The following is a 281,456-nucleotide window of genomic DNA, read 5'->3' on the forward strand; positions in this document are numbered from 1 at the left end:
TCCCTGATACCAGCCATGCGGTGGGGGGAGGGGAAAAGCGATCATCCCAGAAAATTGGATTGGGGGAGGGGGTTAGTTTGGTTTCTGCTGCTGCACGTTAACAGGAAAACTGCAGCAGTAAATGGCCAGCTCAACGGGCTTTGCTTGGTATGGGAAAGGAGGGGGCTGCTGTTATGAAGGTTGCAGAAGCCGAAAGACTATGGCTTACCATGGCCACCTGCAAGCTGAATTCCGTTGCCTGGCACTGCATGTGTGATCTCTAACACCAAAGCCGCAGGCACTCAATATAAGATGCAAAATGCAACCTTGTACCAAAATCTCATGTGCTATGTAACGTGAATAGTGTTGTTCACCATGAAAGAGTATAGCCATTGTTCTGTAAAATGTATCTTTTTAAATACTTCACTCCCTTTTTTTCCTCCAGCAGCTGCAAATGTTTCAAGCCTCCCTCCTCCATCCCAGAGGCTATCTCAGATAAGGTGCAAAAAAACCACAGGCGTGCTGAAATGTTCTCTCAGGAGTGCCCCAAGGGTCGGTCCTGGGGCCGGTTTTGTTCAATATCTTCATAAATGATCTGGAGGATGGTGTGGATTGCACTCTCAGCAAATTTGCGGATGATACTAAACTGGGAGGAGTGGTAGATACGCTGGAGGGGAGGGATAGGATACAGAAGGACCTAGACAAATTGGAGGATTGGGCCAAAAGAAATCTGATGAGGTTCAATAAGGATAAGTGCAGGGTCCTGCACTTAGGATGGAAGAACCCAATGCACAGCTACAGACTAGGGACCGAATGGCTAGGCAGCAGTTCTGCGGAAAAAGACCTAGGGGTGACAGTGGACAAGAAGCTGGATATGAGTCAGCAGTGTGCCCTTGTTGCCAAGAAGGCCAATGGCATTTTGGGATGTATAAGTAGGGGCATAGCGAGCAGATCGAGGGACGTGATAGTACTGTGTCCAGTTTTGGGCCCCACACTACAAGAAGGATAAATTGGAGAGAGTCCAGCGAAGGGCAACAAAAATGATTAGGGGTCTGGAACACATGACTTATGCGGAGAGGCTAAGGGAGCTGGGATTGTTTAGCCTGCAGAAGAGAAGAATGAGGGGGGATTTGATAGCTGCTTTCAACTACCTGAAAGGGGGTTCCAAAGAGGATGGCTCTAGACTGTTCTCAATGGTAGCAGATGACAGAACGAGGAGTAATGGTCTCAAGTTGCAGTGGGGGAGGTTTAGATTGGATATTAGGAAAAACTTTTTCACTAAGAGGGTGGTGAAACACTGGAATGCGTTACCTAGGGAGGTGGTAGAATCTCCTTCCTTAGAGGTTTTTAAGGTCAGGCTTGACAAAGCCCTGGCTGGGATGATTTAACTGGGAATTGGTCCTGCTTCGAGCAGGGGGTTGGACTAGATGACCTTCTGGGGTCCCTTCCAACCCTGATATTCTATGATTCTATGATTCTCTGAGCTCATGCAGTCATCCAGCAGTGACAGAGCTGTGTGGAGAGACACAATAGCAGAGTACAGGATGGTGGCCGATGAATGTGAGGAGAGGTGGCGGCAGAAAGATGAGAGGAGGCATGAGGAAACACTGGGGATACTGCGGGATCAAACGGACATGCCCCTGGTGTTAGGTGGAGGTTCACGAATGGCAGCAGGATCACAGACTGCCGCTGCAGCCCCTGCTTAACCGCCCTCCCTCCTCCCCAGGTTTCATAGTCTCCCCACCCAGATGCCCAACAACACACCCAACCACTCCACCCCAGTGGACAACCCAAGCAACAGAAGGCTGGCATTCAACAAGTTTAAAAGTGGCCTTTTCCTTCCCTCCTACCCACTTCCCATAACTCACAAGTTAGCCTGGGTGGGGTATCTCCCTATTTTTATAATCAATTAATAAAGGATACATGTTTTTTAAACGATAATGACTTCATTTCCTTTGCAAGCAAGCTGTGATCAAAGGCGGGAGGGCGGGTGGCTTACAGGGAATTTAGAGGCAACCAAGGGGGCGGGTTTTCATCAAGGAGAAACAAACAGAAGTGTCACACAGTACCCTGGCCAGTCATGAAACTGGTTTGCAAAGCTTCTCTGATGCGCACCACTTCCTGCTGTGTTCTTCTATCCGCCCTGGTGTCTGGCTGTGTGTATTCAGCGGCCAGGCGATTTGCATCAACCTCCTACCCCACCATAAACGTCTTCCCCCTTACTCTCACAAAGATTGTGGAGCACACAACAAGCAGCAATAACAGTGGGAATATTGGTTTCACTGAGGTCTGAGCGAGTCAGTAAACTGCGCCAGCGACCCTTTAAACGTCCAAATGCACACTCTACCACCATTCTGCGCTTGCTCAGCCTATAGTTGAACAGCTCCTGACTACTGTCCAGGGTGCCTGTGTACGGCTTCATGAGCCATGGCATTAAGGGGTAGGCTGGGTCCCCAAGGATCACTATAGGTATTTCAACATCCCCAACAGTTATTTTCTGGTCTGGGAAGTAAATCCCTTCCTGCAGCTGTTTAAACAGACCAGAGTTCCTGAAGACGCGAGCGTCATGAACCTTTCCTGGCCATCCCACGTTGATGTTGGTGAAACATCCCTTGTGATCCACCAGTGCTTGCAGCACCACTGAAAAGTACCCCTTGCAGTTTATGTACTGGCTGCCCTGGTGGTCCAGTCCCAACATAGGGATATGCGTTCTGTCTATAGCCCCACCACAGTTAGGGAATCCCATTGCAGCAAAGCCATCTAGTATGACCTGCACATTTCCCAGAGTCACTACCTTTGATAGCAGCAGCTCAGTGATTGTGTTGGCTACTTGCATCACAGCAACCCCCACCGTAGATTTGCCCACTCCAAATTGATTCCCGACTGACTGGTAGCTGTCTGGTGTTGCAAGCTTCCACAGGGCTATTGCCACTCGCTTGTGAACTGTGAGGGCTGCTCTCATCTTGGTATTCTTGCGCTTCAGGGCAGGGGAAAGCAAGTCACAAAGTTCCATGAAAGTGCACTTATGCATGCAAAAGTTTCGGAGCCACTGGGAATCATCCCAAACCTGCAACGCTACGTGGTCCCACCACTCTGTGCTTGTTTCCCAGGTCCAGAATCAGCATTCCACAGCATGAGCCTGCCCCAAGAACACCATGATCTCCACATTGCGGGGGAACGCGGTTTTAGAGAAAAGTGTGTTCAGGGCCTCATCACCATGCTGCCGTTGCCTCCTCGCCTGGTTTTTCAGGTGCTGGTTCTGCATACGCTGCACGATAATGCGCGAGGTGTTTACAATGGTCATAACTGCTGGGGTGAGCTGAACGGACTCAATGCTTGCTGTGCTATGGCGTCTGCTCCTGCTCAGGCAATCCAGGGAAAAGGGCGTGAGGGAGGGATGACTGACAACATGGCTTACAGGGTTGGCTTACAGGGAATTAAAATCAACAAAGGGGGTGGCTTTGCGAGAAACAAAATGGCCTCCTCTAGGATAGAAGTCAAAACCTCAAGGATAGAACTCAAAAATGGGTTTAGCAGGCTGTTGATTTCACGGAGGGAGCGAGGAGAAAATGAATACAAAACAAATCCGGTCTATTTCTTGACCGCTAGCCATCGTCATCACCTGGGGGCTTGGCAGAAGATGGTGCAGTATGACTGCTGGCCATCGTCTTCTGCTGGCTGCAGATTAAAAGACAGTGCACTGCTGGTAGAACTGAATCGCCATGAAACGAAACTTAAAAGGGAAATGACCTGGCTGAGTCACTCCCATGTTTGCCCAGGCGCCCCGACCTCATCGAGGTCGGTTAAAAGAGCACCCTGGTCTACGTCGACGATGGCTACCAGTCATATTGCACTGTCTGCTGCCAAAAGGCAATAAACTGTTGCTGTGTAGCAATGCAGTACCGCGTCTGCCAGCACCCAGGAGACGTACAGTGACCGTGAGCTGAGCAGGCTCCATGCTTGCCGTGGTATGGCGTCTGCACAGGTAACTCAAGAAAAAAGGTGCAAAACAATTGTCTGCCCTTGCTTTCACGGAGGGAGGGAGGGAAGGCGGGCCTGACGATATGTACCCAGAATCACCCACGACAATGTTTTAGCCCCATCAAGCACTGGGATTTCTACCCAGAATTCAAATGGGCGGCGGAGACTGCAGAAACTGTGGGATAGCTACCCACAGTGCAGCGCTCTGGAAGTCGACGGTTGCCTCGGTACTGTGGACACCTCCACCGACTACATGCACTTAGAGCATTTGTGTGGGGACTCACACTATTGACTGTATAAAAACGCTTTCTACAAAACCGACTTCTATAAATTCGACCTAATTTCGTAATGTAGAAAAGGCCTAAATGTCTACATATCATTAACACCAAAACTATTAACAAACAATTAACGAGTATAGTGGAGACAGAAACAAGACAAACCCATGAACTTTTTAAAGGGAAACCCCTGATGTCCACTATGTGCACAGGCACAAGCCAACACCAGAGCACACTGCCAACAATGCCTGCATGTAGCTCAGACTACTCTATTGTGGCACTTACCAGAGAATTATGTGTTAAAGGCAGGCGGTCATGTAATTTACATAAAATCAGAATTCCACATTTCAGCAATGTTTTCAGGGGAGAAGGCCTTGTAAGTTGGTTGGGCAGGGACACATCTTCTATGTTTATTTGGCCCGTGACCTACACAATTATGATACTATAGAAATAAAAAAATAATAATATGGGTTACGGGTCTGCTAACAGGGCCTACCCTCTTCTTTTCCATAAAACCAAGTTGTAGAACAGATGCATGATATTTGCTATTTCCTTCCCCAACTCCTGCCTCTCGTGTCCAAAACCCAAAGTTAAATTGGCCAGACATGAAGTTGCTTTTTCCTTCTTATGGACCATGTTTCCCCCATTACATCCCACCTAGGAAATCTTGTTCCATGAGTATTCAGAGATTCCAAAGTCAGAAGGGATAATTGTGATTGTCTTGTCTGACCTCCTGTATAAACACAGGCCCATAGAACTTACTCAAAATAATTCCTTTTGAACTAGAGCAGATCTGTAAGAAAAATATCCAATCTTGGTTTAAAAATTGCCCATGATGGAGAATCCACAATGACCCTTGGTAAATTGTTCCAACGGATAATCACTCTCAGTGTTAAATGTTATTAAAAGCTTGGGGAAGCACTTTATCTTTCCTTGGACATGCGCCAGTCTTAGGTAAGTGTAATTAAGCTTCAGATTGTGTAACAAAACATGTTTTAAGTAGGACACTTACAAGGATGTTTACAACTAACCCTAATTAAGAACCACAGGTCACACACAGACATAGAGTTTAAGGCCAGACGGGACCACCAGATCAGCTCGTCTGACCTCTTGCATATCACAGGCTACCAACAGCACCAAGCACATGCATACTAAACCCAACAATCAAAATTAGACCAAAGTATTGCACCCCTCAGGAGACTAGACTATTACATGCCACAGGCAGAGTATACAAGGGACAAAGGAATACCATTGCACACCTGCTTTGTTTAAATTTTAGCTGTCTTGAGTGGAGTAAGAGAACCCTAAGCCCTTTGTTATTAATGCTGATAGGACAGGATACACTTTGACAGTCTTACATCTATACAATCAGCTATTCAGAAATATGGAAGAGAAGGAAGAAATCTCATGGCTGATGAGTTAAATGCCTAATTTGATTACTCAGTGCATCACTCCTCTTATATGGTTTCTTTAAATGACATTTGACTGAAGAGACTGTATTGTCAATTCATTAACTAGGTAGTTTAGAGCATTAATTTATGGCTTTGGAACATAAAAACGGCCATACTGGGTCAGACAAGTGGCCCATCTAGCCCAGTATCCTGTCTTCCGACTGTGGCTGGTGCCAGATACTTCAGAGGAAATGAACAGAACAGGACAATTATCAAGCAATCCATCCCTTGTCATCCAGTCACAGCTTCTGGCAGTCAGCAGTTTAGGGACAACCAGAGTCTGGGGTTGCATCCCTGACCATCTTGGCTAACAGCCATTGATGCACCTATCCTCCATGAATTTATCTCATTGTTTTTAGTATCCAGTTATAGTTTTAACTGGGTTATTCACAACATCTCCTGGTAACAAGAGATTGACTGTGAATTGTGGGATAAAGTGGGTAATGTTTATGTTTGTTTTAAACTTACTGCATATTAATTTCATTTGGTGACCCCTGGTTCCTGTGTTATGTGAAGGGGTAAATAACACTTCCTTAATCCCATTCTCCACACCATTCATGATTTTATAGATCTTGATCATATCCTACCTTAGTCATCTCTTTTCTAAAATGAACAGTCTCAATCTTTTTAATCTCTCCTCACATGGAAGCTGTTCCACACCCCTAATGATTTTTGTTGCCGTTCTCTGTACCTTTTCCAATTCTAATATACTTTTTTTGAGATGGGGCAGACAGAACTGTATGGAGTCTGGAGTGTACCAGGGATTTATATAGTGGGATTATGGTATTTACAGTATTATCTATCCCTTTCCTAATGGTTCCTAACATTAACTTTTTTGACTGCCACTCTATCTTGAGCAGATGTTTTCATAGAGCTATGCATGATGACTCCAAGATCTCTTTCTTGAGTGGTAACACCTAATTTAGACCCCATCATTTTGCATCTACAGTTGGGATTATATTTCCCAATATACATTACTGTGCATTTATCAACATCGAATTTCATGAGCCATTTTGTTGCCAATGACCCAGTTTTGTGCGATCCCTTTGCAAGTCTTGGTAAGCAGCTTTGGATTTAACTATCTTGAGTAATTCTGTATCGTCTGCAAATTTTGCCACCTCACTATTCACCCTTTTTCCAGATCATTTATGAACATGATAAACACTGGTCCCCGTACAGATCTGTGGGGGTGGGGGCGCCATTTACCTCTCCACAGTTGAAACTGACCACTTATTCTCATTCTGCTTAACACTCTGTCCCAACTCGTTATTCTTTAACTTGTTATTTCCCTATTTTGGCTTGTGTTACTTCTTCCTTGTTGTTAATATTAATTGTGTTGGGTATCTGACCACCATAAATCTTTTTAGTGAAGACTGAAGCAAAATAGGCATTAAACACCTCAGCCTTCTTATGGTCATCACCTAGCTTTCTTTCCCTGATAAAGAGAAGACCTATACTTTCTTTTGTCTTTATCTTGCTTCTGATGTATTTAAAGAAGCTCTTCTTATTCCTTTTGTGCCTTAGTCTTTCTGATTTTGTATAATCCTTGCTGGGATTTCCCTATATACTTGTGCTAATCTTTTCACTCCTCCTTACTGATTTGTCCATGTTTCTACTTTTTATAGGATTTCTTTTTGATTACCAAATCATTAAAAGGTTCCTGATGGAGCCATATTGGCCTCTTACTATTCTTCCTGTCTTTCCTTCACATTGGAATAGTTGGCAGTTGTGTATTTAATATTGTCTCCCTAAGAAACAGCCAGCTCTCTTGAACTCTTATCATTTGGATTTTCTCCCCATAACTCCTTACCTACCAATTCTCTGAGTTTGTTAAAGTCTGGTTTTTTGAAGTCCACTGTCTTTATTCTGATGCTCCCACAGCTTCCTTTTCTTAGAATCATGAAGTCAATCATTTCATGATCACTTGCCCCAAATTACTTTCCACCTTCCCATTCACAACCAATTCCTCCTTGTTGGTCAGGATCGGGTTTAAAATAAAGCTAAATACAAGTTGAGACAAAATGTTAAGCAGAAGGAGGCAGTCACTTGAAATGAAGCGGACAATTGGGGGTTAGACCTTTATGCATAAAGAATTTGAAGTGATCATTTCAAATCTGTCCCAATTTAAGCTCAGACACTCTGCTTCTGTTCCCAGACTTGAAGAGGAGCTCTGTTTAGCTCCAAAGCTTGTACCTTCCACCAATGGAAGTTGGTCCAATAAAGGTATCACCTCACTCACCTTGTCTCTTTTATATTCTTGGACCAACATGGCTACAACAACTCTGCAAATGACTACACCTGTCACTGAGGCCCTTAACCTAGATACTATCTTCAGCTAGAACCTCTCTTTAGGTCCTCATATCCAGGCTATGTTTAAGCCTTGCAGATTCTTTCTATATAACATTGCTAAGATCCAGCTCTTCCTAACCATCGACACCAGGCTCTCATAATCTGGTATCTAAATGACTGCAACATTCTTCTTACTGGCCTTGACAAATGCACTCCTGCCCTGCTCATCTCCATTCAGAATGCTGCTGCAAAGAACATCTTCTTAGCCCATTGCTTTCACCATACCATCCCTCTCATTACATCCCTCCTCTGGCTCCCTCTTTTCTCTGATATCAAACAAAGTAGTTTCACTTTCAAGGCCCTTTCACAGCTTATCCGCAACCTACATGATGCAGCAGGGCCAGATGGCAGCAGGAGAGTGGTAGATGGGAGGTATATAAGCCCTAGGATGATCAAGGCCTTATTCCCTGTGGACTAGGGAAAGGTTACTATGGGGTAATTAGAGCAGCAGTAGCCAATTATGGCCCTGCCCAAGACCTAATAAAAAAACCCTTCTTCAGTCATAGACTATCAGGGTTGGAAGGGTCAGATCATCTAGTCCAACCTCTTGCTTAAAGCTGGACCAATCCCCAATTTCTGGCCCAGATCTCTGAATGGCCCCCTCAAGGATTGAACTCACAACCCTGGGTTTAGTAGGCCAACACTCAAACCGCTGAGCAAAGAGAGGGAAAGAGAGCTGACTAGAGTTTGGAGGAGTATTGCTGTTAATCAGAATACCAGGGGAAGGAAAACCCTGCCCAAGCAGAGGGACTCCCTGGCACAAAGGACTGAGGGAAACCCTACCCAAGGGGAAAGAGGGTAAGAAGCCCATGAAGCTGAAGGGGCTGGGATCTGGAGTAAGGGGGTGGACCTGGGTCCCTTCCCCACTCCCCTTCTCTTCCCCACTGGGGCACTAGTGGAGCCTTCAATGCCCTAGAATAGGGGCAAGGAGTAGCAACCTGACCCACCACACCAAGGAAAAGCACAGGACCCACTACAGTAGCATTGGCCATTAACCACACTTACCTAGCATCTCTCATTCAGTATCAGTAAGTTGACTCCTGCCTCCGATCAGCCCATGATGTCTTTTAATCATGATTTGAGGACTTACGTAATTCAGCCAGAGATTAGGGGTCTATTATAGGAGTGGGTGGGTGAGGTTCTGTGGCCTGCCATGTGCAAGATCATTGTGGTCCCTTCTGACCTTCAAGTCTCTGAGTCTAACCCCCACCACCCACTTTTTAAATTTTCAAGCAAGCACCTTCATGTTTTTTGGGAAACAGACACTGCCAAGCCACACTGATGAAGCTGGCTAGGTCAGCTGTTCCCATAATGGGACTGCTGAAGAGGTGGTAGTCATTGTTTCTGCATCCTCATTGCTTCCAGCTGTTCCTACAGGTGTCCAGACTCTTCATGGCAAAAATAGGGTCTGGGGGCCTGTAAAGGCAACATGAAACAAGGAGTAGAAGTCAGCTTAGCTGCCTCCACTCAGAGCTGTCCTTGGGGACTGAAGCCAGCAGGAGGAAACAGGGAGAAAGAATGATATCATTGAGCAGTACTTTGAGGAGAGCAGCTGGAAGTGGACCACGCAGCGGAAAAACATATGCAGGGAGCAAATCATAGAATCATAAAATATCAGGGTTGGAAGGGACCTCAGGAGGTCATCTAGTCCAATCCCCAGCTCAAAGCAGGACCATTCCCGAAATAAATCATCCCAGCCAGGGCTTTGTCAAGCCTGACCTTAAAAACTTCTAAGGAAGGAGACTCCACCACCTCCCTAGGTAACCCTCCAAGTGAAAAAGTTTTTCCTAATATCCAACCTAAACCTCCCCGACTGCAACTTGACACATTTACTCCTCGTTCTCTCATCTGGTACCACAGAGAACAGTCTAGATCCATCCTCTTTGGAACCCCCTTTTAGGTACTTAAAAGCAGCTATCAAATCCCCCCTCATTCTTCTCTTCCGCAGACTAAACAATCCCAATTCCCTCAGCCTCTCCTCATAACTCATGTGCTCCAGTCCCCTAATCATTTTGGTTGCCCTCCGCTGGACTCTTTCCAATTTTTCCACATCCTTCTTGTAGTGTGGGGACCAAAACTGGACACAGTACTCCGGATGAGGCCTCACCAATGTCAAATAGAGGGGAACGATCACGTCCCTCGATCTGCTGGCAATGCCCCTACATATACATCCCAAAATGCCATTGGCCTTCTTGGCAACAAGGGCACAATGTTGACTCATATCTAGCTTCTCGTCCACTGTAACCCCTAGGTCCTTTTCTGCAGAACTGCTGCTGAGCCATTCGGTCCCTAGTCTGTAGCGGTGCATGGGATTCTTTTGTCCGAAGTGCAGGACTCTGCACTTGTCCTTGTTGAACCTCATCAGATTTCTTTTGGCCCAATCCTCCAATTTGTCTAGGTCCCTCTGTATCCTACCCCTACGCTCCAGCACATCTACCTCTCCTCCCAGTTTAGTGTCATCTGAAAACTTGCTGAGGGAGCAATCCACACCATCCTCCAGAGCATTAATGAAGATATTGAACAAAACTGGCCCCAGGACCAACCCTTGGGGCACTCCGCTTGATACCGGCTGCCAACTAGACATGGAGCCATTGATCACTACCCTCTGAGCCCGACAATCTAGCCAGCTTTCTATCCACCTTATAGTCCATTCATCCAGCCCATACTTTAACTTGCTGGCAAGAATACTCTGGGAGACTGTGTCAAAACCTTTGCTAAAGTCAAGGAACAACAAGTCCACTGCTTTTCCCTCATCCACAGAGCCAGTTATCGCATCATAGAAGGCAATTAGATTAGTCAGGCATGACTTGCCCTTGGTGAATCCATGCTGACTGTTCCTGATCACTTTCCTCTCCTCTAAGTGCTTCAGAATTGATTCCTTGAGGACCTGCTCCATGATTTTTCCAGGGACTGAGGTGAGGCTGACTGTCCTGTAGTTCCCAGGATCCTCCTTCTTCCCTTTTTTAAAGATGGGCACTACATTAGCCTTTTTCCAGTCATCCAGGACCTCCCCTGATCACCATGAGTTTTCAAAGATAATGGCCAATGGCTCTGCAATCACATCCGCCAACTCCTTTAGCCCTCTCGGATGCTGCGCATCCAGCCCCATGGACTTGTGCCTCATCCAGCTTTTCTAAATAGTCCCGAACCACTTCTTTCTCCACAGAGGGCTGGTCACCTCCTCCCCATACTATGCTGCCCAGTGCAGTAGTCTGGGAGCTGACCTTGTTCGTGAAGACAGAGGCAAAAAAAGCATTGAGTACATTAGCTTTTTCCTCATCCTCTGTCACTCGGTTGCCTCCCTCATTCAGTAAGGGGCCCACACTTTCCTTGACTTTCTTCTTGTTGCTAACATACCTGAAGAAACCCTTCTTGTCACTCTAAACATCCCTTGCTAGCTGCAACTCCAGGTGTGATTTGGCCTTCCTGATTTCATTCCTGCATGCCCGAGCAATATTTTTATACTCTTCCCTGGTCATTTGTCCAATCTTCCACTTCTTGTAAGCTTCTTTTTTGTGTTTAAGATCAGCAAGGATTTCACTGTTAAGCCAAGCTGGTCGCCTGCCGTATTTACCATTCTTTCTACACATCGGGATGGTTTGTCCCTGTAACCTCAATAAGGATTCTTTAAAATACAGCCAACTCTCCTGGACTCCTTTCCCCCTCATGTTATTCTCCCAGGGGATCCTGCCCATCAATTCCCTGAGATTGTCAAAGTCTGCTTTTCTGAAATCCAGGGTCCGTATTCTGCTGCTCTCCTTTCTTCCTTGTGTCAGGATCCTGAACTCGACCATCTCATGGTCACTGCCTCCCAGGTTCCCATCCACTTTTGCTTCCCCTACTAATTCTTCCCAGTTTGTGAGCAGCAGGTCAAGAAGAGCTCCCCCCCAGTTGGTTCCTCCAGCACTTGCACCAGGAAATTGTCCCCAGCACTTCCCAAGAACTTCCTGGATTGTCTGTGCACCGCTGTATTGCTCTCCCAGCAGATATCAGGGTGATTGAAGTCTCCCATGAGAACCAGAGCCTGTGATCTAGTAACATCCATTAGTTGCCGGAAGAAAGCCTCGTCCACCTCATCCCCCTGGTCCAGTAGTCTATAGCAGACTCCCACCACGACATCATCTTTGTTGCTCACACTTCTAAACTTAATCCAGAGACTCTCAGGTTTTTCTGCAGTTTCGTACCAGAGCTCTGAGCAGCCATACTGCTCTCTTACATACAGTGCAACTCCCCCACCTTTTCTGCCCTGCCTGTCCTTTCTGAACAGTTTATAACCATCCATGACAGTACTCCAGTCATGTGAGTTATCCCATCAAGTCTTTGTTATTCCAATCACATCATAATTCCTTGACTGTGCCAGGACTTCCAGTTCTCCCTGCTTGTTTCCCAGGCTTTTTGCATTTGTGTATAGGCACTTGAGATAACTTGCTGTTTGTCCTGCTTTCTTAGTATGAGGCAGGAGTCCTCCCCTCTCGCGCTTTCCTGTTCTTGCTTCCTCCCAGTATCCCATGTCCCCACTTACCTCAGGACTTTGGTCTCCTTCCCCCGGTGAACCTTGTTTAAAGCCCTCCTCACTAGGTTAGCCAGCCTGCTTGCGAAGGTGCTCTTCCCTCTCTTTGTTAGGTGGAGCCCATCTCTGCCTAGCGCTCCTCCTTCTTGGAACACCATCCCATGGTCAAAGAATCCAAAGCTTTCTCTCTGACACCACCTGCGTAGCCATTCGTTGACTCCCACGATTCAACGGTCTCTACCCAGACCTTTTCCTTCCACGGGGAGGATGGACAAGAACACCACTTGTGCCTCAAACTCCTTTATCCTTCTTCCCAGAGCCACGTAGTCTTCAGTGATCTGCTCAAGGTCATTCTTGGCAGTATCATTGGTGCCCACGTGGAGAAGCAGGAAGGGGTAGCGAGGGCTTGATAAGTCTCAGCAGTCTCTCCGTCACATCATGAATCCTAGCTCCTGGCAAGCAGCAGACTTCTCCGTTTTCCGGTTGGGGCGGCAGACAGATGACTCAGTCCCCGAGGAGAGAGTCCCCGACCACCACCACCCGCCTCCTTCTCTTGGGAGCGGTAATCATGGAACCCCCATCCCTAGGACAGTGCATCTCATGCCTTCCAATTGGCGGAGTCTCCTTCTGTTCCCTTCCCTCAGATGTATCATCTAATCCACTCTCCGCATTAATACCTGTAGAGAGAACATGAAAATGGTTGCTTACCAGTATCTGCGTTGCTGGTACATGGACGCTCCCCTTTCTTCTTCTGGAGGTCACATGCTGCCAAATTTCTTCACCATCCTTCTGTCCCCACTGCGCAGCCTGCTCTGAATCTTCAGAACGTTGTGCCCGTAGAAGCATATCCTGACATCTGTCCAGGAAATCTTCAGTTTCTCTTATGCAACACAGGGTCGATACTTCTCTTCCAATATGGAGACCTGCTTGCACTTTGTACAGACAAAGTCGCTTCTGTCCTGTGGAAGAAAGACAAACATGGCACATCCAGTGCAGGTCACAACAGCTGAATACTCCCCATCCATATTACCTTCCTTCTACAAGCTTCCTCAGGAGTTGTAGTAACTACTCAGAGAAGCCGGGAGAAGGAAATAGAAAGCACGAGAGAGGGAGATGAAATGAAGAACAAAAAGAGTCTGTATAATTAACTCTTCTCAAAAACCACAAATACATATTGATCTAAAGATACTGTAGTTAAAATACTTAAATACTTTGCTAGTGTTACGTTTCCATGTAAGCAGTTTTTACAGGGATGTCATGCAATCATGAACAGGAGGGGAGGTGTCCACACGTCTCTCTCTCTCTGGTAAGATGCACTCAACACCAAAATTTTTGAGAGCCACAGACCAGATGGTTTACCTGAAAAAGAATAAATACTTCCTAAATGTCTGTAATGAAAGGTTTGGTGTATTTCAGTGGTTTTATTTATTTCATTCCTGAGGTCCTTGAGAATTCCTACCCATGTTTATTTCAAACATCAACTCCACTCATGACAGGAACAAAAACCTGAGCATTGATAAATATGTTTATACCCCTGGAAAGATCCTGTACATTACTGAAGACAGCATGTGGTAAATATTCACACTTTCCATTTTAGCAACATTTCTTCATATCCTCCTGGAACTATTTACAAGACCTAGATTTGCACAGCTGGATCTCTAACACATGCTGTAAAACCTGAATACCAGAGGGGGGATGATTAAAATATTCTGCTTCCTGGCACTGAGGGGTCAACACATTTGACCTTTGCTGCTTCAGCACTTGGAGCTCCATTTTCAACCTGCCCTCTAATTTTACGCATGCAATTTGACAGTAATAAGCCATCAAAAATTCACCATTTGCCACTTGTGGTTGGTGAGGGATAGCTTGTTTTTTGGCTTCTTGGCAAGAACCCTCCATCTGGTTCCCAGAACAGGGCACATTCCCAGCGGACCATGGGTTTTAGACTCCCTTCTTCTATTACAGTGCATGGTGTTAGTCTGTGCCCTTCTCAACCATTATCAATGAGCAAGCCTTACATCCACTGAGAGGTTGCATCAGTAGGGAATAGAACGCAGATAGCTAATATGACAGAGGCAAATCCCATTAATTTAGCCACACTTAACTGTACTTGGGTTCAAACCCTGCTGATGATGCTAAGTGAAAGTCCAAGTGTTACAGCTTCATCCAGTTGTTTGTTTTTGACCTTCTCCTTTAATGAAACAGCTAGGAAATTATATTTTAAAAGTTATGTTAAAATAAAAATAAAGTTGCAAGGTCAAGCATTTGAAAGTTAGGAAATACCAGCATTATGGATGAAACCTTTATTCTGTCACCTTGCACATATGCATTATGATAGGGGCGCGACTGACATGATCACAGGACTCCTGTGTCATTCAGTCACAGGATGGCTAGTGCCCAGGTAGAGAACCAAGATTGTGTTTTGAACCAGATTATCTGCAGTAGCTTTACCTCATTCTCTACTGCTACAGAGAATAAAACTGGGCACTGCAGGAAGAGAGAGAATGATTTTATGATTTAAGGCAACTGCATGCCACTCAGGAGAACTGGATTCCATCTTTCTAGACTTATTATGTGATGGTGCTCTTAAACCAAAGCCGGTGACCACTGAATGTGTGTTCATTTTCTGATGGCCCAATCTGCAGCTAAGCCAAGCTTTCACAACTGAAATTGAAATCAGTGGATGCTCTGGAGACATGAGTACAAGACTGGGAGTCAGGTGGACTTGAGATCTAATCCTGGTTTTTACAATGACACACTACAAGGCAATGGGGAAGTCATTTCACCTTTTTATCTCCGTGTCCCCCACAGTAAAATGAATCTAACAACTCTTTGCTCCCTTAGAGGTGTTGTGACAACTAACTGTTAGAGCATATAAAGCACGATTAAAAGTGCTCTGAAAAAAATCAGGCCTACCTGTCATGAGATAGACATCCAAAGTTAGTTAACACTACTGTGCCTCAGCTCCCCATAGGGGAACAACACTGTTTACCTGTCTCACAGGAGCTGTGAAAATACATTCAAGAATATTTGTGAGTTACTGGTATACTATGGTGATGAATGCCACAGAAATGCCCATAAAAAAACTAATCATTCTTTATTCAGTGCAGGTTTTGGATGGCATCCAGTAAATAAAGCAAGGGCCAAACAACATTCATAGAATCATAGAAGATTAGGGTTGGAAGGGACCTCAGGAGGTCATCTAGTCCAACCTCCTGCTCAAAGCAGGACCAGCCCCAACTAAATTCTTTTAACATCACTTTGTGTATAAGTCTATCATTTGCTTGTCAGAGACCAGAACACAAAAGAGGGGCAGAGGAGGGAAAAAGGGAATGCAGGGAAAGAGAAGGGATTGTGTGAGTGAGAGAACTAGTACATGGGTGAGTGCCCCACCCCTTTAATGTCCCTTCCTCCCTCTCCACCGTCTTCCTTCTTTCACTTCCCTTCCCTCCATTCCCCTTTGTTCTCCTCCATGCTACTGTGCACTTATTACAAAACACGAGCATCTGAAGCACTTGTGAAACCTGGTGCAGCACAACAGAGGAAAGGAAAGGAGAGATCACAAGTGATTGGGTTGACAACACAGTGAGGGGATTTTAAAGTTGTCCCAGCTGGACTAGTGATACCCTTACCCAGGTCCACATAATGGTTTTCACAATATGGATTCACCAAGGGAAGGTCATGCCTGACTAATCTAATCGCCTTTTATGATGAGATTACTGGTTCTGTGGATGAAGGGAAAGCAGTGGATGTATTGTTTCTTGACTTTAGCAAAGCTTTTGACACGGTCTCCCACAGTATTCTTGTCAGCAAGTTAAGGAAGTATGGGCTGGAAGAATGCACTATAAGGTGGGTAGAAAGCTGGCTAGATTGTCGGGCTCAACGGGTAGTTATCAATGGCTCCATGTCTAGTTGGCAGCCGGTATCAAGTGGAGTGCCCCAAGGGTCGGTCCTGGGGCCGGTTTTGTTCAATATCTTCATAAATGATCTGGAGGATGGTGTGGATTGCACTCTCAGCAAATTTGCGGATGATACTAAACTGGGAGGAGTGGTAGATACGCTGGAGGGGAGGGATAGGATACAGAAGGACCTAGACAAATTGGAGGATTGGGCCAAAAGAAAGCTGATGAGGTTCAATAAGGATAAGTGCAGGGTCCTGCACTTAGGACGGAAGAACCCAATGCACAGCTACAGACTAGGGACCGAATGGCTAGGCAGCAGTTCTGCGGAAAAGGACCTAGGGGTGACAGTGGACGAGAAGCTGGATATGAGTCAGCAGTGTGCCCTTGTTGCCAAGAAGGCCAATGGCATTTTGGGATGTATAAGTAGGGGCATAGCGAGCAGATCGAGGGACGTGATCGTTCCCCTCTATTTGACATTGGTGAGGCCTCATCTGGAGTACTGTGTCCAGTTTTGGGCCCCACACTTCAAGAAGGATGTGGATAAATTGGAGAGAGTCCAGCGAAGGGCAACAAAAATGATTAGGGGTCTGGAACACATGACTTATGAGGAGAGGCTGAGGGAGCTGGGATTGTTTAGCCTGCAGAAGAGAAGAATGAGGGGGGATTTGATAGCTGCTTTCAGCTACCTGAAAGGGGGTTCCAAAGAGGATGGCTCTAGACTGTTCTCAATGGTAGCAGATGACAGAACGAGGAGTAATGGTCTCAAGTTGCAGTGGGGGAGGTTTAGATTGGATATTAGGAAAAACTTTTTCACTAGGAGGGTGGTGAAACACTGGAATGCGTTACCTAGGGAGGTGGTAGAATCTCCTTCCTTAGAGGTTTTTAAGGTCAGGCTTGACAAAGCCCTGGCTGGGATGATTTAACTGGGAATTGGTCCTGCTTCGAGCAGGGGGTTGGACTAGATGACCTTCTGGGGTCCCTTCCAACCCTGATATTCTATGATTCTATGAATATGACTCAGAAAAGTTGGTGGAGGAGCCTCCCATTTCCCATTGGCACTAAGTTACAGGTAATCATTGGTTTCAGAGTAGCAGCCGTGTTAGTCTATATCCACAAAAAGAAAAGGAGGACTTGTGGCACCTTACAGACTAACAAATTTATTTGAGCATAAGCTTTCGTGAGCTACAGTTGCATTGGATGAAGTGAGCTGTAGCTCACGAAAGCTTATGCTTAAATAAATTTGTTAGTCTCTAAGGTGCCACAAGTCCTCCTTTTCTTTTTAGGTAATCATTGTAAATTCAATCTCTGGAATTTCTATGCTGTGATCTCTCCAGCCGCCAATATCAAAGGAATACATGCTCAGGCATAAATGTGGTTCAGGAGAATCAACTGCCTTCCTGTATACTCACATGTATTTCCCACACAGAGGGGATCCTCCCATATGAACAGCATGAACATGCTGTTTCATGAAGCATTCTGGCTAGGAGCATCTGCCACTCTGAGAACTAGACAGTATCACACCCACTTGTGCCTTTGGGCTCCAAGCTCCACAGAGAAGGGATCAGTCACTTCGCAAGGATCACACAGGGTATTGCACCATGTACATAACAAACAATCTTCCAGCACAACATAAATATCATTAGTCAGGCTCCCTCTTCTCCTTCCCCTACAGGAATTTTCATGTCTGGATTAGAAGCTGGTTCATCAGAAAAGACCCGTGTTCACCTTACAGGTTCTGGATGCAACTCCTCAGAGGAGAAGCAAAGTTAACACCCAACATTCCTACTCCTAAATCAGGTCCATCTCACTAGGTTCCTGGTGCCCTAGGCAGTCACTTAATTTCTCTTGTAACCTAGATATATTTTGGTGCACTCTTGCCTCTCTGTCAGAGCCAGCAAAGAAGTTGTCATGGACCTGGAATACAACAGCTCCTTTGTGTTAGCAGAGGTGAATGCTTACTAAGTTAATTGGATTTACTATGACAACAAAAAAGGAAAGAATATACTCTGACCCCAGGAGGTCTGAAAATCTATCAGCACCAAGGCTGTGGGCAGCAATTCCCAGTTGGATGTCACAAACCATTACAAGTATCTAGCAGGTAAATTCTCTATCCCAGTTCTCTTGCCATGGGCAGTCACAGCCACCAAAAGAATAAGCCTTTATTGGGTGGTCATTGGTTTAGATTCTCTGCTTCAGATGGAGCAGAATTATGATGAATTTTCAAAATGTCCTATGCCAATTTACAATATCTAGTCAGCACATTGGGGTTAAGCATTGCGTTTGCGAAACTCATCAAAGAGTTCATTTAAAACCAGCTTTGAATAATTACTAGGTAACAGCATTCCATCCTCTGGGGCTCGGATCAGCCAATTGCAATAAATCTGCTGATGTAACTATTGTAATGTACAGTAATATCTTTGCTGGGGAGTTGTGTGGGTTGAGTTTTGTGAGAGCCAGATTGAAATGGTTTGCCCCTGTTAGGAGGAGACTGCAGTTCCCCAGCTCATGCAGGTGAATTAATCTTTCTGCTGGCCACACTTTATAGGACGTGCAGTCAAGTGGAAAATCAGAGACACTTTTGTGAAACTGCAATGAGAACATCCAAAACATCAAATGTATCATAATGCAGTGCTCCAAATATGGTTTCAAAGGTGATTGTCTGCCTACCAGACTAGGGGGAGGAGAGCTCGTGGCTTCTGCCCTGCAGCAGGGTGGTAGGGGTAGGGACTTCTGCCAGAGATGACTGGTGCCTGCTGAGAATGGGGGAGCACAATTTAACTGTTCGGGCCCCACCCAACAGCTTGAGTCATGTCCCACCAGGCATGCCCCCCTTCTTACTCTCAACTGCCCCTCCCTGCAGCTCCCAGGGCAGTGGCAAACAGCTAGGAGCTGCAGGGAGGGGCTACAGCTTCAGCTCTATGGGGAGAGGTAGCAGCAAAGCAGCAGCTCTCCCTGCTGCTCCTGTTTGCTGCTGCCTCTCCCCATGACCATAGCTCCCAGCTTGCCAGCTCCAGCAGCTGCCATTCAGGGAGGGGGCCTGGTGGTACCATGTGACCGAGTGGGGCCAGAAAACCCTGGCAAAAATTGGGGGGTGACCCCACATTCTTCCCCATACATAGCCTCTGGCTTCTGCCCAGTGGGAAGGGGGATCTTGGGGCTTCAGCCCCAGGCACACCTGCCAGGACTCGGGGCTTCAGCAGAAGCATGGCTGAATCCTCTCATCCAGGCAGGTGCCTCCCATGGGTCTGAAGCCCTGAGCCTCAACAGGTGCATCCCTGCTCTTGAACTTCTGAACATTGTCATATGCGGCTTGGAGAGTCAGTAAGTTTGGCCACCTCGATCTATAGAATGTTGCTCTGCAGAGGCCATACATGAAAGAGAGATAGGAAATGCAGTAATTTTACAGGCATCATGTTGGAGGGACACAAAAGGGGACACATGGCCCCCCCTCGTGACCTGCATGTTAAGGACAGCTACATTATTCAGTTGTGTCTGTCCCATTGATGACTGGAGATAATTTTTAAGTCTTCTGAAGCTGGAGAATGAGTTCAGGATGATACAGGTGCAATGAGAAGGATTCTTATAAATTTGCAGTACTCTGGAAACATAGTGCTTCCAGAATACTGAAAATGAGTATTTAACATTGAATTTTATCTGCCATTTTGTTGCCAAGTCACCCAATTTTGTGAGATCCCTTTGTAACTCTTTGCAGTCTGTTTTTGACTTAACTATCTTGAGTAATTTTGTATCATCTGCAAACTTTGCCACCTCACTCTTTACCATTTTTGCAGATCATTTATGAATATGTTGAACAGCATTGATCCCAGATTAGTACAGATCCCTGGAGACACCTCTATTTACTTCTCTCCAGTTTGAAAATGGGCCATTTATTCCTACCCTTTGTTTCCTGGCTAGATTGTCGGGCTCAACGGGTAGTGATCAATGGCTCCATGTCTAGTTGGCAGCCGGTATCAAGTGGAGTGCCCCAAGGGTCGGTCCTGGGGCCGGTTTTGTTCAATATCTTCATAAATGATCTGGAGGATGGTGTGGATTGCACTCTCAGCAAATTTGCGGATGATACTAAACTGGGAGGAGTGGTAGATACGCTGGAGGGGAGGGATAGGATACAGAAGGACCTAGACAAATTGGAGGATTGGGCCAAAAGAAATCTGATGAGGTTCAATAAGGATAAGTGCAGGGTCCTGCACTTAGGACGGAAGAACCCAATGCACAGCTACAGACTAGGGACCGAATGGCTAGGCAGCAGTTCTGCGGAAAAGGACCTAGGGGTGACAGTGGACGAGAAGCTGGATATGAGTCAGCAGTGTGCCCTTGTTGCCAAGAAGGCCAATGGCATTTTGGGATGTATAAGTAGGGGCATAGCGAGCAGATCGAGGGACGTGATCGTTCCCCTCTATTCGACATTGGTGAGGCCTCATCTGGAGTACTGTGTCCAGTTTTGGGCCCCACACTTCAAGAAGGATGTGGATAAATTGGAGAGAGTCCAGCGAAGGGCAACAAAAATGATTAGGGGTCTGGAACACATGACTTATGAGGAGAGGCTGAGGGAGCTGGGATTGTTTAGTCTGCAGAAGAGAAGAATGAGGGGGGATTTGATAGCTGCTTTCAACTACCTGAAAGGGGGTTCCAAAGAGGATGGCTCTAGACTGTTCTCAATGGTAGCAGATGACAGAACGAGGAGTAATGGTCTCAAGTTGCAGTGGGGGAGGTTTAGATTGGATATTAGGAAAAACTTTTTCACTAAGAGGGTGGTGAAACACTGGAATGCGTTACCTAGGGAGGTGGTAGAATCTCCTTCCTTAGAGGTTTTTAAGGTCAGGCTTGACAAAGCCCTGGCTGGGATGATTTAACTGGGAATTGGTCCTGCTTCGAGCAGGGGGTTGGACTAGATGACCTTCTGGGGTCCCTTCCAACCCTGATATTCTATGATTCTATGATTCTATGATTCCTGTCTTTTAACTGATGTGCCTGGGAAGGCTTTCAGGAGCATTTAACGATCCTTAAATTAATGACAAGCCTTTTGTTATCTTAATCACCTTGCCTTTGTTTATAAACAAGCTCTCTGCACCAAGGGCAGACATCGGAAGTCGTTAGCAGCACAGAACTCATCACATTCCACACTCAAGCTCTGGCTCCTGGGTGCTGTTGGCTAACTTAGAACAACGCTTCCTCAACTCTCATCCCCTAATGCCCCTACTCTACTTGCGCTACATTGATGACATCTTCATCGTCTGGATCCATGGAAAAGAAGCCCTTGAGGAATTTCACCATGATTTCAACAATTTCCATCCCACCATCAACCTCAGCTTGGACCAGTCCACAGAAGAGATCCACTTCCTGGACACTACAGTGCTAATAAGCGATGGTCACATAAACACTACCCTATACCAGAAACCTACTGACCGCTTTGCTTACCTACATGCCTCCAGCTTTCATCCAGACCACACCACACAATCCATTGTCTACAGCCAAGCTCTACAATACAACTGCATTTGCTCCAACCCCTCAGACAGAGACAGACACCTACAAGATCTCTGTCAAGCATTCTTACAACTACAATACCCACCTGCTGAAGTGAAGAAACAGATTGACAGAGCCAGAAGAGTACCCAGAAGTCACCTACTACAGGACAGGCCCAACAAAGAAAATAACAGAACGCCACTAGCTGTCACCTTCAGCCCCCAACTAAAACCTCTCCAACGCATCATCAAGGATCTACAACCTATCCTGAAGGATGACCCATCACTCTCACAGATCTTGGGTGACAGGCCAGTCCTTGCTTACAGACAGCCCCCCAACCTGAAGCAAATACTCACCAGCAACCACACACCACACAACAGAACCACTAACCCAGGAACCTATCCTTGCAACAAAATCCACTGACAACTGTGTCCACATATCTATTCAGGGGACACCATCATAGGGCCTAATCACATCAGCCACACTATCAGAGGCTCGTTCACCTGCACATCTACCAACGTGATATATGCCATCATGTGCCAGCAATGCCCTCTGCCATGTACCTTGGCCAAACCAGACAGTCTCTACGTAAAAGAATAAATGGACACAAATCAGATGTCAAGAATTATAACATTCAAAAACCAGTCGGAGAACACTTCAGTCTCTTTGGTCACTCGATTACAGACCTAAAAGTGGCAATTCTTCAACAAAAAAACTTCAAAAACAGACTCCAACGAGAGACGGCTGAATTGGAATTAATTTGCAAACTGGACACAATTAACTTAGGCTTGAATAAAGAATGGGAATGGATGTGTCATTACACAAAGTAAAACTATTTCCCCATGTTTATTCCCCACCCCCACTGTTCCTCACACGTTCTTGTCAACTGCTAGAAATGGCCCACCTTGATTATCACTACAAAAGGGTTTTTTTTGTCGTCCCCCCCAGCTGGTAATAGCTCACCTTACCTGATCACTCTCGTTACAGTGTGTTTGGTAACACCCATTGTTTCATGTTCTCTGTGTATATAAAATATCTCCACTGTATTTTCTACTGCATGAATCCGATAAAGTGAGCTGTAGCTCACGAAAGCTTATGCTCAAATAAATTTGTTAGTCTCTAAGGTGCCACAAGTACTTCTTTTCTTTTTGAGGATACAGACTAACATGGCTGCTACTCTGATACCTTGTCTCTGTTATGCAGAAATGGTCTAGTGTGAATAGTGTTTCAGAAACTCTGTAACTGCTAAGTGTTGAAATATTCTATAGAAAGAATAAACCTCGGAACTACTCTGATAGTGAAGATGTCCACCTCCCACAGCTGCAATATGAAATGCTGTCTGTAACAGTGCTGAAGGGTGACTAAATTCTCTGGGCACATATCTTGGTAATAAGCAATGATAGGAATGAAATAAATGTACTCAACAGCTTATAAATGGGTGTGAGTAACAAGATCACCACAAGTTTGCCAAACATGTCTTTATTGCTAACTTTTATATAGCACCATGGCTTTGTCTAATGGGTAACAGATACTTGCAGTCTAAAGGCTGAATGGGTACAGTACAGGGTTCTCAAAATTGGTTGTCTGAAGGGTGCAGCACTACTTTATGCTGCTGATAGATGTAACACATTCCTGTAGCTGGATGTGAGCCAGCTGAGCACAAGAGACACAAGCCAAGGAAAGTCTATGTTACTGATATAATGCCATAGGTGGGCATGACACTTTACAACACATAGGTAGAGCAACAGAGGAGATTCCTATGCTGAGGAATTTACAACCTAAGACAGATACAGCTCCTGTTCACTTTAGTCCCAACAGAGCCAGACAACACAAATGATAAAATACCAGGTATTACTGAAAGAGGCATCTGGTAACACAGATGCGAAAAGTTTGTGAGGGTATTTTTTATTGCATTTTATTGATGGATCAAGTGGGTTTTTTTTAAACCTACATTTTCTGCTTGCTTTATATCATAGAACTATCAAGTCTTATTTCTCTGTCTTTGCTGGAGGACTCTTCAGCTCTAAATTGAAGAGGCTGGGTAGAGAATTTCTCATGCATGTGGACATGTCCCTCAAGATTTAACCAAAGTGACAACACATTTTAAACAGTTTGAATAAAGAAATCAAATCTCTTCCCTTTAAATTATTCAAGTTTCAGTTCCTTGTGAGGTCATAGTCCCTAATCATCCCTAGAATCTTCTATGACACACTGGGTAGACAAGATCTGAATTTCTAATGTAAAAAACAAGCAGGAAAAATAATTAAGATGACTAAACACTTGAAGGCCTTCTTTATGCATCAGAGGAGCAATATAGTGCAGAGGTTACCTTAAAGGAGTGATTTGAAAGAAGGAGGCTGTTCCAAGCAAAGAGACCAATATAAGTAGGCACAAGGACACAAAGAGGAGGAGGACAAAGAGTGAGTGAAGAAGAGACTGGGCAGACCACAAGATTAAATGTAAGAGGGAAAGGCACTGAGAAGCAGGAAGGGTCACAGCACTGTACACCACTGAACAGAAGAATGAGAAGACCAGACTTGATGCAAAAGTGGGAGTAAGCCTGTGAGAAGACTCAAAAAGGGGAAATGACAAAGTGGTGGGCAAAAAAGATTACTTTCACTGCAACACTTTGAGAAAAACAAACCAACCTGGAGAGGGACAAGGAGAGAAGCAGAGATGCCAAGAGAGGAGGTTACAGCCATCACAGAAAGGTCACAAAGTCCCATGTCAGGATTTTAGCAGTGGGAACAAAGGATAAATGTTCCCTTTGAAGCTGCTGGTATAGGATTTGGCAAGAACTTGGCTGTAGGCATGGGGCAAAGAAAAAGGGAATCAGAGGTGGCTCAGACTACAACCCTAGATCAGTTAGGGTGTGCAGTTATTGACAAAAAATGGGCAGGAGGCTTTTGGAAGAAAACATCAGAAGGTCAGCTATGGCCATGTTAAGTCTGAGTTTGATAAAATAGTGTATGAGCTATCCATGAGAGTCACCTGAGGGACTTGCAGAGATTCATAAGACCAGAAGGGAGAGGATGAGTATGGAGAGGGATATTCTGGAATCATCAATGTAGAGGTGTTAGCTAAACCATGAAAGTTAGAGAGAGGTCACCTAGGGAACAAGCAGAGAAATAGAGAAGAGGGGACCAAAGAGAGCCCAGAGGACTGTCAGAGAAGGGAGGAATAAAGAGTCTCACAAGAGACAGCGAAGGTGTAGTCAATGAGGTACTGTAGGAGGAACCAACAACCCAGAAGTGTTCAGGCAGAGTTCATGTGTCAACTACTGTGGATACCACTAGAAGATCCAGGATTAGAAGAGCTAGAAGGAAGGCTGCAACTGCACAGAAAGAACTCCACGAAGACAGCATGAAAGGCCAGCTGGTTGCATCCCCAGTTGGCCAGGATATCTACCTTATCTTGTCTCTTACCAACTTGTTCTCAGATTTTAAGTCTGTAAAGGTGAATCTAATCTAACTATACTCCGCACAAGGAAACCAATCAAGGAGATTTAGCAGGCATCCAGTTCTGTTAGACTGGGCTCTGAAGAAAGTAATTTTTAGCAAACAAAACAGTGTCAGTTTATAACTGTATTTGATAAATACACAATAGCTAAGAAGGATACATAAAGGACTGGACAATTACCACCTCGCCTTGCACGAGATACTACGGCAGTAAGCACAGTATAAATGTTGGAAAGGTAAATGAAAGAGAAGGAAGCATCAATCATTCCCTTTTGCGGCAATAAAGTGATAACTACACACTGGAATGGGGCAGTGTGAACTACACTGGCCACAGACTGAGTCCTTGATTCAGGTAAAGAACACTGCTGAAAAATGAGACAAGTGTTTACCAAAGATAAAGATTTCTCCCTGCCCCACAGGCTAAAACTCAGCCTATGTTCTTACTACTTCCGTTATTCCATTAATAAATGTGCATAACTCACTGAACTCCACTGCCTTCCCACACTGGCACAGGAAGTGCATGTTGTATTCCATAGTGGTGGGGCTAGAATCAGAATCATAGAATATCAGGGTTGGAAGGGACCTCAGGAGGTCATCTAGTCCAACCCCCTGCTCAAAGCAGGACCCATCCCCAATTAAATCATCCCAGCCAGGGCTTTGTCAAGCCTGACCTTAAAAACTTCTAAGGAAGGAGATTCCACCACCTCCCTAGGTAATGCATTCCAGTGTTTCACCACCCTCCTAGTGAAAAAGTTGTTCCTAATATCCAACCTAAACCTCCCCCACTGCAACTTGAAACCATTACTCCTTGTTGTGTCATCTGCTGCCACTGAGAACAGTCTAGAGCCATCCTCTTTGGAACCCCCTTTTAGGTACTTGAAAGCAGCTATCAAATCCCCCCTCATTCTTCTCTTCCGTAGACTAAACATCCCCAGTTCCCTCAGCCTCTCCTCATAACTCATGTGCTCCAGTCCCCTAATCATTTTGGTTGCCCTCCGCTAGACTCTTTCCAATTTTTCCACATCCTTCTTGTAGTGTGGGGCCCAAAACTGGACACAGTACTCCAGATGAGGCCTCACCAGTGTCAAATAGAGGAGAACGATCACGTTCCTCGATCTGCTGGCAATGCCCCTACTTATACATCCCAAAATGCCATTGGCCTTCTTGGCAACAAGGGCACACTGTTGGCTCATATCCAGCTTCTCGTCAACTGTAACCCCTAGGTCCTTTTCTGCAGAACTGCTGCCGAGCCATTCGGTCCCTAGTCTGTAGCGGTGCATAGGATTCTTCCGTCCTAAGTGCAGGACTCTGCACTTTCCTTGTTGAACCTCATCAGATTTCTTTTGCTCCAATCCTCCGATTTGTCTAAGTCCCTCTGTATCCTATCCCTACCCTCCAGCGTATCTACCAGTTTAGTGTCATCTGCAAACTTGCTGAGGGTGCAATCCACACCATCCTCCAGATCATTTATGAAAATATTGAACAAAACTGGCCCCAGAACCGACCCTTGGGGCACTCCACTTGATACTGGCTGCCAACTAGACATGGAGCCATTGATCACTACCCACTGAGCCTGACAATCTATCCAGCTTTCTCTCCACCTTATAGTCCATTTGTCCAGCCCATACTTCTTTAACTTGCTGTCAAGAATACTGTGGGAGACCGTGTCAAAAGCGTTGCTAAAATCAAGGAACAACACGTCCACTGCTTTCCCCTCATCCACAGAGCCAGTTATCTCATCATAGAAGGCAATTAGATTAATCAGGCATGACTTCCCCTTGGTGAATCCGTGCTGACTGTTCCTGATCACTTTCCTCTCCTCTAAGTGCTTCAGAATTGATAGCTGCACCAGGAGGGAAAGTCGGCCCCAAGGACAGGCGGTGGCTGCACTGCTGCCTTCTCCCAAGGTGTTTCTGTCAGAAGAGAGCAGCTTTAAGTTTTAAACTTTAGATCCATATGAAAACCACTAGCAAGGGCTGCCCAGGAGATGCACCTAATCATGGCCCATCACCAGCCAGGCCCATGCAGCCATTGGGCTGTACCAACAAGCTCCAGGGTCCTCAGTAGATCAGGGGATATGGGCAATTTGTGCCACCTGTAAACACCTTGTTTTGGCTTTCCGCCACCAGAAATCCAGAACCTATGTATCAATGATGACCACAGGGAGTAAATAGAGTCCTCTCTCCTTAAATGCAGATGTAAATTATTACAAGAATCTGTACCAAGATCTAGGTACTAGAAATAGGAGGAGAGAAAGAACACTTTAATTATAATATAATTATATTATTTAATTACATAGTCCTTCCCCCACCCCAGTCCAATGACTATTTAATTATTTATCCACAGTTGAACAGTCACTGGGACAGAGAGAGGGAGAATGACTTGGTAGTTCAGTGGTTAGGGCACCCGGTGGGAGACCCCAGGTTGAGTCCCCCTGCTCTAATCACGCTTTCATTATTATCCACAGTTGGAATAGCTTCAACAGGAAAGAATGAGGGAGCCCCACATCAGAATATCCCAAAGCTCAGTGGTCAGAGCACTGTACTGAGAGATAGGAGACCCCTGTTCAAATCCTTTCTCCCTCTCTGCCAGAGAAGGGGGAATTGAATCTCGGTCTCTTGCATCCCAGGTGAATGCTCTTATGACTGGGCTAGAAGTTATAAGGTGGGGGGGGGGGGGGGGAAGAAGTCAGATTCAGAATGGACCCCAATCTGGTAGGTAGACTCTGAGCATGCAGGCCATGTATGCAACTTGGGAGGATGAATGCTCATCTTCCCCCAGTCTGTGGACCACTCTGGGGTTTCAGCAGGAGACAGGTGTCCAGATGCCTAAAATGAAAGCAGAAAGGTGGATTTTTTCTGAACTGCTCAGCCAAAATTGCTCCCAACATTCCAGCTAATAGTAGCTGCAATTAGAGTCTGGCATTGTGTTGGGAATAATCCATCTAGAGATAAGGTTGTAAAGTGAGAGATAAGGTTGTAAAGTGAGGTTAATTCATCTGCAAGAAAGGGCAAGAGCATGGGGACATCACTGTAGCTAGAATCAGATCAGACCAGCTTTCACAGAAATGTCTTCCCATCAAGGTAGTGACTAACAGCATACTCAGCCAGGGGTGCTGGAACAATTTGTATAGTGTGGGTGGTGAGAGCCATTGAACCAAACTGTAAACCTTGTGTATAATGGAAAATACTTCAAGCCAGGGAGTGGGGCAGCACACCCCACACCCCTAGTTCCAGCACCTATGTACTCAGCCAATTAAAAACAAGACTGGAATAGGGCATCATTAGAACAGTTGTTATGTTATGTTATCTGTACTCCAGAGGGTGGGGCAGAGTTACCGAGTATAACGTCAGAATCAATTAAGCCTTACATAGATGTCCCACATACACAGATAGTTGTCCCAACCTGTACTGTAATTTGTGATGTGGAAAAAATGAGAACCAGGATGACAAGCCAGCAAAGCCCCTGTTCATTCTTGCCTTTAAATAGCATTAGAAACCCTTGCCCAGAAACACAGCACTACCCCAGACAACATGCATGAGTCCCAGGCTAATCTATTTCCATCATTTTACCTAGGGTGGCCAGATGTCCCGATTTTATAGGGACAGTCCCAATATTTGGGTTTTTTTCTTAAATAGGCACCTATTACCCCCCACCCCCGTCCCAATTTTTCACACTTTCTATCTGGTCACCCTACTTTTACCACTGTATTACCTACCTTAAAGTGCTGCCTACTGTGATGGACTGAACCAAACATGTTTCACACAAAAACAACGAGGAGTCCTTGTGGCACTTGAGAGACTAACACATGTATCTGGCCATACACTTTCATGGGCTAGAACCCACTTCATCAGATAAGCCCACGAAAGCTTATGCCCAAATAAATTTGTTAGTCTCTAAGGTGCCACAAGGACTCCTCGTTGTTTTTGCTGATACAGACTAACACGGCTACCACTCTGAAATGTTGCACACAAATATAGGTCCTCAGTAGGCCTCATGCTGACACTAATGGCAGGCACTGCACTGGAGGATACACTGGCAGCCCCTAAAAATGGGAGGTGGCTTATGCCTCCACTTGGTCTCTAATGTTAATCATAGAATGTCAGGGTTGGAAGGGACCTCAGGAGGTTCTAGTCCAACCCCCTGCTCAAAGCAGGACCCATCCCCAATTAAATCATCCCAGCCAGGGCTTTGTCAAGCCTGACCTTAAAAACTTCTAAGGAAGGAGATTCCACCACCTCCCTAGGTAACGCATTCCAGTGTTTCACCACCCTCCTAGTAAAAAAGTTTTTCCTAATATCCAACCTAAACTTCCCCCACTGCAACTTGAGACCATTACTCCTCGTTCTCTCATCTGGTACCACAGAGAACAGTCTAGATCCATCCACTTTGGAACCCCCTTTCAGGTAGCGGAAAGCAGCTATCAAATCCCCCCTCATTCTTCTCTTCCGCAGACTAAATAATCCCAATTCTCTCCTCATAAATTATGTGCTCCAGCCTCCTAATCATTATTGTTTATCTGCTGGACGTTTTCCAATTTTTCCACATCCTTCTTGTAGTGTGGGGCCCAAAACTGGACACAATACTTCAGATGAGGCCTCACCAATGCTGAATAGAGGGGAATGATCACATCCCTCGATCTGCTGGCAATGCCCCTACGTATACATCCCAAAATGCCATTGGCCTTCTTGGCAACAAGGGCACACTGTTGGCTCATATCCAGCTTCTCATTCATTGTAACCCATAGGTCCTTTTCTGCAAAACTGCTGCCTAGCCACTCGGTCCCTAGTCTGCAGCAGTGCATAGGATTCTTCCGTCCGAAGTGCAGGACTCTGCACTTGTCCTTGTTGAACCTCATCAGATTTCTTTTGCTCCAATCCTCTGACTTGTCTAGGTCCCTCTGTATCCTATCCCTACCCTCCAGCATATCTACCACTCCTCCCAGTTTAGTGTCATCTGCAAACTTGCTGAGGGTGCAATCCACACCATCCTCCAGAGCATTAATGAAGATATTGAACAAAATTGGCCCCAGGACCAACCCTTGGAGCACTCCGCTTGATACCGGCTGCCAACTAGACATGGAGCCATTGATCACTGCCCAATGATTTAGCAGCTTTCTATCCACCTTATAGTCCATTCATCCAGCCCATACTTCTTTAACTTGCTGTCAAGAATACTGTGGGAGACCATGTCAAAAGCTTTGCTAAAGTCAAGAAATAACATGTCCACTGCTTTCCCCTCATCCACAGAGCCAGTTATCGCATCATAGAAGGCAATTAGATTAGTCAGGCATGACTTGCCCTTGGTGAATCCATGCTAACTGTTCCTGATCACTTTCCTCTCCTCCAAGTGCTTCAAAATTGATTCCTTGAGGACCTGCTCCATGATTTTTCCAGGGACTGAGGTGAGGCTGACTGGCCTGTAGTTCCCCGGATGCTCCTTCTTCCCTTTTTTAAAGATGGGCACTACATTAGCCTTTTTCTAGTCATCCAGGACCTCCCCCGATCTCCATGAGTTTTCAAAGATAATGGCCAATGGCTCTGCAATCACATCCGCCAACTCCTTTAGCACCCTGGGATGCAGTGCATCCAGCCCCATGGACTTGGGCTTGTCCAGCTTTTTTAAATAGTCCCAAACCACTTCTTTCTTCACAGAAGGCTGGTCACTTTCTCCCCATACTATGCTGCCCAGTGCAGTAGTCTGGGAGCTGACCTTGTTCGTGAAGACCGAGGCAAAAAAAGCAATGAGTACATTAGCTTTTTCCACATCCTCTGTCACTAGGTTGCCTCCCCCATTCAGTAAGGGGCCCACACTTTCCCTGACCTTCTTCTTGTTGCTGACATAACTGTAGAAACCCTTCTTGTTACTCTTAACATCCCTTGCTAATTGGAATTCCAATTGTGATTTGGCCTTCCTGGTTTCACTCCTGCATGCCTGAGCAATATTTTTATACTCCTCCCTGATCATTTGTCCAATCTTCCACTTCTTGTAAGCTTCTTTTTTGTGTTTAAGATCAGCAAGGATTTCACTGTTCAGCCAAGCTGGTCGCCTGCCATATTTACTATTCTTTCTAGACATCGGGATGGTTTGTTCCTGCAACATCGATAAGGATTCTTTAAAATACGGCCAGCTCTCCTGGACTCCTTTCCCCCTCATGTTATTCTCCAAGGGGATCCTGCCCATCACTTTCCTGAGGGAGTCAAAGTCTGCTTTTCTGAAGTCCAGGGTCCATATTCTGCTGCTCTCCTTTCTTCCCTGTGTCAGGATCCTGAACTTGACCATCTCATGGTCACTGCCTCCCTGGTTCCCATCCACTTTTGCTTCCCCTACTAATTCTTCCCTGTTTGTGAGCAGCAGTCAAGAAGAGCTCTGCCCCTAGTTGGTTCCTCCAACACTTGCACCAGGAAATTGTCCCCTACACTTTCCAAAAACTTCCTGGGTTGTCTGTGCACTGCTGTATTGCTCTCCCATCAGATATTGGGGGATTGAAGTCCCCCATGAGAATCAGGGCCTGTGAGCTAGTAACTTCTGTTAGTTGCCTTGTTGGTACAAGGATGACTCTGGGCTGAGGTCCACAAATGCTACTGCCTTTCCTTTGCCCCTGGATCTCTTTTTAAATTCACTTCCTTTAAACTATGCCAGTCACTTGGCCACATCTATTTGCAAAGTTATTGGTAACTTCATTGCAGTAAACAAATGAAGCTGTTGCTGAGACTGAGAATCACAAGGCCATGGAGCAAGACAGTTCACTGCTGGGGCTGTCTGTTAGAGTAGGACTTGACTGCTATGTTCTTCCTGTGTGAATGTAGCCTGTCTTGTTAATGCAATGATAACATGCCTAAGCTCTTTTTCCTCCCCTCTTTCTGTAAATCTGGGACTGTTCCATGGTTTCTGTGGTCAATATTTGGTGTGGGGAGCAGGAAGAGCTCCAGGGCTTTGAGCTCTCTGGCATTTTTGAACCTGGCCGAGCATCTTTATGGATGTTCGTATTGTAATCCTCTTAAGTTAAAATGGTGCTGCTACAATGGCTTGTAGAGATGTTACGAAGTTTAAATTGCAGCCACAGAAGGAATAGTCACCAACTATTACTTTGACCTGGGGAGTGTTTGCAAGTCCCAATCAAAAGCTGCAGTATCAGAGATAGAAACATTCTGAAAGAGTTCAATACTATGAAAAGTAGTTCTTAAAATTTCTTTAGTGTGAGTTTGTGCAAGAAGTTGTATTATGTTTAGAATTGCATTTGGCAGCTCTTTAAATATTAAGGAAGCATACTGTGATAACAGCATTATGGTCACTGCAGCTGATATAAAACAGGATAATGCTGAAGACATTTGTTTGTGAAGTACTTGCTTTTGTAATTTTATATATATTTATTTAATAAGTTGGGTGCAGAGTTCTGAGCTCCCTGTAACACTTCCTAAGTAAGCTCCAGATAATTTGAATTTGCAGATGTCCAATAAGATGCACTTTGTCATTACAACAGCCTCTCATGTGTGAGTATAATGTCTAGCCTCACAAGTACCATATTAGAGGAGTCTGATCTGACCACGTAAGCCACGGGTGGGCAAACTTTTTGGCCCGAGGGCCATATCTGGGTATGGAAATTGTATGGTGGGCCATGAATGCTCACAAAATTGGGGGTTGGGGTGCGGGAGGGGATGAGGGCTATGAGGTGGGGCCCGAAATTAGGAGTTCAGGGTGTGGGAGGGGGCTCCGGACTGGGGCAGAGGGTTGGGGTGTGTGGGGCAGTGATGGTTCCAGCTGGGGTTGTGGCTCTGGGGTGGGGCTGGGGATGAAGGGTTGGGGGTGCAGGAGGGTGCTCTGGATTGAGACCGAGGGGCTAAGAGGGCGGGAGGGGGATCAGGGGTAGGACAGAGGTTGGGGCGCAGGAGGCAGGGCCGGATTAACCTTTTATGGGCCCAGCGCCAAACATATTTGAGGGCTCCCATGGAGGCAATGGGGCCTGGCGCATGGAGGTCAGTCCCCAGAGCGAGAGGCCAGCCAGAGGCAATCGGACATGGCATGGCAGGGGCGTCCCTGCTCCACCCAATGCGAGGGCACTATTTACAAACGGGCAGTTGCCAGTTGCACAGTGGCCTGCCCGGCCTTGTGCTGCCAACATGCCCCTTCCCCTCGGGGGTTGGCCCATGCCACACCACACATTCCCCCCTCCATCCAACAACCCCCCGAATCCCTATGGCCAGAGCCCCCCCAGACCCACTATGGCCAGCACCCCCACAGACCCACCCACAAATGCACAGCGCCCTGCACACCACCCCTGCCCACAGCCCCACCACAACTGCCCAGCACCGCCCACTGAACCCCCACTCCCTAGTGCCCCAACACACATAGATCCTCCGTGCCCCTTCACAGCCCAGCACCCCCCCATAAATACTCCCCACAGACCCACTCCCCCAAGCCCTGCCTCCCAGCCACACTCACCAGCCCTGCTGGGAGGTGACTTTGTCTGCCGAGCTGAGCCAGCAGCACAGCCAGGACTGGTTCCAGGGCCAAGAATTGCTCTGGCCCCTCGGGAGTGGTGCAATCAGCCAGGTCAGGACCTGCCCCGGCTGGGGTCCCTCAATATACACTGAAACTCCTGACCTGAAGCAGGGCCACAAATGTCAATACCTCATCATCTGACCTGTCAGGCTGAAGCTGCCAATGTTGGCGAATCTCAATGCAGGATATGGGCCTCAGAACTTCTGCAAGTCCTGCCCTTCTGAAATTGGCCTGTTGGTGAAGTTTTTTCTCCAGAGCTGCCCCAGGTAAGAGACTGCCCAGGAACGCCATACGATTATGTAGCTATAATTACACAACTTTATTTAGAAGATGTTTGCCACAGCAGGCCTCCTCAGTGTAACAGCTTTTCACTCTGCCACCACATACTGTGTTCCCAAAAGCCAGGAGATACTGCATACTAACTCTGGTCAGACTAGACCAGTACATGGATGGCAGAGCTCCAAGGAATGCTCAGTATTAGACTTCTTCTAAACTCCAGCTTGGGTCACAACACTCTGTAAATGGAGTTTTAATGTTCCCATAATTCTAGTATTTTATACATTCTTCTCTATGCTTACATGGCTATCACAGGAGTTCTCAACCTGGATAACATGATTCTCAGGGGAGGTGCAAACAGGTGACAGGTAGTTGTGACCACCCTGTCTTGCCCATTTCACCAAATGGGGCAGGTTTCCTAGATAGATAGTAGGGACATGAGTTGGATGCCAGGAGGGTGGTCCCAGTACAGGAGACACTGAGAAGCAATGGGTTATGATTGTCTCATTACTCTATATACAGTTGCCATGCAGAGCTGCTGTGTTCTGTCACCATAGTGGTTACGTTTTACTGCTTAGTGCAGTGGTCCCTAAGTATTGGTTATAAAAGCACAAAACTTAGTCAGGAAATCTGGGCTTTGATATCTAGCTCTGAACATTCTTGGATGTTCCCTGCCCTGAGAAGGAGAACAGCGAGAAGGCAGGACGTGCTGGAGCCTCATGGGTGTTTTCTCACCCCCTTTCCTTTTATGTGATGTTTGTATGGAGGCTTTTGATGTGGATTCATAGCAGACATGCCAAACCCATGAAAAAAAATGCAGAAATTAGGCTTGTTTTTGGCTTAATTGGCTTATGAGTTGCTTGTTGGCTAGTTTTGGCTTATAGCTTGTTGCTGGTTTTGGCTTATTGCTTGTTGTAGCTTGTTGCTTTTTTTTTTTTTTTTTTTTTTTAATCAGCTCCATGCAAGCAGGGGCAAGAGGGGAGAGAATCAGAGGTGCACAGTGGGCCTACCACAGTCCCAGACTGCATGCTGGGGGGATCTAGTCGCATAGAGTTTTGGGGTTCTAAGGGATTGGCTTGTTTTGTCCTTGTTTTGAAATGGGATTAGCTTGATTTTTTTGGCTTATTGTGAAAGTCGGGGTGCTTATTTACCACGTGAAAGTTGGCAACCGCAATTCTTAGTTGTGAGGCTCCCTGAAGGGGTTCGCTGTTCAGAGACATGAGAGTGGCAGGGCATGTTGTGCTAAGATGAGGTCCATGCCATGCATAGAAGGCAGTAAGAGCCATGGAGAGGGAAGTGAGAAAATGGCATCAAGCCTGGAGTGCATTTGGGTGGGAGGAAGAGAACACAGCAGCTGCAACGGTGCAGTGCAAGGCCTTGAAGGTCAGGAGAAGTTTATCCTTGAGCAGTGGAAAATTACACAAACCTGCCGCCCCTGAGCCCTTCTCCTTCCATATGCAGGTCACCTTTTCACTGGGCAACTGAATCTAGAGGCTCAACTGATCTCTGTTGTTCCTTAATACTCTGTCATTTTTTAGGTGCTAAATAAAAGGCCCCTTCCCAAACTGCTCCTCAGAAAAGTGAAGTAATTCAAATGTGAGTCATTAGGACTTGAGCCTGTTGATAAAGAGTGTTGTGAGAGAAAATGAAAAAGTGGAGGGAGCACACAAAGCCTCAGGGACAGGGATAATGGATCATCTCTGAACTATTGCCTTCCTGATTCCAGTCCACCACAGAAAGACAAAGCAGGAGAGATCTGGATGAGGAAATACCTGTCACACAGTTTAACTGCTTAAAAATACACAGCTGCTACAACAGCAACACTGCAAATAAAGTATCTACGACAGTCAGTAAAGGAAGTACATATGACAGGGCCTTGCAGAAGATATTCTTAAACAATTACATTAAATAATCAGGCCTTTATAGTGCATTCAGCTGTTTCATAGCTTGTTTTCTTGGGGAGCATCTAGTCTGGTCAGGTTGGCCCATTCTAGAAAGCACTAGAACTGAAGTCCATTTTGCTCCCCACCAGTTCTTCTAGGAAGCGTTGGATTTCCAGAGGTTAAACTGTGAGGCAAGTTGTTACTAACAACTCTCATCACAAAAGATGGTTTAGATCAGTGGTTCTCTACCAGGATGTGGGGGCTCCTAGGAGTCTGAGAGCAGGTTTCATGGGGGCGGCTAAGCAGGGTCAACATTAGACTAAGGCAGATGGGGTCTAGGGCAGAAAGCTGAAGCCCCACCACATGGGGCTGAAGCCCAGAGCCCTGAACCCTGCCACCCAGGGCTGAAGCAAAAGCCTGAGCAATGTAGCTTTGTGGGAGCCCCTGTGGCATGGGGCCCTAAGCAATTGCCCTGCTTTCTACTCTCTAATGCTGGTTCTGTCTTTTATATGCAGAAAACCAGTTACTGTTGCACAGCTGGGCTGTAGAGTTTTTATAGCATGTTGGGCAGGCCTCAGATTGGAAAAGGTTGAGAACCCCTGGTTTAGATTTAAAGTGTGTCTGTTAAAAGCCCTCAACAGTAAAAGCTTGGCTGAGCTCTGATGTGAATTTAGCTTGCTTTGCTAATATCTTGCTTGCTGCCTGAATACAAACATACCCCCTTTGCCCCCCCCACACACACACACCCCTTCCTCAGACATTCTTGTTAAACCCTGGATTTGTGCTGGAAATGGCCCACCTTGATTATCATACACATTGTAAGGAGAGTGATCACTTTAGATAAAAGAAAAGGAGTACTTGTGGCACCTTAGAGACTAACCAATTTATTTGAGCATAAGCTTTTGTGAGCTACAGCTCACCTCATCTATTACCAGCAGGAGAGTGGGGTGGGGGGAGAGAAAACCTTTTGTAGTGGTAAACTCCCATTTTTTCATGGTTTGTGTGTATAAAAAGATCTTCTACACTTTCCACAGTATGCATCCGATGAAGTGAGCTGTAGCTCACGAAAGCTTATGCTCAAATAAATTGGTTAGTCTCTAAGGTGTCACAAGTACTCCTTTTCTTTTTGCGAATACAGACTAACACGGCTGTTACTCTGAAACCTGTCATTATACAAAGCATTGCATTTAGCCGTATGGAGTGGAAATCTATCAACTGCATGAAAAAACTTGTACAGATACAGACAGACATCATCTTCCTTTCCAAATGCAAACAGATGGACATCGTACCAAAAGGACTGAAGGTAAAAAATCCATTACAATCTACATACCACACAGATTATGCTGACAGCTTGTGCCACATGCTCTCAAAGAAACTGCGGAACCACCTGATCAACATCCTCTACAGCAAACAGGGAAAGATAAAGAATGAGCTCTCAAAAATGGATACTCTCATAAAAAACCAACCTTCCACACAAACTTCCTTGTGGCTGGACTTTACTAAAACTAGACAAGCCATTTACAACACACACTTTGCTTCTCTACAAAAGAAAAATGACACTAAACTTTCTAAACTACTCCCTGCCACAAGGGGCCACAGCAATGGTTCCCTCAACCCACCCAGCAATATTGTTAACCTATCCAACTATACTCTTAGCCCAGCAGAAGCAGCTGTCCTATCTCGGGGCCTCTCCTTCTGCCCCTCCACCCCCACGAATATGATACAGTTCTGTGGTGACCTAGAATCCTATTTTCAACGTCTCCGACTCAAGGAATATTTCCAACACACCTCTGAACAACATACTAATCCACAGAGACCTCCCTACCAACACTACAAAAAGAAGGATTCTAGGTGGACTCCTGAAGGTCGAGACAGCAGACTGGACTTCTACATAGAGTGCTTCCGCCGACGTGCACGGGCTGAAATTGTGGAAAAGCAGCATCACTTGCCCCACAACCTCAGCCGTGCAGAACACAATGCCATCCACAGCCTCAGAAACAACTCTGACATCATAATCAAAAAGGCTGACAAAGGAGGTGCAGTTGTCATCATGAATAGGTCGGAATATGAACAAGAGACTGCTTGGCAGCTCTCCAACACCACTTTCTACAAGCCATTACCCTCTGATCCCACTGAGAGTTACCAAAAGAAACTACAGCATTTGCTCAAGAAACTCCCTGAAGAAGCACAAGATCAAATCCGCACAGACACACCCTGGAACCCCGACCTGGGATATTCTATTTACTACCCAAGATCCATAAACCTGGAAATCCTGGGTGCCCCATCATCTCAGGCATTGGCATCCTGACAGCAGGATTGTCTGGCTATGTAGACTCCCTCCTCAGGCCCTACGCTACCAGCACTCCCAGCTACCTTCGAGACACCACTGACTTCCTGAGGAAACTACAATCCATCGGTGATCTTCCTGATAACACCATCCTGGCCACTATGGATGTAGAAGCCCTCTACACCAACATTCCACACAAAGATGGACTACAAGCCGTCAAGAACACTATCCCCGATAATGTCACGGCAAACCTGGTGGCTGAACTTTGTGACTCTGTCCTTACCCATAACTATTTTACATTTCGGGACAATGTATACCTTCAAATCAGCGGCACTGCTATAGGTACCCACATGGCCCCACAGTATGCCAACATTTTTATGGCTGACTTAGAACAACGCTTCCTCAGCTCTCATCACCTAACGCCCCTATTCTACTTGCGCTATATTGATGACATCTTCATCATCTGGACCCATGGAAAAGAACCCCTTGAGAAATTCCACCACAATTTCAACAATTTCCATCCCACCATCAACATCAGCCTGGTCCAGTCCACAGAAGAGATCCACTTCCTGGACACTACAGTGCTAATAAATGATGGTCACATAAACACCACCTTATACCGGAAACCTACTGACTGCTATTCCTACCTACATGCCTCCAGCTTTCACCCTGACCACACCACACGATCCATTGTCTACAGCCAAGCTCTGCGATACAACCGCATTTGCTCCAACCCCTCAGACAGAGACAAACACCTACAAGATCTCTATCAAGCATTCTTACAACTACAATACCCACCTGCGGAAGTGAAAAAACAGATTGATAGAGCCAGAAGAGTTCCCAGAAGTCACCAACTACAGGACAGGCCTAACAAAGAAAAGAACAGAACACCACTAGCCGTCACCTTCAACCCCCAACTAAAACCCCTCCAGCACATCATCAAGGATCTACAACCTATCCTGAAGGATGACCCAACACTCTCACAAATCTTGGGAGACAGGCCAGTCCTTGCCTACAGACAGCCCCCCAACCTGAAGCAAATACTCACCAGCAACCACATACCACACAACAGAACCACTAACCCAGGAACCTATCCTTGCAACAAAGCCCGTTGCCAACTGTGCCCACATATCTATTCAAGGGACACCATCACAGGGCCTAATAACGTCAGCCACACTATCAGAGGCTCGTTCACCTGCACATCCACCAATGTGATATATGCCATCATGTGCCAGCAATGCCCCTCTGCCATGTACATTGGTCAAACTGGACAGTCTCTACGTAAAAGAGTAAATGGACACAAATCAGATGTCAAGAATTATAACATTCATAAACCAGTCAGAGAACACTTCAATCTCTCTGGTCACGCGATTACAGACATGAAAGTTGCGATATTACAACAGAAAAACTTCAAAACCAGACTCCAGTGAGAGACTGTTGAATTGGAATTCATTTACAAATTGGATACAATTAACTTAGGCTTGAATAGAGACTGGGAGTGGCTAAGTCATTATACAAGGTAACCTATTTCCCCTTGTTTTTTCCTACCCCCCTCCTCAGACATTCTTGTTAAACCCTGGATTTGTGCTGGAAATGGCCCAACTTGATTATCATACACATTGGAAGGAGAGTGATCACTTTAGATAAGCTATTACCAACAGGAGAGCGGGTTTGTGGGGGGAGAGAAAACCTTTTGTAGTGGTAAACACCCATTTTTTCATGGCTTGTGTGTATAAAAAGATCTTCTGTACTTTCCATAGTATGCATCCGATGAAGTGAGCTGTAGCTCACGAAAGCTTATGCTCAAATAAATTGGTTAGTCTCTAAGGTGCCACAAGTACTCCTTTTCTTTATACCAGAACATGACAGCCCTACAGCATGATCCCAGCTGGTTGTAGCAAGCAATCAAGTCTTTGTGTAGGAAAACCTGCTTTAAAACCTCACCTAAGTGAGTGACTGAAAAAAAAGATCAGCTGTGTACTAGAAGTGACCTTCTAAATAAGGTAAACAGAGCTGTTCTCTGTGTGCTTGAGAATACTCTGGGGTGGCTTCTCGCATCAGAAGACTCCCCTATCTGGATGACATACAACATAGGTATACTATGCAACTCTCTTCTTTCCTGCTTTTTACAAAGTGATAAGTTTTTGCATATGTGGAACACAGCTGTTCTTGTAGAGTTGAGTACTTGTCAGGTGTGGAGATCTCCACTTTAAAACTAATGCTACTTGTTCCTTTATTGGAACATCTGAGCAGGAATTGCTTTGAGGTGTGGTGACTGGTGACAAGCAGCATGTAGAACAGGGTTGGCAAACTATGGCTCGCAAGCTGTTTTAAGCCAGCCCGCCAGCTCCCGCTGGTGAGCAGGGTCTGGGGCTTGCCCCACTGCAGCTGGGGCGCTGGGTCGGGGGCCGCACCACGCGGCTCAGCCCCACTCCGGTGCTCCAGCCCAGGCGCTGGGTCGGGGGCTGCACCATGCAGCTCATGGAAGCCATGGCATGGTCCTGCTCCGGCTTCTACGTGCTCCAATGGCCCCCTCTGGCGCTCCAATGGGAGCAGGGGCAGTGCCTGCGGATGGGGCAGCATGCAGAGCCACCTGGCTGCACCTCTGCCTAGGAGCCGGAGAAGGGACATGCCACTGCTTCCGGGAGCTGCTTGAGGTAAGCACCGCTCGGCGCCTGCACCCCTGAGCCTCTCTCCATGCTCCAACCTCCGGCCACAGCCCTGATCCCCCTTCCACTTTCCAAACCCCTCGATCCCAGCCCAGAGCACCCTTTTGTACCCCAAACCTCTCATCCCCAGCCCCACCCCAGAGCCCACACCTTCAACCAGAGCCCTCATCCCCTCCTGCACCTTAAGCCCAATTTTGTGAGCATTCACAGCCCTCGATACAATTTCTATTCCCCGATGTGGCCCTCAGGCCAAAACGTTTGCCCACCCCTGATGTAGAATCTCTCTGCCACTACAGGAGCTTGTAGTGAGTTTTACTACATGACTCTGTTCAAATGTAAGCTTTGCTGGCACAGTCAGACTTGCCAAAACATTTGTTTATTTCCCTTTCTTAAGAAAGAAGATGCAGTGTGAGCAATATGTTAATGCAGTGTGTGTGTGGCATGCCTGGGCAGATTTTAAAAGCACAGAAGTGAATACATTCAGATTTATGCTTCTTGCTGTTTTAAAATCCACCACATGGTGCACACATAGTAGATTGAGACAGACATTGAATAACACAGTCATGTTAATATGCCTATACAGCTCATACAGTATTGTGATGCATGGCTAGAAAGGGCTAAACATCCTGCAAAATAAATAACCCTCAAAAGACATGTGTGGAGATAATGTTTGTGTTTTCGTGTATTTACATACGTATGAGTAGGGTGGACAATGTAATCAACAGTCCCTGTCTATGCTGTATTCTGTTACTTCAGAGGTCAAAAGAGCATCCTATCATGTAAATTGTAAACACGGGATATCTCAGTATTCATCTCTCTTTGAAATGTACTGTGAATGGTGGAGGAACAAGCAAATTGTCTTATGTTTATCCGTATAGCTAAGTACCAGTGATGGAGCTCCTTCAAAGTCATCCTAATTGCCTTATGTTCCCTGAGGAATTCCAACTTGTCAAAAGACATGAAATTGTATAAAAGATCCTTGGGTCCTGATTCTGTCATCTCAGAGCTGCTTAGGCTTTGTCAGCGGAAGTTTGAATCACAAGACTGAGGTCTCATTTATGCTGGTACACCCTGAATATGATATTTGGACATTGGACTATGACCTATGAACTGAATTCTAAAGGAACTCTTTGCAACTACAAAGCTCACCATCTCTGCTATGAATCTGAACCTCAATGGATTGAATTCATGTCAGTATGTATATTGATCTTTTAACCATACTCTCTCTCTCTCTTGTTTTTTGATAAATTTTAGTTTAGTTAATAAGAATTGGCTGTAGCGTGTATTTGGGTAAAATCTGAAACATTCATTAATCTGGGAGGTAATGTGTCTGATCCTTTGGGATTGGTAGAACCTTTTCTTTTATATGATGAAATAAGATTTACAGAAATTTTCATCGTATTTGATGTGGGTACCTGGATGGAGGCCTGAGGCTGGATCACTTTAAGGGAACTGTGTTGTTTGAACTTCTGAGTAACCAATAAGGTGATAAAGAAGCTGTTTTATCCTGGCTTGGTGAATCTAAGTATTGGAATATCCACCCGCTTTTTGGAGTTTGGCTGCCCTGTTCTTTGCTGTTCACCCTAATTGGGTGACCACAGCTGGCCCCCACTGGGACCCCGGTCACAAGTATGCACTAATGAAGGTTGCTCTGGGGACCTGAACATCGATTTCCTGGCCTTTTGTGTTCTCAAATATCCATCCATGTGGGTGCATGAAAGCAGGGTTTGGGGGCTCTATCCTTTCAGGAAGGGCGTGTGAATACACGATCTATCTTACCGTCTTCTCAGCTCTGATACCATCACTCTGTGGCCTGAAGGGATGGATTCTGTCCATTGAATGGTAAATCAGCCTGACTGGTGAGCATCTTTCCCCTAAGGAACTGTTCTGTCAACACTATGAAGTATTTTTGGTGACAGTAGCTGCTTTTTGCATGAGTCCACATGCAAATCTGATTTGCGCTGGTGAAACCCAGACCTTCTGTTGCTAAAATATCCCCCTCCCCCAAATGAGTCAAGTCCTTAACTGACATACTTACGTTGGCAAAATGCCAGCATGGATCCTGTATTACCTTGGACTAGTAAAAACAGTTCTCCAGCAAGTCCCATAATGCTCCTGTCCCTGTGACAGTGACTGCTCTGGTCACAATTTTGAACTCCATGGCCCAGTGATCACAGTGAAAGGAAGCCAAACCCTGCTTAAAAATCCCCAGGGTGTTTTGGAAACACCCCTTTTCCTGCTAGCCCACCTTCATGAGCAGAGAGGTACAGCTCAGCAAGAAAAGGGCCAGATAAATTTTGGGCTGCTACCTGGACCTGGAAAGAAGTCCAGAATCTCCTCCTTCTGTGGGGAGAAGAGGCAGTACAAGCCCATCTGAAAGGCAACTGCAGGAGTCAAGATGTCCATGTGGGCATTGGGAAGGGGATGCAAGAGCTGGGCAACAAGGACAAGAAGCAATGCTGAGTCAAGGAGCTTGGCAGTTATACAGAAGGCAAGAGAGGCCAACAGAAAATCTGGGGGTGCCCCAATCATGCACAGTATTGCCAACCCCAAAGGTTAAAAAAAATCACAAGATTATGTAAAAATAATAGAATTGCCATTCTTATTTGCCTTCTGTTTTTTGTGCCTGTAGGGTGCACTGGGGTCACATTTTGAAGGTCTCCCCATACACACAAGGGCTAGAAACTTACTTTTTCTTTAAGAATGAAGGCTGAAATCATCACAGATCCACTTGACTCCAACAGCTGGGACTCTAAGGAAAATAATTATCATGAGACTCATGACAAAACTAAGAGTCTGCAACACTGCTTCTATGATGAGCTCCATGCCATGTTTGGTGGGGAAACATCAGAGTCCTCATCAGACCCAGAGGAAGGAACCTCCTGAGTGCTTGGTGAGTATGAGCTCATTGCAGGGGATGCAGACCCTGCAGAAAGCCTGGAGCTCTTCAGTGTCCAGAGACAGCCCAGGGAGGAAGGTGATGGGAGCTCAGGTAAGTATATTGTTGCATGGTGGTGGGTGGGGAAGGGGGATTCTGTATGAGGGAAGGGGTTGTTTTTCCTACATGGTGCCCAAAATCTCCCCCTGCCTCTCCTCTCCCCCTTTCAAAATGGCATGTGATCAGAATAAAGGAATTGGGTTTTATCAAATTAGCCAATTTTATCTTAACGCACTTGGCAATTAAAATAAGTCCTTGGAATCATTTAGTAGCCATCAAGTTAGTGTGTTACAATAGCTGAAATTCTAACATATTAGAAAATCCACTGCAAACAAACATACTGAAACCAATACCTGGCCATAAAAATAAAGTGCATAAGAAATGTAAAAATATTTTGGACTCACTTCAGTGACTGTCCAGTTGGAGTACCTGATTTCTTTTGAAGAGTACATGTTTAATGTAAACCTAGCAAAAGACAGTGCTTTAATGCCTCCTGTTCTACCAATAAAATAAAAACCAGCAGGATCTTATTAAAGAGGATAAGACAAAATGTCACATTAATTGTGACTACAGAAAGAATCATAGTAGGCAGTCAGTTATAGCTATAACATTTCATTCAGTTTCACATTCATTCACACGGTTCGTTCATACACACACAGGTTCTGCAGCTGCTGTATAGTTACCAGTCCTGAATGTAGCTTGAGTTCATGGCTTGGGTTCGTAGCTTGTGGCGGCTCACTGGCCAGGAAAGCCAGGCACAAGGAAGAGCTGGGTTTCTGTTGGGCATGCACCGATGCCCTTCCATGTTGGAAGCAGAATGTGACCCTCCAAAGTCTTCCATCTCACCCATCCTTTTCGTAGGCTTTAGTCTGAATCAAGAGTCTATAGGTCTTGCTGTGTCACGCTGCCTCTGGGTTTGGTGTGACTGATCACCCATCAATCGCAGACATGACTTTCAGCCTAGGACCTGGCTTTGATGTTTCTTCAATTGTACTTTTGTTCTTTTCTTTTGAGGGTGGACTCCTCTTACTTTGTCAGGGCCTGGCAGTGTATGAGCCAGGGCAACCTCAAGCCACCTGGAGCAGCTCCTTCTCAGAGCCTTTGTGACCCTTGGGTGTGAGAGATCTGCCATAATTACCACTGCCTGTAATCTCCACTGTATTTACTACAGTGTCACCCCACCCTTAATGACTGTGTGTTTTCAGCAGCATCTCCATGCTATGCACCATGTTCAGCTGCAGAGTCGTCCTGAAGCTGCTCTGACCCTCTGCATATTTTCATAAAGATCTTTGTGGGGAATGAAATTAAGGAGTTTTGGGACTTCTCTTCCTTTCAGCTACCACTGTAAAGCCAACAATATCTCTCATCTGTGTCCTCAGGCGGGGTATCTGTGAGAGGCCCCCTCCGTGCTGTTGCCCATCTTCAGAAGAAGAAGAAACAGCACAAGGAGGACATATTTACAGAGCTTCTCCAGTCCTCAGACTGACCAGGAGAGCAGGGATTGGAGGCGGTGCATTGAGAACAGGACCAGGACATCACGCAGCTCCTCAACCAACAAACAAATGTTAGAGAATATTATGGAGCAAAACACCCAAAGACCATCACATCATCAGACACTGTGTATGATGATTCAGTGTTCACAGGACCATACTACCACCCTAAGAAAGGCGGCAGTGCAGCTTGTATCCTTATCTCTACCATGCCATGCTGGTGGAAGTTGAGGGATGTATGACATACCCTGGCCAGTGACTAATACAGGATCAGTCAGCAAGCACCCTGGCATTTTTTAAATAGGTTTAATAGCTTTTAACGTATAAGTGTTAAACCACAAAGGTGGTTTTTCTTCTGCTCAATAAAATTGTTTTTGTAAATACAGGTATTTACTGGGTCTCACAAAATAAATGTCACAGGCCAAATTGCAACCCCTCCAACTAAATTTATAACAGGCATTTACCAATTAAAAATTCAACCCAAGTATACACAAGCAGCATACTGCAGTACTATGGCACAATATAGAAAAGGATCTTACAGCTTCCCTCTGCTTGGCCCCTCTTGAAGTTCTTGTACAGCTCTGTACAGCTCCTCTTGAAGTTCTTGTAACTGTCCTTGTCTGGCTGTTCAAAATCAACAGTCTTTTCACTCCACCACTTGTCTTTCCCCCTTTGCTTCCCAAATATTCTGTAACACACATATAAGAATATGTCCCTTGCTGAGATCAGTTGGGTCATAAGACCTCACAAGAGCCCTTTCAGTCTAACAAAATGCATATTCAGAAGCCATCCTGCACCTGCTCAGGCAGAAGTGAAATCTTTCCTTGCTGCTGTCAGGTATCCAGTATATGGTTTATGAACCGGGAAGCAAAAGATAGGCCAGTTCCCCCAGAATCACTATTGGCATTTCAACCCCACCAATATGAAGAAGATGGCTTGGGAAAACTGTTCCTGCTTGCATTTTTTTTTTTAAGTCCAGTATTTCTAAGATGCAAGCAGCAAGTTCCTGCACCACCTTGTGATTTCTATGCATTGGCTGCATCAGCCATTCCTCATCTTGTCTAATCTACATCCCAGCACCCGTGGCTGCTGTGGCAGCAGTAGTCAGTCAAGTTCTTCAAATACAGGGGACACAGTGATCTTGTATCTAAAACAGTCACAAGAACTCTGCTGACCTGTGCAGGTGTGACCCAGGAGAGGTTCCATTTGAACTAGCAGAGTGCACACCATACCATAACTCTCATCAGGCCTGACACATTCATTGCCTTAACTCATAGTTGTCATAATCTGTATCTAAAAAGTGTCATGCAGCCAGGTAACATTCTGTCACTGATAGTATTGCATGATGTATGTACAGGTGGTGTATAAAGAATTATAGATGTATGCTAGAAATATGTTCCTAAAATGTGTTTATAGCTGTGTCAGTCCCAGGATACTAGAGAGACAAGGTGGGTGAGGTAATAGCCTTTATTGGACCCAGTTCACTTGTCTCTCTCACCAGCTGAAGTGGGTCCAATAAAGGCTATTACCTCACCCATCTTGTCCCTCTAAAATTGGTTTGGCAGGCAGTGCCTCAGCTTAACCTGTCCAAGACAAAGGAGTGTCTGTTTCCCAGGCTTGACTGTCTCCAATGTAAATTTGAGCATGGCCAAGAACAATGGAAATACATTTACATAGAAAGTAAATAAAGCCATCAAACTAGCAAATGGAGAGGAGAGACTCTTAACCATTGTGATGGGGGAAAAGTTCTGTCAGTGAAACTTTCTAGTACAGATGTGGCCTTGGAAGCAGAATCTGCCCCACGGAGTGACTTAATCACTTCAGATCTCTGTTCAGCAGAGTCTGAGGCCTTGTCTACACTATGAAGTGACTCCAGTTTTACATAAGTCAATTTTTGGGACCAGATTGTATAAAGTCGAGTGCATGCGTCCACATTAAGCACATTAATTCGCGGTGTGCATCTACAGTACTGTGGCAAGCATCGACATTCCGAGCAGTGCACTGTGGGTAGCTATCCCACAGTTCCTGCAGTCCCCGCTGCCCATTGGAATTCTGGGCTGAACTCCCAATGCCTGATGGGGCCAAAAATTTGTTGCGGGTGGTTATGGGAAAATGTCATCAGTCAACCCTCCCTCCGTGAAAGCAACGGCAGACAATCATTTTGCGTCCTTTTCCCTGGATTGCCTGAGCAGATGCCATAGCACGGCAAGCATGGAGCCCGTTCAGCTCACCATAGCAGTTATGACCATTGTAAACACCTCGCGCATTATCGTGCAGTTTATGCAGAACCAGAATCTGAAAACCAGGCGAGGAGGTGACGGCAGCGCAGTGACGAGAGTGATGAGGACATGGACACAGATTTCTCTAAAACTGCGATCCCCGGCAATTTGGAGATCATGGTGTTACTGGGGCAGGCTCATGCCATGGAATGTCGATTCTGGGCCCAGGGAACAAGCACAGAGTGGTGGGACCGCATAGTGTTGCGGGTTTGGGATGATTCCCAGTGGCTCCGAAACTTTTGCATGCGTAAGGGCACTTTCATGGAACTTTGTGACTTGCTTTCCCCTGCCCTGAAGCGTAAGAATACCAAGATGAGAGCAGCCCTCACAGTTCACAAGCGAGTGGCAATAGCCCTGTGGAGGCTTGCAACACCAGACAGCTACCGGTCAGTCGGGAATCAATTTGGAGTGGGCAAATCTACTGTGGGGGTTGCTGTGATGTAAGTAGCCAACACAATCACTGAGCTGCTGCTATCAAAGGTAGTGACTCTGGGAAATGTGCAGGTCATACTAGATGGCTTTGCTGCAATGGGATTCCCTAACTGTGGTGGGGCTATAGAAGGAATTCATATCCCTATCTTGGGTCCGGACCACCAAGGCAGCCAGTACATAAACCGCAAGGGGTACTTTTCAGTGGTGCTGCAAGCACTGGTGGATCACAAGGGACATTTCACCAACATCAACGTGGGGTGGCCGGGAAAGGTGCATGATGCTTGCGTCTTCAGGAACTCTGGTCTGTTTAAATGGCTGCAGGAAGGGATTTACTTCCCAGACCAGAAAATAACTGTTGGGGATGTTGAAATGCCTATAGTGATCCTTGGGGACCCAGCCTACCCCTTAATGCCATGGCTCATGAAGCCATACACAGGCACCCTGGATAGCAGTAAGGAGCTGTTCAACCATAGGCTGAGCAAGCGCAGAATGGTGGTAGAGTGTGCATTTGGATGTTTAAAGGGTCGCTGGCGCAGTTTACTGACTCGCTCAGACCTCAGCAAAACCAATATTCCCATTGTTATTGCTGCTTGTTGTGTGCTCCCCAATCTCTGTGAGAGTAAGGAGGAAACGTTTATGGTGGGGTGGGAGGTTGACGCAAATCGCCTGGCCGCTGAATACGCGCAACCAGACACCAGAGCAATTACAAGAGCACAGCAGGAAGCGCTGTGCATCAGAAGAGCTTTGCAAACCAGTTTCATGACTGGCCAGGGTACCATGTGACACTTCTGTTTGTTTCTCCTTGATGAAAACCAACCCCCTTGGTTGACTCTAATTTCCTATAAGCCACCCGCCTTCCCGCCTTCGATCACAGCTTGCTTGCAAAGGAAATAAAGTCACTATCATTTAAAAAACATGTATTATTTATTAATTGATTATAAAAATAGGGAGATAACTCACAAGGTAGCCCGGGTGAGGTGTGGGAGGAGGGAAGGAAAAGGCCACTTCAAAACTTGTTGAAAGACAGCCTTCTGTTGCTTGGGCTGTCCACTGGGGTGGAATGGTTGGGTGCCCGGAGCCTCCCTCCTCCCCCTGCGTTCTTGGGCATCTGGGTGAGGACGCTATGGAACTTGGGGAGGAGAGAGGGCATTTAAACAGGGGATGCAGTGGCAGTCTGTGATCCTGCTGCCGTTCATGAACCTCCACCAGACGCTGGAGCATGTCTGTTTGATCCCGCGGTAGCCCCAGCGTTGCATCCTGCCTCCTCTGATCTTCCTGCAGCCACCTCTCATCTCAATCGTCCCTCCTCTCCTCATGTTCATTGGCCGCTTTCCTGTACTGTGCCCCTCCACACATTCTGCTGAGCTCTGTCCGTGCTGAACGACGGCATGAGCTCAGAGAACATTTCATTGAACGTGCGTTTTTTTCACCGCCTTATCTGAGATAGCCTTTGGGACAGAGGAGGGAGGCTTGAAACATTTGCAGCTGCAGGAGGAAAAAAAGGGAGTGAAGTATTTAAAAAGATACATTTTACAGTACAATGGCTATACTCTCACAGTGAACAACACTATTCACATTACATAGCACAGGTGATTTTGGTACAAGGTTGCATTTTGCATCTTATATTGAGTGCCTGAGGCTTTGGTGTTAGAAATCACATATGCAGTGCCGGGAAACAGAATTCAGCTTGCAGGCAGCCATAGTAAGCCATAGTTTTTCGGCTTCTGCAACCTTCATAACAGCAGCGCCCTCCTTTCCCATACCAAACAAAGCCCGTTGCGTTGGCCATTTAGTGCTGCGGTTTCATGTTAATATGCAGCAGCAGAAACCAAACTAACCCCCTCCCCCCACATCCAATTCTCTGGGATGATCGGTTTACCCCTTCCCCCACCGCATGGCTGGTATCAGGGAAGATCCCTGCTAGCCAAACGCAAACAGCTCAGCACCAATGCCCCCCCTCCCCACCACCACCGCGTGGCTAACTGCAGGGAGGATTTCTTTTCAGGCACAGGCAAACAGCCCAGTAGGAACGGCCACCTCAGAATGTCCCCTTAATTAAATTCCCCTATTTCAACCATTTCAACCATGAATGATATCACTCTCCTGAGGATAACACAGAGAGATAAAGAACGGATGTTGCTTGAATGCCAGCAAACACTGGGACCATACACTGCCAGGCTTTGTCATGCAATGATACCAGATTACTTGCTACTAGCATGGCGTGGTAAAGTGTTCTACCATGGAGGACAGAATAAGGCTGCTCTCCCCAGAAACCTTCTTCAAAGGCTTTTAGAGTACCTCCAGGAGAGCTTCATGGAGATGTCCCTGGAAGATATCCGCTCCATCCCCAGGCACATTAACAGACTTTTCCAGTAGCAGTACTGGCCACAAATGCATCCCAAGTCCTCAGGGCAAATTAATCATTAAAAAATGCTTGCTTTTAAAACATGTATTGTATTTAAAAAGGTACACTCACCAGAGGTCCCGTCTCCGGCTTCGTTGCGTTGGGAGGGTAATTCAGTCAGGGTGATAAAAAGATCCTGGCTGTCGGGGAGAACGGTGTGCTGTGTGCTCTCCTCAAGCTCCTCCTCCTCCTCATCTTCCCCGTCTGCAAAATACTCAGCCATGGCAGAGAGTACCCCATTATCGGAGTCCACAGACAGGGGTGGGGTAGTGGTAGAGGCCCCCCCTAGAATTGCATGCAGCTCAGAATAGAAGCGGCATGTCTGGGGCTCTGTCCCGGAGTGTCCGTTTGATTCTTTGGTTTTCTGGTACGCTTGTCAGAGCTCCTTAAGTTTCATGCGGCACTGTGTTTTGTCCCTGATATAGCCTCTGTCCCTCATGGCCTTTTGAAATGTTTTGGCATTTTGTCTTTTGGAATGTAGTTCTGACAGCACGGATTCCTCTCCCCATACAGCGATCAGATCCAGTACCTCCCATTTGGTCCATGCTGGAGCTCTTTTTCAATTCTGGAACTGCATGGTCACCTTCGCTGATGAGCTCTCCTGGCCAAACAGGGAATGAGATTCAAAAGTTCCCGGGGCTTTTTCTGTACCCCTGGCCAGTGCTTCAGAGTTCAGAGTGCTGTCCAGAGCGGTCACAATGGTGCACTGTGGTATAGCTCCCGGAGGCCAATACTGTCGATTTGCATATTGACTATTGCATCCACACTAACCCTAATTTGAAACGGCGATGTCGATTTCAGCACTAATCCCCTCGTTGGGGAGGAGTACAGAAATTGATTTTAAGAGCCCTTTATGTCGACAAAAATGGCTTTGTTGTGTGGACGGGTACAGGGTTAATTCGATTTAACGCTGCTAAATTCGACAATCTCGTAGTGTAGACCAGGCCTCAGTAACCATTCTGCCATGCAGCACTGGCCAGGTTTATCCTCTAAACTGCAGCAATTCTCAAGAGGTTTCTGTGATGTTGCACCCCATAATGCTTTACAGAAATATGCTTATAAGTGTGTAACCCTTCTGCCCGTCAGAGTTGGCAGCAACAAGGGCCGGGTTCAATATCTAGGGGATCCATTCCAATAACACAATGCAAACCGGCTCGAGCCCCACCCAGTGACCTGGGACAAATATATACCACCCCCGCTGGGCGCCTCCAAGAGGCAATACTTCCCCTCTCGCAAGCACATAGTCTGAGTGTAGCAAAAGCCTTTTAATAACAGAGAGAAACAATGTGGCATTATGTTTGGGAAACACCACCAACAGGATTCATAACAAAACCCATGAGCAAAAACCCACCCCAAGCAAATTGGGGCATGCCCTTTTCCCTTTGGTTCTTGAGTCCAGCAACCCCACATCACTCAAAGTCCCAAAAGTCCAATGCCCCAAAAGTCTCTGTCCCTGGTCAGGGCCGCCCCAGAGTTCGAAAGTTTATCTGCGGAGCTTTACCTCCCAACCTGGGTGGAAATGGGACGGGGGTAAGAGGCACCTTACATGATCTGAAGCGGGCCGCCCCACGAACTCCTTCGCTCGGCTGCGCTCCGCTCCGCCGGCCGCCCCACGAACTCCTTCGCTCCGCTCCGCCGGCCGCCCCACGAACTCCTTCGCTCGGCTGCGCTCCGCTCCGCCGGCCGCCCCACGAACTCCTTCGCTCGGCTGCGCTCCGCTCCGCCGGCCGCCCCACGAACTCCTTCGCTCGGCTGCGCTCCGCTCCGCCGGCCGCCCCACGAACTCCTTCGCTCGGCTGCGCTCCGCTCCGCCGGCCGCCCCACGAACTCCTTCGCTCGGCTGCGCTCCGCTCCGCCGGCCGCCCCACGAACTCCTTCGCTCGGCTGCGCTCCGCTCCGCCGGCCGCCCCACGAACTCCTTCGCTCGGCTCCACGGCCCACAAGCAGCTCCTGCCATCCACAAACTGCTCCACCAGCCGGTCCGCAAGGCACTCCAGCCGTCCCGCCAACTGCTCCACAATATATCTTCCGGCTCCCCCACTACTTAACACAACACTCAGTGATTTCAGCTCTTAGGTGAATTCAGCTTGTAGTAGGGGAGCCCCAGTGCTGGTGCACTGTCAGCCCAAAATGAGCTCAGCAGCCTATAACTAGACTTCTAATGAAATCAAAATTAGCTCTGATATTCCACAGTGGAGAGAGGAGGAAGTGCAATCAGCATGTAAGGCCCTCACCAAGGGGCCCATGCCACCAAGTATTAGTACTTGTCCCCAGCCTCTCTCCATTCACACAGTTTTGGAACCCATGACCCTTGCCTAGCGAGTGCTACTTAGTTGATGGTGAATCCCTCCATCATAACAAAAGGCCACGTACAGTTCCAAGCACAGTTCCCATAATCAGGGTAATAACAATTTATTCTTCCTGCCCCAATAACAGAGACACTGGGGATCCCACAGCAGCCAAAGTGACCATTTGGGCAGCTATGGTCTCATTCTAGGCGGGGTGGGTGTGCCTATGCAAATGAGATCGGCCCCTGAAGTTCTTTTCCACAACTTGCCACACCTCACCACCAGATGTCAGGGTGGAGCTCATCCTGACACTGCTTACAAGTGTAAATAGACATGACTAGAATATGTTTTATGCTAGGTACGCTATGTAACATATCTCTGCAAAGGTTATGATCTACTGCATATAGTCATCCTATTTTCATGCATGTATCATTTTTGTATTCGAAGTTATAAATATTGGCTACGTACTTGTTTGATTTTAAGTAGCCTCAGTGAAGCAGTTGGTCAGCTTCTTGAGAAGACTATTCTCAGTAAGTGCCCAAATCAAGAAACACTTAAGATAACAATGAACTTCGAGAGATGCCAATCCACATCAGAGCTTTCCTGGGAATGTGGCATCAGCCAGTAAAGTTCTGAGTCATGCATGGACATGTGACTTGCCCATGTGACTCCAAAAATCCATCTTGCAGCTGGATTCTGCATCGGAAGGAGAAGGGATTTCCACCCACAAGAAAACGTCTATTTAAGCCCCTGGAAACCCCTCCATTTGGTCTTCAGCTGGCAAAAGAGGGAGCCTCTCCACCCCCAAAGGATACCTGAAAGAAACTGGAACAAAGGACAGTAACTACAGGGGTATGAGTGATTGCTGGACCCAGACTAGAAGGAGGCTAGTCTGTGAAAGAAGCTTACTGGAACATCTCTGAGGGTGAGATTTCATCTGTAATCACTTTCTTACTGTATTAGGCTTAGACTTGTGTGTTTAATTTTATTTTGCTTGGTAATTCACTTTGTTCTGTCTGTTATTACTTGGAACCTCTTAAATCCTACTTTTTGTATTTAATAAAATCACTTTTTACTTATTAATTAACCCAGAGTATGTATTAATACCTGGGGGGGGCGGGGCAGGGGAACAGCTGTGCATACCTCTCTATCAGTGTTATAGAGGGCAAACAATTTATGAATTTATTTGGGGTTTGGACCCCATTGGGAGTTGGGTATCTGAATGCTGGAGACAGGAATACTTCTTAAGCTGTTTTCAGTTAAGCCTGCAGCTTTTGGGGGAAGTTGTTCAGATCTGGGTCTGTGTTTGTAACAGGCTAGCATGTCTGGAACAACCAGGCAGGGCACCAAAGTCCGAAGCTGGCAGGGAAAACAAGCTCAGAGATAGTCTCAGCCCATCAGGTGGCAGTCCCAAGGGGGTTTCTGTGATCCAACCTGTCACAGTTTCATCATCTGGTAGGCATCAAATGCCAGTGACCATCCCTTGAGAGTTTCAGCTGATAAGATGCAGGCACTAGTACTGTATATACCTGCTTTCCTGAAATAATTAAAGGTCCCTTGTACAAACTAATGAATAATCAAAAGGCAAAATCCTTCTTGTCTGGACTCTGACCTAGTATTAGAGCAGGAAAGCATTGGATAGAGAGCTCAGAGGGCTGCTACTAGTGGTTTATCTTCAGCTCCCATCATACACTTACAATTTTTTTTCCATGCACATGTTGCGTCCCAATATTTTCTGACATGATAGGACATACACATTTATTTAGTTGGGTTAGATGCCATCTAATGGCAACACTACCAGAGAAGACAAGACCAGGTTATCAACAGCAGTCTTTTCTCCTACCAAATGACTAATTATAAACTACTTTCCCCTTAGTTACCAACCAATTCTTACTTTTAATGTACAATGTGAAACCAAAATGATATGACAGTTGCACTTACATGAACGTGCGTTGTGCGTATGGCCCTGAATCTTAACTATTTAAAAATATGGCTCTTTTGTGCTTGTTTCTTATAACTGCTCAGCACAGATACCATAATTGTGTGTATATAAATTGGGTAACTAAACAGAATGAATGTGGTCCCACTCAGATGAATTCTACAGTACTCACTAACTATACATGCAGATTAGGTGTGCAGTTGTATGTGTTTTGCACATACAATTATGCACCAAACAATCTTAAAAATCAGACCGTAGTTTTGCTGTTTTAGGTATAGGATTCTTACCACCACTTATTACTCTATTGCAGGGGTTCTCAAACAGGGGGTCAGGACCCCCCAGGGGGTCGCGAGGTTATTACATGGGGGGTCATGAGCTGTCAGCCTCCACTCCAAACCCCGCTTTGCATCCAGCATTTATAATGGGGTTAAATATATAAAAAAGTGTTTTTAATTTATAAGGGGGGGTCGCACTCAGAGGCTTGCTATGTAAAAGGGGTCACCAGTACAAAAGTTTGAGAACTACTGCTCTATTACAATTAATGTAGTTTGATAGTGCCATCTATTGGTGGAATGGGCAAATGCAAGTAACTCTTGCTAAATCAAAACTGTATAAACTGTCCTCTACTAACTTTCATAATACCAAAGACGTGACTAAAAGGGAAAGCTTCTCATAGTTGTTCTTTAGTTTGTGAATTATTTCAAGCTGAGATATTACATATAAGATTGAGGTTTTCTATTTATTTTGATTTATACAACAAATAAAGTTGCCGGTTGTTGTGGATTAAAAACTTCACATTTAGTCACCAAAAGTTCAGAGTGTAAGAGGAAGATGGTGGACTGAGGAAATTAATCTATGATACAGAAGGTGAAGTCTCACAGTGCACATGGTAATAGTTCATTGATTTTTTTGCTGTCTAATGCTAAGGTTCCAAACTTGCAGTAGGTTCTGGACCTGCTGGTTCCAATCCACTCTGTGGTTTCTAGGTTTGGGGTACATAAGAACATAAGAATGGCCATACTGGGTCAGACCAAAGGTCCATCAAGCCCAGTATCCTGTCCTCTGACAGTGGCCAATGGCAGGTGCCCCAAAGGAAATGAACAGACAGGTTATCATCAAGTGATCCATGCCCTGTCACCCAATCCCAGCTTCTGGCAAACAGAGACTAGGGACACCATTCCTGCCCATCATGGCTAATAGGCACTGATAGACCTATCTTCCATGAACCTATCTAGCTCCCTTTTGAACCCCATTATAGTATTGGCCTTCACAACTCCCCAGGCAAGGAGTTCCAGAGGTTGACAGTGCATTGCGTGAAGAAATACTTTCTTGTATTTGTTTTAAACCTGCTACCTATTAACTTCATTTGTTAACCCCTTGTTCTTATATTATGAGAAGGAGTAAATAACACTTCCTTATTTACAGGTTTCAGAGGAACAGCCATGTTAGTCTGTATTCGCAAAAAGAAAAGGAGTACTTGTGGCACCTTAGAGACTAACCAATTTATTTGAGCATGAGCTTTCGTGAGCTACAGCTCACTTCATCAGATGCATACCATGGAAACTGCAGCAGACTTTATATACACACAGAGAGTGAATTTGTGTGGGGGGGTGGAGGGTGAGAAAACCTGGATTTGTGCTGGAAATGGCCCACCTGTTGATCACTTTAGATAAGCTATTACCAGCAGGACAGTGGGGTGGGAGGAGGTATTGTTTCATATTCTCTGTGTGTATATAAAGTCTGCTGCAGTTTCCACGGTATGCATCTGATGAAGTGAGCTGTAGCTCACGAAAGCTCATGCTCAAATAAATTGGTTAGTCTCTAAGGTGCCACAAGTACTCCACTTCCTTATTTACTTTCTCTATACCACTCATGATTTTATAGACCTCTATCATATCCCGCCTTAGTCGCCTCTTTTCCAAGCTGAAAAGTCCCAGTTTTATTAATCTCTCCTCATGCGGAAGCCATTCCATACCCCTAATAATTTTTGTTGCCCTTTTCTGAACCTTTTCCAATTCCAATATATCTTTTTTGAGATGATTCCTAACATTCTGTTTGCTTTTTCGACTGCCTCTGCACACTGAGTGGATGATTTCAGAGAACTATTCACAATGACTCTAAGATCTCTTTCTTGAGTGGTAACAGCTAATTTAGACCCCATCATTGTATATGCATAGTTAGGATTATGTTTTCCAATGTGCATTACTTTGCATTTATCAACATTAAATTTCATCTGCCATTTTGTTGCCCAGTCACCCAGTTTTGTGAGATCCTTTTGTAGCTCTTCGCAGTCTGCCTGGGACTTAACTATCTTGAGTAATTTTGTATCATCTGCAAATTTCGCCACCTCACTGTTTACCTCTTTTTCCAGATCGTTTATGATTATGTTAAATAGGACTGGGCCCAGTACAGACCTCATGGTCTGACTCAGGGTAGGGGGAGCCTGCATCTCCCATCTCTCTTTCCCCACCTTCACACATCCCCCAGCACTGCAGTTCCTCCCATGCCTTCTTTGTGCATCTTTGCCAGTTGCTCATGTTCAGGGCCTTGGGTTAGATAAGAGTGGCCATACTGGGTCAGACCAAAGGTCCATCTAGCCCAGTATCCTGTCCTCCGACAGTGGCCAATGCCAAGTGCCCCAGAGGGAATGAACAGAACAGGCAATCACCAAGTGATCCATCCCGTTGCCCATTCCCAAGGTTGTCCTGGCTGGAGGGGCTCCCACATCACAGCTGCTGCCTTGCCTCAGTGGGCCTCTGCCCCAGCAGCTCCTCTTCAATGTGTCCCAGCTCAACTTCTGCTGGGTTGGCAGTGACATGAACAGGAATACACATGCGGCTAGATGTCAGCGCTCTCTGTGGCTATCAGCCCAGCCCAGACAGCCCCACATCCCAGTCACCAGATGCCTGGTTCTAACCCTTGGGGTCATCCTTATATGTGATCAGATTACATCTCCATGCACAGGGTATACAGGCTCCTGGAAGACTGGGCCCTATCCACTGTACCAGTCTGGAATCATAGAATCATAGAATATAAGGGTTGGAAGGGACCCCAGAAGGTCATCTAGTCCAACCCCCTGCTCAAAGCAGGACCAATTCCCAGTTAAATCATCCCAGCCAGGGCTTTGTCAAGCCTGACCTTAAAAACCTCTAAGGAAGGAGATTCTACCACCTCCCTAGGTAACGCATTCCAGTGTTTCACCACCCTCATAGTGAAAAAGTTTTTCCTAATATCCAATCTAAACCTCCCCCACTGCAGCTTGAGACCATTACTCCTCGTTCTGTCATCTGATACCATTGAGAACAGTCTAGAGCCATCCTCTTTGGAACCCCCTTTCAGGTAGTTGAAAACAGCTATCAAATCCCCCCTCATTCTTCTCTTCTGCAGGCTAAACAATCCCAGCTCCCTCAGCCTCTCCTCATAACTCATGTGTTCCAGACCCCTAATCATTTTTGTTGCCCTTCGCTGGACTCTCTCCAATTTATCCACATCCTTCTTGAAGTGTGGGGCCCAAAACTGGACACAGTACTCCAGATGAGGCCTCACCAATGTCAAATAGAGGGGAACGATCACGTCCCTCGATCTGCTCGCTATGCCCCTACTTATACATCCCAAAATGCCATTGGCCTTCTTGGCAACAAGGGCACACTGCTGACTCATATCCAGCTTCTCGTCCACTGTCACCCCTAGGTCCTTTTCCGCAGAACTGCTGCCTAGCCATTCGGTCCCTAGTCTGTAGCTGTGCATTGGGTTCTTCCGTCCTAAGTGCAGGACCCTGCACTTATCCTTATTGAACCTCATCAGCTTTCTTTTGGCCCAATCCTCCAATTTGTCTAGGTCCTTCTGTATCCTATCCCTCCCCTCCAGCGTATCTACCACTCCTCCCAGTTTAGTATCATCCGCAAATTTGCTGAGAGTGCAATCCACACCATCCTCCAGATCATTTATGAAGATATTGAACAAAACCGGCCCCAGGACCGACCCTTGGGGCACTCCACTTGATACCGGCTGCCAACTAGACATGGAGCCATTGATCACTACCCGTTGAGCCCGACAATCTAGCCAGCTTTCTACCTACCTTGTAGTGCATTCATCCAGCCCATACTTCCTTAACTTGCTGACAAGAATACTGTGGGAGACCGTGTCAAAAGCTTTGCTAAAGTCAAGAAACAATACATCCACTGCTTTCCCTTCATCCACAGAACCAGTAATCTCATCATAGAAGGCGATTAGATTAGTCAGGCATGACCTTCCCTTGGTGAATCCATGCTGGCTGTTCCTGATCACTTTCCTCTCATGCAAGTGCTTCAGGATTGATTCTTTGAGGACCTGCTCCATGATTTTTCCAGGGACTGAAGTGAGGCTGACTGGCCTGTAGTTCCCAGGATCCTCCTTCTTCCCTTTTTTAAAGATTGGCACTACATTAGCCTTTTTCCAGTCATCCGGGACTTCCCCGGTTCGCCACGAGTTTTCAAAGATAAGAGGGGGCAATCCTTTTATATCTCCAGGGAGGGGCTGGCACCCCACCCCCTTTGTCTCTCCAGACTTCTGGGTTCTCACTTGAAATCCCACTCTGTCTGGACCCCCATCACCTCATGGACCCTGCTGTGACTGTACCACTAGCACCACTGTAGTTACACCACGGGACTGTATCTCAGGACCCCTTGGTCAAATGACTCCAATTTGGGATGACTGAGCTTACCCCACATCCCCATAACGCACACTAAATTTCAAGACAATCCCAATATCCATGTGAATTTTAGAGCACTTAGAGTTGTTCTTTAAACAACAAGGGCTTCCTGACCTTAGCTATAGTGGAACAGATGCTCCCCAGAATCACAGGTGGCTGAATAGATTTTAAAAAAACACACAACTCTGTGCAGCAACAAAGGATGATAAATTCCAGCCCAAATGAAAAATCAGTAGTTTCTGGGGGAAAAACTGAAAAAAAAAGAAAAGAAACAAGGCTTTAGAATGCATCTAGTTCCTTCAGTTTTGAGTGGAGCAGTGTTCATCAGACCCTTTTGTAAATGCACATATGCAATCGGGTCAGCCAGTGCAGGATTGTTTCCAGAGGCTTTTCTTAGCCTAAATGTGAGTCACTTCCCTTAATGATCCAGAAGGGAATTAGTGATGGGTGTGTTCATGTTGAAACCAGAAGAGTGTTGAAACTGCGTATCTGCATCATTTCTACCTACCAGAAGCCTGTGTCACTGCCTCAGTTCCTGACTTCATCTGAAACTTTCCAGAAACGCCCTGCAGAGCTGAGAGCCCGCAGTTCCTCTTCGAGGAAAGTAGGGAGATTTAATTATTTATTACACCACTTGGCAAATTTTCTCATTTCTACCCAATGGGAACAGAAGCTAATAGCTTCTCTCCTCCTCCAAATCTCTCTCCAAATCTCTCTGCTTTTCCATCACTAATTGCCATGCCAGCACTAACTGCTCCAGCTCTGCCACCATGTCAGAATAAAGTTCGTTTGTTTTAATTTAAAAACCAGTGCTTTCCTGAGCTCAATATTCCCTTTTTTCCTTGAATTCTGCTAACATTTTAACTTCCTGAACTGCCCAACCCCCGTTAGTCTTTTTTCATTTCTGTTCGATCTAATTTAAACTTCACCGCAGGCCGCCAGCCTAGCCCATGCGTTGTTCAAGTGCCACGTGCACCCATGCAAATAACGAGCATGAAGGATCTAAGGCCATGCCTATGAAATTAGGTCAAATTTCTAGAAGTTGGTTTCGTAGAAAGCGTTTTATACAGTCGATTGTGTGAGTCCCCACACAAATGCTCTAAGTGCATTTAGTTGGCGGAGTGCGTCCACAGGACCGAGGCAACCGTCAACTTCCGGAGCGTTGCACGGTGGGTGGCTATCCCACAGTTCCTGCAGTCTCTGCCGCCCATTTGAATTCTGGATAGAAATCCCAATGCCTGATGGGGCAAAAACATTGTCATGGATGGTTCTGGGTACGTATCGTCAGGCCCCCCTTCCCTCTGTGAAAGCAACGGCAGACAATCATTTTGCGCTTTTTTTCCTGGGTTACCTGAGCAGACACCATACCACGGCAAGCATGGAGCCCGCTCAGCTCACCATGTGTGTCTTGGGTGTTGGCAGCCGTAGTACTGCATTGCTACACAGCAGCCGCTCATTGCCTTTCGGCAGCAGATTGTTGATGTACTCCAGGGTGCTCTTTTAAACGACCTCCGTGAGACTGGGCAAACATGGGAGAGACTCAGCCAGGTCATTACCCTTTTAAGTTTCGTCTCATGGCGATTCAGTCCTGCCAGCAGTCCTACTGTACTATCTTTTAATGAGCAGCCAGGAGATGATGATGGCCAGCAGTCATACTGCACAGTCTGCTGCCAGCAAGATGTATAAAGAGAGATGAAGTGGATCAAAACAAGAAATAGATGAGATTTGATTTGTATTCATTTTCTCCTCCCTCCCTCTGTGAAATCAAGGGCCTGCTAAACCCAGGGTTTTGAGTTCTATCCTTGAGGGGGCCATTCTGTTTCTCCTTGATGCAAAGCCACCCTCTTTGTTGATTTTAAATTCCCTGTAAGCCAACCTTGTAAGCCACGTTGTCAGTCGCCCCTCCCGCTGTCAGAGCGACGGCAGACAATCGTTTCACACCCTTTTCCCTCGATTGCCCGAGCAGACGCCATAGTACAGCAAGCATGGAGCCCCGTTCAGCTCACCTTATAACCAGCTTATCACCTTCAGCTTATAACCACTGTAAACATCTCACGCACTATCGTGCGGTTTATGCAGAACCAGCACCTGAAAAACCAGGCGAGGAGACAACGGCAGCGCGGTGATGAGGACATGAACACAGATTTCTCTAAAACCTTGGTGCCCAGCAATTTGGAGATCATGGTGTTACTGGGGCAGGCTCATGCCATGGAACGCCGATTTTGGGCCCAGGAAACAAGCACAGAGTCGTGGGACCACGTAGCGTTGCAGGTTTGAGAGGATTCCCAGTGGCTCCGAAACTTTCGCATGCGTAAGGGCACTTTCATGGAACTTTGTGACTTCTATTCTTGTGCTTCAGGGCGGGGGAAAGCAAAGATGAGAGCAGCCCTCACAGTTCACAAGCGAGTGGCAATAGCCCTGTGGAAGCTTGCAACACCAGACAGCTACCGGTCAGTCGGGAATCAATTTGGAGTGGGCAAATCTACTGTGGGGGTTGCTGTGATGCAAGTAGCCAACACAATCACTGAGCGGCTGCTATCAAAAGGTAGTGACTCTGGGAAATGTGCAGGTCATACTAGATGGCTTTGCTGCAATGGGATTCCCTAACTGTGGTGGGGCTATAGACAGAACGCATATCCCTCTCTTGGGTCCGGACCACCAGGGCAGCCAGTACATAAACCGCAAGGGGTACTTTTCAGTGGTGCTGCAAGCACTGGTGGATCACAAGGGACATTTCACCAACATCAGCGTGGGATGGCCGGGAAAGGTTCATGACACTCGCGTCTTCAGGAACTCTGGTCTGTTTAAACAGCTGCAGGAAGGGATTTACTTCCCAGACCAGAAAATAACTGTTGGGGATGTTGAAATGCCTATAGTGATCCTTGGGGACCCAGCCTACTCCTTAATGCCATGGCTCATGAAGCCGTAACAGGCACCCTGGAAAGTAGTAAGGAGCTGATCAACTATAAGCTGAGCAAGCGCAGAATGGTGGTAGTCTGTGCATTTGGACGTTTAAAGGGTCGCTGGCGCAGTTTACTGACTCGCTCAGACCTCAGCAAGACCAATATTCCCATTGTTATTGCTGCTTGTTGTGTGTTCCCCAATCTCTGAGAGAGTAAGAGGGAGACATTTATGGCGGGGTGGGAGGTTGATGCAAATCTCCTGGCCGCTGAATACACGCAGCCAGACACCAGAGCAATTACAAGAGCACAGCAGGAAGCGGTGCGCATCAGAGAAGCTTTGCAAACCAGTTTCATGACTGGCCAGGGTACTGTGTGACACTTCTGTTTGTTTCTCCTTGATGAAAACCCACCCCCTTGGTTGCCTCTAAATTCCCTGTAAGCCACCCGTCCTCCCGCCTTCGATCACATCTTATATTGAGTGCCTGAGGCTTCGGTGTTAGAGATCACACACGCAGTGCCAGGAAACAGAATTCGGCTTGCAGGTGGCCATGGTAAGCCATAGTCTTTTGACTTCTCAAACCTTCATAACAGCAGCGCCCTCCTCTCCCATACCATGCAAAGCACATTAAGTTGGCCATTTAGTGCTGCAGTTTTCCTGCTAACGTGCAGCAGCAGAAACCAAACTAACCCCCTCCCCCAATCCAATTCTCTGGAATGATCGGTTTACCCCTTCCCACACCGCATGGCTGGTATCAGGGAAGATCCCTGCTAGCCAAACGCAAACTGCTCAGGGCCAATGCCCCCACCCCCCCACCACCGCGTGGCTAACTGCAGGGAGGATTTCTTTTCAGGCACAGGCAAACAGCCCAGTAGGAACGGCCACCTCAGAATGTCCCCTTAATTAAATTTCCTTATTTCAACCAGGTTACCATGAACAATATCACTCTGAGGATAACACAGAGAGATAAAGAATGGATGTTGCTTGAATGCCAGCAAACACCGGGACCATACGCTACCAGGCTTTGTCATGCAATGATACCAAATTACTTGCTACTAGCATGGCGTGGTAAAGTGTCCTACCATGGAGGATGGAATAAGGCTGCTCTCCCCAGAAACCTTCTGCAAAGGCTTTTAGAGTACCTCCAGGAGAGCTTCATGGAGATGTCCCTGGAAGATTTCCGCTCCATCCCCAGACATGTAAAACAGACTTTTCCAGTAGCTGTACTGGCCACGAATGCATCAAGTTCTAAGGGCTATTTAATTGTTAAAAAACGCTTGCTTTTATAAACGTATATGATATTTAGAAAGGTACACTCACCAGAGGTCCCTTCTCTAGCTTCGTTGGGTTGGGAGGGTATTTCAGTCAGGGTTATAAAAAGATCCTGGCTGTTGGGGAGAACGGTGTGCTGTGTGCTCTCCTTAAGCTCATCCTCCTCATCTTCCCCATCCGCAAAATCCTCAGGCATGGCGGAGAGTATCCCATTATCTGAGTCCACAGACAGGGGTGGGGTAGTGGTGGTGGCCCCCCTAGAATTGCATGCAGCTCAGCGTAGAAGCAGCATGTCTAGGGCTCTGACCTGGAGCGTCCATTTGATTCTTTGGTTTTCTGGTACGCTTGTCAGAGCTCCTTATGTCACACACAGGACTGTGTTGCGTCCCTGCTGTAGCCTCTGTCCCTCATGGCCTCGAAGACTTTTTTTGAAATATTTTGGCATTTCATCTTTTGGAATGTAGCTCTGATAGCACGGATTTGTCTCCCTATGCAGTGATCAGATCCACTACCTCCAGTTTGGTCCATGCTGGAGCTCTTTTTCGATTCTGGGACTGCATGGTCACCTTTGCTGATGAGCTTGCCTGGCCAAACAGGAAATGAGATTCAAAAGTTCCCAGGGCTTTTCCTGTACACCTGGCCCGTGCATCTGAGTTCAGAGTGCTGTCCAGAACGGTCACAATGGTGCACTGTGGGATAGCTCCCGGAGGCCAATACCTTCGAATTGCGTCCACACTAACCCGAATTCGAAAAGGCAATGTCGATTTCCTTGTTGGGAAGGAGTACAGAAATCAGTTTTAAGAGCCCTTTATGTCGAAAAAAATGGCTTCATTGTGTGGATGGGTGCAGGGTTAATTCGATGTAATGCTGCTAAATCCGACAAACTCGTAGTGTAGACCAGGCCTAAAACAGGCTGAAAGAACCTCTCTCAAACAGTTTATTCATCTCACATCCCAGAATGCAATTGGTATGTGAGTTACAGGTTCCCAAGATCTGAGCTAACAGTTTTGGATAAGACCATCCTCTGCTACTCAGGGAACAAATGGCGCAGGAGCCCTAGTGTTCTGCCCTTAATAGGGCTTGTCTCCCCCAGGTTTGCACTAAAATTAAGTGTATAGACAAGTGGTTGGGAGGCTATGGCCCAGCCAGATACTCAATGCTCAAATGTATCCTGCAGCAGATGTAGGCAAGGAGAGGTCTATGCTGCTGAAAAAAGGCAAGTGAGGCCATAACATTGTCTTCAGGAGCTGCCCATTTATTTTGTGTTACTGGTTTTCTAGCATCTCTTCCTCCTTTAGGCATCAGTGCTTGTGGCTTTGACCATCCCCTCTTTTCCCCTAAAATATTTTGTGATGCACTGTGTTCCCACCGACAGGGGACATCACCTTGGGTTTGTGATCTCTGAACACAATGGCAAGAATACATTGTTCAGTAGTGCTGTGGTATGGTAGTTCTGTTTATTTAACAAATTAAAATACTATCATGGAAAGCCCCTTCTCTGGAAACTCCCAGAGAGGTGGCTGTTACAAAACTCAGTGCAGATCCAACCAGCTCGGCAGAGACCAGGGGCAGGTGCTTGCTATGCGGTGTGTGAGGAGGGGAGCAGGGGGCTAGAAAGCTTTTCCTGGGCCTGGGGTATTTCCTTTTATCTTTTTCTTTCCTTTCATAAATCAAATAGCTTTCTTTTTCTGGCATTGTTCCAGTGCAGGCAGAGCAATTCCTGAGTAAGACATTCTAGACCCTCCCCATTTCACTCCTTCTCATGTGCCCCTCACCCCACTCAGCTCTGTTGCTCCTGCCTTTATAACAGCAGTATTCCTAAAGGTTGTCCTTGAAACCCTCTTGCATCAACGTGACACTGAGCCAGAAAGGGTTACATGGCTAGTAAGCTAAATGATCCAAATTCAACCTTAAAAGACATATTAGAAAAGTATGTCAATAGTAATTAGGGCTAGTCCTTATAAATAGCTAACAAAACCGTGTTAGATAGACTAGAGCTTTGAAATGTAGGCTTTTATTGCCAGAGAACTGGAAGGTATTTATTGTACTAGTCGGTACTTATCTATATCTTGTTAGAGGTTAACAATGTAATCAGATTTCAGAGTGGTAGCTGTGTTAGTCTGCATCAGCAAAAACAACGAGGAGTCCTTGTGGCACCTTAGAGACTAACAAATTTATTTGGGAATAAGCTTTAGTGGACTATAACCCACATCATCAGATGCATGGAGTGAAAAATACAGTAAGCAGTATATATATTACAGCATATGAAAAGATGGGAGTTGCTTTACTAAGTGGGGGGGTCAATGCTAATGAGGCCAATGCAATCAAGGTGGACATCGCCCATTCCCAACAGTTGACAAGAAGGTGCAAGTATCAGCGAAGGGAAAATTACTTTTTGTAGTGACCCATCCACTCCCAGTCTTTATTCAGGCCTAATTTGCAAATTAATTCTAGTTCTGCAGTTTCTTGAAGTATGTTTTTGAAGTTTTTTTTGTAGAAGAATTGCCACTTTTAAGTCTGTTATGGAGTGTCCAGGGAGACTGAAGTGCTCTCCTACTGGTTTTTGAATGTTACAATTCTTGATGTCTGATTTGTGTCCATTTATTCTTTTGCATAGAGACTGTCCGGTCTGTCCAATGTACATGGCAGAGGGGCATTGCTGGCACATGATGGCATATATCACATTGGTAGATGTGCAGGTGAACAAGCCCGATGGTGTGGCTGATGTGGTTAGGTCCTATGATGGTGTCCCTTTAATTGATATGCGGACAGAGTTGGCAACGGGGTTTGTTGCAGGGACTGGATCCTGGGTTAGTGTTTTTGTTATGTGATGTGTAGATGCTGGTAAGTATTTGCTTCAGGTTGGGGGGCTGTCTGCAATCAAGAACTGGCCTGTCTCCCAAGGACTGGGTGAGTGAGGGATCATCCTTCAGGATAGGTTGTAGATCCTTGATGAGGAGCTGGAGAGGTTTTAGTTGGGGGCTGTAGGTGCCGGCTAGTGGCGTTCTTTGTTGGGCCTGTCCTGTAGTAGGCGACTTCTGGGTACTCTTCTGGCTCTGTCAATCTGTTTCTTCACTTCACCAGGTGGGTATTTTAGTTTTAAGAATGCTTGATAGAGATCCTGTAGGTGTTTGTCTCTGTCTGAAGAATTGGAGCAAATGCGGTTGTATCTTAGAGCTTGGCTGTAGATAATAGGTCATGTGATGTGGTCTGGATGAAAGCTGGAAGCATGTAGGTAAGTATAGCGGTCAGTTGGTTTCCGGTATAGGGTGGTGTTTATGTGACCATCATTCAGTGTCAAGGAAGTGGATCTTTTGTGTGGACTGGTCCAGGCTGACTTGATGGTAGGGTGGAAATTGTTGAAATCCTGGTGGAATTCTTCAAGGGCCTCCTTCCCATGGGTCCAGATGATGAAGATGTCATCAATGTAGCGCAAGTAGAGTAGGGGCGCTAGGGGACGAGAGCTGAGGAAGCGTTGTTTTAAGTCAGCCATAAAAATGTTGGCATACTGTATGGCAGTGCCACTGACTTGAAGGTATAAATTGTCCGCAAATCTGAAATAGTTGTGGGTGAGGACAAAATCACAAAGTTCAGCCACCAGGTTTGCCGTAGCATTATTGGGGATACTGTTCCTGACGGCTTGTAGTCCATCTTTGTGTGGAATCTTGGTGTACATGTTGGAGCTTCTACATCTATAGTGGCTAGAATAGTGTTTTGTGGAAGATCACAAATGGATTGTAGTTTCCTCAGGAAGTCAGTGGTGTCTCAAAGATAGCTGGGAGTGCTGGTAGCGTAGGGCCTGAGGAGAGAGTCTACATTGACAGCAGGATTGTCTGGCTGAGTGCCAATGCCTGAGATGATGGGGTGTCAAGGATTCTCAGGTTTATGTATCTTGGGTAGCAGATAGAATACCCCTAGATCCCTGACCAGGGGTATATCCGTGTATAATTGTTCCTGTGCTTCTTCAGGGAGTTTCTTGAGCAAATGGTGAAGTTTCTTTTGGTAACCCTCAGTGGGATCAGAGGGTAATGGCCTGTAGAATGTGGTGTCAGAGTTGCCTAGCAGCCTCTTGTTCATATTCCGACCTATTCATGACGACTACAGCACCTCCTCTGTTAGCCTTTTTTATTATAATGTCAGAGTTGTTTGAGGCTGTAGATGCATTGTGTTCTGCACGGCTGAGGTTATGGGGCAAGTGATGCTGCTTTTCCACAATTTCAGCCCGTGCACATTGGTGGAAGCACTCTATGTAGAAGGCCAGTCTGTTGTTTCAACCTTCAGGAGGAGTCCACGCAGAATCCTTCTTTTTGTAGTGTTGGTAGGAAGGTTTCCGTGGGTTAGTGTGCTGTTCAGTGGTGTGTTGGAAATATTCCTTGAGTGGGAAACAGCAAAAGTAGGATTCTAGGTCACCGCAGAACTTTATCATGTTCATGGGGGTGGTGGGGCAGAAGGAGAGGCCCAGAGATAGGACAGGTTTCAGAGTAACAGCCGTGTTAGTCTGTATTCGCAAAAAGAAAAGGAGTACTTGTGGCACCTTAGAGACTAACCAATTTATTTGAGCATGAGCTTTCGTGAGTAGCTCACGAAAGCTCATGCTCAAATAAATTGGTTAGTCTCTAAGGTGCCACAAGTACTCCTTTTCTTTTTAGAGATAGGACAGACTCTTCTGCCAGGCTAAGAGTATAGCTGGATAGATTAACAATATTGTTGGGTGAGTTAAGGGGCCACAACAGTGGTTCCCTTGTGGCATGTAAGAGTTTAGATAGTTTAGGGTCCTTTTTCCTCCATAGAGAAGCAAAGTGTGTGTTGTAAATGGCTTGTCTAGTTTTTGTAAAGTCCAGCCACGAGAAAGTTTGTGTGGAAGGTTGGTTTTTTGAGAGTCTCCAGTTTTGAGAGCTCATACTTGAACTTCTCCTGTTTGCTGTATAGGATGTTGATCAGGTGGTTCTGCAGTTTTTTTGAGTGTGTGTGGCACAATCTCTCACCATAGTCTGTGTGATATGTTGATTGTAATGGATTTTTTGCCTTCAGTCCTTTTGGTATGATGTCCATCTGATGGTTCCTGTCTGTTACTATATTCTATTGATTCAGATATCAGAACGGGATATTGACATCAAGGGGGAACTTGGATATAATATCATTGTCTATATTTATCTTTGAAGTTTGTAGTACACTGTCTATGAACTGCTTTGTGGATAATTACTTTATGATGAAGGCAACTAATAACTTGTGTATACATAGGAGGGTTTTACTTCAAAGCCACTATTCTTCAGCCAAGGAATACCTGCTGTCAAGAGGCTATTGATAGCCTGCCAGAGATCTATAAAAGAACTCTAGGGCCCAGATTCTGTATCTCAGATCTGCTTATGCTTGGTCAGGGGAAGCCTGAGTTGCAAGACTGAGGTCTCTAGCTCCAGTCTAGATTACCCTGCTAACTCTCATGGAAGAATTTGAACAAATGCTATATATGGACTGCCTATTCGGACTATACCCTGGATTAACTGATTCTAGAAAAAACTTCTTGAAACTCAGCAGCTCACCATCTCTACTATGAAAATGACTTAAGAACTTTATTCATATCTGTATGTTTAGTTATCTTTTAACCACAATACTTTTCTTTTTTAAAGAATCTTAGTTTAGTTAATATGAATTGGCTGTAAGCATGTGTTCGGGTAAGATCTGAAATATTCCTTGACCTGGTGGGTAATGTGTCCAATCCTTTAGGATTAGTAGAACTTTTTATATGATGAACAAGATTTTCAGGAATCCTCATCATATCAGATATGGCTGTCTGGGAGGGAGCCCAAGACTGGGTTGCTATAAGGGAGCTGTGTTTTGGCTTTGGAGTAAACAGTATTGTAGAAGCTGTTTGGTTGCTGGCTTGATGAACCTAATTATTAGAATAGCCACCAGCTTCGGGGATCGTCTGCACCCTTCTTTGCAGTTTGTCCTGACTGAGCAACCTCAGCGTGGCCCCTCAGAGCAGCCCAGGCTCAATCACAATCAGCTACACTGGCACAAAGCTGCCCCAGTGAATTTCCCCATGTCTGATTCCGGCGCTGTCTCCCTGAGAGGGGCCCCCCTACCCTTGCTGTTATGTAATGCAAATACAGCTGCCAATTCTCAGTTTTACTGCAAGTCTTGCAATGTGCATTCTTTTTAAGAGTTCTCAGAATTTCTGGATTTTGTTTTCTAACTTGCAGAGTTTTGCCCTTATCCAAAACTGCCCCCATCTACCATTACTATCTGTTGGACTGAAACCACAGGCTGCCTTCAAGCAAGAGGGCCAGAGACTGTCCCTAGTAAAGATGGCCACTATTTTCCATTGTCTCCATAGCAGGGACCTATCCAGACTGGTTTCAGGCCCAACTACTGCCTCAGTTTTCCTCTTGATGTCACACTGCAGTTTCCCTTTCTCCAATGGAAAGCCACCAATGCTTTAAGTTACTTAGTTTTTCCAGCCAAGTCACAGAGAGTGCACCCCTTCTAGAGTGCCACCAAGAACTTTTACTCCAGTCTCACCAAGCACAAGCCTTCCTCTCTGAGTGTCTGTTTTCTTCCACAACACACTTTTCCAACACTGCCCTTCTCCTGGGAAGAGTGGCAGCATAACCTCTATTATGGGTTCCAAGCCCTGGCAACCCAAAACAACCAGGCTATCTGCACATGCCACCCCAACCTGCCCTGTTTCTTCCCAGAACCTCTTGTCTCTCAGTCTCCTGGCTACCTTCCCACTCTTTAGAAAGTGCTGCATCCCAGATCCAGACCAGACATAGGCTGCTCTTTAAAACCAGGCCTGCTGGGATTTATCCCATGACCCTTATCACATTCCTCTGCCCTTAATTCCCTGGATCCTTCTCCTAAAGGGCCAGCTCACCCTGTGAAAGTCTTCACTAAGGTTGAAGCCAGGCTGCCCTCAGAGAGGATAGTGGCCCCTTTGTCACCATTCCTGGATTCCAGGCAGTAATTAAGAAAGTGTGGAAGTGCAGGGGGATGAGACTGTGGCGGCATTAAGGTGGGAGAACACATTAAGGAACTGTAAGTGTCTGCAAAGCTTTTCGCACAACATGCGAGTCTGACTCCAACTGATTTAGGTCACTATGCCACCTAGGGTGACCAGATGAAATGGACAAAATATCAGGACACATGGGGGAAGCAAAAAAAAAAAAAAAATATGTGCATTGGTTGGGACGCAGGACAAAGAACTAAAAATCAGGACATCTGGTCACCCTAATGCCACTCTGGGCATCTTAAAATCCATTTCTCTGCCCACTGAAAGATCTTTTGCTTATTAAGAGTTCATTTTAAGTCATTCTTGGGGAGAACCAATATGCCCTTTGTGTGCAATGTGTCCAGGCCAGGAAAGGTGGCTTTTTATACACCGCTCCAATACCTGCTGTGGAAAAGCTTTGGAGAGCCTTATTACTCATGACCGTATCTGGTCTCTTGATTTACACAATTGCTTGAGGGTACTGTTGCTGAAATGTTTTCAGTGCTTTGATGGGGAGGAAAATAACATGTGTCACAGTTCCAATAACTTGCGCAGTACTGCAGGTATGCATGGCCCTGCACAAGAGTCAATGTGCCAAAGAGGCAGCTAAGTCCCTGCCCTGAAGGGTTTCCATTTTGAAGGCACGAGTGGATGTCACATAGTGCAGAATTCCATTTTGAGCCTGGCTTCCTAGAGCTAAAATTAATCTCCTAACAGATGGGGCATTTCAGGAGAGGGAGGGAGCTTGGTGTGCTGTTGCATATGGGTGGCATGAAGAAGAGGTATCAATTCAACAGCAGGTAGATGAGAAAGGGAGCAGTCAAGAAGAGAGTTTAAGTAAATGAAGGCAGAGGTGGATGCAGAAGCAAGTTTGTGAAGATCCTGAGGGTGAGGAGACTGAGGCCATGTCTACATTACCATATATGTCGCTCAGGGTGTAAAAAAGCACCCCCCTGAGCAAAGTTTCATCAGCATAGGCGTTCTTGTGCCCACCACTATGTCAGCAGGAGAGCTTCTCCTACTGCCACTCATTGAGGTGGTTTTATTATGTGGCAGGAGAGCTCTCTCCCATCCACACAGAGCAGCTACATGAGCCATCTTATAACAGGGCAGCTGCATCAGTACAGCTGTGCCATTGTAAGATGGCTAGTGTAGACATGGCCTGAGCTTGAACTTCATGTTGAAGGGGAGAAAAAGGAAGCAAAGGGGTGGGAAGACAGAGCAGAAAGGAGGAGGAAGAGGCTGTGGCAGGTTGGATAGGACAATAGCACAGAGCAGGGAAGATGGAGAGAAAAGGAGGTATTTTAGAGATGGTTGAGGAAGAAACAAGACAACTTCACAAAACCTTGACTTCTTCCCTCTCCTCCAACTTTTATCTGCAGCAGTCTCAGGAAATTCTGTTTGTGAGCTGAGTGGAGGGTAAAGGTGAGCTTAAGCCACATTGGCACTCTCTATTCTGAGCATGGTCCCAGTGTAAGAGACTAGCCTCAGTGCTGCTGTAGTTTACAGTCTACTTTACATGCTCCCTATAGGTCAACAGTTTCCTTTAGATGCACCCTCACTACTGTTATCCCTGCCTTTGTCAAATTAGAGCTGGATTCTGTGGAGCTCCCTATGAAGGCTACATCATAAGTAAACTGGAAACAGGAGCTGTTGCAGGACACAGGCACACCCTTGGTAAACAATATAATCTTAGAGCCAGACCATGACACCTAGGCTCTGAGATCTACTTGTGCTGCCTGTGGGTTGGGGTGAATGGAATGAGTAGGTCTTGACCTACAAATACAAAGGGGCCTGAGCCTTGCTTACTTGCAAGAGAAGTTTTTCCCCTGGCTATGCTACTGCAGTTGTGGTCAATGGAGGCACTCAAGCTAGAAAGAAGGGACAGCCTGCAGAGCCTTCTTCATGAGGTGCCCTCAGCTTCAGCATCTGCTCTCCCACTATAGTGTGGATCAATTAGCCTGCAGGGCACAGCCTGAGCTCCCCCTCCTCTTACCCAGGCTGGGGTGGTGGTGGGAGTATGCAACCACAGCCATCCATCCAGGTGCACTCTCTGCTGACCAAAGTACTGTACACACCCACAGCCAGCCACTCCAGGACTGTGCTCAGAGCTGGTTCCCTAGTAGCTACCTCACAGAGGCTTTCCAAGGTTCAGAGCAATTCTGGCATATTTTTAAATTTAGTTCTTCTATTCCTTTTCCCCTGCCTCTTCTGGCTTTTAGTCATCAGAGCTAGGCACAGTTCTCAATTTCCCCCCAAACAACAAACCATCCAGATTACCACAGACTTCACCATTCATTTAACTGCCTCTTATGGGTCTGTTTAGTTCCCTGCCAGGGACCACCACTTGTTAGTTCTTAAGCTCTGCCCTCCCCAGGCTTACCTTCTTCCCAAAGGGCTTCTTGGTAGTTTTTTGCTTTCCACAACCTAGCTTGCTTGTGAAGGATTCCTCTGCCAGCAAACTATCTTATCTCTAATACAGCCTTTGCCAGGCCTATCTCAGAGGCCTAGAAATTTCCCCCTTATGAAGCTCTCCTAAATGTCTGCTCTACTCAGTTTATGTAATCATCTTCAATCCCGCACAGCTGGGTAAGTCATTATAATTAGCACATTCAGCTGGGGGATATCTGCCAGGCCACAAGCCAGGTTGAGCCTAGCTTGCCCTAGAGGGCTAGCCAGTGACAGCTGTTTGTGGAGGAGAGGAATGTTGTTGGTTTTCAGTACTGGCAACCACAACATTTCAAAGATAATGAGTCAGGCTCCAAACTGCCCCACACACCCCCAGGAGGATTTTTTAAACAAACAAACAAAAAGGGCAGATGTTAAAAAGCATCATGATTTTTAAGTCAATAAATTGTGAGGTGTTCCTTTGCCTTCTGAATCTTTAGGAAACACTCACTTCACATTTTCAAGCTTTACTCCATAACCATGAAGAAGCCTAGAAACTTTGTGGGTTTTTTTCTTCAAGATGAAAGTTGAAATTCTCCCAGTCACTTGACGCCATTAGCTGGAACTATAAGTAATACACTGGAAGTTGTGAGATATAATAAGATTTGTGAGAACTGGCAACACTGATTAGTTGATTATTTTTGGTTTCTGGGCATGAAGTAGCTGCTCCAAAGACTTTTAATATGATACTAGTTTTAATTTTGTCAAGAGGTACGTATAATGCAGATATCTGTGCAGCTTCAGGGTTCTACCTGGAACGGCAGCAGCAGCATGTTGGGCTGTCGCTTGCGGGAGCCAGTGCCCAGCCCGGGCAGCTCCCCTGGCGTGGCTGTACTGCCCCAAGCCCTAGCCAGTGGGGCAGGCACCAGGCTCGCTGGCAGGCAGCAGCTGTCCATGGTCACGTTAGTGTGTTTGGGAGCCTGCTTGCATACATTAAGCTTCTATAATCCACAAGCTTTTTTTAGTTCTTGAAACCTAGGATTGTAACTCATTTATGTATCTGTTTACATACTTTCTTTATCCTTGTAAATAACTCTGGTTTCCTTTTCCTATTTAACAAAATCTTGATATATAGTTTGTTCTAGGATTGGCTACAAGCTGCAAACAGATCTCACACCAAAGACAAAAGGAATAGTTGACCTGCAGTAAGTGACTGCTCCTTTGAGACTGGGAGCAGCCAAGAATCACAACAGTATTCAGCTGTAAGGGACCATTCATCTCAAAGGTACAGTCGTCTGGGTGGCGTGATAGGGCAGAGTACCCATGGGGACTGTCTATGACTCCACATTAAGGCTGTTCTACTGCTTGAGGAGTTCACACTTGATAACTGGTTGGTGAAATCTAAGTACAGAACTCACAACCAGTTTGGGGTTTGTGCCCTGCCTCCTAGCAGTGCCCTGAGGCTGGTTCTCATGCTCAAATCACTGCGGGCAGCAATACACACCCCTCTGACAGGGAACAGCTGCCAAGGCCCTCTTCTCCTGCTCACCATGTCTCCCCTCCCTTCTGACAGCCTCTGCATCAGAGGCAAACTCCATGGCCTCACTTTGAGGCAGTACATAGCTCTGCCTCTAATTCCATCATGCCACATATCATGCATAATTCTCCTGCTTGGGACCTGTGCTCTGCTAACTCTGCATTCCTCTGTGTCTCCTTGTTCCCTTCTCCTCTGCTGCTCCCTATGTCTGGCACATGCTTCCTGGGCCCGTACACCACAGAACTGCCATCTCTGCCTTCAAAGCATATCTCAAAATTTACTTCTTTCTAAAGCCTTCCTGCACGGGCCTGCTCTCCCACCCCAAGTGGTAAAAGCAAAAATAAGCTACCTCAAAATCAGTGTTACTCTCTCCACACACACACACTCCCACTTGGCCTGATATAATCTCCCCAGCAGCATGTTATATCTCAGGAATGTAGATTCCCCAGGGCAGAGATCAGGTCTTTGGTTTCAGTGTAAGAAACTGTGGATATCTATAGCACTACATAGAAGGGGGGTGGGTGGGGGTAGGGACAGGGGCAGTCCTACCCTGGTACTCAGAGGATGAGTTAGAAAGGCTCTGCTAAGTCATTTTCCATCTCTACTCTGTGCAACTTGTGGCTGCCTTCATGGGGTGTTTAATGCTATTTGGGAACTGAGTTAGCAGCAGATGCTGGTTTTATAGAAGAATCCACTGAAATTTGGGGAATTTTTATTTCCCTACTCTTGAATTCTAAGAGATGTGAATCCCCTTTGTCCTCAGAATTTCATTTGCCCTTCTTCCTTCTGGGGAGTTGGGCTTGCTCCAGCAGCTGCCACACCTCGCATGAGTTTATAACACTGCCAACCATCTGTGACAAAGTGAGCAGGTCAGTTGCAATACATGAAGGTTAATCAGTGATACTGCCCTGCCTTTGCCTGTGGTATTCAGAGCAGCATGCAGAAGTGAAGCAGATTCAGTCCGGCAGCACTAGTGTGAAGAGAACAAGAAAGATCACAGCCAAAGGTAGGTGCAGGCATTTCTATGTGATGTAGCAAGAGGTACAGAAAGTGGGGAGAGTGGCAGCAAAATGGGAACTCAATGAGAAACAGCTTGAGGGGAAAAGGTTACATAGAAAATAACCAAGGCAGGAAGCCCAAAAGGCACTTGCTAGTTGTGAAGGAATCCCTGGCTCTATCAGCACTATCTAATTGGATTCAGAAGCCATCCGGTAGCTGTCCCAGCTTCTACCAGGGGAAAAACAGTAGCAAGTCACCTGCCCCAGGCATCGCTTTCTGTGTGTGCCATTAGAGATGTTTTAAAACCAGTTAGTTTAACTCCAAGCCAAAGGAACACTTACTGTTAGATTGAAAAGTAAAAATGAGGGGCCAAGTGCTTTCCTGACTCACTAACTTCAGGGGGCCAGGCAAGTGCTGAACCCTTGATAGAAGACTTTCCTTCAGGCAATGGCCATTTGGTCAGTATCCACAGAACACGGGATTAGGCAGGTATGGTGGTGGGGTTGAGGCATACCAGCCAGGGAAAGGCAAAAGTTGCTTGATATAGGCTGACTGCAGAGGTACAACAGCTGTGTGAACTGCCCCATTCATCTCAGAGGGAGATTAATTCTGAACCATACTGTCAATACTGCTAGCTATCTCACTGCAGGTAATTTAGCAGAAATATCCACCTACTCTGGTATTGGGAGAAGTGCTCTAGGAATTTTGGGTGCAACTCCTTCTCCACCAGCCTGACGCACAGGTTTCTGGCAAGAGGGAAGTACAAGGGTGAGAGCGCGTTCCCAAGAACACACTGATTCCATCCCCCCAGATCCCTTTATATTTAACTTAAGCATTCCAGGCAAATGCAGGTGTGGAGGCCTTTCAGAGAGAGAGAGGGAGGGCATGCCTGAGATGTCATTTCCCATCTAATGGGGTGCAGCTACTTGGAATTTTACCCTGCAGTTTGTTTACTGGCAGCCAGTGTAGACTCAGAGTCCAAAGGACTCTTGCTAGTTCTTGCTCAGGCGGCAGGCAGCCACATTGTAAGCCAGCTAATACAGTGGCTTGTAATAATTGTAATACAGTGGGAGAATCTGAGCAATCTTTGGGCTAAATCCTAGGCAGAGTACCTTGCAGTGGCACAGACTAGAGGTAACAATCTTGGTCAGAGGTTCTCAAACTGTGGTCCACGGACAGTTCCCTCTAAGGTGCGTGCCTGGGTGGCTGCACACAAAAGAATGAAGGGCCACCCACCTAATTAGTGGGCTCCACTAATTAGGTGCCTGGACCCTGAAGAAGATGCACATGTAAGGTGAGGTGATGGCCTTGGGGGGAAATAGGGGGTAGGTGGGAGGGGGAAATGGGTTGAGAAGAGGAGGTGTGGGGAATTTGGGACTGTTAGGGGGCTTATTCCTTCACCCACTTACTTCCCTGGTCCTTCTCGCATGAACAGAGAGCAACAATACCTGAAGTCCAAAGGTGCAAACAATTCGATGTTTATTGGGGTGAACTTCCAGCAAGCATGATTCTAGTTTCCTTCCTTAGTGCCCTCCTTCCCAGCTCTGACACCACAGAGCCTTACACCTGTGTTCCTGTTCCCATGCCTGCCCTTAGCCAAACATGATTCCAATTTTCCCACCCCCATTCCCTGTTCTCATTTCCCCCTTTTGCAAACCCCCCCCATTCCCTGTTCCCATTTCCTCCCTCCCCCCCCACCTCCACTTCCTGATTGACTGGAGACTATATAGTAAAACTTGACAGGTTTCAGAGTAACAGCCGTGTTAGTCTGTATTCGCAAAAAGAAAAGGAGTACTTGTGGCACCTTAGAGACTAACCAATTTATTTGAGCATAAGCTTTCGTGAGCTACAGCTCACTTCATCGGATGCATACTGTGGAAAGTTTAGAAGATCTTATTATATACACACAAAGCATGAAAAAAATACCTCCTCCCACCCCACTCTCCTGCTGGTAATAGCTTATCGAAAGTGATCACTCTGCTTACAATGTGTATGATAATCAAGGTGGGCCATTTCCAGCACAAATTCAGGTTTTCTCACACACCCCCGCCCCCCCCCCCACACACACACAAATTCACTCTCCTGCTGGTAATAGCTTATCCAAAGTGACCACTCTGCTTACATTGTGTATGATAATCAAGGTGGGCCATTTCCAGCACAAATCCAGGGTTTAACCAGAACGTCGGGGGGGGGGGGGGGGGGGTAGGAAAAAACAAGGGGAAATAGGCTACCTTGCATAATGACTAAGCCACTCCCAGTCTCTATTCAAGCCTAAGTTAATTGTATCCAATTTGCAAATGAATTCCAATTCAGCAGTTTCTTGCTGGAGTCTGGATTTGAAGTTTTTTTGTTGTAAAATAGCGACTTTCATGTCTGTAATTGCGTGACCAGAGAGATTGAAGTGTTCTCCAACTGGTTTATGAATGTTATAATTCTTGACATCTGATTTGTGTCCATTTACTCTTTTACGTAGAGACTGTCCAGTTTGACCAATGTACATGGCAGAGGGGCATTGCTGGCACATGATGGCATATATCACAGTGGTGGATGTGCAGGTGAACGAGCCTCTGCTAGTGTGGCTGATGTTATTAGGCCCTGTGATGGTGTCCCCTGAATAGATATGTGGGCACAGTTGGCAACGGGCTTTGTTGCAAGGATAGATTCCTGGGTTAGTGGTTCTGTTGTGTGGTATGTGGTTACTGGTGAGTATTTGCTTCAGGTTGGGGGGCTGTCTGTAGGCAAGGACTGGCCTGTCTCCCAAGATTTGTGAGAGTGTTGGGTCATCCTTCAGGATAGGTTGTAGATCCTTGATGATGTGCTGGAGGGGTTTTAGTTGGGGGCTGAAGGTGACGGCTAGTGGCGTTCTGTTATTTTCTTTGTTAGGCCTCTCCTGTAGTAGGTGACTTCTGGGAACTCTTCTGGCTCTATCAATCAATAGAGTGGCCACTATGGATGTAGAAACCCTCTACACCAACATTCCACACAAAGATGGACTACAAGCCGTCAAGAACACTATCCCCGATAATGTCACGGCTAACCTGGTGGCTGAACTTTGTGACTTTGTCCTTACCCATAACTATTTTACATTTGGGGACAATGTATACCTTCAGATCAGCGGCACTGCTATGGGTACCCGCATGGCCCCACAGTATGCCAACTTTTTTATGGCTGATGTAGAACAACGCTTCCTCAGCTCTCGTCCCCTAACGCCTCTACTCTACTTGCGCTATATTGATGACATCTTCATCATCTGGACCCATGGAAAAGAAGCCCTTGAGGAATTCCACCATGATTTCAACAATTTCCATCCCACCATCAACCTCAGTCTGGTCCAGTCCACACAAGAGATCCACTTTCTGGACACTACAGTGCTAATAAACGATGGTCACATAAACACCACCCTATACCGGAAACCTATTGACCGCTATTCCTACCTACATGCCTCCAGCTTTCACCCTGACCACACCACACGATCCGTCGTCTACAGCCAAGCTCTGCGATACAACCGCATTTGCTCCAACCCCTCAGACAGAGACAGATACCTACAAGATCTCTATCAAGCGTTCTTACAACTACAATACCCACCTGCGGAAGTGAAGAAACAGACTGATAGAGCCAGAAGAGTTCCCAGAAGTCACCTACCACAGGACAGGCCTAACAAAGAAAATAACAGAATGCCACTAGCCATCACCTTCAGCCCCCAACTAAAACCCCTCCAGCACATCATCAAGGATCTACAACCTATCCTGAAGGATGACCCAACACTCTCACAAATCTTGGGAGACAGGCCAGTCCTTGCCTACAGACAGCCCCCGAACCTGAAGCAAATACTCACCAGCAACCACATACCACACAACAGAACCACTAACCCAGGAACCTATCCTTGCAACAAAGCCCGTTGCCAACTGTGCACACATATCTATTCAGGGGACACCATCACAGGGCCTAATAACATCAGCCACACTATCAGAGGCTTTGGATTCTTTGACCATGGGATGGTGTTCCATGAAGGAGGAGTGCTGGGCAGAGACGGGCTCCACCTTACGAAGAGAGGGAAGAGCATCTTTGCGAGCAGGCTGGCTAACCTAGTGAGGAGGGCTTTAAACTAGGTTCACCGGGGGAAGGAGACCAAAGCCCTGAGGTAAGTGGGAAAGTGGGATACCGGGAGGAAGCACAGGCAGGAATGTCTGTGAGGGGAGGGCTCCTGCCTCATACTGAGAATGAGGGGCGATCAGCAGGTTATCTCAAGTGCTTATATACGAATGCACAAAGCCTTGGAAACAAGCAGGGAGAACTGGAGGTCCTGGTGATGTCAAGGAATTATGACGTGATTGGAATAACAGAGACTTGGTGGGATAACTCACATGACTGAAGTACTGTCATGGATGGTTATAAACTGTTCAGGAAGGACAGGCAGGGCAGAAAAGGTGGGGGAGTAGCACTGTATGTAAGGGAGCAGTATGACTGCTCAGAGCTCCGGTACGAAACTGCAGAAAAACCTGAGTGTCTCTGGATTAAGTTTAGAAGTGTGAGCAACAAAGATGATGTCGTGGTGGGAGTCTGCTATAGACCACCGGACCAGGGGGATGAGGTGGATGAGGCTTTCTTCCGGCAGCTCGCGGAAGCTACTAGATCGCATGCCCTAGTTCTCATGGGTGACTTTAATTTTCCTGATATCTGCTGGTAGAGCAATACAGCAGTGCATAGACAATCCAGGAAGTTTTTGGAAAGCATAGGGGACAATTTCCTGGTGCAAGTGCTAGAGGAGCCAACTGGGGGGGAGCTTTTCTTGACCTGCTGCTCACAAACTGGGAAGAATTAGTAGGGGAAGCAAAAGTGGATGGGAATCTGGGAGGCAGTGACCATGAGTTGGTTGAGTTCAGGATCCTGACACAGGGAAGAAAGGTAAGCAGCAGGATACAGACCCTGGACTTCAGGAAAGCAGACTTCGACTCCCTCAGGGAACGGATGGGTAGGATCCCCTGGGGGACTAACATGAAGGGGAAAGGAGTCCAGGAGAGCTGGCTGTATTCAAGGAATCCCTGTTGAGGTTACAGGGACAAACCATCCCGATGTGTCGAAAGAATAGTAAATATGGCAGGCGACCAGCTTGGCTTAACGGTGAAATCCTAGCGGATCTTAAGCATAAAAAAGAAGCTTACAAGAAGTGGAAGGTTGGACATATGACCAGGGAAGAGTATAAAAATATTGCTCGGGCATGTAGGAATGAAATTAGGAGGGCCAAATCGCACCTGGAGCTGCAGCTAGCGAGAGATATTAAAAGTAACAAGAAGGGTTTCTTCAGGTATGTTGGCAACAAGAAGAAAGCCAAGGAAAGTGTGGGCCCCTTAATAAATGAGGGAGGCAACCTAGTGACAGAGGATGCGGAAAAAGCTAATGTACTCAATGCTTTTTTTGCCTCTGTCTTCACGAACAAGGTCAGCTCCCAGACTGCTGCGCTGGGCATCACAACATGGGGAATAGATGGCCAGCCCTCTGTGGAGAAAGAGGTGGTTAGGGACTATTTAGAAAAGCTGGACGTGCACAAGTCCATGGGGCTGGACGAGTTGCATCTGAGAGTGCTAAAGGAACTGGCGGCTGTGATTGCAGAGCCATTGGCCATTATCTTTGAAAACTCGTGGCGAACGGGGGAAGTCCCGGATGACTGGAAAAAGGCTAATGTAGTGCCAATCTTTAAAAAAGGGAAGAAGGAGGATCCTGGGAACTACAGGCCAGTCAGCCTCACTTCAGTCCCCGGAAAAATCATGGAGCAGGTCCTCAAAGAATCAATCCTGAAGCACTTACATGAGAGGAAAGTGATCAGGAACAGTCAGCATGGATTCACCAAGGGAAGGTCATGCCTGACTAATCTAATCGCCTTCTATGATGAGATTACTGGTTCTGTGGATGAAGGGAAAGCAGTGGATGTATTGTATCTTGACTTTAGCAAAGCTTTTGACACGGTCTCCCACAGTATTCTTGTCAGCAAGTTAAAGAAGTATGGGCTGGATGAATGCACTATAAGGTGGGTAGAAAGTTGGCTAGATTGTCGGGCTCAACGGGTAGTGATCAACGGCTCCATGTCTAGTTGGCAGCCGGTGTCAAGTGGAGTGCCCCAGGGGTCGGTTCTGGGGCCGGTTTTGTTCAATATCTTCATAAATGATCTGGAGGATGGTGTGGATTGCACTCTCAGCAAATTTGCGGATGATACTAAACTGGGAGGAGTGGTAGATACGCTGGAGGGAAGGGATAGGATACAGAGGGACCTAGACAAATTGGAGGATTGGGCCAAAAGAAATCTGATGAGGTTCAATAAGGATAAGTGCAGGGTCCTGCACTTAGGACGGAAGAACCCAATGCACAGCTACAGACTAGGGACCGAATGGCTAGGCAGCAGTTCTGCGGAAAAGGACCTAGGGGTGACAGTGGACGAGAAGCTGGATATGAGTCAGCAGTGTGCCCTTGTTGCCAAGAAGGCCAATGGCCTGTTGGGATGTATAAGTAGGGGCATAGCGAGCAGATCGAGGGACGTGATCGTCCCCCTCTATTCGACATTGGTGAGGCCTCATCTGGAGTACTGTGTCCAGTTTTGGGCCCCACACTACAAGAAGGATGTGGATAAATTAGAAAGAGTCCAGCGAAGGGCAACAAAAATGATTAGGGGTCTGGAACACATGACTTATGAGGAGAGGCAGAGGGAACTGGGATTGTTTAGTCTGCAGAAGAGAAGAATGTGGGAGGATTTGATAGCTGCTTTCAACTACCTGAGAGGTGGTTCCAGAGAGGATGGTTCTAGACTATTCTCAGTGGTGGAAGAGGACAGGACAAGGAGTAATGGTCTCAAGTTGCAGTGGGGGAGGTTTAGATTGGATATTAGGAAAAACTTTTTCACTAGGAGGGTGGTGAAACACTGGAATGCGTTGCCTAGGGAGGTGGTGGAATCTCCTTCCTTAGAAGTTTTTAAGGTCAGGCTTGACAAAGCCCTGGCTGGGATGATTTAATTGGGGATGGGTCCTGCTTTTGAGCAGGGGGTTGGACTAGATGACCTACTGAGGTCCCTTCCAACCCTGATATTCTATGATTCTATGATTCACCTGCACATCTACCAATGTGATATATGCCATCATGTGCCAGCAATGCCCTGCTGCCATGTACATTGGTCAAACTGGACAGTCTCTACGTAAAAGAGTAAATGGACATAAATCAGATGTCAAGAATTATAACATTCATAAACCAGTAGGAGAACACTTCAATCTCTCTGGTCACGCGATTACAGACATGAAAGTCGTTATTTTACAACAAAAAAAACTTCAAATCCAGACTCCAGCGAGAAACTGCTGAATTGGAATTCATTTGCAAATTGGATACAATTAATTTAGGCTTGAATAGAGACTGGGAGTGGCTTAGTCATTATGCAAGGTAGCCTATTTCCCCTTGTTTTTTCCTACCTCCCCCCCCAAAAAGACGTTCTTGTTAAACCCTGGATTTGTGCTGGAAATGGCCCACCTTGATTATCATACACATTGTAAGGAGAGTGATCACTTTAGATAAGCTATTACCAGCAGGAGAGTGGGGTGGGAGGAGGTATTTTTTTCATGCTTTGTGTGTATATAATAAGATCTTCTAAACTTTCCACAGTATGCATCCGATGAAGTGAGCTGTAGCTCACGAAAGCTTATGCTCATACAAATTGGTTAGTCTCTAAGGTGCCACAAGTACTCCTTTTCTTTTTATAGTAAAACTTGTTCTGCTTTGCTATACCTTAACCAATCATTTTCCTGAAATTTAACTAACCAATCCTAACATATTGTAACATGATTATGTAACCAATTATATCTCACCACCTTAATTAGTTTACACCCAGCAAAATTAATTATACAGCAGACAGGAACAATCACAGAACCAGACAGAGATTATACAGACAAACAATAGCAAAGTGGGAACTATAAATGACAAAACAATACAGAAGTGTGGATTTCACATCCCAGCTATTGATAAGTGAGTTCTTGCCAGACAGGATGCTATCAAACGAAGTTTCCTTTTACATCTTCTAGGCACTTCCCTTTCTCTGGAGGTGACAGGCATTATCAGGACAGGATTGTATTCCTAACAGCCCAATAGCACCTTATTTCAATGTGCAAAAAGAAAAGGAGTACTTGTGGCACCTTAGAGACTAACCAATTTATTTGAGCATGAGCTTTCGTGAGCTACAGCTCACTTCATCGCTCACGAAAGCTCATGCTCAAATAAATTGGTTAGTCTCTAAGGTGCCACAAGTACTCCTTTTCTTTTTGCGAATACAGACTAACGCGGCTGTTACTCTGAAACCTGTCATTATTTCAATGTGACTAGTTTGGAATGTGAGGATGTGACCGGTCGCTTCCCAGCTTATGGCTGCCTCTGCTGCTTAGCCAAAGGCCTTAGCTTAAGAACAGGGCCTCAGACTGTCACAGTAAGAGAAGGACCTTACACCGGCAGACAGTGATTTTGATTCTTTCTTTTATACCTCTATAACTAGCCAAGTGATAAGAATACACCTAAATTCTTAGAATACAGGCCTTTACAGACAGGCCTGAATATCTATATTCTAACAGGGACATGCAGAGCTGCAGTGGCCAGAGAAAGAGGCGACTTTCCCCAGCTCCAGTGCTGTGGCTTCCGGGGCGAGATGGTCCTCCTTCCCAGCCCCAGCTCAGGGGCTGCCACAGCAGGGGAGAGACCCCCGTCCTTCCGTGGCCCAGCTCGGGGGCTGCCATGGCGGGGGAAAGAGGGCACATCCATTGCATTAGAAAGGTAAGACTACTGATATTAAAATATGAGTTGTGTGCTTTTATTTGTAGAACAAAAAACGTTAATTATTATAGGGGTTTTTTTATATAGTGCTTTTACCCAAAGTGCTTTACAATAGTGAGCTAACAGTACAAACAACATTTGGAAAGATCATTAAGTGGTCCACCGAGACCCTCAGCAATTTTCAAGTGGTCCACGAAAAAAAAAGTTTGAGAACCACTGCTCTTGGTGTTTGTGAGTCCAAGAGCAGAGCTTAGGCTAATAAGACTGTGACAGACATCTTTGAGTGAGAGGGTGGTTATGAACTTTGCCAGAGCCTCAAAATTATTTTGCCAGTCAGCCTCCATCCTCTCCACCTTGAGCTTAAACTGCCTGACTTTTGTCCAGGTAACTATCTCTGCAACACAGTAGGCAAGTAAGGAAGTAAGTCCAACTGGAGTCTGATTTAGAGACAGAACTGAATAGCCACACCATACTGATTACATCACTCTGTATCACCTCACAGTCCCTGTTCCCTTCCCCCGCCCCCCACCAGCATTTTCATGTAGATGGTGAAAAGGAAGGGGGAAAACCCAGACTGAAGCAAGCCTGTGGGAGCTGACAGCTGGAAAGCCTCAGCAAGGAAGAGCGGTCACCCACTGGGATCACTCCAAAAGAAACAAGATCACCTCTAAGGTGACTCCTTCAACTCCACCCAGGGCCTATAGATGTGTCAATATCACACGATGATCAATGGTATCAAAGGCTGCTGAAAAATCTCACAGAATTAGTCAAGACATCCCCTCTCTGTCTATTGCCACGAGGAGACTGTCAGCTATGGAGACCAACAGTGTCTATCTAGCATGCATGGTCTGGCCTGGAACATGAGCAAACTGGAGGATGTCAGATGCTGTTCATGTTGGACTCCCTCAGTGATCTTTCCTAGGCAGGCAAGGCCACAGATGAGTGATAACTGGCAAGGACATCATAAGATACCTATGGGGGCCATACAGAGGAGAGATCACCTTGGCACAGTGGCTGTATGGCCTATCTTGGCCTTATCCCAATGGTATACAAGTGCCTAGTGGTACAGGTAAACACCAGTTCTCCACATTTGAGTGTCCCCACCCCCTCTTTACACGCAAAGACATTGTTCTAATCAGGAATCTCTTGTTCTCCTATGGTTCTTAAAACACTATGAACTCCTAGGGGCTGAATAATAAAATGATTCCTTAATTATTCACAAAAGACATCAGGGCAAGGATATTAGATTCTGGAAAGCAATTGTAGGATTATGGAATGGAATGAGGCTGGTTCAATGGGACTGAAGAAACCCCACTTAGTCCTAGGGCTAGAAGTTGCATTCACAGACTTCCAATGCTACAGAAACAACCTGCAACCCTGGACAGCAGAGAACACCACTAAGCGCTTGGTGGTAAGGGGAGGGCAGCCATTCACCATCACTCTGCACTTCCAAGCCTGAGGATACCAGCCAGGAGCAGACACCATCCTCCTCATCACAGAGACTGGTAAGAGCTAGGACAGCCCCTGCAGAGATCAAGGAAGGGGAACCCTCCTAGCATAAGAAATAACCCCTGCTAAAGAACCCTGCCTGCCCTCCCGTAAGTGACTGAGAGGGACATGGAGAGCCCAGCCCAGCAGCTAGATGCTGACATCAGGAACTGGAACTAAGGCTGAGGCCAGGAGCATAGCTGAGTTCAAGGCAGGAGGAGGGCTAGGAACAAGCAGCCTCAGGAGTAGTCACAGCTCAGCTGAGGATAAATACAGCGTGAGCAGCTGCTGGGCTTAAGAGCCCATCTGCTGACATTTCCAACCAATCAGGCAGTGTAACCACTCATGCAGCCTACTATAGGCCAGCTGCACTCATTAGGTTGCCTAGAGGTTTGCTCTGCTTCAGGCCAGATTCCTGACAAACACTGGGTCCGCCTGCCCCCTCCCCCATGTAATTTCAGTAGGTGCAAGGGGGTTCTGAATCCAACACAAGCATTCTGTCTTATTAGGATATGTTTAACCTTCCGTCTATCTGCCAAAGGGCCCTGACCTGACAGGTCATCCAGAACACAAGCTATATTCTCTTTGGCCAGGTCAGGCCTCAGGAGTAGCTGGAGGGCAGCCTGTGCATCAAACAGTCCCAGCTCCATGGAAGTCACCTTGTCTGCTCCAGCCAGTGCAGTCATCGGGCAGTTTCTTCTGAAGATTCACATTGACTCTGGTACAGGTCACATCCCCTCCTACCAGTTGGGGGAGTTCATCCTGCTCTTTAATGCTTGGTGCCCAGGTATGTGGCTTGCCATTGGGTGGTTCTAACTTGTCTGTGCTGAGCCCTGGACAAACAAAAGGGATGTCTCTCCACCGAGGTACTTCTCAGTGACTTCAGCCAGCATGGACCTTCCCACAGGGTTTCCTGATCCCCTGTACAGCCCATCCAGTCCCAAGAGCCCACATCTCTTCCGGATGCTAACCCCAGAGAACAGTGTTCTGTGTTTGTACAGTGCCAAGCACGCGGTCAATGCTACCACACTCAAAACACAACAAGCAATTAATCCCAGTCTGAGGGAGGCTCTGACCCCTCTGACACAGGCAGAGACACAGCTAATAAACACGTCACCTGAGAGAGTTTAAAACCTAGTAGTGAATGTTTTTCCCTTTGAATGTGTCTGTATTCTCCTGGGGAAGGAACACTGTGCTAGTGCGACACAAACAGCCTCTCAGGGCCTTTAGAGCTATCCCAATTGCTTCTTCCCATGAGCCTCTCAGTGTGAGAGGAGTAGACAGTTCAGTGCCCTGGGATGCACATCCATTGGACCTGCTCCTTAATGTGGTAAGGACACATTTTAATAGTGCAGTGACTCCAGCATGGGAATGGAAAGCTTACCATTCCTAGCTCCCCATTAATGCTACTGTCAGAGTGAGTTCTGAAGAGCTTTGATACTAAAGAACTCATGATCTATGGAAGCAGCATTGGCAGAAAGAGAAAAGCCAGAAAGGAGGCAGTTTCTGTATTTTCACAGCTATGTTAAATGAAGGGGGGTGGGTAGCTCCCTTTTATGGACACCCAGCCAGCCAGTTAGCTATAAAACCCCTGTTAGGAGCTGTTCTCTAATTGCTTTACCTGTAAAGGGTTAACAAGCCCACAGGTAAAAAGAAAGGAGTGGGCACCTGACCAAAAGAGCCAATGGGAGGACTATAACTTTTTAAAATTGGGGAAAAAAGCTTCCCTGTGTCTGTGTATTGTTGTTCCCCAGGAAAGAGGGAGCAGTTATGCTGTAAGAAGCTTTAAGTCAAGTATGAAAAACCATCAATTCATACCTTGAACCTACTTATCTGAAATCCAAAATATATAAGCAGATCAGAAATGTCTAGAAAGATGCAATTAGGTTTTATTTTTTATTTTGTAAGGCTTGTGGACTCCTCTGTGCTAACCCCAGATGCTTTTGTTTTGTTTGTAACCTTTAAGCTGAACCCCAAGAGAGCTATCTGAATGCTTAATTTTTGTAACTGGGTTTTTTAAATCTAGCAAAAGCCTAAGTTCCAGATGTATTTTCTTTCTTTTTGTTTTTAATAAAATTTACCCTTTATTAAGAACAGGATTGGATTTTTGGTGTCCTAAGAGGTTTGTGCATGTGTTGTTTAATTAGCTGGAGGCAACAGCTAATTTCTTTTGTTTTCTTTCTCAGCTCTTCCCTGGAGGGGGGGTGAAAGGGCTTGAGGGTACCCCACAGGAAGGAATTCCCAAGTGCGTGGTGGCAGCATCGACCCATCCAAGGTCAGAGAGAAGCTGTGACCTTGGGAGTTTAATACCAGCCTGGAGTGGCCAGTATTAATTTTTAAAATCCTTGAGGGCCCCCATCTTATGCACTCGAAGTGCCAGAGTGAAGGATCAGCCTTGATAACAGCGTTTTGTGTTCCAATTTTTCAGCTGGTGATATGTATCTAGCAATTCCTGGAAGGCAGGAATATGTAATGAATGACTATGGCTTAATCTACCAGGGAAACAAGAACTGGATCCATCCCTATCCTTGGAACTATGGACAGGTAAACTGGGCCTTCCCAGCAGCCTCTTTGGGATGGAACCCATGTTCTTATCTGTTACAAGGACAAAACTTGTCGCCAGCTCCCCTTGCTAAATGAGGCTTGCTGCTCCAGCTCCTCACTTTGGGATCATTCGGCTCTGCCACTTGTGAGCACACATGCAGAGGCCCGGGGGTGGCCAGCTCTGGCTCCTGGAGTAATATGTGGCCTATAACTGCCCTTGTCTGTAATGTGGAGATTAGGTGCACAGAAGTTCCAGCGTACAATATTCCCTCTTGATCTGAGCAGCCCAGCCCTTATGCGGTGATCTGTTGCTCTGTGGGCAAAACCTCTGCATTACAGTTGAAGACTGCTGCAATAAGCTCCACTTTACACAAATTAGATGTGGCACTTGGTCTTCCAGAAGACGCTAATGCAGCCCCTTTTGTCACTCAAAGATTGGACATTTCACCTGGCCCAAGCATGGACTCCACTGCTATCTTTGGGGAAAAACAGGACCTTCTCAGAGCATATGCTGACAGAGCCAGATCCCTGGCCTCTCTTTTAGCTGCACTGTATGCAGAGAGTGCAATGGGGTGTGGCTGGAGCAGGGGGCAGTCTTTGTCTAGCCGAGCCATCTCTGTGAGGCATCATTTAAAGCAGGCTTTTTTAAACCTGAAGTTAAACTGGGAGCCAAAATAGCCCCCCCAACCCTAGGACTGGGGGAATGGAAGGGTGGCTTAGTCCCAAACAGAGTTCAGCTGTAACTGAGGATCTAGACCTCAGAAGAGTGAGAAGCTATGGGTCACTGTGCTGCAGGGGTGCTCATGCACTGCAGCAAGAAGGCTATGGGTCGCTGTGCTGCAGATACTCTGCATTTGGAGGGCTATAGGATTAAACATGCAGATGGAATTCTCAAGGGAAAATTTTAGTTGAAAAAAACTACACCATGACCCTTCACATTTGTGCCACACAAAGCTCTTCCAGCTGCTGCTCTCTGGCTAAGGAAGCGAAGAAGCATCTATGTGTATATGAAGGGCTAGGCATATTTAATACAGAACATGGGAAGCAGGTCTCTATAACTCCTGTTGTGTAAATGACTAGGTCACGTTTCACAGGCAGAAAGGCATGGTGCTAAGACGTGTCTCTTTCTTTCCTCTCTCAGTTTGAGGAGGATACTGTGGATATCTGTCTGAAGCTACTGGACAGGAGCTTAAACTTCCAGTGTGACCCAGTCAAAGAGTATTCCTTAGGAAATAATCCCATATACATCAGTAGGGTGGTGAGCGCTATGGTAAGTGAAGGATTAATCATACTTACTTCCTTATCCATCACTGTACAGACACAGAACTCACAAAAGTCTTTTCTGCCACTCTAGTAGCGGCTACATGTCCCCTTCATGCCTTGCCAGGACAACTGTGTCATCCCCACAATGGGCTGTGGCTGCATCCAGGAGATGTTGTGATTCACCATAAGATGCCCATGATGTGCCCCATCTATGCATGCCAAAGAACTTTCTAGGCTGCAGTCTGCGGGTTCTGGTATCCCTGCTTCCTTCCAGATCAACAGCAATGTTGACAGCGGGGTTCTAGAAGGGAACTGGAGCGAAGATTACTCCAGCTGCATCTGCCCATCTGAGTTGAATGGCGGTCATCATACTGAGACAGTGGGATGCTGCAGGAGGTCAACCAGTTAAATATGGGCAATGCTGGGTCTTTGCAGTTGTGATGTGCACAGATAGGGCGAGTGGACACTGAAGGGTATGTACATAAAATTAAAGTTCATGTTAACTCTGGGGATTAGCTCAGAAAGAATGAGAAACGAACATCCAACTATATAAAATGTGTTTATAACACAGCTCATTGCCACAATCCAAGGGAAGCAGGAGAGTCTGGGAGGTTGGGAATAAAACAGAGTTTCTCACCACTGAGCCATTCATTCACATCCAACCCACCGTGGCAAAGACTGATGTTCTTCACTGTCCTCTAACTGGTAATGTCAGCAAAGAGGCCAGGGACTAGATGGATGATGGAGATTGAACAGGCATCTTCCCGGAGGAATCCAGGCACACGGCAAAAGGCTGTGAGAAAGCCTGCACTGCTGCTACCCAGGCTGGGGATAGACTGGGTTCCAGGTCTGTGAATCTCACATTGTATGAGGAGAAAAACCCTTACTTTCAACTCTTCAAATTCTCAGTAAAAGCCAGGAGAAGAAACTAGCACGTGGCTTTACAGTCTGAGGGCTCTGCGTGCCACATACAAGGCAGGCTCCATGAGATACAGACTGACTTCAAAAATAACTTGGTTAGATGCTTCAGTCCTAGTAGCTGTGGCTGCTTTTCATGGCCACAGTCACCAGCTAACCACACGTACCCTAGAGAATAGGCCTCGGAAATGCAATGAGCTGAAGGGAACTAAGGCACACAGCAGTTCTAACGCAGCAGAGGGCTGTTACACCTGCACTAACCCCAACACGACAGTCTCCCTCTGGGAGAAGCAGCTCAGAGTTCACTGGAGAGGCAGCACTCGAACCCCATTACCACCCTAGATGGCAAGCTCCCAGAGAAGTTAGTTGATTCATACACAAACTGAAGGGAGATTTCAGGTCCACCTGCTCCTCAGTGCTGGCTGTTGTGACTCTCTCATTACGGGTAAAGCACAGAGATGGGGTCATGTCTATTCAGTCACAGGCTATGGGGTCCTATGGGGCCTGGGGATCAGCACTAGCCCAGCAGCTGTAACTTTCCTCTCCCTTTCCCAGTGATGAGATGCCTGGGGAATCCCAACCCGCACCTTACCAACTTTGAGTCAGGCCACAAGAAAGACAGCAACCTGATTATTGACAAGTTCTGTGATACCACAGGCAGGATCACTTCAGTCCCTGGAAAAATCAGCCTCACTTCAGTCCCTGGAAAAATCATGGAGCAGGTCCTCAAAGAATCAATCCTGAAGCACTTGCATGAGAGGAAAGTGATCAGGAACAGCCAGCATGGATTCACCAAGGGAAGGTCATGCCTGACTAATCTAATCACCTTCTATGATGAGATTACTGGTTCTGTGGATGAAGGGAAAGCAGTGGATGTATTGTTTCTTGACTTTAGCAAAGCTTTTGACACGGTCTCCCACAGTATTCTTGTCAGCAAGTTAAGGAAGTATGGGCTGGATGAATGCACTATAAGGTGGGTAGAAAGCTGGCTAGACTGTCGGGCTCAACGGGTAGTGATCAATGGCTCCATGTCTAGTTGGCAGCCGGTATCAAGTGGAGTGCCCCAGGGGTCGGTCCTGGGGCCGGTTTTGTTCAATATCTTCATAAATGATCTGGAGGATGGTGTGGATTGCACTCTCAGCAAATTTGCGGATGATACTAAACTGGGAGGAGTGGTAGATACGCTGGAGGGCAGGGATAAGATACAGAGGGACCTAGACAAATTGGAGGATTGGGCCAAAAGAAAGCTGATGAGGTTCAATAAGGATAAGTGCAGGGTCCTGCACTTAGGACGGAAGAACCCAATGCACAGCTACAGACTAGGGACTGAATGGCTAGACAGCAGTTCTGCGGAAAGGACCTAGGGGTGACAGTGGACGAGAAGCTGGATATGAGTCAGCAGTGTGCCCTTATTGCCAAGAAGGCCAATGGCATTTTGGGATGTATAAGTAGGGGCATAGCGAGCAGATCGAGGGACGTGATCGTTCCCCTCTCTTCGACATTGGTGAGGCCTCATCTGGAGTACTGTGTCCAGTTTTGGGCCCCACACTTCAAGAAGGATGTGGATAAATTGGAGAGAGTCCAGCGAAGGGCAACAAAAATGATTAGGGGACTGGAACACATGAGTTATGAGGAGAGGCTGAGGGAGCTGGGATTGTTTAGCCTGCAGAAGAGAAGAATGAGGGGGGATTTGATAGCTGCTTTCAACTACCTGAAAGGGGGTTCCAAAGAGGATGGCTCTAGACTGTTCTCAAAGGTAGCAGATGACAGAACGAGGAGTAATGGTCTCAAGTTGCAGGTGGGGGAGGTTTAGATTGGATATTAGGAAAAACTTTTTCACTAAGAGGGTGGTGAAACACTGGAATGCGTTACCTAGGGAGGTGGTAGAATCTCCTTCCTTAGAGGTTTTTAAGGTCAGGCTTGACAAAGCCCTGGCTGGGATGATTTAACTGGGAATTGGTCCTGCTTTGAGCAGGGGGTTGGACTAGATGACCTTCTGGGGTCCCTTCCAACCCTGATATTCTATGATTCTATGATCCTGGCTCTGACAGCAAGGACAGTGTGTGGTGAGATCGGCTCTGGCTGCAGGTCCCTGTATTCAGCTCTGGGATGGACAGGCTAGGCTACACCCTCCCAGATAGCCCAGGAATGGAAGGGCCGCGCTTTCTTCCTCTGCTCCATCCCTCTGGCCCCCTAGGATAACTGCAACTCAGAAGAACACTTCAGGGCTGCAGAAAAGTCTTTCAGAACAACAACAACGAATGCTGTTGCAATCGAAGCCTGGGAGAAGCAACCCCTCCCCCACACACACAGCAAGAGGTGGGGGGGGGGGGGGACAGTATGGGATCATCTTCACTGGCATTGCAGCACCCACCTCACTCCCTTCCCTCAGCTTGGGCACTTCTTTGCAACTGAATTTAACTGACCTGAATGTTGCAAGGTGACAAGGAGCTGCCTAGTTGACACAGCAGCAGGGGTGCTGGAACAATTTGTATAGGGGGAGTGCTAAGAGCCATTGCAACAATCTGTAAATCCTGTAAATGATGGAAACCATTCCAGCACCTATGCACAGCAGCATGAACCTTCCTGGCTCCCACATGCAGCTTGGTAACATGGCCGCTTTCGGCTCCCACATGCAGCACAACGGCTCCCCAGGGCCTCACCCTGGCGCAGTGACTCACATGTGCCACACCCTAGAGGGGCAGTTCCTCCAGCTCCCAAGGGCCTCATACAGCAATCACATAAAAGTTATCTGCAAAGCAAATCCTTGTCTCTATTTCCTCCTGTAGGAACTTCCACGTCTAGAATGAGTGCTGGATGGCACAAAGGAACCTGCCCCCAGGATACGCAGGGTGGCAGGTACTGGATGCAACTCCTCAGGAAACTAGCACTGGTAAAGGCTGGTCTCCTCTCTGTCTGGTCCTTATGCACAGGCGCTTCAGCTCTGCAAGAGCCTGGCTCACTTTGCTTCCTCTCTGTAGGGGTGTACTGCTGTGGTCCTGCCTCTGTCATAGCCATCAGAGAAGGGGACCTGAACCTCTGTTACGATCATAGAATATCAGGGTTGGAAGGGACCTCAGGAGGTCATCTAGTCCAACCCCCCTGCTCAAAGCAGGACCAATCCCCAATTTTTGCCCCAGATCCCTAAATGGCCCCCTCAAGGATTGAACTCTCAACCCTGGGTTTAGCAGGCCAATGCTCAAACCACTGAGCTATCCCTCCCCCACTGTATGTTCTCCATGGTGAAAGCCGACTGCATTGCCTGGCTTGCCTATGGAGCAAGGAAGGAAATACTTCACGGGGACACGCACTCTATTGGGAACCACATCAGTACCAAGAGCACTGGGAGCAATGAGTGCGAGGCTATCACCAATAGCTATAAGTACAAGGAAGGTACAGAAACACCCAGCCCAGGCTGCTCTTCCAGCATTAGCCACAGTACAAGGACAGGCTTGCACAGTGGTATAATACAACAAACCAATTTGCAAACTGAGCTGGGAAGCCATCTATATCTCACTTAGCTGGCAGAAAGTGTCAGCTGTAGGGAAAGGAGATCTGAGGCCTTAGAGATTGTTCAACCTAGACTGGGCCTCAGCCTCTTTTCCTTTGTTACGGATGGTTGGACATTTTTCCAGACCAGCTCTGCTGAGTTTATGGAGAGCAAAGTACCAGCGCTGTTTCTCTCTTCAAACCAGCTCCCAGGAGGAAAGGCGGGTGTATGTGAAGGCCTGTGCCCAGGCACAGCACAAACCAATGAGAAGTCCTAGCACAGCAGGGCCCAACAGGCTCCTGCCAGGAGCCCTGAGATTTTCACCGGCTCCACCCACCCCAGAAGAGAACCATAACCAGGAGCCACGGAAAGTGGCACAAACCTATCTGAAATTTAAACTCGCTGAGTCCCCTGAAATTGGTCAGGACATCAAGTTGATCCTGCTAGCTTGTAACCTGGCTTTTGAGTACAAGAATGTAAAGCTGAGTGTGAGTACCCAGTCCATGCTGCACAATAGCACCCCCCCACCTCCCTTCTGGCAGGAAACACTGTACATCACTTTCCATCCCAAAGAAGGTAATTTTCATTGCTGCTCCAATCTTGGTGCAGGGCCCATCGGGACACTGCATGGGCTCAGGAAGTCAGCCCACCAGGCACTGGGGAGCATCAGTGGAGCCCAGAGTGCCTGGCCTACAGCTCTGTGAATATCTGTTCTGTTTGTAGAGAAGATCTTTCCATGGACAATCTCATACCCCTACTACAGGAACCATCTGCCCTAGACAAGCTGGTTCAGGTCACTGCCATGGGGGGAGGAGAACACCACCTGGGAGAAGCTGCTCGTGAAAAAGATCACCACCCTGGCTTACCCTGCTATCCTCATTAATGTATGGCAGCCTTGTGTAGTTAATTGTTTCCCCTAGGGGCTGAAAGCCAGGGCCACGCAGGGTTGGGAGGGAAAGGAAAGCAGGGAGAACTTCTCCTTTAGAAAGGAAGCTCTGTCTCTGGAGCTCTTGCAGGGAATGGAGAACCCCCACCAAATGCTGCTCTTCCAGAAGACAGGGAAGACTGTCTGCTGCCCACTGTGGATTATGCTGAGCTTCCATCCATCTAGTCTGACGGAGAGAGTCTATCATTACTAGCACGCCCACTGTACATGTTCACTGCCTCCAGAAGAGAGGGGAGCAGCAATATCCACATTTTATCATTTAGGAACTGGGACTTGTCCCCAGACAGTTGGCAGTCCGTGGGTAACTGGGGTTAGAGTTGGGAAGTTCCTGGCACCCACCCATGGATGACATCTCTCTCTGACTCAAAAGAGTCTGAAATACCTCATCTTGACTATTCCTATCCATCTGCTGCTAATCCAATCACAAGCCCACCTGGTTGTGCCCACTGTACAGAAATGGGTGAGCTGCTGACTTCAGCTAGATGAAGGGCACTGCAAGCTCAGCACAGCCAGCCATCAGTGCTCTAGAGACAGGACAACACTGGTTACGTCTACACTGCAAATAAACCCCTCGGGCTGGCCTGTGCCAGCTGACTCAGGTTTGGGCTAATGTGCTATTTAATTACAGCGTAGACTGTTAGGTTCAGGCTGGACCTGACCTCTGGGACTCTCCCCCAACACAGGGTCCTAGAGCTCAGGTTCCAGCCTGAGCCCTAAACACCTACACTGCAATTAAACAGCCCCTTAGCCCAAGCCTCGCAGGCCCAAACCAGTCAGCATGGCTACGGTGTTTAACTGCAGTGTAGACATACCAACTGATAAGCCACTAGCCGTATTGGCTCATCTGCCTTTAGTAAATGTGGACCTCCAGTGGCCAGCATGTGAATAGCAAATAGCACAGCATATAGAGAATTTTTAATACATTATTTTCATTTGTAACTTCATTAATTTTTCCATTGGTGAAATGGTACGGGGTATGTATACAGAACAAAAAAACCCTGTAGCTGCAAGTCTCACAGCCCAGCTCTGCAGATTTGGGCTCATGCCATAGTACTAAAAATAGCCACGTGACATTCCAGCTCAGGCTCTGAAACCCAGGGAGAGAGGTGGTTTTCAGAACATGAACTGGAATGTTTACACAGTTATTTTTAGTGTCACAGTATGAGCCCTACAAGCCCAAGTCTGCACACTTGGCCTCTGAGGGTATGTCCACACAGCAACTGCACACCCACAGTTGGCCCGTGCTAGCTGACTCAGGCTAGGGCTGCAGGGCTGTTCCATTGCTCTGTAGACTTTTGGGCTCAGGCTAGAGCCAGGCTCTAGGGCCCTGTGGAGTGGGAGGGTCCCAGAGCTCAGGCTCCAGCCCAAGCCCAGAAGCCTACATAGCAATGAAACAGCTCTGTAGCCCGAGCCCTGCTTCCCCAAGCCAGCGGGCATGGACCAGCCGCGGGTTTTTCTTTGCTGTGTAGACATACCTTGAGACTCACTGCTCACTTGTTGTGTAGACCTACCCTTAATGTCCACTGAAAGACTCTCTTGGTTTCTTTGGACAGGATTTGCATACCCTCCAACAGCTGAGACACAGAAGGGGGTAGTTTAGCTTCAGCTCATGCTCCCCTGAAGCTGGCCACAGCCCTGTGCAGCATGGGAAGAAGTTTTTAGTGGTTCTAGGCGGAATAGAGAATGATAAGCTGGAGGCAGCTGCTTAGATTATAGGAACAGGGCTGAGGCAGCCATGAATGTTAAAAGAAGCTGCATTTCCGACTCCTCTGCCTTAGTCCCAGCTAACAAATACTGCAATAGTGGGGGCAGGCTGGCACTGGAGCACAGCATCTGTCCCCACCTCAAGCTGGGTCACATCAGAGCAGAGATCTATACAGAGCATATGGTGGGGATGAAGATCTGACACATTTTTAGATGCACCCAGGAAAGTACCTCAGAAAGCAAGAGGAAGAATGGTCTAGGAATTAGGACACTAGCCCGAGACTTAAAGACCCAATTTCAATTCCCTGCTCTGCCACAGACTTCTGCCTCAGAATCTACAGCCTTGAGTTAGTTGCCCTGCCCCTCAAAGGGAGTTAGACAGATGTCTCCACTCAGGATTTACAGCTAAGCACCCTCTCCTGGAGTTAGTCACCTAAGCCAGGTCAGCCCTTCCTGCAAAAAACAAACCAAAAAAGAGAGATACTGGTGGTGCCTGCCCCCACCCCCTTATGCCAAATAGCCCAGGAGTTAGAGCACTGACCTGGGATGTCGGAGACCTGGATTTCAGTGTGCAGCTGCAGGATCCATACAGCATCCCCTGGCTTGCTGCACACTAGCACTCTGTGAGACAAGCCCTAACAGACATCAATTGCAGCTGAAGAGTGTGAAACTGACCTCACTTTGTATGAGCCACTCATTTGGAGCAGGAAAAGCCAGATCCCGAGAGAGAAGGGAAATTTCTGCAGTTGCTCACAGCAACTATCAGGGGACAGATATACCCCAATGAGGGGAGGAAATAGAGCTGCTGAGTTATCAGTGGAGAGAGGGTCAAATCTGGTGGGAACACTGGCTTCCAGGAAAGCTGGGGAAACAGCAGAGTAAGAGGCAAGAATAGCAGCCAGCAAGGGGAGCGGAGGGCAGGGCTGGGAAGAGCAGGTATTTTACGTGAAGTCACCATTATTTCCGCTATTTAGCATGGGAGCCCTCAGACCCCAAGAAAGGACCAGCATCACTTTCCAAATCATCCCCTTCAAGAGCAGCCAAAGGCAGCTCCAAGTAAACTTCAAGAGCAACAAGTTCAGGGATATCAAAGGGTACAAGGCTCTCAAGGTGGCACCCACCAGTAGATTTTAACAACTCCATGATCATAGCTGTGCAGCCTGAAATGAAATTCACAGAGAAGGAGCGCAAACTCCCCACACAGTGTAATGCAACAGCAGGAAGTATCCGAATCAGGAGAATGACCTTTCACCACAGTAGCTACTGGAGCACAAGGAAAGCGCTAAGGTTAAGTCCATGTCCATGCAAGGCTCCTGCTAGGTAGTACATTGGTGCAGCAGCTCCTAAGCTCCTGTGGGTGCCTGGCCCTGTACCGCAGTGGCTGTTTAAGGCCAGATGAGCTAGGACAGCACAACCTGCTGCTACAGTCCATTCTTTTGAATTAACAACAAAATACTGCAATCCTATCAGTCTCCATTGCCAGCTTGGTTATAACACAAATAGACTCCTATCAGAGGAGTCTGCTTCCTCCAAGTTCTGGCTAAGGGTGCTAGGCAGTAGGAGCTACGGCACGGCAAGCCTGGCACGGCACGGCAAGCCTGGCACGGCACGGCCCTGTGGGTAACTAAATCTTGATGCAACATTTGAGTGCTCTTGAAGCTGGGGTCTGTTCTTATTCAGACTCCGTGATTATGGAGAACCTGGAGCAAATGGGAGGTACAAGGACAGAAAGGGGCACACTGAACAGCTCTGGATCCAGGATCAACTTCCTGCCCAAGGAACTGACTTACTCTTTGTTGCACTAGTAACTTACAGGAGAAGTTTTGTCAGGTTGAACCAGCCACTGACTTTCCCAACCACCATTGTCCTACAATTGGCTAAGAGCTGTAAAGCACTTGTGGGGTCCTCAGATGGAAAGTGCCAGAGTCTTATTATTAAAACTTAAACCATCATTTGATGGCAACATCACAGCACCAGAAGTCCCTTGATTCTCACTTGTTGCTTTCCCCCACACCAGCCTTTAAATATGCTGGGGTCACCAATAAAATGTGGAGATGTAATTAATCAAGTTGTGGGGACTTAGCTCAGGTCCTCCAAGAATAGCCTCCTCACCCCGTTCACTTCCCCTTTCCCCCTAAATTAAATCAACTACGCTCACATACTCTCTCTCTGCACTCTCCCTACCTCCTCACTAAGTCTCTGCCTCCCAGTCACACTCCTCTCACTCATTCTCTCTCTGCACGCTCCTTCTCTCCAGATGTGGATGGGCTCCCAGGGATGATGCTCTCCCTTATCCCAGGCTTGCAGGGCAGGGGTAGAATACTGTTGGAATAAGGTGACCATTTACTAACAAAAGCCAGGATACCCTCCCCGCACACCCTCCCGCACTCTGACTCTGATCTGTACAGGCTGCTCGGGGTTTGTGCCCCCCACCCTATGTTCTAGCTCCTCTCCCCATCTCTGTTCTCTTCCCTGGGCTTTATTTCTGTCCTCTCCACTCCTCACTTTTGCTGCATGGAACGAGGAAGTGAACTGAGACCAGCATGGGTGACAGAGAGGTGCCTGGTGGACACAATAAAGAGTTTAGTTCTGAGACATAGACTAGGGCACAGTGAGACAGGCCCTTGAAGGCTCTGTTAATAGGAGCAATTGAAAGAGTTACAATATCCAGTCACTTCAGAGACCTGCATCCTGGTACTATAACTGAGATGCCCTCACATCTTTCCTCCCCTTCCTGTCCACTTCATCACATAGGATTGTTGAATTGGTGCCTTCAAAGGCTGCTTTCTAATAACATGAGAGAACTGAGAGACAACAGTCAAGCTCTGCTGGAATCATTCCACTGTGGTCCTGCTCCATCTGCCTCATTACGCTATTAAAGAGAAAAGGAGGACAGTAAGAGACTGTGTTCATCTTGTATAGCAGGTTCTCAGGAAAGAGATGCTTGAGAGCGCCTTCAGAAAGATAAGAGAACTTAGGACTGCCAGCACCAGCAAGACTGCTCCTTGCACTGTTCCTCCTGCCCTTGAAGAACCAGCTCCTCTGCTCTTTGCCTGCATCCAATGTCAGAGTTCCCTGCTGCTGGGATAGGATGTACACCTGCCTGTGGAAGTGTCTAACAGGACTGGTGGTAAGAAGGCTGTGCATCTGCTGCTGAGGTCCCTGTCCCTGCAGTACAGAGGCACGGCCATTACCCAGCTCTGGAAGGAGAAGCTTCATTTCTTTCTCAAAGATAACCAAGGTAAGGTCTGTACCACATGCAACCACAATGCAGTCTGACCCGACAGGCACAGACACTCCAGCTCCAGAAAACCACTTCCAGACCCTACTTTTCACTTGGAGAGAAGTATGTTTAGTTTCCAAATGTGTGAAGAGTTGACCGAATAACCAAGTGACGCCAACTTGATTTACTGTTAGTGGGGGCCACATGGGGACACTATCCCTATTACTGGGGTGCAAATTCAAAGCCTAGCTGGGACTATGTAGCTATTAAAAAGATGGGGCACGGGTAGTCTTGAGCACTACAATCCCAGCAGAATTACCCAGGCTGAGACTAGACTGAACTCATCACCATTTGTTTCCAGCCTGGGTGCCTGATGCACAGTCCAAGAGGACACTTGGAGAAGGTCATCTGCTGAGGCTGACAGCATGCTGAAGGACGAAGCCTCCCCCAGTACGTACTTTGGACAGGAGGAGATCAGCATTTGCAAAGCCCAGCTCACTACTGAAGTAAAAGGAGGGGTCAGTCACTTTGTTACTGCAGCAGTGAGAACACAGTGACCTCTATAGCCACAAGCAGGACAAGTTTTGTTGGGCTGAGTGGCTCAGAGATGATCTTTTCCACTATGGAACTAAACTAATAGACCATTGGGTGTGGGTTGGGAGATAGCAAGCTAGGCTGCATTGCCATGTACAGCCCCTCCTCTCCCGCCGCCCCCAAACTGTCCCAGCTCACTTGTTGGACCGGACAACCACAATGGTTCTTTCTGGCCTTAGAATCAATGGCACAGGACTTCAGAGATCCCTAAAGCACATCATAAACCCTGCACTCCAGTCTAGAGCACAAGGGATACAATAGGAGCTCACAAGCAGGCGGTGCAGATTGGCAGAAGTGAGAGATCAAGAGGCTCACCTTAGAAGATGGACAACCACCAGTGGCTCCCAGATAGCCTGTTCTAACCTCCTCAACCCCTAGAAGCTTCTCACTTATTCTTTCTTACCTCCAGAACACTTACTTCTCTTCACCGCTCCCAGAGTGCGGTGCATTATCAGCCAACCATAGCACAGATCAGCCTCCTACCCCCCTGGCTGAGCCCCTGGTGGAGTGTTTGATGGCAGTCACAGACAGGGCTCATTTATAGAGACAGGAGGTATGGCTAAGGGCAAACTGACTCTCCCTGAGCCATGCAACTTATTCTGCAATAGGCATGACCCAGAGCTAGAGCCAACTGCACTGAAGACAGGCTGCATTTATTATTTCTTTATAGCCCCCAAGGGTGAACAGGCTACAAGGCTGGCATTACTCGCAAAGCAGGGTGGGGAAGACCAGGCAGAAGCCACTATAGCTGAAAGTCCATCATCTGTTTTTTTTTTACTAAGAATTGATGCCTTGGATTCCACTAATATCACAGGAAAGAGACAAACCAAGGAAGAAAAATTGCAACAAATGTTTAATACGGAAAGACAAACTCCACACATGGCATTTGGGAAAAGCCTCAGCCCGCTGACAGAGCAGTGGAAGAGGAACTACATAATGGTAACACTAAAGCATCACCGGGGGCATGGAGATGAAACAGATACACATCAACAAAACATGGAGGAGATATTTACTCCATTAAGCTGTGCATGTTCTCCCCGAGGAACGGGAAGGAGCTGTTTTTCAGCATGGAACAGGGAGCAAGTTCCAGCTGCTTGGTCAACTGAGTTAACTGTTTGTTCAGCCAAGGCTTGTAAGTAATGCTGACAGGGACATTTCAAGCCATCGCTCAGAGGCGTGTGTGTGCGCGTGTGCGAGAGAGCAATGCCCAGCAGTATAGCAAATCCCCCCTGCTTCTCTGCTGGGGTAAGAGACTAGCCTACTTCCTTCGTTTGCAGAAAGCTCTCATCCCTTGGAGTGCAAGAGGCTCTCTCCCCCACATGGCTGGGTATTAAGTGGTCTCACACAGTGCTACACTCATTGGGGTGTAGTTTAACTACATACCCACATGTACGAGACACAGTGGTCTTAGCTTTACTGGTGGCAGTTCCCTTGGCCCAGCTGCCAGATTTTCCAGCTCTTCAGGGGCCCCTGTAACCAGTTTCATCTCAAGTTCAACCAAAGGAGAGGGATACAGAGGAAGAACGCAAAACATGGCTGAGCTCTTTATAAGTGTCCATGTCTTTATTGGGCTGATTTGCTCTTGTAAGAGGTCTTCACACAGCCCCAGGCAGTTCAGAAAACCATAGGACCCTCCTAGAGCATGAGGTACAGTCATTCTTCTCTTGCTCTTTTTCCAGAAGGTTTTTACTAAACATCTATTGCTGGTTTTGCAGATAATCCCCAAATATGAATGGGGGATCCCAAGGAGTGGGGGACAGGTTACAGGTACATCCTTTGAGAGTTTTCACTCCCTTTGCCTTAGCTTCCCCCATTACTTCCCCAATGCTACAGTATCAGAACTTTGACCCTTTCTTCTGACTCCATATTTGGTGCCTGTCAGATGCACCTCCAGCCCCTGAAAACTATGAACAAAGCAAATAATTGCATTGCCTTCTCTTGAGTAGCAGATTGGGCTCTGTACAGCCTGGCAGCATGCTGCGCTTACCATCCCTTCACCCCACCCAGACAGGGCCCAGACGACTCACCATGCATCTTGACTGCAGTCAGAATCTGAAGGGCTACAGAAGCATCAACACTGTGGCTGCTAGATCCCAGCGTACAGCAGGTGCTACTATCCTGAGCCCTGGTCCCAAGGTGGGTTCTCTCCAGGGAGGGGAGTTTATGCTGGATGGTGGAGCTGCACAGGAGTCAGCAACATTCACTCTAATTAAAGTCACATTTAAGCCATGTTAAATGTTGTCTTATTACATTCTCAGCCTAATGCCCACCTAGCCCAACATCCCCTGAATCCAGCCAAAACCATCCCAACTAGGCACTGATTTCTCACTATACTATGCCCATCCCCGTGGCATCAGGGTGCCTCAGCTATCAAGGAGAAAAAGAGTATCAGCCTGGCATTTTAAGGGGAAGATGCTGCATCTCCCTAGAACTGCACTCTGGTGCCCACAGAGTTGTTGAACTAGCAGATAACAGTTTCCACTGCATCCTCACTGGAAGGGAGCAAATTCCTTTATTCCTTTCCCATAATTCAGAGGGAAGTGAGGGCATCACTCCATACATTCTCAGGCTGCCAGGAGAAAATGTACCCTTCATGGGTCCAGTCCAGCCTCATGAAGGTAGCAAAACCCTTCCCCCTCCACAAAACAAAGCCACCATGTGAACCTAGTGACATTTTATTGCCCTTTCTGCCCTATAGGGCAGCCCTAGAGCCAAGTCAAAGGGGACAAGGCATATTCACAACAACAAGATGCAGCTTCTCATTGTCCCAGGAAACAAATCAAGGGTGGCAGTGTTGGCAGTTGCCAGAGGAGACCACCAAGTCACACTTTGCATTTGCAAAGTTCTTCCAGATTGGAAAAGCTCTTCCCTCAAACGTCAACCCCATCGTTCTCCCCGTGTTCAGGGAATGACCAGACGCACCAGAAAGGCAGCTGTTAGAGACCCCAACTGCAGAAGCATTAAAGTTCACTCTGTGTGAAGTCCTTAATTTTGTCCATGTTGTGATCTACTGCACCAGTGAGAAACTGAACCCAGCCTTCCTCCGATGGGGGACACACATGGCTTGCCCTGCAGGAAAGGGAGAGGCATTAGAATGACTTTGAGGTACTGTATATCTAGGCACCTCCAAACTGCAGAGTGCCAAGTACCACAGGACCATGTCACAAAGAGCTAGACTATTACAGGGTTATAAAGGAAAGGTCTCTGCAGCCTCAGAGTGCCCTTGTCAGAGCGGGAGTTATCTGTACCTCCTGCCTACCCCCAGCAGGGAGTGGTCTCTGGACAACACCCTAGATACACAACCACACTTTGCCTCACCAGTCTGGCAGGTTTAGGTTGGACATTAGGAAAAACTTCCTAACTATCAGGGTGGTTAAGCACTAGAATAAATTGATTAGGGAGGTTGTGGAATCTCCATCATTGGAGATTTTTAAGAGCAGGTTAGACAAACACCTGCCAGGGATGGTCTAGATAGTACTCAGTCCTGCCATGAGTGCAGGGACTGGACTAGATGACCTCTCGAGGTCCCTTCCAGTTCTATGATTCTTTGCTGCATGCTGGTCTGTGTGTGTGTGGCGGTAGGAGAAAGTAAGGGAGACAAATCTGTCATCTCTACCCTCACCATGTCCACTCCTCACTAATTCCCAGCAATTTCTGTACCCGCCTGCCCATCCAGTGCCCTGCATCCCCACCCCCTACAGGGAGGGGTCTCTGCCACACTTTGTATCCACAATTCAAGAAGGATGTTGATAAATTGGGCAAGGTTCAGAGAAAAGCCAAGAGAATGACTAAAGGATTAGAAAATGTGCCTCATACTGACTGAGCTCCTTGAGTGTTTTTAGCTTACCGAACAGAAGGTAAACGGGTGACTTGATTAGTCTATAAGCACCTACATGGGCAGCAAATATTTAATAATGGGCTCTTCAGTCTAGTAAAGGTATAACATGAGCCAATGGTTGGATGCTGAAGCCAGACAAACTCAGTCTGGAAATATGGTGTAAATTTTTAACAGTGGGGATAATTAACCATTGGAACAATTTATCCAGGGCTGTGGTGGAGTCTCCATCCCGGTTGATTTTTGTTTTAAGGATATGCTCTAGTTCAAAAGGAATTATTGTGGGGCAGGTCTCCGGCCAGTGTTACACAGGACGTCAAACTAGATGATCACAATGGCCCCTTCTGGTCCTCGACTCTATGAAACCCCCATATCCTCTCTCCCTACAGCCATCACTCCCTTTGGGGCAATCAGGGTAATCCCAAATTCACATTGGCTCTCCACAAGCCTTCTGAGGAGCCCAGGCTGGTCACGTCTGGCACAGCTTCTCTAACAACATCCAGAAAGAGGGCAACCTCTCGCCCCCTCCCCTCCAGAAACACTCTGAGCTCAGGAAGGCCCACAGGCCATACTCACTTTGTAATTTCTAGGACTTTCTTTAATACAGAGGCCAGTTTGGCAGCCTAAAAGGAAGCAAAAGGGAAAACGATTGAGCCAATGTGGCAAGCACGATCCCAGCACTGCTGTGGGGAGTTGAGGACACATGCAGGAATCTTCTATCATAGGAGGCATCCTAGCATAGCCGGGGGGAGGAAGAGACAACTCTATACCCAGCAAGCGAGGTGACCACCTAAAGCTGTTGTGGGGAGCTACCCCCAGCCTAGTGCTGCCATGGAGGAGGAGCTATTCCCGACCACAGAGGCAGCTTTGGGTCTCTGCTCCCTTGGGCAGTGGCACCCAGACACCTCTAGGGGTCACACAGCTATGACAAGATGGCAGTACAGTACAGACCCGTTTACACGTGGATGTCGGGAGTCAAGCTGTCACGACCGCTTGTTAACGGACCGCGGGTTAAGAGAGCCATGCTGAAAAAAGTGTCTATGATTCACTTAGAAAAAAATGCCGTTATTTTCCGCTTCTTATGAAGTCTGTCATTCGCCACGGATGAATGATTTTGATATTTTCTGCATTTTGCTCCTCCATAAATCTTACAACAGCACTAAGGGCTTCTGTGGGCGAAACTGACCTTTTCAGCGACATCCTCACCATCACTTTCATGGTCCGACGTAGCCTCGCAGCCTGTTAATATTTCTTCCTCAGACAGAAGTTCTGAAGTCGGGCAATCTTCATCCATCTCCAGCCATTCGGTAATGATTTCCAGTGACATATCCAAACTAAAATCTTGTCATTTGAAAGAGAAGTTTACCTTTATCCTCTTTTGTCTGCATGCGTGTTTGTAGGACATCGTCTTCCGAAAATCCTTCAGAGTCTGGCTCTGAATCAGTGCCACTGCTGGAGTTTTCCAAGTCTGAGCTGTCTTTGACAGAAAAGGCATCACCGAGAGCCTTCATCCAGCAATTTTCAATGGACTTTTGTTTTACTCCGTGCCAAGCTTTTTTAACTAAATAAATAATTTCCTTCATGTTTAACTGTTTCAGGAATTCAGAAATGCCTGAAGACGTGCATGACACGATCGCCAAAATCGGCTCCCGTCAATAACTGTTTTTAAAAATACCGAATAATGCCCTGGTCTAAAGATTGAATTTTTGATGTTGTGTTGAATGGTAGGTATAGCACTCGAATTTTTCCATCACTCGATACCAGTGATTTGGCCGGAGGATGGGCTAGACAACTGTCAAGTAGCAAAAGTGCTTTGGCTTCGAGTTTCTTCGACCGCAGATGCTTACGAACAGCTGGAACAAAGCTGTTGTGGAACCGGTCGTCGAAAATGAGTCTCATCATCCAAGCATTTTCGCTGTTAGCGTATATTATTGGCAGTTTGGCTCTATTGAGGTGATTAAAGCAGCGAGAGTTATGAACGCAGCCAACTAGAACAGGGGCAAGCTTATGGCTGCCTGTCTTATTACTACAAAAAAAAAGTCACACGATCTTCTCTTTTTAAATCCAGCTGTTTTCTGTCTCGTAATTAAAGGCTAAAGTCTTATCTGGTAGCAGTTTTGCAAATAAAGCTGTTTCATCACAATTATAAAGTTGTTCGTTGTGGTAGTCTTCATTTTGTAAAATAGATTTTAACTTGGTAGGAAACGTGTTCGCAGCTGATTCATCGGCTGATCAGCTCTCTCCAGAAATCAATACCTGCGCTATGCCATGATGCTTTTTAAAAACGACTTATAAACTGCTTGCTGGCTTGGAATGATTCATCCCCCGTTAAATTTCCAAATTTTTTCGCTTGGGCTTGAAGACTCGGCCCACTGAGTGGCGTTCCTTTCAGTCTTTCCTGAGCAAACCCTGTGCGCATGGCTGTGTCTACTGTGGGTTTTGCTGAACAGCGCACACGTATTCGCCTAAGCCCCGCGGCAGAATCGATATGTTGTACAAAGCCGTTCCGTTTAGATTCGTTTTTTAGCCATCCTCAGAGTAGATTCGGCCATCCCAATAGCTTTTGAAACCTTGGCCTGGGTTTCTCCGCTATTTACTCGATCTATTGCAGCTAGCTTTTCTTCTACAGTGTAGGAACGCAGACGCTTGCTCTCTGCTATTATATTAGGCCTATGGTTAAAATTTTCTAATGTAGTGTGTATAACTATATAACTACTATATATTATACATCTCTCTAGCGTGACAATGACTAAGCGTGCGTGATACATCTTTACCAATATCGGTAAAGACGTACAGTATGTTTCCACTCCGCACTTCCTGTCGATTTCTATGTCAGTGAGTTAGTGAGCAAATCTGTAGTGCTACATAGCAAGTTCTGCGTGTTAACGAGTCTCGCGTGTTAAATAGGTAGCACTGGGAAGCATGGTGCTACCGTGCGTTAAGCAGATTTGTGCGTAAACAGGTCTGTACTGTATCAGCACAGACCATGTACCCTCTCCATGTACTCTCTCCTTCCTGGTGGGCTCAAGACCCTGCGAGAGAAGGAAGAGAACCGCACGGAGAAGCTTACTCTGGAAGCCAAGTGGGTGTGACCCAACAAAAACAGACAGGCAGTCTTCAAACTCAACAACTTGCCACTGGGCCGGGGCCGATTACCAACTGCCCTTAGAAACACTAACTCCCACTTTTATTTTCTCTGTTCCCTGCAGGAGCCAAGCTGATGCCCTTTGCTCATGAGCTGGGGAGTGGTAGGTACTTACATTGAGTCGTACAGACAGCTGGTTCATGGGCGGATACATGCTTAGTGCCAGCTCATCAACACTAGGACAAAAGACAGAGGTTTCAGTATGAGAGAGGGAGCGGAGCAGTCAGCCCAACCAATGGATGAGCAAAGGCTATGCCTCCCACCAAACATGTTAACTGTGAGAGCGAGTCAGGCTCTGGACAGCTCAGCAGAAAACCAACATCAGCTGTATCTAACAAATACGTCTCTTTTCTGTCCCAATCCTCGTGACCACCCATCCCCCATCACAACTATCCCTGGCCTAGTCACAGCAACTCTCTTACAGACTATTCCAGGGCCCCACTCTCACAAAGGCCCCACTCCCATCATGAGTGCAGAGGAAAACCCTTGCATAATGCAGTTCCCTGACCTAGCCGGCCTACAAGGACTGCCCTAGCACAGGTAACATTGAGAGGGTAAAGAGACTGACTCACCTCGGGCTGATCTCATTGGTGATGTCTGCAAGATCATCTAGCTGAGCCACTTGTTCTGGGGTGTCTGCTTTGCCATGAACCTTCACTGCACCCAAGAGCTTCTTCAGGCAGGCTTTGGAGGCCTTCATCAGCCCCATGCAGGGACTAAGTAGCTTCCGGTCAGCTTCAGACCAGTACGTGTCCCTATTGCCCCGAGAGCCCAGCTCCTCATCCTCCATGATGTCACTGTAGGGGTCCTGATCTTCCCTCTGAGCCTGAGAGCACATATACTGGAAAGGAAGAGCCCACCACTTGTCCCCATAGTGCCCCTGAGGAAAGGGGTGAGTACTAGCTAGAGCCTGCTTAAGTAGTTTGCAGGGGAATGTCTTCAGGATTGGAGTCGGACACCTGAGACCTTTTCTCCTTTGGGAATTAGCTTAAAAATCAACCCCTCAGGCACACCAGGCCACTGATCAGCAACAGCCTAGCAGGCAGTCCCCGCTCTAACCCTACACCAGCAAACTAAGCCATGCAAAAGACAAAATAACGAACTGGCTTCACAGAAGCCACATATTAAGTAGTGGAACTAGGCTGAGGTTTGGACATTCAACAAGATCCACGCATTGCATGACACTGTTTTGGGTCAGAATCAAGATATAGGAGCTATGACAACCTGGATAAATGTCACGGATTTACAGGATCTGTGCTACGCCCCAGCTTTTAAACAGTCCCTTGTAGGTATTTCTTCAGAATGCCAGACCCTCAGGGGGGTCCTTCCTGTCCACACGGGTAGGCCACACAGCCTCAACACTCCTGAGACTGAGTCTCTGGGCTCCAACATTCCAGTTTCACAACGTGAGCTCTGCCCAGCAAGTTCCACTGCAACAGACTCCTGTCCAAAGACTTTTTACCCCCTTCAAAGATCCATGCACTATGCAAGTATTTGCAGTGACACCAGGCAACCTTCTCAAAACAGAGTACGGCTTTTAGTCAATTGAAACACAGCATCAGGAAGTCCTTAGATTACATAAAGCAGCAAAAGTGAACACACAGTCACTGGACAAAGCTCCCTATAGGAACCATCTTGGTTTCCTTTTTCTCTCTCTCTTTGTGAGAGTCCCAGGTGAGAGATCTTATACCCCTCACAAGCAAGTTCTTATCCTAGTCTCCTGTCACTTCAGTCTTCCTCCTGCAAACCATGCTGAGTTTACATATTACCACTGGTGGGGTTTCCCATGGACAGGTGTCAATTGTTCAGCCCTTGGGGTTCCCATTATCCTTCCAGACCCTCCATTGATATGGGTCTGTTACAGCCAGTCTTTAAAACCTAGTCATACCACGCCAGACCGTTAGGTGATACACACATCTGCTTTGCTTCAGGAGCAGTTTAACCCTTTGTCACACTGGGTAACAATCAATAACCAAGTAAGTCATTGCCATGCATATCAGTCATAAAAATATTTCAGAGAATTCCCATTTCATCACAGTAGAAAACCACAGCTGTTGTTTCATTACAGCATCACTGCAGGAAACCCCTCCCCTCCTCCCCCCAACAGTTGGCTCTGTCCCCAGCAAAAATAAAGGGACTTCCTCACCTGCTCCATCTCCTCCACCGCATCCCTGACCACACCCAGATAGGCAGCCATGGCTGACAGGACTGCTGCATGGTTATCTGCACACAGAAGTCAAAGAGAGAAGGATGAAAGGGGACTGTACAGATGTTACCAGCTACCCAGCATCCACCATACTCCTCTAGGTCACTGGATCAGTCACCGCCACAGAACTCCAGGGTCACCATGCAGGTGACCCCACCTGGCTCCTGAGCATGTAATGGCTCTAGGAATGGCATCATTTCTGCTGTAGGAGCTAGGCTCCAAGATACCAGCTGCAGTGTTCCCCTTTAGTAGATTCAGGGACTGTCGATTTCTGAAGCCCATATCCCCCACTCCGGTTGGGAGTGCAGAGCTTTGCACTCCTTGCATCCATGTCGCTCACCTTGTGGCAGATGGGAAATCTGCTCACATGCCTCCCATATGCTACCAGTTGATATAAGCTGCTCCTGAGACAAACTGAAAAAGAAGAGAGTCCCTCAGGGTGCTGGGACCTATAAACATTGCTAAGTGCAGGGTATCCCCTTGTCAAGAGACAGGAAATATGGAGCTCCAAGAATCAGGCCAAGAATCTGTGCTGAGAACAACCTACTCCAAATTGCACAAGTTACCCAGCAACACAAATATTCCCCCCACCTCCTTCACAAAAGTCTTACCTCTCCCAGGCCTCCCCTCTCTGCCACATGCAGAGCTACATTCAACCCTCTGTGAAGGGGGTCATATTCATAGTTGGTTACTGTTTTGGGATGAGAAGGTGTGCATAGGGCTTTCATTTTCTTTCCCCATCTATTTAACCTAGCAGCATGTAATGGGGGCACTGCTCGATCAGTATTACCTCTGCAGTGGAGTACTGAGAATTACGTCTGTGAGCTGGATCATTCCTTCCACTACCTCGGCAGTGGCATCTCGCACCATCTTCCGCAGAGTGGTACCTAGACGAGATTGAGCAAGGAATGATGCAGCCTGACACTATCACAGTGAAAGCCAGCCCCTCTCCAAACACAGACAAGGTCAAACAGGCAGGCGTTCCTACTCTCTCTCACTCACACACACACACACACCCCCCTTCTCAGGGGAAGGAGAATTGGCACAAACCTGCTCTCGCTGCCTCACCTTGGCCCTTGGGAAGCCAGTAATACACTGTGGCAGCTGCTAGGACAGCATTCTGGACGCCTTCACTCAGTTTCTGACAGTCCTGAGAACAGTGGACAAAAAGAATCAGGAATGAAAGGGGTGACACTGCAATCCCATTAAAATGCACCAGCTCCATCTGAAGGCAGATCACTTTCTTACACACTGTTGTTCTCAGCTAGGGACTCTGTCAAGTGGAGAGGAGTGGCAAAAAGCCAGCTGGGGGTAATGTGGGAAGAAGGTGAAGGACCACAGACCAACACACTTACTCTGTTGTTACGTTTCAAAATAATTGTAAGGCCGAGTCTGGTGCTCAGCTGTCTAATGCCACACCATACTCTAGGCATCAGACAGCAGTCTCCCCACCCCAAGGCATTCGCATATTGGTAAACTGGTACTGTCAAGTTGGGGGGGTGGGGGGAAGAAGAAGAGCTCGTACTATTATCTTGAACTATGTGGCTCTTTTTCCATAAACACTTGGGTTGAAACCTTCCACAGCCAATGAGCTGTTCCCTCAGCTCTGACAATTCTCTATGCAACAAGACTGGGAAGCCATGTGCCATTCTAAAGAAGAGCGAAAGGGTGCAATTACATCCCACAAACGTCAATGAGAAGAACCATTTGTTTTATTTTTTAACCCAAACTAACTTTGTCCTAGTTCAAAAGAGCAAGACGCAGAAAGGGATTGCAATGTGGGAGAAACCTTGAGATTTTCCTTGACATGGGGCATGCACTCACCTCTGCAGAAGGCAGCGGAGGCCTCGAGAATGCCAGACTCAACTTCGTAGCTTCCTGGGATGTTGCTTTGAACGTCTGACCTAAGGATCAATTCAATGGAGTCAGGACATTAGGCGCTGTCTCAGTCAAAGGGGGCAATACCAGCCCCTTTTCCTCCATCTGCCCCATCTGTTAGATAAAGCCGACATCAGTTCCCAGTTAGGAAACTCAGCTTAAGGAAAGAGATGGCAGCAATTCAGAGGAACACAAACTGTTGAACTGATCAGACGAAGGTCCATCTAGCCCAACGTCATGTCTCCAGTGGGACCAGCTGCTTGACAGGAAGGGGCAAGAAACTCTAAAATGTTTGTAAGGATACTTTGAAATTGAAGAATTGAAGTTAGTTTAACGTTGGTTAAGAAAATAATATATTTGCTAGTAAGGAAGAAAATGACCTACCCGGCAGACGAATGAAGACTGTGAAAATCGTGAGTTATGAGACCAGACTGTAGAAGGGGGAAAATATCGTTCAGCAAGCAACGGATACAGCGCAGAACTCGACGCTCCTGCATTTGGCTCCAGAGCTCCCAGGTTCGAGCCCAGCCCCTGGCATCTGCCCCCGCCAGAGCCCTCCCCTCGGCGCCAGCCGCCCAGGCCCAGACGGGCCCCTACCTAGCGTGTCCCAGAAGCGCTGCTGCTCGAAGGTCTCGCTGCTCTCCCGCGACTCCCCGTCTGCAAAGACACCAGCGCAGCAGCTCAGAAGGGGCCGCCCCGCCCCGCCCCGGCCGCGGGTCCCCCGGCGCCGCCAGGCCCGGCCCGGCCCGGCCCGGCCCAGAGGCTCCCCTCCCGCCGCCCCTGAGCGCGGACCGCACCTCGGATCCGGGCCAGCGCCGCCCGCAGCGCTTCGCGGAGGTGCCGCAGCGGCGCCGGCGCGGGCCCCGCAGCCCCAGGCTCGCGCTCCATCCGCTCCCTCGCACGCACTCCCCGCGGCGCTCGCCCGAGCGATCTGCGCATGCTCGCCGGCCGCTCCCAGGGGCGCGCGGCGCAGGGTTAAAAGGGCCGCACGGGGACGGAACCCGAGGGCGCAAAAGTTGGCAAAAATGGACGGAGAACGGAAGCGGGCGGCGGTTAAAGGCGCTCGAGCCCGCACCGCATTCAGTTCCGGCCTCGCACGGACCCCGATCAGTGTGGCACCGCAGCGACTTCCGCTCTCACCCGGAACCGATTCGAGAGGCGCTGCGCCCGTTTCCGCGCCTGCCAAGCCGCTCCAAGCGAGCCGCCTCGGCCTGTGATTTCTTGGACTTGCTTGTTGCTCCTGCTTTGGGTCTCCTGCTTTAAGGGGCTTCCAAAGGCGGGGCTACTTCTTCTAATTTCCTGCCCGAGAGCCTGATTGGCTCCTGCTTGCACAATCCCGCTAACCAAAGACAGGATCTGGAGGAGACTGACAGTCCCCAGGGCCAATAGGGAGAGACCAACGCTGCACGTTCCGGCCAATGAGGGACGGGATTCAGGGCACCTATCCCGGAAGGGGCGTACCGACTCTTCCTCTACGCGCTTTGTTTCCGCACAGCCCATAGCGAAGTGGGAGGTCATGGGGGTCACGCTCCCCGGGGGGCGCTGGGTCTATCGTGAGCCTGGGGGAGCGGACCCCTTAGAGTGAAACACCTTGCGCCAGGGCCAGCACTGGACACGTTAGGGAAGACTTGCTGGTCCCTGCAAGGAGGCACTGGGGCCTAGCTGAAGGTCTATGGACCTGGTCTCGCCCCTCCCCCGCACCCCAGCCTGAGAGAGAGACACGCTGGCTGTTTTCTTAGAATGCCCTGGCCCCCGCGAGCCAAGGACACGTCCAACACCAGGAACAAGCCAGGGGCCATTGTGGAGACATCTCCCTCTCCCTCCCAGCAGCCGCCTCTACAGAGCAGCTTGCGGGCGCAGCAGGCAGTGCAGCACGGGGCTGGGCAAGACACACAGGGCCCAGCACGGGGAAGATAATGGGAGACAGCAGCACGAAGGGGGACACAGAGCCCAGCCCTTAGGGTGGGGGACAGACAGCAGCCCAGAGGGTGAGTAGGGGAAGAACCCAACAAAGTAAATATATCATTTATAGGACTATGAATAAAATTTATTAGGCTATAAAAGATTTCGGGTTAAACGATCAGTGCAATGAGCAGTAGCCAGAGCTACTGCAGGGGCTGATGCCACCACAGACTGGTGCCTGCCAGCCCTGGAATTGCATGAGGCCCCATGCATACTTCAGGCTAAAGCAGGCGAATTTTTTTCTGTTTCTACTTCATTCAGTTGCTTGATTCCACAGATAAAGTGCCAATAGGAAATGGGACTAGTTCTAGCAACGAACACCAGCAAGTGTTAATCACAAGAAACCCAATTTGCCAAGCAGAGCCAGAGCGCACCATCTGGCTACTCCACACGCTATGCAGCTTGGCAGTGGGGAAGGGCATTAATGGGGTTAAAAGGTCTTCTACTGAGGGAGATGGGCTCTTCTATATCAGCCTGCGAAGGTCCTCAAAGTTCAGCATGTTATTTGCAGTTTCTGACCAGGCTGCATGAGTTGCCCCATCCATTTCAGGGGCCAGACGGTTGCTGTGCTCTAGAGTGTGATCTTCACCTCCAATAACTGCCTTACACTCTGGGCACTTGCTTCTCTCCATTGCCCCACCACAGTCACCAATCACATAAATGTGGCCATTGGGGCACTTGAACCAGTGACCTTGTGGATAACCAAAGGCACTAACAATCTGAACTCGCTCCTCCTCAGAGATTCCCAACCCAGACTCTGGCAGAGCTGTCTTTAGTTCTTCCATTTTCATCTTCACCACCTTTTCGTCCTCTTGGGTGAACTTCTTCGTTCCCTCCAGGATCTGCCGCAGAGTGGCAATTTCTCTCGAGATAGAAGTATTCATCTTTGCAGTTGCTGTTTTGCATCTGGCCAGGAGACTCACCAGGTATGTAAGCCTCTGAATCTCACTCTGGAGGTCGGAGAGCTCCTGGCCAGTGAAGCTTAGTCGGGGCTTGTCCAACCACTCCTGAATTTCAGCCAGTCGCCTCCTCAGTCCTTCCTTCTCGCTCGCATCAAGCTTGTTCAGGGAGCTCATCAGCTCACCCAGGCGTCCATAGAAGCCAATCAGGTTCTCAAGAAGTCCAATACTCTTTGTGGAGAGATCAGGATGTATCAGCTTCTCTTCCAGCATGAGATATTTAAGGGACAGATTTCTTCGCAGAACCGCCTTCCCTTCCAACACACCCTGCAGTCTATGCCTGCTAGTTTCAATTTCACTTACTGGACCTTGGATTCTCTCCTTCACTTTCTCTATCTCTTCCAGCCGCCTTTTCACAATGGTGCCATACCTCAAGTTCTTCCTGATGGCTGTCTGGCAGCTGGGGCAGACCTTCAGCTTGATGATATTTTCATCTTCATCCATGTAATAGTCGAAGCCTTGGACCTCAAATATGTGGCCACAATCCTCCAGCTCCACAAAGCGAGCATCTGGCTCATCCTCAAAGCCAAAAAAGATCTGAGTGATTTCATCCTGGTGACACACACGGCACTTTTTTGGGCAAGGTTCCCCACACAACCCAATGCAAGTATGACCACAGCGCAGTAGCTTAGTGCATGGTACATCGCAACGGGGCCTGTTGCATGGTTCAGAGCAAAGCTTGGTACACTGGTAGTGCTGACACCGCCACTCACATGGCTCCATGCATGGGATACAAATCTCTCCACATTTCTTTTTGCACCGACTGTGGATGCAGTGGTTCTGACAGGCTTGCTGGCATGGAGGGCATTCCCTGGTGCAAGGCTGCTGACACTTGTGGGAGCAGATCAGGAAGCGCTTACATGGGCTCTTGCAGTGCTCATGAAATCGCCCTTCAAAGCAGGTATGGCAGGAACCTGGGCACGCATGGCCACAATCCAGTGGGACAGGGCATTTGGTTTTGCATTTCACAGGCATCCCATGTTTCATCTCCACTGTGATCCAGCACTTCACCTGCTGGTTGTGGCCACATTTCAGTGTGACCATAACCATCTCAAGACACTGAACACTGCATTCCTGCCCACAGGACATGTTACATCTGTGCCCACATTTCAGATATTTCTGACAAGGCTCTTGACAGCAAAACTCACTCTCAGGAGTGGAGCAAGGGACCATCTGCTGGTGGCCACACTTTGGGATGGTTTTCAGCACTTTCACCATGCACTGTCCACAGCGCTCAAAGCACAACTGGGGGCAACGATGGCCATCTTTGCAGAGCACCTTTTGACAGGGCTTCATACACTGAAACTCTTTGTGCTCTAAGTCATAGGGGTGACATGCTCGAGTGCAGACGTGTCCACAATTCAGCCTGAATTCACAGGGGCGACTACAGCCCCCTTCAGGAACTCTGCAGAAGTCTGCTCCCTTGGACACCAGAGTCTTAGTGTCAGGATGGTTCTGACAGCAGAGCATCAGTGAGCGACCAATATGACCCTTCTCCCGCAGGGTGTGAATGATCTTGCTCCAGAGAGGCACCTTGCCAAGCATTCCCATATTCCCAATACAGTACAGCCCTTTCTTAGCTCTGGATAATGCTACGCAGATCCGGTTAGAAATCTGCAGGAACCCAGCTCTCTCTTCCTTATTACTCCGCACAAGTGACAGCAAGATAATGTCATTCTCCTCACCCTGATACTTATCCACCACATGAACCTTCACACCTGTGAAGATCTTGGCAGGCATGAGTTTACGCAGACAGAAGAGCTGCCCAGTGTAGGTGGTGAGGATGGTGATCTGGGAGGGCAAGTAGTCCTGACACAAGAAGTATTTGCACAGCTCCACCACAAACTGGGCCTCATGTGGATTCTGATGGCTTTTCCCTTCCTGGATCTCCTGTTCAGGGAAGTCATGCTCCACAAAGAAAAGGTTAGATAAGATCCCCTGAAAAGAAAAGAAGGAAAAACGTTACCATGGAAGAAACATTCTAACCTTCCAGCACTGCAACCCACTCTTTCATGCCTATGATGACCCACTTAGCAGTTCCTCTGTAGATGACTTGGATTCAGGGTGCAGGACCCTGGTCATTGCACACTTAAGGCAAATACCCCTCAGTCAGACCCCTCATAACGTACCTAGTAAGGGAGAGTTTGGGAGCTTGTTGGCCATACAGTGTCCCACTGGTACATCACTGACTATTCCAGGAATCCAGCAGCATGTAGAGGATTTGATTCCTTATCTTAATTAGAGTTCAACAACTACAATTTATTCTTTTGGTTACAAAAAGGAGTTTGTGCTAGTGGCATGTTCCCAGGCTACAAACGAGAAATCACGGCTCATTCATTCACACTACTCAGCGCGAATACTCGTGTATTTAAGGTTAGGTGGGAGAAATGGGTGATAAAATAGCCATGCACAGTGTTTATTTACTTGATACCTACTAGCCAGGGTGAAAAACACTTTCAGTATCCCACCCCCATGGGACCCTTAGTCACTTTTCTCTAACACATATATGCAATACTTGTAGTCCACGTAATACAGCTTTATATGTATGAGTTTGAGAGTTTGTTATTGGACTCTGAATAAGTGTATGTACTTCATTCTCCCATCACACTATTCTCCCCCTTTCATGGCACTTCAGAGACTGGCTATTTTAGATTCTTGTCTTCCATGACAATCTTTTTCTTTCTCAATTAGTCTTGCTTTCTCAATCCCATAATTCACACCATTCCTTTTATTTTTCAGTGTTTTGTTTGATCTTACCTTCCTCTTAACCCCCATTCTCTTTGACACAGCCACCGCAGTGTTTGGACCCTTCGACACAAACCCTACCCATTGCAGAGAAGAAAGCAAGGGTTTCTCCTCTCTTCCATAGTAAGGGCTAGTAGTGTCAGAGTCCCTGTTGATCCCTGGCTCCCTCCTCCAATGAGGTGGAGAATGTAGCCCATGCACCTGTCTAAAGTTTCCATTCACCCTAGGTGAACATGCAAGTAGAATGTTCATTCCCTGACACTGAACAAAGAGGAACTGCCTATTAGTTGGGTTGCTCCTATCTCCCTAAGGGACAATCAGGCCATTTCAGCCAGAGACAAGCTTCTTCAGGAAAGATGGATATTCATGGATGTGGGCACAATTCTGTGGCTCTTTGAGTGCCTGAAGTTACAGTAACAGCTGCTTAATTAACTGCACTGGTTGAACATGTTTTTCCCATTAGACCAAAACCAGGATTCCATGTTAGTGTCCACAGATTAATAGAATTTAAGGCTAGAAGGGACCCTAGTCTGACCTCCTGCATAACACAGGCCAGAGAATTTTACTCAGTTAACTTCTGTATTGACCCCACTAATGTGTTTGACTAAATCATCTTCTAGAAAGGCATCCAGTCTTGAAGACATCATGAGATGAAGAATCCACCATTTTCCTTGGGAGTTTGTTCCAGTGGTTGATCACCCTTGGCTGTTAATAATTTGCGCCTTATTTCTAATTGGAATTTGTTTACCTTCAGCTTCCAGCCATTGGTATTTGTTGTGCATTTCTCCGCTAGATTAAAGAGCCCTTTCGTACCCAGTATTTTCTCTCCATGCAAATACTTAGCTCTTTGGGCAGGGACAATCTTTTTGTTCTGTGTTTGTACAGCGTCTAGCACAATGGGGCCCAGGTCCTTGACTACGGTGTAGGCACTAAGGTAATATAAACAACATCCATCCATCTTGTTTATAAGATAAGATAACTACTCCTACATCACCTGATTTCTTTATTTAAATTACCAATTTTTAATCAGCTAAACTTGATCAAAGAGACAGAATATGTGAATAAAACCCATAGAAGTGACTGGTTTGGATGATATAAGCAGAGGGTCATTCTACCCAGTAAGGGGGGTTGAGAGCACTGTTCCCTCTAAGCTGTGCGCGTGTGCGTGCACACACAGATCCTAAACCCCGCGCACATGGTGAAACATCGCGCGCACAAAAATTTGCACAGAAGAAATTTTTTATGCACACAGCCTGTCAAAAATTAGAGGGAACATAAACAGAAATTGCTTGGTGCCTTCTGCAAACTCACCTTGATGTTTTCATACTTGAGAACAGAGGGATGATTCTCCAGCTCCTGGTATATGTGAGGAGTGAGGAGCTGGGCAATCTCAGGGCGCATGCGGTGCTGGAATACAGAAACAAAAGTTAAAGGAGGGCTAGGGTTAGCAGTAGCCAACATAAATGGGCAAATTTCTCACATGATGGAATGAACTGAACCATCCCTCCATTTCTGCTTCATCAGGGAAGACAATGACCAAATACGAGACAATGGTGCCGCAGAAATGGAAACTAACCCTCCCTCTGTCATCAATTCCAATCCAACCAGATGGAAATGACCAAATGTATCTTCATGAAGATATGGGACTGTAAGTAAGTTTGTTGCTTTCAGTGCAGTTCCCAGTGGACAGGTTGTCCAGATCACAAAAGCCACCACCAGCATGACATCACTGTGACATTATATACCCCCTGTAACCCCCTGTACCCACATATTCACTACTGTTATATGATTATACGTATTGTACAAAGTATGCCTTGTGAGATACCATTTTAAAAGTCACAATCTGTTCAATATTAATGTTACAATGTATCTTCATTGTATATGAAATTTTGAGATGTTGCTATGTGTTTTGTGAGTCTGCTTCTCTCACCAGCTTCAGTTATGCAACAGGGAGAGAGCCCAAAAGCAGAAAGGCTGTATCAGAAGATGGAGTGCCTGTGTCTTGAACGGACACAGAAGCTGGTCTGCATGGATCTGACAGATCCCAGCGCTCTTCTCAGGGATTAAGCAAAACCTGTTTTTTTGTTTTGATTTTCAGATTGCTATGGGAGCAGGAATATAAGGCTGAGCTTCCTTTAGACTCCAAGACTCCAACCAGGTAAATTCCTATTGTGACACTACACCCCATATTTGTCATAGTAATATTATGATATGATAATGACATAATTATGATGCATTTTGTAAAAGATGGGTCATGTAAGGGGACATTGGAAAAGTTATGATTTGCTGTATATGATTATCCTATTTGTATGCATGTATCATTTTTGTATCTAAAGTTATGAATATGGACTACCTGGGTGACACCCACTAGGCAAAATGCTTCCAGCCTAAACAGCTGGTTGTGAAGGGCCTATTCAGAATAATGGGCCATTAAGAAAAACAATAGGCTTTAGGGAGAAGCTTATCCCCCACCTGGTGAGCCTTCCTAAGAATGCTCCGGACAGCCTGTAAGTAATGGCTGCTATGACTCTGCAAGGGCATGTGACCAGAGCACATGACTCTGGACTCAATTTTGAGTACCTGTATTTTTCTACAAACTGGGCTGGGAACTGTTTATGGAACAACGGGTTCCCGCCATATGCTAAGGCTATATAAAACAGGGAGTGACATCATCTGTTGTTCTTCACTCTCCCACAACAACTCAACACCTAAGAAAAGCTCTGAAAAAAAAGGACTTGGAATGGAGGTGGGGATCCCAAGTTGCAAAGCAAGTGCAGCTTGTGCCTTGAGAATCTGCAAGCCTGCTTGTATCATCAGTTGGTCCCTACCAAATTCACAGTCCATTTTGGTCATAGATTTTAAAAATTGTAAATTTCATTATTTCAGATATTTAATCTGAAATTTCATGGTGTTGTAACTGTCGGGTCCAGACCCAACTCCGAGGCAGCAGCACAGAAGTAAGGGTGGCATGGTATGGGATTGCCACCCTTACTTCTGCGCTGCTGCTGCTGGTGAGACACCGCCTTCAGAGCTGGGCACCTGGCCAACAGCCACTGCTCTCCACCCACTAAGCTCTGAAGGCAGCGTAGAAGTAAAGATGGCAATACTGCAACCCCCCCAACAGTAATCTTGCAACTCCCCCCACAACCCTTTTTTGGGTTAGGACCCCCAGTTTGAGAAACATTGGTCTCCCCTGTGAAATCTGTATAGCATAGGGTAAAAATACACAAAAGACCAGATTTCACAGTCCATGATGCATTTTTCACAGCCATGAATTTGGTAGGGCCCTAATCGTTAGTCAGGGTGAGAAACTGCTAATTCATATCCAATCTTTCTAGTATTTTAGGCTTAGTTTGTGGTTTTGTTTACAGTGGAGTCGCATCTTATGCAGGGGTTAAGTTCTAAAGTCAGCGCATAAGGCGAAAATCGTGTATAGTCAAAATTACCCTTGAAAATCCCTTAAATCACCCATAAAGTAAAGTATACTGTACATGGTTTTGTGTATACAACCCTCTACAGTAATATGTATACTGTATACAGTAATGTACAGTATATAATAAAGAGCACATATGCAAAATATAATTTTCCAGGACTGTATTTTTAATTACAGGGGGTCATCAGGGCTTGATGTTGATCCAGGAGACGTTGGTGACTGAGAGCTTGGGTGACAGAGAGCGAGTCGTAGACGAAGTGGTTGGCTCTGATTCAGCTCGAGAAGTTGATTACGTAGGCTCATCTGCTGCTGGTTGTTTTTCCTTGAAAAACATGGTGATCAGCAACTGTCGCTGTTGTCTCTTGAGCTGCTCAAACATTTCTTGATATGGTCTCAAATCGTCCGTAATACTACGTGTGATTTTGAGGCTTCGTTCCATAGAGAGATCGAATTCAGAAATTAAATCATTCAAGTGTTTCGCTGCTTGAAACACTTCAGCAAATTGGGCTTGTCTTTCTGATTTTGAAGTGTAAGCGCAGTTCGGCATTTTTTTCCAGAAGAGCCCAGTCTCATCAGCATTAAAAACTTGTTCCGGAAGATAGCCCTTTTCTTCTATGATTTTCTTTAATTGTTCGGGGTAGGCTTTTGCTGCCTCTTCATTGGCAGATGCAGCTTCACCAGTAGTCTGCACGTTTTTGAGGTTGAAGTGGTTCCTAAAACTGTTAAGCCAACCTTGGCTGGCTTTGAACTCCTTCTCATCAGAAGGCTGTCCTCCTTCGGCGGGAGATTTGAACGCATAGAGGCTAAGAGCCTTTTCTCGCAATGTGTTGCCATCGATAGGCACACATTTACAGTTCATGTCTGTAATGAACTTTTCAGTCTTCACTAAAGTCTTAACTCGCACCTGGCTCGTCATCTTAGCAGTTATTGGAGCACTTGATGCCATGGCTTGACAAATTTCTTTCTCGAATCTTGATGGCACAGATGCTAGATTCATTGCGGCCATATTTACGCGCCACATTGGAGACCGACATATCATCTCTCAATAAGTCCAACACAGCCAGTTTTTCCTCCAACGTTGGAACAGATCGCTGTTTCTTCAGTTGAGCACCAGATGAAGTAGTTGGCTTGCGTTTAGGGGCCATTTTGTACAAAAAATATGTACAGTATCTTTAAACACTAGAATCACACTCAACGCGGCGAGATGCTCACACTATGAGAGGCACGTGGGAACTGACACAGACTGCGGGAACAGCAGATTCACATGTCCCATCTCACGCTCACTCCGGGGCATATGCTCATTGATGGAATGGTGGGCGGAATCGCCCAAACTATTTACAGGTATCTTGTTATTTTTCTTTTTTTTTTTGCCGAGCATGTATAGTTGAATTTGTGTAAGTTAAATGCGCGGATGATGCGACTCATCTGTATTTGCTAGGTAATCTGCTTTGATCTGTTTGCTATCACTTAAAATCTATCTTTTTGTAGTTAATAAACTTGTTTTATGTTTTAACCTAAACCGGTGTGCCTTTAAATGAAGTGTCTGGGGAAACATCTCAGTTTGGTTACCACAAGTGTGCATATTCCTCTCACCATGGGGGGGCAGCAGCGCAATAATGAACTAACACTGTACAGATCCCTGTGTGGTGCAAGACGGTATAATTTTGGGTTTATACTATAGAGGGGGGAACAGGGAAATTGGCCGTTGTCTGCTGTTTGCAGTCAGGTAACCCAGTTCGGATGAGTGGTGCCACCTGCTGTAATGTTAGGTGATAACAGGGCCTGGGTGAGGCTGGTTGTGTCCCCAGCCCAGCTGCGTGTCTTAGAGGAGCGCAGCGGTTCCCACAGTTCCCAGATTGCACTCCGGGGTAACAACCTGTCACACCTATATAATGGAAAATGAGTACAGCAAGCGGAGATTCTAGAGCTGCTCCTCACCTGATAATTCAAGCGGACAAAGGGGAAGCCGACTTTCACCAGCCGCTCAAAGAGAGACATCTCCAGGTTGAAGTTCTTGGCCAGGTCATACACATTAGCACTAGGCCGCAACTGGAAATGAAAGTGTTAGAGTCCAGCTGTTATGAGTTCTCCCTCCCATCCATCTGCAACGCTTTCCTCTCTCCACCACTGGAAGAGCAGCAACAGGGTTTTTGAAGCAATGCCAAGTATTCGGGCCAGCTCAGCTACAACGAATCAGGCTTAGAAGTAAGTGAGGTTAAGTTACTGCCAGAGCTGCACAAGAGTTTTGTCCCCGGAAGCACATTGGGGACTAAGGGGAGGCAGGGCCAGTGACTGCCACTGTGGATTTAGCTATATGGCAGGGGGAGGATGATAAACCTGTGGGACCCTCCTGCTTGGCATTTTGCTGTGCCCTATCTCTGTCTCTGTACAGTGGAGCAGGCCCCACATGGACACGTTACCTGCTGGTGGTCTCCAATGAGGATGAGGTGCTGACAGGCTTTGCTCAGAGTGGTGATGGTGTGAGCCTCCAGCACCTCTGCTGCTTCTTCCACTATGACAATTCGAGGCTCCACTTTCTGTAGGATCTGACGGTATTTAGCAGCACCTGGTGGGAAAGAGAAAGGCACCCTCAACAGAGCACAACTTCCCCTACAGGCAGCAAGCTAGTGCCCAGGAACTCCAAGGCAGATATTTTAAGGGAGGGAGAGAACCTCCCCAGGTCTCAGTTCCCAGGAAGACACAAGGGGTTCTCTCCCACGCATCGCACATTCCAAGACTCATCCCCAAAGGGGCTTTGTAGCTGGCATCTTGGCCTATGCCCAGGAGGGCTCCTAAGGGTACAGGGAGTAGGTGGTGTGACCCAAAGACCTCTTGATGCTAACGGGCATAGAGATGCATAAAGGTTACAGAAGTCCCCTGGGTCTGGCATCTACATATTAGTTCACCAAAGAGTGTCATGTGAAGTCTCTACTGCCAGCCTGTGTTGCACTGGTTGTCATAATCTTTGCTAAATGTATCTGCAGATAATATATAAAGGGGTGTGTGTGTGTTTGTGAGAGAGAGAGAGAGAGAGAGAGAGAGAAATTATGGTTTTAAAGCAGTGACGTGCCTTAAGACAGGTTCTACCAGACAGGAAGTAGGAGACACTTATCTCCCCAGCTGGCCATTGTATACTGGTAGTGGTAGATTAACGCTTGGAGCCCCCAGAAAAATCTCATGATGCCAGGACAGGATGATTTAGCTGCTGCACCCTCTGCTCTGCTGGCTGTGCTCGGAGCAAGGATTCTTGGATGCACCAGTTTGGAGGGGTGGGGGGGGAGTGGTCAGCCACTGAGTGCAGCTGGAGGGAGCAGCAGCAGCCGTCACCTCTTCCTTTCCTGTGTGTTGTTTTCTTCGCTGCTGCCCATGGCTTCTTGCCACTGCTGGTGACAGGCTCCCCCAGTATCCTCCTGCACCTGGCCGGGCAGCCAGAGATAGGTGGCGAAGGAAGATAGGGAACACCATCTCCTGCTGCATCTCCTCCAGCCCCAAGCTGCACAGGAATGCCCACTCCTGGCTGAAGTCCTACTGCCCGAAACCCAAGCTGAGCCGCAAGGACACGGGCTGCAACCTGCAGCACATCAGTGACCAGAAGAACATAGATGGGGGGAGAGGGGCGCCACCAGGATAGGGAGCTCCCCGCGGCTAGGGGAGCCAGGGAAATCCCCGCCACCTCAACCCACAGCGGCAGCTCCCAGGGAAATGCAACAGGGAGCCAGACGACGACACTCTCTGCTGTCCTGGTCAAGAGGGGAAACATGGAAACCCCAAACCCTCCCTCCTGTGGGAGCCCCCATTGTTTCTGCCTTGCCTCTCAATGTTCAATCACTTCTCTCCCCTAGACATGACCTATTCTCTCCTCTTCTCTTCCAGTTTTTTTTTCCCGGTCTTATTTGGTGATTGCAAAGTATATGGTGAGACAGGCTTTGTTTGTGGGGGTTTTTTATGCCTCCGTCCACAGTGTCAAGGCCTTTGGATGCCACTATCACTGCATCTCACAATGCAGCATTATTTACCCCCATCCTAATATGTCATGATATAGCCCCATTTACCCCCACCTGAATCCCTAAGACCTTTGTCAAGCCCACCTCCCCATGCACATGGTTCACAGCCTTGGGATCTTAGTGTGGATTCTTGCATGTCCACTGTGATATGGCATTAATTTACCCCCTGCTCAGCTGATATGAGGCCTTCCATAGTACAGTTCTCCCATCTTAGCAGTGGATGAAAGACTATAGTGCTATTTACCCCAGACTGCATGATTAAGATCCTTGTGTGTATTTCCCCCCTCACCCAGCATGGACTGATGTGGCACTGTTTAAACTAGGCCACAGCTTCCAGACACAACTCACTCAACTAGGTGTTTCACAAATGAATTGTGGCCCATACAAATTTACTTAACAAAGATAGGCAGTGGAATCAACTGTTTTCATGGGCTAATGGTCATCTGTTGCTATGTGAATGCCAAAGCCAAGCCTGCAGGAGGGATAAAACGAAGGAAAAACCCAGATAGTTACAGAAGTAGGAGAAATTTACCTTCAGTTTTAGTTACTTTTTTCCCTCCATTACACTGATATGGCATTCGTATAATGGAGTAATGAATGTTCTCTCTCTGCAGTATTATTGGAAAAACTACATTCTCATTAGCTTAGTAATGACCAAACATCCTGTTATGTGCTCTAACTAATCAGAACCTGGACTATCCTTAGAAGTGTGATTTAATGTATAAATATAAGCTAGTTTCCGGTTAGCTGAAATAGTTAGTCCTAAAACTTAACTGGTAAAATGTCAACTTTCTCAGGTTGGACATGAATTGCCGTTGGCAGAAGGCCTAGACAATCACTTTGGCACACATCAGATTCTTTCATAATTTTTTCATAGGTTTCAGAGTAACAGCCGTGTTAGTCTGTATTCGCAAAAAGAAAAGGAGTACTTGTGGCACCTTAGAGACTAACCAATTTATTTGAGCATGAGCTTTCGTGAGCTACAGCTCACTTCATCGGATGCATACTGTGGAAACGGCAGAATCATAGAATCATAGAATATCAGGGTTGGAAGGGACCCCAGAAGGTCATCTAGTCCAACCCCTGCTCGAAGCAGGACCAATTCCCAGTTAAATCATCCCAGCCAGGGCTTTGTCAAGCCTGACCTTAAAAACCTCTAAGGAAGGAGATTCTACCACCTCCCTAGGTAACGCATTCCAGTGTTTCACCACCCTCTTAGTGAAAAAGTTTTTCCTAATATCCAATCTAAACCTCCCCCACTGCAACTTGAGACCATTACTCCTCGTTCTGTCATCTGCTACCATTGAGAACAGTCTAGAGCCATCCTCTTTGGAACCCCCTTTCAGGTAGTTGAAAGCAGCTATCAAATCCCCCCTCATTCTTCTCTTCTGCAGACTAAACAATCCCAGCTCCCTCAGCCTCTCCTCATAACTCATGTGTTCCAGACCCCTAATCATTTTTGTTGCCCTAACCACTCTCCTTACAGTCAGTTTGGATGAGCTATTGCCAGCAGGAGAGTGAGCTTGTGTGTGGGGTGGCAGAGGGTGAGAAAACCTGGATTTGTGCTGGAAATGGCCCAACTTGATGATCACTTTAGATAAGCTATTACCAGCAGGAGAGTGGGGTGGGAGGAGGTATTGTTTCATGGTCTCTATGTATATAATGTCTTCTGCCGTTTCCACAGTATGCATCCGATGAAGTGAGCTGTAGCTCACGAAAGCTCATGCTCAAATAAATTGGTTAGTCTCTAATTTTTTCATAGTTTATGTGATCAGTTGCAAACTTTGTTTTAAACCAGTTTGCACCATTGGTTGAAATGGTTGTGTTGCTTATATCCATTCCAATTAGGTGTGCACGCGCTGCACGCTCAGTCATTGGAAAGTTTTTCCCCTAGCAGCACCCGTCAGGTCAGCTGTGGATCCCCCTGGAGCGGTGCATTCATGGAGCTCAATATAAGACCCAGCCGACCCAGCACTTCCTCAGTTCCTTATTGCCAGCTACTCCAACATAGGGGAAGGCGGGCGGGTTTGGAATGTATATGAGCAACACATCTCGAGAAACAACAGTTACAGGAGGTGAGTAACCGTTTTTCCTTCTTCGAGTGATTGCTTATATCGTTCCAATTAGGTGACTCCCAAGCCTTACCTAGACGGTGGGGCCGGAGTTAAGAGAACACTGATTGCAGCACCACTCTTCCGAAAGTCGCATCATCTCTGGCGTGCCAGACGATGGCGTAGTGAGAAGTGAAGGTATGCACCGCGGACCAAGTTGCTGCCCTGCTGATTTCTTGGATTGGGACCTGGGCCAAGAACACCGCTGACGAGGCCCAGGCCCTCGTGGAGTGCGCAGTAAGAGCCAGGGCTCGTACATTGGCCAGCTCGTAGCATGTGCAGATGCACGACGTGATCCAGGATATTCTTGGAGATGAGACCAGGAGTCCTTTCCTCCGGTCTGCCACTGCTATGAATAACTGGTTTGACTTTCTGAATGGCTTAGTGCGCTCAGTGTAGAAAGCTAGTGCTCGGCAAACATTGAGGAAATGAAGCCGCTGTTCCCAGTTACTGGCATGAGGCTTAGGGTAAAAGATGGGCAGGAAAATGTCTTGACTGATGTGGAAGTGCAACACCACCTTGGGAAGAAAGGCTGGATGTCACCTGAGTTGCACCTTATCCTTGTGGAAAACCATGTAAGGTGAATCAGAGGCGAGGGCCTTTAGCTCAGACACCCTCTTCGCAGACATAATGGCGACCAGGAACACTACCTTCCAAGACAGGTACAGGAGGGAGGAAGTTTCCAGTGATTCGAATGGGGGCCCCATGAGCCTGGAAAGGACCAGGTTAAGGTCCCACACAGGGACACGCTGCTGGATCTTGGGATGTAGGTGGTCCAAACCTTTAAGGAAGCAACCAACCATAGGGTTGGTGAAGACAGATGAACCAGACGCTCCTGGGTGGAAGGCCGAGATAGCAGTGAGGTGTACCCTTATGGAGGATGCTGCCAGGCCTTGCAGTTTCAGATGTAGGAGGTATTCCAAGATGAGAGGTCTCGACGCCTGGAGGGGAGGTATGCGACGCTGGTCACACAAACACAAGAATCTCTTCCACTTTGCCAGATACGTGGCTCTAGTAGAGGGCTTCCTGCTACTGAGGAGGACTTCCCTTCCGTGCTCAGAGCACGGAAGTTCCATGGGGTTCACCCATGAAGCTTCCAAGCCGTGAGGTGGGGGGACCATAGGTTGGGGTGATGGGAGGCAACCGTGGTCCTGAGTGAGTAAGTCGGGGAGGAGAGGGAACATGACCAGTGCCTCCGACAGCTCCAGTAGTGTGGGGTTCCAGTGTTGTCAAGGCCACACTGGAGCTATCAGAATTACTTTTGCCCACTCCTTGTGGACCTTGAGCAGGAGGACCTCATGCACGAGAGGGAATGGGGGAAAAAGGCGTAGAGCAGGCAACCTCTCCAGGATAGAAGGAAAGCATCCGTGAGGGAGCCTGGGCCGTGACCCTGGAAGGAGCAGAACATTGGGCACTTCCTGTTGTGCTGGGTGGCAAACACTTCCTGTTGTGCTGGGGAAACTCCGACCTTTGGAAAATGAGGTGTAGGACATCTGGCTAGATGGACCACTCGTGCATGCAGAAGGACCTGCTGAGGTGGTCCGCCAGCATGTTCTGAACTCCTGGTAGAAAGGATGCTTCCAGGTGAATGGAGTGGGCTATGCAGAACTCCTGCAGCTGGAGGGCCTCCCGGCATAGGAACGGGCTCCCCCTTGCTTGTTGATGTAAAACATGGTGGTGGTGTTGTCCATTAGAACCGCTATACAATGGCTTTGCAGTCAGGCCTGAAAGGCCTGGCAAGCAAAGCGCACCACCCTCAGCTCCTTGATGTTGATATGTAGGGAGAGCTCATCCTGTGACCATAGGCCCTGTGTCTGGAGGTCCTGCAGATGCGCCCATCCCAGATCCAACGCATCTGTAACCAGGGACAAGGAAGTTTGAGTATTGTGGAAGGGGACTCCTCCGCACACCGCTTGGGGGTCGAGCCACCAGTGGAGGGACGTGAGGATCTGTCCTGGCACCGTGACTACTGAATTCAAGCTGTTGCGCCCCAGGCGGTAGGCCGATGCAAGCCATGCCTGCAACGGTCTGAGCCACAGCCTGGCGGGCAGGGTCATGTAAGTGCAAGTAGCCAAGGAGATTCGGGCACCCCCTTGCTGTTGTGGTTGGGAATTGCTGGGGGCTTTGAATTATGTCTGTGATTGCTCAGAATTGGGACTCCAGCAGAAGGGCTCGTGCCTGAACCAAGTCTAACACTGCCCCAATGAACTGTATTCTCTGGGTCGATTCCAAGGTAGACTTCCCCAAGGAGAGGAGGAGACCCAGCCACTCGAACGTGCACCTGACCAAACAGATTTGGAACTGCACCTGTGCCTTGGTGTGGCCCCTGAGCAGCCAGTCGTCAAGGTAGGGGTATACTTGCACCTGCTGGCGACAGAGGAAAGCAGCCACGACCGACATGCACTTGGTGAACACTTGGGGGCTGCTGAGAGGCCGAATGGTAGAGCAGTGAATTGGTAATGCTTGTTGTTGACCATGAAGCGTAGGAAGCGCTGTGTACTAGACGAATCGCTATGTGTAAGTATGCAAAAAGAAAAGGAGGACTTGTGGCACCTTAGAGGCTAACAAATTTATTTGAGCATAAGCTTTCATGAGCTACAGCTCGCTTCATTGGAATGCATCCGATGAAGCGAGCTGTAGCTCACGAAAGCTTATGCTCAAATAAATTTGTTAGTCTTTAAGGTGCCACAAGTACTCCTTTTCTTTTTGCGAATACTGACTAACACGGCTGCTACTCTGAAACCTACGTGTAAGTACGCATCCTTCATGTCGAGGGCGGCATACCAGTCTCCTGGATCCAGGGAGGGGATAATGGTCCCCAGGGAGACCAAGCGGCACTTCAACTTTACCATGAGTTTGTTGAGTCCTTGCAGGTCTAGAATGGGTCTGAGACCCCCGTTGGCCTTGGGGATTAGGAAGTATTGGGAGTAGAATCCCTTACCCCTAAGCTCCTGAGGAACCTCCTCAACCTCTCCCATGGCAAGGAGCGCCTGCACCTCCTGGATAAGGAGTTGCTCGTGAGAGGGGTCCCTGATGGACTTGGGCACGAAAGCCCTCCAGAGAAAAAAGCAGTCGGGATAGAGGGTAAACCCCCCAGCCCAACTGCTAAGAACAAATACTAACTAACTAAAACGTATAAAGAACAGAGACAAAAACAAAGAGGCTACGGAAATGCAGTAGAACTTGCTCAGCAAGACACTACAGTTGCAACGACTGTCACTGGCAGTAAGAAGAAACTGAGGAGGCTCCGGGTCGGCAGGATCATACACTGAGCACAATGAAGACGCCACTCCAGAGGGCTCCACAGCCAACGCGATGGCTGCTGCTAGAGGAACAACTTTCCGAAGACTGCGCATACGGCGCATGCACATCTAATTGGAATCGATATAAGCAATCACTTGAAGAAGAACTTAAAGTTCTTAATAATAGAGTAATTTTACCTCAGGTAAGAATTATTTCTTTTAATTAAGTTACTTTCTGGAATTGTGACTGTTGTCTTTCAGACACCTTTGCTTCCACAGCAGAACAACTGGACTGTAACAGGATCAATGGGTGGAAAAAAACGTTTAATGGTCAGGTTTAAGAAAATTGGTGGAGATGAAAGAATCACTTGTTGAACAGTGAATGACTGATTCTTGCAACAGCCATGTTGTCCAGATCAGCAGTGAATACCTTTGTGTAATGGTACAGATAATATCTAGCCAGACTCATTTTCTATGTGGAAAAACTGAGCAATTAATTTAGGCATAATGAACTGGAATAGGATTTGCTTTATTAATGCAGTGTGTAAACACTGAATGGCATCTTTGTATTAATGGTTTTTGATACATTTGTGTTTTTAATGGGGAGTGGGGGCCCAAATGTTCTTTTGCCCAGGGCTCTAATAAACCTCTGTATACTGGGTGTCATACAATGAAGGTCTATTGACATAAGTCAAATGCTAATGAAGAGATTGCAGGAACTTCAAGAGAGGAAATTAACAGGAAGAGGTGAACGGGGGGGTGTGAGGGAGTGTACATACATACACACACACACCGGTTTACAAATGAAGAACGGACTGGTCTAATGTATCCAGGGGTGCAGAGAGACGCTCAGGCACCCTTCATCTAGGAAGAAAAGCAGCTGGCAGGCTTGGTTTTAGGAAAGGATGGTCTCAGCCATCCTGGTTGAAAAATACTGTGAGAAGGACGCCAGGTAAGCAGCACCTTCTTCGATAAGTAGGCATGTTAGTTAAATTTAGGCTCTAGAATGTGTGTATGATGTTGGATTGTATTTATCACTAACCTGAAAAGGTATGGTGGAGCTCGTGTAGGCTAAAAGAGCACTTATGTTGACTATGGATGGTGGGGTTAAGGAAGCTGATGCCTGGCAGGCACAGACAAGGTTTCATCGTGTGAAGGGCAGGTGGTAGCTAGGTGCCCCACAACCCTAGGCATCCCTGGGAAGCATTACAGATGTGCAACAAGTGTGGTCCTACGACCTTTGCTTCTACCATGTTCCTAACCGTCTCCTTCTGCAGGAACTACCCATTCAGCTCATGGAGGAGAAAAGGTTTGTGGAATTCACATAACTGGAAAATTGGTTTCGAAGGGAACAGCTTGTTCAGGAAGGAAAATAAGGTAGGTTGTGTGGCTCAATATATCAAAGATATACACTTGCACGGAAGATGAGATAGAAGTGGGAGGTATACCTGCTGAAAGCCTCAGGGAAATCATAAAAGGGGTAAAAAAAACAAGGGTGATGTCAGGGTGGGTGTCTACTATAGACCACCTAACCAGGAAGAAGTAGTATATGAGGGTTTTGTTTGTTTTTTAAATAACAAAAAGGAAAATAATAGAGTAGGGCACAGATTATCCAACAAGTTCTTAGAATGCATTGGATACAATTTTTTATTACATAAAGTGGGGAAAGCAACTAAGAGAAGCTATTCTGGAGTTGGTCCTGACAAACAGGGAGGAACTAGTTGGAAGACAGCTTGGGTGAAAATGGTCATTAACCACTGGAACAATTTACAAAGCATCATAGTGGATTCTCCATCACTTGCAATTTTTAGATCAAGATTGGATGTTTCCTAAAAGCTCTGCTCTAGCAGTTATTTTGGGGAAGTTCTCAGGCCTGTGCTATACAAGAGGTCAGACTACAAGATCACAGTGGTCCCTTCTGGCCTGGGAATCTATGAATCCTTCTTGAATTGTGGACACTAGAACTGGACACAGTATTCCAGCAGCAGTTGCACCTGTGCCAAATGCAGAATTAATATTAAACTACTAACTCCTACTTGATGTTTTCTTGTTTATACATCCAAGGAACACATTAGCCCTTTTGGCCACAATTGCACTTGCAAGCTCATGTTCAGCTGATGACCCATCATGACCCTTAAGTCTTTTTCAGAGAAACTGCTTCCCAGATAGTCTCATTCCAATCTTGCAAGCGTAGCCTGCGTTCTTTGTTCAGATACACGTCCTTACATTTGCCTGTATTAAAACACTGTTTCCTTGCACCCAGTTTACCACACGATCCAGATCACTTTATATGAGTGACCTGTACTCTTCATTATTTTCCACTCCCCAATTTCTGGGTCATCTGCCAACTTGATCGGTGATGATTTTATGTCATCCCCCCCAGATCACTGATAAAAATGTTCAATATTGTAGAGCCAAGAACGGATCCCTAAGGAACCCCATTAGAAACACATCCATTCATGGATTATTCCCCATTTACAGTTACCTTTTGAGACCTTTCAGACAGTTTTTAATCTATTTATTGCATGCCATGCTAATTTTGTATCAGTCTAGTTTTCTAATCAAACGTTGTGTGGAACCAAGTCACATGCCTTACGGAATTCTAAGTATATTGCACAAACGCTATTACTTTTATCAACCACACATGTAATCTCAAAACACATATCAAGTTAGTTTGATAGGATCTATCTTCCACAAACCTCCACTGATTGGCATTAATTACTTGCCTTTAATTCTTGATTAATCACGTCCCATATCAGCCCAAGCCCCTATTACCCAGATCGTCCTATGTACTCTACAAAGAAGCTAATGTTGTGCCAATATTTTAAGTCTACCGGAACGTCCTCAGTGTTCCAAGATTTATTGAAAAACAACTTTAATGGTCCAGTGAGCTCCTCAGCCATCTCTTTTAAAATTCATGAATGCAAGTTATCCAGACCTGCTGATTTAAAAATGTCTAACTTTAGTAGCTGCTATTTACCATCATCCTGGACTTGCTGTTGGAATGCAAAGTATTTCATCATCACGACATCTGTTTTTTCCCCTAAATACAGAATATTTATTCAGCTTGTAGCCAAGAATAAAGTATATTTAGGATATAGAGGTGAAATCTAAGAATTAATGCTCTAACACAGGACCTACAGGCCTCAGGCCTATAAGATGTTCAGCTGAGCCACACAAGGCTTTAGACCTGAAACAGGTTGGCATGACTAGCTGACTGAAAGATAACCATGTATCAGTAAAGTATAAGATTACAATAATAGATGTGTTAAGTGCAGATGTTCCAGAAACTATGTAGCAATAGACAGCAAAATGTGCTGCAAGTGCCAGTTAATGCCTGATAGTAACATTTTGAGGAATTCTGTAAAAACCTCAAGTTGCTATGGTAACTCATTGACATAGTGTCACAGAGTCCCTGTGCGATGCTCTGGAACTACTCCCCATGAAGCCAGTCAGGACTCTGGGGAAGTCTCCTCTCTGGGAGCAGCCTGTCTGCAGGACACACAGCTCACACAGCTTCCACCTTCCTGGGTCTGACCTCGGAGCATTCAGCATCCTCTGCCCCTCCGTGTGCTTTCCACAGTGAGTCCGCTCAGGCGGGCTCCTGGGGAAGCCAGAGGATCCTGACCCCCAACTCCTCAGTCAGACAGGACTCTCAGCCAGCCAGTAAAACAGAGGTTTATTAGACGACAGGAACAGGGTCTAACACAGAGCTTGTAGGTGCAGAGAACCGGACCCCTCAGCTGGGTCCATTTTGGGGGGCAGTGAGCCAGACAACCACATCTGCCCTTCACTCCACATCTCCAGCCAGCCCCAAACTGAAACTCCCTCCAGCCCCTCCTCCTCCTCCGGGTTTTGTCCCTTTCCCAGGCCAGGAGGTCACCGGATTCCTTTGTTCTCCAACCCTTTAGCTCTCACCTTGAAGGGGGGAAGGGCCCAGGCCATCAGTTGCCAGGAAACAGGGTGTCGGCCATTCTCTGTGTCCAGACCCCTGCACACACCTGCCCTCTAGGGCTCTGCACTGATCATACACCCTTACCCCACCACCTAGATACTTAAGAACTGCGTAGGGGAAACTGAGGCACCCCCACACTATTCAGAGGAAACATTAAGAACAGTCCCACTTCGTCACACATAGACGTTAATGAAATAAGAGGAGCTAAGGGGATAGCCCATGAGAAGTGGAGCACCCCTAAAATAACGGGGTGTGGAAGTACGGATAAGAAAAACCGGTCCGGTGCGCCAGCGGCTTTCCCTGAACAAGCGGCAGACCGGCTTTGAGAACCACTGGTCTAAGATTATCCAATCACCAATCCATCACTAAGGCTACAAATACTCCTGCCTTTTTTACATTGATAATTCTACCATTTCCATTTGGTAATGGCCCAATACATTTTATTCATAATGTACTTAATCTCTTCCTTGTCCTTACTCTGGTGGCTATAGATGTCTCAATGTGTCCTTTTGCTTCCTTTATCAGTTTTTCACAATTCCTAGCTTCTGGTTTATCATCTATTTTTCCTTTCTTCCAGTTGTATTTAAAGATTTATAGCTGCCTTCATTTCCCCTCTAAAAAAGCCAGATTAAAAAAAACAATCAGTATGGCATTCTGTCTTATTGTGGCCTTTTGTGCATCCAGTAAAGTGTTCTTAAACAATTCCCAATCATCATTCACATTTTTCTGCTTAAATTCTCCAATTATTTTCAGCTTTGTGAAATTGGCACTTTTAAAGCACCACATTTTTATTATTGGTTTAGACTTTATTCTGTTTCCATATAACAAATGTGATCAAATTACAATCACTTGTTGTGATAAAGAGGGAATTTTTCGCAATATTTTGGATGAATATTGTGTGTGTGTGTCTGTCTTAGCTTCCCCTATATCCTGCATGGTTAACTAGGTAGGGGGAAAAGGTTGTTTATTCTTTGTAGAGATCCAGGTGTGACTGGCACCTGGCTGTCTGGGTCCCGGGTCCCTTGCCCTGGAGTGTCCCAGAAGACAATGAACCACACGTTTGGTACCCAACAGCTAATGACCGTGGAGGAAGCCAGCCAGTTTTAACCAGCTGGAGAACAAAGAGCTAAGGAAGAAAGACAAGTAAAAACTTCCTCACCTGGGAACGGAACAAAGAATTAAGGAGGGTCAGGTGGGGCTGCTGGAAGCAGGAGTCTCTTCTGGACTGAGGCAAAGAGAGCTTGGGGCTCTGGACAGACCCAGATGGACTTGGTTATAACTTTTCTGTTCTGTATGCTAACCTAAGGACTTTCTACGCTTTGTTCTAGAAATCTAATAAAGTCTGTTTTTACACCGCTGACTGAGTCACTCCCGATTAAGTTGGGGGTTGCATTGCTCTTTTTGGGTGTGTAAGTCTTGCCCAGGTATCCAGTTCAGGTGGACTCACTGAGGGGGACCTCATGGCATGAAGCAGAGGTGCTGAAGGCTCCAAGGTTTGGTCCCAAGAGGCGGTGAAGCTAAGGGGGTTACGGGGTTAACACACTGTAGGGGTCCTCCCAGATACTGTTCCAGAGCACCGGACCTGTGGATCTATGACATTAGTACATAACTACAACGTTAAGCGAGGAGTTAATGTTCCTGAAAAATGCGACTAAGTGAAACAATATTAAGTGAATTCAATTTCTCCATAAGAATTAATGTAAATGGGGAGGGTTAGGTTCCAGGTAAATTTTTTTCACCAGACAAAAAAAAAAAAAAAACACACACACACACACAGAGTAAGTTTTAAACAATTTAATACTGTACACAGCAATGATGATTGTGAAGCTTTGGTTGAGGTGGTGAAGTTAGAGGGTGAAAGAAGATGGGATATTTCCTAGGGAATGCCTTATTGCTAAATGATGAACTCGCATTCAGCTGAGCCCTCAAGGGTTAGGCAGCACGAATGGAGGGAGGGGAGACAGCATGGCAGACAGAGACACACCGTGTGTGTTGCGCACTGCCCCTTTAAGTATGCGGACACCACATTCTAAGTACATTGCCTTTAAAAACATCAGGAAGTTGAGACAGCAGCTGCGGCCAGCTTTCTCCATCCTGAACGCTGATGTGTCTCCCCCCTGCTCTATATGGAGAAGGGATAAGCGGGGGGCAGGAGTAGGAGGGAGGGGGACACCCTGACATTAGTCCCCCTCTTCCCCCCTCCCTTGCACAGCAAGCAGGAGCGCCCAGGAGCAGCTCCAAGGCGGAGGGCAGGAGCAGCACATGGCAGACGGGGGAGGGACAGCTGAACTGCTGGCAATTGGTAGCCTGTTGGGCAGCTGCTGCACAGGGAACTTAAGGGAGCTGCTGGTCCACTCTGGTTCCAAGCCCCCACCAGCTAGCTGCAATGGGCTGCTCTTCCTGCAAGCAGCGGACAAAGCAGGCAGTTGCCAAACAATGTTATACTTTAAACGAACATGTTCCCTAATTCAGTGGTCTCCAACATGTTCCCTAATTCAGTGGTCTCCAAACTTTTTGGCTCGCACTCCCGCAGGGTGAAGACCAGAAGACCTGCCGCAGGCGCACCACCGGAGGGGAACACCAGCCGTGGATGTGCAGAGCTACTATCGAAGAACAAAAACGGCGGAGTGCTGTCTGGCAGCAATCCTGCTGCCGCGGACCCCCGGGATCATCTCGTGCACCCCAGTTTGGAGACCACTGCCCTAATTGATCAGCAACGTAACATAACGAAACGATGTTAACCGGGACAACTTTAAGTGAGGAGTTACTGTACCTAAACTACCGCGCATTTTTAGTTCTGTGATCAATTCCTCTTTATCTGTCAAAAGACGACCCATTACAAAATTCCCTCACGTTGGCTGCAACACTGAGTTAGGAAATTATCTATAAAATATTTAGTAATTCCAAAGATATTTTAGTACTGGCAGCATGAAACCTCCAGCATATGTCACTCACTTAGATTGAAGTCCCCCATAATCAAGAGGAGTTTTTTTCCCGTACACTTATGTATAAGGGCTTATACAGCTGATCATCCTGTTCCCTAGTGTGATTTGGTGGTCTACAGCAGACACCAGATAATGGATAAAGCATAAGACGGGGTACTAAGACATTGATGCATATGCATTCAAGATCATTTTCCAAGATGTCAGTGACTCTGAAATAGGTAATGTAATTTGATAGATTGCTACTCCCACTCCCCTTTTTCCTCACTCAGTCCCTCCTAATAAGTTATAACCATTGATTTGAACATTTCAATCACACAAATCATCCCACCAAATATAAACCATGTTGAATTTTTGCTAATAAATGAGCAATTCTAATTCCTTGTTTGTTACTCAGACACCCAGCATTGCTGTATGAGCAATTAAATAAATTGCTCTCTTCACATACTTTGGTTTCTTGATTAATTTTGTTCTCATCATAATTTTGTGCTGAATGAGTGCTCATTTGGCCCTTCTTTTCACCTTTCCCTTTTGTTTAGTTTAACAACACATGCCTGACTACTCTGGCTCCCCTTCTACTGAGATGGAGGCCATTCAAATCCAAACTGTACAGTCCCCTCTCCCCAAAGGTGGACCAATATTCCACAAAACGAAATTTATCTACATTCCACCACTTACCTAGCTAGCAGTTCACTTCCAGCATCTTCAGTCTTCCTTCACTCATGGAACAGGAAGGATCACCAGGATCACTTGGACATTTTTCTCCTTCAGCACCCTTCTGAGTTCCCTGAAGTCATTCATAATCTATGAGATATCCTACAATGCAGTGTCATTAGTACTGACGTGCACCATCACCAGAGGATTCATCCCCATCGACTTTAAAAGCCTATCTAATCGAAAGTGATGTCTGGCGTCTCGGCTCCAGGAAAACGGCACACCATCCTGTCATCATCTGTCCCTTGCAGAACGTTCTATTCATTCTTCTTAGGATGGAATCCCCAGCAAGGCTTGTCTGTCTTCCTTGGACAGTTGAACACCTTTGTCAGCATGCTAGATTTTTCTTGCAAGTTGGGCTGAGCAGCCATCCATGGGTATGTCCCATACACCTCTCTGTTGAATTTGACCAGGTGGAGCTTCAGAGATATTTTCAGCAGTTTCCACACAGAGTTCTGGTATAATTTGGAAACCTCTAGCTTTGTGGAATTCATCCTGGTCATCATCATTCCGATGGTCAAAGCCTGCCTGTCTTTGTCTGCCTCATCGTCTGCATTCCGCGGTTATGAATTGCCAAAGCCTCCTCAGATTCCTTGGTGGCCAGCTCCTTTCTTCACTAAATCTGCATCAGCAATGGAACTTTTCAGTCTCTCTGATGCCGTGTAACGTCTGCACTTGCCCTTCCAATCCAAGAGACCATTCTTCCAACACAGCCACCAACTTCCAGGTCATACACAAAGTTCCTTCTGACTTTGGGCAGGAAAGAAAACATGGCATATCTGGTGCAGGTCACAGCTGTTCCATTGAAGGTCATCACATAATCAAGAGTCGGGCTTTCCTTTTACGTACAGTCCCTCACACTCCCTGGCCAAACGCACTCTGAAGCTCTCCTGTTAGCTGCCTGTTTGTAGCTCACACATTTGTCAAGCAACTGACTTTTATCCTGCTCAGCTCCACCACCTACCAGCAAGAAGCAACGAGTCACTCAGTCTTCGGGGGGGGGGGGGGGGGGGGGGGGGGGGGGGGGGGGGGAGGGAGAGGAGAGGAAGGAGACGACGACTGATCAAAGGTCAAAGCTACATGGCCCTTACCAAGACACCAACAAACAGATCTGTCTGAGCTGCTAATTCAGGGGCCCATGGCCCAGCTACACAACGCAAAGAAAAAACTTACAGATGAGCTCAGTGCATCAGTCACCAAGGCCCACTATCCCCAAGCACAGAGTCCACTGCTTCAACCTCCAAAACTCTCCCGTTAGCTGCCCCGGTTCATGACTCCACACACACATACCCAACCCCCCACCTACTGATTCTGCAGATGGAGTCCACTGGGAGCTGTGTCCCTCCACTGACCTAGGATGCAGTGCTGGTTTGTTCCCCAAATGCCACTCACCTGTAGTCGTCATCCCTACAACCAGGGCCTCCTTGAGAATGCAGAGATCCTCCTGCAGCCTCAGTTCCGCCAACCTCTCTGCTGCCACCTGGTACTGCTGCTCATGCTGCAGGATCTTTCGTCGAATCTCCCCCTGGTACATCTGTAGCCAGCGCCTGGAGAAGGGCATGATCACCAAATGAGAGGAAGGATGGTCCAGTGCTTAAGACGCTAACCTAGGACTCAGACCTAGATTCCAGACTGTGATCTTGGGCAAGCCATTTAGTATTAGTGCCTTACTTCCCCATCTGAAAATAGTGGAGGCCAGATGAGTACTTTACATAAATAGGGGAGCAAGCAAACTGGGGGCAATCTCTGGGCATCGCCTGCCCAACGCATCCAAGAGCACTGTTACCTGTACAGCCTCCAGCGGGAGCTGAGGTCCAGCTGCCACAAGTCCTCGATAGCCCTTGCCTCTGCCTCAGTCATTGCATTCAGTTTACGGAGCTCAGCCCTCATCTTCTGCTTCATTTTTCTCCTCTGAGCTGGTTGCATCTGCAGGAAGAACTCCCATCAAGCAGTTACACTTACAGTTCTCAGCACCAGTATTCCCCCATCACTCCCTCCCTATCCAGATAAAGCAAAAGCAAGAGAGCGAAAAAACAAGCCTCCCAGTCCCAGTGAATGTGTTTACCTCCCACTCCACGGCTTCCTGCTGTGGTTGGGCTGCCCCTTGACCCTGCTTTTCCAGCTTCATGGCCAGCAGCATATTTGCCAGCTCCATGACGGCACCATTCTCATCCTCCCTCCTCTGCTGAGGCCTGGCTGTCTCCTCTTCCTCAATCACTCGGTCTGCCTGAATCAGGTCGGCCTCCTCTGGGATCTCCAGCAGTTGTTCCCCCTCCTCCTCCCCCTCCTGCTCCTCCTCTCCATCCTGCTGGCCACCTAGAAGACAGTAAATCAGCCATACGTGGAGGCATCAGTGACAGCAATGCAGCTAAAGGGAGGAGAGAGGGACAGTGGAGAGGGGCATGCTGGGATTTTAATTAGCCACGGTACTTTTCAAACACTATCATCTCCCCTCCCTTCCCCTTCAATATCATGCACTTTTCAATATCTGCTCGACCACAGCTCCCCCTCACCAGGCACCTCCGGGCTTACATATTCGCACCTCTACCACAGGCCTCATGCATGGTGCGATGGGTTGGGTCACAGAGACCCCCCTTGGGACGATCACCTGGTGTGCCGAGACTACCTCTGAGCCCATTTTCCCTGCCAGCTTGGAACTCCAGAACCCTGTCTTATTGAGCCAGACATGCCAGTCTGCTTCAAGTCAGACCCAAGGTCTGAACCACGTGCCCCAAAGCTGCCGACTTAACTGAAAACAGTTTAAGAAGTGTTCCTGTCTCTAGCACCCCGACACCCAGCTCCCAATGGGATCCAAACCCCAAATAAATCCGTTTTACTCTATATAAAGCTTATACCGGATAAACTCAAATTGTCCGCCCTCTAAAACACAGAGAGAGGCACAGCTGTTTGCTCCCCCAGGTACTAATTACTTACTTTGGGTTCAATAATAAGCAAAAGTGATTTTATTAAGTATAAAAAGTAGGATTTAAGTGGTTCCCAAGTAATAACAGACAGAATAAAGTTACCAAGCAAAATAAAACAAAAACACGCAAGTCTAAGCCTAATGCATTAAGAAACTGAATACAGGTAAATTTCACCCTTAAAATGTTCCAATAAGCTTCTATCACAGACTAGACTCCTTTCTAGTCTGAGCCCAATCCTTTCCCCTGGTACAGTCCTTGTTTCAGCTCAGGTGGTAGCCTGGGGAATTTTCATGACTGCAGCCCCCTTTGTTCTGTTCCACCCCCTTATATAGCTTTGGCACAAGGTGGGAATCTTTTGTCTCTGGGTCCCCACCCCACCTTCTAAATGGAAAAGCACCAGATTAAAGATGGATTCCAGTACCAGGTGACATGGTCACATGTCCCGTGAGACCCCCCAAACCTTCATTCTTCCGGGTCTGCTGCAGTTTCCACGGCATGCATCCGATGAAGTGAGCTGTAGCTCACGAAAGCTCATGCTCAAATAAATTGGTTAGTCTCTAAGGTGCCACAAGTACTCCTTTTCTTTTTGCGAATACAGACTAACACGGCTGCTACTCTGAAATCTTCCTGGTCTGACTCACAGGAAGGCTTGCAAGCAAACAGAGCCATTTACAACCAATTGTCCTAGTTGATGGGAGCCATCAAGATTCCAAACCACCATTAATGGCCCACACTTCGCATAATTACAATAGGACCTCAGTTATATTTCATCTTTCTAGTTTCAGATAGAAGAATGAAACATTTATACAAATAGGATGACCACGCTCAGTAGATTATAAGGTTTGTAATGATACCTTACAAGAGACCTTTTGCATGAAGCATATTCCAGTTACATTATATTCACACTCATTTTTCATAAAGTCATATGGAGTGCAACGGTCACACATGGATATACTCTTGTCTTCACACACCTAAAGGAGGTGTGAGCCTCTTACCTGCATTCTCAGCCACTAGGTTCTCTGCACCATTCTGGGTGAAGGCAGTAACACCAAGGCCCAACCACTCCAGAATCATAGAGTTCCTTGAACCCTTGTAGCAAAACCACTCATCCTCCTAGTGCAATGAGACATAAATCAGCAAGCCTGTTCAGCTCAGAGCAGCAGTTTGAAGCCAAACTATCATACACTCTTCTTCTATATACACATATATATACACACACATACAGGCAGCTTAACTAGGGCCAGACCCAAATCTGTCAGCAAGATTCCTGCTGCACTGAGGCAGCAAGCAAAGGGGAAGTCCGTGGCAGCTTCAGGTACCTTCAGAAATCAGGATTTTTACTGAATTTAATGTAGGACAATTTCCCTTCATTATTGGTGTTTTTATACTGATAATAAAGGGAATATCAGCTTGAAATCTAGGCAGTTTCAAAGAGTGAGCTGAAAGCAGTTTCTGGTCCTACATCAGCCCTATATCTCCCCACCTCTTTACCCTAAGATCACTGCCATTTTTTATGGGTTAGCAGTCATACTCTAATTAAATAACTCCTCTCTTCCCTCTGGCTATATGAGACCCACAGAGGAAACAGACTCCATGGGGAAAATCTGACACTGACTCCATACAGAGTGCTGCCAGCTGCACAGAGGAAAACCAAAGAGAAAGGTTTTTCCCTTTAAATTCTAATCCTGCAAGGAGCTCTGTAACTGGGGCTCTGCATGAGGTCTGCCCACACCCAGCTGCTTGCAGGTCCAGGGCCTCAGAGAATGCAGTGCTCTAGTCACAGGCACAAGCAAAGCATTTTCAGACAAATGGGATTTAAGCTGAAAGGGTCACTTGGAATTCACTTTGCCCCAAACCAGTCTGTTTGCCCAAGACTTCTGCACTGACAAAGAGAAAACACATTGTAGCATCATGAGGGCAGTTGAAGGATTTGGCAGCAGCTAGGGGAACTGCTGAGGATTTTGGTATCTAGGAAGGCAGGAGAGGCATTGAGGTTTTGGCAACAGGGAAAGGGACAAATCTCCTCTTTCCCTAACCCTTGTGAGCATGCTCAGAGAAACTTCTAGTTCACTTCCCCATTGATTCTTGATATTAACCAGCTATTCCACTGCCCCTACCCTGTTTCCTTCACTGCATCTGTTGGAGAGAAGCAGACCACATTCAGCTCTTGCACTTACATGCTCAGCAGAGAAACAGTTAATTCTGACTGTTAAATTGCCATCATTCAGTTTCACAGTTAGCATTCTACTGAGATGAATGGGACTGTTCAGATCTCTCAGAGCTATTGTTCTGGGCTGCCTGCATCAATTATATTCAATTCAAATTGGGAAGGCCTCTCTGCAGCCTCAAGGTAAGGGTAAAGAATACAATTTTTCAGCAGACAATTCTGCAGCCATGGAATACACAGGGCATAAGTAAGGTTAAGATTTTTAGTTAAAGTCACGGGCAACAAACAATAAACCACAGAAGCCCGAGCCCTGCCACCTGGGGCTGAAGTCACAGAGGTCACCTAAAATCACCCGATCTGTGACCAAATTGTAGCCTTATTGATAAGCTTCCAGACTATTCACTGTGGCCTTCTTGCCTTGAACTCCTCAGTCAGTGAAACTAGCACTTCACTGCAAGCAGTGAGGCCTGCTGGGAATGGCTGGGACTTTCCTAGAAGCTAGCACTGAATCTCTGTACCTAAGGATTATGTGCAGAAGAGGTACAGTCAGGCATTAGGGCTACTGGCCTGGAATGACAGGATTCCTCTTACCAGACCATTCATCAGGCTGTCCCAGTGTTGCGTAGTGATGTATCTTTCCAAGTGGCGTTCATGCAGCACTCCATATGCTGTGCACTCTAAGTGCCGTGCTCCTTCACGCAGCTCCTGCTCTGACTGTTTCATCTGGGTGATTATCTGTGCAAAAGGAAAGACGAGTGAGGCTTTCAGGAGTTATTATACTCTGGAAATCCAGGCTCCGAGAAGAAACAGAGAAGAAACAGCAAGAACAGCATAGGGACAAACCAGGACTAAAGAGCGAATGAGAATGGGAGACCCAGCAGATGGGCTTCAGCATGAGAGGGATTAAAGAAGGAGATGGGGAGAAGTGGGCCTGGATAGGTAACAACTGTACAGGTGGATTAGCTGCTGCATCTGTTCCCTGATGTGTAGGCAGCCTTTTTCCCCCCCACAAGATTTTCCAGAATCCCACACATACATTCATGTATGCCCTGCGGAGGTGCGTGGGCAGGCTGCGGCGAAATTCACACTTCTTCCGCAGCTCTCGCAGGGTAAACTGCTTCAGGATCTCGCTGCTGCTTCTCCCTCCAACTCGCACAATCCCACTCTTCTGAGATGTGTAGATTCCTGAGCATGAAAAACATTAGCATGAAAGAGCCACTCTCTGTTCTCTCTGAGGGGTGGGGAAAGCAGGGAGAATCACATCATGGCCACATGCCTCCACTCACATCAGGGAGCCCCTCCTGTAGGGGGGGAATTCCAGTCAGTCCAATCCAATTTGGAGTGTGACCTTCTCACTGCACAGCAGTGGGGATCGGAGTGAATAGCAAACCCATGAATGAGAACATCAGATTCAAAGGAGGGCAGTTCCAGCACAAAGCATAGCTGTTTGAACTTAAACCCCCACCCCACACCACGCAGACCCTCTTACCTTCCAGGAACTGATCCAATGCATGGTTGGTGTAACAGACAACAAGGATGGGAAACTTCTGGAGAGTGCTTTGCCACACCTGCTCGTTGGTCAGGAAAGCCTGAACAATCTTCAAACCCACATAGGTCTTCCCTGCAAGAGAAGCCCAGAATCAGAGATCAGAAATCCAGGCTAGATGTGCGGTCTTGGAATCAGAGGTTTCATCAGATCAGGGTACAGGGTCGGAAACCTGAGTGTTCCATTCCCAGCTCTGGCAAGGTACTGCCTGTGTCACCATAAGCAGGTCAATTAATCTCTCTAGGCCTCAGTTAACCAGCAGTAAAATGGCAGTATGGTCCAGTATATAGGGCACTGGACTGGGAGACAGGTGACCTGGGCTCTATTTCCAGCTCCCCTTCTGACCGGTCATGTGACCTTTAGCAAGTCGCTTCCCCGCCTAGGCTTTGTTGGTCTTATCTATATAGACTGTAAGATATTTGAGGCATGTACTGCCTTTGTGTATACATGAAGTGCCTAGCACAATGCAGCCCTGATCGGAGATGGTATCTCTGGGTGTCAAAGAGAAATAATAAAATAATGCAAGGTTCAGACACTAACAGGTACCATATAAGAACTTAGACAAGATTCTGCTCTCCTCCACGCCTGCCATAATGGAGAGATCTATAATTCCAAGTGCCATTTCCCTACACCAGCTACAATGGAAGGGTCTGTAGTCATCATTGCAATGCAAGGTCAGAGGATTAGGAGCTGACCGCTTGTAACATTTTGCAATTCTGTGGATGGGTGTGACAGACGCAGAGCAGGACTACACCAACTCCACACATGCAGACACCATGGTATCAGTGGGAGCTAAAAGCCTTCTGCCCCAAAGACACAGACCCAGATCTCACAGTGTCATTGTATCCACACCTGAAACCCACCTACATGGTCATATTTAGCTTTGGGACAAATCTTGATATTTGATGTTTTAGTAAATGAAAAAGAGGATAAGGTCTCTCTCACACACAACCTAGACTGCAGTGGAGTTACACGGGCACCAGCAATTGAACTCCAAGCACACAAAACCCATTGAGACCAATGCCTGTTCACCAATGCCTCTGACAGGGGCTGCTCCAACCATGCATGGGTTATGCAGAGCCGAAAGACACTCAGCTCTGTGCCTCCCCGCACACAGCATGGTCCAGAAGGCAGAGATTCAGGGTCAGCTTCTCCTTTCTAAACAGGCCAAGCACCTGTCCTCCTATGAAAAGGATCTCTATTCATTGCATGGACCTGTTAGGACTCTCTCATTCTCTGTATACAAAGCCCAGGAACAGCATCCGAGTCCAGCCTGTACGTGAAGTTGGGGTGCTCAAAAGAAGTTATTCTTTAGAATTTTCCTCTACTTTTAGTGCTTTTCCAACTGGGCTGGTTCAAGGGATGTTTAGCGGAATTTATTAACTGGTGCCCAACAGTGCAGTTCTAAGTAACAGCATATCTTACCAGTCCCAGGAGGTCCCTGGATAATGGCCAGCTCCTTGGTGAGTGCTAACTGCAGGGCTTGCATCTGGGACACATCTAACTTCAAGGCTTCCATTGAAGGCCACTGGTTGGGGTCTAGAACATTCACCCTCTGTCTTCTCAAGCCACCCAGGAAACCCTCCTTTCCAACTGCAGAAGGCTCCTCTGTCAGGGGTGCAAGGTTGTAGGTGGTGCCCGTTGCCAGGTATGCTGGCTCCTTCACCAATACATCACACTCCACAATGTATTTCTGAAATGGGACATCTTCTTCCTGGATCTCCTGCAGCCCTTCCAGCACATGTCGGTAGGCTTCAAAGTAAGCAGTTGTCTCCACCATGAGAAAGGAGTCAGAAGGCTGGACCTCTGCCAGCAGCGCCTGGCTGTGCTCATTAAAGCACAGCTGCACGATTCCCTGGGACAGGTCTGCATTGTCACGGTTCGACACAGTGGCGAAAAGGAATGTTTCAAAGTTGTCTTTAGACATGCAAACCAGAGACCCATACAGCAAACGCTTGGAATTCTGCCATCGCACAAACTTTAGGGGCTTTGTGTCAAACTGGACCTTGTAGACTATGCCAGATGAGGAGCAGAGGGGGGTGATGATCCGGGTGTCAAAGTAGATTCTGATGTCATCAAACTTCCTTTTCCTCAAACCTTTGTCCTCAAAGCTCTGCAAAAGCTCCAAGATGCCTTCCCTTAATGGCCTGACAAAGTCCTCTCTCAGGAGCCGGAAATGCGTGTCCAGGTAAACGCTGGTGCTATCATACCTCCCAGAGACAATATTGGGACGAAGAAAGGGCTTTTTATCCCGATGCACCTCATTGTATGTGGGGTAGATGGTCATTGTGCGATAGGTTTCTTCCTGACCATCAGCCTGAGGTTGCACTAGGGTGTAGTTGTCAGCTCTCAGGGTGCCCTCACGCCTCTTCTCCTGCAGATGCTGAATAAGGGTCTGGACTTTTTCCAGGTTCTTCTCAATCTGTTCTGTAATGTCCACACCAGATGCTCTCAAGGCATTTATAGATGCTGGCAGGACAGACATCAACATGGAGATTTTCTGCACAGAACTGGCTGGGAAAATGCTCACCAGGTCCTGAAGGAGGGAGATGATGTTGCTTATATGCTCAGGGAACTGATGTCGTACAGCAGGAATGGCCTCAGTCATCATGTCTGCAACATACTGTGGCAGGCAGATCTTGAGGAAGTTTGATTCCTTTACCATCCCCAGGAGCTGCTGGACACTTTGGCGGTCCATTCTGGAGCTGCATGCCCTCCTAAGAACCTGGCAGATGAGCTGGAGGAAGCTGGGTTTCATGGATGTTTGAGACAGAAGCTCCTTGAGCCCTGAACTGGAGGCAAGTGTGATGACCACTTCAGAGGGGTCTTTCTGAAGGAGACTTTCCAGAAATTTGTAGCCAATCCTCCTGACTTGCTGAGGCTGTTCATTGGGCTCCTGGCACTGGGCACCACCTGGAACAGGATTCTGATAGAAACGAGGATTTTCACAAGGGTGGATTCTTCTGCCCCTGCCACCATCTTGGTTTTCATTTCTTCTTCTTCTGGCCTCATTTTCCTGCTCATTCCACTGTCCTCTGGGTCCATCGTTGGCCTGTCCACCCTGGTTTCTCCTTCCCTGATTGGGATACTGTCCTGCACCACGGTATCTTCCTTCCCTCTGCCCAGGGGGAAGAGGGCTATCGTTAACCCTGGGGTTTCCTCCAGGTTGGGCTGCTCCTCTCCGAGGATAGCCTGGGGCATTAATTGCTCGGTTTCTGCCTCTTTGTGGCAAGCCAGCATCTTGACATTCTACAGGACCCAAAGAGAAAAGATATTTAGAGAGAATGCCTCCTTAGAGAGGCTGCTTCCTGACACTATGTTCCTTGGGATAACCCCCACTCCCCATGACACCACACTTGCCAGCAGCAGCATGTTTCAGACGTTTCACATCACATTATAGAACTAATATTTTATTTACACCATGACCCTCAGTATGTTTTCTGCTGCATGATGAGTAAGAGTACGATTCGCTCATGGATTCCATGACTTTCTGGGACCTCCAGGACTTCCACAGTAGCAGGGCTGGAGCAGCTGTCAGCCCCGGAGTTGCCAGAGCAGCAGTGCCAGGGCTGAAGCAGCAGGGTGTGGGGTTGGGATTGGGTCAGCCCCTACCACTGGGGCAGCTACTGCAGTCAGCCCCAGGGCTGGCTACCCAAGCAGCTGTCCAGCCGGCCCTCAGGGCCACTGGAGCAGCAGTGGCCACCAGCCCTGAGAGGGGAGAAGCAACCCCCAATGGCCCCCCTCATCCCTGCAGCCCTCCCACTGTAAGTCCCCATCCGTCCCCCCACTCCGATATTTTTAGTAAAAGTTAAGGAGAGGTCACGGGTTTACATGAATTTTTGTTTCTTGCCAGCGACCTGTCCCTGACTTTTATGAAAAATACCCGTGACAGAATCTTACCCTTAGCAACGAGCAGGCACGGAGGAAAATGCCCAACCTAAAGTTTAGGATTGCGGTTAAACTATCAAACTATCAGCCAGAAAGTAAAATCACTCCCTTTCCACATGCTGAAAAGCTGAACAGCACGGAGCCCAAGATGAAGTCCTCTTTACAGATTGGGTTTTGCCAGCAGTTAATTGGCTGGTTTAATAGCCCATGAGAAAGCAGCAGTTGGGTCAGAACTTTAGGGGAGAGAATTTGGCAATGGACGGACAAATTAGGTGCCAGATACTATGGTAACAATAGTCAAATAAGCATGTAGATAAACAGACAGTTTCCAAGGCATAGGACTCATCCCTATCTGCCTCTATTTGGCATTAGTCAAATGAAACCAATAAAACTCACTGAAACAAAAATCTAAAAAGGTGCTTCTGTAAATATGTACCAACCAATCCCTACTCTGAGACCACAGTGATGGGTGTGGTAGAAGATCTTAGAGAGATGGTGGTGTGTCCGGCACTGGGAATGGGTGACAGGGAGAGAAGTGGGTTTCAATTTATTTCAGTTTCAATCTCAGTTGTTCCTCTAGCTCCATTCATCAAGCAGGCAACTCACCTCTCCAGTTAACATTGTGCTGCCTTGGGTAGGGTTCCTGTCCAGGTCTCCTGCCATCCATTCCTCTAGAGAGTCACTCAAGTCCTCTTCTGCCTGGTTCTTTGTGCTGCTGCAGGAAGAGAGACAAAGCCAAACAATCTTTTAAAGAGGACCAAGCCAACCCAGCCCAGCATCCACAAAACCAGGAGCATCCTGGACACCTCTGTGGGGGACAGTGTTAACTCCACAAGGTATGTTACTATACAGGGCACCAATTACACCTGATGTTGCCAATTCAAGGATAGTTATACTGTCTTAGCTTATAAATTAACACTTCACATACTAGGCACACTTCACCATCTGCACCTCTTCCCCTAAACATGAATCTGTCACTGTCCCAAATCCAGTTTCCTTCCACTGAGCATTGGAACACCCCCGTCTGATGGCCTCATGCTCCCTGTCCTCCCATGAGGACACCTCTGAGCCAAATCCTCCCTGTCCCACCCTGCTCTCTCAAAGCAGCCTGCCTACACCATGGTGGTCCCTGTCCTAAGAGATAGGAGACATAAGTGTCAATCAGGCCAGCCCAGCACAAGCAACCCTCAAAGAAGCGTCCCTATGGAACTACACCCCTTTCCCTTAACTGCCTCTCATTCCCATCGCCAGGGTCTTCAAGTGTCCCAGGAATCACAAACCCTGTTTTCCAAGGCTTGGTCTAGTTAAGACAAATACCAAGTCCTTACCCACCACCCTACTGCTACTGGTCGGTTTCTGTATCACTGAAAAACAGCTCACCAGTTTGTCACTTCTCTCTAGTCAGTTTCAGTTTCTGGTTCCCCACTAGCCCAGCCCAGCCCAAGGGGGGCTGCCCAAGAGCTCCTGTAGCTGGAGGGCGTTTCCAGGACACCCTGCACCAAACACAAACCCACTGCACCATTTTTTGCTCAAAATTCACAAATGCAAAGTTCGGCAGTGTCATTTCCCAGCTTCTTAGAGCCTGACCTCCATCCCCTCCAGCCCCCAACCTGACTTCCGCCCCCCCCCCCTTTCTGGCCTGCCCCCCCTCCAGCCCCGGGCCTGAACTCTGGCCCCCCCTTCAATCCCCCGGCCTACCTCCCCCCCTTTCCAGTCCCCAGCCTAACCTCCAGCCCCCCCCTTTCCAGCCTGCCCCCCCTCCAGCCCCCGGCCTGACCTCCAGCCCCCCCCCTCAAGCCCCCGGGGCCTACCTCCCCCCCTTTCCAGTCCCCAGCCTAACCTCCAGCCGCCCCCTTTCCGGCCTGACCTCCAGCCCCCGGCCTGACCTCCGCCCCCCCCCCTCCAGCCCCCGGCCTGACCTCCGCCCCCCCCTTTCCAGTCCCCAGGCCTACCTCCCCCCCTTTCCAGTCCCCAGCCTAACCTCCAGCCCCCCACTTTCCAGCCTGCCCCCCCTCCAGCCCCCGGCCTGACCTCCGGCCCCCCCCCTCCAGCCCCCGGGCCTACCTCCCCCCCTTTCCAGTCCCCGGCCTGACCTCCAGCCCCCCCCTTTCCGGCCTGACCTCCAGCCCCCCCCCCTCCAGCCCCCGGGCCTACCTCCCCCCCTTTCCAGTCCCCAGCCTAACCTCCAGCCCCCCCCTTTCCGGCCTGCCCCCGCCTCCAGCCTGACCCCCCGGCACGAACGGCGCCCTACCACCATGGGGGGCTTTTCCTCAGCACCGCTGACTGCCCCCACCCGTTACCCGGCCACCCTCCGCGCTGGGCCGAGCCTTGCCTAGGCCCGGAAGCTCGCAGAGACCCAGCCTGGCCCGAGCCAAGAGCCGCCCCGGGCCGGGAGAGGGAGAGCGGGGACGCGCCTCACCAGCCAGACCCCGCGGCTCGCTCCCAGCCCGCGGCGCCGCCCGGACCCCGACGGGGAAGCAGCGTCCCCCCGCCGGCGCTTTCAGTTTCCTTTCCGGGGCGGGGGGGGGGGTGACTCCGCCGGGGGGCGGGGCGTATCGGGGAGCCCGTGGCCCCGCCCAGCGGGCCTCCGCGCATGCGCCGCGCGCGACCGAGGCCGAGCGCCGCGTGCCTGCTGTGCCGGGACCTGGACGGGGGGCGTTCTCGGCGCGCGCCTGCTGAGCCGGGACCGGGATCGGGATCGGGACCGGGCCGCGGGCGGGGGCGTTCTCGGCGCGCGCCATGCTGCAGGCGCTCGGGCTCGTGGCCACGCTCGGGGAGGGGGACGCGGCGCCAGAGGAGCCCGAGTCCGGGGACTCGGCGGCGGAGGAGGAGGCGGAGGTGAGGGGCGGCCGGGCCGGGCCCCCGGAGCCAGGCCGCTGTCTGGGCCTTGCCTCACCCCCTTCTCGCCCGCAGGGGCCGCGGGGCCGGGGGCAGCAGAGACGCCGCGGCGGGGACTTCAGCGCCGGCTTCGTCTTCGCGGAGAAGGAGGCTCCGGGCGCGGCGAGCGGGGCTTGGGCGGAGGCGCTGCGCCAGCTCAGGGGCAAGGTGCGTGGCCGGGGGGGGGCGCGGACGCCCTGCCCGAGGGGGGTCACGGGGGGGGGGCCCGGACGCCCTGCCCGAGGGGGGTCACGGGAGGGGGGGCCCGGACGCCCTGCCCGAGGCGGGGCGCGGGGGGGGGGGCGCGGACGCCCTGCCCGAGGAGGGGCGCGGGGGGGGGGGCGCGGACGCCCTGCCCGAGGAGGGGCGCGGGGGGGGGGCGCGGACGCCCTGCCCGAGGAGGGGCGCGGGGCGCGGGGGGGGGGGCGCGGACGCCCTGCCCGAGGAGGGGCGCGGGGGGGGGGCGCGGACGCCCTGCCCGAGGAGGGGCGCGGGGCGGGGCGCGGACGCCCTGCCCGAGGAGGGGCGCGGGGGGGGGCGCGGGGGGGGGGGCGCGGACGCCCTGCCCGAGGAGGGGCGCGGGGCGCGGGGCGCGGGGGGGGGGCGCGGACGCCCTGCCCGAGGAGGGGCGCGGGGCGCGGGGGGGGGGCGCGGACGCCCTGCCCGAGGAGGGGCGCGGGGCGCGGGGGGGGGGCGCGGACGCCCTGCCCGAGGAGGGGCGCGGGGCGCGGGGGGGGGGCGCGGACGCCCTGCCCGAGGAGGGGCGCGGGGCGCGGGGGGGGGCGCGGACGCCCTGCCCGAGGAGGGGCGCGGGGCGCGGGGGGGGGGCGCGGACGCCCTGCCCGAGGAGGGGCGCGGGGGGGGGGGCGCGGACGCCCTGCCGGCGGCCCCAACGCTCTGCGGGTCTTAAACGCGGCTAGTAGCGGCGCGTCTCGTGCCCCCCGCAGCCGGAACGCCCAGTGTGCGCGGGGCGAGCAGGCCGCGCCTCGGCTCTGTTCCGGAGCCTGGCTCCCCACTTGCACGGAACGTTTCCTTCGCCTTGCGTGGGGCGTTGGGGCGAATGGCGGGCGGCTCTGCTGATCGCTCTCTCTACGGTAAACGGCCTTGCACGTTTCCTTCCCCCCTCGGAGAATGCAGGGGATGGAGGTTGCGCTGGTCGAGTCTCCTGGGGTGCGTAGGGTCCTCTCGGAACCTTACCAGGCAGCTCAGTGCCGTGACCCGGGTCACTTAGGGCCCATTCCACCACCCACCTTTCTTTGTCTGGTAAACTGAATTAAAACTAATGGAGACAATGGATATATGCCCAAAACACCCAAGTCCCATACCCTGTTGTTTCACTCTGACTTTTTGTATTGCCCCAGACTTTAGGTTGAAAGGTCTCTGGGAGAGGGACCAAGTCTTCTCTCACTGCTCTGTCATGCACCTTGCAGACTTTTGGGACCTGCATATAAATGATGATGATCATGTTTTCCTATTCCCTTTGTTATTTGCCAGCATCGCTGTGTGCCAGAGCCGCTGCTGGGTGGCTCTTACAGATTCCCCCTTGTCATATAATGTCATATAATATCAGGGTTGGAAGGGACCTCAGGAGGCCATCTAGTCCAACCCCCTGCTCAAAGCAGGACCAATCCCCAATTTTTGCCCCAGATCCCTAAATGGCCCCCTCAAGGATTGAACTCACAACCCTAGGTTTAGCAGGCCAATGCTCAAACCACTGAGCTATCCCTACCCCCTCCTATCCTTCCTCTCCCTAACTGTCTGTCTTGCCCTGCCCAGAGAGCAGCAGCAACAACACTGGATGAGAAGATTGAAAAAGTGAGAAAAAAAAGGAAAACGCAGGTTAGTGGGATGTTCACTGATTGGTGGACAAAAGCTTTTAGCTCCTACCACCAACAACCCTTGGAAGGACCTCCCATTGTGGAGGGGAGAAGGGAACTTTGCCCTTCTTTCCATCCCCTTTTCCATAAGGAAACCTTTGGAAACTTCTGTTCAGAGGTTGGCTGGGATCTTTCTGACACACTCCCCAGGCCATTGATCTCATGTCTTCTCTTAGGAAAGGGAAGCGAAACATGTTAAGATGAAAGGGGAAGACACCGAGATGGAGGAGGATAAAACCAAAGAGAAGGAAAGTGAGGAAGACAGTGGAGAGGAGGAAGAGGATGTAGAGTCCCAATATTCCTCAACTGATGAGAGTATCCTCACCAAAGCAGGTAATTACAAGTGTGGGGAAGGGCAGGAAGAAAGAAATTAGTCGGGGGCCATTGGCAGAGTGGAGAAGAGAATCTCATGAGAGAGAGCTGGCACCAGTGGCAGCATGGAGGGTAGGTTGGAAGGGGAATGGGCAGGAATCTCCTTTATTTGGCATATATCCTCCCTGCTGGTCCCTGCAATATTGTTCTCCCAGATTTTGCTCTTGTCTAATTGGAGTTTCAGCTCCCAGTATTTTCATCAGAGGTGTGTCCTTTCCATGGGGAAAGGAACTTGCTTGCCAACTGATTCCCCAGTTTGCTTGGGAATCAGTTTCACAGGCCTCTCCATCAATGACTGACTGGGGGAAGATGTGGGGTAGAATTCTGGCAGGCATGCTGGGGTGCAGGAAACATAAGAACATAAAAATGGCCATGCTGGGTCAGACCAAAGGTCCATCCAGCCCAGTATCCTGTCTACTGACAGTGACCAATACCAGGTCCCCCAGAGGGAGTAAACCTAACAGGTAATGATCAAGTTCTCTCTCCTGCCATCCAACTCCACCCTCTGACAAACAGAGGCTAGGGACACCATTCCTTACGCATCCTGGCTAATAGCCATTAATGGACTTAACCTCCATGAATTTATCTATTTCTCTTTTAAACCCTGTTATAGTCCTAGCCTTCACAACCTCCTCAGGCAAGGAGTTCCACAGGTTGAATGTGAGCTGTGTGAAGAAAACTTCCTTTTATTTGTTTTAAATCTGCTGCCCATTAATTTCATTTGGTGGCCCCTAGTTCTTATATTATGGGAACAAGTAAATAACTTTTCCTTATTCACTTTCTCCACACCACTCATGATTTTATAGACCTCTGTCATATCCCCCCTTAGTCTCCTCTTTTCCATGCCTTGGTTGGGGTTGGGGCTTCCATGCCGGGGTTGGGGTTGAAGTTGCTCTTAGCTGATACCGAATGCTTAGCAAAAAGAAAAGGAGTACTTGTGGCACCTTAGAGACTAACAAATTTATTTGAGCATAAGCTTTCATGAGCTACAGCTCACTTCATCAGATGCATTCAGTGGAAAATACTTAGCATATCTCTCTTTCTTTTCAGATACCCTCAAGGTGAAGGAGCGAAAGAGACAGAAGAAAGTAGGAGAGATTGTGAGTGTCACTGGAGGGAAGGGCAGAATAACACTGAGCATTTCTCCAGCAAGCACCTTCCATCCCAAAGAACCCAGACCCACTTGACAAACGATAGTGTGTAGGATGGAGCCCAGAAGTGCAATGTGTGCTGGAAATTTTCAGCTCTTCCTCTTTGTTTTATTTCCTTCAGGAAACAGAGAGATTTTTCGAAGATGCATCTCAGTACGATGATAACTTGTCATTCCAGGACATGAACCTCTCACGCCCTCTACTAAAGGTATTAAGCTATCTGAGTCACTGCAGAAAGGATTGCAAGGAAGGGGGGAGGAGTTCACAGCCTCTCCCATGTGCTTTTGGGGAAGCTCCCAGCTACTCCAGTCGCAGCCTCTCCTAGCAGGAGACAGTGTAGGAAATGGGCATGAGCGCTAGCTTTGTGGGAATTAATGTTTTCTAGTGTAGAATAAGGTGAGATTTCCACTACACAGGTCGCATCTAGATTGAGATTTCCCTTTCTTTTATCTGATGCCTAACTATTCTGTTTCCTTGGCAGGCAATCACAGCCCTGGGCTTCAAGCAGCCAACCCCAATCCAGAAGGCCTGTATCCCTGTGGGTCTGCTGGGAAAGGATATTTGTGCTTGTGCTGCCACTGGGACAGGTAAGAGCCTGAATGAGGACTGAGATGCTATGGGAAGCATCATGTTTTTGAGGTGAACTAATTCTTGATGCCCTTTGTTCTGCAGGTAAAACTGCTGCATTCACCCTACCTGTACTGGAGCGCTTGATCTACAAACCTCGCCAGGCTCCAGTGACTCGGGTGCTGGTTCTGGTGCCAACCCGAGAGTTAGGCATTCAGGTGCACTCTGTCACCAAGCAGCTGGCCCAGTTCAGCAGCGTCACAACCTGCCTAGCTGTGGGTGAGTATGAGCCATGGGGCTGAGAGTTCAGTTCGCATGGACCATGCTATCCTCTTCCAAACTGCTCCAGGTAACCCCTAACTCTAAGGGATGAGGGCATAGAGAACCTGGCGTCCCATGATTAGAGCTGGTCAGGCTATAGGGCAGTTGTGCTCCTGTTCACAGCGTGTACACACACTGATGCTTTAACCTGGAGTGGTATCCTGTGCTTCTCCCATGGCATCTGGGGACGGACCATATCTGCAATCAAGGGGTCTCTTTTGTATCTGATGTCTGAGGCACTCATTGAAAGGACTCTTCACCCCGCAATGGATACAGGCCTGGGGGCTCTCTATCTCATCCTGCTCCAGGATCTCATGGTCCTTTCTGGGTTTTCACCATCACAGGGGGTTTGGATGTGAAGACTCAGGAGGCAGCTTTGCGCTCTGGGCCAGACATTCTCATTGCCACTCCTGGGCGCCTGATAGATCATCTCCATAACTGCCCCTCCTTCCACCTGAGCAGCATCGAGGTGCTGATCTTGGATGAGGCAGACAGGTAAGCTGGGTGGGTGGGTGGTGGAGAATGAGGCATTGGCTTCTAGCTTGCCCATTGCTGTGAGAGGAGAGTTTGCCTGGTCTAGAACAGCAGCTGGTCAGGGTTGATGCTGTAGAAGACTCTGCTCGACCCTTCTCTCCTTTCTAGGATGTTGGATGAGTATTTTGAGGAACAGATGAAGGAGATAATTCGGCTGTGCTCCCACCACCGTCAGACCATGCTGTTCTCTGCCACCATGACAGATGAGGTAAGGATGGGGCCTATGCAGCCTGTTCGGAGGCATGTTCAGTTCAGATGGGAGGGTGGGGATGGAGGGTTTTGGCAGACTTCCCTTTTTCAGTGTAGTGACACTTCCCTTCCTTCATTTGGATAGGTAAAGGATTTGGCTGCTGTTTCCCTGAAGAATCCTGTCCGGATTTTTGTGAATAGCAACACGGACGTAGCCCCTTTCCTGCGGCAGGAATTCATCCGGGTCCGTCCCAACAGAGAAGGGGACAGAGAAGCTATCGTGTCAGGTGAGTAGAGCAGCATGGGAGGAGGAGTTGGGTGGGTGAGCCCTGGCAAGTGGCATGGGAAAGCTGGAAGCAGTGTTTCACTGCAAGGCAGCTTTGTGGGGACACCTGGAGTTGTCTCTGCTGCTTGCTGACAGGACTTCGTCTTTCAGCTCTGCTGACACGGACCTTCACAGACCACGTGATGCTTTTCACACAGACCAAGAAGCAGGCTCACCGCATGCACATCCTGCTGGGGCTGATGGGTCTGCAGGTGGGGGAGCTGCATGGGAACCTCTCTCAGACACAGCGGTTGGAGGCCCTCAGGTACTGGCATAGTGGGTAGCCCCAGAGGGGGAGAAGAGTGGCTTCTGCAGGAATTGTGGAGGGAGCCCACTGCTTGCATAACAGCTTGTATTCTCTGCGGTCAGGCGCTTTAAAGATGAGCAGATTGATGTACTGGTAGCTACGGACGTTGCGGCCCGAGGACTTGACATTGAGGGTGTCAAAACGGTAAGTGTGCGAGGCTCTGAGCCCTCTTGAGGTCCCATGAGTCTGGCACTGGCCTTGCTTCCCTGCTAATCCCATCTCTTCCCCACAGGTGATCAACTTCACCATGCCCAACACCACCAAGCACTATGTGCACCGGGTGGGGCGGACAGCACGGGCCGGTCGGGCTGGCCGCTCAGTCTCACTGGTGGGCGAGGAGGAGCGCAAGATGCTGAAGGAGATTGTGAAGACAGCCAAGATGCCAGTGAAGGCTAGAATCCTCCCCCAGGGTATGTGCCTTGCTAGGACGGGGTTACAGACAAGGAGCCCGGTGAGGATGGGAGGTGCTGAAGCGCAGACAATTCTCACAAAGACCATGTGTGTCTTTCTCTCTGGCCCCCACTGGGTGCGTTTGCAGATGTGATCCTGAAATTCCGGGATAAGATTGGGAAGCTGGAGAAAGATGTGTATGCAGTGCTGCGTCTAGAGCGTGAAGAGCGTGAGATGCAGCAATCAGAGGCCCAGGTGAGGGTAGTGAGGGCTTGCTCCTACAGTCTGGGCTGGGTAGGGCACTGAGATATGGGGAACTCACTCCCCTGGGTGTGGGCTGGCTACTCTGGAGGATGGACAGGGCAAAGCCCCTAGCCCAGGATAGGGCATTATTGGTTGGGGAATGTGCCCCCAGTCACCTAGTGAAGGTGAGTAGGGGCTCTCGAGGCTCCATGCACTGTAATCCATACATACCAGGGGCTTCTATGCACTAACGCTGACAGGGGGACCCAGTGAGGTGTCTGCCCTAGGTTCCCCAGACTGGGTAGCGGCCACTCTGCAGGTCCATGAGCTCCCCGTCTGCTTGGGCTGTCCCACAGATCAACATGGCAAAGAAGCGACTGGAGACAGGAGAACAGAAGGTAGAAGAGGGGCCTGAGCGGAGCTGGTTCCAGAGCCGAGAGGAGAGAAAGAAAGAGAAATGTGAGTCCTGGGAAGAGGGAGGCCTTTGGGTCTGGACCAATGGGCTAATTCGAATCATGCATCTCTGAATCAGGTCTGAAATTGCTCTCTGCTCTTGAACCTTCTGTATTCCCTCACCCCGTCTGTGTCTCACCAGTGGCTAAAGCCCTTCAGGAATTTGACTTGGCGTTGAGAGGAAAGAAGAAGAGGAAGACATTTATGCAGGATACTCAGAAAAAAGGCCAAATGACAGTGAGTGAGGGGATCCGAGAGGAGGCAGGGGCCTGGGTGGCTTGGTCTGCTCCCTCATGCAGGGGCATATTAGCTGTAAACTTAGATTTCTGTCTCTCCCAGCCAGAGGAGAGATCACAATTTGAAATCCTGAAGTCACAGATGTATGCAGAGCGCGTAGCAAAGAGGAACCGCCGAGCAAAGCGAGCTCGAGTTGTGCCCGAGGATGAGCCTCCCTCAGCAGGTAAGAGAAGAGCATCTGTTCTCCACAAAAACAGCTCAGAGAATGCTTTAGCTGATTTCCCAGTTGCAATGTGGCTGCTCCTTAGAGCTGCATGCTGCTTGTGAGAGCTGAGAGCATGTTTACTGCTGGGGTGCAGGAGGGTTTTGCTGCTAGCATTTACCGTAATGCTGATTGCATAGATGCCATTGGTGGCTGTGCTGTTGACAAACACCCAAATCAATAGAAAGTGACCTGGAAGATTGGAACAGTAGAGACTGCAGGCAGTGACGGGAGAGTCCATTTCCTGTCTATAAAATGGATGTTCCTAGTGCCCACACCGATCACTAGGAGGGCTGAGGCCAGTCTTTTTGTTCTGCATTTGTACACCATGTAGCACCATGGGGTTATGGTCCATGACTTGAGTTCCTAGGCGCTTTAGTAATGCAAATAATGTTGTGGACTGTGTGACCTTCGCAGGGATCCTGCTTCTGTACATCAAGCCTTGCTAATCGCTGGCTCTGTTGCTTGCTTTCCAAGGTCCCAAACGGAAGAAGCAATCATCTGTCTTCGATGAGGAGCTCACCAACACAAGCAGGAAGGCCCTAAAACAGTATCGTGCTGGGTAACTTGGCTCAGCATCACTGGGTTTGCACAGGCTGTGGTGGAGGCACTCTATTCCCTGCACAACCAGGGAAATCTTCACCAGTGATACCTTCTGCAGACAGTAGAGAGAGGCTCAGGCTTCATCTTGCTGCTTTGAAGGATAGTGGGGGCAAGGGAGAGTTATACAGGAGTCATTCTATCTACCTTAAATATCTTGTGAGGAGAGCAGAGGGTGTCCTGTCTGAGAGCACCTCTGTCACAGACCAGAGGTGCTGCTTCCATAAGGCCACTCAAGGTATCTGGGGGCAGGAAGAGATCAGGTGGCATGAGTGGGGAAACCACGTCTTGCATGGGCTGGGGGCAATGCAGTGGGTGAGCAAAGGAATACTTCTCAGCTAAGACTGTCCTCCCAGTCAGCACCAGAAAAGTGCTGAATCATGGCAGGAAAGCACGAACCCAGTGGGCAACACATGAACTGAGCAGAGGGGTATAGAGTTTCCTATTTCAGGGAGCATGGCTATGTCTCACTGAGCTCTTTCTCGTGCAGCCCCTCCTTTGACGAGCAGAAGCGTTTGGGCTTAGCCCGACACAGGAAAGGAGGGAACTTCAAATCCAAATCCAGGTAAACAGCCTTATTACCTTTAAGACTTTTCTGTTGGCCTGGTTTGTCCCATTTCCTCCTTGAAGGGCCACAGCAGACAAGCACCCATGGTGCTAATGTTGATGCAAAGTCAGCCCTGTTCAGCCAGTGCTGCCAGCCCCATGCTTGGGAACACACATGGAGACTTGTGTTTTACTGGCACACTGGTGGGCTACTTCTGAGGAGGCTGGCATTGCCTTTGTCTAGGAGCTCATTTACCCCTATCCTGTCCCTTTATCACCAGTGCAGGCATTTGGACTGACTGGGACTTCCAATATTGTCTTTTTACAGGTATAAGAGGAAGTGACAGCAGCTCTTTGCCAGAAGGATTCCCTGGAAAATCTAACTGTGGGAGACTTTGTGCCTCTTCCAGAAAAACCCTGCTTTCCATTCTGTATTTGCTAGAATAATGTAGCCTCTTAAGTGGCCTGAACTTACAATGTCTGTTAAATTCTTGGACTCAGTGTAAATGCACCAGCACCTGCTGAATTAGCACATAAAGGAAAACCATGTCTTCTGCAGTTGCAGCGAAGGATTGACTTCCTTATACTTTTGTAACATAGCCTGCTGCTCACTTAGCTGTGGCAATTGAGAAAACTAGACCATGGGAGATAGTACAAAACTGCCAGGATGGTTCTCACTTCTTTACGTCTTGAGCTGTACACCTACATCAGTGAGCAAGGAGGCAAGCATCGTACAATAAGTTCCAGCAGTTTTCACATAGTAACATTACAGGAACAGATGTAGTAAGCGGACAAATAGTTACTTAACTCTAGTCATCAACTTTCCTTGAAGAAGGGTGGCACCACTTGCTGATACTGCCAGGAAGTTAGTGGGAGAGAAAATAGAGGAGAAAGGGCTGTATCTACATCTAGCCCTTGGAATCCTGCTCTAAAACAGAGAAGAGTTGAACAGTCACAAGGAGTAGCAGTTTCTCTAGACCAAAGGTCTACTAGAGGTAGCACAGGCATGAGCACTGAGGGCATAGCCTGCCTCTCCCTTTGTGAGAAGGAAGTAGCCCTATGTTGTGCTATGCTGCAGGAACAAATATGCCTAGATTCAGACTATATTCACTCCAGCTATTTTCTTCCTTGCTGTCCTAATGCAATGGCTGTAGAAGGCTGCAGATGCTGGAAAAAATACTCTAGCACTAGTCCCAATACATATAAGCCACCACTCTGCCTGCTCCTACTGTATGAGGTCTTACTCAGTGCATTAGGTCTTGACAAGGGAGGGAGCCCCGTGATAGAAGAAACAGTTGACCTTGGTCTGGCAAGCTTACTAATACCCAGTTTAACAAAAGGACAGGTAGCAATTCTACAGTGGAGAGTACAGATGTGGGTCTCAATCAAAAACGTGACCAGAAGCTACAAATTAGGATGAACATGACTGGATTAGAACAGCTTGCTGCAGCACAGTCCAGAAAAGGTGAAATGTACTTAAACCAGGGGTGTCAAACTCATTTGGGAGTGAAGGCCAAGTTCCATTTTTAGTTGTCTATGTTGAGATGTAGACAGGGCCGTTTGTAGTGGCATAATGGGACAGATGCCAAACTATTGTTATTTGCTGACTTCATAATTCAGCTGAGTCCCAGCTCCTGGAGTCTCCTACTTACAGCAAACACAGAGCTTGCTTTTATGTTTAAAAACTGAGCCATGTGTAACCAAACCAGTAATAGCTGCCTGAGGCTGCAGACATTTTGAAGAAAAGCTCTAAAAGGTGAATACTAGAATCCACTGTTCTAGGAGGCCTCTGGCAGGAGAAAGGACTGTAAGTGCAAATTCTGGGGGACTCCCACCTATTGGTTAACATCAGAGGAGCCATGCTGGGTCAGACTAGTGGTCCATCCAGCCAAGTATCCTGTCTTTCAACAATGGCCAATGCCAGGTACTTCAGAGGGAATGAAAAGAACGGGGCAACTATTGAGTGATGCATCCCCTGTTGTCTACTCCCAGTTTCTGGCATTTAGAGGGTAAGGTCACCAGAGCATAGGGTTGCATCCCTAACCATCCTGGCTAGTAGCTATGCAGAGACCTATCCTCCATGAACTCATCTAATTCTTTTTTTAACCTAGTTATACATTTGGTCTTCCAAGGTTCCCTGGAAATGAGTCCCACAGGTTGACTGTGTCTCGTGTGAAGAAGTACTTCCTTTTGTTCATTTTAAACCTGCTACCTATAAATTTCATTGGGCGATTCCTGGTTCTTGTGTTACATGAAGGGGTAAATAACATTCCTAAGTCACTTTCTCTACTCCATTCATGATTTTATAGACCTCTATCATATTCATCCACTGGAGCACCCTTGTCCACGTTAGTTAACCCCCTCAAAGAATTCTAGTAGATTGAGGCATACATTTCCCTTTACAAAAGCTGTGTGGATTCTTCCTCAACAAATAATGTTTATCTACGCATCTGATAATTCTGTTCTTTACTATAGTTTCAACCAGTTTGCCTGGTACTGAAGTTAGGTTTACCAGCCTGTAATTGCCAGGATCCCCTCTGGAGCCTTTTTAAAAAAATTGGTCTCACATTAGCTAGCCTCTAGTCATCTGGCACAGAAGCTGAGTTAAATGAAGGTTACATACCACTGTTACTAGTTCTGTAATTTCATGTTTGAACTCCTTGGGGGCGGGGTCTCCATGCATGGGCCCTGCAACGCCCATTGGCCAGGAACAGGGAATTGTGGCCAATTGGAGCTGCAGGGGAAATGCCTGGGAGGGGGCCAGCAGTGTGTGGAGCCACCTCCCCCCACCACCACACCCCCTCAGAGCTGCTGCTGGACATGCTGGCCACTTCCCAGAGCAGGCAGGGAGACAGCCTTAATCCTGCTGCACCACCACCTGGGAGCCACCTGAGGTAAACAGTGCCCAGCTGGAATCTGAACCCCAGTCCTGCACCCCAACCCCCTGTCCCAGGTTGGTGAAAGTAAGGGAGAGGGGGAGGATAAAGTGAGCTGGACAGAGCCTCAGGGAAGCAGCAGGACAAGGGTGTTGGGTTTGTGTGAGCTGTAGCTCACGAAAGCTCATGCTCAAATAAATTGGTTAGTCTCTAAGGTGCCACAAGTACTCCTTTTCTTTTTGCGAATACAGACTAACACGGCTGTTCCTCTGAAACCTGTTATTTCTACATTTTCTTTGAGGTAGATCCTGGGTTGCACTTAAATTCAAAAAGTGATCTTGTGCTTCAAAAGGTTAGAGACCACTACCCTAAAGATTCTATAGTACTATTTGATTTTCAATATATTTAACTTGATGTTTTTTCATTTCTTGTGCCACTATCCCACCAGCACACCCTTCTGACATTCCTGTAATATTTTCTACCCTGCTATTACTTCGTCCCATGGATTATCATTGTTTTACCAAGTTTCTGTGATGCAGATTTTATCAATATCTTCACTGAATATCAGGCACTCAAGTTCACCCATCTTAGTATTTATACTTCTAGCATTTATATATAAGCATATGTACAATGTGTCGCTTTTTGGCTGTCTGCCATTGTGATTTAGTTGAATGGTACCCTTGCATTTGCGTGTTTCTTTTCTGCTGCTACCTAAGGCTTATCAACTTTCATCCTCACCTCCTTATTAGGATATAGAGAATCCCCATTAATAGATCCTCTCCTAACCAATGTTTCTGCCCAAACCACGTGCTCCTCTGTAAATGTCAGCTTTCCCCCAGCCCTTAGTTTAGAAGCTTATCTGCAATCTTTTTATTTTAGTTGCCAGCAATCTGGTTCCATTTTGGTTTGGTGGAACCCATCCTCCTTCTACAGTAGTGTTTCCGAGCCTGTGTGCATCTGACCCAAACAGGTGTGCTACAGAATTTTTTTTGAAGCAGTGTGAGAACAAAGTGGGCATGTTGCTTTCTGATTGGCTGTTTGCCTCACTGGCCCATCTCCGCCGCAGGTGGAACAACCAATCAGAGCTCCAATTCCCCTTTCTCCTGTATGAGCAACAGGTCAGCTCCCCTTCCTTCCTGCAAGAGGCCAAGGGAAGAGCCCTAGGAGCTGGAGGAGTAATGGTTGGGAACCATTGCTCTAGAGCAGGGGTAGTCAATAGACTGACTGTAGGCCAAATCCAGACTGCCATATGCTTTTGAATGGACCCTGAAATCTTTGTATTTACTCATTATTGTGATTATTATTTACTTTTCTCTGGAGTCTGGACCTTGACCAAAAATAGACTACTGCTGCTCTAGAGGCTTCTACTTTCCAAAAGATTCCCCAGTTCCTAATGAACCTAAACCCCTCTTCTCTACACCATTGTCTTTGCCAGGCAGTAACTGGCAGCATATCAGAAAATGCTACCATGGAGGTCCTGGACTTCAATATTGTTCCTAGCTCCTTACATTTTGCTGCCAGGACCTCTCTCCTACCTTTCCTTATTTCATTGGTAACTATTTGTACTATGACTACTGGCTTCTCCCCAGCACTTCACATACGCCTGTCTAGATGTCTCAAGAGATCTGCAATGTTTGCAACCAGCAGGCAATTCACCATGTGATGCTCAGTCTCAGCACAAACCCAGCTGTCTACATTTCTAGTGATCAAGTCTCCCATTGCTATTACCTGGCTTTTTCTAATAAATGGGATTCCCTCCCCCAGGGAGGAATTTCAGTGTGAGGAGACACCCATGGCATCTGGAAGGAGGGTCCCAGCTACAAGATAATTTCCCTCTACTCTGATGTTCTCCTTCACCAAGACTTTCATCCTCTTCAATAGCACAGAGGCTGTCAGACTGGGGGTAGGACCACTGTGTGTCTAGGAAAGTCTCAGTTATGTGCCTCTGTCTCCCTTAGCTCCTCCAGTTCAGTCACACTGGTCTCTAGAGCCTTTACATGGTCTCTGAGGGCTATGAGTTCCTTGCCCTAAATGGACACACGCCACCTGGCCACAAGGCAGGTAATCACACATGCTGTATTCACTGCAGTAAACAGAACAGTCCCCACTCTGCTGCTGGACTTCTGTGTGCATTCTTTTTACTCCTGTAACTTTTTTTGGGGGGTGGGAGGGAGTTTATTGGTCTAAGTTTAAAGAATGTTAATTAGGTGCATCTAGCTCTTACATTCTTTTGCAAAACTGTTAGCTAGCTCCTCTGCTCACTTAGGGCTCGTCTATACTACTCGCCAGCTCGGAAGGCAGCAATCGATCCAGCAGATGTGATAAATCGACTGCTGAGCGCTCTCCCATTGACTCTGGTACTCCACCAGAACGAGGAGCACAAGCAAAGTCCACGAGAGAGCATCAGCTGTTGACTTACTGCAGTAAAGACACCGCGGTAAGTAGATCTAAGTACATAGACTTCAGCTACGCTATTCACGTAGCCGAAGTTGTGTATCTTAGATCGACCCCGCGCGGTAGTGTAGACAAGCCCTTTGGAGTTGGCTTTTTAAATCCCTGCTCTCCCTGAGTAGCCCTGTCCCCTAGTTAAGGATTAATGGGTGCTAAAGGGAATAGAGATCAAAGCCTCGTTAAGAAGGTCTCAGCCTTGCCTAGCAGGCTGCTAGGCTCAGCAGATGGATCCCAAATCAGACCACACTACATACTTCAATCAGGCAGCAAGCACACAAACTCACTTCAATGGTCATGTAGTTACTCCTTCAGCTGGAGAACTTCCTTGCAAAACTCCTATTAGCTGCTCCTGCTGCTACTCCTTCAAGGACTGAAGGTAGCTCCTGCCACCACCATTTTAAGTGCTTTTCTACCTTCCACATAGAGCCTTGGGCCTCAAACCACCTGCAGGTGGAATAAAAGTAATCCCCAAGGGAGAATTTTCTAACTTTATTAAAAAGGGCAAATTTTACAGCCAGTAAATAGAAAAAAAATATACATAATGAATCCTAGGCCGTTCAGGGGGCAAAACAGAGCCCATTCACTTAACTCTAGCTCCCACACAATCCACAGTAACAGCACAGAATATCTTAAGGTCGTGGTGGGCGCATACCAGGGGGAGGGGGACCTGGAAGGAAAAGAACAAAGGCCATCAGTTGAAAAGTCTACAAAGAACAACAAAGCATCTGAAGCAAGGTCACGCAGAAAACGCTATTCAGCAACAGTGCAGTTCATTGCTTCAAAAGACCTAGAGGCCCCTCTTGAGACACTGAATGGTTTTACAGGGCAGTTTCTCAGCTGTTCTAGCAGGGGGAACGTAGTTCTGCTCCACCATACTCTACTGAAGTTTATACATTGTCACAGTCCCACACTTATCCAGAACTGGATACCACCCTTCCCACATACCAAGAAGGCTCACTCACCTCTCATCCCTGGGGGAGGCGGTCTCATCCCTGGGGGAGGCATTCCCATGGGTGCACCTCGGCCAGGTGGCATTCCCATGGGTGGACCCATGGGTGGTCTCATGCCAGGAGGTGGTCCCATCATTCCTGCAATGAAAGGAAGAGGACAAGTTTCAGAACTGGTACAGACACTTGCTACACCTAAGATAGGGATGAGCATTTCACTACAGATTGGCCTTATAATAAGTACTGAAGCGCAGACTCCCAACCCAAAGAGGAACAAACAACTGTCTCCAGCAGATTCTTTGCTTACTGTTTGCTACAGTTCCATGTTGAATGTAGCCACAACTCACTACTGGCTGGACCTCAGAGTAATCCTGCTTAATACCAATTCTTCATTGGGTTCAGATAAAGTCAAAAGTCATCATCAATCCAGCCACACCTTATGGTCCTCCTCTTGTCCTAGACCACAAGCAAAGCTGTTCTTTACCTGGAGGAGGTGCTCCTCTGCCCATTGGAGGGGGAGGACCACCACGGCCTGGTGTGTATTGGGTAGGAGCTCCGGCTATACTAGCTGTGGCAGCAGCAGCAGCAGCAGCAACTGTTCCACGGCCCTGAGGCGTCATCACCTGTGAACAGAAAGAAAATTCACAAATACTGCACAAAGTGTTGCTTTTATAGCAAATGGGACAATAAGAAGAAAGGTTTAACTTCATTTCTCATGCCTTAGGACTTTTACCCCATTTTCCATTTCATGTATGAGCCCTCGTTACAAGACAGGGCTGCACACCCTTAACACACTACTGTGCGGGGAATTCAGTGTAGAATTATACTAAGTGGGTTTTATACAGGAAGCTGCACCTTTCCTTCAAACCGTTCCCTATCAGTGCATGAGCTACAGACATGCCGAGGAGTCTGCTATGCAACATGCTAGTCCCAGGACCCCAGTTCAATCTATTTTTGGATTGCTGTTGCCTAGCACAAACACTTGAACCACACAGAGCCAAGAGATTGAAATCTATTCAAAATACAGTAATCAAGAGTTAAGTCCTTTCTTCTACTGAACCACAGCATTTCACCTGTTGGGATGGTCCTCCCACTCCTCTGACAGGACCAGCTAACCCTGCTGGCGCCTGTGGCATGGGAGCACCAGCTGGCACTCCTCGTCCAGCTGCCCTCCCAACTCCAGGTCCTCCTGCAGCTCCAGCTAGAGGCACCCGGGCAATGCCAGTCTGAAACATAGGGAAATACAAGCAATCAGTGATTTCAGTTCAGCAAGATGTTTCAGACCCCCAAGCACTTCATCTCTAATGGGTGTTAGCTGCTACAGAACAAGTTAGACTTTGCACAGTGAAATTCCCTGGATCCAGACACAGGCTAGTGCCAGGAAAGAGTAGAGCTAATGACTAGCCATTTAAACCCCGTTGGCAATGGACACTGGATTTGTCTGACCCCTTTGGTTCTGCACCCATCCTCCTTACATCTTTTGGAGGTGGCCCCTCAACTGTCATAGACACCAGGTTCTCTCCTCGCAGCAATACCAGACCCAGGACCCGTTTCTCTTCCCGCTCTGGCTGCTTTGAATTCTTGGGTCTGAGAGAGAGAGACAGAGAGAGAGAAGTAAGTTTTTAGAGAAAAGCATTCCTCTGAACACCGCTGTTCAAGTCTGTGACAGATACCTCATCCCACTATTCCAAAACTGGTGATGTTCCCCCCCATCCCAAGAACACACCAAAGCTGTTACTGGAGAGAGGGTACAGACTCCATAAAATTGTTTCCCTTGCTTGTTTTACCTGCTTGAATCAGAAGTGGGGAAGACAACATGAATGCACACCTCCCGAAATCCATAGAGGTTATTAGAATTCTATCAACACAGCAACCAAACCAATTCACCCATGTTTTTCAAACTAACAACACTTAATGCTGCAGCCACTGCATTCTAACTCCTCCGCTAGAGCTGCAGGAATAAAGTGGGTATAGAGAAACATGGAAATAATCAGAACCAGAGGTGCGACCCTCATCTCAAAAACCACACCCACCAAGTCAACCAGCTTGCCGAATCCATAACAGAAGCACCAGGTCATGAAGCAGGCAGATGATTCAGAAAGCAGAGATGAAGAGCTCTACTACAAGATCCAGTCAGTCCAACTTTCCAGGGCCAGGACAAGATTGTTACCTAGTGTACACTCGGCTAGTTGTAACCCACATTAGCAGAGTGGTTGCTCCACTCGTGGCTAATCTAGAAGGATATAAATCTACTACAACTACTAGAAGCTCCTACTTTTAGGCTAGTAGGGATAACCTCCCATCCCTAGAAAGGCACAGACTCACCACAATAACATCAGTTACATAAGCATTCTATTTATTTTGAAGTGTGGAGCTCCCACCTAAACTAGATATAGCTCAAAGTCAGGATGTTTTTCCATGTGTTCTGCTAAGTATTTTCAATGGAGCAGTGGGGAGAAACTGAGTTATAACCCCATTACCTACCCTAATAGGGCCCCTTCCATATTGGAGGTTACACCTTTCAGATATTCACAAACTATCGCTCAACCTCTGCCAGACAGCGGTGCTTAGCCCCTTCAGTCTTTCCCTGGAACTCAATCCCACTCATTCTCATTTCGCTTTGTTACTCTTCCAAAATCCTTCAATGAGAATACACAGGACAGCCACCCATGTGATGCAGTCTCTCCCCTCCGCCCACACCCTGACAACCCCTGCTCACTTGATCTTGCGGAACTCATCGCAATCACACAGGATCAGGTTCATGTGCTTGTCGAAGGCCTTGAAAGTGCCGATGAAGACACGTCCATCCTGCAGGATGCACCTCATGCGATAATCGATGTGTTGCAGCATCTTGCTGCTCTTCCCCACAGTCTACAAGAGGAGCCGCCGCGTTACACCCGGGGCCCGGCCCCCCCTCCTCCCGCCGCCGCGTTACACCCGGGGCCCGGCCCCCCCCTCCTCCCGCCGCCGCGTTACACCCGGGGCCCGGCCCCCCCCTCCTCCCGCCGCCGCGTTACACCCGGGGCCCGGCCCCCCCCTCCTCCCGCCGCCGCGTTACACCCGGGGCCCGGCCCCCCCCTCCTCCCGCCGCCGCGTTACACCCGGGGCCCGGCCCCCCCCTCCTCCCGCCGCCGCGTTACACCCGGGGCCCGGCCCCCCCCTCCTCCCGCCGCCGCGTTACACCCGGGGCCCGGCCCCCCCCTCCTCCCGCCGCCGCGTTACACCCGGGGCCCGGCCCCCCCCTCCTCCCGCCGCCGCGTTACACCCGGGGCCCGGCCCCCCCTCCTCCCGCCGCCGCGTTACACCCGGGGCCCGGCCCCCCTCCTCCCGCCGCCGCGTTACACCCGGGGCCCGGCCCCCCCTCCTCCCGCCGCCGCGTTACACCCGGGGCCCGGCCCCCCTCCTCCCGCCGCCGCGTTACACCCGGGGCCCGGCCCCCCTCCTCCCGCCGCCGCGTTACACCCGGGGCCCGGCCCCCCCTCCTCCCGCCGCCGCGTTACACCCGGGCCCTCACCATGGCTGCGGCTTTTCCAACACCAGCACCCCACCAATTTCTCCCGCCGCAGCCTCGCCAACCGCCTGCTCACAGCGGAAAAGTCACCTGACCCGGAAGTGTCCGTGCGATAACTGTGCCCCCTACACTTCCGGTCCCTCCCTGCTGTTTGGACCAGACCGGAAGTGCCGGCACGGCCCGCGCACAAAGTGTTCCCCCTTCCCTCCGGCCGCGGGGACCGGAGGTGTTTCCGGTGGGGTTTCACGGAAAAGAACGGGGACGGTGGTGCTGCTGCCCGCGCACCGAGCGATTGTCCGCCGCCCGCCACAGCCTGTTCCCTCCCTGGCCCCTCCTGCGCCGGCCCGAGCCTCGCCAGCCGCGGGGGCCGGGGTCTCGAGGGCAAGCCCGGGGGCGGGGCGAAAGGGTCGTTTATTACTGGACGCTGGCGGTGCCTGAGCTACCCTGGCGCTTCCCTCACCGGGCCTGCCCCAGGCAAAGGCCGCGAGGGACACGGCCTGCAGACAGGTGACGGGTGGTTTTGGGAGCGGCCTGATCGTCTAGCTTTAGTGTTTAGATTAAACATGCTGCATTTGCCTGCCCGCCCCATACACACAATCCAGTCCCCGGGCCTTCCCTCATCTAGGGTTCTGCTGCTTCCCGCGGGTTTCACCTCTGCTCTCTGGAAGGATGGCTAGCCCACTCCTGAGTGCTGACCCAGACAGGTAGGTGCCCTACTAAGCTATTTTCTTGTAGGCATCACAGCAGAAGCTAAAGGAACTAGGGAACACAGAGATACCTAGTCACAAAAAGAAAAGGAGGACTTGTGGCACCTTAGAGACTAATAAATTTATTTGAGCGTAAGCTTTCGTGAGCTACAGCTCACTTCATCGGATGCCTTCAGTTGTGAGCTGTAGCTCACAAAAGCTTACACTCAAATAAATTTGTTAATCTCTAAGGTGCCACAAGTACTCCTTTTCTTTTTGCAAATACAGACTAACACAGCTGCTACTATGAAACCAGAGATACCTATTGACACCAAAGGTGCTGTGCCACAAACCTCTGAACCCTTACCAAAGAAAACGTTTAAGACAATGTAATAACCATCAAGAAAGCCAGAGCTAAGAAACAATTTCTTGAGCAAGAGCTTAACATAACAAACGGTTGTTTGAAGGAAGTTGGCACTGGCCTTTCTGAAAGAAAAGTTCCTCTTCCATTTTTAAATATATTTAAAATGTGCATGATATTTGTAGTAAATAAATCAGACAGAATTTTTGACATGTCTACATTGTGGAAGTGGTCAAGAGATGCTACGTCCCTGTTTTAGGAGCTGTTAAATCACTCCCTCCTGAATTATTCTGGAATTTTAATTGGTTTTCCAATCTGAATGCCTGCACCAAACTGTACAAAGCAGCACTTCTTGCTGCTAGGACTAGCCAGTCTACAGTGGTTCATGGAGATCACCCACTCCTCTGAATCCCAGGAACAGTAAATTGAGTCTAGGAGACAAGAGACGCTCCAATGACGGCAATATGAAGATAACACCCAGCTTTAGAGCTCCTTTATGTTTAATACAAACATTAACGTTTCCCAACTATCCTGGTGCTTGGAGAAGCTCAGTCTCAGTGTAGAATAGCTGGCTGAAGCCAAACTAAGAGACGATGTAGGAGACTGGTGAAAAGTTCAAAGCAGACTGTGAAGAGTTACAAAGAGATGTCACAAAACTGGGTGACCTGACCAACAAAATGGTGAATGAAATTAAATGTTGATAAATGCGAAGTAGTGCACATTGGAAAACATAATCCCAACTATACATATAAAATGATGGGGTCGAAATTAGCTGTTACCACTCAAGAAAGAGATCTTGGTGCCATTGTGGATAGTTGTCTGAAAACATCCACACAATGTGCAGCAGCAGTCAAAAAAGCAAACAGAATGTTGGGAATCTTTAAGAAAGGGATAGATAATAAGACAGAAAATGTATTGCTTCTATATAAATCCATGGTACACTCACATCTTGAATACTGTGTGCAGTTCTGGATGCCTCATCTCAAAAGAGATATTAGAATTGGAAAAGGTACAGAGATGGGCAACAAAAATTATTAGGGACATGGACATTTCAGCTTGGAAAAGAGATGGCTGGGGGGGATATGATGGAGGTCTATAAAATCATGACTGTTGTGGAGAAAGTAAACAAGGAAGTGTTATTTACTCCTCAAACACAAAAACTTAGGGGTCACCAAATTAAATTAATAGTCAGCAGGTTTAAAACAAACAAAAGGAAGTATTTCTTCACACAATGCACAGTCAACCTGTGGAACTCTTTGCCAGAGGATGTTGTGAAGGCCAAGACTATATCAGGGTTCAAAAAAGAACTAGATAAATTCATGGAGGATAGATCCATCAATGGCTATTAGCCAGGATGGGGCAGGAACAGTGTCCCTAGCCTCTGTTTGCCAGAAGCCAGGAATGGGCAACAGGAGATGGATCACTTGATGGATCACCTGGTCATTCCCTCTGGGCACCTGTCCTGGCATTGGCCCCTGTCATCAGACAGGATACTGGGCTAGATGGACCTTTGGTCTGACCCAGTATGACCGTTCTGATGTTCTTATGATACTGGTGGCTAAAGGGAGGCACGTAACATCACACCTCACTGAAGGTACCAGCCCCAGATCACTATGTTAGATCACAACCTCAGAGGGTATCTGGACTCCTGGCTGTTTCTGACTACCCCACTAGCTACAGAGACAAAAATCACCCAGTACCACCAACAGCTGCACGAGTCTCTGTCCCTCCCGTCAGATGCCAAATCGTCATCCATGCTTTCGCCTTAATGACTGCAATGCACCACCCTGCTTCTCTTTCTCGTCCAGCCTCCCCCCTCCTTCGCTCCGGCCTCGCATTCCTCTGCCCCCCGCGGCATCCAGCCGGCTCACTTATTCCCCGCCCCGGCCTATGCACCCCCCGCTCAGCGGCGCCCCCTCCCCACCTTGCCCGCTCAGCATGCCCCATGCCCCCAGCCCGCCACCGGCCCCATCCCCGGGGGGTCAGTCACAGGCCGGGCCTTAGCCCGCGGCGGGCAACGGCGGCGGGCGGGACCCGCTTGTCCGCAGAGCGATGAACGGCTGGGTTACGAGCCGCCCCGTTCGTCTGAGTGACAGACAGGCCTCCTGTCCAATGGGAGGCACAGGGGGCTGCGTGACAAGCAGAGGCTGCAATGGGGCTGGTCGCGGCCTTGGGGGCGGGTCTGCGCGCCTGGAGGCGGGTCGCGACGGGGACTGGGAGCCGCCGGCTCGGGTGAGAGGGGGGGAGCGGGGACACTGGGGCGGGAGGGCCGTTGGGAGCGGGGGGTGGTGGCCGGGATGGGGGGGCTGGTGCCTGGGCCAGCTGGGGGCCGTGGGACAGGGTGGCTGGGGGCGGGAGGCACTGCCCGGGATGGGGGATGTTGGGGGGCTGTGGGCTGGTGAGGGGGCTGGTGCCTGGGCCAGCTGGGGGCCGTGGGACAGGGTGGCTGGGGGCCGGAGGCACTGCCCGGGATGGGGGATGTTGGGGGGCTGTGGGCTGGTGAGGGGGCTGGTGCCTGGGCCAGCTGGGGGCCGTGGGACAGGGTGGCTGGGGGCCGGAGGCACTGCCCGGGATGGGGGATGTTGGGGGGCTGTGGGCTGGTGAGGGGGCTGGTGCCTGGGCCAGCTGGGGGCCGTGGGACAGGGTGGCTGGGGGCCGGAGGCACTGCCCGGGATGGGGGATGTTGGGGGGCTGTGGGCTGGTGAGGGGGCTGGTGCCTGGGCCAGCTGGGGGTTGTGGGACAGGGTGGCTGGGGGCCGGAGGCACTGCCCGGGATGGGGGATGTTGGGGGGCTGTGGGCTGGTGAGGGGGCTGGTGCCTGGGCCAGCTGGGGGCCGTGGGACAGGGTGGCTGGGGGCCGGAGGCACTGCCCGGGATGGGGGATGTTGGGGGGCTGTGGGCTGGTGAGGGGGCTGGTGCCTGGGCCAGCTGGGGGCCGTGGGACAGGGTGGCTGGGGGCCGGAGGCACTGCCCGGGATGGGGGATGTTGGGGGGCTGTGGGCTGGTGAGGGGGCTGGTGCCTGGGCCAGCTGGGGGCCGTGGGACAGGGTGGCTGGGGGCCGGAGGCACTGCCCGGGATGGGGGATGTTGGGGGGCTGTGGGCTGGTGAGGGGGCTGGTGCCTGGGCCAGCTGGGGGCCGTGGGACAGGGTGGCTGGGGGCCGGAGGCACTGCCCGGGATGGGGGATGTTGGGGGGCTGTGGGCTGGTGAGGGGGCTGGTGCCTGGGCCAGCTGGGGGTTGTGGGACAGGGTGGCTGGGGGCCGGAGGCACTGCCCGGGATGGGGGATGTTGGGGGGCTGTGGGCTGGTGAGGGGGCTGGTGCCTGGGCCAGCTGGGGGCCGTGGGACAGGGTGGCTGGGGGCCGGAGGCACTGCCCGGGATGGGGGATGTTGGGGGGCTGTGGGCTGGTGAGGGGGCTGGTGCCTGGGCCAGCTGGGGGCCGTGGGACAGGGTGGCTGGGGGCCGGAGGCACTGCCCGGGATGGGGGATGTTGGGGGGCTGTGGGCTGGTGAGGGGGCTGGTGCCTGGGCCAGCTGGGGGCCGTGGGACAGGGTGGCTGGGGGCCGGAGGCACTGCCCGGGATGGGGGATGTTGGGGGGCTGTGGGCTGGTGAGGGGGCTGGTGCCTGGGCCAGCTGGGGGTTGTGGGACAGGGTGGCTGGGGGCCGGAGGCACTGCCCGGGATGGGGGATGTTGGGGGGCTGTGGGCTGGTGAGGGGGCTGGTGCCTGGGCCAGCTGGGGGCCGTGGGACAGGGTGGCTGGGGGCCGGAGGCACTGCCCGGGATGGGGGATGTTGGGGGGCTGTGGGCTGGTGAGGGGGCTGGTGCCTGGGCCAGCTGGGGGTTGTGGGACAGGGTGGCTGGGGGCGGGAGGCACTGCCCGGGATGGGGGATGTTGGGGGGTTGGGGGCCGGTGGGGGGCTGGTGCCTGGGCCAGCTGGGGGTTGTGGGACAGGGTGGCTGGGGGCCGGAGGCACTGCCCGGGATGGGGGATGTTGGGGGGCTGTGGGCTGGTGAGGGGGGGGCTGGTGCCTGGGCCAGCTGGGGGCCGGAGGCACTGCCCGGGATGGGGGATGTTGGGGGGCTGTGGGCTGGTGAGGGGGGCTGGTGCCTGGGCCAGCTGGGGGCCGTGGGACAGGGTGGCTGGGGGCCGGAGGCACTGCCCGGGATGGGGGATGTTGGGGGGCTGGTGCTGCGGTTGGGGGCCGGTGCCTGGGCTGGTGCCGGGGTTGGGGGCCGGTGGGGGGCTGGTGCCTGGGCCAGCTGGGGGTTGTGGGACAGGGTGGCTGGGGGCCGGAGGCACTGCCCGGGATGGGGGATGTTGGGGGGTTGGGGGCCGGTGGGGGGCTGGTGCCTGGGCCAGCTGGGGGTTGTGGGACAGGGTGGCTGGGGGCCAGAGGCACTGCCCGGGATGGGGGATGTTGGGGGGCTGGTGCTGCGGTTGGGGGCCGGTGCCTGGGCTGGTGCCGGGGTTGGGGGCTGGTGCCTGGGCCAGCTGGGGGTTGTGGGACAGGGTGGCTGGGGGCGGGAGGCAGTGCCCGGGATAGGGGGAGGGGGTGTCAATTTTGTTTATAGCAAAGTGCCTCAGCACAGGGAGCCTGCTGGGTTTAACCAGCTACCATGAGGGGAGCTGGGTACTTCAAGGCAGCTGCAAGACGGAAGCTGGGGCCTGGGGGCCTTGCGGAGGGCTGGGTGCCAGGTGCGTTGAGGGAGCCCCAGCATCGGTGTGGGCATTGCTTGTGGCAGTGTTCACTCAGTGCTGCCTGGACCTTGCTGGCTGAGCTTGCCTCTATGCAGTGCCAGAGAATAACCCTTTGGGCCCCACCTTGCCCTGTGCTGGGTCTGTGCTTTCCTTGGTGTTAGTAACCTTAAGTGTAGTACTGTCCAACCCCATGGATCACAAACCAGAAATGGATCCACATGTGGGGGAGGGCATGGTACCAGTTTCACAGCACCACTCATCAAAACTTTACAAGGAATTGGGTTGATGTGTGTGTGTGTGTGTGTAGCTAGAAAGTAGTTACTGAAGTTAGGATTGGGATAGGACACCAGAGCTTTGGTCTTTTCTCTCTAAGAATGCACTCACGGCACCTCTTGAGTGGACCAGAGGGAAGATAGTCCCCACCACCACTTCCTGCCACATCTAGATGTTTCTTGGAGATCTCTCATCAAAATACCAAACAAGCCGAATCCTATTTATCTTGTAAGATCCAATGTGATCACAGCCTGCAGTGGTGTGGCTGGAATTCTTATCTCACAATGAGCCTGAGTTTGTCCTACCTGACATATGCTTTTCCAGGTTTTCTTGCACGTGTGCGCACACACTCTGCACCATCCTTAGTTTCTTTTGCAAATTGCCTCATTGTGTGGTTCAGGTATTTGGTATTGTTTCTTCCTTTAGCTTTAGAACAGCCATTCTGTCAATTCTTTGCCAATTCTAAGCTGTGTATCCTATTGAGAAAGTGCTTGAGAGAGTTCAGAGCTCCTGCATGCCAGCCTGGGCCTGCTTGATTTATGTGGAAAGCTCCAACAGAGCTATTGAAAACCACATAATACAGAACCTGCACTGCTAGAAGTTTATCATGCACCATTGATAACAATTGCTGTTAGTAAGATCTCTGAGCAGCATTGGACACAGTGACCCATGACATTCTCTTCTTTAGACAGAAGTCAATTCTTGGTCCTTCAGGCTGTCCCTGGCTTGATCTGAATCTTTGTTGTCTAAATGTTTCCTGTTCTTTCACAAAGTCATTGGAGCTCAGAATCTGCTTTATTCTGTGGTGGTGTCTCTCAGGCACCTGTTTCAGATTCTCACTTGGGGTTGTGTTGACATGTTCCTGCTTAGTCCCCATTATATGGAAATATGCAAGCTACCTTTCTATAAATATGCAGACAATATTCAGTTATACATCACCTCACAGTCAGATTATCAAGATACACATCTGTCTTTGTCTTGTAGTTTGTGTAGCATTAAGCAATTGTTGGTGCATAATTTTATTAAAGCCATCCAGAGTAAACCCAATGTTTTGCTGATAGTGTCCAAGTCTTTGCAGGGAGTCACTTTGGTAATCTCATTTGATAATGCCATTATGACTCCATTTTAAAGTTTTAAAAGTCTGGAGCACCAGATTTATCCATGGGCCTAAATATCGCGTTTTACCATTTGAGGAATACTTGCAGGCTGTGACTGCTGCTCAGGGCAAATGAACTACTGTTGTTAAACGCTCTTTGACTATCTTGATTAGATTTGATATTTTTGTTTTCTGGGACTGCAGCCTATCCCCTGTCACCTCAGCATACACATGGCACAGGTCACACACATTATCCCAACTGTACAGTCCTGAGTCTGACTTCTTGTTAATTTGCAAATACATTTAAAATTCTTCTTTTGACAGTTCAGCTCCCTGGAGAAGCAGCTTCAGTCTAGTTGGTCAGTATTAATTTGTTCTGAGCATTAACCTGCCTTCTCAATCAGCAGAGTATTTAGACTGCTTTTGAGGTGGATGATAGCTATATCCCTTTCCTGTGGAGTATGCTTCCAGCTAAAAATCCACAGTTCTTTTAAATATGGCGATTGATTAAGTAGATTTGGTACCGTACATCATTATTGTGCATCCCTGAAGCTGTACTATGCACAACACTTGCTCAGAGAAGTTTTTGGGAGGCAGCTTTTTAAGATGAATTTTGTACCAAACTCCAGGTTCTGCTGACTCATCCTACAGCATTTCTCTCCTTGCCCATCTGTCTGGTTTGTATTGTTCTCTTTCTTTTTCTAACTCTCCTCCCTTTTTATCTGTGACTAGGTATCTACATCTTTCGTATGAAGTATTTTCTATCCAATCATCTTGCAAGAGGCAGGTTAAAACAAATACATCCGAGTATAGACTTATTATAGTCAAGTGTCATTTGAGAAAGATGTCCAGTGCAAACTTCTGGCAGTTATAATACGCAGCCTCTCTGAGAAAGTTATAAGGGTGCTAGGAGGTAGAGGGACGCAGAGGAAGCTAAGTCTAGGACATGTATGAGATGAGTTCTCTAGAGAAGAGGTAAGTTTCTCTTTGTTTCTTTCTGGATTGAGGTGAGGGAGAAGATATGGGATACTGGAAAAAAGCCCTAAGGTGGGACTGTAGTGCAGCATAGGCTTTCTTCAGCTACTTTGTTTTTCCCTGCCCCTACTCTGGACAAGAGAACAATCTGCCATGAGTTTCCCTACTAGACATGTCCTCACCCCTTTGTTGTGGGGAGCTTGTTGTCTGTTGGTAGTGCCAACTGGGGACTTTCTGAGAATCTCCTAGTAAGTTATACCGCATCCAAGGATTTTCAGAAGCTGGAGCTATTCATTGTTTAGGGGTTTCAGCCATGCAGTTTATTTTCTTGTGTTGCTCTTTTCTTCCTCTTCATTTTTATTCTGTGTGCAACACATTCAGCTCTCTCTTCATAAAGCAAAGGAAATGGAGCTTTTGAATAGGAGAATTAATTCTATTTGGAGTGTAGCAGTCTTCTAGATTTGCTGCTTCCCAGAGCAGAAGCTTTTTGAACAGAGTATTGTGAGCTTCTCTGCTGATTGCCTCTCCACTTTAGCCTCCCCTTCCCTCACTGCTTTATTTGAAGACATTTCTCCAGTGAGGTACCTGCACATAGTAAATTGATCTTTAATTAGTTTTGACGAGGCTCTTATCTCCACACAAGAAATTTGTAAATCATCGTGCAGTCGCGGAGTGCGTTGTAAGAGACTGCTAACTGTCTGATAGTAATAATCACACATGCTGCTTTCCAAGAGTTTCAAAACTGAGATCTTACTAGGTATATCTGAACTTCCCCTAACTCTGCAAAATTTCATTCCAATTTAAAATACACCATCTCTCACCTGTGGGGTTGGTTTTTGTTAAGCCATACAGTGAAGCCTGTTTGGAAGACCACCTGCATTAAGCAATCCCCTGTATTTAGGTGTTGATCCAAAGTATTGCCAGTATATTGAGCTTTGTTTCTCCTGCGTTAGAAAGCTTCTTCTGCTGCATCGTTGGTTTTTGTGGGTCTCTTGAGTGATATGTCTGTATAGCACATTGTTATACCTGTACAAACCTTCCACTGACTATTTCATAAACTGCTGGGATTCTTCTCATGCTCCATGTCTGGTCATTTCACCTTTGATGCTTGTCTGTCTTCCTTGGGTGTCCCTGTACAGTCTGCAGCGGGACTGTTCAAAGGCTTTGAATAAGTTGAGTCCACTATATACACAACTGTACATAAGGAGTCGTGTTCCTGAGCTTTGTTTTAGTTTTGTACATGTGTCTCTTATAAAAGGGGAAATAGTTTAATATAATTTCTGCTGACGTATTTTTAAAGTGCGGATTTACTGAAAGCATCCTTAGCCCAAAATGCAGATATGGCTCAGCTGTCTCTGGGAGCTCTGCAGTGACCTCTGTAGTGCTGCCTAATTGTAGAGCATGATCTATTTATAACCCTGAGAATTTCCCCTTCCTGTTGAATCGTTTCATCTTAATCTGCACTTCCAGAATGACCCACATTCCTCACAGGACAAGAAAAGGAGCCAGAGACTTATAGGAAACCCCCACCTGGGCACCTCACAGTCTTACCCAGAATTTTGCTCCACAGCTCTTGCACATAATAAATTCTGTTTCTCTCTACATCCCAGTATGAGTTTCTTCCCTCACAGCCTGTGAATCCTGGAGATGCCATCTTTCCGTGGCAACTGGTAACGAGGTCCCAAACACAGGATTGTGATTTCCCTGCAAGGAATGGCAGAAGAGGAAGGAGGACTATTATTCAAACACAAATCTCTTTTCCAGCTATAGTGAAACCAGGAGATGTGGGGAGGTGGCTAGAAATATTAGGAAAGTCAGTTCCCTACAAATTCCAGCTCTTTTCAGCTTGTCTTCTGTTTGTCCTTCTCTCTTGTATTCATATAAGCATGTTTCATGGTCAGGATACATTCCAGTTAAATTAATTGCAGATATAATAGTTATAGGACTTGCATGCTGCAGATTTAGACAGTTGAGGAAACCTTCCTTGAACCTGCTCTACCTCTCTTGCTGTGCATTTAATACTGGCCCAAGTTGGTCAAAGTTGGGTTGGTCTGGTTGTTTGTTTATGGGAGCAGTAGTTATTTGTTCAGGGAGCCCAGGCTGAGGTCTGCAACAGGCCCCAGGCCTAACCCTAGCCCAGGAATCCCTGCCCTTAGTAACTCTGACTCTAGCCAGGAGAGTCCTACCCTCAGTAACCCTAACACTAGACTGGGGGAACCCAATGGGCCTCAGGTGTTTTTTAGCACTCGCTTCCTATGACTAGGATTTCCCAGACTTCTGGGGCCTGGTTAGGTATTGATTGGAGAGCAGGAAATAAGGATCCCATGTCAGTTGTGGGAAGTTTTCATCCCTGCCTATCACTGACCTTTGTGGATGAGAACCTGCATGTTAGGTCCCACAGGCTTGGAGTTGTTCTGGAAACCATGTATTGTCTCTGGGGACCTGTGGGGTGGTGCTGCTCCGTGTACCCTAATCACAGTAAATGTAGATAAAGGCTTAGTTGATAATTTGCTCTTGTGTCTGACTCTGGCTGCTGCTGCATTGTGACTCTCTGACAGATGAGGCTTCTTGAAGCTGTTCGGAGACACAAGAAGTGAGGCTGAGACTCTGTCTTGATGGGTTCTAAGCAGGATGAGGAGAGCTCTGTAATGGATTTCTCTGGTTGGAGGTGCAGAGTTCCCCCGCCTCAGCAGGTTTTCTTGGGTCTATATTTCATTCCTCACCCTTACTATCATTGCAGTTTACTGGACTTTAAGGGAATCCAGGCTTCAAGGCATCAGCCCCTTGTTACAGTGGTCAGGAAGGGCACTCCCCTTATGTGTAGCACTTGCTCATGGAATAGATTTCCTTCTTCCTCTGAAATAACCAAGATTAAAATGTCTGACAGAGGGCTTAAGGCTGAATGCAGTGTGGATCTGGACATTCAGCTGTCACACTTTAGAGAGACGCTCATTTTTGGTAGTTTTGAGTTGGGCACTGGGCACTTTAGCATCCTCCTGCCATTAGGAATTTGGTCCTGAGTTCTGGAATCTGTTTCACTGTCAGGAAATGAGACTTGTGAGCAGAGCACTTTTCTCAGTGTGTCTGTATTGCCAAAACACCGGTAATTGTGATTAACACACTGTAAACTATGCACAGAGTTTGCACCAGTTAATTTTCAGTATTCTCAGCCCTCTCTATTGGTCACAAGAAATCAGCTTATGCAAGGGACTGAAACTTCATGCTTTGTTAGGGAAGAAGGGGCAGTCCCACTGTCCCAGGGATCTTAAGGGTGTGCACCTTCATTCTTCTGTGTGCTATTAGCTGTCTGGTCATCCCTTGTTCAGGGTGCCCACATGGAAATGCCCGGATCTGTGCTGGGTTCTCTGGCTAACAATAACAGTGTTTCTTTCTGAGCCTCTGCTTCAGGAGAGGCTTTTGCATTGAGAGGAGCAGGACAGATGGGACCATAAAGGTGCCAGTAGCAGCCTATTTCAGAGTAACAGCCGTGTTAGTCTGTATTCGCAAAAAGAAAAGGAGTACTTGTGGCACCTTAGAGACTAACCAATTTATTTGAGCATGAGCTTTCGTGAGCTACAGCTCACTTCATCGGATGCATACCGTGGAAACTGCAGCAGACTTTATATACACACAGAGAATATGAAACAATACCTCCTCCCACCCCACTGTCCTGCCTGTTTCCTCTTGTTTTTTCCTACCCCCCCCCCCCCCGATGTTCTGGTTTAACTTGGATTTAAACCTGGAGAATGGTCAGTTTAGATGAGCTATTACCAGCAGAAGAGTGAGTTTGTGTGTGTATGGGGGTGGGGGGGATGTGAGAAAACCTTGATCTATGCAGGAAATAGCCCGACTTGATTATGTAAAGAGTTGTCACTTTGGATGGGCTAGCACCAGCAGGAGAGTGAATTTGTGTGTGGGGGGGTGGAGGGTGAGAAAACCTGGATTTGTGCTGGAAATGGCCCACCTGTTGATCACTTTAGATAAGCTATTACCAGCAGGACAGTGGGGTGGGAGGAGGTATTGTTTCATGATTTCTGTGTGTATATAAAGTCTGCTGCAGTTTCCACGGTAAACATCTGATGAAGTGAGCTGTAGCTCACGAAAGCTCATGCTCAAATAAATTGGTTAGTCTCTAAGGTGCCACAAGTACTCCTTTTCTTTTAGCTTATCTAAAGTGATCATCAAGTTGGGCCATTTCCAGCACAAATCCAGGTTTTCTCACCCTCCACCCCCCCTCACAAATTCACTCTCCTGCTGGTGATAGCCCATCCAAAGTGACAACTCTCTACACAATGTGCATGATAATCACATAATACACATAGCAGCCTAATTACTCAGGAGAAAGGCTGGAGACCATTTGGCTAGGCAGAGTTGTTATGGATACTACCCTCAACAGCCTCAGAACTGGTTATGTAGCTTCCTTCCCAGCCAGCCTGGGCTGTCTTCTCTCAGATATGCCTGGGCCTGAAGCATCATTATTCTGTTGCTCCCAAAAGGCAAGTGATATGTCGGTATTTCCTGCATGCCCTGGTATGTCCTAGCCATGGAACAATGTGCATCCCTGCTTCTGGCAAGGTTCATGGTCCCTAAATTCTCTGACCTACCCAGCTCAGATAAAAGGATCCTGCTGACGGAGCAGGGCTCAGCCTGCAGACTGCTCTGAGCTTGTGACACCAGAAGCATGTCAGAGCTCCCTCTGGGACATATTTTCACAATGTTAAAATGATGTTGTGAACAGCAGAGACCCAAGCTGAAGGGGTAGGAAGGAGCCAGGTGTTTGCCTTCTCCAGTGAGAGACAGGGAAGGGTTAAGACAAAACCCTACCATAAATGGGAGAACATTAACACACAGGCAGTGGCAGCCCATGGCAACAGGACAGTGGTGTGCTGAGGCGGCATCTTAAGCAGAGAGTGAGAGGGGGGTGCTTTTATCCAGCGTTCTCTCTCTCTCTCTCTCTGAACTGGTCCATGGCTGTGGTCTGCACTGGGCTTTTCTAAATGCTTCTCTAATTGAATTCTCAGGTGAGTTTTAATTCCTTCCGGTGATTCCACAGGAAGGTCTAAAAGAGGGGACTGTGGCGAGGTGAGGATATCTTGCTTGGTGTCCTGTCCTGTCCTGCAGGGACATCCAGTTCTGTTTGTTATCCCAATGAGGGAGGTCGAGTCCTGATCCAAAGGGAGTCTTGGAAAAGGATATGGCTCCCTCCAGTGGCCCCAGCTGTGTTGCCTCCAGCATTAGGGGATGAAATAGCAGATATTGTTCTTGTGCTGGAGAGAATGGACCTGGCAACTTTTATCTACAGTGCATGGAATTGGGATAGGCATTCCAGCTGCTTTCTTGTCATGTTGTCTGAATGGCCTGGTTCCATCTAGCTGGGCATGTGACTCCTGTTGAGGTTTTGTTTCCCATTCACTGCAGTGCTGTGCTATCTCTGCACTTATGATCAGTTCCTTCTCAAAGGATAGATGCTCAGGCCGGCATTCCTGTGGAAAGTGGAAGATGTTCTGTGTGTATCTTTGAGATTAAATCAAGTGCTGTGCCTGTTTAATATCAGATCTCTCCTTTGCGGAGAGGATTACACTCCAGGAGCCCTGAGAAATCCTTCCTGGGTATGTGACGGGTGTACCAGCGTCTCTGAAAGCCGTGCTGGCACTCGTGCTGCACCTGCCCTTTGAAGACCTCTTAGTTCCCTTGCAACTTTCCACTGAGCCCTCATGATGTTTTTTTCTTGATGTATTAGCAGAGCCCTCTGCTTCTGAAGGTGTTTTCCAGATTATGCTGTTCAATTTGCATGGCAATCATGCGAGGTTCCTCTGTTTGTGGAGATCTCACTGATTCAGTCCATGCTCCACTCCCATCAGAGCAGCTGTTATGTGTGGGTTGTACTTGTGAATGGCAGGGTTTAGCAATGCACTCTGCACCCAGAATATCCTGTTTCCATGAGCACTTGTTCCCCTTCCATTGGAGACACTAACTGGGAAAGCAAATGCCAATCAGCATTAATTGTTGGAATACCTATAGCTGGGCCTTTTCCTGCCTAGGCCCAGTTCCGGCTAGCAGAGCAGATGTTGCCTTTTCTGTTCCACTAGTGTTGCTATAGGATCTGAGATTGTACATCTCTTATTGCAGAGGGTTGAAGGCTTGAAGACTGGTAGAGTTGGGTTTTGCAAGGAGCTGATGTAACCAGAAAATGGCATGACCAGGTCACAAGTGCGTCATCATAATAGGCACTTTTCTGCATCAGTTGTTTTCTTCCTCTCTGTGTCACTAGTCATTCACTCACAGAATCCCACTGACTCCTAGGTTTTTGGGAGCGGATACTGGAAATAGAGGGAGAGGCCCGGAGGTGCAGGGCTGGTCATTCGTTGCTACAAGGAAATGCAGCAGAGCAGGCAAACCTCTGCTGCAAAGGCTGCCAGCATCTCTTCAACACTCCCAGTCTACATGTCCTGGCCTCCACTTCTCTAAGAGATCAAGGAAATCATCCTCATGCATTCATCGTAAGGCTGTGTTCCAGTTCTGCAGGTGGCTGTGACATTGCCTCTCAGTCTAAGAGTGGCAGTGGGCTGCCCCCAGGTTCTGGCTCCATGGAGAAATCACTTTGTACTCCAGATGCTTTTTACCCATCTCCTGCTAGGTCTTGCCTGAGGGGGAGAGACCTCTGTGCTGGGGACTGATTTTGCAGGCAGCACCTTGTCTTTCCCTTTGGGGAGAGGCTGTTTTTTCTATGACAGTTCAGATCTCACATAGGCTGTTTGAAATCTCCCAGCCTGAGAGCGAATGGTGGTGCTGGGGCCCACATTACATGTGGTTAGTGACCACAGCCCTGTGGGAGGGAGACAGGCAGCCTCCAGCCTGCAAAAGCAACTGTATTACAAACTGAAAAGAGAGGAACCAAGCAATAACATTTCACTGAATTGCAGCCTGCCACTGATAGAGCACAGACTTGCATGCCAGACTTGCATGCCACAGGGGATTGAACCCTAGACACCATGCGACATTCAGACCTGGGCAGGTCCTGGGCTGTCCTGGGTCAGAGCCTGACACCCTGGCAGCTGCTGGGTGTAACCGTAGCTCTGGCGGAAGCTCACAGTTCAGCTGTATCTGTGCCTGGCATGGTGATGAAGCACAGCCACACTAAGGGTGTGGGGTGGAGATGTTGCTGTGGCTCTGTCTAGGAACCTGCTTATGTGCCTGGTGTGGGTCAAGAAGTTGACCGTTAGTCTCTTTCCCTGACAGGCTGGTGGTTATTAATGTCGCTGAAGCATTTAATCTTTTTCAAAGTTCCCATGTCCCCAGAGCAGTGGGTGCAGCTTGCAGCTGCTCGGAGTGGGAAAGGGCCTAATGCTCAGTCTGCACTTTCCCCCCTTCACCCGCTCTTTCGCTGCACACTGATGACAATTAGGCTCTGTAAGCTCCTTATTTCTCTTGCACCATGACCCAAATACAGACTGGGAGCCTGTGGTAGGAGTTAGCAGAGGGTTTTGTTGTGCTGATTATCCTGAAGTGTCCTAAGTGTCATAGCTCTGCAGAAATAGTGACAGCAAGTCCCTAACCTCTGTTACCCAGGCTGCTTGGGCAGAGCAAGGCCAGGGGGCTTGCTGCTGAGACCTGCAACTCCCCAACCCTGCTCTTTTCTCGGCATGAAGCTGTAGCCTGGTAACAAGTTATTTTCTCACCTGGTTTCTGAAAATCATTTCTCTCCTGGGCACCAGCCCTGGCTGCACAGTTGTGACTGGTCTGTTTGTGTTGAACTACCTAGCCACGGGGGCAAGCAGGGAGTGGGCTAGGGAACCTCCAGTGCTGCACAGACAGGATTGGGTTGACATAGCTATTCATCTTTGCAGGAGGGCCCAGGGCAAGTGTCTGAGTCATATCCAGCTGTCATTTTCTTTGCTATACTGAGTGGTTTGTCTCCATCCAGCTCTTAGTGGACTATGTGTCCAGTACACAACCACCACCACAATTAGCAGTGCTCGGCCTCTTCAACAGCCAAGGACTTAATGGGTCACAGAGACTCAACTTGCCTCTGGGGCCATTCCAGTCAAAACTGAGATGTACTTGTGGGTGTGGAATCTTGCCCTGCTGTGACCTGTGTTATACCTGCCCTCTCGCTCTCTGGGGCTGTTCTTCTGGCTCCTTCAGCTGAATTAAATATACTTGGAAATGTACAAGAGAGAAATCTTGACAATCCTATATGAGCATCTTGAGAGTCATTGAAAAGGAGATAAAATTGGTGCAGCAGGCCTTTGTGCACCAAGGGCCAATGCCTGTTGCTAAGGCATAAAATCTCATAATGTACAATACCATACTCTGTAAAATGGTACCCCTGACTTCCAGCTGGGGGAACACTTGAGGAGTCTTGTCCTAGCTCAACGCATTTACAGACTCAGGCTATGTCTACACTACATCATTTACAGCTGCGCCACTTTAGAGCTTCTGGTGAAGACACTCTAAGTTGACTGGAGAGAGCTCCCCTGTTGGCTTAATAATTCCTGCCTCCACGAGAGAGAGTAGCTATGTCAGTGGGAGAAGCTCTCCCGTTGGCATTGCGCTGTCTACACTGGCACTTAGGTTGGTGTAATTTATGTTGCTCAGGAGTATAATTTATGTCGCACACACCCCTGAGAGACATAAATTATACTGAAGTAATTTGTAGTGTAGGCAGCCTCCGCCTTTAAAGTATGAATGCTGAGCTTGTTATGATTCTGAATCCATGTGACCAAAACATTAAGACTGCAATGGTATTTGCACAGGAGTTGGGGGTCCCTCATTCCTTGGGGGAGTATGTGCAACACCTTTCTGATCTCTGCCATGGTACTTACTGAATGTCCATGCCCTGCAATGTTCTGTGTTCATTTCGTGAAAGCCCCTGGTAGGATGGACCATATGGGACCCTTCACTCTCACTGTCAGCCAGAGGGGCAGTCTGAGGTCCCGTAGGAGATGGGGTAGAACAATTGTCACGTAGGGCAACACTGATGGGTGTGTTCCAGAGACTGCCTGGATGTGTCCTATCCAAAGGCCGGACCCTGCTTCACACAAGATGGTCCTCCTGCAGGTGCTCAGGTGCTGTGGGGATGGGTGCAATATAGGAACCCAAATGGATCCAAAAGAGCTGCTCACCATCTCCTCTTTCCACAGGTTTGGGGGTGGATGCTGTCTCCCCCATCTCAGAAGGAACTGGAGTAGTCTGGAGCCATGCCACCACCCATGGACATTGTGAAAGTGGCTGTTGAATGGCCTGGAGCCAATGCCCAGCTGCTTGAAATAGACCAGGTGAGAGCTGGGTGCAGGAGAGGAACTTGGAGCATGGTGCTGAAACATGGGGAAACAGAATCAGGAAGCTTCCCTTGTGGCTGGGAGAAAGGGTCACTGCTGAACACTCTCTCTCTTTCTGTTCTAGAAAAGGCCCCTGGCGTCCATTATCAAGGAGGTCTGTGATGGGTGAGTCTGGCTTTCTGGAGGCCCTGCTGCAGCAGAGCAGTCACCCTGTTGGGCCTGGCCTTTCACATATCCTACCAGATGTGTGGTACAGTGTGGACTGCCTCCCTCCAGGCTTCCCAACCTGGACATGGGGCAGGCCCAGGGCTCTAGCTGGGAGCATGAACTCCTGGGTAACGGGATCCCCTGCTGTGTATGTTTGTGCCCTGATACTCAGGGCTCCTGAGGCTTGGCCTGGCCTCCTCTAAGGTTTCTGCAGTCCAGGCCTTCACAGAGTTTCTCTCAGCTCCTGGTTTTATTCAGGCTGAGATCCCACCTTCTCCCTCCTCTTCAGAAACCACAATCTTCTCACTGGGGCTTCTCTCCAAATCTCCATTTTTTTCCACTTGGAGCAAGCCACCCCTAGTCCAAGCCCTAGCCCTGGACATGGGTGGTGGCCTGTTAGAAGGAAGAGACAGGGCCTTATGTGTCATCTTCCCCCCTGCCAGGTGGTCGCTGCCAAACCCTGAATACTATACCCTGCGATATGCAGATGGGCCCCAGCTGTACATCACAGAACAGGTCAGTATGGGGGGATGGTGTGATGGTCCCCAGGGAAGGGGTTTGAAGGAGTCTCTACGTTGGCCAGCAATGAGCTGCAGCTGTCCCCATTACTGGGAGAGGTTTTGCCCCATTCCCCTCTATGGCCACTAAACATGGAAACTTACATTAACCAATGCAGTCCCAACCCTTCTTCCCCTTTCCCCTACACCTGCTTGGGCACAGTTGTCCCATGGCCCAACTTCCCCTTCCTCCCCACAACTCACTTTTGAGCACAGGGACCTTATGGTCCAACATAACTCCTTTTCCTCCATGTGTATGTGGCTGCATACACACATGCATAGATGCACAGATCCATGGCCAACTGCATTTCGCCATCACCACCTCATGCTGCTCAGATGTTTCTCTTTTCTCTTTGCAGACTCGCTGTGACATTAAAAATGGGACCATCCTGCAGCTGGCTGTCTCCCCGGTATATGCCTTCCTTCAGTTGTTTCTCTGCCATAAGCTCATTCCAGCCACTCAGCACCCTGCTCCTCCTCCCGGGACTGAGCCTACTCCTGCTGCTTGGTGGACTAAACTGAAAGATGGTGCCCCCTATGAAGAGCAGTTTAGCCCCAAGCAGGAAGAGCCAGCTTTACTGATTTACTTACAAGAGAAAAATAAATAGTTTGAGTGACTTGACCCACTGCATTGCATCCCTCGTGAGGTGATGTAACCCCACAATTTCACCCAATTAGCTCCTCCTGCTTCCACACTTCTCTTGTTGCATCTTGTTTTAAATTAGAGTTTAAGTTCCTTGGAGCAAGGCCTGCGTCTTCCTGAGTGCACAGCACGCAGCACAATAGGGCCCAATCCTGAATGGATGCTGGAGACTACCACAATCATAACAGTAAAAATAAATACATTTTAAAAAGCAGCTTACACAGGGATCGCTTGTTCACCTCTGAAATGCAGCCTCCTGTGGGATGGGAGATGGCAGCTGTTTTTTAACCACACAGCAAAGTAGCATACCAGTTTTGTGTGAGAAGTGGAGAAGAGTTCTATCTCTTTCCAGTATGAGGACAGATGGAAAGAGGAAAAAGTGTTGGATGCATTAAAAAGCTTTAGAGAGATTTTTCTTTGGAACTAAAAGGTATTTTGGGGCCTCATATTTCTTATGGTTCCCACTTTCAATGTCTGTACAGTAACTCCTCATTTAACGTCCTCCCGCTTAACATTGTTTCCAGGTTACATTGCTACTCCATTAGGGAACATGCTCGTTTAAAGTTGTGCAATGCTCCCTTATAACGTTGTTTGGCTGCCTGTTCTGACCACTGCTTATAAGATTCTGTGGAAGAGCAGCAACTTTACAAGGGAGCATTGCACAAGTTTCTCTTCTCCACCTCCTTCCCCTCCCTCCCAGCGCTTCCCCCGCTGCCAAACAGCTGTTTGGCAGTGCTTAGGACTTTCTGGGAGGGAGGGAACGGGGAAGCTGCCCTCCCTCCCCCCACCAGGCAGGGCCACCTGGAACCTAGGGGCTGCAGGGCCGTGGGCTAAGGGGGACCCGGGGCCCTGGCCTGCAGCTCTAAAGCCCCTTTCGGAATGCGGCACTGCGAGCATGGGCTGGAGGACTCAGGAGGAGCAGGGGCAGCCGTGCAGCCAGCTGGCCGAAGAGAAGCGGTGGTTTCGCAGCCCCTAAAGCCCCTGTGTTCTGGGTGGTCCTGCCTGGCTGGTGGGGGGGGGGGGAAGCAGCTCCCAGAATCGTGGCCATGGGGGTGATGCCGCGCTGCGTGGAGCCATCTGCACACCCCCTGCACCAAACAGGAGCTGCCCCAGGTAAGTGCTCTGCACCTCCTGCCTGCCCCAGCCCTGAGCCTTCTCCCACACCCTAACTCTCTCCCAGACCCTGCACCCCCAGCCCCAGGAGGAGAATGGAGAGAAAAAGAATGAAAAATGGGGGAGGGAGGGAAGATAAGAGAGAATGCTCCCCCACGGGAGGAGCGGAGGGGGAGCGGGCAAAAATGAAGCTGAGCACAGGGTCCCACTAAGTCTAAATCCGCCACTGGAGGGAGGGAGAGGAGTGAGGAAGCACCGCGTCTGCACTCCTCCTCCTCCATCCCAGAAAGTCCTAAGTGCTGCCAAACAGCTGTTTGGCGGCAGGGAAGCGCTGGGAGCAAGGGGGAGGAGCGGGGATGCGGTGTGCTCCGGGGAGGAGGTGGAGTCGGGGTGGGGAAAGGTGGGCTGGAGTGGAGCAGGGACGGGAAGAAGCAGGCCTGGAGCATCCCCCAGCAAAGTCAGCACCTGTTCTTCTGGGGGGAAGCTACTGCTGTGCAAGGTACTTCCTAGCATCCTTGCCTGCCTCATTGTCTGCAGCAGGCTGTGCCTGTGTGGGATAAGCCAGGGGCACCTCCCCGCCACAGTACTGTACAGTATATAGTGCCTTTTGTCTGCCCAAAACAATTTCCTTGGCGTCACCCCCTGCATTTACATTAAATCTTATGGGAAAATTGGATTTGTTTAACATTGTTTCACTTAAAGTTGCATTTTTCAGGAACATAACTACAATGTTAAGTGAGGAGTCACTGTACCTACTGGAGTGGGATTGGATGATTTATCCAGCATTAGAAACGAACACTTGACCCACCTGCCAGTTGGCTGTAGTTACAGCTGAGAGCAGCATTCCTGATCCCAACGCAATCTGCCTAGACAACTAGTTTTCTGTTCTGCCAGTTCCGGTAACCCTTTGGCCTTGCTGTTTTCCTTCTGCCCATTGCTGCATCCCTGGCAGAGGCTCAGGAAGTGTCAGCAGACCCATAAGTAACTGGCAAGATCTTGCCTGTCTCCCAGTCCAGGGCAGCACGACAGCTGATGGAGAGGACCCAGTCACACAGCATGGAGGCCCGACTGGATGCCATGAAGGAACTGGCTAAACTGTCTGCAGATGTGACCTTTGCCACAGAGTTCATCAATATGGAGGGCATCACAGTGCTGACACGGCTGGTGGAAAGTGGCACCAAACTTCTGTCCCAGTAAGTATTTCTGGACTCTTGGAGCAGGGACTGGTGGGGGTGAAGAGACTGGGGGTGAAGCAGCAACTGTCTTGGTTCCAGCAGGGATTAGGATTTTTCTAAAACATTTGTTGGCTGTTACAATGTTAAACTCAGGGTTTTATGTCAGGTATATCTGGCAACTACCAATATAACAATCACCATGAAAAACATTTATTAAACACACAGAAAAGAGGAGAAACTGTTACAATTGTTGAAACTTAAAATATCAGGGGGGAAACTTAATTTTAACAGTCACCGTCATTCCCTTCCACTTTAGTTATCGAGTCTTTTAGAACTCTTGCTCCTACATCTTTAGATGGATTTAAAATATGGTGTTAAATGTTCTTGCTGGGGAAAAGTCAGCAGTATATGGTCTTGAGTTGTTGAAATTGGATCTCATTCCTTTTAAGACCAAACAAGACAATCTGGCGCAAAATGGAAAAGACAGGAATAGCAAAAAAATAAGACAGAGTGTTTTGTCTTGAAGTTTGACTGCTCAGAAATTACAGGTACAGTGAGCACATGCCCCCATTAACCACTCAAAAGCCTGGCAGACTTTTTCCAGAGTTTATTGGCATAGTTTATAACTGCTTCTCAGGGTACAGCCGTATTGCAAAAGGTGGAATTGTTGTGGCTGACTATGCCAGACTCTTATTAGGCAGATGGCAGGAAGAGATATATGGGAAAGAGGGGAAATATGGTGGGAGAGGTAAAATGACGCACTAGGAGGAGGTGATAGCAGGAACTTCAGGTCCAAGTCTAGCTGTTGATCAGGATTCAGCTCAGCCCAATAGGGTGATGTTTTTTGGTTCCCATTGCCACCCCCTGCCTCTGATCTTGTCAGGATATCTTTTACCATCAGGACAACGAAAGCCCAGGGGTGTGATGGTTGATTCCTGGGCCGCAATAGGTGGAGAGGAGTGATGTGTGGTGGCAAAAGCAGCACTCATGATGGTGCCGCTCAGTCCCTCTTCTTTCTGCCAGCTGTCCAGGTCTCAAGTGTAGCAAGTTGCCAAGTAACCCCCAGCAAAGCAGTGCACATAGAGGGGTAGTAACCCCGTCCCATCCACAGTTATTAAAACACACATCCAGTGATTCCATATATGACCATTTCCAGACACCCTTAGCTTGGTGTCAGCCTGTGACCTCCCCAAGAGTCTTGGAGACCCTGAATCCCAGCTCTTTGTGTTAAACTGATACAAACTGAATGTGTTTGATTTCCAGCTTCTGCTTTTTTATATACAGTTTTTATAACAGATCAAGCTAAACTTTTGTTGCCTTCCACCTGCTATAAATGACTTAGGATACAGATGTCTGCGCAGCTGATCTTGGGGTCTAGGGATCCTGTCCAAGGTAGAACAGCTTGTCAGGTTGTATTGGAGAGATGAGAAGCCTTACTCTTGTATTTGTCCTGTTGTGTCTTGCTGGAGCAGCTTAGTCAGGGTGCCTCTTTAAGGAGAAATGTGGGACCCAGTCAGTGCAGAGAGGGCTATTTACAGGGACATGGATGGTGTGTGTCACTTAATACTAATAATGCTTAGCATGCAAAGCACTTCACATGAGAGACCTGATCGCTTGAGCCGGTCTGGGAGCACTGCAGAAACCAGTCCAGTGTCCTAGGGATAACTCTGTACCTTGACACACAGGAGACCTAGCTGTGAGAGCTGGGGCTCAGAGCATTGCAGAGGCAGGGCAGTGGAATATCTTGCCTCTTAGTAATGAACCCCATGGCCAGTTAAGGGGCTGTGTTGAGCAGATGCTTTGGCTGGAAGACTGGGGGCGGGGTGAATCCTGTGAAGCCACAGCATTTGCTGAGTGACTTGTGTCTTCTGCCCAGGCTGGTTTCTGTGTCTCCTGCAATCACACTCCCCTTCCTCCTCTCAGTTACAGCGAGATGCTGGCGTTCACACTGACTGCCTTCCTGGAGCTCATGGACCATGGCATCGTCTCCTGGGACATGGTCTCAATAACCTTCATCAAACAGGTGTGGCTCGAGGAGAAGGGGGGAGGGGGTGCTGAGTGAAGCAGCAGAGGTGTGGCATAAAGGAGAGGGGAGTTGCATATGGCAGTGGGAGGAGTGAAAAGGGGAACATGTGGTGTGGCACACACATGACATAGGAGGAGGGGGAGAATGGGGCAGGTGCGCCATGAGCAGGGTGAAGATGCGGCGTGGCCTGTGGGGAGAACAGGACATGATACGGTGGGGGAAGTGGGTGTAGTGTGGCATGGGGCAGGGAAGGGACTTGATGTGGAGGAAGGCCTGGCATAGAGTGGTGAAGTAGGGCACGTGATGGACACACATGGTGCAGGTATGGCGTGGAAGGAGTTGGAAAGTAACAGCTTAACTCCAAACATTTCCCCAGTGGATTTTCTGCTGGAGGCTTGTCTCTGTGGCAGTTTGTGTCTGGAGTTAGCAGCGGAGGTGGAAGGGTTTCCTGCTGCCTATTCACACCCCACCTGCAGCTCTAGCACAGCCCACCCCCCGCAGCGTCACTGGTGCTAGCAGAGAGTGTCACAAACCCTCTACTGACCTGAATTCTGGTTGGGTTCCACTCTGTTCAGGAAATGGGTCTCTGTTCATGGTGGTTCCTGTAGATGCATGTTTGGTGATTGCAGCTCCAGTCTCCTGCTCAGCTGCGCAGACAGGACACAGCAGCAACCACCATTGTTACAGATGCCTGGGTTCTGCTTCTATCTGAGCTCTAAGCCCTGCTACACTAGATCACTTTTGGAGGCAGGGCTGGGATCAGAGTGGTGGGCAGGCACAGGGGCCAGGGATCAGATTATAGCCTGTGTATTCTATGGCCATGGACTCATCCACAGAATTGTGCTCCAGAATCTCAGCTTTCATTTAAAAATAAAACTGAGTTTCTAGCCCTTGTTGTTGCAGAGAAAACGTGACTCTAGTGTATGTACTGCAATGCTGTCTTTCTGAGTCTGGGGACAGTCTGAAACAATAACTCCATAAGACAGAAGACCAGAGGAACCACCAAAGTGGGTCAGATGAATGGTCCATCTAGCCCAGTATCCTGTCTTCCGACAGTGGCCAGTGCTTTAACAGGAATGAACAGACCAGGGCAATTTATCGAGTGATCCATCCCCTGTGTCCAGTCCCAGCATCTGGCAGTCCGAGGCTTAGGGACATCCAGAGCATGGGATTGCATCCCTGACAATCTTGGCTAATAGCCATTGGTGGACCTATCCTCCTTGAATGTATCTAATTCCTTTTTGAACCCAGTTATATTTTGGTCTTCTCAACTTCCCGACAATGAGTTCCACAGGTTAACTGTGCATTGTGTGAAGAGATACTCCTTTTGTTGGTTTTAAACCTGTTATGTATTAATTTCTTTGACCCCTGGTTTTTGTTCTATGTGAAGAGGTAAATAACACTTCCCTAATCACTTTCTTCACACCAGCCATGATGTTATCGACCTCTGTCCTATCCCCCCTCGGTCATCTCTTTTCCAAGCTGAATAGTCGCAGTCTTTTTAATCTCTGCTCATATTGAAGCTGTTCCATCCCCTAGTCATTGTTGCTGCCCTTCTCGGTACCTTTTCCAATTCTAATAGATCTTTTTTGAGATGGGGCAACCAGAATGGCACTCAGTATTCAAGGTGTGGACCTACCATGGATTTATATAGTGGCATTATTATATTTTCTGTTTTATTATCTGTCCTCCATTTTGTTAGCTTTTTTGATTGCCTCTGCACAGTGAGAAGATGTTTTCAGAGAATTATGCACAATGCCTTGAAGATCTCATTCTTGAGTGGTAACAGCTAATTTGACCCCATTGTTTTGTACGTATAGTTGGGATTTCCAGTGTGCACTACTTTGCATTTATCAACACTGAATTTCATCTTCCATTTTGTTGCCTGGTCACCCAGTTTTGTGAGATCCCTTTGTAACTCTTCACAGTCTTCTTTAGACTTAACTGTATTAAATAATTTTGTCATCTGCAAAGTTTGCCACTTCACTTTTCACCCCCTTTTCCAGCTCATTTAGGAACATGTTGAACAGCACAGGTCCCAGTACAGATTCGTGGGGGACCCTGCTATGTACCTCTGTCCATTCTGAAAACTGACAATTTAGGACCTTCCCTCTTATCCCATGGCTGCTTACTTTGCTTAAGAGCCTTTGGTGAGGGACCTTGTCAAAGGCTTCTGAAAGCCTGTATCTACTGGATCACCCTTGTCCATGTTTGCTGACTCCCTCAAAGAATTCTAATAGATTGGTGAGCCATGATTTCCCCTTACAAAAGCCATATTGATTCCTCCCCAACAAATCATGTTAATCTGTATGTCTGATAATTCTGTTCTTTACTGTAGTTTCAACCAGTTTGCCTAGTACTGAAGTTAGGTTTACCGGCCTCTAATTGCTGTAATTGAATATGGAGCTTTTAAAAAAAATTGGGATCACGTTGGCTATCCTCCAGTCATCCATCCAGTCAGTACAAAAGCTGATTTAAGGGATAGATTACATACCACAGTTAGTAGTTCTGCAGTTTCTACTCCTGGGAAAATTCTGTGCCAAAAAAATAAAAATTCTGCACACAATATTTTAAAATTCTGCAAATTTTATTTATCAAAATAACACTAGATAATCACTCCAGTTTCAATTATTTTGGTAATTTATTTCAAAATACCTGTCAGCAAGTATGTCTGTAACAATACAGAGAAACACAAAAATTCCCCCAGGAGCAAAGAATTAAAGAAAACCCTATGACAACCCAGTTCCTATTTCTCTGCCCCACCCCCCGCCACCCCAGCTGGAGGGGCCAGACACCCACAACTCGTCCCCCCGAGTCCAGCCGTGGGGGGCCCCCCCCAGCCAATAAAGTTGAACCCCTTACTCCACCAGAACTCGGCCATGGGGGCCCCCCAGCCTAGATACATGCCCCCGCCCCGTCCCCGAGAGCCCAGCCATGGCCACTTCCCTCCAGGAGCCCAGCCATGCTCCCCAACCCCCCAGCACAGCCTCCCTACCAGCCAGGGATCCAGAGGGAGAAACAGCCTGCTGCTTAGTCCCCGGCTTGTGTGGAGTTTTCTGCACTCTCCTTCCCTCATGCGGAGAACTGCAGCTTCCAGGCAGGAACCCTCTAGCTCTCCCCCCACCCAATGCAGTGTCTTCTGTGTGTGTGAGCTGAGCAGGGCTTTGCCAGCTCCAGCAGCACCTAGTGGTGGCCAGCAGCACTGCAGTCCATGTCTGTGGGGGAAAGGAAATTATGCACAAAAAAACAATTTCTGTAAAATTCTGCATTGCGCAGTGGTGCAGAATTCCTCCAGGAGTAAATAATTTCATATTTAAGTTCCTTCAGATCGGTTGGTGAACACCATCTTATCCTGGTGATTTATTATTGTTTAATTTATCAATTTGTTCCAAAACCTCCCCTGACACCTCAATCTGGGACAGTTCCTCAGATTTATCACCTAAAAAGAATGTCTCAGGTGTGGGAATCTCCCTCAAATTCTCTGCAGTGAAGATTGCTTCAAAGAATTCATTTAGCTTCTCCACAACGGCCTTGTCTTCCTTGAGTGCTCCTTTAGTACCTTGATCATCCAGTGGCTCCACTGATTGTTTGGCAGGCTTCCTGCTTCTGAGGTATTTAAAAAAATTTTGCAGTTAGTTTTTGGGGTGTTTGGTAGTTGGGCCAAAATAGAATCTGAAGGCTGCCTAATTATACTTTTCCACTTGACTTACCAGAATGTGAACCATAGGTGTGGTCTGGCCCATTTTAAAAGTCAACATTAATTGTGTCACTATTCACTATTCTAGCAGAAACAACCAGCTCATATGTGTCTCCCACAATCCCAAACTGCTCCTGTGCTTCCCTGGGTGCCTAGATCTCCAGCTTCTGCAGTGTAGTTATTGGTTCTTGATACAAAATCCTGCAGCATGCTGCAAATAAGGATTGTAGGGATGTCAGAATCTCTTATGACTATGTGGCAGGTGCAACATGAGGCATGAGTGAGACAGCCTTATGCTAAGGAAGGTTACAGACCATCTTACTCCATAAAAGCAGGAGATGCCCAGGCCACAGCCTCTCAGAGTTGGGGTAGTGTCCTTCTCACAGTTGCAGAAGCTGGACCTTTTGGGATTGTGGTGCATGTCACATGCTCCACATGGAGTGGGTTTCTCCTGCTCTGATGCAGCTTCCAAGAACAGTGTGACTCTTGCAGGCAGCTGGATGCAAGGTGAGGTGGTGCTGATTTTAAGAGTATGATGCAGTTGCTACACTTCCTCTTGGTGTTCTGAGGCCTGCCTCCTCTGCCTGCCTGTGTCAAAGCACTTTGGTATTTGGTTTGTCACACAGCCTCTGTGGTGGGCATCTTGCTGAGGTGCTGATTTCTCTGGATTTAGATTGCAGGATATGTGAGTCAGCCCATGGTGGACGTCTCTATTCTTCAGCGATCCCTGGCCATCCTAGAGAGCATGGTGCTGAACAGCCAGACTCTGTACCAGAAGATAGCGGAGGAGATCACTGTGGGGCAGCTCATCTCTCACCTCCAGGTGTGAGTATCCAACAACCCAGAGTGGAGAGATCTAAAACTAAACTGAGATTTGTAAAACTTTTTTAGATTATCATTTTAGATTAAAATTCATAACAATGCTGTTTTAAATGGCATTACTGGTAGGGTGTCTTATCTGAACTTTACAAATCTGCGAAAGGCAAAGAACAAGAAATTGGAAAATTATGGCACTAATCTTGGAAATACTTTAGAAATTGAGTAATTTCCCTCATGTGAATAGTCTCACTGATTTCAGTGGGATTAATCATGTGCTTAATATGCACGTGCAGAAGAGTTGGCAGGACTGGGGCCTAAAACTGTATTGTTAGTCAAAACTTTTATTTTATAAATCCAAATAGCACTGTAAAGCAAAATTACTTCAGTGTTACCAATGAACAGTTGTTTAGTATTTCAGTACATTAACAAAGTTAAAACTTGTGAATTCTGTGTATACAATCTCACAAACATTGATATTAACATGAATATTTCATAATGCAACACATTCAACTTTCATTACAATCCATGATCAAAAATCACAGGCCAGTTACCAAGGAGTCCTAATATTTGCATTCCCTGAGGATCCCCTCTGTGCTTTCAGAATTGCTTGAGAAGGACAATCAGCTTAAGGTCTGACAAGTGCACGGCTACCTTCCTTGTTTGTGTTTGGCTGCTGCAAGGTGGTTGTTGCAAAATTGTTTAATCCCATCAAGCCCAGTCCTGCAGCTGGATCCACGTGAGCTGAGAACCATAGGAGTCAGTGCAGGTCCATGCATGTGCTTTGCTAAGATGTAGATTTTTTTGCCCCTGCCTCCTTTCCTGTCAAAGCACGGCCATTTAGCAGGTAATGGTCCATCAGCCTTGTTCACACCTGGCTGAGGCATCAGTTTGCCCTTTGTCTCTGAGGAACTGGTTGGCCATTTCCCAGACTTCTCTGGGAAACATATTTTTAGTCAAGATCTCAGCTTTTGTTTATAACTTTACATATTGCACTACTACATGCATTTTGCCATGATATTGATAAGCAAATTATGATTTTAAATACCTCAAAAGGCATACCATGTACAAACATTTTTACAATAGTGTGTAGGGTGTGAACACAGGCATGTATTCTATGACAGTTGCCCACATCCCAGGTAAGTGCCCAGTCACTGGGTGCTAAACATTTTATAAGGAGGGCATCACCACTGCATTTTTCAGGAAATAAATGGTTTGCTCGAAATATTTTGCTGAGCTCTAGTTGCAGATATAGCACTGGGTATTTGCTTATTGAGTTTATGTTTGAGTTTGTGATGTTCTCTCAAAAAAATATACTAATGAAGATCAGAGATGCTTCATTTCAGGGCTGAAGCTTCTTAAGAGAAAAAACCTCTAGGTAAACCTGAAATGCCACAAACTGTTAGGAAACTAATTATAAACAAGTACAAAACCTCATTATTAATAATGTAAGACTATAAAATGAGGAGAAAGTAAAGAACTAACAACATGTAAATAAAATATCTCATTTTAAATTTTTTAATTAAATTTTTAAAAATCTAAAACTTTTTAATCGTGATTTTTATTCACTTCCCACTAGGGAGCCAGCTGCTGCTCCTGTCTCGTTTGCTTCATGTCTTCACTCTTTATTTTTCTGTGTTCAACTCTGTGCCACACATAGGGCCGGCTACCATGCCCTCTCCAGCTCCTCCTCCCCGACCTGAGCGACCCATGACAACCTCTCCCCTTGGTCAGCCTTTCCCATGGAGCCTCCTTGTCCTCCTCATAAAAAGTCTAGGCTCATGAGTCAGGGCCTGTAATTTTACAGCCCCCACCTGCCACAGCCCAGAGGTTGAGGCTCTGGCCCCTGTGTCCCGAGAGCTGCATTCAGGATAAATGTTCAGAATAAAGAAAAGGAGTACTTGTGGCACCTTAAAGACTAACAAATTTATTTGAGTATAAGCTTTCGTGAGCTACAGCTCACTTCATCAGGTGCATGTAGTGGAAAATACAGTGGGGAGATTTTATATACACAGAGAACATGAAACAGTGGGTGTTACCATACACACTGTAACGAAAGTGATCAGGTACGGTGAGCTATTACGAGCAGGAGAGAAAAAAACCCTTTTGTAGTGATAATCAAGGTGGGCCATTTCCAGCAGTTGACAAGAACGTGTCCGGAACAGTAAGGGGGGAAAATAAACATGGGGAAATAGTTTTACTTTGTGTAATGACACATCCACTTCCAGTCTTTATTCAAGTTTAATGTAATGGTGTCCAGTTTGCAAATTAATTCCAATTCAACAGTCTCTTGTTGGAGTCTGTTTTTGAAGTTTTTTTTGTTGAAGAATTACGACTTAGGTCTGTAATCAAGTGACCAGAGAGACTGAAGTGTTCTCTGACGGCTGCTACTCTAAAACTTGTTCAGAATGTGGATGCTGCTTCTGGCAGTTGCTGCAGTTTGAGTTTCTGCTGGTAGAGACTGAGGCCAAAGGTTGTTGGGCTTGAGAATGGTTTGTAAACTCTTTGATACAGTGTCTGTCATGTGAGCCAGAAGAAATAGCGTAAACCATGTTTGGAAGCATTTGTCATAGTGTATTTTCCCCTGACTACAGCAGCTTTTACCTGTCAGTTCAGTGGTGTTCTGAGCAAAGCTAGATGACATGGTGGTAAAAATAGTTGGGTCCTGTCTGAGGAGCTGCACCAGTGCAGATCCTGCCTCCAGATATCCTTGAATAGATGGGGTGAAGTGACAGCCTGTAATATTCCCCTCCCTGTTCTGCAAACACTCGCTGCTTCTTTCATCTCCAGTTCTCCATGTGTCTCTGTCCCTGCAGCTCAAACCAGGAGATTCAGACGTATGCCATTGCCCTGATCAATGCCCTCTTCCTGAAGGCGCCTGAGGACAAGAGACAGGTCTGTGACCTTCTTTCTGTAGCCAAAACCCCTGGCCTGATTAATGGCTGACTGCTCGTTTGGCACCTGCAGCATCTGTCTAAGCAGAATGGGGCCCAGACTCAGACAAGCTCTTTCTATTGCTGTGGGACTCTCTTGCAGTGGTTCAGCATGGGGGGAAATGCAGCAATCTCAGCAGAGATATTGACTGGTGCAGAGGGCTATTGGTGTGGGGGATGTCCAGCAGGAAAATGGGGTGTTGCTGGGGAAGAAGCATAGAGCGATTGTATGTAGCGCATGGACACCCTTTGGAGAAACTGAGTCCTGTGGGAATGCCACGTGGGAGTGCAGCACAGGGTGGGGCGGTTAGGAGCCCCATGGGACTGTCCAACATGTGCACACACAATCTCTAAGACCCATGGGCATGTCCCCATGACATGCATAAGATAAGTAAGTTATCTGCTCTGCTTGAGGCGCCCCAAGATCTTACCTAGGTGTGGGGTGTGCATGCGTCTGTGTCGTGAAGCTTTGCTCTGTTAACCCTTCCTCTTCCAGTGCCCTGTTTGTGCCCTTTGCTCTGGGCTCTGAGCTAACTCCTCTGTCTGCTTCTCTTTGTGCCTTTTGCTTTCTGCCAGCAGGACAAGCTCCTTAACCCGCTAGACCTGCCTGTCACTGTAAGTAACTCCAGCCCTGGGGGAGGGTCAGATGCCTGCTGATCTGTAGGCATCCTAGGTAGTTATCCTCCAGCTATCTCTCCTAGTGCCAGAGATGCTGCATGGGGATTGGAGGTGATGGATGAGCCATGGGAGGGGTGATCCAGGGGATGGTGCTGGAGGAACCATACAGTTAGCTGGCACAGAGGATATTTATAATGATGGTCCATAAAGGGGTTGTTTACGCTGGGGAAACTTTTAAAACCAGTTCAGCTAAACCAATTTTATAACCAGAACCAGTTCAGTAAAAACAGGCCAAGCTACCTTAAACTGCCTAAAACTGAGTCTGTGCTACAGCTCTGATTGGTTTTAAAATAGGTTAGAAAACTTGCTATGTAGATAAGACCTTATGATAGCAGAGGTGAAGGGGAACATTCACAGTACTCAATGCTGATGCTCTCAGGTTGTAGTGTATGTCATGCCTGATCTGGGGCTACCCCTTCAGCAATTGTGCCATCAGAATACACTTCAGCCTCCAGCTGTCTGCCTCAGGATTGTTGCTTGTGTCCCACTGCCCATGCAGTTTAGAGTATGATTTAGAGACTTCCATTTGGAAGGTTCTTAAAGTATTTTGCAGACTTTTGTAGCAGGAGAGAGCACTTTATTCTTGCTGAAAATACAGCCACCTCTGAGGTAGCTCTGTTGACACTTTTAACAGCACTTAGCAAACATGATGTAATATTCTAAGACAGACAATGGGTAGGCTTACCATCTCAAATGGAAAGTTCACAGGTAATTCAGGGAGGAAGAACCATAATTATGTGAGTAGGAGTTTGGCCAAGATACCAAGGCTAATACCCAACTCATAACGTTTCCAAGGGATCTTTAATGACCACTTAAATTTTCCTTGCATCCTTTGTATAGCGCCTAACATGTTGGGGTACTGGTCCACAACTAGGGCTCTCAGCACTACAGTAATAACAATCCAAAAGAGCACCTCCAACCCCACAGAGCCCCTAGTACCATGCTGGGGCATTAGGGGCAATAGTGACTTGGAGAGGAAAGCGCCCCCTGCAGTCACCCTCACCATTCCCTGCAGCACAGTGCTGCCAGGGCCATCCTGGGGCATTAGGGACAATATCAATCATTTGACAGTGGTTAGGCAGTGTATGTGTGCTCACACTTCTACTTACTATGCTAATCAGGATTGTTTCACTGTCTCCTTTCTTTCCAACCATTTACCTGCTTTATCCATCTGTTGTATCATCATATATACAGCCTGTAAGCTCTTTGGGACAGGGACTCCCTTTATTTTGTGTTTGTATGGCACAAATCTCTAAGGGCATTATAATAGAAATTATAAATAATAAGAAACAGTGCTAATTCAAGGGGCAATATATCCTCTTTTGAACCACACTTCCTGCAGCAGCTGGGTGTTAAGATGTCTCCCATTCAAGTACTGACTCATTTTGACTATAGTTAGCATGTGAGCCCTGCTGAGCTCACAGTTCTAGGTGGTTTGGCTATCAGCCAGAGTGTCACTCTGCTCTTCCTAGTGGTTCCTGTCTCCAGCAATATAGAACCAAAAGAGTGAAAACAAAGATCCTAGGAGCAGGCTGAAATGTACATTTTGCCATACTTCCTGTGTGGCCTGGAACTAGCAGGATTGGCATGGGGAGTTTGGGCAGTTGGGACAGTGCAAGGGAGATCAGGAGGGGTAGGTTGCACTGGTGTAATTATTTAAGTATGATTTCATATTCAAATCCAATTCTGGGCCTGCCCAGCCTGTGTTCACCAGTGCTCACAATGTGCAGGGGTTCTGAAATGGACTGTTCTGCTGAATTCATTCCCGATGGCAAATGGCCTGATAGGTCTGCCTCTTTTTATCATGGGCCCATCCAAAGACCTTGCCCCAATAGCAAATTTCTGAAAAGCTCCCACCATGATATTCGCACTGGCACAGCTCCACCTGATAGTGTAAACAGGTTGCTGGTGTTTTAACCAGCATGTCATCTAGACCTGTGGAAAGATGGTAGGGTAGGTGATATGTGCATGATGTCTGGTCAGCTGGCCATGCTGGTCCCAGACACACAGGTTTGCAGCAGACTCATGTGTCTGTCTGTCGGGATGAGGCACCTCCTCAGCATGTGTAATGTTTAAACACTTCTCACTTCTTTATTTCTTTGCTAAATTGGAAAGAGCACAGTTAAAGAGCCTTTACTCCTCAGGCTGAGGTACAGGCCGAGGGGAAAAAAGCCACTGGAGCAAATATAGCAACTGAAAACTTCAAGCATGAAACTTACTTCCTTTCTATTTGTGTAACTCAAAATCAGCTCAGTGGTTTGTCTTCAAACTGCCCCTTAAAAATCATCTTTGGTGCTGAGACAAGGGAAATGTGAGCTCCAGAGGAAGAGTTCTGAGGAAGTGATAAGCTGTTGAAACAGGGGGACTCTTGTGTCGGCTCGGAACATGCTGGCTGGGCTGTTTACCTGATTGCAGTAAGACTTCTGTAGACAAATACATCCCTGCACTGGTCAGAGTACACCTCCCCAGTTCAAGGGCATCTGGGACAGGCTTGGCCCGCAGCACAGGCTAGGGTAGCCCAAGTAACACTCCATGCTGCCATAGTTCCAACAGGCATTGACCAGCAGGGGACATCCAGGGCCAAGCTTCCTCCTGCCCCCAGACCTCCACACATCCTCTTGCACTGGTGGTATGGCAGTGCAAAGGGGCCATAGAGCAATAATGAATTGGGCCCTTAGATCTCAGGATGACCAGCACTCTAAAGAGACACAGATCGGGGGGAGGAATTGTCCCACAGTGATTGTCTGTAATGAGTTATCTGCCCTACATAGTATGGGCTGTCACTGATCTGTCGCTCGCCTTTTCTCTCCTTTCTGCAAGAGGTGGGTTCTGTTTTTGTTTTTCTCTCATGTTTCTTTTATCTCTGAATTCCCAACAGGAAATGGCTAATGCGTTTGCCCAGAAGCACCTGAGGTCTATAATCCTGAATGTGAGTATGTGACAAATGACAGGGAGCTTCTTAGCCATTACTAATTGGAAACCTCGATTATGCTGAGTATAAATCTTGCTGCTTAAGGGCACCTCCAGGAGTATGAGTCTGTGCAGAGTGGAATTGCAGCCACTTGTTCAAGAGAGAGAAGACCGTTGACAGCGTGTTTCCTTCTGGCATTAGAGCAGGTCCCGTCAGGTGTTGGATCTTCATGAACACAGGGGTATGGGCAGCCTGACTTATGCCTACAGCAAGCAGCACTCAGTAGTTTTTCTAACTGTTCACTCTTGCCCCCACCCTTGATATTGCAGCATGTGATCAGAGGAAACCGCCCAATCAAAACAGAAATGGCGCATCAGCTGTACGTGCTGCAGGTCCTGACCTTTAACCTCCTGGAAGAGCGGATGATGACCAAGATGGATCCCAATGATCAGGTCATTGTTAGGGCTGCAGTGAGTGCACTGTAGAGGAAGCCCCAGGATCAGCAGGCTGGGTACGATTATGAGGGACAGGAGGTGCTGAAAGAGGGGAACTGCTTCATGACTGGCTTCCTTAGCTCCACCTCAGCTGCAGGGAGTGTTAAAAGCTGAAGTTCCCAATGGGTGTCACCGTAAAAAGTGCCAGCTCAATTCCTGGCACTTGATCCATGCCCACAACATGAGCTCTGGAGAGAGACAGGACCGCATGGTGTTGTGTAGAAATATTGCTGGTGTGATTCCTGATGCGCTGCAATCTCCTTGCCGTTTATCCCTCAGGCACAAAGAGATGTCATATTTGAGCTGAGAAGAATCGCTTTTGATGCAGAGTCTGATGGCAACACCGTACCTGGGGGCGGGACAGAGAAACGCAAAGCCATGTACACCAAGGACTACAAGATGCTGGGATTCACTGTATGCATCCGGAGGGATTGCTGATGCCGCCGTGTGCTAGAGGCAGCTTAAGAGTTCCCTATTGGGGAGGGGGGAACAGGAGGAGGCCACAAAGTGCACAGATGACACCCCATTTCTGTATCGGAGCCTTGGACATCTCCTAAGAGAGGAACTCTGCAGAGGCAGGGCCCCCTGTTTGTATCATTGTGAACACACTGCTTAGTTAAAGCCAGTGATTAGGCTCAGGTCTCTTGCGCATGATGTGCAAGGATCTTCTCGGAGGGCACAGATTGTTGTGTGCGAGTCACATCTATCTCCACAAGAGCAACAAATAACATTTCCAGAGACAACTTGGATAGGTGGCCACTCGAGTGTTCCCTGTGTGGATTGCTCATCTCAGGCGGAGGGTTCTGGGAGGGTTAAGGACCCCCTACACAGGCAGATTCAGGGAAGTTTCTTTCAGGATTCCCTAGGACTAATGTGTTTGGGTTTTTCCTACACTCTACCCACAGAATCACATCAATCCAGCCATGGACTTTACCCAGACTCCCCCAGGGATGCTGGCTTTGGACAACATGCTCTACTTGGCCAAATTCCATCAGGACACCTACATCAGGGTATGGAGAGAAGGGTACCTCCTGCAAACATCATCACCCTGGTTTGTGCTGCGTCATGCGTGCTCTCTCTCTCTCTCTCTCTCTAGATTGTCCTGGAGAACAGCAGTCGAGAGGACAAGCATGAGTGCCCATTTGGGCGCAGTGCCATTGAGCTCACCAAAATGCTGTGTGAAATCCTGCAGGTTGGGGAGCTCCGTAAGTGCCTCCATCCTAACCCCTGGAACCTTTCTCTGGATGTGCTGTGTACTGGGGAGGTGCTCCCCTGAAATCACCCATAGGGTATACATCCTGTGCCCAAGGGCAGAGAGACTGGAGCTCCATGCTTTCTTGTGATCCATGAGTGCTGAGACCAGGGTCTGTGCTCTTTGGTGACCTAGGCTCCTCGGGCTGGAGTAGGGCTGTACAGGGTCAGAGGACACAGTGGTAAAACTGCCTGCACTACAGCTCATCCAGCTGGTAATACCAGGGCTGAAGAGTAGGTAAGAAATGTCCTTATGTAGGCAAGGCCATGGATGCTGTTGGGGCCTCCTGAGCCATGTGTGAGAGTCAGGAGAGAAGCTCTCTTCTGGGGCTACAAGGGTGGCAGTGCTCAGCTCTTCTTTAGGCATGTGTCAGTATGGATCCCACTATAGGTGTGCATGTCCCTCATAATCTTTTTCTGAATAGCAATGTCTGTTGGGCCCTGTGTGTGCCCTGTGCAATGGCATAAAGGGAAAAGAGACCACAACCCTCCCTTCGTTCCCTCTTACAACCCATGGCAGAGACACTGAACCAAATGAGTGTCTGACTCATTACTCTTTCTTGAGCTTCAAACTCACTTCAGATTACTTTATTCTGTGAAGGAATTCCTCTTCACCTCATTATTAATTTTGATTTGGACATTAAAAAAAAAAAAAGGGAAAAGGTTAGGGGTTAACCTGCCTAAAAGCTCCCATGCACACAACCTGCATAGCACAGTGAGGCACTTCACACATGCTATAGGTTAAAACCCTGTCCATTGTGCAACGATCTCATGTCCTTAACTGATGAGCACAACAGATTCCATTTCTGCCTTGGGGAAGGGCACATCCGCAACAAGTGCTCATTCTGCTGTTCCTTCTCATCCAACACGCGAACATGAAGAGACACGAGGCTCAAGTTACATATCTTTGAGCAATCCATGAATGATGCATCCAATCCTGGAGACGAGAGCTCCACCAAGCTGGAGTCAAGGGCTATCCCCAGCAACTGCTCCACTAAGCAGGCACCATACCCTTGTTTTCCATTGGGGGGGAAGAAGTCATCAAAAAGGGTGCCAAGACCACTGGTATCAGTCCCAAGATCTCCAAGACCAGTCATAGCACTGGCATAGATGGCCTTACTGTTCAACACTTTAGCACCAACTCCAGGACAAAGAGTACCAACAGACTGGCATGGATTCCAAGTGCAGCTTGGAGCATCCAGCAGTTTTATCCTGAAAAGAGGATTTGAAACATTCCTCCAAAGACAGGTCTAACCCCTCCATGACATTGAGGGCTGGAAGCAAGCGAGCAGACTATGAAGACAGCACAGGAGACAGCTGTACTTTTACAGATTTTGACACTGAGACTTACACAGGTACCAACACTCATGCCAGTCAACAAACCTTTCTGGTACCAAGATGCACTTTAGAGGAACTGCCATCACCTCTACACTTGGGATAGAAACCAGCACTGGAGGCCCCAGCACCAGACATACCCCCAATGGTACTGCTGTTCACTGAGATGTACTTCTCTTCACCATATCCAACCCATTCCCTCTCTCCTACTTCAAGCAGGGAACCCTCTTCCATCAGATCAGCGTAAGGATCTGTGGGACTAGAACCCAGGTCTGCAGAGCTCAGGACTGCAGTTCTGACATCGTCACCAGGGGGCCATCCAGAGCCCCATCCAAGGAGCATTGTGGAGATTAGGTGCGGTAGGAAGAACTGCTCAACGGGCATAGGCGCCGACTCCAGGGCTGGAGCACCCAAGGAGAAAAATTGGTGGGTGCTCTGCAACCACCGGCAGCTCTCCGCTCCGCCTCCACCTCCTGCGGGAGTGCACCGCGTGCCCGCTTTTTCCCCCCTAGCTCCCAGCGCTTACATCGCGAAACAGCTGTTTCGTGTGGCAGGGAGGGAGGGGGGTGGAGAGGGAACGTGGCACACTCGGGGAAGAGGCAGGGCCAGGTGGGGATTTGGGGAGGGGTCCAATAGGGGCAGGGAGGGGGCAGAGTTGGGGCGGGGACTTTGGGGGGGAAGGAGTTGGAATGGGGGCAGGCCAGGGATGAGGGGGCGCAAGCTCCCACCAGCGCCGGGGAAAGTTGGTGCCTATGCCAATGGGTCCAGAGCTGCAATATCCTGCAGCCTTTTTATTGGCCCATGCTCACTATTTAACCCTAGAGGGTGCCCCAGGAAGTTGTTTGGACAACCACACAGACCTCTGGCCTGCTGCAACTCCAGACCTCCCCTAGCTTTCTGATCTCCAGTCTCCAAATTCAGCCGGACTCTGACCTTTACTCTTGCCTGTTGATCCCATCTCTAGCGATTACTCCTATCCCTGCTCGCTGACTACTGCCTCGTGGCCACCCTTGACTGTGTGGACACCAGCCCAGCCATAACTGCTAGGTCAAACTACTTACACCTCTATCTCTTACTCTCAGAAAAGGATCTTAGAGGGAGTTCCAGCAACATTCTATACCAGGCACCGATGCATGGCTGCAGTTGACCTGTCCACTGCCAATCTGGCCAGTACTCTTATAATCTGCACCTTGGCCTTACCAGCCCTCCTGGGGCCATCCACAGTCCAGGAGCAGACCCCCGTTGTATGTATAGGGGAAAAGGATGACGTCTCAATCACCATTGGGTCAATGGCCAAGCCCTCCCCTCATCAGAACTAGAGGAAGCCCTTCATGAGCAAGTCAAGGCAGCTTGAGAGATGCTCCAACTGTCCTCCCCACCAAAGGGGTCTTCATTTTTTCCTGATGAGGTGGTTGCTTCAGTCCAGACACTAGCCATTGTTGACTTTAGAGCCTTCCAAGATGTGCTCTTGAGGATAGCTAAAACATCAGCTATTGAGATAGCAGTGATCCAAGAGAACACGCACAAGCTGTTTGATATTTTTAGCTCCTCAGGGCCATCAAGAATTGACCTCCTGATTTAATGAGGGCATACTGGACCCAGCAAAGGGACTGTGGCATGCCCCAGTCTCACTTTCCCCTGCTTGGAACTAAGAAGAAAAGCACTGCCAAATACTGTTCAAGAGCTTTGAGCATTTTTAGATGCATCCGGCACCAGGGTTGCTAGTAGTATCTGTTCTTCAGGAGAAAAGATCAGATCCATCAAGGAACTCCTAAAGATAAGGACCTCATGAAATTAGACCTTTTTAGTCAGAGGGCACATTCATCAGCCTCCCTCCGGATGTGTATGATGAACTATCAGACCTTGTTCGTGAAAGGGGTTTTTTATGGGGGAAAGAGTGTGATTCTTCCATCCGCTTCCTATTTTGGCTCCCACAGGGATGCAGAGAAGAGCTCAGAGAAACCATCAGAGGTCCAGGTGATAGCAAAAAACAGCGCTACAAGTAGCAATGGACAAGGATTGGTCCTGCTTTGAGCAGGGGGTTGGACTAGATGACCTCCTGAGGTCCCTTCCAACCTGATATTCTATGATTCTAAGTCTGGTACAGTTGCTAGATCCATGGCTATGGCAATCATAACACACCAGGCAGCTGTTCAGCAACCAGACGGCTGAGGCACTCCCATTCTCTCAAGGCTTCAGGGATAGTGCTGAGGATCCTAGGGATCTACATCCTAGCACCATATCAAAGCTCTTCCAACATCAGAGCCTGCAAAAGCAAAGAACGCTGTCCTGTTGCCAGGTACCAACCAGATACACATCCAGAAAGCAGGGCAGTAGCTCCAGGAGTACCTGCCATCTTCCTCTGTTGTGCAGCAGGTTTGATGGGGGTGTTGAGAACCACATCAAGACCATCCCAGAGCTGACCTTGAGAAACCACCTCACCCACTTCCATCTGGTGTGGTCCGGGATTATACCAGCAAGTGAGTGCTGGGTATGCCCCATCTAACTCTTTTCCTTGCCCCTACCCACTCTCCTTCCCTGTCTGTCTTCATGGACCCCTCATGAGAGCCTGTTACAAAAAAGTGGCTTCATTGCTTCATCTAGGATCCATAGGAGAGGTTCCACAGGAGGACAGGGGAAAAGGCTTCTGCTCCCAATATTTCCTTATTCTGAAGAAAAAAGTTGCCTTCTTCAGAGGAGATTGAACAGACACATTTGCCGCTTCAGATTCAGTATGGTAGCACCTTCTTCATCCTAGAAGGCTCTGGACTGATTTGTGGCTCTTGACTTGTAGGAAATGTACTTCCACACAGCGATCCACCTAGGCCACAGAAGTAACGGATATTTACAGTAGAGCCCAATCACTGCAAGTACAAAGTATTGCCTTTCAGGTTCTTCACAGCATCAAGAGTCTACAAAATGTGTTGCCACAATGGTGGCACACCTAAGAGGGCATCTGTGTCTAGAGGACTGGCTGATCAGAGGCAGATCCTATCAGGAAGCTCTGAGAAGCCTCAGTTGTGCCCTTTCCCTGTTTGCCCAGCTGGGCTTCCTGGTGAATTACAAGAAATTGTCTTCTTATCCTATCACAGATAATAGTTTATATGGGCCAGGATAGATTCCATGACAGCAAGGGCTAAGCTGCCAGAAGACTGATTCCTTTTGCTCCAGTTATCACTGAACACAGTGAAATCACAACCAGCTATGATGCTGCTTGCCAGAATTCATTTGAGGCCTCTACAATTCTGGCTCAGGTCAGTTTACTTCTAGGCTAAGTACCTGATGAGCAGGAAAGTCCTGCTACCACCTCATGTGCTCTTAGCGCTGGACTGGTGGCTGCATCCCAACAAAGTCCAAAAAGGGATGCGGGTCACAGTGACCCTGTTGCCAACTATGGCATTAGTCGACACATCAGGTACAGGCTGGGGAGCTCATTTAGGCCATCTACAGATGCAAGGAGTCTAGTCCCCAGAGGACACAGGGCTGCATATAAATGCCCTAGAACTCAGAGCAATTGGACTGATGTGTATGGCATTCCTCCCAGTCTTACGACATTCCATAGTGCAGATACTGACAGACAATACATTCGCATTTCATTTCATAAACGAGGAAAGAGTGACAGCTCTTTGCCTCTCTGCATAGAAATGAACAAACCATGGAAATGGTATAATCTGCATAGCATAACCCTGGGAGCTCTGCACCGCCTGGGAGTTGTCAACAATCTGATGAACATCCTGAGCAAGCAGTCAATTACCAGTCACAAGGGTTAATGCAGGATTCTCTCACTAGGTCGACTTTCCATCAGTGGGCAACAGCTCTGATGTGTACCACCAAAGACAACACCAAGTGTCCAAACTTCTGTTCCAGAGAGGGCATGAGCCTTTGATCATTGCTGGATGGTTTTCTTCTGCAATGGAATCAAGACCTTGTATTGCCTTCCCACCAATTCTGCTAATCCCCAAGGTTACTGATAAAGTCTCAGTACCAAGGTCATATTCAGAGCTCCTATTGACTGAGGCAGTTCTGGCTGACAGACCTGTGGCAGGTGTCTGTGCAATCACCGGCAGGCTGCGGGGCCAATTAGACCTTTTGTCACAGGGTCAGATTCTCCACTCTGAACCAAAGTTCCTGCGCTTGACTGCTGGCTGGTTAAGCACCATGGTAAAGGATTGCTCCTTACAAGTTCAAGAAATCCTGGTACAGAGCAAGAAAACTGACTCCAGCAAATGGAAAAGATTCTCTGTATGGGTTGCCTGATACAGTTTAGACCAGAAGATTTTTAACTATTTGCTGCAGTTAAAACATTCTGAATTGTCCTTTAGTTCAGTCAAGGTCCACCTGGTGGCAATATCAGTGTACCATCCACCGATACAGTTGCTCTTGATCTTCTTTTATCTGCCAATATCCAAGTTTTTCAAGGGTCTAATGGCTACTTACCCACTGGTCAGGGAACTTATTCCCACATAGAACCTCGGCATCATCTTTCTAAGGCTAACAGAGCTCCCTTTTGAGCCCCTCTTGGAGTGTGCTATCCACCATCTCACTCTCAAAACAGTCTTTTTTTTTGGTGGTCATCACCCAAGTCAAGGTGAGAAAGCTTCAGGCACTCATGCAGAACCCCTCTATGCCTCATTCCATAAAGACAGGATTGTACTTAGACTTCCTGCAAAATTCATTCCCAACATGGTTTCTGAGTTCCAAAACCAATCTATCACTTTATCTCTGGTCTTTCCAAAGCCACATTCCACCCAAGAAGAGAAGCTGCTGCAAACTCTGGATATATCCAGAGTTTCCCAATATTCTAGTGACAGGGCCACACTTTTTAGATTGTGCCAACATCTATTTTGTGGCTGTGGCCAGCTGCTCCAAGGGGCAGGCTATTTCATCACAAAGACTATCAAAATGGGTAGCTCAGTATATCTCGTTGTGTTACTTGCTGGCCACTGTACCTCTCCCACTGACAGTTAAGACTTTCTCCACCAGAGCCCAAGCAACATCTGCCTGCTTCCAAAAGATGCCAGTTATCCAAAATCTGCAAGACAGCTATGTTAAACAATCCATTCATGTTTGTCAAACACTATGAACTGTACTTAGGTGCTAGATCTGATGTCAATTTGGGAGAGCAGTCCTCCAATCTCTGTTTAACTACTGCAGCTGATACTCTTCATTCCCACCATCCTGAGGGAACAATACTTTCCAGTCATTTATAGTGGGATCTACACTGACACGTACTCAAAGAAGAGAGAACAGTTACTTACCTACAATAACTGTGGTTCATCAAGATGTAGTCAGTGTGGATCCCATGACTCACCCTCCATCCATGCTTTTCACACTCCTCAGCAGTCATGGGCTACGAATTGCGAGGGAACTAAAAAAGGGTCGTGGCTGCTTTATGCTCTAGCACAGGAATGCAAGGGGGCATAGGGCACATGCATTGCTGTGACAGATGCTGCTACTCAGAAAAGATTCCAAGCTTGCCACATGTGAACCTACAGTGGGATCCACACTGACGAATCGTGGTTACTGTAGGGTAAGTAACTGTTCTTTTAATCATTCTTTATGGCACAGCGCAAATCACAGTAGCAACCATCAAGATGCAAAGAAAATCTGAGGAACCCAGACAACCTCCAAGCAACACCCCAAGGCAAACCTCGCCACCTGGAGGCCAAACAGCTACAGGAGCCAGTCCCCATTGGGTGAAAGTAGAAACAGATGCAGAAAACCCCTTGAGGGCAAAAGGAAGTTATTGGGGGGAAGGAGGGGGGGAATATATGGAAGAAAGGGGAAGTCAGTAGTCATGACTATAAATCAAAAATTAAGAATAGTAGAAAACTGATAAGAGAAGCAAAGGGACAGAAGGAGAAATCTGTGGCCAGCAGAGTTAAGGACAATAAGGAGGAATTAAAGTATATTAGGAACAAAAAGAATCCTAACACTGGTATTGATTCTTTACTAGATGGGAGTGTTAGTGTTATCAGTAATAATGCAGAAAAGGGAGAAGTGTTCAATAAATATTTCTGTTCTGCATTTGGGGAAAAAACAGGTAGTATAGTCATGTCATATATGATAACACGCTTTCCAATCCACTAATATCTCAGGAGACTGTTAAACATTTTTTAATCAGCAGAACCAGACAACTTGCATCTATGAGTTTTAAAAGAGCTGGCTGAGGAGCTTGCTGGAAAGTTAATGTTGATTTATCAGTAAGTCTTGGAACTCTAGGGAAGTGCCAGAAGACTTGAAGAAAGCTAATATTGTGCCAATATTTAAAAAGGGTAAACGGGATGACCTTGGTAGTTATAGGCCTGTCAGTCTCCCATCAATCCTGGGCAAAATAATGAAACCGCACTCAATAAGAATTAAAGGAGGGTAATATAATTTAATGCCAATCAACATGAGTTTATAGAAAATAGATTCTTTCAAACTAACTTGATATCTTTATTTTTTCTGGAGGGGGGTGAGATTACTGGTTTGGTTGATAAAGCTAATACTGTTCATGTAATATACTTGGGTGCCACGAGACATTTTGATTTAAAAAAATTAGAACGATATAAAATTAATGTGGCACACATGAAATGGATTAAAAGATGGCTAACTGATGGGTCTCAAAATGTAACTGTAAACAGGGAATCATCATCAAGCAGGTGTGTTTCTAATGAGTTCCCACAGGGATTGGTTCTTGGCCTTACACTTTTTAATATTTTTATCAATTACCTGGAAGAAAACATAAAATAACTGTTTTCCAATTACGCAAAAATTGGGGGAGTGGTGAATAATGAAGAGGATAAGACTGATACAGCGTTATCTGGATAGCTTGGTAAACTAGGTGCAACCAAACAATATGCATGCTAATGCAGCTAAATATATACATCTAGAAACGAAAAACGTAGGCCATACTTACAGGATGGGGGACTCTATCCTGGAAAGCAGTGACTCTGAAAAAGATTTGGGAGTTGTGGTGGATAATCAGCTAAACATGAGCTCCCAGTGCAATGCTGTGGCCAAAAGGGCTAATGTAATCCTTTGATGCATAAATAAGGGAATTCCGAGTAGGAGTAGAAGTTATTTTACCTCTCTATTTGGCACTGGTGTGACTACTGCTGGAATACCATGTCTTGTTCCTGTGTCCAGAATTCAAGAATAATGTTGATAAACTGAAGCGTGTTCAGAGAAGAGCCACAAGAATGATTAAAAGATTACAAGATACCTTATAGTGATAGACTTAAGGAGTTCAATCTATTTAGCTTAATACAGAGAAGGATAAAAGGTGACATGATTACAGTCCATAAATACCTACATTGGGAACAAATATTTTAATAATGGGTTCTTCAGTCTAGCAGAGAGAGGTGTAACACAAGCCAATGGATGGAAGTTGAAGCCAGACAAATTCAAACAGGAAATAAGGTGTAAATTTTTGACAGTTAGGGTAGTTAACCATTGGAACAATTTACCAAGAGTCATGGTAGATTCTCCACCACTGGCAATTTTTATATCAAGATTGGATGTTTTTCTAAAAGATCATCTCTAGGAATTATTTTGGGGAAGTTCTGTGACCTGTGTTATACAGGAGGTCAGACTAGATGATCACAGTGATCCTTCTGACCTTAGAATTGATGAGTAAGGTGCCTGAATAAAGCAGCAGAAGTAGCAGAGTATTGCACAGTGATTCTTGCTCACCAGTTAAAGACATGGACTGATTCTCAGATCTGGACTCTGAAGTAATTTCCCCATCCCCAACATATACTAGCATGGGGATAGGGGAGGTAAACCATAGACAGGATCATGTAGCCTTTCTTTAATATAAATTGAATTTAGTAATTTGGCATTAAACTACCATGGGTTCAGCTCCTGTTGCTACAGTTTCAAGCTCAGCAGAGTGAAAATCACCTCTGGTGCTTTTCTCAAATTTGGAGACTCCAGGAACACATGAAGACCAAGGATAGTGATCAAAGACACAATCACGAGGACAAAGTATTATCTGTACTACAAGTTTTATTAAAGCACTAAGTGAGGTTAAAATTACCCATGCATATATAAATCCTACAAAAAACCATGCAATGACTAAGACTAGTCATATTCACATTCTCAAAGATATTCTAGCGTCTGATGGATCTCTCAGCAGATGACCATTGATAGACGGATGGTTCCTGCTGGGGTTTCCCTGTGAGGTTGTCCCTTGGGGTCTTCCCACTTTTACCCAACCAATTAACCTCTTCTATATTGTTGTTCTGATCACATATTCATGAGGGTTTCAACTCTCTTTTCCTTATCCGTACTTCCACACCCCATGAATACTGGGGTGCCCCATTTTTCATAGGTAGTTTCTTAGTTCCTCTTGTTTTCATTAGCATCTATGTACAACATGTAACCTGCAGTCAGGACAGGTATCAGAGTAGCAGCCATGTTAGTCAGTATCCGCAAAAAGAAAAGGCGTACTTGATGAAGTGAGCTGTAGCTCACGAAAGCTTATGCTCAAATAAATTTGTTAGTCTCTAAGGTGCCACAAGTACTCCTTTTCTTTTAGTCAGGACAGGACATTCCATATTACAATCAGGTGTCTTGTGGTCTTGGACAATACATGGTAGTTTATTGCAATCTAGTTTTCTTTAATATCACCTATTGGCACATCTTTTACAGTAATCTTGTGACTTTACTGGCATAGGGTTATTCCTAGGTCACCTATTAATGTCAGGTTTCGGAGTAGCAGCCATGTTAGTCTGTATTTGCAAAAAGAAAAGGAGTACTTGTGGCACCTTAGAGACTAACAAATTTATTTGCGCATAAGCTTTCGTGAGCTCACTTCATCAGATGTCAAGCATTCTTAAGTCTATGGCCTAGTATGGCTAAACTAAAATCTTACAGGCCTCAGGCTGTAGGTCCTGCATTCCAGCCATGCTTTACTGATATACCTAATACAAACTCATCACTCCAAAATACTTGTCAATCTTATACTTCTATATCCGACAATTTAAATCTATTTAGCATATATTTATTATATATGAACTAGCATATGAATTGACCTTGACACCAAATTACACAATGATTAATGGATGATAAAATGAACTACTTGGCTACAATCATGTGTTAGGGTCAGAAGTGTGTATTACACACACTGTCAGGCTGCTCCGATTGCAACAAGCTTAGTTCTTCCCATGAGCTCCAGGACCTCCTGCCCTGGCTGCTCAGATACTCACATAGTTTCCTTCTCTGTCCCTGAAGCCAATGAGGGCCGGAACGACTACCACCCCATGTTCTTCACCCATGACCGAGCATTTGAGGAGCTCTTTGCCATCTGCATCCAGCTGCTGAACAAGACCTGGAAGGAGATGAGAGCAACGGCAGAGGATTTCAACAAGGTCAGGGGGATGGGAACCTGACCTGGGAAGGGCTCTGTATCAGAGAGGGAGAGCGAACAGACAGACTCCTTGACTCAGCAAAGTATGGAGCAGTGGGGAGGTGTGTACAAGTGCACGTAGCAATATGTTTAGGATACTGGTGAAAGAGGCAGCCCTGTGACCTCTGCTTTCCCTGCCCTGGGCCCTCAAAGCCCTCAGTTGGATGTGCCCCCTGACCACACTCTCACTGTGTCTGTCCCTTGCAGCCCTTGGCTGAGTTCAGCCCTGGATCCCAGTTCCCCTTGGGCAGCAGGAATGTAAGCTGCATGTTATCTCCCATCCTATCCCTCTAGGTGATGCAGGTTGTACGTGAGCAGATCACCCGGGCTCTGCCCTCCAAACCCAATTCCTTGGACCAGTTCAAGAGCAAGCTGCGCAGCCTAAGCTACTCTGAGATCCTGCGGCTACGCCAGTCTGAGAGGATGAGCCAAGATGACTTTCAATCACCACCCATTGTGTAAGTGCCTGACAGGGGTAACTCTTCCCCACATACTGGCCTCCCTTGCATTGAATTGCTGGCTGCTATCCCCAGACTCTTGTTTACTCAATTGTCCTTGATCTCCAGGGAGCTGAGAGAGAAAATCCAGCCTGAGATCCTGGAGCTGATAAAACAGCAGCGTCTGAACCGGCTCTGCGAGGGAAGCAGCTTCCGGAAAATTGGGAATCGCAGGAGACAAGGTTTGGCCTGCTTCAGCCTCCCGGTGTGGAAGCACTGAAGCAAATAGGGCCAAGTGGGTTTCCCAGATGGCAGGGACTCTGCAAGGAACGGGGTGGATAGACAGGGTTGCTACACTGGCCAACAGGCTGGGATGGCACAGAGGTGCATACATACAGGAGACCACAATCCTTGTCACAGCCAGCAGATGGCACGGTAGAGAATGAGATAGTGGGGCCATACTGGGCTGTCATGGGGGCCTTGTCTGAATGACTCTACGCCATGCTGTATGTATGTTGTGTTTTCCAGAGAGATTCTGGTACTGTCGTCTGGCTCTGAATCACAAGGTTCTACACTACGGAGACCTGGAAGACAATGCCCAGGGCGAAGTGACCTTTGAGTCGCTGCAGGAAAAGAGTAGGTCCAGGTTATTGCTCTGACACTGGCAACGACCATTAGTACCAGTCTCAAGGAGGGAGGAGGGTCTAGTGGCTACAGCACTGACTCGTACTCAGGAGATCTGAATTCAGTTCCTGGCCCTTCCACAAACCCCTGTGTGACCTTTGATGTGTCACTTGGTACTTCCCACATCAGGGGTTATGGGGATAAGTTAATTCGTGTTTATGAGGCTCAGACAGTCTGGTAATGGAGTCCATAGAAAAGCCTGTGAACAGACAGATGGACATGGGGCCGTGCACCTGTAACATCAAGGTAAAGCCCCATCTCTTCATGGTCAGGGTTCCTCCTGTTTGTGACTTTCCTGTTTCACTCCTAGTCCCTGTAGCAGACATCAAGGCCATCGTCACAGGGAAGGACTGTCCACACATGAAGGAGAAAAGTGCACTGAAGCAGAACAAGGTAACTGCTCCCTTCCGTTCTTTGGTACAGTCCCCTGGCTGAGGAGCAATTCTTGGAGAGGTAGAAGCAGCAGAAGCAAGAGCTCTAAATGACAGCTGTCTATGGGAACCATTTACACACGGTCCCAGCCTAAATCTGGGACCCCTACATCTCTTTTCCAGTCCCTGGTCTCTTTGCTGTTTCACTTCTAGAACCACTGTCCACCCAACTTGTTCTGTGACTGGCAAGGTGCCCTGGTGCTAGTTGCACAGTGAGGAGGTGCCCAGGGCATGGGATTGCATTGTGGAGGTGTCCTGGTCTGCTGCTAGGACCCCCAATATTGTTGGTGTAGCAGAAAGGACTGTTATGATGCTTTATCTAGCTGATGAGTAAAAACCTCTTCCTACAGGAAGTGTTGGAATTGGCCTTCTCGATATTGTATGATCCTGATGAGACGCTGAACTTCATTGCACCTAATAAGTATGAGGTAAGAAATGGGGCTGTCAAGTTGCAAAGAGGAGACCGGGAAAAAAACAGGTCCCCCCAGGGTTTGGCCAAGGTGCACCAGCCTCACTATTAAAAAATTTTGCCTAATGCTCAAGCTAAATCTCCCTTGTTTGTAATATCATCCTGTTAGGGCAAGTTCTAGCCCCTTGTACCCCCTGAATGACTTCCCTTAGTCCTTGGCAGAGGCGCCATCTCTCGAAGTTGCCAGGGGGTGCTTGACCCCCGCTCCGGAGCACCCACAGAGTCGGTCCTTGGTGTTGGCCATCAACAGGCTGTTCTTCACTTGCTCTGAGATGTGATGCCTAAAATTGCATGGTCTTTTCTGCTGCCATGTCACATTGCAAACTCATGTCCAATTGTCTGCTCACTCAGTTGGGGGTCTCAGTCATTCTTGCTTCCCTAGCTTCTCCCTCCCATTAGGAGTCTGTGGTTGAATTACTTTCCCCCAGATGAATTTAATACTTTTTCTGAATTTCTCATTTTATTTCCTGCTTCTGTCACCAATTTCAGGGGGCCTCCAGAAGGACGTTCCTACCCATGGTTTGTGCTGGTGTATTTTTGGGTGGGGGGCATTCCCCATGGTTTATGCCTAGGGGTGTAAGTTGTCTGCTTGTTCTCCACAGTACTGTATCTGGATCGATGGACTCAATGCCCTCCTGGGGAAGGACATGTCCAGTGAGCTAACCAAGAGTGACCTGGACACGCTGCTGAGCATGGAAATGAAGCTGAGACTCCTGGATCTGGAGAATATCCAGATCCCTGAGGCCCCACCGCCCATCCCCAAGGAGCCCAGCAGCTACGACTTTGTCTATCACTATGGTTGACACAGGCAGAACTGGACAGGGACAGGGGAGGATGAGACAGCTACTCCTGAAGAGAGACTCAGAACCCTGGAGATTGTTCTGAGACTGGCATCATGTCCTTTGTTCGTACAGGACCAGTTCTGAACATGGCAACAATTGATCACTAATCTCTCTATGACCCAGCCATTCCAGTAGGCCTGCAGCTTCTTGTTTACCCACCTCCTTATGGGGTGAGAGTCATGATGCTCAGGTGCCATATGGGGGAGGCACCCCATTCTCTCAACAGCACCACTGCATGGCACTGGGTGAGCAATATGCCTAGCAAGAGGAGGAACTTCTGCCCTGGCCGCAGGGTTGGCATCCACCCTTGTATCCCAGAATGGTTGAGTCTCCCTTCAATCCCACCTCCTACCAGAAAACATAATAAAACTATTGGGTGACTGACAGCTGCCGCAGCAGAAAATAGTGCAAAGAGGGAATCCCTTGGTCGCTACAGGAGTGACACTGGTGCCTGAGGGATGAGAGCAGAAGCCAATGAACAGTTGGGGAGTCAGCATCCCCCAGTAACTCATTATTGTATGATTTTGTATGAATTACCATAATATAAATAATAATCCTTACCATATCTATGGTATTTAACTCCTTGAAACGCTTCATAAGCATTAATGTTAATCCTACAATCCTTTTTTTATGCAGTGGGAAAACTCAACCACAGACATTTAGTGATTTGTCCAAGGCTACAGAGAGAGGGTCATTGCCTGAGTTGGATTTAAGCTGGGTCATAGCATCTAGCTTTTATGCTTTGTCCTCTAGAGCTATTTCCTCCCACAAACATTGAGTATCTCCTTGTCCGTCTGTCCATCCATCTATGCGATACCAAGATCCAGCATCAAGACACTGATGCTGCTTCTATATTTCAAGGGCATCAGACATTCTTTGCTGCTTCACCAGATCACATACTCCAAGGCTCTGCATGAGGACAGGTAAGGAGGAATTTCCAGCAGGAGTGAGTGCTCTTCCAGGGAGTCATGGAGCAGTGAGAATCATATGTGAACTAATGTTCTCTGAGTAGCGTTCTCCTTCCCTCTCACGCTCCTGGAGGCTGGGAAGACAGTGAATGTAGCAGTCCCTAAGCAGGCAAAACAAACTTTCAAGCCAGCTACTTTCCCTAATTACATCCATCATGTTGTTCTTCGAGGGCTTGCACATGGCCATTCCGCTGTAGGCTTGAGTGTGCCTCGTGCACAGTTGAACTTTTCCCCTCAGCAGTAACCACTGGGAAGCTTGAGTGCCCTCTGACACCATACACCACTGCGTGCTTCAGTAAGAGGGTGGAGCCACCCCAACCAACCTCAGTTCCTTCTTAGCGCCAGTGATGGCTGTTGGAGTGGTGTCAGAATTGTTGTCATAAGTGCTTCCCTCACTCCTTTGTATACCTATATCTTGTTGTTGTTAGGAATTAGTTAAGTTTAAGTTTGTTTTAGCTAGTTTTCATGATAGATTTTAGTCTTAGGTCTTTTTGGACCAATTTTTCATCTTTTGGTATCGGAATTTGATTTTAGCAAAGCTTTTGACACGGTCTCCCACAGTATTCTTGTCAGCAAGTTAAGGAAGTATGGGCTGGATGAATGCACTACAAGGTGGGTAGAAAGCTGGCTAGATTGTCGGGCTCAACGGGTAGTGATCAATGGCTCCATGTCTAGTTGGCAGCCGGTATCAAGTGGTGTGCCCCAAGGGTCGGTCCTGGGGCCGGTTTTGTTCAATATCTTCATAAATGATCTGGAGGATGGTGTGGATTGCACTCTCAGCAAATTTGCGGATGATACTAAACTGGGAGGAGTGGTAGATACGCTGGAGGGGAGGGATAGGATACAGAGGGACCTAGACAAATTGGAGGATTGGGCCAAAAGAAATCTGATGAGGTTCAATAAGGATAAGTGCAGGGTCCTGCACTTAGGACGGAAGAACCCAATGCACAGCTACAGACTAGGGACCGAATGGCTAGGCAGCAGTTCTGCGGAAAAGGACCTAGGGGTGACAGTGGACGAGAAGCTGGATATGAGTCAGCAGTGTGCCCTTGTTGCCAAGAAGGCCAATGGCATTTTGGGATGTATAAGTAGGGGCATAGCGAGCAGATCGAGGGACGTGATCGTTCCCCTCTATTCGACATTGGTGAGGCCTCATCTGGAGTACTGTGTCCAGTTTTGGGCCCCACACTTCAAGAAGGATGTGGATAAATTGGAGAGAGTCCAGCGAAGGGCAACAAAAATGATTAGGGGTCTGGAACATATGAGTTATGAGGAGAGGCTGAGGGAGCTGGGATTGTTTAGCCTGCAGAAGAGAAGAATGAGGGGGGATTTGATAGCTGTTTTCAACTACCTGAAAGGGGGTTCCAAAGAGGATGGCTCTAGACTGTTCTCAATGGTAGCAGATGACAGAACGAGGAGTAATGGTCTCAAGTTACAGTGGGGGAGGTTTAGATTGGATATTAGGAAAAACTTTTTCACTATGAGGGTGGTGAAACACTGGAATGCGTTACCTAGGGAGGTGGTAGAATCTCCTTCCTTAGAGGTTTTTAAGGTCAGGCTTGACAAAGCCCTGGCTGGGATGATTTAACTGGGAATTGGTCCTGCTTTGAGCAGGGGGTTGGACTAGATGACCTTCTGGGGTCCCTTCCAACCCTTATATTCTATGATTCTATGAATCAGTACTGGACCGATGCCATACTCCCCAGATTTTGCCGGTCAGTGACCCACACCTGGCCTGTGTGAAATGTTTTCGAGAATCCCACATAAGTGACAAATGTCACATCTGCAAGGCATTTAAGCCCTGATCAAAGAAAGATTGAGCAGCAAGGCTCAAATGCTTATTCATGGAGGCAGAAGTTCTCCCTCCCCCACATTGGACTCATCTGACGCAGAGAGGGTTCCAAGTGCATCAGCTTCAGTACAGAGCGCACTGCAGATGTCTACAGCTCCTTGGTTCCATTTGCCAGTACTGAAGAAAAAACGTAGACCCCCCCTCAGGCTCAGTACCTCACTTGGGCCTGTTGGTGCCAAAGCCAAAAGGAGGCAGAGAATGTACAAGACATTTGAAGGAGAGTCTCTCTCTGGAGCACTCTTCAGCTAAGAAGAAGGGATCTCTACCTCAGGAGCCTGTGCCAGATCTGTCAAGGGCATCCCCTGAAAGATTTCTGTGGCAAAAGCATCAGTCATTGCTGCTCTCAGCTACCATGGAGGCACCTGCAGCCACAAGCAATCTGCTTAGCTTCTCGGTACCGGTGTCCCCAGCACAGCAAGAAGGTTTACAGTCAGTACCGATGCTTGCAGCACCTACCTCACCATGTTAGGAACCCGCAGTACCATTACCTCCCAAGCTTCCACAAAGGCTGGTGCAATCAAAGAGCAAGCCTCTGATGATAGCCTGAGCCTGGGGATGGTGGTACTGTGGCTATCTATCCCCAGTCCCAACTGGTTCTGTCCTCTCCTCCTCCTCCCCCCACTCCCTTGTCAGATGTTTCTGAATTCTTCCTCTTTGGACTCAGAGGGTATGCCCTCTGTCCCATCCAAGACTGAGGGCATACCCTCCATCAGAGATTTGGGGACCCTGGGTCATGCAACAATCACAGCACTGGCCTACTCCGAAAGGACAATGGCCCAATCAAGGATGGTTCCCTGGCCCATATCAGAGGCCATTCTGAACTCCATGGGGTGTCCCTCCTCCTGTTAGGACCTCCCTGTAAGCAACCATCTCCTTCCTTGTCATTGAAACCACTCTGGGAGCATCAGCACCACAAGCATAGTTCTCCAATACCAAGGTTGGTACTGAACAGACAGAAGTCACTTGGTGGCTTCCCCACTACAAGTCATGGAGCAGCCATCACCTCAGAATGCTGTAGTGTCCTCTTCCTCATCACCAGGTGAGGTGTTTGAGGTGGCAAGTGATTCACCACTGCCAGAGGCCCACAAAGCTCATCAAAATCTATTGAGAAGGTGACCTCTGTTCTTAACATTCAGGCAAAGGAGGAGCGTGTAAGTTCTCACCAGTTGATGGACATTTTGATATTGGCAGCCCCTGGCAGAGTGGTTCTGCTGATTAAGAAAGTCATTTATGGAGCCATTTAAGGCACTGTGGCAGGCCCATTCACCTTACCCCTCCACACATCCATTAAAGCCAGCTGAAAGGAGCTATTATGTCCCTTCTAAGGGATATGAGCATTTGTACTCTCACTCTCCCCCTCCCCAGGTTCCTTGGTGGTAGCAGCTGCTAACAAACAGAAGAGACAAGGACACCAAGCATCAATGCCAAAAAGTAAAGATTTGAAGAGGCTGGACTTGTTTTGTATTCTACAGGGTGTCTTCAACTCAGGATTGCAAACCAACAAGCACTACTGAGCTGCTATGACTTCACCTCTGGGAGAACATTATAAAATTTAAAGACCAATTAGCAGAGGACTGTAGGCAGGAATTTGCAGTAATGGTGGATGAAGGTAAGCTAATTGTCAAAACTGCTTTCCAGGACAGTTTAGATTGTGCAGATGTGGGTGGCTCAAACCACACCAGCCATTTCTATGAGAAGGGGTTCATGGTAACAATCATGTGGGCCCCCACAGAAGTCCAGCAGACAATTCCAGTCCTTCTTTTTGAAGGTCCTTCTTTGTTTTCAGATAAGATGGACAATAGACTCTGTAGCCTAAAAGATTCCAAGGCAACATTAAAATCTCTTAGAATCTATACTCCAGCGACAAAGAGGAAACAGTTCAGTCCTCAACTGCCATACAGACACCAGGGTTTTTCTCTCCAGTCTCAAGATCCGCTAAGGAGAAAGGGCAGGGGTTATAGGAGACTACATCACCAGCTTCCTCATCAACATGAGTGAGCTCATTCTGTCCAGCCACCTCATCCAATCAGACTTTTGATGTATTGATGGACAGTGTACCAGTTACTGTAGTTCCATCTGTTTCCCACCTTTTGTTTACAAATTGCTTATCCCACTTCCTAAGTGCTTGGGCCCAAGCAACATCAGATCAGTGGGTCTTAAGCATGGTGGAACTGAGAGATGCCCTCCAGTTTATTTTTACCCTTCCTTCCCACCCCTCTTCAGGGACCATGCTCATGAGATCATTGTTGAGCAGGAAGTCTAGTCATTATTTCAGGCAGTGGCCACAGAGGAAGTCCCATTGGTCCTCAGAGGAAAGGCTTCTATTCTTCTACTTCCTTATCCCCAAAGCAAAAGGGGGTCTCAGGCTTATTTTAGATTTGAGACATTTGGTTTGACTCAGATACCTGAAGAAAATAAAATTCCACATGGTTATTCTTGCTTCAATTAGTTTTCTTTTGTGCATTCTGTACTTGGTGTCCGTGTGCCCAGCACATGGCCATCAAACTTTTTCCCTCAGTGCTATCCGTTGAGCGGCTTGAGTCCCCCCTGCTGCTGTGCACCACTACATGCAGGTATAAAGGGCAGAGCAGCCCCTAGTCATGCTCATTTCCTTCTTACTGACCATGACAGTCATTGGAACTCTGTTCTGTGCCAGAACAGGTGTTCTCTCAAGCTTTGTGAACATAGTGTATACATATAGTTAGCATAGTTCTTAGTGTTGTTAGGAGAGTTCGTAAGTTTTAGTTCTGTTGGGGGGGGGGAAAGGGTTTTCAAACTTGTTTTGAACATTGCCCATTCCCATATGGGGTTTTTCTCTTCATGGTACCAATGTATGTTCCGGTCACTGGATTTCAAGTCATTTGCTTCTTGCTTCAGGCCTGTGCCAGTGAGTGACTCACACAATAGCTGCTGAAGTGCTTGGGAGAGGCACACGTGAATGACAGGTGCCAGATTTGCAGGGAGTTCAAGCCTAGGACGAAGGATAAGGAGGCTATGCTGAAATTCCTGCTGATGGAGGTGATGCTCAGGCTGCCATCAGAGCTGACCCAGTCTGACTTGGTGCCAAGTCCTGCAACTTCAATGAAAAGCACACCCCTATAAAGCTAAGATAGATGCTTCAGTCCCACAACCTGGGGCTCAGGCTTCAGACAAGGCTCACAAGTGAAAAACAGGCTTAAGTGTCTCACTAAAATGTAGGTACAATATTTATATTCCAATCAATTTTATTTTATAATTGGTAAAAATGAAAAAGTAAGCCACTTTCAATAATGGCGCCAATTTCAGTGCTGTGACACTTTTTTGTATTTTTATGTCTAATTTTGTAAGCAAGTAGTTTTTAATCGAGGTGAAACTTGGGGTATGCAAGATAAATCAGACTCCTGAAAGGGATACAGTAGTCTGGAAAGGTTGAGAAGCACAGTACTAGAGCACAGACAACTTCAGTAGCTTTGTTGTACAAGTCCTGATTGTAGACATTTGTAAAGCAGCAACTTTGACATGAGTCCACTCTTTTGCCTCTGATATGCCATTTCCTGTCAGTCCAGGGATGATGTCAATTTCAGACAGGTTGTCTGACAGTCACTGCTTAGGTAGACTCTGAGCGCACCTCCATGTTTGTGAGTCCCCTACAGGGGCATGGATATGTGGAAGCAGTCAAAGAAGAAAAAAAAGTTACCTGTTTTTTCCTGTAACTGTTGTTCTTCAAGATGTTGCACATGTCCATTCCACAACCTGCCCTCCTTTCCCTCTCTAGCCGAGTCTGTCCAGTACAAAGGAACTGATGGGGGTTACCAGGGGCAGCTGTGTCCTCTTATACCAGTATGCAGTGGCATGTGGTGATAGAGGGCGTTCAAACTGCCCTGGTGGGTACTGCTGAGGGAAAAAGTTGTCTGACAATTTTGCACAAGACCTGCACATACCTATAGGTGAATGGGCCTGTGCAACACAGCTCGAAGAGCAGTTGCAGAAAGGTAGGTAACCATTTTTTCTAATTAAGAACTTTACCAGCCAGAAACACAAAGTTTCATGGAAGACAGACCTGGAAAGGAGCCATCAGCTCAGCCTGTCCAACCCAGCAGTCAACACATTCCCCATTTCCCTCTACCTTATAAAACATCCCGCTTGCTGCACTAACTACTCTGCAAAGCTGCAGTGTCAGCACAAGGGCTAGGGATGGGTTCTCCTGGTGTGCTCTGCTGGGCAGGAAGGACAGGATTGCTAGTTTTTCCTGTTAAAGTCAAACTTGTACCTACAGCCCGCCTGGGGGGGAGTGGTACTGTACCGCTCGCTGAGGAGAAAGGGGGGGCTATATGGTACTGCTCACAGAGGGGAAAGAGGAGGGTGGGGCTATGCAGAACCGCTCACTGAGGGGAAAGTGGAGGGGGTGCAGTGGGTTACCCCCCCTGCTCTAGGGTACCACCTGATATACTGGGGTACCACTGAGCCCGCCTGTTCCACCAGTCTGGGCTCCCTTACACTGCCCTGCTGAGCCAGGCTCTCAGGCCCCCTCCAGCACACACACAGGTAGGGACACACAGCTACAGAAAGACAGACCCTGAGATCAGCTCTGTATGGGAAAACTCAGCTAGGAAACTGCCCAGCACTTAAGCGCACACCTCATCTGGAGTGTAAACCCAAAAATGTATTGTCTTACGCTGCACAGGGAACTATACAGCATAAGCTAATTGAAATTTGCCTCCTCCCTCAATGTTGGGGAAGATATGCACAGCTTTTTGCCCCCCAGTTATGAATTCCACAAACTGGTTTTAGAGAAAACAAAAACAAGTTTAACTACTACACAAGATATATTTTAAGTGATTATAAGGGTTAGCAAACAGATCAAAACATTACTGAGCAAATAAAACAAACATACTAACTAAGCTTAATACACTAAAGAAACTGGTTAGAAATGGTAATTTCTCACCCTAAATGTTGCTTTATGGCAGATTGCAGAGGTTCTTGAAGACAAGGGGCTCTTGCTTGCAGCTTAAAACTCTAAGTAGTTCTTTCACAGGCCAGACACCTTTTCCAGTCTGGGCTCAGTCCTTCCTCCCTTTGGCCTTGTTTCTTAGATGTTTTTGGCAGTCAACCTGGCTGGGGATTCAGGAAAGAATGAACACTAGAATCATAGAAGATTAGGGTTGGAAGAGACCTCAGGAAGTCATCTAGTCCAACCCCCTGCTCAGAGCACTCATTAACACTGATTTACTCACTACCCTGCCTTAAATAGGATTTACATATGGTGGGAATCCTTTGTATCCCAGTTTGATCCCCACCCGTGGAAAAATACCAACAGTCCAGGATGGAGTCCAGTACCAGGTAACATGATCACATGACCCTGCAGTGTCAAAGCAGCCATGAGTGAAAGGCCATTTGAAGCATCCCAGGAAGCTTCCCAGGAAGGTGGGAGATGAGCATCTTCAAAGTCCTATTGTTCTCCCTAATAGTCCATCCAGACTGATTGCATTCTGTCTGGTGGGCATTCCCCATGTGCAAACACACGCTTTTCTAATTGTTACATAGTCAATATTCCTAACTTCAGATACAGAAATGATACATGCATACAAATAAGATAATCATATTCTGGAAATCATAACCTTTCCAATGACACCTCACAAGACCCATCTGGCATAAAACACATCTTAGTTATGCCATATTCATATAACAATATTTTTATGAAGAATATGGGGCATAGTGTCACAGGGGGTGTCATAAATATAAAGGGAAGGGTAAACACCTTTAAAATCCCTCTTGGCCAGAGGAAAAACCCTTTCACCTGTAAAGGGTTAAGAAGCTAGGATAACCTCGCTGGCACCTGACCAAAATGACCAATGAGGAGACAAGATACTTTCAAAGCTGGAAGGGGGTGGGGGGGAATAAGGGTTCTCTCTGTCTGGGTGATGCTTTTGCCGGGAACAGAACAGGAATGGAGTCTTAGAACTTAGTAAGTAATCTAGCTAGATATGCGTTAGATTCTGTTTTGTTTAAATGGCTGATAAAATAGCTGTGCTGAATGGAATGGATATTCCTGATTTTGTGTCTTTTTGAAACTTAAGGTTTTCCCTAGAGGGATTCTCTATGTTTTTAATCTAATTACCCTGTAAGGTATTTACCATCCTGATTTTACAGAGGTGATTCTTTTACTTTTTCTTCTATTAAAATTCTTCTTTTAAGAACCTGATTGCTTTTTCATTGTTGTTAAGATCCAAGGGTTTGGGTCTGTGTTCACCTATGCAAATTGGTGAGGATTTTTATCAAGCCTTCCCCAGGAAAGGGGGTGTAGAGTTTGGGGAGGATTTTGAGGGGAAAGACGTTTCCAAGTGGGCTCTTTCCCGGTTATATATCTGTTAGACGCTTGGTGGTGGCAGCAATAAAGTCCAAGAGAAAAAGGAAAATAGTTTGTACCTTGGGGAAGTTTTAACCTAAGCTGGTAAAAATAAGCTTAGGAGGTTTTCATGGAGGTCCCCACATCTGTACCCTAGAGTTCACAGTGGGGAAGGAACCTTGACTTGGTGGCAGAGCGGTGGGATTAACTTGAAATCATTTTGAGATCAAAATGAGATTTTTTGAACAAGAAGCACAGATTTTAAAAAGGGAATTTTTTTTTCCCTTTGGGCTGCTGGAAAGCAGGTTTTCAGCTGAAAGCAGTTAGAGTTTTTTTTTGTCTCTGCTTTGGGGCCAGAGCAGAAACAAAAGGGAATTGTCTTTTGTGAGCTGGAGTTTTCTCTACCTAAAGGCAGGATAGTTAACCTTCTGCAGGGAAATTCACAAGTCTTCACAGACCTGAAGAAGTTTTTTTTACTTAAGAGCAACTAGAGGGGTTTTCTACCTATTTGCCTGGAGTCAAAGGTGTTAGGGGTTTTTTTAAGGATTTTTCTGTAGGCTGATAATTACTATCAGAGAACATAGGTATCTGGACAGCACAGCAAAATTTTACAAGCCAAGTTTTTTTGTTTGTTTTGTTTCTAACTCTCGGGTGTAAAGTTAGTTAAAAACAGAGAGGCAAACATGACAGAGCCCAAAACAGAAACAGCCAAAGAGGCTGCCCACAGGAGAGCTATGGAGGCAAAGGAAAAAGAATGGAAGCATGCTGAGGAGGAAAGGGAGGCTGCTCACAGGAGAGAAATGGAGGCAAGAGACAAAGAACTGGAGGAGAAGGAAAAAGAGAGGAAGCATGCACTGGAGATAGAGAAGGCAAAGGCTCAGCAGAATATACCAACAAACCCTAGCAATCCTTCTCCAGGTACCACTTCCCATCCCAGAAAGTTCCCCACCTACAAGGCAGGCGATGATACAGAGGCCTTCTTAGAAAACTTTGAAAGGGTCTGCCTTGGGTACAGCATCTCTACAGACCAATACATGGTAGAGCTGAGGCCGCAGCTCAGTGGACCCTTAGCTGAGATGGCGGCTGAAATGCCTAAGGAACACATGAACCAGTATGAACTGTTTAAAACCAAGGCGAGAGTCAGAATGGGGCTAACACCCGAGCATTCCCGTCGGTGGTTCAGAGCCTTAAGGTGGAAACCAGACGTGTCATTTACCCAACATGCCTACCACATTGTGAAACATTGGGATGCCTGGATATCGGGAGCAAGTGTTAAATCTCCAGATTTGCCCTTCCTAATGCAAATGGAGCAGTTCTTAGAGGGTGTTCCTGAGGAAATAGAAAGATACATCCTAGATGGGAAGCCCAAAACTGTAATCGAGGCGGGAGAGATTGGAGCCAAATGGGTGGAGGTGGCAGAAAAGAAAAAAAACTGGTCACAGTTGGAGAGGATACCAGAAGGGACATCCTCAGACCACACCCTACTACCGGGGGCAGCCCAAGGCCCCAGCTACCCCCCAAGGAACCCTCCAGACACCTTATCGTCCTACCACACCGTTCTCCAGCAACCAACCTCGCCCCAGTGACCTGTCAGCTGGACGATGTTTTAAATGTAACGAGCTAGGGCATGTAAAGGCCAACTGCCCCAAGAACCCCAACAGATTGCAGTTCATTGCACCGGAATCACACCAGAGGTCCTCAGGCCCAGATACCTCCCAGATACCCTCAGAGCGGAGGGAAACTGTGAGTGTGGGCGGGAAGAAGGTCACCGCGTAGAAGGACACCGGCGCACAAGTGTCAGCTATCTATGCTTCCTTAGTGGATCCCAATTTAATCGACCCAGAGATCCAAGTGACAATTCAACCCTTCAAGTCCAACTCTTTCCATTTGTCTACAGCCAAGTTGCCTGTCCAGTACAAGGGCTGGTCAGGAACATGGACTTTTGCAGTCTATGATGATTATCCCATCCCCATGCTGTTGGGGGAAGACTTCGCCAATCATGCAAAGCTAGCCAAGAGGGTGGGAATGGTCAACTGCAGCCAGACTAAGCAAGCCATCACGCCTAGCTCTGTTCCGGAAACTTCTACCAGGACCCCAGGCCAATGCTGCAACAGCAGTAGTGGATCCAGTCCCAGAAACCCAGACAGAGCCAGAACCGGAACCAGCGGAACAACCAGCACCAGACCCATTCCCAGCACTGAATCCAGTACTTGCAACCCCAACGCCAGAGGGCCCCAGCAAACCTGAACCGGCAGCAGCCGATAACCCTACACGAGAGGTTCAGCCGGAGCCTGAACCCCAACATAGTGCACCAGCGGAGAGCGGTTCACAGTCAACGGAAACAGCCCCATCCCCTACATCGCTTCCAGAGGGACCAAGCCTAGGTCCACAATCCAATGAGGAACTGATGTCTCCAGCATCAAGGGAACAGTTCCAGACCAAACAGGAAGCAGATGAAAGCCTCCAGAGAGCTTGGACGGCGGCCCGGAGCAACACAGCGCCTCTCAGCTCTTCTAATCGATCCAGGTTTGTTGTACAAAGAGGACTTTTATACAAGGAAACTCTTTCTGGTGGACACCAGGAAGACTGGCATCCTCAGAGACAGTTGGTAGTTCCAACTAAGTACCGGGTAAAGCTCTTGAGCTTAGCCCACGATCATCCTAGTAGCCATGCTGGGGTGAACAGGACCAAAGACCGTTTGGGGAGGTCATTCCACTGGGAGGGAATGGGCAAGGATGTCTCTACCTATGTCCGGTCTTGTGAGGTATGCCAAAGAGTGGGAAAACCCCAAGACCAGGTAAAAGCCCCTCTCCAGCCGCTCCCCATCATTGAGGTTCCAATTCAGCGAGTAGCTGTGGATATTCTGGGTCCTTTCCCGAAAAAAACACCCAGAGGAAAGCAGTACATACTGACTTTCATGGATTTTGCCATGTGATGGCCGGAAGCAGTAGCTCTAAGCAACACCCAGGCTAAAAGTGTGTGCCAGGCACTAGCAGACATTTCTGCCAGGGTAGGCTGGCCCTCCGACATCCTCACAGATACAGGAACTAATTTCCTGGCAGGAACTATGGAAAGCCTTTGGGAAGCTCATGGGGTAAATCACTAGGTTGCCACTCCTTACCACCATCAAACAAATGGCATGGTAGAGAAGTTTAATGGAACTTTGGGGGCCATGATATGTAAATTCGTAAATGAGCACTCCAACGATTGGGACCTAGTGTTGCAGCAGTTGCTCTTTGCCTACAGAGCTGTACCACATCCCCGTTTAGGGTTTTCACCATTTGAACTTGTATATGGCCACGAGGTTAACGGGCCATTACAGTTGGTGAAGCAGCAATGGAAGGGGTTTACACCTCCAGGAACTAACATTCTGGACTTTGTAAACAACCTACAAAACACCCTCTGAACCTCTTTAGCCCTTGCTAAAGAAAACCTACAGGATGTTCAGAAAGAGCAAAAAGCCTGGTATGATAAACATGCCAGAGAGCATTCCTTCAAAGTAGGGGACCAGGTCATGGTCTTAAAGGCGCTCCAGGCCCATAAAATGGAAGTGTTGTGGGAATGGCCACTCATGGTCCAGGAGCGCCTGGGAGCTGTTAATTATCTCATAGCACTCCCCACCTGCAAACCGACCATGTGGCGCTACAGTGGCTTCATACCGCCACGGGAAATAACAAAAAACTTATTTGGTGGAGTTTAGCTCTTCAAGATTTTGATTTCGACATCCAACACATCTCAGGAGCTTCTAACAAAGTGTCTGATGCACTCTCCAGTGAAAGTTTCCCAGAATCAACTGGTTAAAATCGTCCTTGAGATGTGGAAAATATTGTTAGTCTTTATATACTTGGTAGTATATTTAGAGGTGCATGTGTCTTATTCGCAAAAAGAAAAGGGGTACTTGTGGCACCTTAGAGACTAACCAATTTATTTGAGCATAAGCTTTCGTGAGCTACAGCTCCCTTCATCAGATGCATACTGTGGAAATGTAGAAGATCTTTTTATACACACAAAGCATGAAAAAAATATCTCCCCCCCACCCCACTCTCCTGCTGGTAAGAGCTTATCTAAATGATCACTCTCCTTACAATGTGTATGATAATCAAGTCACTTGGGAGGGGAAGGGAGGCTGTACCTACTACTCGCTGGAGAAGGGGAAGGGGGGGCAAGCTGTAGAGTACTGTCTGATGAGAGGGGTGCCTGTATAGGACTGCCGCTGGGGTGGTGGGGCTGTACTGTACTGCCCGCTAAGGGGAAAGAGGGGAGCTGTAATACTGCCCACTGGGAGGGGGGCTGTACAGTACCATCCCCGAAGGAGAAAAGGGGGGGACTGTAATACTGCCCATTGGGGAGGGGGAAGGGGTGGTGGGTTGTACAGTACCATCCACTAAGCGGGGGATGTACAGTACTGCTCACTGACAGGAAATGGGAAGGGGGCTGTTCAGTACTGCCCGAGGGGAAGCTGTAGGATACTGCTTGCAGAGTGGGAAGGGGAAGCTGCACCTATTACCTGCTGCGGAAGGGGATGGGGACTGTATGGTACCGCCTGCTGAGAGGGAATGGGGAACTGTACGGTACTACCCGCTGAGGGGGAGTGGGGCTGTATGGTACCGCTTGCTGACAGGAGGGGCTGTACAGTACTGCTCACTGAGGGGAACCGGAAGAGGGCCTGTATGGTACGCCTCGCTGAGAGGGAGGCCTGTACACAGCCACTCAGTGATGGGAGCCGGGGGGACTGAAATCAGGAGGTCCAAATCGCACCTGGAGCTGCAGCTAGCAAGAGATGTCAAGAGTAACAAGACGGGTTTCTTCAGGTATGTTGGCAACAAGAAGAAAGCCAAGGAAAGTGTGGGCCCCTTACTGAATGAGGGAGGCAACCTAGTGACAGAGGATGTGGAAAAAGCTAATGTACTCAATGCTTTTTTTGCCTCTGTCTTCACGAACAAGGTCAGCTCCCAGACTACTGCACTGGGCAGCACAACATGGGGAGTAGATGGCCAGCCCTCTGTGGAGAAAGAGGTGGTTAGGGACTATTTAGAAAAGCTGGACGTGCACAAGTCCATGGGGCCGGACGAGTTGCATCCAAGAGTGCTAAAGGAATTGGCGGCTGAGATTGCAGAGCCATTGGTCATTATCTTTGAAAACTTGTGGCGAACGGGGGAAGTCCCAGATGACTGGAAAAAGGCTAATGTAGTGCCAATCTTTAAAAAAGGGAAGAAGGAGGATCCTGGGAACTAGAGGCCAGTCAGCCTCACCTCAGTCCCCGGAAAAATCATGAAGCAGGTCCTCAAAGAATCAATCCTGAAGCACTTACATGAGAGGAAAGTGATCAGGAACAGTCAGCATGGATTCACCAAGGGAGGGTCATGCCTGACTAATCTAATCGCCTTCTATGATGTGATTACTGGTTCTGTGGATGAAGGGAAAGCAGTGGATGTATTGTTTCTTGACTTTAGCAAAGCTTTTGACACAGTCTCCCACAGTATACTTGTCAGCAAGTTAAAGAAGTATGGGCTGGATGAATGCACTATAAGGTGGGTAGAAAGTTGGCTAGATTGTCGGGCTCAACGGGTAGTGATCAATGGCTCCATGTCTAGTTGGCAGCTGGTGTCAAGTGGAGTGCCCCAGGGGTCGGTCCTGGGGCCGGTTTTGTTCAATATCTTCATAAATGATCTGGAGGATGGTGTGGATTGCACTCTCAGCAAATTTGCGGATGATACTAAACTAGGAGGAGTGGTAGATATGCTGGATGGCAGGGATAGGATACAGAGGGATCTAGACAAATTGGAGGATTGGGCCAAAAGAAATCTGATGAGGTTCAATAAGGATAAGTGCAGGGTCCTGCACTTAGGACGGAAGAACCCAATGCACAGCTACAGACTAGGGACCGAATGGCTAGGCAGCAGTTCTGCGGAAAAGGACCTAGGGGGACGAGAAGCTGGATATGAGTCAGCAGTGTGCCCTTGTTGCCAAGAAGGCCAATGGCATTTTGGGATGTATAAGTAGGGGCATAGCGAGCAGATCGAGGGACGTGATCGTCCCCCTCTATTCGACATTGGTGAGGCCTCATCTGGAGTACTGTGTCCAGTTTTGGGCCCCACACTACAAGAAGGATGTGGATAAATTGGAGAGAGTCCAGCGAAGGGCAACAAAAATGATTAGGGGTCTGGAACACATGACTTATGAGGAGAGGCTGAGGGAACTGGGATTGTTTAGTCTGCAGAAGAGAAGAATGAGGGGGGATTTGATAGCTGCTTTCAACTACCTGAGAGGTGGTTCCAGAGAGGATGGTTCTAGACTATTCTCAGTGGTAGAAGAGGACAGGACAAGGAGTAATGGTCTCAAGTTGCAGTGGGGGAGGTTTAGGTTGGATATTAGGAGAAACTTTTTCACTAGGAGGATGGTGAAACACTGGAATGCGTTACCTAGGGAGGTGGTAGAATCTCCTTCCTTAGAAGTTTTTAAGGTCAGGCTTGACAAAGCCCTGGCTGGGATGATTTAATTGGGGATTGGTCCTGCTTTGAGCAGGGGGTTGGACTAGATGACCTCCTGAGGTCCCTTCCAACCCTGATATTCTATGATTCTATGACTGTACAGTACCATCTGCTATGGGGAAAGGGTGAGGTTATACCTACCACCTGCTGGGCAGGGAGAAAGGGAGGTGACCTGTATGGTACTGCCCCCTGAGGAGGGGAGGCGGGCTGTATGGTACCGCACGATTTGGGGGGGGTGGGAGGCTGTATGTTACCACCCACTAAGATGGAAGGGGAGACAGGCTGTACGGTACGGCCTGCTGAAGGGAAAGGGGGGCTGTACAGTACTGCCGTGGAGGGGAAGGGGGTCTGTATGATACCACCCGCTGAGGGGAAAGGGGATGGGGCCTATAAGGTACCGCTTGCTGAGGGGGAGGGGGGCTGTATGGTACCACCTGCTGATTGGGGCGCTGTATGGTACCTACTGCCCACTGAGGGAAAAGGGGGGGCTGAATGGTACCGCTTGCTGACAGGAGGGGGCTGTAAGGTACCGCTCACTGAGCGGAAAGGAGAGGGGAGCTGTACGGTAATGCCTGCTGAGGGGAACTAGGAGGGGGCCTGTATAGTAAGGCTCACTGAGAGGGAGGCAGTACCACCTGCTATGGGGAAAGGGAGAGGCTATACCTACCGCTCACTGGACAGGGAGAAAGGGAGGAGAGCTGTAGGGTACTGCCCACTGCAGAGGGGGAAGGAGAGGCGGACTGTACAGTACCGCCTGCTCAGGGGGCAAGGCAGGCAGGCCGTACGGTACCGCTGAGGAGGAGGGGGCCATACAGTACCACCCGCTGAGAGGGGGGGCTGTACAGTACTGCCTGCTGGGAGGAGGGTGTATGGTGCCACTCGCTGAGGGGAAAGGAAAGATGGCTGTAGGATGCCACCCACTGCGGAGGGAGGTGGGGGAGCAGTATGATACCACCCCTTGAGGGGGAGTGGGAGTCAGGATGTATAATACCGCCCACAGGGGAAGGGAAGTTGGGGCTGTATGGTGCTGCCCAGTGAGAGGGAGGGCTGTACGGTACCGCTTGCTGAGAGTAAAGGAGGTGGGACTGATGGTACCACTCACTGAGGGGAAAGGGGAGGCGGGCTCTGCGGTTCCGCCTGATGGGGTTTGGGGGGCTATACAGTACTGCTTGCTGAGGGGGAGGCTTGTATGCTACCACTTGCTGGGGGTTTGGGTTGTATGGTATCACTCACGGGGGGGTGGGGGGGGATAGCTGGACAGTACTCTTTGCTGAGGGGAAGGACAGGGAGGCTGTATGGTACCACCCGCTCAGGGTGAAGGTGAAGGCTGTACCTACCACCCACGGGGGAGGAGATCAGTGGGCAGTACCCTACAGGGGAGGGGAAGGGGAGGTAGGCTCTACGGGGTACTGCCTGATGGGGGGGCTTTATGGTACAGCCGCTGGGAGAGGGCTGTACAGTTCCACCTCCTAAGGGGAAAGGAGAGGGGGGCTGTACTGTACTGAGAGGGAAGGGGACTGGGGCTGCACGGTACCAGCCGTGGAGGGGGTGAGGGGGCTCTATGGTATTGCCCGCGGAAGGGGTGTACAGTAGCGCTTGCTGAGGGGAAATGAGAGGAGGAGCTGTACCTACGGCCAGCTGGGGAAGGGGAAGGGGAAGGAGAGGCGAGCTGTACAGTACCGCCCGCTAAGGCGGACTGCTCAGGGGGGGCTGTGCCCACCGCCCGCGGGGAGGGGGACGGGGAGGCGGGCTGCACAGCACCCCAAGCAACGGGGACAGTAGAGGGGAGGGTCGGGCACCACGGGCTGCGAGGGGGGGGGCTGTGCCCACCGCCTGCGGGGAGGGGGAGGCGGGGGCGGGCTGTACGTGCACGGTACAGCCCGCTGGGGGGACAGTAGAGGGGAGGGTCGGGGCCGGTTCCCTGACGCTCAGCGCGGGGACGCGTCAGCAGGAGGCCGGGGAAGGGGCGGGCCAGGCCGGGCCGGGCCGGGCCCGTTTCCGCCCGGGGGAAGGGGCGGGAGCGCGGGCGGAGGTGGAGCTCGAGCTCCAGCGGCCCGGGCTGCGCCCCTCACCGCTGCCTCTGCGGGCGCTAGGCCGCAGGGTCCCGCTCGGGAGCGCGGCCGCCCCGGGGCCTGGGACCGAGCCCGAGCCCCGCGCTGCGCCATGGGCCGGCGGCCGGGCGGGGCCGTGCTGGGGCAGGCGGCGCTGACGCTGGGGCTGGTGCTGCTCTATTACTGCTTCTCCATCGGCATCACCTTCTACAACCAGTGGCTGATGAGGGTAACTCGGGCGGCCGCCCCGCCCCGCCCCAGGAGGCGGGGAGGGGGCCCCGGTTGGCGGGGAGGGGGCCCAGCAGCCGCGGTGGGGAGGGGGCCCCGGTTGGTGGGGAGGGGGCCCAGGAGCCGCAGTGGGGGCGCCGCCCTGGGAGGCGGGGAGGGGGCCCAGCAGCCGCGGTGGGGAGGGGGCCCCGGTTGGTGGGCAGGGGGCCCAGGAGCCGCGGTGGGGAGGGGGCCCCGGTTGGTGGGGAGGGGGCCCCGGTTGGTGGGGAGGGGGCCCAGCAGCCGCGGTGGGGGCGCCGCCCTGGGAGGCGGGGAGGGGGCCCAGCAGCCGCGGTGGGGAGGGGCCCCGGTTGGCGGGGAGGGGGCCCAGGAGCCGCGGTGGGGAGGGGGCCCCGGTTGGTGGGGAGGGGGCCCAGCAGCCGCGGTGGGGGCGCCGCCCTGGGAGGCGGGGAGGGGGCCCAGCAGCCGCGGTGGGCAGGGGGCCCCGGTTGGCGGGGAGGGGGCCCAGCAGCCGCGGTGGGCAGGGGGCCCCGGTTGGCGGGGAGGGGGCCCAGCAGCCGCGGTGGGCAGGGGGCCCCGGTTGGCGGGGAGGGGGCCCAGCAGCCGCGGTGGGCAGGGGGCCCCGGTTGGCGGGGAGGGGGCCCAGCAGCCGCGGTGGGCAGGGGGCCCCGGTTGGCGGGGAGGGGGCCCAGCAGCCGCGGTGGGCAGGGGGCCCCGGTTGGCGGGGAGGGGGCCCAGCAGCCGCGGTGGGCAGGGGGCCCCGGTTGGCGGGGAGGGGGCCCAGCAGCCGCGGTGGGGAGGGGGCCCCGGTTGGCGGGGAGGGGGCCCAGCAGCCGCGGTGGGGAGGGGGCCCGGTTGGCGGGGAGGGGGCCCAGCAGCCGCGGTGGGGAGGGGGCCCGGTTGGCGGGGAGGGGGCCCAGCAGCCGCGGTGGGGAGGGGGCCCGGTTGGCGGGGAGGGGGCCCAGCAGCCGCGGTGGGGAGGGGGCCCGGTTGGCGGGGAGGGGGCCCAGCAGCCGCGGTGGGCAGGGGGCCCCGGTTGGCGGGGAGGGGGCCCAGCAGCCGCGGTGGGCAGGGGGCCCCGGTTGGCGGGGAGGGGGCCCAGCAGCCGCGGTGGGCAGGGGGCCCCGGTTGGCGGGGAGGGGGCCCAGCAGCCGCGGTGGGCAGGGGGCCCCGGTTGGCGGGGAGGGGGCCCAGCAGCCGCGGTGGGCAGGGGGCCCCGGTTGGCGGGGAGGGGGCCCAGCAGCCGCGGTGGGCAGGGGGCCCCGGTTGGTGGGGAGGGGGCCCAGCAGCCGCGGTGGGGGCGCTGCTGGGGCACAGTTGATTCGCGTGGGGGTGCAAGAAGCCTGTTGGTGATGGGTGTATGAGGAGCATGGGAGGGCCTGTGCAGGGTGGGTGGCAACAGGTGCTGGGTGACTTGGTGGGAGGTGACAGGGTAGTTAGCAGTGCCTTCTGTGTCTTGTGACAGGATCTGTGTGTGTGTGTGTCTGGCTCCACTCCGTGCATCCGATGAAGGGAGCTGTAGCTCACGAAAGCTCATGCTCAGATAAATTGGTTAGTCGCTAAGGTGCCACAAGTCCTTTTCTTTTTGCAGAGTTTCCATTTCCCTCTTTTTATGACCCTGCTGCATCTCCTGGTTATTTTCCTGCTCTCCGCTCTGACCAGGGCCCTGTTGCATTGCTGCACCAAGAGGTCCCGTGTGGTGCTGACTTGGGCTGACTATCTCAGAAGGGCGGCTCCAACAGGTACAGTATGTACAGCCACAGAATGGAGGGCATTGCCACGGATTGGGGAGAGGAGAGAGCCCTCTACTTTTCTTCCCAACACAAAAATCTTTGTTAACTTACAGATAAAATTGGTGAAGTAACTAAAATAACAAATGGTATTTTACAAGTGAGCCTCAGCTTCTGGCATGGTACCTGGGTGCTGTGGCAGAAGAGTGTGGCTATCCATTCTGGAATGGCATCATTTAAATCAAATTTTAAAATGTAGGTTTTCATGCTTTAACTATGTAGATGACGACTAGTACAATCCATACAGTATGCTTTATATTCATCTTGACGATAAATATGCTTTTGGTTTTTGATGTTACAGACTTTTGAATTGAAAAACTCAGTCATAAAAACTGCCAGGGAATCCTGGTGGGTGTGGTAGCTTGGTAGGAGACATTTAGGGCAGTTGGCACCTGGTAAAATGTGAGAAGCAGCTTGGGATGTGTGATAAGCACCTTCACTGAATGGCTTCTGCTATAATGACCAGGAATTAAATAGTTCATGCAGCTGATGTTTTAATTTATCACAATTAGGTTTTGGAGCTAATATCTGTTGTAATTAAAGTGCCAGTTCACACCTGTTAGAATAATTGTTTCTGGATATCTGCAATAAGTTTACAGTCAGAACATGTTTTCAAGACTTTCCTATAGCTGTGAGGGCTATATTGAATTATTTCATGAAAATTGAAATGCTGGAGCATGATTCAGCCTTGTCATGGAGTCCCTGGGCGATGCTCTGGAACTGCTCCCCATGAAGCCAGTCAGGACTCTGGGGAAGTTTCCTTTCTGTGAGCAGCCTGTCTTCAGGACACACAGCTTTCACCTTCCTGGGTCTGACCTCAGAGCATTCAGCATCCTCTGCACCTCCGGGCGCTTCCCACAGCCAGTCCGCCCAGGCGGGCTCCTGGGGAAGCCAGAGGGTCCTGCCCCCCAACTTCGCAGTCAGACGTGACTCTCAGCCAGCCAGTAAAACAGAAGGTTTATTAGACGACAGGAACATGGTCTAAAACAGAGCTTGTAGGTGCAGAGAACCGGACCCCTCAGCTGGGTCCATTTTGGGGGCAGTGAGCCAGACAACCACTTCTGCACTTCACTCCATGTCCCAGCCAGCCCCAAACTGAAACTCTCTCCAGCCCCCCTTCCTCTGGGCTTTCCCCTTTCCCTGGCCAGGAGGTCACCTGATTTCTTTGTTCTCCATCCCTTTAGCTCTCACCTCACAGGGGGGAAGGGCCCAGGCCATCTGTTGCCAGGAAACAGGGTGTCGGCCATTCTCTGTGTCTAGACCCCTGCACACAGCTGCCCTCTAGGGCTCTGCAATGATCATACACCCTTACCCCACCCCCTAGATACTTAAGAACTGCGTAGGGGGAACTGAGGCACCCCCACACTATTCAGAGGAAACATTAAGAACAATCCCACTTCGTCACAAGCCTCACCTCAGTCCCTGGAAAAATCATGGAGCAGGTCCTCAAGGAATCAATTCTGAAGCACTTAGAGGAGAGGAAAGTGATCAGGAACAGTCAGCATGGATTCACCAAGGGCAAGCCAGGCCTGACTAATCTAACTGCCTTCTATGACAGGATAACTGGCTCTGTGGATGAGGGGAAAACAGTGGACGTGTTGTTCTTTGACTTTTGCAAAGCTTTTGACACGGTCTCCCACAGTATTCTTACTAGCAAGTTAAAGAAGTATGGGCTGGATGAATGGACTATAAGGTGGATAGAAAGCTGGCTAGATTGTCGGGGTCAACGGGTAGTGATCAATGGCTCCATGTCTAGTTGGCAGCCGGTATCAAGTGGAGTGCCCCAAGGGTCGGTCCTGGGGCCGGTTTTGTTCAATTTCTTCATTAACGATCTGGAGGATGGTGTGGATTGCACCCTCAGCAAGTTTGCAGATGACACTAAACTGGGACGAGTGGTTGATATGCTGGTGGGTAGGGATGGGATACTGAGGGCCCTAGACAAATAGGAGGATTGGGCCAAAAGAAATCTGATGAGGTTCAACAAGGACAAGTGCAGAGTCCTGCACTTAGGACGAAAGAATCCCATGCACTGCTACAGACTAGGGACCAAATGGCTAGGCAGCAGTTCTACAGAAAAGGACCTAGGGGTGACAGTGGACGAGAAGCTGGATATGAGTCAACAGTGTGCCGTTGTTACCGAGAAGGTCAATGGCATTTTGGGCTGTATAAGTAGGGGCATTGCCAGCAGATCAAGGAACGTGATCATTCCCCTCTATTTGACATTGGTGAGGCCTCATCTGGAGTACTTGTGTCCAGTTTTGGGCCCCACACTACAAGAAGGATGTGGAAAAATTGGAAAACGTCTAGCGAAGGGCAACCAAAATGATTAGGGGACTGGAACACATGACTTGTGAGGAGAGGCTGAGGGAACTGAGATTGTTTAGTCTGCAGAAGAGAAGAATGAGGAGGGATTTGATAGCTGCTTTCAACGACCTGAAAGGGGGTTCCAAAGAGGATGGCTCTAGACTGTTCTCAGTTGTAGCAGATGACAGAACAAGGAGTAATGGTCTCAAGTTGCAGTGGGGGAGGTTTAGGTTGGATATTAGGAGAAACTTTTTCACTAGGAGGATGGTGAAACACTGGAATGCGTTACCTAGGGAGGTGGTGGAATCTCCTTCCTTAGAAGTTTTTAAGGTCAGGCTTGACAAAGCCCTGTCTGGGATGATTTAGTTGGGGATTTGTCCTGGTTTGAGCAGGGGGTTGGATTCGATGACCTCCTGAGGTCCCTTCCAACCCTGATATTCTATGATTCAGCAGGAAGGAATAGATTCTGTGGCTGCAGAATGGAGAGGACCCTGGATATATCCTTCAAACACGTACCTACAGCTTAACATTAAAAAGACTTGAAGTGACCAGTTAAGACAATTTACAGCAGTATTCTGCAATGCTGACCGTTAGTGTATTTCATTAACCATGATACAGAGATGTGGAAATTCACTTAATTGGCCTTATCTTTCATCTTAATTTCATACTTGCCATCTGTAATAGAGACAATTAGTGTACATTGTCCAAGTTATGCCTATGTTTTTATTGAAGGACTTGCATGTTAATATACAAACTGTAGAGTCATAAACTATTTGTGGAAATTATTTTTCTGGGTCACTCCCAGTCCTTTAAGATGAGTGAAATATTTACACTAGTTATGTCAACAAGTTTTAGTCAAGAGGGTTTTTTGGGTGGGAATTTTATTTTTATTTATTTATTATTTATTTTATTTATTTATTTATTGGCCATCGTGATGCACAAATTCGTAATGCTTAGGCTCAGCTGCTGCAATTTTCTATATATAGAAGTAAAGGCATATGGCCTGATAAATGTCCAGCTAGTTCAGAACACAGCACCTTTCCTACTCAGCTGCACAGGTTTCTGGCAACACAGGTTTGATCTTTTCTGCACTGGCTCTCCTCTGAACAGAGTCTGGTCCATGGTCACTGTCGTGACTTACAGAACCCTGCAGGAAACCTGCCCTGGTTCCTTGAGAGACCGTCTCCCTCCTTATGTGACCACATCCTCCCTCTTTCCTGTGTTCCACAGAAGCAATACAATTGTTGGCCACAGAGGGAGGTTCATGGATGGGGCCCAGGACCTTCACAGGAGTCATACCTAGATGAGAGACTATCCTGCCAAATGAAATCAGACTGACCACTACATTGGTGCATTCAGATCTAAACGCAGAATCCTCCCTTCACTCCAGCTTCCATTTAGTAGCCCCTCACTCTCACCCTGCTAAATTCTGAAAAGGTTTAAAAAAATGCGGACCCTCAATGCTCCTAAACACAGGGAATGGAGAGATCATTGTTAGAACTCTTACTCATGGGAAGCACTCAGATATTAAAGTGATGTGCACTAATCAAAGAATAGGCTTGAGAGAAAAATACAAGGACCCATTAATGTTTTCATCAGGTTGACCTAGGAGACTCTGTCTAGGCACATTGAGTTGTCTGGGGCAGCAGGGCATGCTTGGCAACACATTCTGATTTGGTGAAAGGACGTTAATGCCGAGGGGTTCTTGTTTCTTTAGCATTGTCGACTGCCTTGGACATTGGGTTGAGCAATTGGAGCTTCCTGTACATCACAGTATCCCTGTAAGTAGCAGCCCCATATCCACCCTGGGAGACATGAGTAGTGGGTTTGGTGAGTGCTCTTGCAGAGCCAGGCAGCGGGTCCAGGCCTGAGCTCCAGGCCTTATAGGGGCGATCTTCAGGTTCCAGACCTGTGGAGATGGATATTGGTTTGGGGCTGGGTGGTCTGGCTTCCCAAGGTGTTGTGTTGGGAAGTGCCACATGATGCTGGAGAATGATTGATTGTGTTTTGGCCTTCACAGCTACACAATGACAAAATCCTCTGCTATCCTCTTCATCCTGCTCTTCTCCCTGATCTTCAAACTGGAGGAGCTGGTAAGGGCTCTAGTGTTATGAGCTCCTTGGGGAGGCAGCTGGTCAGGGCTCAAGGTGTGGGGATGGGTGTAGGTGAGGGCCTGGATTCTGAGATGGAGGGAGGGAGGAAGGGGACCATGAGGGGAAGCAGCTGCCTGATTAATGGGTCTGGAAGAGATGAGCAACTTGTCCTTATGCAGCCTTTGGGGGGGGGGAGGGATAGCCCAGTGGTTTGAGCATTGGCCTGCTAAACCCAGGGTTGTGAGTTCAATCCTTGAGGGGGCCATTTAGGGATCTGGGGCAAAAATTGGGGATTGGTCCTGCTTTGAGCAGGGGGTTGGACTAGATGAAATGCACCGCTACAGACTAGGGGCCGAATGGCTAGGCAGCAGTTCTGCGGAAAAGGACCTAGGGGTGACAGTGGATGAGAAGCTGGATATGAGTCAGCAGTGTGCCCTTGTTGCCAAGAAGGCCAATGGCATTTTGGGATGTATAAGTAGGGGCATAGCGAGCAGATCGAGGGACGTGATCGTTCCCCTCTATTCGACATTGGTGAGGCCTCATCTGGAGTACTGTGTCCAGTTTTGGGCCCCACACTTCAAGAAGGATGTGGAAAAATTGGAGAGAGTCCAGCGAAGGGCAACAAAAATGATTAGGGGTCTAGAACACATGACTTATGAGGAGAGGCTGAGGGAGCTGGGATTGTTTAGTCTGCAGAAGAGAAGAATGAGGGGGGATTTGATAGCTGTTTTCAACTACCTGAAAGGGGGTTCCAAAGAGGATGGCTCTAGACTGTTCTCAATGGTAGCAGATGACAGAACGAGGAGTAATGGTCTCAAGTTGCAGTGGGGGAGGTTTAGATTGGATATTAGGAAAAACTTTTTCACTAGGAGGATGGTGAAACACTGGAATGCGTTACCTAGGGAGGTGGTAGAATCTCCTTCCTTAGAGGTTTTTAAGGTCAGGCTTGACAAAGCCCTGGCTGGGATGATTTAACTGGGAATTGGTCCTGCTTCGAGCAGGGGGTTGGACTAGATGACCTTCTGGGGTCCCTTCCAACCCTGATATTCTATGATTCTATGATTCTTGGAAGCCTCCATGGTGACGTTATGTTTGTTCTCGCTCAGAGGATGGTGCTGGTGCTGGTGGTTCTGCTCATTGCTGGGGGGCTCTTCATGTTCACGTACGAGTCCACACAGTTCAACATGGAGGGGTTTGCGCTGGTGCTGGGTGCCTCCTTCCTTGGGGGCATTCGCTGGACTCTCACCCAGATGCTAATGCAGAAGGCTGAGTTGGGTACGTTGGGAGGCAGGGCATGGAGGGGTAGTAGCATCCCTAGTGCAAGGAGAGGGAACGGGGAGGTGGCAGCCCCTGGGCCAGGGGAGGAAATGGGGATGTGGGGGTGTGGCAGCCCCCGGGGCGGGAGGCAGAAGCTGTCATTGGGATAGGGTGTTTGCCCTAGGAACAGAGTCAGTAAAGGCTTCTTTATGGGCTGCCTCTTCACCCAAATTTTGCTGACAGGTCTGCCCCAACTCTCCTCCCACAGGGCTTCAGAATCCTATTGACACCATGTTCCACCTGCAGCCTCTTATGTTCCTGGGGCTCTTCCCTCTCTTTGCTGTGTTTGAGGGTGAGTTGGCTGGTGACAGGAGGGGCTCTTTCTGGGGGCTGCTGGGGGATCACTAGGCAGTTTGCTGCAATGGAGATGAACTGTATAGACAAGGGAACAACTTCCTGAATTTGCAAACTAGGTAGGTGTTAAAGCAGCTAAACCTGAAACATTACTGATCCCCTTCCTGGTCTTCCTTGAGGGGACCCACTTTAGGTTTAGGGCTTCTCAGGTGGAGACCCATGCTGCTCTCCCAACAGACCGAGGGTTTGGGCTTGCAGTTCCTCTGCATCTCGCTATGCCAATTGCCAGCCAGCCTTCACAAAACAAAATACATTTTATTCTTAGGGCAAAAGTATTAGAGAAAAAACACACACAAATATAAACCTAACCTGCATGCATTCTAAAAGCTTACCAGAGGTCACCCCCCAGCTCCAGCATAGGCCTGTCAAAGGTGTCAGTCTTTCACACCTCTTGGCTGGGTTTGCTCTCCTGGTTGCCAGTTCATGTCAGAAAGAAAAGGATTACTTGTGGCACCTTAGAGACTAACCAGTTTATTTGAGCATAAGCTTTCGTGAGCTACAGCTCACTTCATCGGATGCATTCAGTGGAAAATACAGTGAGGAGAGTTATATACATATTCATGTCAGGTTTCATGTCAAGAACCAGAACCTCCTAGGGACAGTTCAGTGCTTTCTTTGTATGGTTTGGGCCTTCGAGCTCTGGCCTCCTGTAACAAATTGTCGCAGCTCAATGGCCCTCTCCTCAGGGAGAAGCTTCCAAACACTAGGTTTTTTGCATCACCACTGTTGGGGAATTTGCGTTAGTCACCCCTTAGTGGTTCCAGCTTCTTGAGGAAACCCATCCACAGTAAACCAGGAACACACAAATATAGATCACTGGGATTGATACAAATGATTATGAATACTCTGCAGTTCATACTGTCTGGCCCATCTCTATATAATGACGTTTTGAGGTTTTCCTTTTGTAAGCATAATATACAAGAGGGTCCCCAAAGATGCTGCATGTGGTTGCAGTATGTGTCATGGTAGGGACCTGCGGGCCCAGGAACCCAAGGGGCTAAGGCAACCCCTGTGCTGGCGAAGTGTTGAGTACTGGGTCAGCACCCCTCCTGGTGTGGGGGGGTACAAGCGACAGCTCCTCTCCTGGTATAGGGCAGAGAGGTACAGAGGATGGCAGTCACTTTCCTACTGGTCAGTAGGGAAAGTGCTCCATTATCCCCCTGTGTCAGTCTTTCCTTCCCTGCTCCCCTTCTCTTGATTTCAGGGTTGCCCCTATCTACGTCGGAGAAGTTGTTCCGTTTCCATGAGGCAGGGCTGTTGCTCAGTGTGGTGGGGAAGCTCTCCTTAGGGGGATTTCTTGCTTTCGGCCTGGGCTTCTCTGAGTTCCTCTTGGTCTCCAGAACCTCCAGCCTCACTCTCTCCATTGCTGGCATTTTTAAGGTATGGAGCTATGATTTATGTGGTAGTGCAGGTTTGCCCAGACTGGCCCAGTCCAGGCTGCTCCAGAGCAGCGTAACCTGCTCAGAGGTCCTAGGAAACCAATTTCTGACACCTCATCTGCACTGCGGCTGCCGCCCCTGCCTCCCTATCCCTGCAGTTCTAGCTGCTTCAACTGCACTGGACTCCTGCAATGCCCCCTGCCCACCCCCCATAGGGATCCTACAGCAGCCTCCATCAGTGAAGGGCAGAGGCCAAAGGCTTTCCTGCCAGAAGGTATCAGTGAGGTCCAGAGGTTGGTGAGGTTCAGGATGCGTATGAAGAGCAAAAGACCCACAGTTACATTAGTGGGGATAAACACTCCTACTTTAGGGCATGGGGCTAGCCTTCATTAATGGGGTTTGGGTGACTCCCCTGGCACAGGCAGTCCCAGGCTCCCTTCTGTACAGTTTCCTGCCCCTTCCTTGGAGGCTGAACACAATGGCCCACGCTCTGACCTGGTAGACGCTGTATTCCCTTGTGTCCTAGCCTTGCAGGTGGGGGCAGGTGCAGCCCCCAGAGCACTGGTGTCCTTTCTCATCTTTCTGGGATCTATTTTTTAAAACCCTTCCATGTGGTCAACGTTGGCACTCTGAGGAGGGAGCACAGGCAGGGCTGTTTGAGCGTCTTGTACGCAGTTCAGCCACTCCTCCTCACTCCTTGGCTTCACCCATATCCTGCCCTACCATCTGTCATGTTCTCTCTGTTTCAAGGAAATCTGCACCTTGCTGCTGGCCACTCACTTGCTGGGAGACCACCTGAACCTCCTGAACTGGGTGGGCTTTGCTGTCTGCCTATCGGGAATCTCCCTGCACGTCACTTTCAAAGCATTCAGTTCGAAAGGTAATGTTGGTGAAGCCCCTGGTCTCTGCAGGAGCCCTTTCCTGCCTACGGCATGCCCCTCCCTGCCTGCACTAGTGCATCCATGATGAGCCCAGGGTGGGCCTGAGGCCTCTGTAGAGAGGGGCGGGACTAAGGCCTCTGCTGTGTGCATTTCAGTGGGAAAACACTACTGGTTTAGTCACTAAACAGGCTGTCTGTGTCTAGGTGAAAAGGAGTCAAAGCTACACAAAGGGACCAGCTCCAGCCCTGACCTGGAGCTGCTGCTGCGGCGCAGTGAGGCTGAAGAGGAGGAGGAGGAAGTTGGAACCGAGCTACAGCACTAACTGGGCCCTAAGCACAGCGCCCCTGCTGCATCTGATCATCAGACGCGACTGACAGATGAGCAGCAAACAGGTCCAAGAATCTTGGGGTGCCAGCTCCTTGAGTTCGGACACGTGAAAAGGGATGGAGCTGGAGCTAGTGAGGGACCTACTTCTCAGTACCCACAGCCCAGATCCATGGAGCCTGTTTGGGTGAAACAGGCAGCACTATACGCTTCCCCTTAAAAGGGATTGGAAGAGAAACCCCCCGGCTGTAGTGTGGGGGATGGGGTGGGGAAACTCAGATTGTAGAGCAAGGGGAGCCCACAGGCTGCAGGTCAAGGAGATGAGGATCAGGGCTCACTATGGACTCTTTCTCCAGCTTGTTCTGGTGTTGGCTCCAAAGAGAGAAGGCAGAAGGGCCCCTTTGGGGCTCTTTCCCCACAGCTTTGTCACTGAGAGCCCTTACGTTCTCTGAAGATGATGGTGGTATAGAAAATCTGGGACTTGCCCCCATGGGGCAGCCATTGTACCCAGTAACCTGTCCAGTCCCAGCACACAATGTGAAGAGAGGATACTCCCTACTTGTTATTGGGGACCAATCCAGGCAGGAGACTCAGGGAAAGATGTGCACTGCTGGCCCCGTGCGGCTCTGCAGGGCATTAAGGGCCAGGGCATCCAGGCAGCAAATTTCTTTATTGAAAAGAGTTCTGATTTTTCATAGAAATAAATGACTGTCCAGCTTCCTTCTCTGCATGCAGCTGAATGTGTGTGCACCTGTTACAGAAAAGCAGAGGCAACTCCCACCCCCTCCATCCAAGCCGTTACCTCTGTCCCGGCACCGTCCTGTGAGGTGTTCATACTGCCACTTGCACAGAGCGTCTCCCTGGCCTGGCACACAACGTGATCTTGGCTGCAGTGGGCGGGCGCCGGCGCTGAGTCGGTGTGGGCGGGCGCCGGCGCTGAGTCGGTGTGGGCGGGTGTCTGCAGCCTCCTTTCCTCTCTAGGAAGTAATCCAGAGAACTGCAAGGTGTCTCACCTTTGCACTGGGTCCTCCCCAGCATGCCTGAAGAGGAAGCTCTGCTCCCTGCTGACTTGCACCATAGGAGGTAGAAGAGGACTATCTCCTAGGAGCCATGTAGCAAGGAGGAGGCAAGGGTTTTAGTGCCATGGGCTCTTGCAGGAGCTTGCACTCTGTAACTGCCCTTGGTTTCAGGCAGTAACTCCTCCTTCTGCCAGGGAAAGGGAGGGCAGGTTGAGGGCCCAGCTGCACGGGTCAGTTATGGGTTTCGAGGATTAGTGTAGTGTTCCCAGAAATGGACAGCAGGCAGCACTACTACACCATATTCCAAAGCCACGTTGCCACCAGCAAGAGAAGAGGTGGGGGAGGAGGGGTGAGAGAGAGAGAGAGAAGTAGGGCACTACCAAATTCACATCCGTGAAGAACACGTCATGGACCATGAAATCAGACCTCCCTATAAAATCCGGCTATTGGAAGGAGAGAGGGGCAGGGCTTGGGGCACCCTGGCTGGGAACGCCTACCATTCACAGGGCTCCAGCTGCTAGTTCGCTGGGCTAGGGAGGGACAGGACTTCCTCTTCTCCTGCATGGCTGCTCTTGGGGAGAGGCGGGGGGGGGGGGGGAGGGGATCAGACCCATCTCCGGGTACCTCCCCCAGCTGCAGGAAGCTCCATGGCTGCTGCCTTCAGAGCCGAGCTCTGAAAGCAACGCAGAAGAGAGAGTGGTAATCTTGCAACTCCCCTACAACAGCTTTGCGCCCCCCATGATCCTCTTCAGGGCCTGGGAGTGGGGCTCTCTGTTCTGTGAGCTGCTCTTATCCTGATTCTCAGATGACTCTCCCCTCAGAGCAATATTCTGACACTGCCAGTGAGAGTCTGGCTGCCTCTCACTGATTTCACTCTTCTGATGGAAGTGCCAGAGCCATAAGTGAACTTTAGAGTAACTGACTTGCACCTCCCAGGGCCTGGCAACTTTTCCATGAGAGAGAGAAACTAAAATCCCCATATGTCTGCCCTGCCCTGCTGGAGGGAAGAGCTCAGAAATCTGCCTCTCCAAGATCTGGCAGCTGCTGCCAGGAGGGTTCAACACCATCTCATTTCAGGAGGGCAGAGAGGAAGCCTCAGCTCTGAGTGTCGTTGCTGTGGTTCCTTGCCTGGGCAGGGCAGAGTGGTGATACCTGTGGCTCTACCATCCATTCTCGCGCAGGCGCTGTCTGACACTCTCTTCCCAGATCCCCTGTCTGGGAAGAGAATCATGGAGATACTTGCTGCTTCACTTTCTCTGCCCCAATTTCTGCTTTAGGAAGCCGGAGCCTGGGACGGGGGATTATTGAGATGAAGCAGCATGCACCTCTATATGTCTAGTGCAGCTTCGGGCCAGGCCAGGAAGGTCTGAGGCTATGGGAGGGCACTCTGGTCCAGTTTTCTGTGAGGCTCACCAGTTAGGAGCTATGGTGGAACTATGTCCTCTCCTTTCCTGCCCCATGAATTATACATGCCCCATGGGGAGCTCAGTAATGCTTTTATTAATAGTTAATTACTCCCTGTTCCTCGGCAGGGAAATGAGCCTCACCGAGGTCTCATAAGTCCAAGCAGGGATCCTGCGATAAAAGGCACTAGAAGTTCATTGTGGGGCACCTTCCGGAGCTGCCGATGCAGCCATGGCATTTAGTGAATAATGAATGCCTGTGGAAAGGAGGGGTCTGACCCTGCATGCTGGCACAACCAGCACCTGGATGCCTTCTGCTTTCTGAAGCCTCTTCGAGTGCTTTTCCTGTTGCTTGGTGGGGAGGTCTCCTGTGTTCTGAGCCATGGGTGTTTCTGAGGGGCTCCTGCATCTGGGAAGGCCCCTGCCTAGGGGAAAGTTCATGTTGTTTTGCTCTCTAGAAATGAGACCATTGTCCCATTTTGCCTTGCTGCCCCTTGCTGTTCCCTGTCAGGAACTTTGAGGGGCACAGGATTGGATCACCATGTGGACAGGCAGCCTCTGTGGGGGGCTGGGCTAGCACTGTAGCTCACTCTGCTATGGACAGTGAACTTCATCCAGAATATAAAATAAATAATTAGGCCGGGTAACATGGAGCTGGGGATGCTGCCTGGTACTGACAGCCCTCAGCACCATAGTCGGGACCTGGCAGAGGGGGTGCAGGCCTGGAGAAGAGACTAGTGCCTCTGCCCCATCTCTAAGGAAGGGCTTGCAGGAATACTCGTCGATCTTTAGACAGTAGCAACCCCTGGCTCTGGGGCTGGCTCACAAAGTCGCAGCTGATGTCATTTTGGGGGGTTAAACTCATGTTTACCACAAACCAAACTGAAGTGAGGTGAAGGGTGCTGGCCTGGAGCCCTAGATACTGAGTTCTCTGCGCAGGGGCAGAGTAGGACAAGCAGCCTCCTTGTGGTCCTCCTCCCCAGGAGTCAGCGAGGAGGGTGCTCTCCAGTCAACCCATTGCACATGAGAGCTGTAGCACGTGGAGGACGTTCCTCCCAGATGGTAACAACTGCGTGGCTGTTCCCAGTGGGCCCTACTCGCTGTTGGCATCCTGTGACTGGACCCTGGTCAGCAGTGTCCCTCTTCCTAAGCAAAGTAACATGACAAACCAAAAAACTCTGATTTGAACTCGGAGGCCTGTTTCTCATTCCCCCTGAGACCCAGAGGGGAGAGGCTCTGCCTTGGCCCATAAAGCGTGTGAGAGTCCCAGCACTGTAATGAGAGTTCTGTTTGACCTGGGTGAAGCCTAAAAAGTTAAATAATAATCACACTGTTCACAAGTGCTTGGCTTCCCCGGCCAAGCCTTTAGCGGGTCATGGAACCACATCCTCTCAGAGCCAAGTAATGCTACGGAAGGCATGCTACGGAACCATGTCATCTCCGAGCCCCCGACGTGCTACGGAACCATGTCATCTCCTAGCTGAGCCCCCGACGTGCCACGGAACCACGTCATCTCAGAGCTGAGCCCCCGACCTGCTACGGAACCACGTCATCTGAGAGTTGAGCCCCAGCCATGTAGTCTCAGAGCCAAGCCCGTGGGAATGCCACCGGAGCCGTGTCATCTCAGAGCCTCACCTTGCCTGTGGCACCAGAGTCACGTCATCCTGGGGCTTATAAGGTGAGGGAACCACACCGGCCCAGTACTAACTATGAACAAATTGCCAGGCCTTATTACATGCATGTGGCTATGCTGGTGTGGGCTGGGGGCTTCAGAAAACAACACAGTAAGCACCATGAGGGCTCACAAACTATTAAAGGGATACAACCCAAATTCTGTACACTATACCTTTTCCCACCCTGCTATTTTGTTTCCCCTTTGCTGTGCTGTATGTGACCTGGGATGGTGAGTTCCTTGGGGCAAGGACTGTGATCTGTTTATGGGATTTCTGTTGCATTCAGAAATCATGAGTCAGGTCCAAAAAGATCCTTGGATTAGTTTAAAAAAATTAGATTTTTTAAAAAAAAGAATAAATGTTGTGTTTGTTTTTTTGCCTTTGGGTCACTGAACTTTTGGGGGCTCTGATCTTTTAGGCTCCCTTGGAGTATGGGCTCCAGATTCTCTTCACCATGAGGAAGGCCAGTGATCTGCTTTAAAAAATCTCTGCTGAGATTCTTTGTGATCACCTGTCTCCAGGAGCTGGGGCTTTGATAAGAACATTATCAAAAAACTTGCAGTAAAATCTCATGTTGGCCGTACTGTTTTTCCCTGTATAGTGAAGTGTGAAGGATGGGGAGCTGCTCTTTATTAATTTATGGATACTGCATGTGGCTATTGGGATAGGTGCTGTATGACTATAGTGGGTTAGTCGGATGTTTACCATTTGCATATGTTGGTTTAGCTTAATAGCAGGCAGTTGGGAAATAAGCAGGAAGGTCTGACAATGGGTCTACATAAAACACCGGCTGGCTGAGGTTAAGAGTCGATGGCTGAGCCATTACCTAGGAAGAATGAGATAACCAAGAACAAAGGATAAAGAATTAAAAAGATGCTCTCTAACCAGATAGCTGACAGGAAGCTGAAAATGGGGAAGAGATTCCCTAGCCTGACACTCACAATTACCTGAGTGGTGGACTGAAGTTTTTAGGCCTTGCTAAGCAGCCAGGGAATGGGAAAGTCTTAGGTAAGAGAGGTGTGTGTGTGTGTGTAGTCATTTTGTTTTTAAAAAAACTTTTTTCTTTTATGTTGTTCTTCATTGTTAAGATCAATTATACTTTGGTTTAAGGCAGCTTATATTCACAGGTAGCCACAGACTCCCAAAGGGAAGAACCACAGGTACTGAACCCAATTGGCCTGCTGGAGTAAGCATGGTTGATCCACAGGGTTCTGTACCCTAAGACCTGATCTGAAAGGGGGAGAATCACAAGATTCTACTCCAGGGAGGTATGGGAAGAGGTCTGTCACCTGTGTAGGTGCATTCAGAGAGGCCAAAGAAGGGCTCAGAGGTGCAGGAAACTCTGGAACCGTGACATGAGGTCCCTAGTGTGGTTTTGGGGGCTGGACCCAAATCATGTTCCCAGGTCACCTGTCTTTACGTAGTCTCAGCAGGTGACTGAGCCCAGAGGCTCTGGGCTGTCACCCTCAGACTGAGTAGCAGCACCCTGGAAGTTGTATGATAAGCACAGGTCCTTCTACCACTCTAGACCTGAGTTAGGAGAGAGTGGAGCCCTATGAGGTGAGAGGGGCTGCATGTACTGCCCTGCAGAAGTGCTGAGGAGAAAAGGGGATCACCTTTGTGAGCACAGACACTGTAGGAAGGGAGGAGTCTTTGTACAATTGAATTCACCCTGCAGAGTAGTTGAAAATTCCAGAATTGTACGTGCCAAACTATACACTACAGGATAGTCTCCTGGGTGCTCGTATGTCAGGCCACTAGGGGTATCTGCTCTCTCCTGGCCGCATGCAGGGGCACCAGGACTGGGATCCGCTTTCACAGCTGTGAGCACAGGGGAAGCTGTATGTCAGCAAATTAGCTACAGAAATGAGTCTCCCACAATGGGAGCTGCAAACTCCAGAATGGCTGCGCTGGGTTTAGCCAGTGTAATGCTGGATGTAAATGTCATTTCTACAGGTGTCTGACCCAGGTTACCAAACAGTGGGCTGTAAGATTAAGTCTGATATCTTCCTCCCATTAAAACTGACCAAAGGGAGGGAATTCTCACATGCTGAACTGCTGTTGAGTGCTTGGTGTTGCCTGGGAAATCCAAGAGGAAAGTGAGACATTCCTGCTGGTTGTCAGTTTATCCTTGCCTTCCTTGCAAAGCATCCTCTGAGAGCCCAAATTTTTGAGTGAGGGAGCACAGTGTGTGTCTGCCCCACATAGGCCCTGCCTCTCCCTACCCCTGAGAACCGAGATCTGTGGGTCTCTCCAGGCCTACGCTGCTCTGGCTTGCGGGTACTAGCGTCTCTGGCTCTCTCTTTCCCAGGCCTGACTCTCGTCTACTCCTGCCACTGCGGCTCTCTGCTGGGCTCCCCGTGCCCCCATGGGTATTGGCAGAGACACCATTACACGTGTCTGTCAAATGTCGTGCTAATGTTAATTTGCTAGGGTTGGTGCTGAGTGGGATGATTATTGACACAATATCTCCTGTGAGGCGAGGGTCTCCTACTCAGGAGGCCTCCCACCAGCCGTGGGAGCTGCTCAAAGAGCAAACCAGTGGGTAAGTGTCTCCCTAATGCAGACACTAGTGCATGTGTCATTTGGGACATACATAAAGGCTGACACGTCCACCCCTTCACTGTGGGGGCTTAGCCAGATCACTCCCCACTGCTCTCCTGGGTATTTCAAACTCAGGCATTCCCTGAAGCAGACCTGGTGCTGAATTGGGGCAGGGGTGGGGGTTGTGGGTGTGGGCCCAATCTATGGTGGGTGTTCAGCACAGAAGGGTAGCTGGGGCTGGGCTGCATAGGGTGACCAGACAGGTCAGGAACAGTGGGAATCAGGGGGGTTCCAAGCCCTGACCTCTCTGTCCTTGCTCTCATTGATCTCATCTCTCTTCTGGTGCTGGGGGGCTACTTACTCATCCTGTTTCTAATTATAAAGCGATATTAATGCTCTCTAACAAGAATGCCAATGGCTCTGGGCAACCAAGAGCCCAAGAGAGACAGAGAATACAGGGAAATGGAGCCGAGAAGGACTAGAAATGGAGACATGATTGAAATTAAAGCTGCCCCATCCAATGCTCCTCAGTGTGTGTGCTGCCTCACTGAGAGCTGCTGCCCCTTTTGTGGCTCTGCGGGGCCTTCTGGAACGTGTGCCTCCCCATGCTACTTGACAGTGAGCTCTGTGTGATTTGTTTGTAGTGAGCGTTTCTCCCCTGCCCTGCCCCGCCCCATGGCTCAGCCTCTAGGAAAGGAGCATCCATTGCCTCTTACTTCTCTCTGCATTTCTGCTCTTGCCCCTGACTCACCACATCTGCAAGGCTCCTGTGATTCTCCTGGCAGGTATGTTCTAGGGAACAAGGCCGAAGTGCTGTCTTTGGGGGAAAGTTCTCAGTTTCTCCAGTCCTGGGCCCTCCTAGGGAGGGGGCAGGAACCCTGGCTGGAGTGGGAGGGGTGGAGTGGTACTTCTGACTACTCCAGCCCCGGTGTCTCCCAGCAGAGGAGGCGCTGTAGGGAGCAGGCCAGGCTCGGTGAGGGGGGTGCTCCCAGATACTCTTGTTCCAGGCCCTCCCAACGGGGGTTCTGTAGGGAAGGTGGCAATGGGGGGGACACACTTTGCCCACTGGCAGTGAGTAGGGGCTTTGGTTGCTGCTCCTGGTTTGCGGGGAGGCCAATGCTGAGCTGAGCCAGATGCGAGGCGGTGTGGGGGCAGGGATGGCGGTCCTGAAGGATGTTTAAATCCCACCAGTGTCTAATTTAAACCCAGCCGTGAGCTCAGTGACACGATAAATAATTTTTAGTGCGACATCACCATTATATCACTAATTGCTTTATGCTACCTCTGGCCTGGGACATAAATTAACATTTGCTGAATCAGCTCTTTTTGTTGTTGTTTTCTGTAAAGGAAAGTAACCACACTGGAGTGCAGTCACCCAGTGTCCCCTGGCCAGGGGATGCCAGTCATCACGGGGCACTGGGCCCCTGCTTGGTGTGGTGGGGAGATTTCCCTCCTCCCCCCAGGGTGCTGGGCCCCCACTGGGTGCCGAGGGGAGATATCACCTGGATGCTGAAGGGTGATTTCCCTCCAGGGTTCTTGGCACCTGACGGGTGCCGAGGGGTGATCGTCCCCACTCCAGGGGGTGGGGGACCTCCTGGGTTCTGAGGGGAGATCTTACCTGGGGCCTATTCCCCTACCCCTTGTTCTACAGGATGGGGAGCTGTTCCTCTTCCTTGGGCAAGAGATTTCTCTGTGGGCAGGGGGCAGTTCAGCTGCTCAGGGCCAAGGGAGCGTGCTCTCCCTTGATGCCAGTTGAGCAGGGTCCCAGCTGATCTGAGTGACTCTGAAACGCGATGCCTGGTGGGGTCACTGTGCCACACGCAGCTCAGACTATGGAGCTGGTGAGTTTCGGGCATTCATGCCCCAGGGCTGAAGCAGAAGGGCACTGGCTCCTGTCCTTGTCACCTGCCTGAGTGACCCTGCTAGGGGAGAGCGCATTGTCCACAGCATATAGCACTGCCTGCCAGCAGATAACACGCATGCCACTGCATCTGTCCCCTTGCTGCAGCTGTAACAAGCACCTCCCCAGACATTCCATGTGACATGTCCCCGTGCCCGGATCCCTGAGTCGCAGCCGCAGCCCTGGAAGAGACAGCTCGGGCAGAATGTTTAGCCAGTGGTGCTGGCCTAGCCTGGTGAGCGAGGTGCGAGCTAGCTTACTGCTATCTCCACCCCAAGGGGCAGTGATTTGTGCCATGCCCAGGGCCAGGTTAGGGGGGCTAAGGGGTGCTCCCCACACTGACTTGTGTATCCTGCTGCAGCTATGGAGCCCAGTGCATACGCCTTAGGCTGAGCATTTGCTTCCAGTTGGGACATCTCTGATGCCAGAGATTTTCTCCTTTCCCGGCCCAAACCCACCAACTGCTCAGTGCATGAGTGTCAATCTGCCTCCTGCCCTACAGTCTAGCTCCATCCATGGGTGCAGGGGAATGGCAGCTCTGTGCCCCCCCCCCCCCCACACACACACACAGCTGGATGCTCCAGACCCCAGCACTGAGGTCTTGGCCTTGCAGCCTCCATCAGAGAGCAGGCAGTGAATGCCAGGGAAGGATTTCTGCTCAATGTCGGGGCAGGGCCTAGTGGGTGGGAAATGGAAAAGAGTCAGTGACTTTCTAGGGCAAACCTCTCTGAAAATGAAGGGAGGCCATGACATTCTCAGCTGTAGTGTTGCCCAAGTGGACACTTCCTGTGCAGTGATTTGTCCAAGCATCCAGGGCTGGCCACCGTCTGTGTTTAGCATCTTTATTTCAGGCAGTCAGTAGAGAGCAAGGCTGTTAACTACATGACAGGTCTGACTCCACCTAGCAGAGGGCAGTGTTGTGTGTATGCACACACACATGAGTGCACACATACAATTACACTCAGCAGAGGGCAGTGTCATGTACAGGTGCTGGCTCACTGTGGTCTCTGTCTCTCACCTGTGCATTCAGCTATCCCTCGAAGCAGGAATGATGTCTGCCAAAGGGGTTCGTTGGTGGGTTTTTAAGTGGCTGAGGAGCTCAATTCGTGCTCTGCAGATTTTCCCACAGAAGTGACAGGTGTAATCTTGGAGGAGACACAGTTGTCGGCTGAACTGTTGTGCCCTTCCTTCTTTTGTCGCTTCTCTGTCTCATGAGCACGTCTGTTCTCCTCAAAGTGAGCTGTGGCTTGGTGTATGATGTGGTGCCACCGTGTTCTGTTCTGTGCCAAGTCCTCCCAGTTTGTTGGGTTGATGCCTCCCTTTTTAAAGTTTAGTTTTGGCATGTCTTCGAAGCGCTTCTGCTGCCCTCTGCGAGCCCTTCTTCCTTGACTTAACTGAGAGAAGAGTACTTGCTTCGGGAGGCGAGTGTCAGGCATACATACGTACACAGAGGCCAGCCCAGCAGAGTTGGTGTTTCATGACCTGCGCTTCTGTACGGCTGATGTTGGCTGCAGAGAGAACGCGGATGTTAGTGCGTCGGTCTCCCCAGCTGATCCTGAGAATCCTCCTGAGGCAGCTCTGCTGGAACCACTCCAGCCACTTGAGATGTCGTCTGTAGGTTACCCAGGTCTCACACCCACAGAGAAGGGTGGGGATGACAACTGCCTTGTAAACCAAGATTTTGGTGCCTGTTTGCAGATCCCTATCATTGAAGACTTGTTTGAGTAGTCTTCCAAAGGATTTCCTGACGCAGCAGATCCTGTATTCAATTTCTGTGTCAATGCTGGCTGTTTGGGAGAGGTGGCTCCCAGGGTATGGAAAATGTCCACCCTTTCCAGGGGTTCTCTGCTGATGGTGATTTGTGGAGTACAAAGAGTAGTTTGTACAGGTGAGGGCTGGTAGGGTACCTTGGTTTTCCCGATGTTGAGAGAGAGACCCAGGCTGTGATAGGCATCTGCAAAAAGAAGTAGAGTACTTTGCAGGTCGGCCTCTGTGTGTGCGAGAATGATGCATCTGCATACTGAAGGTCAGTGATGCCAATTCTCGTGATCTTAGGTTTTGTTTGGAGATGTTGAGGAGTTGACCCTCCATCCAATACTTAATCCTAATTCCAGCAGGAAGGCAATCACAGATGAGAAGCAGGATCATGGCAAGGTAAATGGAGAAGAGTGTTGGAGGAATGACACAGCCCTGCTTGACACCAGTGTGAATAATGAATGGTTCGGTCTCTTAGCCGTTGCATAGAATGGTGGCAGTCATCCCATCATGGAGTAGTCTGATGATGGAAATTAATTTCTGTGGATAGCCAAACCTATACAGCACCTTCCATAGGGCATCACGAGTGGTAGAGTCCAAGGCCTTGGTTAGAATGATGAATGCCATGAACAGTTCCTGGTGTTGCTCTCTGCACTTCTCCTGAATCTGTCGTGCCACGAAGATCAAGTTGGTTGTATCTCAAAATGGCCTGAAGCCACATTGTGATTCAGGGAGGAGTTCCTTGTTTAGTAGGATCTGGGCAAGGATGGAGAGGAGGACAGTTCCTCTGTAGTTCCCACACAAAGATTTGTCCCCTTTCTTGAACACTGTAATAATGTTAGGTTTCAGAGTAACAGCCGTGTTAGTCTGTATTTGCAAAAAGAAAAGGAGTACTTGTGGCACCTTAGAGACTAACCAATTTATTTGAGCATAAGCTTTCGTGAGCTACAGCTCACTTCATCGGATGCATACTGTGGAAACTGCAGAAGACATTATATACACAGAGACCATGAAACAATACCTCCTCCCACCCCACTCTCCTGCTGGTAATAGCTTATCTAAAGTGATCACTCTCCTTACAATGTGTATGATAATCAAGTTGGGCCATTTCCAGCACAAATCCAGGTTTTCTCACCCACCCCCCTTTCCAAAAACCACACACACAAACTCACTCTCCTGCTGGTAACAGCTCATCCAAACTGACCACTCTCCTTACAATGTGTATGATAATCAAGGTGGGCCATTTTCAGCATAAATCCATTCTTCACGGAAGTGAAGAATCAGATTGATAGAGCCAGAAGAGTTCCCAGAAGTCACCTACTACAGGACAGGCCTAACAAAGAAAATAACAGAACGCCACTAGCCATCACCTTCAGCCCCCAACTAAAACCCCTCCAACGCATTATTAAGGATCTACAACCTATCCTGAAGGATGACCCAACACTCTCACAAATCTTGGGAGACAGGCCAGTCCTTGCCTACAGACAGCCCCCCAACCTGAAGCAAATACTCACCAACAACCACATACCACACAACAGAGCCACTAACCCAGGAACCTATCCTTGCAACAAAGCCCATTGCCAACTGTGCCCACATATCTATTCAGGGGACACCATCACAGGACCTAATAATATCAGCCACACTATCAGAGGCTCGTTCACCTGCACATCCACCACTGTGATATATGCCATCATGTGCCAGCAATGCCCCTCTGCCATGTACATTGGTCAAACTGGACAATCTCTATGTAAAAGAATAAATGGACACAAATCAGATGTCAAGAATTATAACATTCATAAACCAGTCGGAGAACACTTCAATCTCTCTGGTCACGCAATTACAGACATGAAGGTCGCTATCTTACAACAAAAAAACTTCAAATCCAGACTCCAGCGAGAAACTGCTGAATTGGAATTCATTTGCAAATTGGATACTATTAATTTAGGCTTAAATAGAGACTGGGAGTGGCTAAGTCATTATGCAAGGTAGCCTATTTCCCCTTGTTTTTTCCTACCCCCCCCCCCCCCCCGACGTTCTGGTTAAACTTGGATTTATGCTGGAAATGGCCCACCTTGATTATCATACACATTTTAAGGAGAGTGGTCAGTTTGGATGAGCTATTACCAGCAGGAGAGTGAGTTTGTGTGTGTGGTTTTTGGAAGGGGGGTGGGTGAGAAAACCTGGATTTGTGCTGGAAATGGCCCAACTTGATTATCATACACATTGTAAGGAGAGTGATCACTTTAGATAAGCTATTACCAGCAGGAGAGTGGGGTGGGAGGAGGTATTGTTTCATGGTCTCTGTGTATATAATGTCTTCTGCAGTTTCCACAGTATGCATCCGATGAAGTGAGTTGTAGCTCACGAAAGCTTATGCTCAAATAAATTGGTTAGTCTCTAAGGTGCCACAAGTCCTCCTTTTCTTTCTGTAATAATGTTGGGGTTCTTAAAGTCAGGTGGAATTTCTTCACAGGTCCAGATTTTGTCGAGGAGTTGGCAAAGTTTGCGCTGGAGCATTGTTCCATGAGCTTTAAAAACCTCAGCTGGGATACCGTCTGGACTTGGTGCCTAGTGATTTTTCGTCTGGGTGATGGCACGCCGGACTTCCTCCGAAGATGAGGGAATCAGCAAGGTGTTCCATTACTGAGCTTTGTGGAAAGGACTCGATGGTGTCTTCAGAGACCATGGATTCCCGATTTAGTAGGCTCTCAAAGTGCTCCTTCCAGTTGTTTAATGGCTGCATTGTCCTTGAGGAGGTGGAGCCACCCTGGGAATGTAAAGGGGAGGAGTTGGGCCTTTGGAGCTTTTGTTGCTTGAAAGAAGCTTCTCATGTCATCCTGGTCTACAAAACCCTGGACCTCACAGGCCTTCTCTTGCCACCACTTATTTTTTATGTCACGTAGCTTCCTTTGGACTTCGTCACTGAGCAGGTGATAAGCCTCATGTTTTCATTGGTTAGAGGAATCATTTTGCCAGTTACAGAATGCAGTGTTTTTGTCAAACCAGTCTTGGTGCCGATGAGTGGAATATCCTATCGTTTCAGCACATGCACTGTGAATGGTATTTTTAAGTTGATCCCTGTGCTCTTGAATGTCAATGATGTTATCAGGCAAGTTAGAGCAGGGGCGGGCAAACTTTTTGGCCTGAGGGCTGCATCGGGTTTCTGAAATTGCATGGAGGGCCGGTTAGGGGAGGCTGTGCCACCCCAAATAGCCAGGCATGGCCCAGCCCCCGCCCCCATCCGACCCCCCCCCCCGCTTCTCGCCCCCTGATGGCCCCCCTGGGACTCCTGCCCCATCCCACCCCCCCCCCCCGCTCTCGGTCCCCTGACCGCCCCCGGACCCCCTGTCCCTAACTGCCCCCTGCCGCCCCATCGAACCTCCTTCTTGACTGCCCCCCCAGGACCCCTGCCCCATCCAACCACCCCTTCTACCTGACCACCCCCGGACCCCTCACCCCTAACTGCCCCCTGCCCCTAAATGCCCCCCACCATGGCATTCAACCCCCACCCCTCCTTCCTGACTGCCCCACCGGGACCCCTGCCCTATCCACTCCCCCTGCTCCCTGTCCCCTGACTGCCCTCCTCTCCTTCCTGACTGCCTGCCTGGGGCCCCGATCATCCCCTGAACTCCCCTGCCCTCTATCCAACCCCTCTCACCCCGCTCCCTGCCCCCTTAGTGCGCTGCCTGGAGCACCGGTGGCTGGCAGAGTGGGTCCACCAGGACAGGCAGCCGCGCAGCACAGAGCACCGTGTCAGGCCGGGCTCTGCAGCCCTGCCGTCCAGAGCATTGCGCCATATGGCTGCAGGGGAGCGGGGACAGCCTCACAGGCCAGGAACTCAGGGGCTGGGCAGGATGGTCCTGCGGGCTGTAGTTTGCCCACCTTTGAGTTAGAGAGTTTCTCAAACAGGTGTGGCTGGAACATTTCACAGCTGGCTTGGTCCTGAAGTGCTTTGACGTTGTACCTCTTTCACTTAGTCTTTGGGTGTTTGCGATGTGGTGGAGCGAGCTGCAGGTACATGACTGATCAGTAGTCTGTCCAACAGTGATCAGTACCTCTCATGGCTCGTGTTATACAGACATTGGCATAATCTCGAGCTCTGACTATAACATAGTCACGAAGGTGCCAGTGTTTGGACCCAGGATGTTTCCAGGTGGTCTTAAATTTGTTACTTTGCCTAAAGATGGTATTTGTGATGAGCAGGTCATGCTCCACACATTTGCTGAGGAGGAGAATACCATTGGGGGTTACATTTCCCACCCCTTTGCCTATTGTGCAGCTCCAGAGTTGGGAGTCCCATCCAACTCTGGCACTGAAATCTTGCAGGAGGATGAGTTTGTCTGCCTCAGGTGTGGCTGTGAGGACTGCATCGAGAGCGCTATTAAACTGCTCCTTGTTGTCTTCCTCATCATCAAGTGTTGGAGCGTATGCACGGATGACCGTGGCACATTGATTGTTCCTGAGCTTGAGCCGAAGAGTCATGAGACGCTTGTTGATTCCCCTGGGAAGCTCCAGAAGCTGACTGGCGATCTTATTTTTGATGGCAAAGCCAATCCTGTGACTGCGTCTCTCTTCGGTGGCTTTCCTTTCCAAAAGCCTCCACTTCCATCCTCTTTTAATTGACCCTCATCAGCCCAGCAGGTCTCTCTAAGAGCTGCAATGTCAATACCCTGCGGCTGTGAAGGCGGATGAGGGTTGCAGCAGGAGGGAGGCCCCTGGTTGTCTTGGATCCCCTTGCCACTGGGTCGGGGTTTTCCTCCTGTCAAGTCTTGTGTGGTCACTGCCTGTGCACCGGTTTCCCCACGTTAAAAGATTTCACGTGCAGGCCTCTGCCAAAGGGTTCACACCCACACAAAGTCCTGCAGCAACAGAGGAGTGGCAGGGAAGACAGGAGCAGTGATCTCTGGGAGTCTTTAGTCACAACTCTGCATGCAGCCGGCAGCCATGGAACGGCCGTCTTGTGCTTGGATGAGACAGAAGTGCATTTTGGCAGCAGCACCTGTGGCTGAGCAGGCTTTTCTAGGATCCCTGCTGCTCACCCCAAATGGGGAGGGGGCTAGAAAAAGTGCCCCAGACATAGGCTGTCTCACACTCTTCCGATCTGGATGGCCACATCCGGTGGGATCACTCAACTCCACTGCCTAAACAAGAGAGAGAATAAATTTAGCCACCTGGAATGTCCGCACCCTTATGGACTCTCAGCACAGTGAATGCTCAGAAACAGAACTGCCATAATTGCCAGAGAACTGGCAAGACTCAACATTGACATTGCAGCTCACGCGTGCATGCACACACAGGCTGCAGGAGCACATGGCCTGGAATAGCCATGTTTGTCTCATTCCTCTGTAGACTCTCTTCAGAGCGCTGTGGATGCTCATTCCTGTAATCCCTCTTGCTGTGGTTAATTGGACCCTGGTGTTTGTACCCAAGTGGTCCTGTCTGTGCCTGTGTGGTGCTGGGAACCTCACACACAGACCCTGGCATGGTCTGCTGGCAACATCACAGTTGCTGCTGCCTAACTGCTCAGAACCCTCTCACCCAGCATAGGGGAACAGAAGAATCCTGTGGAGGGCAAGTGCCAGGGGTCCCTCCCTGCTGCCACCTCTGTAAATGAGCTTGGGCTCAGTGACCTTTGGGCACAAGCAGCTCCCCTCGCCTATTGTCAGCAGCACTTCACCAAAGGAGCCTGACAGCAGTGGAGTGGCGGGACGAATGAGAGGTGGGAAGTCAGTGTGTCAGCACCTTAATTCACACCCAGGTCACTTCTGGCCCCCAGGATCAATTCCTGGGTTAGATCCAAAGTGAAATGAGTTTGTTGGGCCTTGTACGTCCACAGCCCCAAATTACCACCCTCTGCCATGCCAGTTACTGCCTAAGAGGAGACGAGCAGGGGCTTGTGGGTGAGAACCAAGGTGTACCCACAGAGCAGGTGGAGAGCCCTGCCTGGCATAGCGGAGGGTGCCACGGGGAAAGACAGAGGGGCACTGGCAGAGTATTGTGTGGGGAGCCCAGGACTGGAATGGGGTGGGAGGGCTGTGGCTCGGGGTGGAGGTACACCGGCAGGGCTGAGTGGAAAACACTGGCTTTGCATGTCTATCTCACCCCATCCATCTCACTTTTATAAGCACTAAAATTTAATGAAAAGAAGAAAAGAACCCCCTGAAGCGATAAGCGCTGGGACTGTCGGAAGCAGGAAAAGAGACAAGCACATGGCAATGAGGACAAACAGATCAAAGAGGAAGAAAGACAGAAGGAAACAGTGAGTGTAATAAAATGAGAACAAGACAGAGAGATGAAAAAAAGCACAACCTTAAATGACAGCAGCAAAGTGATGTGAGGAGGGGGCTGACCTGTGGTGTGATGTCAGGGGGTGGGTGCTGAGGGGAGAAGAGGTGGGGGAAAAGCACAGAGGGGCTTCCCCAGTGAGTCCGTGTGGGGGTAGCAGTGAGGAGGGACAGTAGCCCTGCTTCTCTCCTCACGGCCTGTGGCCCTACTGCAGGGTGCGGCTGTTTGCAGCTCTGATGCAAAGGGGCTGCAGGTCCTGTTTACCTCAGGGGAACGGCTCTGGACTCCTGTTGACATAAGTGAGTGCAGAATTGGGCCCATAGAGAGAATCTACCCCCCATCAGTGCAGGTGCCAAAAACCAGGTGGGAGGCTATGGGTCTGCCAGCACAGAGTAAGTATCTCAGTCCCTGGTTCACCCATCCCCATCCCAGGTAACTGTAGAGCTGACTGGGTTCTGTGGCGGGTAAGGAGGCCTCGCGCCCAGGGGCATGTCCCAGGGAGCCTTGTGGCTGCTTTGTGACCACTTTGCACCTAGCAGAGACGAATGGGGCCTCACAGGCACCCGGAACAGAAGGACACTTTCTCCAGGTGAGGTTCCCTCTAGGGAAAGCTCAGCAGCTGTTGGGGGAGGCTCCCCTGTTGCAGTCCCTGCTTTTCTTCACCTGCAAGCACCGGGCAGGGGCAGGCTGCAGCGAGGGTTTGGTGTCGCTGCAGCGCTCGGTGCTGGTTGCCCTTGGGAGGCTTCTGCACCTTCAGGCTCTAGTTTATGCTGGAGCCCCACCTCCTCCCATGACAGCCCAGCCCCAGAAGACCTAAAGGAGGCCGATCATCTCCTCCCCGGGGCTCTGCCTCCAGGAGGTGCAGCCAGTGCGAGGCAGAGCAGAGCCAGACCCTTACGCTATGGGGTGATGAGTGTAGGGGCCCAGCTGCCCTCTCTTTTCATGACTCTGGCAGGATGCTGGGCGTGTGGCTATGCCTGTTCTATCCCCGCCCCTGTTCAGCCTACGGGACAGGCTGTTGTTTGCAGAGACTAGTGGGAGGTTTGGCATTTAAGCCCAGTGATGCTAATGCTGGAGTAGGCGGTTCTGAAAGGGGGCCTGCAGCACGGCAAGCTGGGCAACAGGTACCTCACCTGCCACAGTAGCCTCAGCCCTGCAGTGTGGGCCTGGGTTGCCACTCAGCGATGACTGGGGCTGGGGGAGGAGAGCAGCCATCAGCCCAGGTACAGCCCTGTCCCCTCGCTGGATGTAGCACAGCTGCTCCCACCTTGGCCAGCACCACGGCAACCTGTATGCACGCACGCGCACACACACACACACACACACATTCACACCAATAGGCTCCCACACACACACGCACACATGCACATCAATAGGCACCTCCCCCTCCCACACACTGGTAGGTACCCAGCCTACACACCTGTCACGGGGTCCCCGGGCGATGCTCTGAAACTGCTCCCCATGAAGCCAGGCAGGACTCTGGGGCAGTCACCTTCCTGTGAGCAGCCTGTCTGCAGGACACACAGCTCACACAGCTTCCACCTTCCTGGGTCTGACCTTGGAGCATTCAGCCTCCTCTGCCCCTCCATGCGCTTCCCACAGCGAGTCCAGCCAGGCCGGGTCCTGGGGAAGCCAGAGGGTCCTGCCCTCCAACTCCGCAGTCAGATGGGACTCTCAGCCAGCCAGCAAAACAGAGGTTTATTAGACGACAGGGACATGATCTAACACAGAGCTTGTAGGTGCAGAGAACCGGACCCCTCAACTGGGTCCATTTTGGGGGGCAGTGAGCCAGACAACCACTTCTGCACTTCACTCCATGTCTCCAGCCCCTCCTCCTTTGGGCTTTGTCCCTTTCCGGGGCCAGGAGGGCACCTGATTCCTTTGTTCTCCAACCCTTTAGCTCTCACCTTGCAGGGGGGAAGGGCCCAGGCCTTCAGTGGCCAGGAAACAGGGTGTCGGCCATTCTCTGTGTCCAGACCCCTGCACACACCTGCCCTCTAGGGCTCTGCAATGATCATACACCCTTACCCCACCCCCTAGATACTTAAGAACTGCCTAGGGGAAACTGAGGCACCCCCACACTATTCAGAGGAAACATTAAGGACAGTCCCACTTCGTCACAACACCCACACAGGTGTTCCCCCCCCCACGCACCCCCATGCAGCACCAGAGCTCCACCTGGGTATGGACACAGGCCTCCTCTGCCCTGTCTCTCTGGGAACAATGCAGAGGAAGGTGCTGACTGTGATTTATTACCGATGGCTTTTAGAACTAATTAACCAATGGAAACGGTGCTGAATGAATCTCAAAGGCACCGTGCTCTTTCCGCAAGCCGTGCACTGGCCTGGGGCAGGGAGGGCTGTTTACATGTTTCCAGCTTCTGGGCCCTTTGGGAAGCCCCTGTATTGAACAAGAAACTCTGAGGTTGCTGTTGAAATACCAACGTGGCCAGCCCCTTGCAGGAGGCTACAGTAGCCCATCTGCACAGACACCCCTTTGACTAGCAACCACCACAGCAAGGGACTCCCGTGTGAACTATTCTGCTCCGTCTACTCCTCTCCTGACAGCTCCGCCCAAGCAGTGAGCTTCCCCACCGCAGTGGCACAGCACCCCCGAGTCCCACTGCGAAGGCCTGGAAAAGCAGGAGGAAGCATCAGATCGTGGGCGGCTGAGCTAGGCGCTGGAGCGGGGAGCAGCGCTTGGTGCCCAGCCGCAGCAGGGCTGTGCTTCGTTTCCCAGGCAGTGAAAAGCCGCCTGAGCTCCTGGGCCAATGTTCAGGGGAGGGGCACTTCTGGACATGCAGCTTCTCCCACCTCTGTTCCAAGTCCTGGCCCCGGAGGATTCACGCACTGCCCTGCTGTGGTGCTTGGTAACAGCAAAGCCCCCAGTGCTGTGTCTGACAGTGAGACCTAGCTGTCCCACCAGACTGCATCTGCACTGGTGTCTGCTGGCTGTAGTTTCCTCTCCTTCCCCTCCCTCCCCCGTGGCACAGTCTCCAGAATGGGCTCAGGCATCCTAACCCTGCTCTAAGCCCAAGTGTGGCCTAAACTAGCATGTCCCGAGGGAGCTGACCCAGGGAGTCCCTGAAGGCTCTGAGATAGCCAAGGGGGAGGGCACACCCTGAAGGGCTGGGTGGGGATGCAACATGGAGCTGAGCTGCATCTTTGGGACTCCAAGGAGAATTGTTATTTATTTGTGTTGCAGTCGGGCCTGAAGGCCGCCCTGTGCTAGGTGCTGCATAGCCCCATAGCTCTGCCCCCATGAGCATGCAGTCTAACTAGACAAGACAGTGAGGGGAGCTGCAGCACTAGGAGCCTGTGTCAGGGCCAGGACTAGCCGCCAGCTCATCACCTCTGGGGGAGCAACCTGGAGTACAAGGGGATTGCTGCCAAGCCCCTCTTCTTGCTCCCATACTGCCTCGCAGCCTTCAGGCTCCTGCTGTCACTCTGCCAGGAGCAGGGGCCGTTGCCAGCTCCCAGCTGGGTGAAGAGGAGCGATCTGGACCGTTCAATCATTAATCACAGGAAGGCGGAAGCGGCCAAGCCCCATAATTGCCCTAACCAAATCAGAGACACCACAGTTAATGTGCTAAGAGCCTGCTCTCTAGGGCTCAGGCTTGTGCTAGTGACACTGCTGGTCCCGCAGCCCTCCTGCTGCAGGTCCCTCCCCAAAGGCAGGGGACTGTGCTGCCATAGTAATGGGGTGTGAACTCCTCTCTGCTTCCCATGTGGGAGGCGGGACTGTGATGTGCCTCGCACTGTCCCCTGGGTCTCCTTTGTAGGTCCCCCAACCCTCTGCTGTTACTTCTTTGCTGAGGGTGCTGAAGGCCTCCAGGTGGCACTCTCCTCACCGGCTTGGAGCTGGCACCATGTTGCTCAGAGGCAGGGCTGGGGGACACTAGCTCTCTGGACATCACTGGCCTGCAGGCTCCTTTCTCACCCAGCTGCCTCAGGCTTTCCTCAGCGCTGCCATTGGTGTAGCCTAATGGCTTGAAGCTGAGAGCAGGGAGGCCAGCCCACCAGGGGCCTTCCCAAACATGCACCAAAGGGTGGTTAACTTGTGATGAGCGTGGCTTGACTGAGCCCATCATGGGAGAGGGAGAGAAGCTGATGGGCAGGGACAGGCCTGGAGTGGCTCTACATTTGTCAGCACTCCAAGCAAGGACTACTCCTGGGCTGTGCCTGGGGCATGGTGGCCCCACCCTCACAGTCACCATGGACACTCAAGGATCCCCCAGCATGCCTGGTGGCCTCCTAAGACCCTCCTTATCTAAGGAGGTCAGCCCACTAGGCCTTAGCACAGCCCCCCAGACCTCCTGATCTGCAGCCAACAAACTCCAGACTGGTTTAATTTCCTCCCCTGCTCCTTTTTAACTCTCTGACCCCAATCCCCCACCCTCTTCCCCTTTACCAGAGCTCTGCTCCTTTCCCCCTGGTTCCTGTCTCTCCCTCAGAAACCCCTCTCTGTGCCTCTATCCCAGCCCTGCAGACAGGCTGAGGGGGCTGGAGTCCTCTCCCAGCTCCTCTGTGGGTGCTACAGCCTCCAGCTGTCACTGAGCACGTTCTGCAGCCTCATTTCTCCCATCACAACTGGATCAACCGCTGCAGCACTGCTCCCGTCTGCCTCTGCACAGGCAGCTCCAGCCAGCGTGGCCTGGGATGCAGTTATCCACCAGCAGCCTGATGGGGGGAAAGGGGGCTGGCACAGCCCGGAAGTGGTGATGCTCTGGGTGTTGCCCCCGCCTCCAGGCAGAGAACAGTGCAGACGCAAGGGCATTGCTGCTGCCAGTGAGCCAGCACTCGGGCTGCCCGAGCAAGACCCTGCTGCACTGGGGTTTCATAAATTCACCTTAATCATCTGCTCTGGCCTCCCATAGAACACGGGCTCCTAATTTTCACCATTACCCCATGTCAGCCCAATAACTTGTGTGTGACTAAAGCACCCCCAGAATGGCTCCAGCCTTGGTGACGAGATGGAGAATCCCCCAGGCCAGGGCCCTGGGAAGCTGGTCCAGGGCTGCTTGCCCGCACCGTGAGCTGTCTGTGCCGTGTTCCTAACTGGAATGTGCCTGGCTTGAACGTCCCGCCCCGGCTCGTCCTGGCAGCGGCCACTGGGCAGGTGCCATGAAGCGCACCGCCACCACCTCTGCCCACTGGCATCGGGCCAGCCCCGCCTCTTGACACATGGCCATGGGGAACCCACTCTGATTGGCCGCTTCCCCACTGCCCTGCCTCCTGCAGAAGAGCAGCCAATCAGGAGCCCGGCAACTTTCCCCCAAGGAACTGAGAGGAGGTTTTACAGCAGGGATCAGAATGAGTCCAGCAGCCCAGGGCAGCTCACGTGAGTCAGTCTGCTCCCTGCTCTCCCCTCCTGTGAGCCGTGGGTCGGTCTGCTCCCTCCTCCCCTCCTGTGGCTAATGGGTCGGTCTGCTCCCTCCCCCCCGTGCGCCGGTCTGTTCCCTCCTCCTCTCCTGCGGCTAATGGGTCAGTCTGCTCCCTCCCCCCCTGTGCGCCATGGGTCGGTCTGCTCCCTCCTCCCCTCCTGTGGCTAATGGGTCAGTCTGCTCCCTCCCCCCCTGTGTGCCGTGGGTCGGTCTGCTCCCTCCTCCCCTCCTGTGGCTAATGGGTCAGTCTGCTCGCTGTGAGCAGGGGTCAGTCGCTCCCCACCCCCACGGCTGGAGGGGCAGGGACCTGCTGCGCCGGGGTGCGCGTAACTGATGGGAACGTGGCAGATGCTGGCCAGTCTGCGCCGTGCAGTGGGGCCAGGCCCACCTGACTGTCAGTACAGAGAGCTGGCGGTGCCGTCACTGCCCCACGTCCCGTAGGGCTGGCTGGGCTGCAGACTCCTGGGGCAGGGGCTGCAGCACCGACATGATTAGTTCTGCTGCTGTCACCGTGTCCTCCCCTCGGGGGTGCTCATCGCACCCAGCAGAGCTCGCTGATTGCTTTATTTATCAGAGCTGCCCACATTAGGGGATGGTAATTGGCACCTGTATTAAACAGCCTGGTTTCAATTACTGCCCGACCCAGCTCGAGTTCTCTGGAGCAGGGAGATTAAGGCTGGAGGAGGTGAGCTGTGCTTGCTTTCTCTTGCTCTCTCCCCCAGGTGCTCCTTCGCCTGGCTCCCTCTCAGACTGGTGCAGCTTGGGGGATTCTTGCCCCTGTTTTCAAACTGCATCTGTCTCCAGTGCCTCGCTCACGTCAGCCGTGGGCAGCAGGGACGCTGCCTGACATCCATGGGGGTGCTCAGGAGCAGCTGGCCCTGGGCTACCGTTCTGAGGCTGCTCCCCAGGAGCCTCACTGCAGGGGCTCCTGCTGCGGGGCCTCAGCTGAAGGGCCTGCTGGAGGGATTGCAGAGGCGGCAGGAAGAGCGTGAGGCACGGGCCTTGCTGCCTGCTGCTGGCCGAGCCATTCTCCTTGCCCAATGTCCCCTTCCCTGCTGCACATCTCTGGCAGGCTCCTGCTGCATTCGTGCTCCCCCTGCTCTGTGGGCTCAGCCCTCTCCTGCTGCCATCCATCATTTCTGATCCAATAAATTACAGCACCATTAAAATGCAGTGGGAATTGTTTTCTGTGTTTTAGAGACACAAGCCCTTAAATTTCAATTTGTTTAGCAGATGATGAATGGGGAGTTGTGGTCCATGCTGGAGCCACATCCAGCAGGGAGGGGAGAGAGCTATGGAGTGCAGAGCCTCTGCCACAGCCTCTCTCCTTCTCCCCTTCACGCAGTGAAGGGCTGAGGGTGGAGCCCGGGAACCTTGGGGCCAGCCAGGGCCTACTAGACTGAGTCTGTCTGACTGGGAGCAAGCTGGGGCCTTTGGATAAAGTGGCACAGAACACCTGTTTTCGCGTGACAATGGGAAACCCCCACCCAGCACATTCCCATGGCCTGTGGGGCAAGGGGGTGAGGGTCAGTAAACTGGGGTTTGTGCCCCTCAAGTGCCTGCCACGTGCAGCATGCTGCACAACATGCCATGGCTGGAGGGGGCGAGGGCTAGTGAGCTAGAGCAAGTGGGACAGGGAACCAGGTTGTCTGGGTTCCATTCCTACTTCTGAGAGGGGGTGGGGGGCTAGTGGTAGGGGATGGATGGGAGCCAGGACACCTGGGTTCTATTCCAGGCTGTGCGAAGGAAATGGGGTCTAGTAAACTACAGCAGTGAGGCGAGGAATCATGACTACAACAGACACAATTAATCTGAAAAAGAGCCTGGGGACAAGAATCCGAGTCCGTGGGTGCATGAGGGAGTGACTCAAAATCTAGGTAAAAAATCCCAGTGCTAGGAAATGAAAAGGGGGAGGTGGTCAAATGGCAACCTGCTGCATCTGGGGAAAGACAGAGGGCAGCAAGAAAACAGACTGAGCTCATGCTGGCGAAGGTGGGTGGGGAGGTGTTCTTACAGATCTACTGGGAAAAAGGAGGGAGAGAACGGTGCTGGCACATTAATGCATGAGGCGTGGGGTGAATGACCCCTCCCGCAGGTGGTGGGGATGCTGAACTCCTCTACAGAATCTCAATTTAAGTAGGACTGAAGGTAGAGCTTGTTGCTAAAGGGCACGTTGGGGAGCTCTTGGGAAATAGGAGCCTGTAGCAATTGGGCATGGGCATAGCCCAGCCAAGGGCAATAAGGGGCACTCGCTGGAGCACAGAGAATTCTTTTTGGAAAATTGTGGAGAGTTGATTGGGGAGGCAATGACTGAAACAACAGTGAGGTGCTTAATGCAGCTGTGTGAGATAACACGCAGTACCTTACTGCTGAAGGGCTGGGCTAACTCCTGCCCCCAGTTCCAGTGCAACTCTGCTGGAGCCTTCTGGGGGCAGCACGCTTGCCCGGAGCTGAGTGTGGCCCAGTAGGTGTGAGTTCTGTCCGCGGTGGTGGCAGCATTCTTTATTAGGGATGTGTGAACATTCCTGTCGTGCCCGCTCCAATCTGCCTCTTGTCAATACTGGAACAAATATTAGGAGAAAAAACCCCAGTAAACTGGGGCCTGCCTCCCCCCTTTCCCTACCTCCCCTCCTCCCGATGCCAGCACCCAGTGCTCCCGTCCTGCCCCAGGCCCAGACAGCACCCCAGAACAAAAACGGAATGTGCATCATAAGGTTTTGAGCTGTAGTAGACAGTGGTGTCATAATTGGGGCTGGGTGGAATCATAGAATCATAGAATATCAGGGTTGGAAGGGACCTCAGTAGGTCATCTAGCCCAACCCCCTGCTCAAAAGCAGGACCCATCCCCAATTAAATCATCCCAGCCAGGGCTTTGTCAAGCCTGACCTTAAAAACTTCTAAGGAAGGAGATTCCACCACCTCCCTAGGCAACGCATTCCAGTGTTTCACCACCCTCCTAGTGAAAAAGTTTTTCCTAATATTCAACCTAAACCGCCCCCACTGCAACTTGAGACCATTACTCCTCGTTCTGTCATCTGCTACCATTGAGAACAGTCTAGAGCCATCCTCTTTGGAACCCCCTTTCAGGTAGTTGAAAGCAGCTATCAAATCCCCCCTCATTCTTCTCTTCCGTAGACTAAACAATCCCAGTTCCCTCAGCCTCTCCTCAAAAGTCATGTGTTCCAGATCCCTAATCATTTTTGTTGCCCTTCGCTGGACTCTCTCCAATTTATCCACATCCTTCTTGTAGCGTGGGACCCAAAACTGGACACAGTACTCCAGATGAGGCCTCACCAATGTGGAACATTGGTAGGGTGCATTAGTGCATAATCATAGCCCCCAGCCCCTCACTGCCCACCTGACCCTTATAACTGTAATGATTTAAAAGCCAATTGTATGATTTTTTGAGCCTGATGCATCTATTTTAATGCTGGGGTCAGTGATACGGTGTCTTTGTCCGGTGCCCAGTGCAGTGTGGCACTGATCCCAGGAGGGAGGGGTCTCTGGGTGCTGACCGTAAAAAATGCCAGGCCTGAGCCTCCTCATTCCCACTCTGCTGATGACCCTCAGTCCTGATCCCCAGTCCCTCCTGCTGGGCTGCAGCCCCACTGCAGGGAAACTGGGAAAGTTTTCTGACTCCCTATGGCTCTGCTCATCAGTTCTGAGACGCACCATCCCTGCTACTCTGGCCTGTGTCCCCATTCCACTGGCTTTTGCAAGTGTGTTGTAGGCAGGCACATAAAGGGTTAAACAATGCTGGGAGAATCAGTATTTAATCCAGCGCTGTCCCTTCCAGCAAACCGAGATGGGAACATTACTCCCCACTGGAGGCAGCTCCTCTCAGGAAATGGAAATGCAAGAAGGCTGGGGATTAGGGCGCCTATCTCTGGAAATGGGTTTCTTATCATGTCCCTAAGCTGAATTGGTGGGACAGCCTCTGGAAATTGAATTGCCTGCCCAGCTCTGTCTTTCTGTCACTGCCTCCGTTCTCCCCACTCTGCTCCGCCTGGCTCCTTCTGCCTCCCCAGCTTTTCTCTGGCATTAGCAGAGCTTCATGTGCAGCTGCCTGAGTGGCTTCATCGTAACTGAGAGAGGTAGGGAGATGGATGGGTAGCGAACTCTGAGTCGGAGCCCCACCCCAGCCAGTGAGAACACCTGTGCTCAAGAGATTTAATATTCAAGAGGGCGAGACTGAGAAAACCTTTCCCACCGCTCGTACCTTCCCCTGTGGGATGGCTATGACAACCTGCCCGCCCCCCAGCTAATTTCTGCCGGACAGCTATGGCCCAGTGACCCCTGGCTCAGCCCCAACTCCACAGGGACACAGCTACGGTCCTATCCCCCCCATCCCTACTTCATCCCTGACTCAGAGGGATGGCTATGACCCAGTGACCCCTTAAGCTGTAAGTTCACTGGTGTGAGCAGAATAGAACCAGTAACTGACCACCCCTCTAAAATATGCTATCTCACTTCATACCATTCAGCAGGGCCTCCCTCCTACTGTGACACAGCTCCTTTGTACACCCCTGGTGGCCCCCAGCCTGATGCTAACCCACTGGGACACAGCCCCTCCCTTGGGACAGGCGAGCCTGAGATACTGCTGCAAAGAGGGCTAAAGGGATGGGGCTTTCCAAATAGATCAGGGAGATGAGGAGGAGAGGCTACGCACAGGCTGTCTGTCCATCAATACCATATTTCTAATGTGCCCATCACCACGTCTCTGCACCCGTGGTCTGTGAGGGTCTGAATGCCGGAGGCTCCTTTAGAACTAATATAGCAGCAGGCGCTGTGCAACGTGTAGTCAGTTACAGCCCTGGGCCAAGGAGTTCTCACCCTGCCAGCAGAAGCTGACATTACAAAGTAAGACATAACCCATCAGAGAGAGGTGGTGGCCCACTCTGCTGGAAGGCCTCCCGCAGCAGATTGGGCTGCAGGGTGCATGGTGCACAGGCGTGGGAAGCTGCTCCTTGCATAGCGGGTTGTGCGAAGGAAGGTGTGAAATAATCAGAAAGTAGAAGGCAAAACTGGAAAAGTGGGCAGGAATTAGCACAAAGGGATTGAGCTGGTGAGAGTCCAGCAACTCAGTGGATGAAATGTCCTGGCTGCATGAATTGCAAGAAGAGACCCAGGTGAGAGCATCTGTTGGGAGTTTGGGCTGAGTATGTCCCAAAGCAGGGCATTGACAATGATGAGTCCCATCCCCCAGCACTCTGCACTCAGTTGTGAGCTGCTGAGCCCCAGAGCCTGCTTGTCCCTGAGCAGGGAGGGGCCTGTCTCTCTCCCTAGGCTCTGGCAAAGTGATGCTGCATACGAATGTGAGGGAGGAGTGAATGGAATAGACTGTGTCCCTGGGATGGCCCAGGCCGGACATCATGGGACTGTTCAGTCCCAGCTGTGCAGCGACTCAGATCAGTGATCCGAACGCTGCGTCAGCAGGGCACTCACATGGCCTGAGCTGCGCCCTTCAGTGACAGCACTGAGCACCAGGCCAGTACGACTGTAGTGTTTCTATTCCCATATTATAGTAAATTGATTTAGCAACACATTAATTTATTCATTCTTGTCCCCGCACACCATCACTACTGGGCAGAGTTAAGGTCTGTGGTTGCCCTGACTGTGCATTTCCAAACCTTAGCATGTATGGATGTCTTTCAAGTGTATCCTTAATTCTGAATTTCCTGGTTTATAACACTTGGGTTTGGGATAATTACAACTTCCCTGCTGTATATTTTACCCTAAGTTACTGAGACACATTCTCAACCTAAATACCATCTGTCTCAGTGTCATTTCCTGTTTTATCTTAATTAAAAATGTTACAGATGAACAGCAAACACGAAACCCAGCAAACATCTTACCATGCGCTATTCATAATGAGTGTCAGCCTGAAATCGTTGTTTTATCTGAACCTTTAGGGACAGATTTGCCAGGACACTCTGGCTGCTTTACCACGCTCTGGAACAGCCTGACACACCCGAAGCATGCAGGCCAGCTACACAAGGGGGTTGCCAACTTTCTAATTTCTGAAAACCAGACACTACAGTAGGAGAGCTGGAATCTCCCCACGCCCTGTCTCTTCCCAGAGGCCCTGCACCTGTCACTCACTGCTCTGCCCCTCCCCCTTACTCCTCGCTCAATCCTGTCCATCTCCCTCCCTCTCACCAGCTGGGCTCCCACTGCTCTGGGGGCTAGAATGGGAACCTGCCTGCCCACGAGATGTAGGTAGGAGGCAACCCCAGCTGAGCAGGGGCTGGCGTGGGTGGATGACCCAGCGCCTCCTCCCGTGGCACCCCCACCTGTGGTAACTGGACTTTTGGTGTCTGGTGGTCAGTACATGTGACTAGACACTGTGCAGGTCCTCTTTCTACCAGACTTTCCGGTTGAAAACCAGACACCTGGCAACCCTAGGTTTACAGCTGCTTTGCTTTGCCATAGCAGCCTTCAGCAGCCAGAATGTGCACCCCAGTTTCCTCCTTCCTGCTCATGAGGTTCTCCCAGCATCCTGTCCTCCACATGCCTCTATGCACCACACAACTCCCCCCACTCTCCTGCACCACGTTCCCCCAGCTACACCCCCACACCAGTTTTCCCCTCCACATTCTCCAGTGTTTGTGTGCACCTCACTCCCTACCCCAGTTTCCTCCTACCACTTGCACATTGTGTTGAGCAATCTTCTGCAACAGGTAGCTTTTGAAAGAAAACAGTTTGCACTAATGACTGCTTTTGCTGTCATTTTTCATAGTTGAAAGTTTATCTGTCAGCAGAGGCTGATGCATAAAATAATCTCCTTTAGGGCCTTTAGAGAACTGAAGAAATGCCCTCTTTCAAAATGGCCACGATCTCCCATTGTTTTCAATGGGTCTGAAGCAGGAGTGGGCAAACTTTTTGGCCCGAGGGCCACATCTGGGTATGGAAATTGTATGGCAGGCCATGAATGCTCATGAAATTTGGGGATGGGATGTGGGAGGGGGTGAGGGCTCCGACTGGGGGTGCAGGCTGAGGTCTGGGGCCAGAAATGAGGAGTTCAGGGTGCAGGAGGGGGCTCCGGGCTGGGGCAGGGAGTTGAGGTGAGGGTGGGGGCGTGAGGGCTGTGAGTGTGGGCTCTGGGATGCAGGAAGGTGGGACCGAGGGGTTTGGAGGGCGGGGGGGGAGGATCAGGGCTGGGGCAGGGGGTTGGGACACTGGAGGGGGGCAGGAGTGCAGGCTCCGGTGCACCGCTTGCCTCAAGCAGCTCCTAGAAGCAGCAACATGTCCCCTCTCTGGCTCCTACATGGAGGCACAGCCAGGCGGCTCTGCGCACTGCCCCGTCCTCAGGCGCTGCCCCTGCAGCTCCCATTGGCCATGGTTGCCGGCCAATGGGAGCTGCGGGGGTGACGCTTGTGGCGGGGGAAGTGTGTGGAGCCCCCTGTGCGTAGGAGCTGGAGCGGGGACATGCTGCTGCTTCTGGGAGCTCGGGGGCCAGATTTAAACATCAGAAGGGCCGGATGTGGCCCCCCGGCTGTAGTTTGCCCACCCCTGGTCTGATACATACAGTGCCACCATACAGTGCCACCACTAAGATGCCTTTTCAAAATGGCTGCCAGTTCCTATTGTTCCCATGAGACTGAAGCTAAGCTGCCCTTAGGAAAGCTAGTGGCCCATGGGCTAGGTTGCCAGGCATCCGGTTTTTAACCAGAATGCCTGACTGGGCCGTTAAAAGTCTGATTGGTGCTGGGCTGCCAGGAGTGGATGGGAACCCTGGGGTGGCCCGAGTCCCACTGAGAAGGAGGGCAGGACGCTGGGAACATCTCTGCAGTAGAACTTTGTTCTTCGCCCTCTGTGGACGGAGAAACTCTTTATTTCTGAAGAAAAGCAGGAAACATTGCCATTAACCCTAGGAATACTTCTCCTCTTGTAGCTCTGGTGCGAGGCTCCAGCGAGTGCTAGTCATACAGATGGTTTGGTGAGTCTGTGTTACGAAGAAAGCTAGGGCCAAAGCAAGGTCTGAGGGGTACTGCATTTAATAAAGAACGCCTTCTACACTCAGCGTGAATCCCTGATGCAGTTAACAGCTTTTCTTCTACGCCCTCAGACCAGTCACTCTGTGCCTGACGCGTCAGCGCGGTGAGTTTGGGGAGGGTGCACTGCGTTTCTCACACATAACAGATAGGCTGAACTCCTGCCGTAAGTGCAAAACTCAGCCCAGCCTTAACTAGGGAGCTGCAGCTGGTGCCGCTGTCAGTTATTTCAATAGAGCTGCCTTAGCCCTCTCTGCCGGCACTGGGAATTCACCACCAAACCGCCAGAGAGGAGACATTCAAGCCCTTGACAATGGGGCAGAGGGGAGGCCCAGCTCTGCTCACCACTAACCACTATTTCCTGTGCTTGATCTGTAAAGTACTCAGATGTGTTCCCTGCCTAGGCGTGCACTCACCCACCCCCCGTGCCCCCTCATCTGCCCCCTGCCTAACAGGGCTATGCCGTGGAGCTGTCCATAGGTCCGTTTCGCACTGAGAAGGGGTCTGTTTCACTGGCGTTCACCCCAGGAACTTCTCTCTGCCTGCCCGGCCTGTGTCCCATGCCCCAAGCCAGCGTGTGCTGGCTTACTCCCCAGCCAGTGCCTGGTTTCATGGCAAGCTGCATGGCACAGGCCCTGTGTGGAGTGTCTGGTCACCAGATGCAGGAGCAGCTTGCAAGGGCTGCCAAGCTGAGGGGCCAGTGCTGTCCAGGCCCGGACATGCAGTGAGTCCTGTGAGCTGGGTCTGCCCAGTAGGGGGCACTGGGCGGGGTCACGTATCTGTCACTTTCTCCAAACTGACTTTCTTTTCTATATCATTTTGGGCTAAAACTGATAAATCAAGGTGACTTTGGGGAGAGAAATATTTCCTGTCCCAGGATTTGCATAATTCTGGCTGGCGATATGATAATGATGTTTGTTAAAGACAGAACACTATAAATTAATACCATTAAGTTGTTGTTGCAAAATGCAAAGCAGGTAATTTACAGCAGGCGTGAGCAACAGTGTCTGTGAGTGCAAGAGACCGGGGAGCGGGCGGACCACGCAGGCGGGCAGTGGGGAGTCAGGGGCCACTAGGGTAGGGGTGTGGTACGAGCTGGCTTTGTCAGTCTGCTCATGTAGGGCTATGGGCAAGCCAGACCCACGCAGGGAGAGCTGGCTTCTTCAGTCCCTTTCCCCTACCTGGCCACCCCTGGGGGCTCCTGAAGTTCTGCCCCTGCTCCTGTCCCTGGGAGTTTCCTGCTGCTTCCACCGCTCCTGTCCTAGTCCTAGGAAAGCAGCAGAAATGCCCAGCTTGGGCTGCGAAGCGGGTGCCTTGTGGGAAGGCGGAACTCAGGGCAAGGGGCCCCTGGAGGACAGGGTGTGCCTGGGGAATCGTTCTGGGCACCTGTCCCTTACTTGCCTCAGGGCAGTGTAAGATGGACAGCCAGCTCTTCCCGCCACCCGGGGATACCGTTGCAGGGACCTGGGCGTCTGGTTCCAGCCCCTGCCCCCTTTACGCCCATCAGAGCTCAGCGCATAGGCTGGGTCATTCAGCAGTGCCACTGGCAGGCTGCAATGAGGAGGAGTGCGCTGGGGACTGGAGTGAGATGCAGAGAGCGAGCGACTTTGCCTCCCTTGTTTCCTAGACGGCTACATTCTCTGTGCACTCCTCCGGCCTTGCCTGCCGGACCCCGCTGGAATCCCAATGCACCGTTTACCTTTGCAGCTGCACGGCTTTATGCAATGGGAGCTGCTGCGCAGGGGCTGTAGCAGGATTTCAGGCTAATTGGATCCTCGTTTAGGCAGGTGGCAGGGTTAGAGCAATAGTCCTGGGAACCAGGCAAGGGACAGGGGCATCCAGCATGGGGAATCCGAACCATCCTGGCCCACATGGGGATCCTCTGTCTCCCAGCCAATCCAGTGCAGGGGTCCCCAGGGGAGTTGGGGGGAGAGGCCTGGAGGCAGGAGGCATCCCAATCTGCCCCCCACCCCACATCCAGAACTGACTGGCTCAGCTTGGCTACCTGCACAGTCACAGCGTTTGGTCTGAGTGCAGCTCTCAGAGCCCGGATCTCCAAGCCTTCTTGGGCTTGAGGAGTTCTCAGTGCCTCCTGCTGACCGCAGGCAGGAAGGCGTCACCTGGAGGGACCCAGGCATGAGCAGCTACTGATCCTAGGAACATCTGCCCCCACTGTCCTGGCTTCTGGCTGGGAGCAGTGCACAGCCCCATCCTTGTTCTCTCCCCTACTCCTGCCAAATTCCCAGCTTTGATTGAGAGCCCATCGGGCAGGAGCAGGATTCACCTCATTAACACAGATTTTATAAACCTTTCCTCGCTTTAATTGCAAAGCACTCAGACTGCCGGCACTGCTGGTAATGACTCAATTTCCACTGGGCGGGCCAGGTGTGCGAGCACAGACATGATGAGTGTGATGCGTCGCTGAGTGTAAGTGTGAAGCTGCAATGTGTGCATGTGCACAGGAGAGTGTCATGAGCAGGCGTGTGGGGTCCAGCGTGTGTGTGCACACCATCACGTGCTATCTGTCCATCACAGGTGCTGCTGCTCACTCAGCCCTGAGCAGCTGGGCCGTGCTATGGTCCCCTTCCTAAGGGGATGGGGAGGAGGGCTGTACCATACCACCCGCTGAGGGGAACGGAGAGGGAAACTCTCTAAGGGGAGCGGGGGAGGACTGAGGCCAGGGTCATGCCGGGCGTCTGTGGAAGAGCAGGGACCTGAGCCCAGGTCTCCAAAGTCCCAATCTACCCCCTTCAGCACAAAGGCAGCCTCCCTCCATGAGGTGCCTGGTGTAGGGGGCAGACACGGTGGCCATCCGCCCCCTAGAAAGTGAGCTGCGTTGCCTCAGTTCCCACTACCAGCACTGCTGCTGGAGGGATGGGACCTTGGATCAGGGGCAGGAGGGGGTGTCATTGGCTGGGCTGCCTGCTCGGCCAAGAAATTGTCCTGGGGAGGAGAGGGGGCTTCCAAGTGTTCCTGGGACATGCGGCAGGGCAGGCCCTGGTCAGTCTCATGCTTGCTCAGACAGAGAGAAGTCCAGACCCACCTCTGGTTGTGCAATTCGCTACAGCCTGAAGGATGGCAGGGGCTGCTGCCTCCTCCCCCTCTCTGGTGTAAACCAAACCTGAGGGAGGCGCCTTTGCCACTAGGCTCAGAGCTGGTGCCGCCCATGAGCCAAGTCCCCCAGAGACTGGCCGCAACAGCAAGGAGCTATGACACCCTCTTAATGTACAACCTAGTGGGGGCCCACGGGGGCCTGGGCAGGGCTGGATTTTCAGTTAGGCACAGTAGGCACGTGCCTCAGGGCACCAGTGTTCTAGGGGCACCTAAAAGTTAAAAGTGGGTTAAAAGTTTCATTTTTTATGGCAAACATAAAGGTCAGCTGTAGGCGGGGGAGGGCAGGTGCTGAAGATGCTGTGCCTAGGGGCATGTAACGCATAAATCCGGCTCTGGACCTGGGGCAAGGCCAGGAGCAGAAGGAGCTGGTGCCTTTGCTGTGGTGGTTTTTGCAGGATCTACATTTATTGTTCAGGCTGGTGGGGCACAGGAATCACCGAAGCTCAGACACAGAGTTTGGTGGTATTCGGGGTGGGGGGAACTGTTCTCTAGCAAGCTCTCTGAGCTGGAGCCCCTTCCTGTGCCATGTTGCCCCAAGTGATCTCAGAGCAGTGCTGGGAGGCCCTTGCTGCCTCCTTTTGCTGGCATCACCGATGATGGCATCTCCCTCCCCCACCTGCCAGGGGACTGTGCCCTGCAGCAGCAGGTACTGCCTTCCCTTCACATTGTCCCCAGGCTGGAGGAGCCACAATAGGAGCCAACTTTGGCTTTAAATCCTCTGCCCTGTCTGCTTACCCAGCTCCAAACATTAACCCTGAGCCCACGAACCCCCAGGGGCCCCTGCTGCACCCTAGTGCTCTGCCTTTCATCCCTGAGCCAGACCCTTCCTGCTGCAGGCTGCTCCATCCCCTGTGCTAGGACCTCCGGGGGGAGCTGGGCCTGGCGCTGGGCTTGGGCAAGAGTTGGAAGATGGAAGATGCAGCCTGGTGCTGGCTGGTGGGTGGAGCTGGGCCACTGCCCCCTCTGCCTGCCCTGTGCATTAGCACATCTGCAGAGGCCCCTGCTCTGATCATGACAAGGGGAGGGGCAGCAGCGACAGATAAAAGGGCAGGGAGGGGGGAGGTCATGGCTGCTCCCCCAGAACCAGCAGCTGCTGGGGGCGGGGGTATGCTGCAACTCAGTGACTTGCACGGCAGCATCTCATTGTTGCCCTGTGTCAGGGGATGTTCAGAGCAGTGTGTCGGAATAGGGCAGTATCCCTTTAAACTGTTGGTGAGACTTCTAGTGGTACTCACTATGTTCTAGGTTTTAGAAGCTGCCAGAAACCATTCAGAGCAGTTGTGCTCTGCCTGGCTACGCCTGGCATGTTTGTGTGTATTTATTACATGGTTAGATGGGCCCCAGCTGTGCCCAGCC

The 281,456-nt window shown here is 49.1% G+C and overlaps 7 protein-coding genes and 3 long non-coding RNA genes across 24 annotated transcripts; 6 read left to right on the forward strand and 4 right to left on the reverse strand.

Moving 5' to 3' along the window:
- Positions 1–49,047: 49,047 nt before the first annotated feature.
- On the reverse strand, positions 49,048–66,939 carry LOC142068778 (uncharacterized). Its single transcript, XR_012664649.1, has 2 exons — positions 63,685–66,939; positions 49,048–49,627 (listed from the first exon to the last, which is right to left on the reverse strand). It is a non-coding gene; the product is annotated as an uncharacterized LOC142068778 (long non-coding RNA).
- Positions 66,940–73,525: 6,586 nt separating this feature from the next.
- Positions 73,526–75,562, forward strand: LOC142068779 (uncharacterized). Its single transcript, XR_012664650.1, has 3 exons — positions 73,526–73,786; positions 74,151–74,300; positions 75,316–75,562. It is a non-coding gene; the product is annotated as an uncharacterized LOC142068779 (long non-coding RNA).
- Positions 75,563–85,612: 10,050 nt separating this feature from the next.
- LOC125622455 (protein-glutamine gamma-glutamyltransferase 5) lies at positions 85,613–97,831 on the forward strand. The gene is given in 14 exon segments (XM_075118995.1): positions 85,613–85,849; positions 88,261–88,376; positions 89,518–89,646; positions 89,914–89,999; positions 90,001–90,107; positions 91,113–91,228; positions 92,328–92,335; positions 92,609–92,623; positions 93,347–93,450; positions 93,539–93,612; positions 93,785–93,950; positions 94,252–94,747; positions 94,841–94,936; positions 97,672–97,831. Coding segments are annotated over 14 exon segments (1,908 nt in total). The 5' UTR covers positions 85,613–85,614.
- A 3,518-nt stretch (positions 97,832–101,349) lies between these two features.
- Positions 101,350–112,659, reverse strand: CCNDBP1 (cyclin D1 binding protein 1). 4 transcript variants are annotated; one of them, XM_048820268.2, is made up of 12 exons: positions 112,376–112,659; positions 112,176–112,235; positions 111,525–111,604; positions 110,769–110,850; positions 110,491–110,587; positions 110,041–110,114; positions 109,641–109,717; positions 108,067–108,335; positions 107,610–107,670; positions 104,926–104,972; positions 103,437–103,583; positions 101,350–102,693 (listed from the first exon to the last, which is right to left on the reverse strand). In XM_048820268.2, the coding sequence occupies exons 1-11, from the start codon at positions 112,515–112,517 to the stop codon at positions 103,475–103,477; spliced, it is 1,098 nt and encodes a 365-aa protein (XP_048676225.1). In that variant the 5' UTR covers positions 112,518–112,659; the 3' UTR covers positions 101,350–102,693; positions 103,437–103,474. The 4 variants fall into 4 exon arrangements, with proteins under 4 accessions (XP_048676225.1, XP_048676224.1, XP_048676223.1 ...); XM_048820267.2 differs by having other exon boundaries at positions 101,350–102,719; XM_048820266.2 differs by having other exon boundaries at positions 101,350–103,583; positions 112,376–112,657.
- A 128-nt stretch (positions 112,660–112,787) lies between these two features.
- LOC125622314 (uncharacterized) lies at positions 112,788–131,446 on the forward strand. Of its 2 annotated transcripts, none has more exons than XR_007352709.2 (4): positions 112,788–113,566; positions 118,769–118,892; positions 119,343–119,402; positions 131,312–131,446. It is a non-coding gene; the product is annotated as an uncharacterized LOC125622314 (long non-coding RNA). The 2 variants fall into 2 exon arrangements; XR_007352708.2 differs by lacking the exon at positions 131,312–131,446 and adding an exon at positions 120,855–122,196.
- Positions 113,604–150,693, reverse strand: ZNFX1 (zinc finger NFX1-type containing 1). Of its 4 annotated transcripts, none has more exons than XM_048820219.2 (14): positions 150,590–150,693; positions 148,777–148,882; positions 145,708–147,531; positions 144,226–144,357; positions 143,773–143,921; positions 143,328–143,471; positions 141,565–141,682; positions 139,711–139,961; positions 139,432–139,571; positions 139,038–139,192; positions 123,098–123,243; positions 122,616–122,726; positions 118,556–118,651; positions 113,604–116,437 (listed from the first exon to the last, which is right to left on the reverse strand). In XM_048820219.2, the coding sequence occupies exons 2-14, from the start codon at positions 148,835–148,837 to the stop codon at positions 114,005–114,007; spliced, it is 5,760 nt and encodes a 1,919-aa protein (XP_048676176.1). In that variant the 5' UTR covers positions 148,838–148,882; positions 150,590–150,693; the 3' UTR covers positions 113,604–114,004. The 4 variants fall into 4 exon arrangements, with proteins under 4 accessions (XP_048676176.1, XP_048676173.1, XP_048676174.1 ...); XM_048820216.2 differs by having other exon boundaries at positions 148,777–148,885; XM_048820217.2 differs by having other exon boundaries at positions 148,777–148,885; positions 150,503–150,693.
- Positions 150,694–150,803: 110 nt separating this feature from the next.
- Positions 150,804–159,979, forward strand: DDX27 (DEAD-box helicase 27). Of its 3 annotated transcripts, XM_048820247.2 has the most exons (21): positions 150,805–151,008; positions 151,084–151,215; positions 152,824–152,886; positions 153,101–153,257; positions 154,347–154,396; positions 154,569–154,655; positions 154,929–155,034; positions 155,120–155,293; positions 155,680–155,830; positions 155,978–156,077; positions 156,204–156,345; positions 156,495–156,648; positions 156,753–156,834; positions 156,923–157,100; positions 157,229–157,335; positions 157,680–157,782; positions 157,919–158,013; positions 158,116–158,236; positions 158,753–158,837; positions 159,366–159,440; positions 159,750–159,979. In XM_048820247.2, the coding sequence occupies exons 1-21, from the start codon at positions 150,910–150,912 to the stop codon at positions 159,763–159,765; spliced, it is 2,277 nt and encodes a 758-aa protein (XP_048676204.2). In that variant the 5' UTR covers positions 150,805–150,909; the 3' UTR covers positions 159,766–159,979. The 3 variants fall into 3 exon arrangements, with proteins under 3 accessions (XP_048676202.2, XP_048676203.2, XP_048676204.2); XM_048820245.2 differs by having other exon boundaries at positions 150,804–151,215; XM_048820246.2 differs by lacking the exon at positions 152,824–152,886 and having other exon boundaries at positions 150,804–151,215.
- A 5,243-nt stretch (positions 159,980–165,222) lies between these two features.
- SNRPB (small nuclear ribonucleoprotein polypeptides B and B1) lies at positions 165,223–169,350 on the reverse strand. The gene is made up of 7 exons (XM_048820274.2): positions 169,210–169,350; positions 168,415–168,566; positions 167,171–167,282; positions 166,769–166,921; positions 166,180–166,318; positions 165,711–165,836; positions 165,223–165,415 (listed from the first exon to the last, which is right to left on the reverse strand). Exons 1-7 carry the CDS (start codon positions 169,210–169,212, stop codon positions 165,378–165,380), a joined length of 723 nt encoding a protein of 240 aa, XP_048676231.1. The 5' UTR covers positions 169,213–169,350; the 3' UTR covers positions 165,223–165,377.
- A 183-nt stretch (positions 169,351–169,533) lies between these two features.
- On the forward strand, positions 169,534–219,238 carry ELMO2 (engulfment and cell motility 2). Of its 5 annotated transcripts, none has more exons than XM_048820248.2 (22): positions 169,534–169,910; positions 186,443–186,577; positions 186,705–186,745; positions 187,231–187,303; positions 187,704–187,754; positions 190,112–190,293; positions 192,199–192,298; positions 196,672–196,823; positions 199,631–199,709; positions 200,327–200,362; positions 203,304–203,354; positions 203,666–203,788; positions 204,110–204,244; positions 204,736–204,840; positions 204,927–205,035; positions 215,636–215,772; positions 216,105–216,268; positions 216,377–216,489; positions 216,776–216,883; positions 217,242–217,324; positions 217,713–217,790; positions 218,434–219,238. In XM_048820248.2, exons 2-22 carry the CDS (start codon positions 186,500–186,502, stop codon positions 218,632–218,634), a joined length of 2,199 nt encoding a protein of 732 aa, XP_048676205.1. In that variant the 5' UTR covers positions 169,534–169,910; positions 186,443–186,499; the 3' UTR covers positions 218,635–219,238. The 5 variants fall into 5 exon arrangements, with proteins under 5 accessions (XP_048676205.1, XP_048676206.1, XP_074974702.1 ...); XM_048820249.2 differs by lacking the exon at positions 169,534–169,910 and adding an exon at positions 172,387–172,485; XM_048820251.2 differs by lacking the exon at positions 169,534–169,910 and adding an exon at positions 174,865–174,952.
- A 17,086-nt stretch (positions 219,239–236,324) lies between these two features.
- On the forward strand, positions 236,325–247,750 carry SLC35H1 (solute carrier family 35 member H1). 2 transcript variants are annotated; one of them, XM_048820272.2, is made up of 9 exons: positions 236,325–236,589; positions 238,180–238,330; positions 242,400–242,463; positions 242,703–242,775; positions 243,882–244,050; positions 244,301–244,384; positions 245,651–245,826; positions 246,576–246,705; positions 246,910–247,750. In XM_048820272.2, exons 1-9 carry the CDS (start codon positions 236,473–236,475, stop codon positions 247,026–247,028), a joined length of 1,083 nt encoding a protein of 360 aa, XP_048676229.1. In that variant the 5' UTR covers positions 236,325–236,472; the 3' UTR covers positions 247,029–247,750. The 2 variants fall into 2 exon arrangements, with proteins under 2 accessions (XP_048676229.1, XP_074974703.1); XM_075118602.1 differs by lacking the exons at positions 236,325–236,589; positions 242,400–242,463 and having other exon boundaries at positions 238,239–238,330.
- The last annotated feature ends 33,706 nt before the right edge of the window (positions 247,751–281,456 follow it).

The sequence above is a fragment of the Caretta caretta genome, chromosome 13 (genome assembly GCF_965140235.1).
Source record: "Caretta caretta isolate rCarCar2 chromosome 13, rCarCar1.hap1, whole genome shotgun sequence".
Classification (NCBI taxonomy): Eukaryota; Metazoa; Chordata; order Testudines; family Cheloniidae; genus Caretta; species Caretta caretta.

Excerpts from the sequence above, each read along its gene's own strand:
- DDX27 (XM_048820245.2), top strand. The coding sequence starts at position 150,910 with ATGCTGCAGGCGCTCGGGCTCGTGGCCACGCTCGGGGAGGGGGACGCG. Across the intron at positions 156,078-156,203 it reads CTGCCACCATGACAGATGAG|GTAAAGGATTTGGCTGCTGT; the intron begins GTAAGGATGGGG and ends TCATTTGGATAG. Across the intron at positions 158,838-159,365 it reads CTAAAACAGTATCGTGCTGG|CCCCTCCTTTGACGAGCAGA; the intron begins GTAACTTGGCTC and ends TTTCTCGTGCAG.
- ELMO2 (XM_048820248.2), top strand. The coding sequence starts at position 186,500 with ATGCCACCACCCATGGACATTGTGAAAGTGGCTGTTGAATGGCCTGGA. Across the intron at positions 187,304-187,703 it reads AGCTGTACATCACAGAACAG|ACTCGCTGTGACATTAAAAA; the intron begins GTCAGTATGGGG and ends TTCTCTTTGCAG. Across the intron at positions 204,841-204,926 it reads ATCAGGACACCTACATCAGG|ATTGTCCTGGAGAACAGCAG; the intron begins GTATGGAGAGAA and ends CTCTCTCTCTAG.
- CCNDBP1 (XM_048820268.2), bottom strand. The coding sequence starts at position 112,517 with ATGCGCAGATCGCTCGGGCGAGCGCCGCGGGGAGTGCGTGCGAGGGAG. Across the intron at positions 109,718-110,040 it reads GATTTCCCATCTGCCACAAG|ATAACCATGCAGCAGTCCTG; the intron begins GTGAGCGACATG and ends TTCTGTGTGCAG. Across the intron at positions 103,584-104,925 it reads AAAGTCCTAGAAATTACAAA|GGCAAGCCATGTGTGTCCCC; the intron begins GTGAGTATGGCC and ends CCTTTCCTGCAG.
- SLC35H1 (XM_048820272.2), top strand. The coding sequence starts at position 236,473 with ATGGGCCGGCGGCCGGGCGGGGCCGTGCTGGGGCAGGCGGCGCTGACG. Across the intron at positions 244,051-244,300 it reads AATGCAGAAGGCTGAGTTGG|GGCTTCAGAATCCTATTGAC; the intron begins GTACGTTGGGAG and ends CTCCTCCCACAG. Across the intron at positions 244,385-245,650 it reads TCTCTTTGCTGTGTTTGAGG|GGTTGCCCCTATCTACGTCG; the intron begins GTGAGTTGGCTG and ends TCTTGATTTCAG.
- SNRPB (XM_048820274.2), bottom strand. Across the intron at positions 167,283-168,414 it reads GATGAGTTCCGCAAGATCAA|ACCCAAGAATTCAAAGCAGC; the intron begins GTGAGCAGGGGT and ends TCTCTCTCTCAG. Across the intron at positions 166,319-166,768 it reads TGGGAGGACCATCCCAACAG|GTGATGACGCCTCAGGGCCG; the intron begins GTGAAATGCTGT and ends TTCTGTTCACAG.
- ZNFX1 (XM_048820219.2), bottom strand. The coding sequence starts at position 148,837 with ATGGATGGCAGGAGACCTGGACAGGAACCCTACCCAAGGCAGCACAAT. Across the intron at positions 143,472-143,772 it reads TCCGCAGGGCATACATGAAT|ATAATCACCCAGATGAAACA; the intron begins GTATGTGTGGGA and ends CCTTTTGCACAG. Across the intron at positions 139,572-139,710 it reads AGGAAGCCGTGGAGTGGGAG|ATGCAACCAGCTCAGAGGAG; the intron begins GTAAACACATTC and ends TTCTTCCTGCAG.